A 284,344-nucleotide genomic window follows, 5' to 3' on the forward strand; every position below is an offset into this window, starting at 1 on the left:
TCAAAAGTCCTCATCTGTTTCATTGTAACACTGGTAATTTGCTTTAGAAGGTTTAAGGAGTGTACAAAATTACCTTCATGAGCTAATACTTTTGTTTCTTTAGATACTGTTTTTACCCATGACAGATATTCTGTAACATGCTGAGGGAATCGAAGAAACCTAAGACAGACAGAATTATAGATTAACCCCACCTTCTTCCTTCTTTTCTTCAATCATATTATTTTTATATGCAAATAATTAGTTTCAATTAAATTAGAGACTTAAAGAAAAATACAAACATACTGCTCCAGTAGTAAAGAGCACTTTCGAAATACAGTTCAGGACTTTAAAAATAGTTTTATTCCATGTATATATTTGACCCTAATCTTTCTTGTCTGAACATGTAAAAGCATCAGAAGATAAAAATTGAAAGCTGAAAATCCATAATTCAGTGATTAGATTACATTTTCAGTAATAAATGGCAATGAAAAACAAAGAGCTCAAAGATGCAGATTAAACGATGCAATTGCTTTTCCTCTTTTTGAGCGCGTGGCAGTAACAGGTGCACTGAGAAAACAGTTGACCTTATCCAAAATTATGTATGTGACCAATCCGGCCAGCAGCTCCATGATTAACTGAATGTTTCAGAGCCCCACAGAAACATCAAGGACAGTACCACTATGCTCAAAACCATAGTTGCTTGGAAAAATCATGAAATATAATCTTGGAAAATGTTTTCTAAGGATCTTTTTCTCTCTTAAACTTACTCCCTCCCTCCTTTTTTATTAGCTCCAGTTACTCGGGAAAGCAGTGCTTATATATGCATGTGTGTCTACATAAAAATATATTTATTTAAAATGTAACTTTTACATATACCCTGATATATGTGTGTGTGTGTGTGTGTGTGTGTGTATAAACAAAGTTGTTCTAGGCATTGGGAATCACCTGGAGAATGTCAGTGGTTAATTAGATGGTTCCTAAATAGCGACCCTGGGCTGCTGGAGATACAATCTGTGCGGGTGCCCAGTGGTTGCTCCTCCCCGCGGTGGAGGATAAGCTACCAGGCTGTCTCCAAGGTCCTTCCTCAACACTGAATCTTTCTGGAAACTGCAAAGTCAAACGTAGTTCAGTTGCAACGAGTGTTAAGTACGTGCTTTCCTGTCAAGTAAGAAAGCTGGATTCTTACAAAGACAAAATAGAAATTTTATTCTTACAAGCTGGCGCCTGCCTCTGATTCCTGGACTTCAGAAGACATTATCCCAAAAGGCTCTGCCAGTTTCCTGAAATACTGGCACCAGAGATTCAGTCACTGCTTTATCTCATGAGGCATTTAGCAAGGTCCTGCGGTACTTTTAAACCAGATGTTGAAGGTGTTTTTCTCTAAGTTAATAATTACTAACTGTGGATAGCCGCAAGTTTGAAAGGGACTGAACTACTTTAGAAATGCATGCAATAAATAATAATGGGTGTGCTTTAGATGGTTGTCACAAGGCTCAAGGACAAATTCTAACCAGCATGACTCTGGCATTTTAATGGCTAAAAATATGTCTTCAGTCTACACCGTGAAACAGAAAATGCTGGCGGACAAAAAGTTACATGCAAAATTATAAGTGAGTAAAACTGCTGCTCTTTCAGTCTCACTCTGAAGATAGCTATGAAAAATATTCTGCGCCCTAGATCCTTTGAAATCAAGGAATTCCTGGTGCTCTGCAAACACAAGTGTGCCTTCAGAATATGTTTTAATAGAATTAAGGCTACTTGTGATTCGTTTTAAATAAACTGTGGTACAGAAAGGTGCCAGGATCAAACTGGCAAGCTCGTGGCAGAGACAAAGCCGGAATCCACCATTCCTCACTGCCAGACCAGTATGTTTAGGACTGAACCACACTCCCCCCCTGCATGAAACTCTATCCCATACCAAACTGCCGTAGAGAAAGAACATGTGCCAATGCACGGAGCGTAAAAAAGCTTTAACAGCAACAACTGCGAGTGAAATAAGAAATATTTGTGGATATTTGCCTAATTGTTGGTGGTTAAAAACAGGGGTTCTGAACAGAGGTTCAGAGAGGCTCAGGGGTGCAGAAAAAGAGGGCAACACAAACAAGCGGAAAGATATCTCTTTACTGAGAGTGCAGCTAAAGCTAAAGAACTAACTCAAACTGCATTGATGGACACAATGAAAGTATTATTAGATAAGCATTTAGAAAATTATAAACCTACAAAGAATGCACAGATAGGTGGATAAGCTTTTAGGGAATGCCTGGCTTTCTTCCATCCTTTAATATTTTTTTAAACTGTGTATTTGATTGCAAACATTTTTTAGATGTCTGTTGAGGGTTTTTTTATGCTACGTTTTTATAATCCGTTGCAATCCTTTTTCAAGAACAGTGTGATACTCTTGCAACATGACTCTTTGAGTTGCAAGATAAAGTGAGGACAAATATTTTAGGGAATTCAATCAGTAATACAATGACAGCTGCTGGAAATGAATACGGTATCTATGGGTAAAGGAGGATCTTGGTGAAAGGGGAATGTTGTTCTGAATAATTCACTTACTGAAGTGAGAATGGTACTACCTGAACCATGGCTTTTCCAATGCATTCAGTCACAGTATGTTTATAGTGTTTAATTCCTACTAAGACTCCAGATTCCGCTGCTGTGTGAGTGACATGCAATGTTACACACCTTTGCATGGAATATACTTTTCTTTGTGCTCATCGGAAAGCACTGAAGGAAAAAAGTTCTCCTTTCGGAGTCAGAATTTCTAATTATTAGCTCAAGACACACTGTGGTATCCCGAGGGAAAAGGGGGTTGGAGGCATTTTCATTATAAAAGAGATACCTTATTAGTCCTGTGAAAATCTTCAAAGATGACAACCCTCACTAATGTGAAAATTTGGCAGCTTAAGTTCTCTTACTGATTCCAAAATGCTTCACAAGACAGAAATTAGATGGAAGAAAGGGTTTTTTTTGTTAATTTTCTTTAGGACAGAATTCTGTGCAGGTATAATCACCTATATAAATAACCGTACCCTTCATCCTGGCAGAGGTAGTGTGATAGTGTGCGTTTAAAGTGACATATTTCAATACTAAGAAAATAATAGCATGTGTTGCTGATGCATCTAAATCATGAGTGGTACTGCAGACTCTAGCTAAGAGAAATGAGCCTTAGTTTTCCCTGGAATTGTGCTTCTCTTACAGTCCCAGTGTCCTGGAAGTCTTTTGCTTATGGCAAGCGTAGAAGCAGCTGCAGGTCAGAACAGTAAGCGTTTTTTCTCTAGGTGCAGATGGCCTGCAGTGCTCCAAGACGGGCAAAACCAGAGGGGAATAAGAGATGAGAAAGGGGAAACAAAAATACAAAATGAGATGGAAAAAGGTTTTCCAAATCAGAAGGAGAAGGCAACTCTATTTGTAAGAGATCAGGTCTCATGAACTACTGAAGGGAGAAGTTAAAAAAAAAAACCCCAGGCCTCCCATTTTCCCCTGGAGTGGTGGAAGCCCCTACTTTGCACTCACCTCATGCTGCTTTTAATTCCTGATGCTAATACAGGGGCATCCCCTCGCTAGATAGATACACAAAAGTATCACTGGGGAGACACAAATGGGATCTTTAAAATGTTACACCTGAGGCCAATTTAAGGTACTTAGCTAAATATATAGTTTGCATATTCAGTGAATTAATTAAAACGTATGTATTAGATAGAAACATAACGGTCCTTAGAGCTGTTTTCCATATCAGTGTTTATAAGTAGGTACATGTGAATCTCAGTTTGTTAGTTGCTGAATGAATAGGTGTCATTTCATGAGTCATTGAAGTCTGCTGCCATTTTAAATGCAGAAATGCTTACCTGGCAATTTTAATACATTAGTACCTATGGTTACCGGCTTTAAAAAGCTTAAGCTGCAATCTGCAGTCCCGTGACACTTACAGTTCTATCCCGCTCCTCCAGGTGCATGTTGTAGATTCACTATCCGCTTGAGTAATATTTCAAATATAATTTAAATGAATGCATTCTATACACTTGTTTACTGTAGGTTCATGATGGATATGCAAATGTATAATGCATAAGCTTTTGGTTTAAGCACCATGAATCTACAGAATTGTTGCTTAAATTAATGTGGTCCCATAAATAAATTTTAGACATTAGGATTTTGGTTAAGGGCATATTGGAAGACATTACCATTTTCCCTGCAGCCTCAACAGGTCTTTATTTAAAAAAAATGCACCTCATCTCTTAGTACTGTTAGAGATCATAAAAAATCACTCAGCTGCCTGCTTTCTTCACCAAGGTGTTGCACAAAAGAATGTTGAGCTCAGTTTACAAAGGGGTCCAGAGCTGATTGGAAACATCAACTCTATCAATAAAAGTTAATTTGGAAGAAAAACAATGCATCAATATGTTGATGGATCTTTTCAGATCTTTCCATGATGAATAATTCAGCAGAGGATGATTTGGGCCTCTTATAAATTTAGAAAGCTATGATGATAAAGGTACAATATATAGAAACCCGAAAACCCAAATCCCATATTTATACATGCCTTAGAAACAGCTTTAAGGAATACATTGCACTGCCAACATATCTGTCCTCTAAGCTAAGAAATCCTCTTTGGAGGAAAAGACAGTTCAAAACCCGTGTCTAATTAGTCTGTGGCCTTTTTGCCAAAACTACTAACATAACATGCAACTTTATAGAATAAAGAGCACATGGTCACAAGACAGAAATGTTGATAACCACTGAGAATACCAGTTTTCACTGGAATTTTGATCACTGAGGACTAGGACTATCAAACTTTCTCTGTTGCTCTTTTAAAAGCCGTCAGACCATGTCATCTGTCAGAAATAATACATCATCTTCACTGAGATGTGACCCAGTTGGGGACATGAATTGAATCTCACTATATTCCCTTTACTACTCCTTTGAGATAAAGACTCTATTATCTATTACCTCTGTCTTTGCAGAGCATGTAATTTCTTATGAAATTTACTCATTCAAAAGCTAATAACATGTTTAAAGCTCTATATTAGATGGTCTTCAGTCACTGCCAAGGGGGAATGAAGTCAACGCTCAAAGGTCATCAATGTGTGCAGTAAACAGAAAGAATAAAAACAGATTAGGGAGACTGGTTTTTACATTTGTCTTGCAACACTGAGTTCTGTCAAAGAATATATACAAGTCAGAATAAATTTCCATACCAAAATGCAGTCAACAGCAGGAGACTGTATTAGCACAGTAAATTCTGTATTGGTCAGCTTACAAATAAACTAGGGAGAAGAATGAGAAGGAAGGAATATACTGGAGATCTTCTGTCTAAAAAGATCTTTTCTTACTGAGGGGAAAACATTATTACAAGTCTGGTGCTTCCTTGTTTGCATTCAACTTTAAGAATATAAACTAGATCCATATTTGGGGTTTATGCTTATTCTCCTCATTTCTCCTGCCTTGATTTTTTACATCTATTTTTATATATATATATATATATATATAAAAAAGCCCTGTCACATATATATTTATATATAAACCTTGCCAGCTTGTTCCTAGAGGAATGAATTCAAGCACTCAGACCCATTGGCTGCTCAGAGACTTGGCAAATACACGCCATGGCTGAGCCATGTCAGTCCTTGCTTTGAACTGCTGTACAGGCCATCAGCTGATGGAAATACTGCGACAGAGGAAGTCATGTCTCGCTAATGCCGATTTTTTAAGAGTAAAAGATGAGAGAAGAAAAATGAGGTGGATACGGAAAAAGAGGTCTTCCCAGCTTTTGTTTGCTGGGGAAGATGAGACCGCAATCTCAATATTCCTTATCTCTGGCCTCTCTAATCAGTGTGTATCCCTGGAGCAGGCCCAGTAATGATGCAGTTTTGAGGAGGGTGTGGGGGGAAGCAGGTGGACTTCTCCAAATCCCAGGGATACTAAAGATGGCAGAGATGACAGTAAAATTCCTTCCATCCTCCCAGCCTTTCTCCACAGCCACTTCCCACACTTTTCAATGACTTCAAAAAAACCTAAGGAGCAGAGTCATCCCCCCATTACCCCGCCTGCTAATTAGTTCTAATTGCCAGCACATCAATTATGATCCATTAATTTCTGGTTCCATTCTTCCCTTGTTTACCAGACATGATGTCAACCCAAGTCCTTGGGTTGTATCAGTAGATGTTTTTGGTTTCGTTAGTTCAGTAAGCCGCCCTCTCCGCCATCTCTCTCAACAGCCGTTGTTACAGGCAAAGAGGACGTTTCATGGAATGTCTCTCACTTAAAAATCCACCTTACAGTTTGGTTCTGCCTGATAAGATCTCAAGGGAAAATCTAGTATGCAAATGTCTCCTAAGAATTGATCATCTTTGCTCTATTTAAAAGTTAAAGCTAATGCCATTACAAATTCAAATTATCCTGCCCTCTAGACCTGTAATAACATTTAAGTAGGAAAAGTGTTGTGCTCTGTGTTCACTTTGACAACCGTGTCACTCCTGAGTGCTCCTGGTACCGAAAGCATTTCCACAAGGGCAGCGTTGCTTTTGTCCACCCACTAGGTGCAGCATGTCGAGTCATTCTTTTCACATTATGCACTAATTAAAAAATAAACATGTAGTATGACAAGTTAGGTTCAAAAAATCTCTGAAGGACAGACCCGCAAACAGCAAATCAGCCGATACTTTGTGCCCTCAACTATGACTTAGTCCTATTCTCTTAAATTACATTGTACCGGCTGATCAGTTCATAACGTAAATGGACAGCTGCAGTAGAGAGCAGACATTTTAATAGTAGAGTGCTGGAGACGTGGCTGGCTGCCAAGGAACACATTGTTAAAGCAAGAAGCATAAAATAAAAAATTAAGATATTGGCACCAAGACCTACTGGTAAGAGCTGAGGGTCAGTAAAGGACGTGGCAATAATCTAGAAGATTTTTTCCCACTAGATTAAATTTAGGACAGGCAAAGCATCCTTGCTTTGGAGAAGTGTTCTGCAGTGCTGGGAACTGTCTCAAAACAAACATAAAAGACCCTGTTGGCTTTCCTGGCCGCCGCAGCTTCTCCTCTTGGCCAATTAGCAATTTGGTGCAATCCTTCTTTATAGCACAACTGTCGCAGCTGGACATCACACCGCTCAGATCAGTTCTGAAATCTACTGTGTCAGTCATCGATGCATATTTTAATGTCTGTGTTTTATTTGATACTCTGTTTTGTTTCGTTTATTTGGAAAACATCAACAATTTCTTGAAATTGCCTTTTGCCTGAAACAGATGCAGAATAACAGCAGCAAGGCAAAAGAATATATTCAGGTGCTCCTTCCTCAGTAGCTGCTGCCGTTATCACCAGTTAACGTACATTGCACGTGAAAATGGTTCTCTAGTTAAATGGCTGAGCATTCATTATTCAGGAAACTCCAAACACGATTGCACATCCCTTCCTCTGGGTGCGTACATCATGCTCCAGTCTTTACTTACTTATCATCATGTACTGTTACTCAAATAGTATCATGATTTTCTTGCTGTCCTATACAATGACTACAGTATAGCCTGTGATGTGTCGTTATTCCCCTCGGTAATCCTGTTGTCACTGTGACCTACTGCCTCGTTATTGACTCTGACTTCTTTACATAAGTTGTATTTTACTCCACAGCTGCATTTAAATAGTTTGTCAGTATCTGTATACCATCCCATTTATTTCTGTGCCTGAGAGTACTCCTTCCTTTGGAGCAATTTAGAGCTGAAGCAATTAAGCGAACAGCTGCGAATTGAGATGGTGAGACTCCAACAATGTCTTATAGGACCTGTGACTTAATATTACAGTATAATCCTACACATTTTTTGGCTTGTTTGTTTCTATGGAGTCTGTCTAGCAGTATTGCCAGCGGTCCATGGAGAGCACAGCTAAGAATTGGGAGAAGACTTCTCGACCTGTGGCTGTTCACAAGCAACAGGCAATCATAGCTACAGATTTCATTATTTGGAATCGTTTAGCCAAAACCAAAGGTATGAAATGCAGCCTGTGTGTACGCCTGGAAGTCTTGTCAGCTCAATGCAGCGAGATTTTCTCTCTCAAAGCTGAGCAGCTCTGAAATTTCTAAGGTGAATCCTTTTGTGAATGTTTATTATAAAGCAGGAGCATTACTAACTCTTCCAATGATTTACAAAGTGTATAGGGATTGAGCCTGAACACAGTATTCATTATTCATCCGTGTTAGTCAAGCGTAGCTCAGCCTTCCCTGTGCTGTATTGGGCAAGAAAGCGACGTGTCTGGGATTATCCGCAAAGACAGAGCCACCCCTGCCATGTGAGGGGATGAGAAGAGGGAGAGAGAAGGGGAGATCTGCTCAACCGCGTGATGGCAAACACGTCACAGCACGTGGGAGCTTCTGTGCCACATCCAGCCGTGCTCACATGGGAGAAGGGGAGGCGTATGCCTCCCTTGGGTATTTTTCTTTCCTCTTCACCCCACCTAAATCCAGCATATTTACTTGCCTATTGGTTCAGACTGTAATTGCTATCTCGTTGGACAGATTGCAATTCTTACACTTTCAGGTTAGGACTTTAATGTTAGGTATTTGTCTGGCCTTGCTCCAGATTAGTTTTAAACATCAGGAATGAATTAGTTATGAATAAGGGTGCTTTCAGACATTTTGGGTTAGGAAACTATACAGAGGAGCTTGGGAAACATTACTGATTTCTTTTCAGCAGCTTAATACAAGCAGATGAAACCAATGGAAAAAATTTAGCCTTTTTCACATTACACATTCTAACAGGAAAGCGTGTGACATTTGTACTGTCATCTAATTTCTCTTATGCAAATCATCCCAACAGGGTACGAAATGAAAAGTCATAGATTCGTTCTCCTAAGCTTCCTCCATAAAAGTTTCAGCTTGGATAACCCTGTGTCTGACATCCTAATCAAAAGGTGTTTAAAAACGCAAGCCTCTAAGACACATAACCAGATATAGACGTTTTATCACTGCATCCGTGTGGATTTTTTGGGCTTAATCCCTACTGGCCCTAGCTGATTGTGACTGTCCACTCACTTTATTTTAGAGCAGTCGGAGAGCCCGGGTCAGTTTCTCGTTAGAAAATTGACAAAGAAACAGTCTGAATATAAGGTTAAAATCTGGCACGGAATAGTCAATCCGACTCTGCTTATGCACGCCTTCCTTGTCTCAGGCTGTACCGATCAGGGCTGATACAAATACAGCTATTAAGCTTCCTTCCATTTGAAGCAGCGTTATTAAAAAGACCTGAAAAGTGGGACAACTTAGCAGCTTAATATGACTCCAACACAATGTGGAGGCTAACCTCTAAGACCTCTATTGAGGACGCTCCTTCTCCGGGTTCTCTGCCAACCCCCTTTCCCTCAGCCCTGTCTCAGCAGGGAAGATCTAGGTCCCAGAGCGATTGAGGTCACTGGGGCAGCCAGCCCCAGTGATATAATCACACGACTGCAAACCACAAACGTAGCCGACAAAATCATCACAGCCGCTGGCTGACCCACATTGGGAGGAGCGAGGAGACGCAGACAGACTCGCAGCTGAGCCAGCCATCAGTACAGATGGCCCAAGGGCCCCACACAGAACTTCTCAGTGAGCCTCAGTCTCTTGGAGAGCTGGAGGCATTTAGGCATCGTTTGTCACTAGGATCTCTGAGCAGAAAAACACCGCTACTGGTAGTTAAGTGAATATATTAAAAAGGCTACAACGACAGATTCTTTTCTGAGGGTCGTATGGAATAGGCTAAGTCTAATCAGGGGCTGAAGATTGAAGGCTAATACGAATAATCTTTATCCTAATACCTCCTACACGTATTATTGCTGATAAAGTTGAGCTATCAATAGCAAAGACAATTTTAAGGAAACAAATTGAAACACGGGCATAAATTAGTGAAGCTGGAGTAAAATGTAACAAGTTACAACAATAATGAGAGCAATAAAGAATATCAATTTGTTGTATCTTCTAGAGATGAGACTCTCAGAGTAATAAAAGTAATGTACATACTAAGTATGTTCAAGGTTAAAGTAACAGCAAGGCTCTCTTGTTCCAGTTCCTCTGCCTTCTGAAATCCCCTCTTAAATTCTAAGGCTTCAGTGATATCTGCTGTTGAAGACCTATTTAATTAATTAGTTGTAATTTAACAGTTATTCCCTCTAAGTGAACATGTCTTCCACAGAGTTTCTGATATTCGATTCTATTTGTAAAGTTCCCTACCACCATGGAAACCCTTTACTCTGATCAGAAAGCCTCCAAGTCTGAGCTCTTTTGTTGTTCTGTTCATCCGATAAGCTGTTAAAAGACTCCCGTATTTTTAAAAGCAACAGAAAATTTCTCTCTGCCTTGCTCCTGCCCTCCCTTCAAACTTTCATATGTGGAAATTGCATGAGCACACGTTTAACTGCCGGTGAAGCTGTTCCCTGTGCCTTCAGAACCATCAGTAGAATACCAAGATGGAGTTTATGATCAAAAAGCAACCACAACAAAAGACTCTGTGTAAAATCATCCCAAAACTTAGAAAATTAATGCTTCTGTGCTCTCACAATAGCCTTTAAGGAGGAGTAGCAGAAAAAGAGTACATTGAAGGTTACCCTCATTAATTAATCTGTGGTTCCCTTTCATGTGCGAGCTTAATGCTCCCGAGAGCAGAGCAGAAAGGCCAACAGGCTCCTGTCAAGCCCCTAGTCCAAAGCGGTTCAAGAAGGACTCAAAGTAAGGCTAAAAGTTCGATTCTTCAGCTCCGAGCAGAGCCAGAAGAATTCAGAATTAAACGCACTGCATTGCTCAGTTGACACCACCAGCTGCGTGATATGGTGATTACTATCCTGGATAAAAGGTGGTGTGTCACCATAACACTCCATTAACAAGATACAGTCAAGCAGTACGCAGAATACTGCTGTTTAGTTGCACTTCTTTCTTCTCACTCTGGAAAAAAAATTAATCTTTTCACATTAGAGCTAATAGCCCACACTCCTGTGGTGCACTGGAATTAAGGCTACAGAGTTGGGGTCCAGAATTTTGCATCCTGGTTCTGCTATAAAATTGCTGGATGAACTTGAGTAAGCCACAAAGTCACATCTTCAAAAGCATTCTACATTTCTGGGTGGTCAACTTTAGACACCAGATTTTTCTCGCAGAAGCGCCCGGCACACCCATGGCAATAATGGAAGTGACTGGAACATGGGAGTTTGGTTTTTGGGTTTTGCACCCAAGAAGCCCTAGACCAAGGTCTACCAAGCTGCTCACCCAGAAATGGAAGCATTTGGCATTAAAGCATCTCTTGGAAATACAGATCTTATGTCTTATTTCACAGAGTTTTTGTGGTTGATACATTAATTCCCCAGTGGTTTTAGCCCTATTTATTAGTATTACTAAGGCACCAATGAATTAAAAGGAAAATGTGCTATAAAACCTAAACTACTGAAATCCTGACTCCTATTGTTACCGAATATTAGACACATATTAATAGTGTGTTGTCTGAGTTGCTTGCAGACAAATAAAAAGATACAGATCTGTGACATTTTTATTTTAATACCTGAAGCCCATAGCAGGCAGTGACTTTTTCATTTTATTGCCTTAAAACACTCAACACGTTAGTAGTCAGAGGTGAAGGAGTGAAGTAAAGAAGCCAAGGGGAAACCTGCTATTGCCCCATCAAATTTTCAGTCCTGCACATCATCGTAAGCCAATGGAATTTTAACGCTTACCAAACATAAGATTGCAATATTTCTAGTCCTTTTTAAACTGTGGCTCTGACTGAAACATCCCTTGTGTCAAGCATTTTGACCTCGGGTACAGCTGTAGTAAAGAGAACCCGTTCAATTTAATGTTTTTTCCTCACTGGAAGAGATCCAGATCCAACTTTAGCAAATGCTTGTAGGTTCTTAAGAGCTTCTGTACAGCTGCCTAGGCAGGGCAGGGTCCAAAAAATAATTGGTTGAGGAAGAGAGACCTCTCTCTACCAAAAAGAGGGAAGCATCAGCAATCCATAAATTGAAAGAAGTAAACTAATTGGTAAGGAAAAAAAAAAAACAAGAAAAAATGCCTTTCCAAAATGTGTTTACAATGTACTTTGAAGTCGGATACGTTATGCGTTGTTATATGTTATTCTTAAAAATTTGATTGTCATAAAACTTTTTTGCCAATATTTATCAGCTGAAGAAAGCTGCTTATTCCAAGGGTATTTCCCTATTTTTGGACTCAAAGCCACACACCTCTTGTACCAGTGAGAGGTTCCTCTTGCACAGAATAAGCAAATATTGTTCAATTAGTGTTTTGGACCTTGCCACTTCTTTAATGGAGGATAGGTTGTATTTTTACTTGTTTGGATTTGTTAGATTTCTTGAACTAGAAAAAAGCAAAAATAAAGTTGTCATATTTAAAAAATTTAAATGTGATATTCTTGTACTAAGATGTAAAGTCTAATTGGTAATATTCTATTAGTGATGTTAGTAAGTCTATTAGTAATATTTAATATTCTGGTAAGTCATATGATACATTATCTGAAAAATTTGATTTTTTCCATTCCAACACAAGCTGGATATGGATAATAACATATACTGATTTTAAGAATTAGTTTTCAGGAGAGTTGTTGCTAGACATTTTAATTTTATTTGGAATACGGTGCTTATATTTTGCGTAAGTCCTCACTGGACAATTGCAATGCAAACATGATACCCAGAAATCCAAAGCTATACTGAAAGCAAGAAGATCTGAATTTATAAATGAAAAGTTTTACAGTTCAACCACTGGAAGAAGCAGAAGAATCGCACACTCCTGGAGCTCTCTTTCAGTGCGACGCTGACGTTCTGGCAAACCTCCTGCACTGATGCAGCTTTCCTTAGGGGTGTCTCGCTTCCTCCGTGGGTCGAGTGACACAGGGGAGGCTGTGTTTGCGCAAAAGGGTTGCTGCTGTGAATAAAGTCTCTGCAGTCTTCAGAGGGGATTTGTCGTCTGCTACTTGGAATGCCAAGACTCTGAAAGAATGACAAGAACTAAAATAATTAGTGGGTTGTTGGGTTTTTTTTCAGGATAGATGATAATTAGGCTGCTATATTTACTCAGGTAAAATGATGTTTTTACTAATTGAATTAACATCATTTTTTGAGCTAAGTAGGTGCAGGATTGATCTTTTTTGAGCTTCCTGATACTCCAAACCAGCATATAAATTGGAAAAAACCCCTATATTTCAGCTTATATGAAAGTAGGGCTTCATTATCAAATAATTTACAGTAAGTTTAAGTCAGGCTTTTGTATAGATATTCTTCCTGAAATAACTTCCATTAGAAATGAAGGACTTGATCCCTAAGTGAAGTATTTTAAACACAAAGGCTATGATTATCTCTAAGACCTGGACTGCTAATTGCACATTTTAATAAAAGAAAGTTAAATACTCTAAGCTCGACTTGCCAAAGCTACCGCAAGACTGTACCGCACTGCAATACTCACTTTCATTTTTTCAAGCCCCTACGGCACTGAAGCTGCGAATACCTAGTGACAGTTCATCATCGCGTACCTGATCTGACGTCCTCTCGCAGACTAGACACGAAAATCCCCAGGCTGCTTTATTCCTCGCTAAGAATTGGTGGACCCAGAGCACAAATAGCACACTATTCCCTGAAAGCTGTGAAGGGCTGAACATGGAGCTCAGTAACCCTTTAAATACCCTGTTTTCTCAGGTCTGTTGTGAACCCTTTCCCTTGTTTATCCAGCTGTTTTAGACATGCCTTCTCCCTTTCTGCGTCTGCTGCGGTCGGTGAAAAGCCTCCATTCACTTTTCCATTGCTTTGAAATTATGCTCCAAAGCCTAAGCATCTCCTTTTAAATGGCTTAAACACACTTTTCTAGTCCTTTGACTTGCAAAAATGACTAAAAATATGAGATCAAAGGGGAAGCTAATATGTTGATACTCATCCAATTCTGAGACCACCCAAAACAATCAATTAGTTTGAGAAATGAAAAGTGGTGCATTCAATCTGAATGAACTGTTGGTTCTATTACTTGCAAGCGACTATAAAATACTGCTGAGCTAAAGTTTCCAGCTAACACGTTTATGACAATTCTGAGCTGCCTGCCCCACATTTGCAGATATCCAAAACACTGTGTCCTACTCAGATAATTCCACTATATTTGAGTGTTCTTAGTATAAAAATATGTAGTTCATAGGTAGCGATGGCTAGATAGCAACCCAAATTCCATCACAGTGCTGGGAAACATGCTTGGATATCTTTTATTATTAATGTTTTATTAAATGAGATAAATGCAGTTTTAGTTTCATTTGAGCTATGTAAGAATCTTAGAAACACAGTAAAACCAACAACAGCCAGCAACCCGATTGCTTGTTAGCTCTTTGTACTATGATTTGCAAATCCATGGACGTCCCTAAAGTAAGGCTGCCCAGGAGATGCAGTTCATATTTTAATGTATAATCTACGAGTCTCAGGCCAGACACAGGCAGTAGGTAGGCATCATCTTGGCACCAATTTTGCCAGCATGCTAAAATTTTCCCAAACACTACAATGACTTAAGTAAGAATTAAAGTGATTGCCCTCAAGAAGCCCAACTCACTCCAATTTGCATGAGAAGACCACAGTTTGAGACACAAGAGTCCTAGAAACACCCTTGAGCTCATTTCTTTGAAAGCCTGGAAGGAACAGATGGCTTTTGAACCCTGATGCTATTGGCGCTGTCTGCATGATGAAGCACTGTATCCTCATTTGTACTGATTGGGGTCAAATCAGCTCTAGCCTTTAATTCACCCTAACCACTGAGTATTTTTTCTAATTAGAATATATGTCATTACCTATTCCTGCAGTAATGATAACCTACTGAACTCTAATGAATCAATCCCATCTGCCTCGCTGTGTGTATACCCAGCTATTTCACCACTCAGAATCAAAAGAATTCACCACGGCACACAAGCTAGGAGTCAGAAGCGCTGCTCCATGTATTGCAATGTAAATTGAGCAGTTATGCTGGGTGGCACCGTGATTTTCTGCAGAATTTTATTACCAGAGAGTTGGTAAGGTCATTCCCATGAGAACCTTTGACAGCCTGCAGAGCCGAACACGAAATACAAAAGCACGGACTCTGCTCTTCAGCTGAGAATTGGTGGTCTTTTGTGAAGGACAGAGATAAAGGGCACTGAACAGATGCATTCCATCTAAACATCAAATTTTAAACTCCGGTAGGAGTTCATACATTATAGATTGAATTCTGCTGACTTTGACACCTGGTTTAGATCGGAGGCATTTGAGCATCACCCCAACAGGTAACAGATGTGATCCTGGCAGCTACTACAAAGCGATATTCGGCGTCCTCGCGGATCTGTTGATGTCCTGGAACGCCGGCGCAACCGTTCATTTTATCCTACCAAAGATGCCTTCCAGGCAGGAGAGCCGGGCAAGGCCCACACGCCATGTGTTAAGCTCAAAAACAATTTAGAAACTGCTGCTTATTTAAAGAGGATTTAACTACTGATTCCAGCTCATTCTGCCATAGAGAGCAATGTGTCACAGGAAAAAGAGGACAACAGCAGTTCGATTACTAACATTGCATCAAGTTTAAAACAATTTTCAGAGGTCTACCTTTTGGGGAAGAATAGATTTGCTATTTCCCCCCCCCACACATAATTGTGCACAGTCAATATACTTTATTGCCTTTTTTTCTCTTCATGCTCTTCTTCTTGCTTTCATGCCCAGCTGACTGTTACTTTAGTAAGACAATGCATTGAAAAAAAGCTCAGGAACTAGCAAAACCAACTCAAAATTGCTAGAAACAATTGTGATACATGAACCGACTACAATACTGTGCTGGTTTTGGCTGGGATAGAGTGAATTTTCTTGACAGTAGCTAGTAGGGGGCTGTGTTTTGGATTTGTGCTGAAAACAGTGTTGATAACTCGGGGATGTTTTAGTTACTGCTGAGCAGTGCTCACACAGAGCCAAGGCCTTTTCTGCTCCTCACCCCACCCCACCAGTGAGTAGGCTGGGGGTGCACAAGGAGTTGGGAGGGGACACAGCCGGGACAGCTGCCCCCAACTGACCAAAGGGATATTCCATACCTTATGGCATCATGCTCAGCACGTAAAGCTGGGGGAAGGAGGAGGAAGTGGGGGGACACAACATTCAGAGAGTGATGGCGTTTGTCTTCCCAAGTAAGTGTTATGTGTGATGGAGCCCTGCTGTCCTGGAGATGGCTGAACTCCTGCCTGCCCATGGGCAGTGCTGAATGAAATCCTGGTTTTGCCTTGCTTGTGTGTATGGCTTTTGCTTTCCCTATTAAACTGTCTTTCTCTCAGCACACAAGTTTTCTTGCTTTTACTCTTCCAGTTGTCTCCCCCATCCTACCAGGGGAGAGCGAGCGAGTGGCTGCGTGGGGCTGAGCTGCCAGCTGGCGTTAAACCACAAGTACAAGCGGCTGAATTCACCGGGGAGGTCACACTCCCTGTGCAGAGGAGGTCTGCTTGCCCCTGCTATTTTGAATTAGAACATTATCAGCAGCCAGCAATGACAGAGTTTTAGGGAATATGGAGACCATGGCCATGCTTCTTCAACGCAAGCCACTGGCCCCGCATTTGCCTGGCTATAGGATGGCAAAGGAAGCATGCGCATCCTTCAAACAGACGCTTTTTACTGTTAAACTGTGCAGCAGCCATAGCTCAGCAGAGAAGCAACCTGAACTGGGAGAAGGATTCATAGGTTGGGAAAATTTAGCTGGCAAATAGTAATCCTTATCCATTAACTCACAACAGATCCCAGGTGTCTGGATGAGTTACAACCGAGCAGCAGAGAAGTTGCTTAGTTGTGCATATCAACAGTGGCAGAAAAAACCTGCTTTGATCAGCCCCGTAAGATGTTTGTGGGAATATTCTCTTTCCTCACGAGGGTGTTCTTTGACACACAGCCTAGTTATGCTGGCAGAAAGATTTGGTCTCTCAAGACTGGCTGCTCTGAGTTGGCCTGCAATTATATCAGTGGCTGAGAGGGAGGATTGATTAAATTGTTACATTCTTTTGGCTAAAATACATTTGTACTTACTTTACACGCAGCTTAAAAGTGAAAAAGAGATGCTTCTAGCTTTTCATGTCCAGCATAATCCACCCTAGATATATCTATCATTTCCCAAAGGAAAGGCTTAGGAACTCTTGGCTCAACTTTGCAAGACATTTTCCGATCAAATTCGTATTGCTAGACTTTGGCAAGGAACTCAAATTTAATTTCCAGATTCAGATATTTGCTGCCGGAGCATGAAGAACAAAAGGCTTGTTTCTGGCTTTCTCCACTGGCAGTCAGCGATCTGCCCATAAAATACAGACGCAGCAACAAACCCCAGAGATTTTGTCAGCATAAAAGTGACACAGAACAACTGGAAATCTGTAATGAGAGATTCCATACTACGTTCTCACAGAAGGGATGCACCAGGGATGAATTTCTACAGGGAGAGATGTTCGATCAGTATGGTCCATCTACCCAATGTCAGCTGGCCTGGAGGGTCTCCTCTGTCCTCCAAGCCAAATGGCACCAGGAACACCAGTGTCCCAGTAGTATTAATTATCAAAATAACAGCTTGCTTTCTAACGGCTCGGTATACTATTTTCTTTCTAGTCTGGAATTAGCACAAAGACTAGACGACAACTGTCAGCTTGGACAGAAAAGCAAGATGACGTGCTGTGTATCCGTGGAGCTGTATCGGTTCAGGAGGAGGATTACACGACACGGCTGCCTGCGGTACCAGGGGAATAGACAGAATGGCCGAAATGATCAGTTCGACCCTCATGGTCTCTTTTGGCCTGAAATACCATACTCTGATAGCAAGTTTTTGACTGATCAAAGAAAGAATTAAATGGGTGTAATAGTCCGTCAATGCAAGTGTTTCATTATTCCATCTGCATGTAGGAGGCGTAAGAGCGGAGACCTTATGAGAGAGCGTAAGCAGTCTTCGCTTGGCAACATAAGCACAGACGTACAGCTTCACAGAAAACCGGTCTAGAAAGGATTTTAAAGGTCATTTAGCAGGTTTTTGAAGGTTAGCAGGAAAGGCTATCTACAGTACTCCTGACAGGGCCTGGGTCTGTGGAATTTGGAGCAGGACCACAGCAGCTGTATTAGGACACAAGTGATGGTATTTGGGACAACCTTACTCCATCTGAACTGATGGATGCCCGGAGCCAGCGCTCATCTACGGGGTAAGCCTGCTAAATGGAAAAGCACGATGTCACATCTAATTGTGACCTTACGTCCCACAATACAACTTCAGGCCAGGATTTGGTGATGTCTGTTTGCTTCTTACAGGACTGAAAAGCGAGCTTAGCCTGAGACTTGAATAGTATGTTACTTCTTTTCTTCTTTGAGATTTTTAAATAGTTAGGCACAGATTCTTATTTTAGCTACATTAAAACCCAGTTCTGTTAAGTGCACCTTAAGGAAGTACATTCATGTTCACAGAATAATTATCATATGATTTAAAATAAAATTTGACCTATACTCAGTTAATCATATAAATTAAATCTCATTGTACTTGTACATTCATGTATTTATATTTCTCATACATAAAATCAAGCCTTTGTATAGGGCTGAAATCTTTTTTCATATTGACTATTTGATACCATAATTAGGACAAATTCAAGCAGAGAATTACCACATGGTACCAATACCATCTAAAAAAAAAAAAAACCCCAACAAAAATCCAATCAAGATCTGAGATTCTGTGGTGGGTTGACCCTGGCTGGACACCAGGTGCCCACCAAAGCTGCTCTATCACTGCCCTCTTCAGCTGGTCAGGGGAGAGAAAATGTAATGAAAGGCTCATGAGTCGAGATAAGGACAGGGAGATCACTCACCAATTACTGTCATGGGCAAAACAGACTTGACTCGGGAAAATTAATTTCATTTATTACCAATCAAATCAGAGTCGAGTAATGAGAAATGAAACCAGTTCTTAAAAACACCTTCCCCCTACCCCTCCCTTCTTTCCGGGCTCAACTTCATCTCTGATTTCTCTCCCTCCTCCCCCTCAGCGGCACAGTGGCACAGGGAATGAGGGTTGTGGTCAGTTCATCACACGTTGTCTCTGCTGCTGCTTCTGCCTCAGGGGGAGGACTCCTCACATTCTTCTCCTGCTCCAGCATGTGGTCCCTCCCACAGCAGACAGTCCTCCATGAACTTCTCCAATGCGAGTCCTTCCCAGAGGCTGCAGTTCTTCGTGAACTGCTCCGGTGTGAGCTCCTTCCACGGGGTGCAGTCCTTCAGGAACAGACTGCTCCAGCGTGGGTCCCCCACGGGGTCACAAGTCCTGCCAGGAGCCTGCTCCAGCATGGGCTTCCCATGGGAACACAGCCTCCTTCGGGTGCATCCACCTGTTCTGGCGCGGCATCCTTCACAGGCTGCAGGTGGATATCAGCTGCACCACAGACCTCCATGTGCTGCAGGGGGACAGCCTGCCTCACCACGGTCTTCTCCATGGGCTGCAGGGGAATCTCTGCTCTGGCGCCTGGAGCACCTCCTCTCCCTGACCTTGGTGTCTGCAGGGTGGTTGTTCTCACATCTTCTCACTCCCCTCTGGCTACAGTTGCTCCTGGGGTTTTTTGTCTTTGCAGAAAGCCTGAGTTGAAAAGCATTCACCCACCTTCAGAGGTAGGGAAGTTTAGGTGCAAAGATGACAAGCAGTGGAAAATTTATACTAAGAGATATTTGGCCAGGACTTGCGCTCTCTTATCCTAGTGTAAAGACCTGTTTCTCTCTCTTACAGTGGTATTGAAAACATTTAAATCAACAGCACTACTTGTTAGAGTACTCCTAGTACGCGTTAGTCAACTGGCAGCGGGGTTACATGATGTCCACATGGGTGATGCAGAAGCCAACCTGACATTGGTCCCATTTCTGAAGTATGTCCTTTTTACTTTCATGGGACAGCAACATTTTATATACGTGCTAGTGGAAAAATTGATCCCTCGTGCCACGACCCACTACCCAGCTCCACAGTTCTGCCCGTGCGTTGTTCACCATTGTTACGTCATTTCCTGAGCAGAAAGCTCCTCTTGTACTGCCATGAGAAGGGGAAAAAATTCTCCACATGCTAAGGAAGAGCTAGGTATTAGAGCCACATGGGTTAACTGAATGGGCCAGGGAATTGATTTGTCTGCAGTGATACAGCAGAATGATGCATCACAGGATGACACTGCAAAATGAGGGACTCATACCCCAAGGGATTCAAAAGGAATTTTCCTGGCATCTGAGCACCGTAGATAGGTGTCTAAAATACATTTTAATGTGCTCATGAGACTGAAATGGACCGGTGTAAGGGCAAATTCTGCATCACTAAACAAAATGTTTACCACAGAAGTGATACACAAGCTTAACTTGCAAACTCTACAGAATTTTCCTTATGTTTAATACAAGGGACAACAGTTACAGGACCTTGATGGAAAATTAATCAAGCCTATTTCATTTTTTTCCCCCCTTCAGTCCAAGACAGCTTTCCCGGCTGCAGGCTGGAATGCATTCAGCTCAACTCCTACCCCATCCAATTCATAAACCAGCCTCTCTTTTTCACTCTTTCTCCTCCTGTATATAAATAGCTTGAAAATTCGAGAAGCTACCTAGACTTGTATCAATGAGTTAATCTCTCAGGCTTTCAGCTCTTACTGTCATTCTAATTATGACAGTAATAAGAACAATCAGAACAGTAATAACAGTAATTTCTTCAAAGCCTTTATCCTGTGGCATCTAAAAATCTCCTTGGCCTCAAACGAGAGTACCCACCAGGCAGGCTGCGGAAAGGCAAGGGCACGGCCGTCCTCCAGGGACCTGGCCAGCTGCGCTGAACGTGCGTCTGTCAGCCAAATAGCGAGGGTCTTTTTTTTGTCTTAGTCATTTGTTATCGGTCTGGCAGCTTCCAAGCCAGCACAGAAACAGGCTGCTTCTGCTAGAAGCCTAATCCTAGCCACTTCAGAATATTATATACATTACTTTCTTCATATTGCTATTGGGGGGGGGGGGCGTGGGGTGTGTGTGTGTGTGTCCTTTATGAGGTACCACGTTCAGAAGAGCACAAGGTGGATGCCGAAGTTTCCTCCTGGCATCTAAACAAAGAGCAAGGAGGGCAGTAGCCCGAAGAGCTGGGTGTATATCAAATATAGTTACCCTGTGAAGGTACTCAGCCTCTCAGACATCGCTTCCCAAGAGCACGGTGCAACCCTGGAGGACTAGAGGAGCACAGAGCATTAGTGTTGCTTCAACCTGGGTTACAAAGCAGATTAATGCTGCAGCTAACCTATTGCTTCATAGCACCATTTATTAGTTTAAGCCTGGCTACATGCAGTATGGTAAATACATTACAGGGTTAATTCCACCCAGATGTATGACAATTTGTGAGAGTTGCTTTTAAATTCCCAATAACAAAACCAGGCCCAAATAAAAGGGGAGGAAAAAAAATCCAGAAGAAAAGGAAATAATCAAGTTTCAGGAGTTAGCCCATTGAACAGAGCATGCTGTGCATCTGCTCTTGAGTTACTCCAATGACATTTGTAGATAAATTGTCATATCTAAATGGTGATGCTATAATTATAGTTTAGGTGCTTTTTCTATTCAGAATAGTCATTTTCTTCCTTTTATAACTGTCTCAAGCTGTGTAGTAGTATGAAGCTGATCACATAAGTTCTAGCCCAGAAATACTAGGTGAACAGCATAACCATTTTTAATTAGGTGAGTAAAAAAACCTTAAAGTACCCCATGCCACAGACTCCTGTTGGTATGTGCACCCACCTAATCCAACTCTGCTTTTTCCCAGGTCATAAGCCTATTCATGTCAGCACCTAGAGATGCGAGATTAACGCTTCCCATCGCATCCGAGCCCTCTCCCCTCGTGCCGAGGCAGCCTTTAGTGTCATCTTAATGACCATCTGGATCTCAAACAGCGGGAGCCAATGTAGGGCATTTTTATGGACCGCCTCACAAACATGGGAACACTTCAGCGCTGTTGCAGGGCTCTACTCTTGTTTTCTAGTGTATTTGCTGCGGTAGTGATGGGACGTGTCAGGTTTTGGAGATTTTTGGATGAGTCACTTCTTTCTATTCCAGTTGCAAGCGCCTCGGTGGCAGGGATTTTTGCCTTGAGTAACGACAGATAAATTGCATCAATAACCTGGCACTGTCACGGGCTTCACCTGCGGAGGGATGCTGGGATGTGTGAACCCTTGGCAGACAGATGACATTAGAGTGCCAGAGCAGTCTCACAGTCTGCACATCCTGAAACAGAGATGCACCTGCAACAGCGGGGGCAGATCCTGGGCTACGTTTCATAGACACTTCACGCTGTGGGCACACGGGACTCACTGCTGGTGCGTGGACGGCTTTGCCCTGGGAGCTGGGAAAGCCCTGGGGGTCAGGGCAAGGTGGCCCAATAACAGCTTAGCGCTCGCCAGGCCCCTGGTTAATCCGACGTTACCCTGGTGTTATAAAGGCCTGTAATTTATAGGAGGTCTGCCTGCTGGTGTACAGACCTGCAGTCAATCTCCTTCCCGCCTTGGATGGCTCGCAGCTCTTCCTTCTGCTAGAAGCTGCTGTGGGGCTCGGCGGAGGGCCCAGCGCATCAGCTGCACGTAGCCCTTGTGCTGGGAAACTCGTAGAGGCGGCGTGCGGCCACTGCACAAACAGAACAACATCTGGAGCCCATTCCCACATTACTCTCATGACACCTACTCATTGAGACGTACACACCGAGGTACTCCTCTATTGCTCGGCTTTTTTCAGTCATTTCTTACAGCTCCGCTATAATTACAAGCCCTACCCGTGCCTTCTGAAGTCAGCAGAAGATTCCCATTGGAGCGGTTCCTTTGAAGTTTTTTTTCCACAGTCAATTTAGATTTGAATTGACATTACAAATTTTCTACTGTGTTAATTTCATCATAAGTCCTTTAATGCAGTTGAGTAATTAATTTCAATTCTCAATATGAGCTTTCATGAAAGTATTGCTATTGTTAAAACCCTATTTTCAAAAAAGAATGGGGTGTTCTTCTCTGGAAAGATATTTAAATGGTTCCTCAACTTTAGATAAAGTTACAGTGTGATTGAAATTACTCATTATATACTATTCAATTTAAGTTTTATTATGTTTCCAGGCCCATATCTAAAATTAAAGTGAAAGCTAGCTTTTTTCACAAGCTTATACAGAACCTGCATTGTTTCTGGCTCCTCAGTAGCCAGTTGTTTTGATTTTACTTCATATTGTACATGGATATCTATAATAAAATCATTTAACAAACTGATACGCTCTACTTAATAATTTCACATTTTAAAATAAATGTAAAGTACAAGCGACAGCCTACATTTTTTATTTATACATTGCCTCAGCAGCATGGGATTTAATTATTCTATTGAGTTTTACATATAATTGAAATCTCTTTTGTTCCCTTTTTCTTACATGCCCGTGAGGCACCAGCCAGCGCTACAGCATTTTATGTGCATGTATCAAAGACTGTAGGAAAACAGCACGCAAGATCCCACTTCTCCAGGCCCCACATGGGGAAAGGAGCAGGAGAAGAGGTTGCCATGTAAAACCTTTGTGCTTTGAAGTTGTTTTTACAAACCTGGCTGTAACCTAGATTCTGCACAGCCAATACAAGCTGGAAACAGCTTGGGGTATCTCAGCATCTACTCTGCTCCTTATATCCACCGAGGGGCTGAAGAACAGCAGTAGTTCAAGGTACTGACCTCCATCCTCCCCCTGTATCTCCCACCCCGCCTTGCCGAGGCCGGGCTCAGGGATGCCCAGTGCCTTAGTTTCAGCTCCAGGATGTCTCCCCCATAGCATCGTTTCTGTGTTATTTCCAAATCCTCTATCTGCTGCTAGATCAACAAGAGGGAGCTATAAAAAAAAAAAAAAAAAAGCCAGCAACAACCCTACCCTAATGTATGGAATGGTTGACAGCAAGGAATTTAACTGTCCCTGAGGGGGTGAAAAGACCCATTCCTAACAGGCCCTGCTGGGTGCTGTGAAGACCAACCTCAGCTGCAGCACCATCTCGGTTGCTCTGCCATGGGTGCTGGCTCTTACTGGGGGCCTCAGAGCCCAGGGCTCTTCTGTGAGGGGCTGGGGAAGAAATACAGCGTGGTATGGGGTGCTGTATTGTACGGAATGACACGATGTCTGAGTACTGACTCCCTAGCCCGAAGGCTGAGAACAGGGCTTGGCCTCTCCCTGTACACATGGCGGTTGCTTTGTCCAGGCTCAAAATTAGGATAAGGAGCACATGCTTATTATTTGACTTCCTGCATTGCTTTTCAGAAGCAAGTAAATTTTTTTTTTCCTTAGAGAAATAGTGGCACAGGTATTTATTCTGTGAGAACAAACATGATTTTTCTGTCCGTGTTTTGAGAAGGAATAAAAGGGCAGCAGTAAACAGCAAAGCTTCAGATTCAATAAGCTACTTAAAGCAGCTGTGCTGATGCCTCCAGCCAGCAACGTGCTCATTTCAACAGCTGCATGACATAAATAGAAGCTGCTCACTCTTATCTCTCAGCTAAATACAGGCCTAGGGGCTTTAACCCCTGCAAAAACCCTGTTCCGTTCCTTCAGGGGAAAGCAATTGTTTCCTAACTGAGATGCCTCTAACCACATAAACACCAAGTTAAATCACCAGGAGATCTGCTATAGCTTCCTCTTGTGCACATACTGAGGGTCCCTGAGGTCTCTGCTGGGGGCTGAGCTAAGGGAATCTGACCTGCTTACTTATCCCAGTATGGACATTGTCCACACTACTAAAAATAAAAGTTACACTTATTTAACTGAACACTAAGCACATTTCCTAAGCATCCACAAAAAATATTTCAACAAGATACTGTTACAATGAAGACGTTCCCATATTTATACTTTCTTCTTGTTGTAAGAGCACATCCAAGTGTCCCAGATGCACCCTGAGGTGGACTTCTAGTCCATTAGCCGCTCGGACACCACAGTGGCCTGGCACATTTCTGCTGCCTGTGAAACTTCTGACTTTGGCGAAGTAAGTAATTCCAATGCCTCTCCATGCCGTGAAGCTCTTATGTTGGCCTCGTTGCAATGTGGCTCGTTAAGGGAAGGGTAGCCAGCCCCCTCCCACCCCCAAGTTCGTACCACGATAGCACAGAGCCCCGTTACACCAAGCACCAGACAGAAACCTCTTTTTGCTCACCATCAGCAGGACGACATCACAAAAATCACAATGCAGGTCAGCAACCCAGTGTCCGACTCTTGTTAAACACAGTGTTTGACACACGTTTAAGCAGCGTGCGATCCCCAGGCAGGGAACTGCGGACCACGGGTTGAAGAATCACTGGGAGAGAGCGAGCGCGTGGTGCTGGCTCTACAGAGGCCACGTTCCCACCCCAGCTGCTGCCTCAAACAGTTAGTACCAGATTTAGGGTTTGAAGGAAAGGGACCTTGACTTGATATTTCAGATGCAACTAAAGCTCCAGTATAAGTTGTTTTACAGAGTCTTTAGCATTATACTAACAAAGTAAAAAAGAAAACATTACTTCTAACACTTGCTTATTAAATATTCCAGCTGCAAAGCAAATATGGTCTAGAATTGTGTGCCTTCCTTTAGTTTACGTTAAATAAAATATTTTAGACATAAAAAACCATTTTCTAAATATAATTTACACTGTCATCTCCTATGTCTCTCAAATTGCTTTTCAGTTTTTGTTAAAAAAAAAGACTCATAGTTTATTGGATACCCAAATTCATATGAATTGTTTTTGAGAGTTTCCTAGTGAGGTGCACAGAAAATAATAGATGTAAAATGTGGAAGTATTTATTGTGGAGTAATTGCCATTTCTTCCTAATGAAGGGAGCTGTTTAGCAGCATGCACTGTAATAGAATTTTAGTGCAGGTATAAACAGGGGTGTTAAGTAGTACCTTAAGAGGACAGAGACTGCAGTGCACCTGACACCACAACTTCAGTATAGGAATAAGTTACCCATATTATACAAAAGATATATTCCAGGATGAGGAATTTTACATGAGAAAAATGAAAATATGGTTTGGGTGAGTTTTCTTTCTGCTACCTGCTGAATGAATGATATTTCAGAGTATTTAATAATGCCTTGCAATCAAAAGTTGAGGCATGAACTATGAAAGTTGCTTTTAATAGAAAAATCCCAAGGGACTGTTCATACGTTCTTTTCTCAGGGCTGAAAAATGTTGATTTATCTATTGCTCTGAAAACCAATTGTGTTTTTCAAATTGAAAAAATCATAGCAAAAATAGATGTTACAAGTATTTCCAGATGCAGTCGTGTAATTAGCATCAACAGCTTAGTGCATTATGCTAATTATGTTACCCAAATACATGCAAATAATATGAAAGGGGTGGGGCGCATTCTTAGCTGCCTTTACAGTATTGGACAATTATTCAATTAGACTAAAAGATGCCTCTAGGCTAATCCCTGCCTGGATGTTCAAGACAGCCGGGCATTTTTAGAAGCCTTACTGATTGTCTGGAAATGTAACTTATTTGTAAGACTGCCTGAATTTCAAGGCCAGAGCTGTAAGACCTCCCCGTCCAGATAGGATGCGAGAGGTAGCTGCTAAAGAGAAAGCTTTACCAGTAAGGAGAGCTGGTGAGACAGAAGTTTCAGGGGGATTTGTAACAGGATAGCAAGCTTTTTACCCTTATGTCCCTGGTTCAAATCCTATCCAGATGGGAAATGAAAGTAACTGGATGCCTTAGCAGCTGGCTAAATGGGTTTGTGTTCTCAAACCAGTTTTAATGGGTGAAGTCTCACCTTCAGACTCCAGGCGTTACTGCAGGCTTGAGCACCCGCTTCGAGCGCATATTCTTCCTTGAAGCGCTGCAGTTACAATTTCTAATTACTTGGGCAAAGCCCTTTAAGATACCAAAAGGTGTTTTGCAGTGCATGGAATAGATGCTGTATGGACCTCACCACACTAAGCTGCTCCGTTTACTTTTTTCCCCACGTTAGCTCAGGATTTGAAATCACAACTGAGGCAAAACTGACCAACTGCTGTCTTTGCCACCATTTTGATTGATTATAACGGGAGCAGGACAAAACTGCTTCATGTTTCAGCTCCACCTCCTCAGACAGCAGAGCGGCTGTAAAGTCTAGCCCAAACTGAAAAAACAAGACTGGAGTAGCAGTATCAATTACAGGGCTGTCTGTGATTACGTGGCACTAGACTGGATACCATTACTCCCTTCTTGCCCTGTGCTCCTGGCACGTAAAAGCTTCTAGCGTTGCGAGCTGAACTTTGCTGACATACCAGGCATACACCATGACCCTTGGAGTGCTTCAGAATGAATCTTTATTTTGTATGCAGCTGTATTATCCTGCACGTGAGAACAAATGGCACAGCTGTTAAGATTTATGGCAGACTACGCGTGGCTTCACGTTGCCATTTCCTGAATGTACAGACACACAGTATAGAAAAGGGTTTTTTTCACTAGCCTTATTAATCCTGAAGAAATAATGATGATAATCACCTACTGCAAGCTCAGTTTAATTAACCTGCACCTGCTCCCAAGAATCAAAGGCAGAAAAATATTGTTGAAGTTTTAAACGATAGCTACCGTTACAGTTTCAGGGCATTAGACAGAATTGCAGTCATACAGCTCTTACTGATTTTAGAGAAAATCATGTGGCTTAAATGCTATGTAAGGCTTTGAAAATCTAGGAATTAAAAGAATCCATCTGCCCTGCTCAGCACGCTGAGCATTCAAGAGCAGTAGTGAACACTTAGAGCAAATAACTGAGGGAAAACAGGTTTAAGAACAGGTTTAAATGTTATTAAAGTTCCTAATATGTATTTAAAGATTTGAGTTGTGTAGACATCTCCAGAGATACCTCTGAAAGAGGGAAATAAAACTAGGAAATTCAAGAATTATTCTAGAAAACTGTACAAGTCCTTAAGGAGGTATGTCACAGCTTAATACATACACAGCAGTACTATTAAGCAATATCTAAACATCACTCAGTGACCCAAGGCTCTAATTCTGCATGTGGGTTTATTCATAAGCTAAGCCCCGCTGTTTTCAGAGTCAGAACATGGCATAACGGTGCTGTTTTCTAAAGCACTTCTCACTTTGTAAACCCACCTCAAACACAGGGCTGTTCTGTCCCCAGGCGGTAATGTGGTGTAGAAAATCTTCCCAATTGATACCTTGATGTAGTATCTCCAGGGAGGTCACGCTGCAAAGAGGCAAAGGCAGTTATGGCTATAGAGTTTTAAGTGGCAAACTCCCCTATTCCTGTTTAGACGTTCATTTTGTAATCAGTAGTGGTGTTCATTTTGTCCATTACTCCTGTGTTTTCTAGCTATCCATTAGAAGGAGATATAATGCAGCCAAAAGCCATTAAGCCTTTCTGTTTGCCAGAGGCTTAAATCTAGTGCAAAACAGGACATAAGCGACAGAGGTAAGAAGCACAAGCCCCATAAGACAGCATTGCGCGTTGTGACAGGCAGCAATCTCAGCACACCAGCAGCATTTTCTAACTCAAACCTCTTCATTTGTTGTTGAGAGAGAGTGGTTGGGAAGAGATTCAGACAGATTCACATGGACATTTTTAGTAGAATTTTTACTAATATTTGTTATGGAAAGCCCAGAGGAATTGAAGAAATCCGTTGTACTGAAATAAAACATAACAAGGTGGTTTGCAGCCAAAGGAACGGTGCAAGTTGTTGTTGTGGGCCAGTCAGAAGCAAGGTTTGACATCTCACTGCACAGGCGTCAGAGGCACTAGACTGTGAAAGCCGTTGAAGGAGAGATCAATAACCGCTCATGTGCTAGAACAGAGAGGAGTGAAAGATGAGAAACTCAAAACAGACTTAAACCAAGACAAAGTCCTTGCCTTGCCATGCTTGGAGGATGCAGGAGGGTTTGCTAAGGATGGAGAGGGGCATACTACAGCAACAGAGATGTGAAAGGGTTACAGGCTGAGCAGGAGGTTTAGTGTGGAGGGAAAGGAAGAACTATGTCCCTCACAGCTTTCACTCAAGGTCAGCTTGTGATATATAGACCACTTTTGGACATAAGGACACTTGCAGAGGTCTAGATGATATCCACACTGTGGATCTTGCCCCGAGTCACAGCAGGGCGGCGGTGATGCCTGCAGTAGCCAGAAAGGAAAAGTTCAAAAGCTGTGCTAAGGTGGACACTGACACGGTGCCAGCAGGACTGGGCAAGGCTTTCATTTGGAGGGAGGGGATAACAGAAGGAGAAGGATGCTGAAGTGTGCACATAAAGACAGCGGTTACCCGGGGCTTTGCAGGCAAGAATTCCCGCAGCAAGCTGTAGATGAGGACAAAAATGGGATCAAAACTCCTGTGATCTTTCCAGCAGCCTCTCAGATCATTAGAGAAAGATCTTCCAGCAGACATTGCTGAAGGGCAGACAAAGGGCTAGACAATGACAGTGTCACAGAAAGCAAAGGATAGGTTTTGGGAGGAGGGGCATAGGGAGGGATGTGGAAGGCAGCTGACCGTCCCAGAACGATGAAGAGGGTGTGCTTGATATGAGCTCTGTAGAGTCTGAGAGGCTTTAGCAGCATGGGGAGAATTACTAGGGAAAAAACAGAGCCCCGGGGCCAGGCTGGGAGGAAAGGGACTCCAGACAGCAAGGACAGACAGCAGTCACATCACAGCAGTAAGGGGAAAGGCAGGCAGAAATTGGAGCAGGTGGAGATCACGGGTAGGTTTCTAAAGAACATTCTTTCACATTTTACGTCACCAGCTAGCAGCACACATTTCACATTGTGAAGGTTGAATTCCAGCTTCCATTATAACATCTCTTTCACTCCCTCATCACTTTCTGAAACAAATTCCTTAGGGATTATGATTTTCCACGTTTGGTTACAGCTTAGAGGCTGAGAGGTGCAGGGTACTGAGGCTCAGCAAATGCAGGCAACGCTTGTGGCCTGCCCTCCCCGCCCCACATTTCCACAGATGCATACACACATTCATAATTTAACACACTCCATACACTACTGATAGTATCTTGTTTGACAAATAACATGCAATAGAGAGATGGTATCAAGTCATGAGAGAAATGACAGTGTCCATCTGGGCTTTGAACCTCAATCCTGCGTTTTGGCACATTTGATTTCAATCTTAAATTGCATTTCCTGATAAATGATTATCAGTTTTACTATTCATATTACCATTATATGTACAAAACATGAAGACAAAAGGATAAATACATTTATATATGAAATATACCTACAAAATATCATTCTAACACTAGATAGAAGAAAGTAATTCCCAGATGTAACGTAAAATTGTTTTAGAATTCAAGCTGAAAAATGCCACCATTATTTCTTCCTAATCTGTTTTTTCTAACAATGTATTCTGAAAGTGTGTCCCCCCCCCCCCCTCTTTTTTTTTCTTGGTAACAGCTGTATTTCACTTTTCCACATGTAGTTTCTCCCAGATAGGAACACAAGGTTGGATTGGAGAAGTTAACAAAATAGCAGTAACATTTTTTTCTTGAAAATATGGATGCAGGTCACAACTTTGCAGTGAAATATTAAAGTATTAACCTTGTTTTGCAGAGGGGAAAAAACTAAAATCCACGGGGATGTCACAGAATGAGCCAAAATGGGCAGATTTGTTGCCTGCAGCCTTGCGTTCAGCCCCCACTGTCACGGCGCTCCAGACCCCGTCCGAGCTGCTTGCTGCAACAGCCGTGCACAGCGAGGGTGCAGTACCGGTGGCACAGAAGCCCAGCAGCCCTTCTCACACACTCTGATAACAACTCCAGAGCTGCACAAGTTCACTAGTTGCAACACTTTGCATAACCACTGTATCGAACTTCATCAGTCTCACATCAACTGGCCACTACTTCTATCCTCGGATCCGGGACAGCAGCGTAGGGACATCTGCCCCTGCTACAAGAAGCTGGCAAGGACCTCCAAGAGTTCAGCAGCATTAGCCTGCACATCCTCCCAGACAGGGACCTCTGAAGCATTTATTGGCTCAAACAGTGACTGACATGGTGAGGCCATGCCTAGGGCTTACAGAAATAAGCAGCAATAAGCTAGCAAGTGGAGAGTGTGATCTTTATCCAAGGCTGTGCAAAAAGCCTGTCTGAAAAGAGGTGGAGAAAGGGAGTCTAACACCCCTCCCGAGGCAGGACAGGCAACATCTGGCAGTGAGAGATGGATTACACTAGCTGTGACATAAGAGAAAGTGAAGTGGCAAGAGGATAAAAATAGTGGGTGAAAATTCCATGTTAATCTTAGAGGATAAACACTTTATACTGATGCTTTCAAGCACTAGCTTTAGATATACATTCTGTAAAGTAATATTTTTTTTTAATAATGAAATCACTTCATGACTGCTTTTATGGCTTTGTTTTTGCTAAAAGCCTAATCATTAGCATTTATACATTTCTACAAAAGATGCCGTCAAGGATGTGAAATAACATACATTTCTAACTGAATAAAAACGGCAATCATTTACATGAGTGACAAGTTTTAAATTCAAATGTTTTAATCATAAAACAAAGAAAATTTGCATAGAAAGGCAATCTGAGGGTATAAGCATTTCTAATTGGGTTTTTTGTCTGTTGTAGCCTCTCCGTTATCAGAAGTGCAGCTTTTATCCTCAACTTTGAGCTCAGCCTGACAGCAAAAGAAAACTTTTTCCAATATTAACCTTTCATTTAGTACCCTCTGCTGGCCAAAGCAAGCACAGACAGGGAAGCCAAAACCCCAACCTCCAGTAATGAAAAAGATGCTGGAAAACCATCAGTGACCTTCAGCAGAGATGACCTAATCCGTCACAGGGGAGAAAGCTAACAAGCACACTCAACCCTAAGTAGAAAAATCAATACAACGCGGTGCAATGCATCTCTCAAAGCCTAAGCAGATTTTCACAATGCAGGAAGTGTCACAAGTGCTCTCAGATTTATCATCAGCTCTATTCACTTTCCTAGCATTAGCCTTTGTTAAAAATAAAATTGCTGCTTAGTCACCTGGAAGGAATGGTGAAAGCCTTAGGTATTTGTCTGCTCCTTCCTCCTCCTAGTGAAGGAGGAATGCATATGAATCTCATTATAGCCTGATCTTCCCCCCTTCTCCCTTTCCACAGTGAAACCTTTAAGTGAGACGTTTTTCAGTAGCTGTTATGTACGAAGATTTCGTGTCATGAACCGTACCGTCTACCCCTGCAGAGGACCGCTGAGCAGGCAGGCAGGCAGCACCTCGCCACTCCTGCAGGCTCTCCCTGCAGCCCACGAAGCGCTTTCCTCAGAGCGGGCTCTCCGGCACGGGCCCCCTTTGAGCAGCGCCCTGCTTTGCACAGGGATTTGCAGCCCAGGCTGCTCCCTCGGAGGCACGCTGCTTTGCCTTCCTGGTAAGGGGCTCTACCTTGGCTATACTCAGGTTCAGGTGACTCCAGAGCCTATGCCTGCTCCAGGTTTTGCCATCAGATGACAGGAACGGTCCCCTCTATGCATAGCTGACTATGAGCAGACCAAATAGTTATCCCTGATCCAGCAGGCTTTAATGTAGCACAAAAATATGATCAAGGTAAACTCTAAGCAATTGCTCTCAGCCTGTGCTCTGCTCAAAGTTCACTGCTGCTTTTCAAGCCCAGGAAAAAGCCTTCCTTTCCCAGGCTTGATCCACCTATCCTAGGCTTAACTTCTCCTTACAAACTGCTAGGATGACTGGCTTGACTCGTGAGAGAGTCACCGACCAAGCAGAGCGACATGTTTATCAGGCTCAGCTCCTGATCCAGGGCGCCAGTGCAACCTCACTGCTGGCCCTGGTTGCCGATACAGCAAAGGTACCTGCTTTCCTCTTGAAATTACCATCCCCAGCACACACGTGTGATGGCACAGGCAGAGCTCTCCTCTTGCCTTTTCTTTCCTGTTTCAGATAAAAGCTCTGCAGGCTCACAAAAAGCAGCAAAAGCTGTTGGACACTCGTCTCAAATAATGAAAGCCGAGCAGGAGTCTGAAGTGTACGTGTGCGTTGGCAGGCCTGCCCCAGGTCAGGATGCAGCGTGCAATCCAAACACCCTGGGGAAACCTGTCACTGTGCAACAATACCAAAAAGCTCTGCCTACTTGGTGCTATGACATGCGATTCATTTTTGTCTACAACTTATAAAAGCAAAGCCAAAACATTTCACCAAGAGTTAACCGTCAGCACAAAGATGGGGAAAGGAGAAGAGGAAAGTGCCATAGGGAGATTTAATGCAAAGACGACCAGCCTTGCTTACTGCTTCATGACCACACCAGGGAAGCACGTTTCTGCCAAGTACGTTACACCATGGTCTCACCTTGTCAGACAGTGGTTTTTAACTGTGTCCTCAGGATTATCGTAAAACCCCAAAGATCTGGCTTCGGTTCCATATATAATCTTGTGAACCATGCTGTAAACCGTCACAGGACTGGGATTTTGTTACAAAGTCATGACCTTAGCAATTGCTGAAGTCCAAAGCAACTGCTGGCTGAACTGGGCTCTTTGGTGGCACCTTGAAAAGGAGATGCCTTTACAGGGATCTGCAGGGACCCCTGAGCTGTGCTGCCAAAGCCAGCAACGTGCCTGAAACAAGTCTCCATCAGCAGGGGAGAAGCTCCGGCAAGCAGCAAGGTGGAAGTCTCGTCACAGCCTTTGCCAGCTAGAGATCTATTCATTTATTTTTTTTAACCCTTTATCCCCAAGTGATGGAAAGCTTTTTGACCACCACAGGTAACTGTTAGCTTTCCAGAACTCACGTGATCCTCTACCAGAACGATTTTGGTTTTTCCCCTCCCAGCACATCTGCACCAGAATTTGGAAGGATAAGGTCCCCCAGGTAAAAGTGCCTCTTACCTATTTCATCTTTGAGGGTGGCAGGGCAAGCAGGAGAAGCAGAAAGCAGGTACTGGGCATCACCTGTCTAGAAGTGCCAAGAAAGACTGCCAGCAGGAATAAGGTTAAGGCAGCTGGAGAAGCGTCAGCGCAGACAAGCTGTTCCCTATCTTTCTGCTACTGCTGTGTCTGAGAGGAGGTGGGCACCTCCTGACCAAGCCTGGCTCAGCTGGGGCAACGCACCAGCTCTCCTCGTGCCTCCTGGGGTGGCTCTGCCCCAGGCAGGTAACGGGGACCAGGGGGGCAGACAAGGACTGCAGGGCAGGCCTGCACGAGCCCAGCCAAAATACGGCAGGGGCTCAGACAGGGAAGCTGTGTTCATCCTTCTCTGGGCTACTTGATCTAATACTTGATTTAATAGCGATGTATTCACTTTAACTTCCCAGCCCCAAGTCACATCTGTGCTGTACTCCAGGGTATTCAGGCAAGGAACCAGATTATAATAAATTAAAAACACAAGATGGGTAGAAAAACATTCTTCCTAACTATAGTTCACCTGCTCAAAAATACCTGTTTCAGTAACAGGCTCATTGAGAGAGCTTCTGGAGTTCCTTTCCAGTCTAAGTCCCTGGTTTCTAATGCACTTCCCAGGTCATTGAGGACCAGCCGTGGCATCAGGTGAGAGCTCTCGTGCTATACCACACATTCAGTCCTGTTTTCTGTCCTGTAGATGCTAGATGTCTTTTTTTTTTTTTGACCTGTCACACAAAGTTTGCTGAGCCACACACAGCAACAACCAAGTCTTTTCCCAAGTAATTTGTTAAACAGTTAATAACTCTTCAGTACTCTTGCGTGGTTTAAATTTATTCTTCTCATTGGCATTATATAGCATTTATCATTTCTGTATTTAATGTTCCATTGGAAAGCACTGAAGTATGAAAGCTCCTTGGAGTTCCCATCATCTCCATCTCGTTTAACCCCAAAAAGCACTGTTCCTTGCCTATTGTGTAATTTAACCTGGGTCTTAAAATCTTGAGGTACATCATAATTAACCCAGCTTTGTGCCAAAATTTAACTAAAAAGCTTTTCATCACTTTGTCTTTTAACCTGTGTGTAAACCAGGACATTGTTTTAATCCATAATAGCTTAGTACTTTAATAAGCTCTTAAGAGTGGTGTTGGTAACAGATTTTTTTTTTTTCGAGATCACAAGCAAAGTATGCCATTGTTCACTGTTTTGTTGGTGTACTTGAAGTTCAGCAAATTAGAGGAACACGATGATTTCCTTTGAAGCAGCCATTATCCAACCAAGTTATAGAAGTACTTTTAAAAAAAAACTATTTAACTACTACTGCTGCCAAAATGCACAACGGTTGAAGTAAGACTTACAGCTCTGCACCTTTGTATCGCTCTTGCTTTCTCACATTTTTAAAAATAGAAAGAATATACCTAAACTTCCAGTATTGCCAGTATGCTTTGATTGTCTAAGTTTATTCCTTCCTTTCCTTTTGGGAATATTGCAGTGGAGAGTCCACACCTCAGAACATAACAGAGACCACAGATGTGGCCAGCAAGAGCTGAAAAAGTTTCATTATCTACACATTCCCCTGGCATAGTGTGCTGAAGCGTTTTTCCACTAAATCTTAAAGTGAAAATCCCCTCCTGTTAAATAACAACACATCATTCCTACAAATTGGGCAGGCAGAAAGTTCTGCTTCCTTTTCCAGATGTGCTTCACTTGTTTTCACTCCTCTTAAGCTGCCAGCATTTCATTTCCAGGTGCGTTACCTGAGGCCCAGGGGATGGGAAGGTACCTGCCTCTCTGGAGAACTCCCCCAGATGGAGGCTGCATCTCTGGAGAACTCCCCCATCCTTCTCTAAGTATGGTTGAAGCCTGAAATAAAGAGCTGATGTGTTGAGTGGAGCAGTACCTCCTGGAGCTCCAAGTATAACTAAAAATACGACAGCATGGAGCCTGCAGCTACATATTTCATACTTCCCAGAGGCTTTTACACTAGTTAGGTGCACAACACTGGTGAACTAGACTCTGGTTACCCATCCTGCCAGCACTGCATAGCGACTTTAAGTTTATGGACTAGATTCTCATCTCACTGAGTTGATTTTTACAGTAACTTCGGGACAATCTAAGATATAGTACAAGATATGAAGAAGGTAGTGAGTTGCTTGTTAGGGTGGTGACATTCAGGTGCCCCACAGAAGATCCTGCTAAAAAATCCTGGCTGGTTCTAGCATGGATAACATTACTGGCAAACATTTGACACAGCCTAATTTAGGCTCACAGCTTATATTACTATTGCTTCATATGAAAACTAAGCAGACTTCAGCCAAGCTCATTTAAAGCAATTCACAAGTTATTAGCTACCATACACTAAATAGGGATGGTATTTCCAGTTTACAGCTCTAGAAGTTTGCCTATCTCTGTTGGCTCCTCATTCCTCAGAAACGCTCAGACGCTAAAGCATGAATGACTTACCTCTCCCACTCCTGGGAGAGGCGTACCGTTTCTGTTGAACAGATGCACTGAGATCAGATTTGCCCAAGGTCATTCAGAGGGACAGCGGAGAACTAAAATATTTTTCAAGTCTTAGTTCAGCCTCAACTAGGAAGCTTTTTAGCCTACACCAGAGGGGACAAACTGAAAGATTAAACCTTGAGAACTATTCCAATCAAAGACTAAGGCAAAGTATCATGTTTAGCACAGATGACCTCCTTTTTGGCCCTGTTGTGCCAGATTCATGAACTTTAAGACCAACTTCAACAGCGGAAGAGCCAACATTATATTCTTAGCCAAACTTGTGTACTGTTAATCTATTTTAGTCACACAAAATCCAGCCCAGAACTGAGGTCCCTTAAACTCTAATCTCTTCTACATGTTTCTGCAGATAAAAAGCAGGACCAATGTTTTCTAGCACTATGTATTATTTGAACCTAAGCAGGTGAGAAGCAGACAAGGGGAGCAGAGGGAGGAGTGGGAAGGAAATCAAGGAAACATATGAAAAAGAAATACCAATTGAAAAGAAAAGTATGAATGGCATAAGAATACTGTGCTTTTTTTCTCCTCATCTATTTCTCCCCCATCACTCAGCTGCCTTCCAAACACCAATTCTGTTACTCTCTGCTTCATTCCTGCCACTGGCAAGCCTAAGCATTCCTAAATTGAAAGTCAGGCTGTCAGAATTACTTGATTGACTTACAGATCACACAGCACTTGAAAACAGCACCCCTGCGGTGTGCCTCCAGGGTTCATTTCTTCACACAGAGCCTGTGCCCACAAGGAGCTTAGAGTAACAGCTGATACACTAAATACTAATAGAGAAGAGAGTTTCTTACTAGCTCTCCTTGGCCCTGACAGACCAGAGCAAGGCCAGCTATCTAAACCACCACATTCTAGAGTTTTGCATTTAAACTCAGATCTTAAAAGGACAAGCATGCTTACCTATGCTAAGCCCTTTACCCCGCTTTCTGATTTTTAAGTTATTAGGATTTGCTCAGATACACCCCCTTTTTTTTTTTTTTTTTTTTTTTTTTTTTTACACACAGAAGCTGTAAATAACACTCATGAGAATTAAAAAGAAAGCCAGAGTTAGCAATACTCTGGCTTTCTTTCAAAAGTAAGCTTACTTTAATTGATATTTAGCTCAGAGGCATGTTGCAAACACTTGGGGCATTGCAGCATTCCCACAATTCTTCAAAGACAGCAAGTCTGTTATTTGCAATCCACTTTCCATCCTCTGAGTCCTGTGACACAGATGGAAACAAGAAGGTTAACCTGGATGAGTGGATCAGCTGTTTGGTAGATGGCTCCAAAACCTGGTACGGGGATTTCACATAAGTAGCAAATCCCTAAAACATTCTGTTAGCATGGGAATCAAATAAATAACCCCTGCTGGGACTCTTAGGTCAACCAAGCCCACACGTGGAAATTCGGTCTACAGGGTAGATTTGTTACACATATATTTAATTATCTCATAGCCAGAAGGCTATAAAATTACCTGATTGATAGGCTACAGTTAAAACACACAGCAGCCCATGGGCTCCCAGAAACCAGCCATTTTAAGTGCCAGCAACACAAAGGAAAGAAAAACCACATGGAACAAAAGAGTTACTTAGTAGCCAGGAAACAAGCAGGTTATTAAAATTGTGAAGGAGACCTTTAATTACTTGCAGCAGTTGTGGGAAACATTACCAGTTACATCTCTATAATAGATTTGAATTTACAAGTCATCACTGGAAGGCTGTAATCAATCCTGAATTTGTTTTGCAAGCCAGTTCAAAGAAAAGTTTAAATATGGAAACAAATACTACGCCTTCTCCATGGAAAGGAGAGAATATTTATTTCTACTGCCTTCACATTTCTAGCAGATTATCTTTAAAAAAAAAAAGCTTTTAAAATACAGCTGCAATCATCAGGCTTGAGAGGTATTACAGAACATGGAACCACGCAAAGGGATTAACTCCTAATATCATCCAGCTGAACAGCATGAGCTCATCTGGGCTTAACCTTCTGAGTCCATTCCATTTGTAGGACCGAAGCAAAAACAATAAATCACAGCTAACAAGCAAGCAATTTTTATTTTAAGCATTAAGAAGGATGGACGACTTCCCTTGCTTCTTCATTAAGCAACCAAATTTTTCCTGGAGAGGGCATATTTGTTCGTTCATGGCTGCTATGGTCCCATTAGTGCCAGACAAATAATTCATAAGGGATCATCTGACACAGCACACCCCTTTGAGCTCACAGATTGACCATTGGTGCTGTATTTCTCTCCGATTCATTTGTTAAGACAGAACAAGGAGCACAGGGCTGGCAGTTGGCATGCGATTGCCAGTTGGCACACGGGTTTGGGGACATGGCCTTGCACAGGGCACAGATCCTTGCCTGGCCCAAATGAGAGAAGCTCACCAAATTGGTTGCAGCATGTGGTGGAGAATGAAACCTGCCTCCCATCTCTCACTTGTAATTTGGCTTTTCTATTCATAATTGTATTGCTGGAGCCAAAACTGCCCTGGAGACCTGCTCCAGGTAGGCCTGCTCAGAGCAGATAGATGGGAATAGCCCTTGGGCTGCAAGGAACCCCAAACAGGGAGGAAGAGGCCCTGCAGGAATCAGTCTGTGTGGAGAAGTTGCCAGTGAAGGGAGGGTGGAATAGCAGGTAAGAGGCAATTCCAGTGGCTCAGGGTATGAATTTCCTCAGTGAATCTCTAACTAGAAAGTGTAAGGAATTTAAAAAGGTCCAAACTGTTCCCTCTTTATCCTGCCTGCAACAAAACTGATAAAGTGAAAGAAAAAAATTTGGGACAGTGGGGCTTAGGAAAGCTTTGTGTTTGGTAGAGAAGCAGGGTGTTACCAGTGGAACATCTAAGACAGCTCTTTGCTGGTTTTCCTGTGACTGTTGACCATAACCTCTACCCATGATCCATGCTTGCAATGTCTCGGTCCTCATCATCCAACCAGAGTCAAGCGGGAGCTTCACAGAAGTGAGACTCAAGACCCCTGTGAAGCAGGACATGCCAATACCCACTGCTGTGCGCTGTTGGGCACCCCATCCCCTGAGGTAGCTGCACTGCCACCCTGGGAGGGCACAGAGGGAGACACTTTGAAATGCTTCGCTGTCCATCCTACAGGAAGCGATAACAGGACTGACCCAGCAGAATGGATTTCTCCATGCCCCCTCTCAAAATCCCCCCACCTCCGCATCCGAGCGCAGCCTTCCCGCTGCCCTCCAGTAATCCCTGCCCATACAACCTCGGCAATAACAGCAAGTCCAGGCTGCGGTTCCCTGTATCGGCCCCGTGCTGCTGTTCAACCGCCTGGCATTACCCTGGCTGCGCAGCTGCCTTGCTAAGGCCGGGGAGGCGGGCTGGCAGCAGGCACCCTTCTGGGCCCACTGGTACCTAAGAAGATTTTAGCAAATGAGCATAATGATGTCAGTGGGGAAAGGGAATTAGTGCTCTGAGCTAAGCGCAGACTTAGCACACAATTTCATTGCTTTTGGTAGTGGTGAGCCAGCTGGCTGCCAGGCTCTGAAGGAAGCAAGCTACAAGTCTTTCCCTTTAATCCCCTTCGCCCTTTCAAAGAGCTGCTTCGAGAAAACTTAGTGGTCACTGCAGTCAAACACTGACTGAAGGGAAGGCTATCAGAAGGGCAAGATATACCACAGGCTTCGTGGGAGCTTCTTTCAAACATTTATCCTTTAATTATAAACCACACTGAATAATTATGCAATTTGTACTGATTAAGCCAATTTGATTGTTTGGGATGGTTCAAGCAGCCCACATGATGTTAGTTCTCATGAGGGATGAATGCACAAACACTTTTGATATGAATATCCATCCCATGGCATTTGAACTACAAATATGCATGTGTGACTATGACAGTCATTGTTCAAACGTGTTTTCTAGAAAGAACAGCTATAATTTTATAGGAGAAATTCTGAAGCAGTCTGAACAAGCCTGAAATTAAAAAAGAAAAAAAAAGAAAAAAGAAATTAACTTAAGAGTCTAGTTATCAGAGATGTTATTGCACTCACAGATGATGTGTGGCAGTATTTTCCTCCCTTTCAAACAATGCTGAATAGCTCCATACAGAAACACTATCCCACTTCAAGACAATTTCAAAGGCAACAACCAAAAGGGGCATCTGCCTTCAGTTAAGAGCAATGACTCTGGCCCTTCACTCCCAATTACAAAGTACACACCCAAAATAAGAAGCATACAATCAGAGTAAGGCAATTTGGGAATAAGATTCCCCAAAAAAACCCCAGATAGAGAGATTTGTCAAGCACTTATCAAGTAATTCAAATTCACCTGCAGGAGCACTGCTTGCTCAGCTTGTGCACAGTTGCTGCAAAATTACTTTCAGCTGATGTCATTTGGCAAGTTGAATATCAAATTTAACTGTTATTTTGCTCTGACCAAGGCAGTGCATCTGCTATGTGGAACTCTTCCTTACTGTTAGTTTTCAGTGTTGATCCCACTGGAACTGGTGAGTGCCTGAGAGCAGAGGCTGGCTCCGGGCCTTTTGGGAAAACAGCCTGCCAAGGTCATTGCTCCTGTCTGCATCCCTTCTGCCTGTTATTTATGTCCCCTGCCGCCGCGACAAGGAAGGCTAACACACAAAGACCAAGCAGCAGACTGCAGATTAGTTCTCACTGTGCATGTGCGCCAAATTGTAGGTGACAGAGGAAACAAGCAGCGTTCACACACCTGCTAGGCTGGCTCACGAAGCACATGCAGGGATGCTGCTGAACAGACAGACTTTCAGGAATTAGCTGTAAAGGCAGATTCAAAGTGAGTGCCTCTAGCTACTTCCACACACTCGCAGGTGGACACCTTTTCCATGCCTGAGCTGGAAGGGAGCCCAGCACAGCTGTAGTCATGAAGGTAGAACTACATTTTTGTTTTCTTGCTTTACCTAAAGAATTGTTAAATGCCTGTATTTTTCCTCAGCTGTCAAACTGGGATCCAACAGTCTGCCAAATAACAGACAGCCAGCAATGAGAAACTGTGAATCCACAGAAGCACAATCCCTTTCCTCTTTACCGTAAGGAGGAGTCAGACCAAAAGTTGACCACAACTGCTGAGACACACAGGTCATGGCTCCTGGCCACAGAATACATTACAGAGCCTCACCTTTCCCTGCTCCACATTGACAGCTCTCCAAAGTCCTGTGCAGTGCTCCTGGACAGTGCCTGGTTGATTGCAAGTGCAGGGGATGCTGCAATGATAAACCTGGGTCCACTCTACAAGTCTTCCTGGAGGCATTACAGCAAGTCAGCACAAAATCCACCTTTCAGAGTACAGAAACCCAAACCACATATACCAGCCTTAGAATCCAGATGTGGCATGGGGGGGGTGGGTCACAACTCCAGGCAGCCTCCAGAGGGAAGGAGCACCCATAAGACACCTCTTCAAAGACAAGCACCTCTTCCACCAGCGCATGAGGCACTTAAACTAGTTAACAGATAAAGCAGTTAGCGTTTGAATGACAGAAACTATGTTGCTCCAACAGCTACATACATCCTCAGCTTGCAATGATTTGGGAGCAGGGGGAGTCATCTGAATATTTAATGCCATCCTCACATTTATACTTCATTAATAGAGAGGAATTTCTTTCCAGAGCTTTCATTTGTAAAAATGTAACTCTCTGCACTAAAGACTTCCCCAGATGGTCCTTTAGCACTTCTGCTAGTATCAGGAAGCAGCGAGAGCCAGCTGCTCCCCAAGAGACAGGGAAGGACGCAGGCACAGGGACAGGCCTGGCAGGACAGGTGCCTTACCAGCCAGGGCCCCGTCCCACCATACCTGAGCAAGGTGAGTTGGAGGTAGCAGCCTAAATCAGACACCTTCACAATGATGAGGAAGGTCCTCAATTAAGTCAGCCCACAGGTCTGGAACAGGATGATCCACAGCCAGGCACAAGCATGGCTGAGGTGGAGACCAACACTGCTGCAACACAGCTCTGACCAAAACCCCAGGCCCAGGGCTGAGCTTAAATAGAGCTCCTGAGCCCGTGGGTAGGGGCTGTGGGTGGCACCCCAGGTGAGGCTGGTCAGGGCCATTAAGGCCCATTAGTGGGACATGTAAGCACTAGTTTCTCTACAAAAGGTGGCAGTTTGGTATCCCACAGAAAAAGTGAACTATGCAGAGACTTGTGTGTCTTTCTATAATGTAGATGGTACTGGCTTGAGCTCATTGGAGCGCCTCAGAACAGCACTGATAGATAATAGCAACAGACACCAAGCTGTCTAACACACTGACTTGTCCTTATCTTTTGGTGCAGGGTGATTGTTCTCTAAAAACTAAGTGAATATTGATGAAAGTCATTGATTGGTGGCTCTACAGATAGATATCCTGTGTCCACCCACAGAGCAGCCACTGCAGATAAAGACATGACAAATACAATGTCAACTGATGCAGCAAGACAGTGACAATTCTTCCCGCACGCTGTCAGGAAGAAACTGCCCTGCAGAGTGGTTTCATCTCCACACAGAGGGTAAGCAGTGTGCTCAATTAGGTTTTAGTCGCTCAATGCAATGAGACTGCATAACCTTAGTATTTAAAAGGCACTTTCAAAACTATTTAAAGTGTTTATACAAGGTGATCCTTTCAGATCTCTCAGGGTAAGAAAGATTTCCATCCAGTTTGCATAACCTCCTTGTGCCCTTTCCTGTTCCTGGTGTGGTGGCAGGTTCTGCACAGGCTCTGTGCTGGTGAGGCATTTGTGTACTCTCCTGATCAAAAGTACCCAAACCTCATTATAATAAGAGGTATATTGGGGGAGAAAGGGAGAGACAGAGAGACCTCTCACCTGGAGAATAGGACTCACACCATTTCACAGAGGACAGTCAATCACATTAGCAGATCCCAAAGTTTCCTAGAGTTGAAAAGTTCCATATCCCCTTACCAGAAATCAGGAATGTGAGATGCCCTGTAATTTAACCCCTCACACAGTGGCATTTTGTCTCCTACTTGAATACTCTGGATGCTTTGAAAAGTGCTGTTAAGTCTTTGGAGTGATGCTAAACTACTGGCATTTTGCAGTTTCAAATATGTATTGATTTTTTAATGATACTGTAATTCACTTTGTAGATCAATGCTTCCACTTGTGCATTTATGCTTTTATTAACTTGCATTCTTTTGGAGAGATTATTTTGTCATAGTTCTTCATGGTATTATAAAAAAAACCAACAGCCATTATTGTCAGCTATTACTACTGAGGACAAGTACCCATCTGACTGTCTGCATCTCCATCTGTTACCAAAACTGCCCAGAGGCCCATCAACTTGTCCTGAGCTAAATGAATGCCTTTCAGCTGCTCACCAGGAGCTCTATGAACCCCAGGAAACACTCAACCACTCCTCTCCTGCTCACTTCAGAATCAGGGGGAAGAATGAAGTATTGGTAACTTAAGGCCTGAATTTAAGACTTACAGCACAACGTGCACCTCCTGCCCAAAATAGGGATCTATCTTGTGATCAGGTTGCTTATCTGAGATAAGAAAAAAGACCTAAGAGCTGAGGACCTGTTTGGAAACACACAGCAAATAAATCTGGGACTTCAGTAGAGGTCAGGAAATTGAGGAACCTTTTTTTTTTTTTGCATCATCTGACTTTTGAATGGCAGCAGTGTGGTGTAACAGTGAATCAATAAAGAGAATAAATGATGAAATCGTAAATGGACACTCAACATCAAACTGTGCCGTACAAATCTGTCCACCAGTCTGTCTCAGATAACGCTGCATCTCAGATAACATTGATAAATGCCCTGAGACAAACCATAGGTAGGAGTAGATTAACTGATTATCATTCATTTCAGAATGCATCCATCTACTTGTAAACGTCAGTCTGAAGGAAACAGTCTTGCCTCCCACTTAATCTGCTCTCATCTGAAAATCAGATCAGTAACTGAATTTTCCCAGTTGTGACTCCCCACAAAATGCACCACTCACAGTACTCGAGGTCCCAGCTGAATCCTCACCCCACCCTGCTCCATTTAGCAATGCAGAAAGGACAAGAGGGTCACAATCTGCAAACAGAAAACGGTTGACTTAAATGTAGGAGGAGCTGCAAACTCACATACTTGAATTCTCAACACTAATTCATAAGGGAGACAGGCAACCTGTGGTCTCACTTATGTCCGCTCTGTGAAACAAGTGGCGTCGCTAAGTGTGCAAGTTCTCATTCCTGTCTAGAGACGGGATTTTTTTCCCTCAGTGGAGAAAAGAGCGTGCTTACCAAAGGCTCCAAGGTTAGAGACACAAGTATGAGGAATTCCTCCCTGAACTCCATAGTACAGAATTATATGTTGCATACCACGTATTTTCTCAGGGATGCTTGGATGGAGCTGATATCCCTGTTTAAACTGGAAGTAATATTATTTCATTATACTAAATTTATTCTTGTTTCTAATTATGATAATGTATCTATCATCCCTAGCATGGCTCCTTTCCAGCATTACAAATACACCTGTTCTACAATCTACAAGAGTGCTGGATGGGTAGATCACATATTGCAAATTAAATTTCCATTAATAAAGGTTTCCTCTTTCCTCATACCTGTGACAGAGAGGCACAAGAGTCATGCTGTCTGATATTTTGCCTTTTGGTTAATGGCAGTTCTGCAAGGAGGGAATCTCTTCTTCCTAAAATACAAAGACACAGCGGGTGAGGCAAGAATCTAGGCTAAAATCTTTAGAATGACAGGCTACAAGGAGCAAGTACCACACTTGTCACCAAGTAGTACTGCTGGTGTCCAAAAAGCCTATATGTTCTTTTCTTCTATTTTAGTCTAAAGAGCTGCTTGAGCTCAGAGAGATTTCCCACATAGAAAGGGTTTCCCTCTGGCCACCTCTCTGTGTCTCACAGGTACTTCTCCCCATGCGGACGACCTCCATGGCTGGTGCAATACTGGCTTGAGGTAAGTCTCACGTCTGACATTGCCCCCCACCACCCACGTTCCCATCACTACACTGTATGTCCCATTCCTCCAAACAGAAAATGTTTGGAGAGCTGTGGTGGGAGCTGAAAGAAGGGACCAGCTGCAAGTAACCCCACTGGAAGGGTTCACACCGCAGGGAAGGGAATGGTCTGTCCATTGGCACGGGAGAACCAGAAGGGTTGTCACTGAAGAAACGAGAGTGTTGCAGAGTGATTTTGCTCCTAAAGTAAAAGTCATCATTCAAGCTGACATAGTGAATAGATCTGATCATAGTCTTTACTCACTGTTACAGTTCTTTAACTGCATGTTAAATACAAAGACAGTCTCCACAGTAAAATACAGAGGATTGTATGTATGGGCTCATCCTACAGAGCATCCAGAGCCACCGCAGCTTGGGCCTTCTCCCCAAAAACACTTCTTCTTGCTTCAGGCCAGAGTGTTACATCCAAGGCTTGCCAGTCAAGCCCTCATCATTGCCTGTCTGTCTTAAAGTTCCATTAGGGGCTGATGTAAAGTGTTAAAGCTGAGTCTGATTGTATCACCTCCTGCCACAAGTAGTAGGGAAACAGAGCCCTAACCTGTGCTGCAGAAACTGTATACATTACAATACGATTAAGAAGCTGATATACCATCTCTCACAGGTGCCTGCTGTCCATTACTGACAGACAGAAATAGAGGTAATGTCACCACACAGGAGTCATCAATCGGCTTTTTAAGATACATTTGATGGCAAAATTTTCAGGGGCAGCACAAGCTGTCAGATTGCAGCCTAACTTCTCTACATATGGTTCATAAATTGGTATTTTAATATAGGGAAAATATAAGCAGTTTCAGTCATGTTATGACTATCATAAGTTATGCTTTTATGTTGCTGAGAAACTATTGCTATTATTTCCAGATGGTTATTGAGTTGTTTTCATTTCTGGCACCTAGAACAGTTTGTGGTTTTGCCAGGGTTTGCAAACATTTCTCAAACTTTCTTTAATCTTCCTGGGTTTAGTAAGAAGGCAAGAGTATTTCCCACTGAACAGAAAGGGCAGACCAAAGACACACACCTCCCCAGAACAATAGTCTGAGTTTGTAGCGGAGACAAAATTAGAAATAGGGAGAAGACTAGAACGTTCTTCACGGAGAACTGTCATCTTCACACATGGCATTGCAGGGAACTGCAGCCAGGACTGACCAAGGCTGTGTGTTCCCATGTGCCAGGCACGGGGCCCGCCCAAAGCACACTCAACTCAGCGAAAAGTCTCCCCGTGGTGGGTACGAAATTAAACTAATTGGGGTGGGAACATGTAGAGAGAATACGAAAGTGTAGAGTAAGGGACAGGGCTCAAAGGAAATGTAGCCAACAAAGTACCAGATGTGATTTGTCTTCCCCTGTTTTGACCAGCTAATATTATGCCACCCCATTTTTTATATCCGGTTGACCATGGAAGGAAAAGCCTGGGAAGGACATCTAGGAAAAAGTAGGCTTTTTCTGTTTTTAACAAATAAAACACGACCAGCAACAAAAGCCAAAACAGACTTTAATTAGACAGAGGACCTCTATAAGAGGACCTTAAAAGCATGCATGGTTTGAAGCCTTTGCATCTACATATTTAAATGCTGATACCTATTGTTGCTTGTGTGGCACTTCCCTCACGAGTGCTTGGACTGCATCAGCTAAAAGATTTTTGAGAACAACTGAGCTCTGGACCCACAGCAGCACAGCCAGGGTTGGTGACTTTACGGACTACCTCCAGGAAGAAGAAGAGTTTTATCCTCTACTTTCAGAGAAGGCTCTTAGCATGTCTTGCAAACCACATTCGATGTTCAACCTACCCTACAAGGAAAGAGCAGCTTCCGACACTGTTTCCTACCAGCTTCCACTCTTTTTCCTCTCTGTGTAGCTGGAAGGAGTGTGGACACGTCTGCAAAGTGCAGACCATTAGCTAGTAGGGATGGTCAGGGAGGTAAGTCAAGACTACTGAGCCACTCTTTGCCACCAAAAACCTCTTCGCAGTATGGTTTACAGTGGGGCAGCTCAGAGGAGCAGGTTTTTCACCAAGGTATCATAGCAATCTCCTTCTCTAAGCATGAACATAATCTGCACCTGTGCTGCCTCTGCATAGCTTTTAGGCACCTCTGGCCAAGAACAAAGCCGTTCCCCAGGGTCAAGCTCAGCCTCTGCGAAAACGCTCAGCCTGCTCCTCAGGCTCCTCGTGATGCCATGAGCAGTTTGATGGTGATCACCCAGCACACCGGCCTGGCACCTCTCCACTGCACCACGGTACGCAGTGCAGGCTTGCGTCCCTCAGGCTTTCCAAATAATGAAGATAGCTGCAGTCTCAGATCCTCCTGCGGGAGCTGCCAACATGGAAAAGGGTTTTTTTGAGAAGTGGAAAATCTCAGGGAAATCTCTTATGTGGAAAGTTAATAGGTAGATACTCTTGAAGCAGCTTGAAGAAATGGTCGCACATATTTCATTTTAATAAGTGGAAAATATGTGGTCAGACCGCCAGATTTGTCAGCCTCTTTTGTGCCTTAAGCAGTTATATAGAGATGACAAAATTGTGGGGGGTTTCTATCTCAAAAATGAGGGGCCCATCTCTGGTTAAGCTGTTCTGTTTGTGGCATTAATCATTTTTTAATTGGCTTTTTAAACTGTGCAATTACAAGAACATTCTTAGCACCTTTCTAAGCCAGAATGGTTTCTCTGGGCCAACAGCTCAGCTTCGTAACTGCTCACCCCTGTGCATAACTTCACTGGCAGGAGAAGCCTTGTTAATAATTCATGAGTAGCGCTTGCGGATTGAGGCCCTCCAGCACTTTCACTGTTGTTGTGAAGAAAGGAAAAAAAAAAGGGGGGGGGGGGGGGGTTGCTCTGTAAAGGTGTGACATTTGTAATAAAAAAACCCAACAAAACTTTGAAAAGACTTTGTTGGCTTGTTCATAAGAGCACAATGCAGCTAACAATCATCTGCTCTAAAGGTCAGAGAGCTCATGTGTGGGCTTCTGAAACCCAGGAATAAAGCCAACTTGGCCCAAACAATGTCTCATTTGTCTTGACAATTCAGACCACTGACTTTCCTTAGCTGCCTGTTAGATTTCACATCTTCATATGAGCGCAGTGTGCATTCCCTGCTTTAGCTTCCTTCTATGGTTGGATCAGATTGGCATGTTGGAGTGTGAAGGTGACTTGCGTTTCCTTGCGGTCTTGTAGTTGAGATATGATGGTGGAGAAACATTATTCCTTTGAATTTATTTCTCTGACAACCTGCTTTGTATTTTTGAGTAGTTCCCTTCGAGGAAAATATACTTTCTTTCCCCACCTTTCTCCCCTAACTCTCTTTTAGCATCTTTCTCTGAGCCAAGATGCTTTATCAGATTTTTTTTCCCTCCATCAGATAAATAAGTCAGGTGTATACTGCAGTGAAAAAAACACTTTTAATCAATTAAGAGAAGTCCCCTGCTGACAGCAGTGCAATCATTCAGCTAGTATGATAAAGGTGCTCATCAGAGGCGATTATGAAGAGATTATTTCCTTTAGGAATTGGCTCTAGCTTCCCTGACAATAGTGCTTAGAGCAGTTTTGCTTAGAAAGGTATTCTCCCAGAGTAGACATTTGTCAATGTTTGGTTTGCCAGCAGTTTCTTCTTCGTTAAAAGTTCCACTTCTCTGATTCTTCCCCTATTCCCCTGTGAAAGGGAATTTATTAGCATAAATCAGAAACACAAATCTGGGATACCATATGTCAGATAAACTCACCCCAGGAGCCAGGTGAGGGGGGACACATTTTTATTCTTTAGCCTATGTAGTGCCAGGTTGTGGAAACTAATAAAACAGATCACATGTTCACGCATGTTGCTCCAGCCAAGAAAATCTGATAAAGTTGCATTGTAAAAATGGAAATAGAAGAGCAACTCCCCCCACTTGTCAGCACCCAGCCTTTAGAGGCAATGACCTGGAGCTAAAATGGCGTGGCTGTTCCTGCTCCCTCCTCTGCCTGACCTCCTGGCTCTCTATTCACCAACTCATTCCCTTTGCTCCTCAGATGGCAGCTCCTCTCTCTTCCCCACTGCTCCTCTCTATGTAGCAGGGAGTAGATACTGCTCTCGTGCTGCCCCTGCCATCTGGAGTAGCATCCCTACTGCTCTGCGCCTAATTGAATTTGAAGAGAAGCAGGGAGTCAGTCTCAGGAAGAGACATTTCCTGACCCTGCCTTATGACTCCTCCAAACGCAGAGTCTGCTGGGAGAATTAAACATCTCCTGAAGCTCTGGTCCTTCTTTGCTTCCACAAGTTTGACAGTTGCCTGCTACTTACCCTGTGGCCCTCCATGTCTTGAAATGATGCACCTCTCTCACAGCCGACTTGCACTGTAGCTTCCTTCTAGGGTGGCCCCTTCTATGACAAGAACATCCCACCCTTGGCCCAGTCCCAATCCCAGGTCTTCAGAGCAACGAAATGTGTTTTTTCCAATGTGGAAGGGTCAGATGTCCCCCAGCTCCCCTCTGAGTTGTCTGTAAAACAACAGCCAGAAAAATGAGTTCTCAGCAACCTGGGGGGACAGACAGCACCCAAACCTGAACAGCCCTCCACATGAAGGGTTCTGGGCAGGGACTATCAAAACCTAATGTTTTTGTTTCCTATTGCACAGGCTAGGCTGTGCTGATGGATAACCTGCTTTATGGCTAGTGAAATCCAGCAACAAGCAATTTCTAATCATTGCTTAAGGAAACTATGAAAAAACGTAAATTGACATGCAATCCAGATGAATTTACAGATGCCAAGGCTGTTAGGTAACTTATTCTTAGTATCAGTCCTAATATTAGACAGACGCAAATTAGAATCAAGTCTGACCCAAGCCAAGAACAATTCATGCAGGGATAGAACAAGGCATTAAATTAAGTACGCAGAAGCTCACAGAAAGAGAAGGAAAGCTTAAGGATTTCTGATGACCAGCTCTTTGACAACCTGTTCTTCAGACCTTTGAGGAAAATTCAGCCTGAAATGGTTTGGCATTACATCACCAGAACCCCCAAAAGAAAATTGGACATGGGAGCAAGAAGCCAAGGGGCTACCAGTGAGCGGGTCTGGCAGCACGAGCCATCGCTTTATGGGACAGGCTTCTCTGACCACTCTGTGCTGGAGCAGTCCTACTCTGAGCAGCTGCCTGGAAAGCCATGCACTGATAGGGAGCCCTAACGAGGTGGTGAAATTTCATTTCACACTGAAATCTAAAGACAAGACTCAGTAAGAAATGGCCACTGGCCAAGTGGTAAAATAAATGAGGCCAGTGTCAGGAATAAATCTGAAAAGCTGGACCACACCAGAGCTAATCTAATGTCAGAATCAGTATTTTAACACAGACCAAATCAAACATGTAAGTAGCCGTGTCAGCGAGGGGAGAATACTGAATTCGTCCCATGTGAGCTTGTGACTGCCCTTTCTTTGCACACATTTGCCTCCGATTCAGTGCAAACCCAGTCCCAGTAAGCATCATGCAAAGGGTGGAATTTCCGCAAATCCTCTGCAATCCTGCCTATGCAGTGCCATCACCACTCCTCTTGCCATAGGGCTCTCCAGAGGCCCGTCCATGAGTCCAGGAACTTGCCCATGGAGACTAGGGGTCGCCTGAATACAGCACAGGCACAGAAAGGGCATTTTTTTCCTGCCCCAGATATCCTCCAGAATGAATTTGCAGTTGGAGCTGTCTTAGGTTTTCTCTAGTTCCCCCTTGTGCTGCAGAAGCCTTGTGGGTGATTTGGTGGAGTCTTTCCTTGGGGACAGAGATGAAGCCACATGGTTCTGGAGTCAGGACAGAGTCACAGTTTCTACCCAGACCATGTCACGACCCCAACGGATAACCTGCGATCTGCAGAATGCGGGGGGGCCAAACATCTGCCACAGGAAAGAGGGAGCACAAGGAAAATGAGCTGAGAGTATCGCAAAGGAAACCCCTCTCCCACCCAAGGGCTGAGCAGTGCTCAGTCACTGCTGTTAGAAACTGCCTGGAAGCACAGATGTTAATGTTATGCCCGATCCTGTGTAGAAGCAGAGAGATTCATTCCATTTCATTATTAAATGATACCAAGCACCATAAAGTGTCAGCTTTCAAGTTCATAATTTATAAATTAAGTGTAAATAGCCCATATTCTGAGCTCCTCTCCAGCCGCTCATTTATCCTTCCCCCGTGAAAAATTAATGAGTCTATAAAAAAGCTTGTAAATTTAGACCAGTCATGTTTTTTTAAAAAAATCAACAGCATGATTTTCCTAGAGACTTTGAAGCATTAGCTGGCTCCAGCCACTGCTGTTAACCACTGGCCTTAGGTGTGCTACTATGCTGCAGCAAAGGTGTTCCACCTCCTGCTAAGATTCCTGCTGCAGATCCGTGCCAGTAAGATAACGAACTCTGTGGTTATTAGGCTGTTCTAGTACAGCAATCCCTGTTTTCAGCAGCCTGGAAGACTGCTTCCTTCAGGGGGTGCTTCAGGACTTAACATCTTATCCAAGACATCAGGAGAAGAATTAGCAAGACAATTTTTATAATCAAATTTTGTAAGTGGAAAATTCACCCCAGGCAAAACTTTTGGTCTGTGGGAAGGCAAACGAGCAGAACCAGATTGGCTAGCTCTGTATTTCCACTAAGCAGATTCCCTAAGAGACTCTCTCACTATTTTGTGACCCTTTGGGCTTGCCTCTGGACAAAAAGCTGTGTTGGTCATTTTGCGAGGCCCTCCGCAACTTTGCAAGGACCTATATTCCTGCCCATTGGTGCGTGCATTTACCAAACCCATCTAAAGATCAGACAGGAGAAGATGACAATTGGAGGGCAGTAGGAGACAGGTAGGCTGAGGAACAGACTGGGACGGCACAGTGCTCTGGGTGTTGGAGTCATAAAGGACCACAACACAGGAGTGCAGAAAATGGGCAACAGACTTGTCTGGAAGCACGCATGTGAGTGTGAAGGCAGCTTTCCACGCAATTGAAGACACAGAGTCATAGAACGGTTTGGGTTGGAAGGGACCTTAAAGACCATCTCATTCCAACCCCCCTGCCATGGGCAGGGACACCCTCCACTAGACCACGTTGCCCAAAGCCCCATCCAACCTGGCCTTAAACACTTCCAGGGATGGGGCATCCACACCTGCTCTGGACAACCTGTTCCAGTGCCTCACCACTCTCACAGTGAAGAATTTCTTCCTAATATCTAATCTAAAGATACCCTCCTTCAGCTTAAATCCATTACCCCTTGTCCTGTCACTCCATGCCCTTGTAAACAGTCCCTCTCCAGCTTTCCTGTAGGCCCCATCAGGTACTGGAAGGCTGCTGTAAGCTGTCCCTGGAGCCTTCTCTTCTCCAGGCTGAACAACTCCAACTCTGTCAGCTTGTCTTCATAGGACAGGTACTCCAGCCCTCTGATCATCTTCATGGCCTCAAAGAGGGGCCTCAAGAGCGTGGAGTAGAGGAGCAGAATCACCTCCCTCGACCTGCTGGTCACGCCTCTTTTGATGCAGCCCAGGACACGGTTGGCTTTCTGGGTTGTAAGTGCACATGGCCAGCTCATGTTGAGCTTCTCATCAAGCAACAGTATGAAGTCCTTTTCCTCAGGGCTGCTCTCAATCCATTCTCTGCCCAGCCTGTAGTTGTGCTTGGGATTGCGCCAACCCATGTGCAGGACCTCGCACTTGGCCTTGTTGAACTTCATGAGGTTCACATGGGCCCACCTCTCCAGCCTGTCAAGGTCCCTGTGGATGGTATCCCTTCCCTCCAGTGTGTTGACTGCACCACACAGCTTGGTGTCATCAGCAAACTTGCTAAGGGCGCACTCGATCCCACTGTCCACATTGCTGACAAAGATGTTAAACAGCGCCGGTCCCAATACCAACCCCTGAGGAACACCGCTCATCACTGCATACCTCCATTCTCTTCTACCATCTCTGGGGACTTTGCTCAACACCCAAATAAATGCTCACGAAGCTTATTCAAATCCAAAGATGTTCCTACACAAGAACTGTTTCAAAATGCATTGCTGCTTGCTGGTCTGTGCTTGGACACAGTTGCTGGAAGAGGAGACAGGATTTAATGGCTGCTAGGGCATCACAGCAGAGGATGTTCTGTATCCCATGGGAGGGTCATATCAAGAGATGCAGGGTGAGCTCCATGATTTTCTCTTGAGTTTTATACTTATGCTTAACATTTGGAAGGATTTGCTCAATAAATAATTTTGGCTACAAAAAAATTGTTTCACACAAACTCTTATTCTTAAGCTATCTCATGAAATATCCAGCTCTTTTCAATTGAACAGAAAAAAACACATTAGAGTAAACAAGGCAGAATAAACAAAGCACAGAGATTACTTTTCCCCTTCTCTATACATATGTATGAGTATGTTTTATATTTCTTCATCTATACAGTCTAACTCTCACTATCATGAACAGCAAGTCGCTGTGATGATTTAGGACAAAAGCAGCAGATTTTATTAGATGTAATGTTAACTTATTCATTAAATTCCTACAATCAAATATTAAAATGGATACTATCCCTCTGGGGACAAGATGGAGAGAGGAACATAATAACTTTATCTCTGTTGCATGTAAAATATTTGTAATTGAGCAGAAAGCCTGATCCCAAATGCTTAAAAATATAAGGCCAGGGCAGCAAATGTGATTGGATTTCTTATAATCTAATCATTTTGCTCCATATGTGGCCCCCAATCTGTTTAGGATTGTTAAAATTCCTGGGTATTGTAGTGCCTTCCCCAGAGAAGGCTGGGAAGAGCTACAGACCGCCTGGACCAGATGGGACGCCAGTGACTCCAGCCAGCAAAGGCAGAAAAGAGGACAGTGGTTAACTCCTCCTCTGCCGGCCACCACGGCGGAGGTCCAAACAGGAAAATTGATGCAGACTGCTTTCCAATACTGTAAAAGGCAGTTTATAGTTTAAAGCTCCTGGGAGCAAACTGCTGCAGCCCACAGGGACAAAGCAAGCTAGGACCAATAGCCACATCCTTCTGAGAAATCCTTCAGTGCTGTAGGTGGAAGTTTCGGTTGCCTTGCAAATTCCCCTGCGTATGTGAAGGAAGGAGGGCTCCTAGAAGCCCAAGAGGGAAGTGAAATGCTGTAAATGACACCAGCACCTACAAGAATAAAGGCGTCTTGGTCACATTGAAGGTGTTTTTAAAAAGCTTACAGAGTAGCGCAGGATCAGAGGGCTTCCCTCCAGAGGAATGAAATTCGGCAGGCCCACGCTTTATTTGAGAGCAAGTCCGGCTGCTCAGCATTCCCTGCCCCTCTCTAACTTGTCACTGAAAGGAGTTAAACCGGCACTTGGGAACCTCTGCCATAGGAAATACTCGGATGCTCCTTGTCCACCAGGGTGGATTAGTTCTATTTATACAAGTTTAATCCTTTGGCATATAAAACAAGCGACACTGTAGCTAAAAACAAAATATAGGATTACCCTATTAAAAAAGCACACTGATTACGGACAATGCCACTTCTTTCCTTCCTGTGACTTTCTTAACCGGGATAACCAGCAGCTTTCAGCTAAGCTGAAAACCTCGCCTGATTATACCATACCTGCCCAAACTGTTATGCTGCTTTGATGGCTTGAAAGGAATTTTGTAGGTGTTTTCTAAGGCATTATTTGACAGGACTTAACCTAAAATCCTGAAAGCCTAGAGGTATGGTAAAAGGAAATGGAAATGAAAATAGCAGCTCAGGACCTTCAATATGTTTTCCTCTTTAATTCATAAAGAAGCTGTTAGTGCGATACTGACTCCTGGCTTGGGACTTAAAGGTTTTTCTGTTGCACTGAACGTATGCTTGTGGAGGAACAAATTCTGTCATAAAAATAAGGAATTTTCCCATTAAGTTGGATCTAGCAACCTCAGAAGCAATCCCTCACATCCCACAAGATCAGAGCTCTGCACAGGAAACCTTCCCTACATCACATCTATTATTTCTCAACAGACTCCTCTGAGTAATTACAATAATTCTTAAAAATATGGAATAGAAAAATAGTGAGGGGTAATCATGTGTCCATAATATTTAAATTGTTGCTTACTAAAAGACTCTTCAAGGCTATCTTTAGTTTCAACACCATCAGAAAAAAAAAAGAATCATTTTCAAGTGTAAAGGTGCCAGCATCTTATCCTGGAGAGGGTCTAGCCAAGTAAAAAACTCACATGTAATTTTAGTAGATATAGCAATTATCACTGTATAATTCCCTAGAGAACTTCTCAACATAGACGTGCCATAATGGGGGCTATGGATCTAAAATGTAGAAGGCCACTGGCTTTTTATCCTACAAAACTAGTATGTACTGCCAAGACAGCCCACCAGCTTCCAGAATACCCTATTCCTATAGTCTCACCCAAGTACACGCTGCAGGAAATTTCCAAGTCTGCTTTTGACTTATAAGCAATTCCCTGTCTCTCCTGCTTATTAATGCCTCTGAATAGAAACAGACTAGGGCTTTTCTTATCAGACAGTCCTTTGAGTATTCGTGCATTGCCAGGATTTGACAAAATCTGGAAGAAATAGAAGCAGCTGCCCCACTACAGTACCCTCGATAGGTTTTAAGTGCCAGACTTTTGCTTAGGCTCATCTTTCACAGCTTCAAAGGAAAGTGTGATTCTTTCTGGAGCCCAGCTGTGTGTCTAAGGAGATATTTTTTGAGCAATAATACTAACCAGAAGTATATTAACTTCTCAAGGACATACTAGCTCCGGTAGCTGTCAAGCAATGATTCCCACAATCCCTCCACTTGGGAGGGGATTGTCACAGAAATTTGCACCCCCCTTTCCATAGCCATAAGGACAAGTCAGAAGTTAGATTCTTTTGCCAAGAGGAATAGATTGTAACTTGCAGTCACAGAAAATGCAAAATGTATTTGGAGGCTATAATTCCCCCCACAGATCTAATATGGAAGACATTAGAAAACATCAGCCATCCATAGCTACTTCCACTCAGGGCTATGAACATAATTTATAAACACTAATTAGTTAAGAAGGTATTTTGCAGGCAGCTAGGAGCCACAGACTAACAATTTCAACTCAGTTATTCATAGGATATACGTGCACGTGTGTAAAAGACAGAAAAGGAGAATATTACTTGTCTTATAACTGAAAGATTAGATTTCTATTTCCCCATGCATATTTAATCTGCTTACAGAGTTTCCTGAAACAGGACTCCCTGGGCAGGGCTGGGGGCGCAGGGAGGCTGCCTGCGTTTGGGTAGTGGCCTGGGTTACAGCCAGGGCCTGATCCAGCCAGGCGGCGGATGGGAAGACCGTGCAGTCCTGTTACCACTCTCCTGTGCATCGTACGAATGGGGGGACTAGAGCTCTCTCGGCCCTTCGCACGGATACCGTGTCCTGATGAAGGTGACCTAACCAGCTCAGAGGTAGGTTGCCAGGGCAGGGGAATTGCCTCATCAGAAATATATGTGGTCAATTTTTTTTTTTTTTTTGCATTCCCCCTGCCAATGACAAAGCAGTGCTGCATGGTTATCAGAGGGGTGCTGCATGGGGGGGCGGGCTGTGGCACACTGCACAGCTCCCCGAGCACTCTTTTGAGAGGGATGCTGTGAAAGAACAACCAAATGCAGCGGGCAGGGAGTGCTGTGGGACAGCATGCTGCTGTCAGTAGTGCTGTCAGGACTGCAGGACGCTCCTCTGGCTTGCAGGATCCCTCACCTGAATAGGGAAACTGGGACTGCAGTTTCAGGAAATACATATCTGAAGTGTCTTTGAGAGCTTCAAGTGAGATCCCTGACGGTCTGACTCCATGCTCCAATGCCAAGAGAGCTCCTTTGTTTTTAGCATTACTGATCTTTTAGCAGAGCTACTATATAACAGAGTATAAATCCAGTCTCTGCTGTCAAAGTTGGTCATCGCTTGCATTTGTGAAAGGTGTTGATGGCCAGCAGGGTTGGGACAAAAGAAGGATCTCTTGAACAGCCCTCCTGAAGTCACTGACTCTGTTCTGAGGTGCAGCAGAGCCTGCTCATTACAGACTACATTTTTCTAGTGAGAAGTCTGTTGTATCAATTTTATACCAAGTCAAGGGTTTGATTTATCCCTGTCGTAACTCTACCGAGTTCAGTCAAGCTGTACGAGTCATGAATTTAGCTCTTAACTTTCTCCATAGAGAATACTATTTTTCCCTTTGACACTGCTTCAGCGAACCTCTAAATCTACAAACACACATCCTGCTCCAGCAAAGCATGTAAGCACACACATGTGGGAAGTACATGAAAAATCGTTGTGAGAGGAAATGGACTACTTCCATACTTAAACCATCTTTTCAACCTCTTTCACCTGAAATCCTTGCTCATATTATTCAGCAGGAGACAGAGTACTCCTTCAAGCGTTTGGCTTTACACAGCTGAAGTGACAGCCAATGGAAAGACTCCCATTGCCTTCCCTGGAAGCTGAATTGTGCCCTGGGTAATGGCTTAAGTCTCAATGGCAGTGGGGAGGTTCAGGGAGGATGAGACAGTGAGTCCATCCCTTCTGTAACATGTCTGCTGTGTCCACATTGACTAGGGATTTCACCAGACATGACTGATGTCTGCTCCTGAGCCCTGCCTGAAGATCTTTCCACTTAAAAACATTGGTTACTTCCTTACAATTCTCCCTGCTTACTTCTGTCCATAAATCCCTCCAAATCTCAGCAAAAACACTCTGTACTCCCTACACTAACATTATGGCAAATATCTCTTCTCTCGTGGCCTGTTTTCAGTGCACATTTTTTGGTGCACCTCATTTGACCTATATTTCCCTCTTCCAGGCCTGCTCTGGGAACTTACTGGACTTGCAGCATCTTTTTCTCATGCTTCTCTTTCATTAGGGGAACAGTTTGCTCCTGGCTAGGTGCTTATATTTTCATCAGTTGCCCTGTCTGTTTCCTAGATATTATCTGTTCTGGATTTTACACCAGAATGACAATTTGCCTGAAAGATCCTATTTGCTATTTATTCTACTTTCGCTAATTGTCTAGCATGGTCATCTTGTGATGTCCTTTCCTAGCTTGACAGTGCCAATACTCAGATCATACAGTGCCTGTACCAAGGCTCCCACACACTGTTCCTTTTTTAAAAGCCCAGTTGCTCAGCAAAATTTTTCTGCAAATAAATTTTTAGCAAACCTTGGATGAACTTCATCATAGTTATTTTTGCCATCTTCTGCAGTGAGAATAAACACACTGCAAATATTTATTTCCATTACATCAATCAATAAGCAAATTTACATTTTCATAAGGATCTGCTATGCAGAATCTGTTGAAACCTCTTTCTACTTGTCCCTCACCTACCTCTCTTAGAAAACTTTTAGTCTTAGGAAGGCTTAAATAATACATCTTCAAATCCAGGGGAACAATGGTAAAGGGTTACTGCAAGTCACCCTCTTCAAACACAGAACAAGATATTTTATTCTACAATAAATAAAGGCCTAGCCTCCCTACTATACTCTTGTCTTTGCCCCCTGCAAAGCGCCTGCCTAGGAGCTCCTGCAGGTTTCTGGGGCTTGCCTTTCTGAGCAGACTTGAAGCTGAGTACGCATCCCCACAGCGACAGCCCCAGGGCTCCTTTCTCAATATCTCAGGCCAAGAGGCCAAGAAGTACGAGCAGCACATGAATCCTGGCCACACGCTGCTCTCGCTCAGCAGGAGTGGGCCCTTTCAGGACCATGGCTTTGCTACAACTGCTTTGTCGCCCCAACTGCAGAAGCAATTGTTTGCACTTGCTGTGAGCCATTTCCCATGCACCCTTCTCCTGCCTGCTCCCTCAGCCACAATACTTTCACACCAGAAATAACCCCCCAGCCCATACAGTTTTGCAGTTTCTTTCTTACACAGCCTCCGCAAGCCAAGAAATCTGCTCAGCTCTATTCAGTGGATTCCTGACAGTCTTCAAAGGATTGCTAATTCCAGTCTGCTTAAAAAATGCAGAGCGTCCCCTCCCTTACAGCTTTTCTGCCTTCCCTTCTGTGAGCCAGTCAGCACCTGTTGGGCCATAAAAAACACACGAGAAACATGGTAAACCTGAAACTACCTGAAACTTCTGCCGTGCTGTGGGCAAGGAGATCGCATGCTCCACAGAAGGACCATCAAGCTACTAATGCAAAACTAGTTTTCTGGAGGAGATCGCTGTGCCCCTGGCTGGCTTGTATTAAGGGCTAACAAGGGTTAACAGTGTTTGCTCTCTGCATCTCACCCCCTCCTCCTCACTCTGCATTTCTGTCAAAGACCTGCTCTCCGGCCAGCCACCGCTGGGATTCGGCTGCTCTAACAGTCTGGCTGACACTCTGTGCAGGAGTAAAGTCCTGCTCTCTGGAGGCGGCACAGGCGAATGGGCTTCGCAGCCCTCCAGAAGGAACTCTAGAACTGAGAGCAACAATTGGAACTTTGAAGATTTCAAAATTATGCAAGTTTAAAATAACATTTGAAAACACTCAAGTTAAGAAAATACCAAAAGTGTCTGGTTTGTTTGGGTTTTGCCTTTTTTTTTTTTTTCCTTGAAAGACTGCAAGCATTTTAGTTACTATGTCTGTTCAGGAACCATATGGAAAAATCAGTTCTGTCCTGTTAAACTGGTTGCACAGTTTTAGTTTTCATCTGTCTACAGAGATCTGAAAAGTCTATGTTGTTTTGTTTTATGCTTTTTCGGCAAAGAAAGCAAGTGGTCTGGGGATCATCTGGCCAGGAACACAATAGGTAAGCAGAGTATTTTTTGTGTAACATGTTTCCAAGAGTCAGAGTATACTGTTGGTGTAATTGAGTGAAATCAGCCTTTAGGATGATGTTCTCTTTGGGATAAGCTGATTATAGGTTGGTTGGTTGCTTGGTTTGTTTGTTTTCCTGGACGAGAAAAGCTGAGCTGCCGTGGTATCAGTGTGGTTTGCAAGATCCTGTCATTTAAGCAGCAGAAAGACCTTTTTTTTTTTTCTTAATCCTCTCCGAAGCACAGAGCAACTCAGATTCCACTGTCAAAGGTAAAACAAAATATTTGGGGTTATATTTTGAATCTGGAAACTATTGTTAGACTACAAGAATAACACAGTGGCAAAGAAGTGACTCAGAGTCATAAGGAAAGCTCTGTTTTAAGAACATTAAAAATGGAATTGATATAATAATCTTAACTATGCTTTCAACTTGTTCAGATGGTTGTTTAATCTTGCATTCAGCCAGGCGCTAAAAATATTACAAAGAGGAAGAGAATATCCTAACTTTATTAGGATGTTAGGTATAAAATTCAGATGACGTGGTAGTGATAATTTCAATAATCTCACTGATAAAGATGTGCATTACTTTGGGAATCACAGACAAAACCAAATTTTGTACATAAAAGTCTACAGGTGTATTCAATACTACGTTTAAATGTGCATGTTTGAAATGGATTTATAAGTGACCAGTCCTTTTATAAAGTCACTTTAATCGTAATGGGCAGCAGGTCTGCTGAGTTGTAGATATTTTGACTGCCTAAGATCATCTACACATTTGCAGGCACCATGAGGAAAGGGCTGATCTCAGAAACGAGTAAAAGTGACAAAGGATGGAACCTTTTTTTATGTTCTCTTCCATCATCAGCCAAAAATCAGATTTAACCAGGATGTTTATTCCTTGCTGCCTGTAAAATGCAATAAGCTACTTCTTCCTCAAAAAAGGGATCTTGCTCACAGAGCTCCCTCTGCTTTCCAAATCCCTGAGCTACAGCTGGGCACCTGTATTAAAGGTCTATGCCCGTCTGTCTTCCCCCTTTTATGTCCTTTCCACTTTCCTCTTTTTCTGAAACTGGATGGGGCAGACAAAAAATTTGTAAGCATAGTCTATAACCTCACATAGTATACTGTTAAAATTTCTTGTCCTAACCAGAGTTTCCTATCTGTAGCTCTGGGTAATGTGCATAAGCACAGTTGTAGAGATGATTTTGGGGACTGTTTGTGTACGTTTCTTTCATAGATTCAAAGCTGATAATAAAGCATCCTGGCAAAAGGAAGGGGCATACCTGATTTCTTAAAATCTTTTATCAGAGTGAATACAATAGAGTTGTTACAGTTCCAGTGAGCAGCAAATGCCGAGATGGGCTGGAAGAGATGCACGTGTGAAAGGGATGGGCAATAGAAAAGTCTCAGAATGATTTATCCAGCTGCCCTACAGTAATAAAGCCTTCCTCGAAATGAGATGCACAAAGAGCTTAAATCTCCTAAGTATCAGTTTAGGGATTCTTATCCAGGATCCTCCACTTTTCATCAAACACTGTCTTACACTGCTCTAAGTTATTCTGATCCTCTTCTCTACACATACCATCACAATGGATGAAATAAAAATTATCTCTGACAGAACAGCAGAAGCAGTGTTTGGGATAAAGTGACCTCCTGTGAGTTTGAAAGTGACAGTTCTATTACAAATAACACATCCTTGAAATTTAGCAAATAAACACTATAAACTAGGAAAAATATTTTAAATGTAATTCTCCACTCATTTTGTCAGCAGTGAAAGGTGGGGTTTTTTTATAATTGTCTTGTGGTACTGCACTTGTGCTACATTGACTATATTTTTCTATAATAAAAAACTTCATAGCAGCTTCTGCCATTGAATCTTTGCAGAGAGATCCTTTGAGAAATATTTCTCTGTGAACTTTAAGAAATTTAGCAAAATTGAGACTGTGAGTGTTTGAACGTCTGGCTTGCTGTGATTATGATACATACTAAGAAAGGCACAGAGAGTCACTGACACAGTGACATAGGTCACTGATTATTTTCTCCCTTAAGACAGCAATCTTGGTTCACTTTTGTCATCTCACTTTTCAGTATTGAAGATGTCCTGGTTCTGGTTTTATCTGCCTCTCCATCTTCTCATGGTGGCTTGCTTGTGTCATTCCATAAAAGCACCCACCACTAGTTCCCAACAGAGCTTCAAGACCGATCTCTTCAATTTCTACCACTCCCTGATACTTGCTGATGGTAAGGAAACCACAATTCACCTGCTGAAGGACATACCTAAGAGGTAAGAGCAAATCAGTCACTCCTATTCTCAGATACTTCCCTGTGACACTGGGAGCTGCACGCTACCAGTACGAGCCAAGAATTGCTATGCACCTGCAGAGCCCTACCAGCATCTGCTGAATTTCCAGAGAAATGCCCCATTGCTGTCAAGCTCAAGTGTCATTGCATTGCTCAGTCTAGAATGAGCCTCTGAGACAAAGTTTAGATTCACGTACACATTTCAGGCAGCTTTCTCTGGCGGTTGTCAGAGGAGCAGCAGAGCCGATACAGAACGGGTGGGCTCCAACAGCAAACAGTTGTGCCACAAACAGCCTGGCTTCGGAACTGCAGAGACATCAACTGTCCTACATTCACTGTAAAATACAAGAATTTCACCTAGCAAACTAACTATTCCAAAAATCAACAGAATATCTGCACAGACTTCTTATCAGAAATACTTCCACCAATGTCCAGCATGCTGGAAGTGTTTTTGTTGGATGGCACTAAAGCTTGCTAAGATCAAAAGTACTTTGCATGCGGAAATTCCAGATTCTTCACTTCCCCAAAATATCTGCAAAGTTTTCTGCTGTATCTAGACACGTAGATGATCTAGCTATTACAACTGGCACTGCATCTTGGGTAGCAAAGACTGACCTGCTTGTTTGGGAAGAGATGCACTTCAAGAAGTTTAATCAGACTCCACTTTGGACAGCGACCAACCCGTACAGATTTTGACATACACCCGAGCAGAGCGGTCAGGGAGCAGAGAGTAAGCCAGATGGTTCAGTCTTGATATGAATTGCACAGAAACTAGAACATGGCACATGTTATATAGTATGATGATGCTCACAAGAGCAAAACTAGGAGCTCTCCTTGTGAAAGGCAAATGGGTGTTAAAATCTCAGAAAAGTGAATTTTGCTGTGCTCTTGTAGCATAACATTAAGATTGCAATTAGGGAGCAAAAACTCCTTCACTTCAGCATGATCAGGTAAGGACCTTATGAACCCCAGAGTCATCCAAACAGGAAACCAAGAAATGACAAGTTTTGGCTTAAAGTAAAAGACTCGAGAATGTGGAACTGTTTCCAGTGAAGCTTGACCCTGGCCCAGTAGCCATATCCTGAGAGTAAGCCAGACCTCTAGGCTGCCATGAGCTATCCATAATGACTAGGCTTGTCTCACCAACAAACACAAAACCTCAAATTGCCTTCATTTAACTGCAGAGTGACCGACCCAAGTCCAAATACTTCTGTGGCTGTATACACTCTGTATATACCAAAACAACAGAAATCAACAGAAGACCAAAGGAGTGAGACAGGAAGCTGGGCTTTACTGTAAATAAGCAGGAATCAAAACCTGACCGAGTAGACTGATGTTGCTTTGTACTGCTCATGCACAGCAGCCTCTGGCATGAAGGCAAGGAAGTTAGAACCAGCCTGGATGAAACTGCCATTGACATCTGATAGTCTTCAGGATTGGCTAAAATTATTCTGTTATATCCACTTCATCTGACACCCAGGAAGACCTAGATATGCAAGCACATATGAGAGTATACACTGTAAGAACTTTCACTGAACTCCAGCCAGGAAATCCTGGGAAAAAGCATACCAAATTCCTCAGAGTTAGCCAACGGGTAATGATCTGGAAGGCAGTCAATCACACTCAAAATATCCAGGTAAGTACTGAGATATGATGTTCACCTGAAGTATGTTAAAATTCAGTGGGAAAAACATTGCCTACGTTAGGTGGATAAAACTTCCAGAGGATATTTGTGTATTAGAAGAAAAAAAAAAGAGCATGTATTCTTCCCACAGCTGAAGATTTCAGACACTCACCATGCCCTTGTGTTTATGCACCTCAATGGGGAGTGGTCACTTCTACCCACAGTGGAGTGACCCACATCAGAATGGCTGACTACAAGGAGTCTCAAGCAGACTTTAATTTCCTGACGCTTTCCCCTCTATTTTTAATTCACATTTACAGGTACTACTTTGTTTTGGAGGAAAGCAGAGCCCTTGCATCTTTCACAATAACAGTGACCCCCTGTGACGTTCCCATCGAATGGAGCATACTTGTGCACAAGGCTTCAGCAAGTTTCCTTGGAAAAGCAGCACTAGGTAAGACCCTCAGTCTGCCTGAGCAGAGACAGGGAAGACAAAGTTATTCATAAGGAGTTGTTACAGGAAATTCCCCACAAGTTTAAACATCTCATGCTTCCCTCTCCTGTAAACTGCCATGGGCTGAAGAGGACATCCCTGTCTCCATGGGTGAACCATGGGAGCCCATGGGATTTTGCCATCAACTCAAGTAAATAAAGGATTTGACTTGAAAAAGTCAAAATCACAGGGTAATATTTGGGAACAACACCGGGTGTTCAGGGCTCCACAAATACAGATCAGCTTCATAAGCTGTTTGTACTGGCCCAAACTTCCCTCTGCTGTCTCAGCTCTTTTTCTGTGGCTTAAGCCACTTGAACCAGTCATTTTGCTCCCCACAGTGATATGTAGAACATTTAGCCGTTTATTTTTCTAGGAATACCATCTACCATGGCAGTGGACATTATGCTGCCTTTAGCCCAAGAGGAAATTCCATTCTCTTTCATGATTTTTTAAATTAATTTTTCAAACTAAAATCTGGAAGCTGACATAAACTAGTTCTTACCTGTCAGACAAGTACACCTGACTGAGGAGCTCAAATAACATTCCTTTGAAGTAATAAATATTCCCTTTTCATAGGAGACAGTCAGTGGCACAAAACTAAACCAAAACTCCTTTCATAGAAAGTGTGAGTCTCCTTGAAGAAAAGTACCCAAAGAGACAGCCATCGGAAGAAGAACATTGTAGGGACATCAGGCACGATACAAGTCAAGCTTTTGCAAGTTGTGGGTTTATAATTATAATCTTTTTGAAAACATAATTCTACAACTGCACTGCTAAAATAAAAGCTACTCAAATTTTATTTTAATAAATTGCCAGTAGCAAAAAGTATTTTTAGTTATAATTATTGTTTTCAGCAAGAAAACAGGATGTTCCCTGACATGTGAGCAATAAAACCCATGTGCTTTATTTCACATCTGTTAAAACAAAAGTTACAAGTCTGCTTTTGCCTGCAGGTGATCATGATACACAAGAGGTCTCGAAATCTCAGAAGGCTCCAAGCATGGTATCCACCATTTTTAACTATAAGGGAAATTCTGTAGAGACATACATGGGTATGTCTTCTCATTCTGCCCTTTACATGCTGGAGTTCTTATCCACTGAGCGGGACACACACATTACCGTGTACTTAACAACTGACACAACGTCTGGGCACCTCTACCCAGAACTTCCAATGGATCCACGCATAGATGTTATTGGCATTGGGCATACAACAGTGACTCTGACCTGGAAACACAGTCCCTCGGTCTTGCAACATAGAGAAAACATCCAGTACTGTCTTCTAGTTAATGAAAAGCACAACTACAAGAGCTTATGTGCTGCTGAGACAGCAATCAGATCCTCCGGAATGAAACTGCCACCTACATTAGCTTTGTCTCTCTCTCCATACCTTCTCGAACCGCAGCAGGTGATGATATTGTCCAACAGTGAATTGAGCATCATCAACAAAGCAAGCAGTGGGGAAGTCAGGCAGATATGCATGGGTACCAAGAACACCTACACAGTGCCCAATCTCAGTCCCAGCACTCAGTATTACTTTGACGTTTTTGTTGTCAATCTCCTCACAAATGCCAGCGCTGCTTACACTGGGACATTTGCAAGAACCCTGGAAGAACCTGAACCTAAGGTGACGGAGCTGAAAGATGGGAAAGTTATTCAGATTGTCCTGGATGGGAAAAAACAGAAATTCTACAGTCTGCAGTACCAGGCAAGGCACAAGAAAATACAATTCACCTTTCAGTTGTGTCGTGGCCAAGTACGGGTTCACATAACAAAGAACGGTAAAACAGTGGCATCGGAAAACATCTCAGGGCTGAGGTATTTCTCACTGAAGGGAAAGCTGTTGGACACATATTTGGTGCAGTTGAGGTCCACAGAGGAGTCTAACTCTTCTGTGAAAGTCCAGGTGTCCTCCCATTTCCATAAGCCCTTATTCCCACTTCTCCCAGAGAGCTTAAAAATCAAATCCTTCAGTAAACTGAGGACCTGCAACTCTGTCACCATTGCCTGGCTAGGAACACAAGAAGAGAGCAAGTACTGTGTGTACAAGAAAAGGATTGAAGAAGATCAGGTCTGGATGGAACTGCAGAGTGCAGACAGGTGCTCTGGACCTGAATCTCGGCACAAGTCAGAGAAAGTGCTGTGCAAGTATTTCTATGATATTAATCTCCAGCGAGCTGTCACCACAGAGACCATCAAAGGGCTGGATGCAGGGACGCTTTACTTGTTTGATGTTTATCTCTTCGGGCCATCTGGCATCCCCATCAGATATCACAGTAAAGTTGTGAAGACCAGAAAAAAATGTTGAAGGTTTTCAAAGAAGTGAATGAAGACTTTTATCAAAATCTATGCCAATCCATGCCATAGCCCGTGCAGTTTAAAATACGCTGACTCAGAAAATTTAAAGCCATGCGATTCTACAGAAACAGCATCTTAGTTGTCTAGATCATTACGCTTACATTTGCATCTCCTGTATAAGGTTTTTTTTTCCCCTTCTGCTGTCTCACTCAGACAGCAAAAACAGATCAACGAAACAAATCCATGCACATGGAAATAAAATACTCACAATAGCACCCACGAGAAATAGATTGGTTACCCAAAATGCTTCAGAAATCCAACACAGAAATGATGGGAAACACTTCTCAAGCAGCACACATCATTATTTCAAAGTCTCAGAGTTTTCCACTGTGTAACTCCATCAGCTTATGAGGACCCCGCAAGTCAAGCTGCTCTCAAGAGGCTGAACTTCCCCACTGCTTGATCAGGGATGGAGACAAAAAGAAATTTTAAAAAGCAGTGGAACTGGCGTAAAGCTCCACACCTTGAGTAAAGCAGGCTGAAGTACATATTCCCCCATTACCTGCATGTTTGCTTGGCTTTCATTTCTGTAGAGAAACTGTACTTGGTTAGAAAGTGACAAAATTCAGGCCAGGAACTGGCTCTGGATCTGACTTCTCTGGGGAGTATACAAACGCACTGCTGTGCTGCTGCCCATTGAGGAAAGTAGCAAGTAAGGAATCTTGCCATGGAAAGGAGGTTTTTATCTCTCGTGTCTGATATCAAGCCCATGCCTACCACTGTGTGACTCCTGAGTGTAATATACTCTCTCTTCACATCCTTAACCCAGCCTATATCAATGAATGCATTGCTTTAGGAAAAAATAAATGTAGTTTTCCTATTAAATATCATGGAGGGAAAATATTTGTAGTAAAAATCCTGACAAACATTTTTTTGTTGTCCTGTTTCCTTGATTACCTTCCTTAGATGACAAGAGACAGTATTAAAAAAATTTGAAAAAAATTAAAAGTCTTCATAAAAAAAAACTTATGCTCAATTTCAATTATCAGTAGAAAATATTTTGCACATGGGCTCTTGGCAGGTCTGGAACTTACATGTAAAGAGATACAATAGATTCACTGACCCTGAGATTGAAAGAGAAATCTTGCCTGCTGTAATTCTTTTTCCTCTGCAATTACACTGAGCAAAGATATAAATTATTAATTCCATTATTGTACATTTCAGAAGTTCACTTGCGATTCAGGCTCATCAAGGTTCTAGTTTACTGTGAATAATTATTACCTCCAAGCATGCTTGGAGGTACTTGGTAAGGACTGAATCAGTCCTCTGTGCACACAAAGGATTGTACCTTTCCTGCTCCACAGCCTTGAGAGCGCCGCGCACCCTGTACAGTGCACGCTATACATTAGCAGACTCGTTAGTCGCAGAAGAAGGGTTCTGGCCTTCGCATGGGATCAGCTGCAGTATGTGGGCTTTGGCTAGGCTTTACGTTCCTGCAGGCACTATTCCAGATCAAGCGGTGCCACGGCAGGAGCAGTGTGCTCCATGACCTCCTCCCCACACTCTGCACGCCTTTTGGCTAATTACAGGGCCTGGCATCTGCACTGCCTTCTTTCCAAGGCAAGCCTTCTCCATTTTGCTCCTGCCAAAAATAGTCTGAGCTCAAAGAGCAACAGAGGTCATCTCCACTTGGAAATCTTAATGTTTTCTTCTGCCTTCCTCCTCAATTTCAGGCATTTATATTCTGGATGAACTTCACTTAGATGCCCTACAAATGACTGTTATAACAACCATAACAACAACAACAGCGGAGCAACAGGAAAATCTGTTTAATTGCAGATACAATAAATTCTTAATCCACTGTCCTCAGTCTGTCAGAGCATTAACCCCTGCTTTTACCCTCTGTACACAAATGCCACAAAAATGTCACTTGGAAGAGGAAGGTACATTGGCAACTTGCCTCATACCAGTGCCTCTACTGAAGAATATATTTCACAACTTTAGACTTCTCAGCAAAACCTTGCTTTAGCGCTGTAGCCAAGAGGTCCGAGGAAGGGATAGAAGGACAGTCTGGGAGGGGGCAGAGAGCTGAGCAGACAGAGGTAATACATAAGCAAAGGCTTGGTGTAGCGCTGAGTTGACTGACAGGTAATAGAATCTGGAGGGAAGGAAGTGCAGGTTTGGAAGTCAGCAGATATTTCAGGGGGACTTTGAGAACAGCCAAGAGATTCTCCTCCTCCCAGCTTCACCAGCTCCTCTTCACTCCACCTTCCTCTGGCCATCGCCACATGCAGAGGACTGGCTGCAGCAGAGACCAGTGGGGAGCTCTGAAGACCACAACTTACTGCTCCTGCAGCCCAGGCTGGCACACAAGCAGAGCAGTGACTACTGCTGCTAGTCCCTCACTCACAGGAGGAGCTGCCACCCACACATACCAGTCTCTCCATCAGCAAAGGCCCCTGCACAGGGGAGGGAGAGCTTAGCTATAGAGAGGAACATGCTGTTCTGTCAAAACCCATTGCCTTTAATATAAGCAGAGCAGACAACCTGCCCTCCAGGTAGCAGCCCACTTTGCTTGTGTGTAGCCAGCCATGGTCTGTAATACAGACCCCAGGAACAGCAGGGAATGTTCCTCTCCATTGATCTTTCCACTGTGATTTTGCCTGTGTGCACCAGACTGTAACCCTTTTTTCAATTCACTGACGCCCATACCCTGCTTGCGGCAGCCTTGGGATGCACTGGTTTTATAAGCTGGGTGTCACTTTGCTCACTGGGAGTGACGTTTCAGAGGTTTATCCACAACAAAACCAAAGGTGCTGCAACAAAACCATTGGTGCTCTTCCTACCCCTACCAACTGCTCATGTGTGCAGTTCCCCATCTTCAACACTTGAAAGCCCTTCTCTTTCAAAGCTGTTTAACATCTTTCCATCTTCTCTCCCTTCCTTTGACTAGTGCTTGCCTACTGCAGTCTGATCATAAACATTTCCCAAGTTACATTTACTTCTTTATTCTTTCTGCAGTCTTTCTTGCTGAATTTCTAGAGAAGCTCAGTTCCTTCAGTCCAGTCTGTCCTAAGCTGTCATCAACTCTTCCCATCTGCTCCCCATCCCTGCTGGATCTGAGTCATATAGGAAGCGCAGACAGATATCTTCATGGAGAACATTCCAAGAGCAACATTTTGCTTTTGTGGATCATTTAAAGTAAGTCCTCAACAGTATTATCAGGCCAAAGTATTTTTCCTAGTATTCAGTGGTGAGTCCCAGTTTATGTACTTCTAGCTATTGGATCTCAAGTTCTACCACAGCTGAGATCAAAGCCTGACACTATGCATCTCTTCCTAGCATTTTTACAGAATTGCTTCCATTGCTAAGCCACCCCTCCACATGGGAAGTGGGGGTCAGGGGTACCAAAAACAGAGAGGGCAAGTAACAAGAGAAAACAGGTTTTGTATCTATGTCACCTTTCTTTGTGGGCTCAGCCTCACAAATCACCACTTGCATTCCGGAAATGAGGTGCAGGTATCTGAAACAGTGAAATAATAAAGCACAGGCTTCCAAATTTGCCATTGTGTACGCCTGTAAGCCACAAAACAGTACAGCAAGGGGCTCTTCAGCATCACTTTCAGTATTTCATACAACTGTTATTGCTGGAAACTTCAAAACACAACTTAAGACAGTAATAATGGCTCATTTAAGTTACACACTTTGAAAGATACCGCTACTTAAAACCAGTATAGAGGTTTCTGATACTGAGTTCAATGACTGATGACATTTATGAGTTAATATTTAACTGACATCGAGAATCATGTATTTTGTCATTCCTTTTTCCTCCTGTATTTAACAGCCCATTTATTCATTCCCTGTTACTTTGAGTTTCCTAACAAATGTAAATACCCTTCTAGGTGGATCTAGTACTCATTTAAAAATTGTTCTCTGTCTGTCCACAAACACATTCAGGGATGCTTTCACAGCTTTGAGTAAGATTTTTTTTTTTAATCCTTGTGTCCTTGCTTTTTTTTTATCTGGATAGTGCCTTCCTACTCAGAAGACTTGCTTCTAGCTTAAGCAACATGTTAATAATAGCCTTGCTATTTTGGCCCCAGGTGCTGGACTGAAATCCTGCTCACTAGTAGTTTTCAAAGTCAGAGTTGTGAGTTTGTTTACATGTATACACAACACCTGCATTTTGGGATTTGTTGGGTTTTGGTCAGTAGAGTTTATGAACCATTGACACTGCAGTTAAACATCCTTGCCACATACAGCTTTGCACAAGGCTTAAAATCTAATTTTAAAAGTCAAATAATATTAACACTGACAGCAAGTCCAAGCCAGTGACCCCAAAATGCCAAAGGCTTTCAGGTGCTGTTAGAGCAACTGAAGCTCTCTGGCATTTGAAGAAAAACGGATGACTGGGCAACTGAATACCCATTCAGCAAAATAACAAACCCAGGCAAAACCAGATTACTGTATCTTTGGGGATGAAGGTGAACAAAAGATGCATGGCTGCTCATCAGTGTTACCTATTCTGCACAGGCTGGATTGAGAGATCAACAAAGCAGAGACAGGTGAATGGGCTTCTTTTGCAAAACAGGTATTTCCTGGGCAAGTCTGTCTAGGAATATTAAGAAATAGCATCGTAAAAAAGCAGCTACATTTACTAGAAGAGTCAAACAATAAATGTCACACTCCTGCGTTACATTTTTCTGCAAAGAAACACGATCTAACTCAGGGCTGGGCCCAGGGGATACGGGGCTAACCACTGCTGGCATGAGCTGCCGTGGCTCCAGCAGCCAGCGCTGCCAGGAGGTGGTTGAGCATCGTGGGCAGCACACGAAACGCCGTGCTGCTGCCAGGCCCGCGGGCACGAGAGAGCAGCGGCACGTTGTGTCAGAAGTGGAAAGAGCTTATTTGGTAAAGCTTATCAGGAGCAAGTATTTCGGCAAATTTAACAAGCCAAGCATCTTGCTGATAAGGTTATTAAGGCAGAACGGATAGAAGAAAAGTCTAAGGAGCTTACATTTTATTTTCTTTTAGACTTTCAAGCGTTCCAGGTTCGGGGGAGGGTTGTTTAAAGGGCATAAAAAGTGATAGCCAAGGAACAAAAAAAGATAGGTGCTTACTGGAAGGACTGTAACACCACAGTGTTCCTAGTGCCTCTGAGAGGTTCAAGACTGCCATCACTGAAGGGGTCAAAGCTCCTATGAAACAGAGAAATACAGTGGTACCAAGGACAGTCACAGATTTGATGAGGTTAAAGTTGGGAGTTTTAGTTCAGACATGATCTGCCCAGCAAATTGTGATCCCAGGCACCTCCCTAACAACTCCATCTTCTCCTGTAGTGCTCTTGCCCTGAAGGAGATTCTCTGGAACCTTTCTTCCCTGTCTCACTGACAACACTTAGCAGCAGCTTACCTCCCACCAGAGCTGGATGTCCCACCAATACTCTAGGACACCGGGAACAGACCCCAGTTTGTCAGGAGGTCATTCGTCAGGGACTGTGGTCACTGATCCTGTGGCCTCTGCAAGAGACTGAGGATTTGCTTTCAGGGACTAAGCCATCCCCAGAAAACTGTACACCCTGTCGTATACTGCTTTTCCTCCGAGGAAGGTTCTCTGCTGCTCCCCTACCTCAAACCTATGAAAGCATTTGAACAAGGCTAGCCTGCCCCAGATGACAGCAGAGTACGCTGAGGAGGTAAGCACCAGAGAGTGCTGTTTCTTTTTGCAGGTATTCATATCAGTGACACAGGAGGGGCTCTGAGAAGGTGACCTTGGAACTCAGCTTGGAAGGGTTTTTTCAAACTCTTGTGGTAATTTGGTCTGAAAGCAGAACCCAGTAGGAAAGGAGACCTTCAGAGGGCAGGGTGGGAGCAGGAAAAAAAGCATGAAGAGTCTGGAGGTAATGAGGTAAAATTTGAGTTTGTTAGAAGCTCCTAAGGAAAGGAAGGGTCCGGCCTGGATCCACATTTTGTATCTGGCTCCCATTTTTATAAGTTGTCTACTAAAGAAACCTTTTTACCTGGACAGACATTTCTCCAGAATGACATTCATTTTCAGCAGGGCTCTGCAGGAGCCCTGATAAAGGCTGCCAGCGGGATACATCAGTCCTGGCCCTTCCTGCAGCATTTTCCAGGCACTAGCACCACAGCAGTAACTGTGACACCAATTACTTTTTCATTCTCTTTCCAGCAGAAGATTGTGCTTGATTAAGCTTCACTACTGATTCATTTCTGTCTCTGAAATTCAGTGCCAGCATATAAACGCACTAAGCCCCTGGTATTCCTGTAGCTTGTGACTCACACAAACAGGAAAACTCAGCATGCAGCATGTTGTCTGTACAAAGACCGTGACTCTAAGGAAATACTCAAACTCTGAGTCTCCATTAAAGGCCTCAGAACATAACCACACACAACACACTGTTAAGGTAATGTGCTGTAAGACCTGGATTTCACATCTAACAGATCAGCTACATTAAAAATAACCCCTCTACAAAACCAAAACAGGGACAAATAGGCAAAGTCTAGCTCTTCTGCTTTTCATTTTCTTATGGGAGGCATAGGTCAAAACCAGCCTGGCAACACTCCAAGTGGTACTACACAGCACGGCTGAGGTGGTACCATTGATCAGAAAAACATACACTTTAAATTGCTAGTGTGGTGTGTGATAAATGGCTTTAAACAGGTTAAATGCATCTCCACTGTGAGCTTAGGGCATGGTCTGTCTCCTTTATCGCCACAGACATAACTGGAAAGTTTAAGGTTGGCTATTTGAGTGAATCTCAGTTACAGGAGTGCAGAAAAGCAACTTTCCTGCCATGTCCCAGTGGAAAGTTTCACAGGTATACCTTTGAGAAATGGCTGAGAAGCACAGCTAGCAACTTGACTGGTTTCCTGAGCCTCACTGATGAGGTAAGAAGCATTCAAGGCTGTTAAATAATTTTCCGACTCGTTCTTAAAGTCAACACTTCTGCATGCAAATAACTGACAATCCGAGGGACCTTGACAGGCTGGAGAGGTGGGCCCATGTGAACCGCATGAAGTTCAACAAGGCCAAGTGCAAGGTCCTGCACATGGGTCGGCGCAATCCCAAGCACAACTATAGGCTGGGTGAGGAATGGATTGAAAGCAGCCCTGAGGAGAAGGACTTGGGGGTATTGATTGATGAAAAACTCAACATGAGCCAGCAGCGTGCGCTTGCAGCCCAGAAAGCCAATCGTGTCCTGGGCTGCATCAAAAGAAGCATGACCAGCAGGTCGAGGGAGGTGATCCTGCCCCTCTACTCCGCTCTTGTGAGACCCCACCTGGAGTACTGCATCCAGCTCTGGGGGCCCCAGTACAGGAGAGACATGGAGCTGTTGGAGAGAGTCCAGAGGAGGGCCACGAAGCTGACTGGAGGGCTGGAGCACCTCTCCTATGAGGACAGGCTGAGAGAGTTGGGGTTGTTCAGCCTGGAGAAAAGAAGGCTCCAGGGAGATCTAATTGCAGCTTACCAGTACCTGAAGGGGCCTACAGGAAAGATGGTGAGGGACTGTTTATCAGGGAGTGTAGTGACAGGACAAGGGGTAATGGGTTTAAGCTGAAGGAGGGTCAATTTAGATCAGATGTTAGAAAGAAATTCTTTACTGTCAGAGTGGTGAGGCACTGGAACAGGTTGCCCAGGGAGGTTGTGGAGGCCCCATCCCTGGAAGTGTTCAAGGCCAGGTTGGATGGGGCTTTGGGCAACGTGGTCTAGTGGAGGGTGTCCCTGCCCATGGCAGGGGGGTTGGAACTAGATCATCTTTAAGGTCTCTTCCAACCCAAACCAGTCTATGATCCTATGATTATGATATACTAAGTACATTCATAAGATGTATAGGTGGGAATCTGTACGGCTTGCTCCCTTCCTTCACATTTTCCTATTCTTGATACATAGAAAGTAGTTGTATGCACAAACTACATGGCTTAACAGTATCTCAACTTGGGGCCAGTTTCATGATTTTTAAGCATTTGGAGTTGACAGTACCCATGACTGTGGATTGTCAGCTGCACATTCATGAAGGACCACAAAAGCAAGAACTTTGTTTACCATGACAATCAGGAGGCCTCAGAATGCTTACTGTATATGTTGGAAAGTTTTAACTTGGAGGATTCTTTGGCCTTTTTTCATCTAGAAGAATCCAAACCAAAGAGGGAACCAATATTAAGCACTACTGTCAGTGACCAGTGCCTTTGAGGACAACAGCCATCCACTCAGAAGGATTTCTTTATCTACAGCTCAAAAAGAAAAAATTTTATTATTGGGTTGACCTAAAAAAATTTCAAAGATTTGTATTCAGGCAGTTAGTTTCATAAGTGGGCCAAAACCTCTGGTTTTGTAATGTGGCACAGTCCTGAAAGCCAGACTTCCAAAAGCACATAGTGCCAGTTTCTCAGCTCAGACGGAGAACCCACAAATTGGCTAGACCATCAGAAGTGCTTTGCACATATTATCTCCTATTGGGACAAAATAATTTAAAAATCTGTCCGTAACTCAATGAAACCACAACAGTTACATCTGCAAACAATTTGGCCCATAATATTTTCCTCCCTAGTCATGCTTATGCAAAGGAAAAAAAAGCTACTTTTATAGCAACTACTTTATCCATGTTATTCACATGTACTGATGTTCAACCTTCTAGAATACCTGAGAGAAAGCAGCAAGGTGGGTGGGGGTATGCATGTGTCCCAGAGTAGAATTTAATTAGCTACAAAGAAAAAGTCACTTTTAACTCCAAAATGCAACTATTCTATAGCTAAAAGCAGATGGTTTCACTTGGAGATAAAACTTCTCTAAAAGTGGTATCAGAACTCTCATTCATGCAAATATTTTTTGTTTGCAAGGGTAGTTTTTCTTGAAGAGAGAACTTAGATGGAACTGAAAAGTGATTCAGAACATGCAAAAACCCTGTAAGTCCATAGTTCAAAACCAGGATATTAGAGCAGAAATCAGCAGCTCACATTGCATTGGGCACAGTCAGTTCTGACTAAAGTAACTGATAATTACATTATTTAATAGCCTTTTGAGTCTCAGAAATTGGCAGCAAACCTAATATTTCAGCTATTTGAATAAAACTGTTCCTTGTCTCTAGGGTATTGCTGTTTATTTGCCCCAACTCTATTAATTCCATCTTAACCAGGTATTCAGAAAATGTGTGATAGCAGAATTGATCAGTCAAAACATACTGAACATTCTTTTCCAGAGGATTGAGAAATAATTCATTTAAGTAGTTCTTTTGCAACATCCTTTGGCTACGCTGTCCCTCCTACTAACTTCTTACAAGGATAAAGAATTACATCTATTACTGTCCCACTATAGTTTCTTTCTCTACAGACTTTAGCAAAATATTCACATACACTTTTACTTCATTTGAAGCAGGAAGTTACATTTTTTTCCCCATAATAAAACAGTTCTCCACCCACTCCCCAAGAAAAGTATGTAAATTGTCACAGCAAGGCACAATGACGTCCAATGGTAATACTATAAGCATGCTCACATCCCAGCACTAAAGCGCATTTAAAGATAAGCAAAAGGAATTAAAAAATAATGGAAAGACCAAATCTTAAGTGCATGAGCAGAAGAAAACTAGAAAGAATTACCCACAGCCTTCACACAGGAACAGATCCATGTCTCTTAGGGGTTACTTTGGGCAGGTGGAGAGACTGGCTCCCAGGCTACAATTCATCTACAAGAACCCAACCTCCACGGAGTGCCTCAGACTTTGTAGAGTTTCTGGATGTTTCAGCTTGCAGCCTCTTTTGCCTTGTCCTGTCCCTCACCTGCTGCAGAGGGTCCCTTCGCACACACTCCAGCACGCTGTCTGCCCCGGGGAGTGCGTTCGCTGTAGAGCTACCAACTGGCCAGGCAGCACAACTGCTCTGAAACACTCAGAGGCGATGAAGATGGTGCAAAGTGAATGGCATTATTATTGCCATGCATCCATACTATATTTCCTACATTCAAAAAGGCATCTTTCTGCTTCCTAGAAATCATGCAGGACCAGCAAATTGCAAAATTGCGGCAAGAATACAAAAAAATCTAGATGCAAACGTAAGATGCATGTGTGAATTTTCTATTCCCAATGGAATAAGGGTGAACAGCATATTGAGTTTTACATTTGGCCTTTTACAAAATTATGGGTTATTTTCAGAATGCAGCTTTGATTTAACCTCTGGTTGGTTTGGTTCAGTTCAGGCTTGTATCCAAACCTTTTAAAAACCAGTTCAGTTAAAACAGCTAAAGGAAGTAGTATAGGGTTTACTGTACTTTTTCCTTTAACTGTGAAATGTTTTGACTGGAAGCAATTTGGGTCAGGAGCCATTTTTTTATTATATGTGTATTCAGGCCACAGCACTGATCCTGATGGGCCTAAGTGCACTAATAAATGTGGTGGGTACCCATTATTTATTCTCATTTTAAAAGTAACTGAATAAATTTTACCATTAGGTGGCACCAGAGAATATTTTAACATTAATCTGAAGGGCCGCAAACTGAAATCTGGAATAGTCTTAAAACAGATGTAGCCACTAAATTAAAAAAACATAGTCATCTTTGCTATGCATATGAGCACTTTAATTAATTGACTATAAGTGATAGCTTTACACAGTTCATCAGAATGCAAGTTACAGCTAAATCCATTATTTCTTTATGGAAGATTTTTTTTCTATTTTTAATCACACATGAGAAGTATTTAATGTGAAATTGCCATACAGTTTGATTTAACTGAGAAGAATGGCTTTGTAGTGTTTTATTTGTCTTACTGAAAAGGGAAATATATCTTTGCCCAGACAATTCCAAATGTAGGCTATTAGGAAAAAGACCCTTTCCAGAGTCCCCGTGCATATCTGGTACAATTCCAGCTAGGTCTTTGAATAATTTACCAGCTAATGAGCTCTTTTCTATTTATGAAATAATACTCTTAAGAATAGTAAGGCAGGACATAAGCAGTAGCCATATGTTTCTTCTCGAATTCCAGCTAGACAAATGACCTGAAAATTGCTGTTGCAAGAACTTCTAAAACATATGGCTAAGTACAGGGAATTTGTTAACTTCTTGTGTCAGATCCAAGAGTTTCCAATTATCAACAAAAGATGGCATACCAACCCAATTACTCCTGATATATTCCAGTCAAGACAGATTCCAAATAACCATAGCTGTGTGGGTGTATGCGGTTTGAAATAACAGGAATCACTGAAAATTTAGTGTAAATAAAAAAAGTAGACCTTCTACATATCACATCCAGACAAATGTGTCCCAGTGTGCTGAATGTGCTTTCAACAGGAAGCAGGAATTTTTAGGCATTCTACCAATGCTGATTTCAAGCCATCATAAACTATTAGAGGTACATTTACTTTCCAGCATTACAGAAAACTCCTGCAACAGCTTATTTATTTCATTTGTCAGAGTGGAAAAAAAAATATGTTTCTTACATAAGATAACAAAAATGTACCAAATCATTTTCAATTATTGTTTTTAAAATTATTAATTGCAGATTGCTTTTTAAGGCAACATCCTTGTACTGTTGGATAAACATGAGGCTACAATTAACAGTCAGAACACTGGTACATTATGCACATTACTGATACATCTGACTAAGGAACCGAGTCCAGCCCCATGTTCTTACTCACGGGAGTACTTAGACCCAGACTCTGTAGACACAATGTGTTTTCATACCATGCCTTACCCAAAGAATCTCTAGGCATTCTACTTGACAGCAAGATGGAAAAACAATGATATATTCACAACAATGAACCAGAATTCATAGAACCGCTAAGGAAAAAACCATGAGGAACACGTTTGTAAACTAAACAATATTTCATATTCATACTGTAAAATTTATTACATCATCTTAAGAGCTATATAACCTATCAAGGATTATTCCCACTGTACTATGTCAGTGTGTCGATCCAGGTCAATGACAGTATATTCTTCACTAAGTATTTTTCTGGGCTAACTTTTGTTTTAATCCATCTTGGAAAGAAGATAAAGCTCCACGGGTAACTTCATGTTGCATTTACATTGGAATTCAGCACTTTGAAAGCCACTGCTTTATTTTTAGCTTACAACTACTGCAACTGTTGTAAGGTTCAAGTCATGGGTGATAGCAAAACATACTAAATGACAGTTATCCATAGGCAAGCCAATTACTGAGATGCTTGCCTTTTGATCACTCACAGCCCTGCAGTCACTTCTCAGAGACAGGTCACCTTGGGTCAAGTTGTGCAATCCCTATCAGAGCAGAATTCACTTACTACACTACACACCTCTTGGCTTTGCTCTAGTGGGAGTACTGCCTAAAGGCTGCAGGAACATCCCTTACAGGCCACTTGCTGAGGAAAAAGTCTGAAAGAAATTGTGCCACTGGTGGGGTAAGAGGAAAAAGTCCCACAAAGCCTGAGAACCTCCGCATCTTCCTCAAGATTTCTAGTCAGACAAGTTGATCATGAGGGAGACTGGTCCATTCCAACTAAAGTAAACAAATTTAATGGAAAAATGATCTCCAAATACTTTGAACAGACTAAACATTAAAATAACTACAGGTACAAAAGACGTTTTTTAAAAGTCTAGAAATGCAATCTTTTCCTAATGGCTCAGTTTTCATTTTTATGAAACTAAAAATCACTAATTTAACTAATCCCTCATTTACTGTATTGATTTTAGTAGTCCTTAAGCTATTAGTGTTAAAAAAAAGGCAGATTTTTTAAAAACATAACTCTGGTCTAATTCATAAGCCATGAGGAAGAAAAAAAATAGATGTGAAAAATCACATTTTGTACCTGCCTAAAGTTATATTTAACTGTAGTAAGAAGATTCAAAAAAACTATAGATCATTCCGAAATTTGCTGCCTCTGTGCTGTGTAGATGACTGATGTATTTCTCCCAAACACAAGATAAAACCTAAAGTGTTGTTTCTTATCAGAGCAAATATCTGGCACTGTTCATAGGAATTTCCAATATTAACCCACCTGTAAACCAAAGAAAACATTTTCTCATAGCTCAGGAATCACAGTGCCACAGCAGCTCATTTGTAAGACACAGGAATGTTGCTTGTGAAACTTAATCTGCTATGAGCACATTGAGGTTTTTCAATGATTAGCTACAGTTTTATCAGCTCCACGATGCAAAAAGATGAGTTTTCACCAGCATGTTAATGGTATCTAACTGGCAATGCTTCCTCACCACCAGAATAAATATTAGTAGTCAGTAAGTTTTCCTAAGTGTCCTCATACACCTTTTTCCCCACTAAAATGTGGAAAAAGTATTCAGAAGTCTGTGCCATGAACCAAAATACCTACTTCTAAGTCAGCAACAATCCACCTGCCAAAACATTAGTTCCCACTGCACAATATGCCCCACTTGTCAAACTTGGACTCCCTCAAACTTGCATATAGCAACAAATACATATTTTTATCTCTTCCTTTTCATGCTATTAATTTTTTTGAGGATTGTACTTCTTCCCTGAAGCACATTGTTTCACATGCCATAGCTTAAATGGAATGGGATTCCATTCCAGCAACACACTTAAGCAGACACATGCATTCAATCACGTAAGGAAGCCTATTGATTTTGGTGAACCTATTTGTGTGCATAAAGCCAGGCTTCAGCACCACAGTGAATGATGGCCTTTCTTTATAATCTTATATATTGTCTAGAGTCATCTAGCTATCTAAATTTCAAGAAATGCATGTGCAATCAATCAGCTTTAGCTATTTCAGAATAGTTGTGTCCATGGTTTTTATGGTATTAGCTAAACCTAGATAATGTGGTACCACAGAGGGCCTACCCCAGGGATCTGAACCCTGCTCATCCCAGGGATCTGAATCCTGCTCATTCTCCCTCCCAAGGGACAGGATATCACAGGTGAATCTCTTTACTACTACACTTTCAAAGAGAATTCAAGAAGTCTGTTCCTCTACATCAATGTTCAGCATCACCACAGTAACTGTACATCCACTGGTGGATTATTTCCCTGTTGTAGTGTATTTCTGCACTGTTTATCTATAAATGATTACGCATCTTTCATCTGCTCTCACCTCAAGACCTACGTGCCCTTTGCCACTCCAGCACTATTCAATTTGTTACACAAAATGGATTCATGAAGGGTACAGATTAGTTAAGCGAGCTTCATTTAGCATGCAGCAGAAGCCCTTGTATTGCAGTATTACACCTCAAATGAGAGCCCCATCTTCTTGCTTTCTTACATCACTCTCAAATTGTACTGCTCTTCACTAACCCCATCAGCTCTTTCTTGTGCATGATGGCCATATGGAAGGGCACTGCTCTTGTCAGTTGGAATCACTGCTGCACCTATTAAGATTAATTTGGTTCAATGGTCTCAGCCAGTGGTTTTGTACTGGATATTAAAGGATTTGTTTATTTTAAATATCCCAGAGTCAGATAAGACACACTCAGCCTATTTTAGTATAAAATGCATAACATTCTTAGAGCAAAATGTGTAAAACTCCCACAACTATTTAAGTTAATAATTAAAAGGCCTTACCCTAGGGTTAACCAAGTCAAGTTAGTGATTCATCTCATTTAAAAGTGCACCTACTAGGACAAGAGAAGAATGGAAGACTGTTTAATTATTTTGTATTTCATCCATGTGTAGGTCTGTATTATAAGTGCATACAGAAGTGCAATATGCATCCAGAGAACTTAAATATTGCTACATACTTTGGTAGTTGTGACAGAGTGCAGCAAGCCACATACCTCGAGGCCATCCAAGCCTCTCAGTGCCCCTCAGATTGCTATAGAAGACATACCTGCATATCTGAAACGACTCTGGTGACTGCACCAGTTCAAACACTATGGCATTCACTCAGAATACAGGCAGACTTGTACATGTAAAACTACATTTGCAAAGTTACTTGTACTTTATACCTCCTGTATGCTCCATGGTGACTTGTGACTGGCAGTCCTGGCCAGTCACTACTCTAAACAATGCTTGAAAAGCAAATTTGCTTTAATCTCAATACTGTTCACAGCTTTGCAGAAAGACTAAATCCCAGGAGAAGGCAGCAAGTGGAAAAAAACATTTCCAGGAGGCACAAAAAGAAATGAGATGCTTGATTCCTATTGTAAATTAATCTGAATTGACTGCCTAATTCCATCGGTTTTCTGAGAACTTTTTTTTTTTTAATGTACTTATCTACACCAACTAATTCCAAAAAAGCAAAAATCCCAGCAGTCTCCCATTTAGTATTTTGGAAAGTAGATTTGTCTCTTCTGCTGCCGGAAAATTGCTCAGCAGAAAAACAATGTTAGTGTGGTCAACCTTACAAAAGATGAGTATTTACTCAATACCAGCTGATTGTAACATGTAGCTTCAGGGGAAAGACTAGTTTCTGCCTCCATGAGACAATAAACAGTGCTTTCATGCCAAACCTAACTCTGTCCCCATGCCCCACATCTATAGGAATGAAAGCATTATACAGAACCAGAGAAAAGATACAGCTCCAGTTATCACAGTAGAGGTGCTGTATTTCCCAAAGGCTGTTACTACTCCATGTGGGTGATACATCAGGGACCATCTTTAAAAAAAAAAAAAAGAAAAAAGCCAAAACATTACCATGCACCACAGTCCTCAGGAAAAAGTGATATACAAAAGAAATACAAGAATGCGGCACCAAATCCAAAACCAGAAAGTGGGAGACTGGAAATATAATCAAAGATCATATTAGAATAAATTATTAGTAAGTGATTTTTGAACAACTAGGATGTAAAGAATGTCCATATTTGTCAAGAATATGTCATGGCCTCAACTAGCAGATGTAGTGCATAATAATAGTAAGATAAGCCTTTTACAAAGTTCCACAAAACATCCTTATAAGTGAACTAGAAAATTGTGGTCTTGACAGAGTTCCTAGAAGAAGAACATACAATGGCTTGAAATGTAAATGCAGAAAAAACCCGTAGTATATTTCACGTAAGAAGAAAACAGAGTCATAGACTGAATTAAGGTGGAAGGTCATCAAACCCAGTCCCATGGTCAAAGCAGGGCCAATTAGATCAGGTTGCTCACAGCCTTGTCCAGTCAAGCTCTGGTATCTCCAGCAATGGAAATACCACACTTTCCCTATACAACCTGTTCCACTATCTGACCAGCCTTAAGGTGATCATGTTCTACATAAAATCTGTTCAGGATTTTTGTGTAAACCTGTGTCCACTACCTCCATCCTGCCGTCAGCTGACTGCTCTTTTGAAAAAAGGAAGGAGAATGGCTATCAATCAGGCAACCCTACTATCTGCAGCCACAGTAACACTGGAGATTGTGCTGAAGGCAACACTGATTGTTTTGGAAAAATACCATTAAATTAATTGTTCAACTTTGGAAATAAATACTGAGATAATGCCTTAAACTATTTTTCAGATTAATTTTATGTCAACATACAATCTTAGTAACCACAGTAGAAGCCTAGGTTTGGCTTTACTATTTGTAGCCCATTCATGCAGTAAAATAGCAAGCATTCCTACACAATTAGTCTTGCTAATAATTTTGTTTAGAGTTGTTGGTTTGGGGTTTTTTTGGGTTTTTTTGGTTTTGTTTTTTTTTTTAAGAGCAATACAAACATTAGCCCAGAAATCATCAAAACACAGGATTTTTTTTGAAACCAACATTTTAAAAATTAGCATATTAGCAAATTGAGAGTCAGGTATTAGGCAAACTAAAGAACATGCTTCATGGTATTTGCCAAAGAGTGTTTGCTACACTAAGGTCTCTGGACCAAATCTTTATCTGTTACATGTGCGAATTCATTTACTCTAAGATGTCTGTATAAAAATGTCCAAAAGCAAAATGTATTCCTTCTTGTCCACTGAAGTTCTTGGCCATTTACAGTCACTAACCTGATAAAACACTATTACAGACTTGGTTTAGGAATGTAATTCAGTCATTTCAGTGCTTCCTGTCTCTGCCTCTGTGGGCTAGTAAACTTGACTGCGACAGTTTAGTTACATTAACCTAGCTTTCCTTGCCATTACTATGATGTTTTTCTTTCTTCTGAGTACTATGAGTCATTTCCTTAAATCTTTGCTGGTTTGGCTGCAGTCTTCAGGATAGTAGGAACTGCCAATGCTCCTCTTCCACTTCTGGTTTTAACTCCACTGTGTGCTAGAACCATTTCTCCATTACGTTGGTTTTATCTAAGATATTCTTGATGAAATTATTAGATTTTCCCCTTACGTAAGTCAACCAAGCTCAGCTGACAGCATAGCTCCTTTGAAGCCATACAGGTTTACAGTTGTTGAGGGTCTAAGCCCTATATTCTATTACTATTCTGATAAAGCCCTTGCAGGTGACTAGCTGTTTCCCGTGCATTTAAAAACATGGTTGTACCACTCCATTCTTTTGTTCCTCAGTTTAGTCTGAAGGAATAAATAGAAAGAAATCTTTATGCCCAAGGAGGTAAAGTCTTCTGATGCATTTTGATGGTTCAGGTAGTCCTCTATGTACTCCTAAAGCCTTGGACAGAGGAAATTACACAAAGAAAGGAACATGAATATCAATACATGAAGTCTTTGATCTCCTAAATGTGAACAATTTTTTTATCTATTTCCCTACTGAATCACACAAGAAGTCAAGCCAATTCTTAATAAATAAATCCAGATGGACAATACAGATTTCCTGAAAGATATAGCTCAAGATGATAGCTTCAGAAGAGACCAGGTAAAGGTGGTTTGCATCATCTTTGAACCACTTGGGCTCAAGACTGTTGCCACTACTGAAATGGTTCTTATTGATAGCAGACTTTAAAAGATCCCATAAAAGTATAAGATACCAAATGGCATTCCACTGTAAGTGTCTGCTTCAAAGTGTTACACAGGTAAGGAAGGAAAAAAAAAAAGACAACTGCTGAAACTACCTCCGTATAAGGCCAATATACTGACAAGTAGGGTACTCTCAGGAAGAGTGCACATTTCTAGTATCACAGGAGCCAGCTGTTGCTACAAAGCCAGGCTGCTGCTGCTCCTCCTCTCCACCCTCCAACATTTAGATCATGGCTGTATTTGCCTCTGACAGAAACACACTGGAAAAACTAAGGCTAATCTCTTCCCAGTCATAGCCCATGCCTAATATGTGCATTAAAAATAAATTATTTTTACCAAAAATTTAATCACAAAACAGGTCCTTGCCTTTGGTAGGGCCAACATCTCAAAAGGAAAGAAATCTTCCCCTCTCACTCCTAAATTAGATATTAAAAGGATCAAATTACACAACATAATAAATATTACACATAATAAAGTATGATATCTGAAAGAAAACAGCTCTGTTCTCATGTGTCCTTACAACACAATCTGTACAGCTTGGCTACTGCTTTACATGCAGTTATATTTAACATTCAGAGAGGCATTATGCTAAATTTAAGGTAAGAGATAGAAAAGTGGGAAATAAAAAGTATCGAGGAACATTGGCTCCTAAAAATTCCACCTGTTATGAATTACTATTGCAAAACTAAACTTATGTAGTGCAGTGCAGAAAAAATCATGCAAGAGAAATATTATTTCAACTATCAGCTTCCTTGTGATTATGATGAGGCAGTTTCCCTGCCACTTACTATTTGCATGTCTTCTCATAAGGACAAGAAGTTTTCACTCTCACAGCCAGTTCTGTGTTAAAGATCATGGACCTTTTGTCTCCCTTGCTTTACCAGAGATCATATGTTTATTTTGTCTTTGAAAACAGAACAAAAAGTTCTTCAGGAATCATGCAAAACCAAAGACATCAAAGCTACTAAGAGTATTAGGAGGAGAATGGAATTGAATAAAAACTAAGAGAAATTCTTTTCAAGAGTAGGGTTTTTTCCTGCAGTTCTATGATCCAATGAAATATCACATCTGCCCAAGTCAACAAATTATTTTAGATAAAAAAATTAAACAAATTCTTAAATTTCCAAAGGGAAAGCAAAAAAACCTCTTTTTTTTTGTTTTGATATGACTTTGCACTCCCTATATTTTGTTCCACTAATTATCCTTGCATGAAGTAGACATCAGTTGTTACTTTGGCAATAAATGATTGGAAGTTCTGAAATAGTAGCACTTGATACTGGAGGAGTAAGTGACTACACAGAGTGAAGGGTATTGGAGAAACAGTTGCCTGCAGTTCAGATTGCAGCTCATGAAGTTCTCTTTTTTTTCTGATACCATGTCCATATCACTTTGCATTACTGAACAGCCTGATCTAAAACTCATTATAGCTCCACTGGCACCACCTCCAACATTTCAGTCACAATTAGAGGCTTTAAGTTCACAGTATTGACACTTACCCACTTAGGAGTCAGGGTCCTTTTCAGAAATCAAGGACAGCCAGATGGTAAGGGCATTCTTATAACAAGAGGGAAGTTCCTACCAGGGAGCAGTGAGGGCAGGGCTGCTCCACAAGGCAGGACAAGCCAGGAGCATAGGACAACAGCATCTCACCAATCCAGATGCAATTAATTCCATGCTACCTCAACAGATCAGGAAGAACAGGGTGCTGATAACAAGTTTCATCCACAGTCTCAGACACAGGTCAGTGATTAATCACCTAGACTAGGTAAATCCATACAGGAACAGCAAGAAACAGGACAGGAATCCACCTACTTACAATACAGGCCCAATGTCCAGCCAAGCCAAAAGCAGGACAAGAGAGTGAGCTCCAGTGTAGCTCAAACCAGAATGAGTGCTTGGAGTCAAGCTTAAATGGAGCTCCTGGGCCCATGGGTGGAGAGCATAGGTGGGGCCCCAGATGAGGCTGGTCAGGGAAATTAAAGCCTATTAGCGCACTCAGAGCCCTGATAGTGCAAGAGTGTGGCTACTGAGGACTGACAGATAAGTAGTTGTGTGGAATAAAAGCAAGCATGTTTTAATTGCTAAATCTATCTAGGTGCTTTTTTACAGAATAGTGACTCACAAAGTGCAAGCACTTTTTTAGTAGAGAAATCAAGTATTAAACTTGTATGAGAAAACAAGAAAAAAATCCTCAAATCACATTTTTCTGTTTGATTTCTGGTAGATAACCAAAGGCTGATCTCAGCAGCTACTAGCCTTTCCTACTGAAGTGGAACAGCATGAATTATACCAGCCATTTTACACAATATGAAAGCCTTGAGTGACCAACGGTGCCTGTGCAGTGTAAAGGAGAATTTTTCTTCATTGGAGGACTATTATAATAATTTAGTAAAACTTATTTGCTGATACTAATGGAAAAATAGATTTTAACAATGTGTCATTGTTAAATGCAGCATTTTAGCTGTGCAGGTTGCTAAGAATGTACACTACAGGTACAAATTAATAGCAAAACAAACATGAGCCAAATATTATTAATAAAGAAGGTTGATCCATTTGGAACCTGATTCCAGCAACCACTTTAATAGATCTATAATTATTATTTCTATTAATTTAGGAATATAGAGGAAAACTGTTTAATTATATATCTGACTTTGAGTGAAGGATTAACTCCCCTTAGTGGTAAAGTTATATCAGAAATTATTTTAGATACTCTCTCTCTCTTTTAATAAAGATATCCTTTCCTGCCTGTCATTTTAAACCTATTTGAGTGAAGTAGAAGGAATATGAAATACCTAAAAATCACCTGTGAAGAGTGCAGTGGCAAGAGGGGAGTTTCAGAACAGGAGTCATTTTTCTTAATCCAGGAGGACTTTTTTCCAGTGGCTTCTAAAGAAGAGTGAGACAGTCTCTCTTCCTCTTCAGTAAGAAAATAATATGGTTATAAAATCCAGGATTTAGTATTTAGATTCTAATTTACTGAAAAAATTACAAAACAACCTTTTCTAACTTACAGATAAATAATGCAGTTCCTTCAACAGCAATGCAGGACATAACCTGACATGACAAGTTGATTCCCAGTGCAGTGTTCATGTTCTCAGTCTTTTTGGTTCTTTATAGTGCCATCTCCACCTGCACTCTAATTCATGCTATTTTTTATTAACTACTCTTCTTACAAATTAGGCAATATCAATATATTTCTTCTAATTGGTAATATTTAAATTTCTCTTTATACTTGATTTCTAATTAGATGTAGAGTGTCAATTTATTACTTTGCTTCTGAGAGCCAAGACAGGTTGCACTCTTGCCAGAAATTGCCACTGCAGTTTCCAAGAGTGAAAATTCCTGAATTTCTGAGTCTTGTACATTTGTTTCTAATTCTCTTAACATTTCAGCAAAGACAAGGTTCACAAAGTCCGTCTGTTGAAAAGTCTTCCAGAGATTAAGATGTTTAACACTGCATGGCTGTAATAAATAACAGTGTATATATAAGGTTACACAGCATATTGAACGTTACCAAATGTTAACACCTTGTGTGTGATCAGTCAGACTTTTAAGCCTAGACTTTTTTAGATGCCCTGGTTTTGTGTCAGTTTCATCAAGGCTGTATTTACTCCTCTGCTTGTTCTCATAACCATTAATGGCTTGCTTTAAAATTCTCTGGAGATGGGTGAGGTACCAGAAAACTGGAAAAGGTCAAATATAGTGACTGTCTTTAAAAAAAGGCAGGAAAGGAACCAAGAAATTTTAGCCTAGTCAGTTTAACTTCAGCTCCCAGAAATATTCTGGGGGAAAAAAAAAGCATCACACAAATTGGAAAAGGTAAGTGGAGCAGGTAAGATGAGAAGATCTATACACAGGCAGTAGAGATCTGACAAGAATAAATCCTATCAGACTAGTGTGCTACTATAATAGACCAGGAATATCTGCAGATAGGGGAGTAGCAGCAGAGGCCACACTTCAGGACTTGAGCAGAGTTTAAACCCTGTTTCCTGTAACATTCCCATAAAGTATGGCAAAAATTATCGGTCGATGACATAAAAATGGGTGAATAAGCATCTCTGCACAGGAGTGTTATCATTGTTTCACTGTCAAAATGGAAAGATATATCAAATAGGACTGTAATATTCTATTCTACCGGTGGACAATAAGCTCAACATGAGCCGGCAATGCGCACTTGCAGCCCAGAAAGCCAACTGTATCCTGGGCTGCGTCAAAAGCAGTGTGGCCAGCAGGTCGAGGGAGGTGATCCTGCCCCTCCACTCCACTCTCCTGAGGCCCAACCTGGAGTACTGCATCCAGCTCTGGGGTCTGTACAAGAAGGACACAGACCTGTTGGAACAAGTCCAGAAGACGATCAGAGGGCTGGAGTACCTGTCCTATGAGGACAGGCTGAGAGAGTTGGGGTTGTTCAGCAGCAGAGAAGGCTCTGGGGAGACCTTACAGCAGCCTTCCAGTACCTGAAGGGGCCTACAAGAAAGCTGGAGAGGGACTGGTTACAAGGGCATGGAGTGACAGGACAAGGGGTAATGGCCTTAAGCTGAAGGAGGGTAGATTTAGATTAGATATTAGGCAGAAATTCTCTACTGTGAGGGTGGTGAGGCACTGGAACAGGTTGCCCAGAGCAGTTGTGGATGCCCCATCCCTGGAAGTGTTCAAGGCCAGGTTGGATGGTGCTTTGGGCAACGTGGTCTAGTGGAGGGTGTCCCTGCCCATGGCCGGGAGGTTAGAACTAGATGTTTTTTGAGGTCCCTTCCAACCCAAACCGTTCTACAATTCTGGGCCCATACCTGTTCTGTGCTTCATCGATGATTCGGGTGAAAAAACTGAGTATGCTTCTTAGAGGCATAAAAAATAAAACTGCAGAAGTGCAGCATTAGTGCAAATAGATGTTAAAAAAATCAGAAAAATAATCTTTAAGAAAAACAGGGTGAAATTCAATAAGGACAAGACCAGGAGACCATGCTGAGCAAGGGTAATCAACACCACAAATACACAATGAGGAACAATTAGTTAGACAGTAGTTTTTCACAAAAGGACTTAGGGATTATAGGACATCAACACAAGCCAGGAACATCATGCCACAGAGACAGAATAAGCATGACACAGAGATGAATAAGCAGGAGTACAGTTTGTGAGACACCTGATAAGATCATGCCGTTCTGTTCAACACTGGTAAGGTCTCAGCTGGGGTACTGTCTCCAGTTTTGTGCTTTGTATTTCAAGATGGATGTAGACTACTGTGGAAAGGTTTTGTTGGAGAGCAACAAGAAACATGACCTCTGAGAATGGGGTGAAAGATTTAAGTGTGACTAAACAAAAAAAACCCCAACACTTAAGTACTGACCAATGCTTGATAAAGTCTTTGCAAGCGTTGAAGGTTGATGCAAAGAAGAAATAATCTGTTTACCATGTCCATGGTGGACAGGACAAGAACTAATGGTTTACGTTGCAGCAAGAATAATTCAAGTTACTTATTAAGGGGAAAAAGTACTTCTTGATGGTAAGTGAAGCACAGGAATTTCCTGGAGAGGTCATGGAGACCTCAGCATTAGAAATTGTAGAGGAGTGGATAAACAAATATCTGTCAGGAATGAACTCAGCACAGTTAGAAGATAAAGTAGATGACCTTTTTGAAATCCCTTTCAATATTTTTTTATGGTCCCATGATTCAGTATAACTAAGAAGATGTTTCAGAATCTCTCTGCTTTTATGGGTAGAAAAATAATTTTTCTCGTGAATTTCTAGGAGTGGAAAAGTTTTTATAACAGCTGTGGAGACCTTTTATTTATTTGCTGGTGTGCCTTAAGTGCACGGTACTTTAGTACAAAGCAGACCACATTATATTATGCTGAGAAATTGGACTTAATGGGGCCTACTTAGGGAATATGGCATAACATCACGAAAGTCAAAATATTACAGGCTCTTCTGCAAAATAAATGAATGTAATAAATAATGCCTTTCAAAATGCCCCCAACATTAATTTTCACCAGCAATAAACCTCTCCTAAACAACTAAACCCAAATTTAGCATTCTCCCTTGAAAAATATTTCTAGATATCACAGATCACTTTTTAAAATTCCGTATGCCTCCTTCTCTTTCCTCACCCTCACTTCATAGATTTCTAAGCTGGTCTTTTGGCACATGGCTCGCACCTCAAAAAAATACAGATAACAGCACTTTGCTTCATAATGGTGTAGTGAAGTAAATAAATTTGATAATAATAAATAAATGCAAGCTCTGGAATACAGACTGTGCTGTATCAATGACAAGTTACATTGCGTCACTCCTCCATTTATAGATAACCTCTACATCTTGCGCTCGTGGAGTGCAGAGAGAGCCAGCCATCAGCTTCATGCTGCTAAGGCAGACCCAAAGCCACCTAATGTTGCTCTCTGCTTGGTGACTATCACTTCTCGTCCACAGACCCAAGGGCAGACCCGCATTCTTCACAGGACAGATCCTATACCACTCTACATCTGTGGGTTCTGTGCAGTCCCAAAGAGATGTGACTTATTACAGTAGATCAACCAATTTATGAATCTCCTTTAGATTCATAGGATCTATTCCACCTTAACAAATACTATACAATAGACTTTGCATATAGTCCGAGTGCAAAAATAAAACACTTCTCCATTCAGTTTTGCTTTTTCTGAGATTTGCAGATATTATGTGTGTGCGAGGTGAGGAAAAGAGACGAGGACGAAAAAAGAGGGAGAGAATGTAGCAAAATACACATGGTATGCCAAAATGAGAAAGATCCTGTTATTCTTTTCTTTGATCAAGCTACTGGCCACAGAAAAATGGCCAACATAAATTATATATGCCAAAGTCAACTTCAGCTGATGTTCTTTCTAGCCATTTGATCTTTTATCTGCCAACTGCCACCCATTTTCCCCAATTGTATCCACATTTAATATTATTTTAGCCATTAAAAATGTGGTTTTCTACTTAGTTCAAGTTTTCTGTGTTACAGGCATTTTATTCTTCCACTGCAATATACTGGAGAAATAAAATGTCATTTATGCAACAGAAGTGATACTCTACTGAATATATACTACCAATAATAAACCCTAATCACTAAAACTGTTTCTTTTTTGACCATTTATATGGATTTAAATAGGAAATCAGAGTTTACTTCTTATTTTTAGTCTAAAACCACACTATGAAAGGGTTATTTTCAATGAATAAAAACTAAATTGTGTATATAATTATTTTTTAAGAGATCTTTGATTTATTATATTGTTTACATGGCTGCTGGAAAAAAAAAAGTACTGCTGAGTTCAACCATAGCTAATTGATGCGAAAGAAGGATTCTGTGGCTATATTGCAGGAACTGATAAAACACAAGGGAAGGGACCTCCTACATTGAGAATCTCTGACTGTAAATCTCACTAGTTTATGAGTGGAAAATACCCAAATAATTGTTTTGCTCAGAGGTGCTAAGCACCTGTAGCTGCTGTGGACTGTAATTGCTGCTGTCAACACTCATAACTTCTGAACATTTGGATTGTGTAACTCACTGGTTCTGGCATCTAGAAGACAGACAGCTCTAGCTGGTGCTGATCTGAGGCGAGGCAGCAGACTTCCCTGAATTTCAGGTTGTTTTGATATGGACAATGTCCATTTCCCATCTGCAAACAAAAAACAAAACAAACAAACAAACAAAAAGGCAGTTGATAACTAAACTTCTGAACTGGGAAGAAAGAGAATTTCAGTCTTTCCTCAGACTGCCCTGCACACATGAAGTATTAACACCTTACAAGCAAACTATTGAGAGAAATGTTTTCATGACTTATATTTTCTTCTACTGCTTTTTACTGTAGCCATTTTATTTCCCACGGTCATGAGAAGTATCAAAGGATACTGTGAGCAGTACGATGCCTGCAAGCCACTGGCTAGCATCCACAGAGGCTGTGGACCAACAAATGAATTAAATACTACAATTGAATACTAGACATTTCCACTAAGAGTGCCTTCCTCCGTGCACATAAAGTTCAGTAGGAATTAAACCACGGGTGTTGTAGAATTCACACTGTTGTGGCGTGAGGTGGGAAAGACGTAAAGACTCAGGAAGCCAAAATCTGAACCTCTGTAAAAATGACTGCATATTGCAACTGGATGCAGGGCAGTTCCCATCTACTTGGAGGATCAGTGCAGCTCCTGACCAATTTTGACATGGTCCTTCAATCTGAATCAACTATGAGGTGAATTCACCATCACCTAAGTCAGCTGTAATTGTTGTTTTGCTTTCCAGCGTGCGTACAGCAACTTGGTCTGGCCATCATAAACATATGGCGCTTCCAGTACTGGAGAAGAGAGATGACAGGCGCCTGAAATATTGCAGGTGAAATGGGCAGCGCGTCCGGCTGCAGGGACACACAAACGGCACCGCTGCAACCAGACCTGTGTGACTGCTCGTGCCAACGCTTCCTCTGCGCTAGCGTGTGCTTTTGTGCTTAAACTGTTTGTAAAGCGATAGGTACAAACTGCGCCATGGTAAAATCTAGCAGTGGGATGCTGGGTGCGGATTAACGCGATCACGCCTTGAAGGTGAGGGATGCGTAACCTGGTTTCCTACGGTGCGGCACCGCAGCACAAGGCGCTTCGCCTTTCTGAGGCTTCCTACAGAAAAACCACCGAGCTGCAGCCAGGGCCCTCACCGCCATGAGGAGATCTGTCAGCCGCGCCAAGCGAACGGCGTTTCCAGGACATGCCGGCAGAACTTTGGCTTGCCCGTTTCTCGCACACACAGGCACGTTTCGGGGGGGATCGTTTCATCGTTTTTTTTGGCAGGGCTGTTATTCAGGGCCCGTTTTCAGGGCCGCCACCGCGCCCGTCGCGTCCTTCACCCCGCACCGCACGACCGCTGCCGACCCTTCCCTCAGGCGGCGGAGGCGGGACGGCTGAGGGGGCTGCGGACAGCCCGGCAACCCCCGCCCCGCCCCGGGCACCGCTCACCTCACGGCGGGGCCTGCCCCGAACGGGGGGCGCCCTCCGGGGCGGGCAGGGCGGCGGCGCCCCCCGGAGCCCCGCTGACAGGGACCCCGGCCCGCGCCGGCCCTGAGGCGGAGGCGGTGCCGTTGGGGGCGGCATCTCCCCTCCCCTTCCCCTCCCCTCCCTCCTCCCGCCGCGCCGCGCCGCTGCCCCCTCCTCCCGGGCCGCGGCCGGGGATATCCCCGGCCCCTCCCCGGCGGGCCGGCGGCGGCCCAATGGAGGCGGAGATGCTGTGCGGGCTGCGGGCGGGCTGGGGGCGCCGCCGAGCCGCGGACGCTGCCGCCGGCCCGGGGACGCGCACACTCGGCGGGGAGCCGGAGGCAGAGGCGGGCGCAGGCGGCGGCGCCGGGACTCTGGCAGGCGGCGGCTGGGATGAGCCGGGGGGGCGGCTGTGGGGGCAGATAGCGTCCCGCGGGGAGGCGGCCGAGTGGGGCTCGGAGCGGCGGCGGGGTCCGCCCGGCAGCGCCATGGCGGCTCAGTGCGACCCGCTGAGCGGGTACCTGCAGCAGCCGCTCTCCGACCCGGGCTCCAACAGCGAGCGCAGCACCGACTCGCCAGTGCCCGGCTCCGAGGAGGACTCGGCCGGCCCTCCGCGGCCCCTGCACAGCCCCGAGTGGGGCGAGGAGCGATTCCGGGTGGACAGGAAGAAACTGGAGGCCATGCTCCAAGGTGAGGGCGGGGAGAGGCGACGGCGGTCCCCGGGGGGCGCGGGGCGGCGGCGGCCCGGGAGGGAAGGGGGCCGCGTCCCCCTGCCCGGCGTCTCCTGCCTTCTCCACCGGGCCGGGGATCCTCCTGTCAGCCCCTCCGGCGCCGCAGAGGGGCGGCCGCTGGCCGGGCGGGCGCTGGCCGCGGCCCTGGGGCGGCGGGAGCCCCGCGGGCGGTCCCGAACTCCCGGGCGCCGTCGTGGCCTCCCCGGACGGGGCTGCGCGGGGCGGGGGGAGGAGGCTCCTTGTTTCCCCCTCCGGAACGGAGCCGAGCGTCATGGCCCGGGTGACGGGGGCACCCCCGGGTAGTCAGATGTCGCTTGGGACCGGGCCGGCCCCGGCGTCGCGGGTGGCGCCGGTGCCCAGCCCCGCCGGGGCTCCTCCCGCAGTGGCAGCCGGCGCGCTGAGAGGCTGCGGCTTTGAAGGTCGAGGTCTCTCACAAATCCCTCTTTAAAAACATAATATCCCCGCTCTGGCAGGGTGGTTCAGGCTCTCGGCTTTCGAGGAACAGCCGAGGCCGCCGCGTAGCGGGCAGGGAGCCTCTGAAGCCCGGTGTCGCGGCCGGAGGAGCCGGGAAGGCTTCCGGAGAGCGGACAGCAAAGCACCCGCTGCCTTAGGACTTGCTCTGCCTTTGGCTCTGCTTTCCTTCTTTTTATTTTTTTTTTTTCTCTTTGAGGCGACATATTTTGTCCCAGTATGTTTTGAATTACCTAACTCTCAGTGAAGGTTACGTAGACAGCTTCTGACAAAATACTATAGGAGTGGCAATTGCTGGTTTTGTTGCTAAAGATCAGATAAATAGATTTAAAGCAGCTAAGGACGTTGCTGAGTGGGGTAATTACCCTGGGGTGTACCCTGCTGTCTGATCTGAACAGCTCATGAGAACAGAGGTGAGTTTCAGGCCTTATATTGTCAAATCTTAGGACATGTTTGGATCAACAAGGAAATATGGTGGTGGTTTGGAGGCCCCCTGGGACGACTGTTTTGTGAACACTTAATGTTACACTTAACATGGTAACTCATGTATTTATGTACATTTTCAAAACAAATAACCCTCTGACAAACATTTCACTATTGTTTATGTGGCATGTCAGTTGGGAGGCATTTCATTCACTTACTGGAAGCCGTAGGCGCTCGCTGCCTGACCATCCTCTGTCAGCACCTGCCGCCTCTAGTGATAGGAGGCTGCGGGAGCTACCAGAGGGACGGGAGCGGGTGAGTTGGGTTGGTCACCAGAGAGCTGTGGTTTGACTTGGTGACTGCAATGATTGGAATTTTTTTTAATTGAGATTCTCTCTCCTGGGGGTGAGTTAATCTTTAATCAGGTAATACTTTAGTCCTAGTAGAAAAAATCTCATTATGTAATGCAGTAAAGAGAAAGGAATTCAGAGAAACAGAAGTCTCATAAGCAGCAACAACTATTTATAAAGATGTGCTCATCAAAAGTGTCTTAAAACCAAAAATGTGGGTATTGAAAACAAAAAGTATTTCTGCGTATGAAGTGGTAGGAAAAAGGGTCAAAAGTTACAAAGTGCTGTACGAAGATTGAAGGTTGCCTTCACATTTTCCTCTAGTAGCAAAATAAATTTCCATTATCTCATCCCACACACAGTCCTTGCTTCTACTGCCTGAGGTAGCAAGCACGCAAGGGTAAACAAAACTCCTAAGCAGAATCCAAATACTGTATAGGTTGTGTCATCCACTAGTAGCCAGTGTAAAAATGTGATTTTTTTGTTTGCTCCTTTTTAATTTTTTTCTTATTCTCGTAAGAGTGTAGTAAAAAGTCTGTGGTTGATAGAGTACAGTCAGTAAATGCAAACAGAATGCTGCCTGCTTTTTGATGAGGGGTTGCTCTATGTCCAGTCTAGAATACACATGCCTCAGGTGATTTGAGGCATTTTTGCATCAGATAGTTATACTTTTTGTGAAGAAAAGTATGTGTTGGACTCAATAAGTGATGTGTGAAAACACAAACTTTCTGGTTTATTGGTAGTGAAAAACTGCTTATTAGGAAACATGAGGCAAACATAATAGCTCTTTCTGTCAGAAAACTGAACCGTTTGAATGTTATTGCTTTCATTCCGTTTCCTCTCCGTACTTTACAAGTTTTTATTTCATCTCTTGACTTCCTACAAGATAAGTTTTACTTATCCTTTTCTTGTAGGAGAATACCTCAAGCACCAAGTAGCTCTGCCAGCATGTCAGAGCATCATGAAGCAGGATCTGTAACTGGTACCCAGAAATTCAGAGTCAATTATGCTGCTGATTACAAGCCAAAATTGATTTTATTTTTTTAACCTTCCTCCCCACTTTTTTTTTGTGTGTGTGGTCATCTTTTGGGAGTGGAAACTTTGACTCCCCGTAGTAGGAAAGGAATAATGGAAAGAAAGCAGTGTGCCATCTCCAGAAACTTTTGTTAGACAATTCCTATGGTTTCTAATACCAGATCCTTCACTGGAAGTTCTTAAAATATGCAGAAATTGCATCATGTAAAGGAAACAGCTCTGTAGTCTAAGTGGTGATGACCAGATTTCTGATTTCCAAATGTTAACCAATTTTTTGCCTTTTTTAATTCAAGATGGTGTAAAGACAGCTTCTTGTTCCTATTAGATGTTTAAAGGCTCTTCTGTTGCTTTTACCAGCTGCTAGAGAGCATGTTTACACTTGTGTAAGTTACTTTTTGAATTATTTAAAAAGGTAAGATTTCTTCTCATGTTCACCATAGCTTTCTTATATTATGGGAAAGTGAGAATAGGTTGTCTTTAGTTCAGTTGTCTTTAAAGCCAAGTTTGAAACAGCATCTGTTGAAGAAACCTGTCGGGAAATGCTCTCATTCTTGCTCGAGAATCCCTTATTTTTTTTGCTGGTTAACATCTGTTGTTTACTGTACTAATGATGAAATGTAAAAAAAACAATTGGGGTAGAAAGTATGTGAAGAAGTTCAGTGTTTGGCTTGGTGTTTCTGTTACATTCTGTGATTACGGTGCTGAATTTCCTATGTGTTTCTGCCATGGTTATTTTCAGCTTTGTGCTTGATATTTTGTGGATAGTTTCTTGGGGGACAGCACTGACTTCAGTGGGACTCACTGGGGCATAGCAGACTGGTGGGCCTGGGGTACCTCGCCATCAGATAGAGAGTCTGCAGCTGGAGTAGGTGCTGTGGCAAGACACTGGCTAACTCTCTTTTGAAAAAGTCTTGATGTAGCTAGTTTGCTACCAGTTGTATCTAAAGCAGGAACTAATTCTGAATTGAGGTGTCAGACTATATTGATAGATGCAAGAGTACTACTGGTATTTTTTTCCACTTTGAAATGATTGTTTTAGTATTTTTGGTGTTTAGAAGCTTGGTTTTGAGTAGCCTTAAATTAAATATGTTACATGAAAGGTAGAGGGAGTTTCTAAAAGAGCTTTGCTTTTTCTGTTTGGAATATCAGAAAATGCAAAAGCTGTGGTAAAAACCTTGAACATAATAATTATTTTCTTGTTGTGTCTAACTGTTTTGTATTGACTATTTTATTACTTCCTTATAGATGATGACAATAATGTTCCATAAACAAATCTCAGTCTTTGCAGTGGAGCGTAAGCTATCTTATGCTGCTGCATGTCTTCATCAGAATTTGTTGGTGAACAGATCTCTTCAGAAGAAACTTTTCTTGTTTCCAGGAGGCAAATTTGAATAAAACTGATCAGCTGTTCTTTTCAGCAGTGACAGAAGATGATATTTCATGTAGCCCTATTAATTATAGTTGCTCTGCACTTAATTCTCGTGAATGCTCAGGTGACTTAATACTGTGGAATGATTTAGTGAATGTTTGAGTGCCTGTTACCATAGCAGCTGCGTATTGTTACAAAAATGCAAAACATTAAACTTAGAAAAGCTTTCCAGAAAGTATAATCCACAGCTAATGTCACAGCCATCAATAGACTTAGACAAGTTGGCCATGCACCTTAAAAAAAAAAAAAAAAAAAAAAAAACCAACAAAACACCACCACCTTTTTCTCTTGCATGGTCTTATTCTTGGCTACAAAGTGTTATACCTGTCTTGGATTTCAGATAATCCTTTTTCTATGTCATATTCTTTATCAGATGTTGGGGGTTTTGATGGTATGTATGTACAGCACATGCTTAAATACTTTGTGACTGTATAATGCACTATCGCACAACAGTACTCAGGTAAAAAAAAATACATAATCCACATCATTGTTTTTTAAGAGGAGTCTTAACTCTAGCAGTGGTGTGGATGCCTTATTACATATGGCTTTTTTTTTTTAAAAAGTATACCTGTTAGAATTCAACTTTTGTCTGGGCTGTTTTGGTTCTTTTATGCATCATCTTTCAGTTTGGGGACTCTTTTGGGTAATTTAAATTTTGGGATCTAGAGACTTTATGGGTGGTTTTGTGTTGTGGTGTTTGTTTTTTTTCTTGTGAGGTAATTCAGCATTTGTCTTGGCTATTGATAACCGAACACATGAAGAAAAGCGCGGACCTGCATGCTCAGGGAACTGAAGAGTGCTGGGCACCACAAGCACCCTGTTTGCTGTTGAGCTCACCTTCCAGAGCAATTTGTGTTGATACCGAGAGGGAATCTTGGAAAACAGCAGTGCCCTGTGCTGGCTTAGTACTTGCTGTCATTAGTGCCTTCATTTGTTAACTGCAGTAGGTCAGAATTTACAGGAATTATGTCAGTTTAAATTTACATAATGTGGAATTGATTTCCAAAAATAATAAAGGATCACTTATTATTTTTCAGGCAGTAAGGAGAAAAGTAGCCTAATTCAAATTTAGTGTGAACAGTCAGTACAAGCAGCGTTGAGTCCCTTTGCATAGCTCTCCCTCCTGTCCTCGCAGCGTTGGGTGAGCACTCCCCTGTCCTGCTCCCTCAGTTTTGGTGCTCTTTGCCTGTCATGGAAAGCTAGAAAAATGCACAACTAGTAATTTTTCACCAAAAGAAGTCCTACTTTGCTTAGGAGGAAATGACATACGTACTTTTTTTTGCATGACAATCTAGGTGAAAGTTATTTACTGTAAATCTACTGAAAATCAATTAATTCCTTTGCCTAAAGGTCACCCTGACTGTACTTATGCAATGCCTAGTTCTGATGCTTGGATGATAAACAATTTATTTTGCTTGCTGATCCATCAGGTGAAACTTGCTATATTTTAACAAGTATATTTTCCCTACTAATGCAAGTTTTCCTACTATGTGGGAGAGTGTACCTTTAATACTTTTCTTAGACTTCTCTGCTAGTTTGTTTTAACTACAGAGAATGGTAAATTGATAAGTGTGATGAGCAAAGTTTGGGAGGGGCAGGGGGGGAAGAAAAAACACTTGCATTTGAATGTACTAAAGATGATGTCTAGGAAACCTGGGCCTCTGCTGAGACTGCTACAAACAATAGTTCTATTAGAGACTAGACCCTGAAGACATGAATTAATAGATTTTGAGTGAGTTAGCTGCTTAACAGGCAGTTGTAACTTAAACAGAATGGTTCTGACTGATGGTTTCTGTGTGGGAATGGCAAGCTCTGTGTTAAATTAATGTTTGATTTTTGTTTAAATGGCTAAGCAGGAATTACTGCTTTTCTGGATGAGGTTTTTGTGTGTGACGGTGGTAGAAATCTGTATAATAAAACTAAATGTACTGAGATCCTTCAAATAATTGGTGTCCCTTGCTTCCAACTGAAGTTAAAAATACTCAGAGTGATGTTGATTTATACTTCTGTTTCAAGTTCCTTGTGTCCCTGTTGGAGCTTTGAGATGTGAAGTGTGTCTTTGACCAGATTCTTACTGAAATACCTCATCAAACTCTTTATTTTAGTAGGTCCTAAACACAGTTTCTCTTCCTCTAGGAATGGGTTTTTTCTATTAAATTGTGAGATTTCTGGTGGTTTTAATTTTCTTTTTTTGTTCCTTGCAATGTATCAGCATAACCTGGACAAGGACATAGTTGTGGGGAAACTGGAACATTTCTAATAGCATTTACTTTTGGTGTTTTACTTGTATATAGCAGAAAAAAAAACTTCAAGTGCTTTGTCAGGTTTTCAAATCCCTAAAGTGCTGAATAGTCTATTTCTACAAAAATAAATATATGAAATGAATTTGTGTGACTTGTAGTTTAAAAATGTTCTTGCATTCCATTGTTAACAATTGTAATAATACCACTTTCTCAAGTTTCAGTGTTTTTAAGTAGTGCAACGGACTATCATGGTTTGGCATGAACTGCTAAGTTAAGTATTGCTGGCTTGCACATTCCTGTTGGTTACATTGTAATCTTTACCTCCATTGGAAAATATGTCCTATTTTGAGTACTCGGGCTCTTGGCTTTATGCCTGTCAAACAATGAAACATGCTAGTTTTCTTTAATTTCAGATCTCTGTGTTGAAGAACCACTAGCTTTTTTTTTTTTAAATTATTTTTTCCCCAGTAATATCCCTTACTGTGAAGACTCAGCAGTGACTTTCATCAACTTTGAGCACAAAATCTAATATGATTACACGTGAGTTGGAGTTCAGATAAGCTTATTAATTGTGTGTACTTTTCATATGTGAAGGAATGAGTACTTGATTTAAGGATTTCTTCTTTAAGATGCTACCAGTTAATCAGTGGTAGTTTTTAAAATAATTTTGACTTAAGCAACTAAAAACATTCCTTGAACATATCTGCAACTGCTGCTCAGTATCTATTTTTGTCTATGACTAGGCTTTCATGTCTCTGGTTCAGATCAGCATGACTGTATTGCATGGGGCAATGTAGCTCTTCATGTTTCAGTGACTTTTATAGCTGATTTATGTAAAGATGTCTAGAATGATATCCTCTTTACTGGAATAGGAATACTTAATTAAAAAAAAAAAAATTGTTTCCTCTTAAAGGCTCACTGATATTGTGAGGGAACTCTCATGAGTGATAGCAACCCTCTGCCAGGTTACTGTATGTGTGGAACTGTTGGAGTAACTGTAATTCTCGTAGAAAACACAGAGCTCTTACCTTTCTGCCATTATCTCTGTAGCTAATACAGGCTGAGGAATCTGGGTATTCAAGTTATTTCATTTATACGTAAAAATGTAGTTTTTGGATGCTGGGGTGAAAAACTCTTGATGTCTATGCAAGAAAAAATGGGTGTGATGGATAGGGGGTTTAAAAGAAATGCAGAACAGAGATAATGCTAGGTGTCTGAATAGGTAAGTGACTTGCCTAGTAGCACAATTATGTTTAGTTTTTCTGCTGCAAACCAAGTTTCATGAAGAGGGTCTATAAGCAGATGGAGCCAGACTCTTCTCAGTGGTGCCTAATGACAGGACAAGAGGCAAAATTTCATTTATGACTTTTCTCCCTTTTCTGAAAAGGAAACATTCCATAAAATCTGGAGACTTGTCAGTTTTTGCAGTGTTCAGTGATGAAGTGAGATCACTGATGTCTCTTTTGGAGAGCAAAGGATTCTTAACTACTAAGCTTAACATTAATTTTACATTTGTAATTGTTGAGTTAAAATACTAAACCTAATATTGGATGGTAATATTACAGCATAATATTTATTAATGTTATATATTGAATAAGACTATAAATGCACGTTTTTAGGTAAATGCTTGATCAGATACCAGTATTAATAATGGCACTTGTGCAGTCTGAACTGTACTCCAGGGTTGATAAAAATTGTGACTGAGTATAGGGGTCAATTTGCCTTCCCTAGGGCAGTGAGAAACACCTGCTGGGAAAAATTAGTCTGTACATTCCACCTTTTAAAGTCCTGGTAGGATTTAGATGTATCTTTTTAACTTTGGATTTCTTATGTTGGTTATTGATGATTTTAGTGTCATGTCAGTGAAAGTTAAAATACTGATGGAGCAGTCAAAGAATATTTAGGTTACCTTTGTATTTTTAAGCTACGGTCCTCTTGAACAGGTAGAAAATCACAAATACTTTTAAAATTTTTATTCTTGTTCTATTTGTTTAATGTGGTTACTGCTGTTCTTTAGATACTTAACACTTTATAATTTATGATGGCTCCTAAGTATATGCTAATCATCATCTTGCAAGTTACTGTTTACCATTTTATAGTGTTTCCAAATTTTTTTCCTTAATGTGTGATGCAGTTTCACAGGCCAGTTGCTGACCACTTGCCTCTGCCTGGGAACTGTTGTTTGACAATGAACAGTGAAGATCAAAATGTTGGGGCAGCTGACCTCTTCCTCCTTATACCTACTTCTTTTTTTTTATTTGAACCCTCGTATCATGTCTTGTGCCAAGGCTGTATCTTGTCTTATTTCCTTAAATATATATTGACAGAAAAAGAAGGAAAAATTTTGGATAGTCTGCATTAGGTGTTAATATATCCAGGGCTTTAAATAAGCACTGAAAACAAGTGACAGTGCCCAGCAAATTTCATGTTTCATTTGCTTGCACCGACCTGAGTGATGCAGTCAGGGTTCGGTACGTGAGATGACGTGTGGTGACCTCGCTGCACGGCTGGCAGCAGCGTGCGTGCACGTGCTAGTTGAGTACATACCCTAGGTCTGTTATATGCCAGCGCTGGGTCCGCCTGACGCAGATTCAGCTGCAGCCCATGCCTGGGGAGGCTGCTGGCACTCAAGTCTCCGCAGTCCCCGGGAAGATGGTGGCCGGGACAGGTGGCTGCTGCCAGGGCAGGTCTCGGTGGGCGCCTTCTGTTAGCCTGTTCTCGCCCACGAGGGGTGCATGGGTGCTGTGTTTGGCCACAGATTGCAGTCTTGCCAGCGGTGCTCTGGCCCGTGGGAGTGTGACTGGAAGGTCCCTGGTGGGAAGGACCTGCAGCCTGGCTGGGGGAGGTGGGACACAGGTGGCAATGCATTGATCGCTGCTGCTCTGCTGCCTTCAAACAACTTTTAAAATCGTCGTCACAGGATGATATAATTATTCCTGGTTAGCTTGTGTGTGCTTCTTAGCTGCTTGGGCTTGAACTGAGGCATCAGTGTTCACTTACAGTCACTGAATAAACTAACTGGAGGTTCAGTGGCCAAGCAGTGGGAACTAGCTGTGGCCTGGAGTGTCTATGCTGTTCAAGTGGTGTAGTTCATGGACTCCATGCTATGCTTTACGTTGTGTCCTACTGAGCTTTGCGTTCTTACTGATGGCATGTTAGCAAGCTGTGAAAATAGGTCTTCCCAGTGCGACTTAGTTTGGAGCACAGTCGTGTTATCTGTATCGCTTGGATTCTGTTGTATAAACCTCAGAAAAACTTGTTGCTCAATCTACCCTTCCTGGAAGTCTCTTCCTTGCACGTGTGAGTGCGAACAAACAGGAGATAACTTGTTCTTTAGGTTTCTTTTCTTTCAAGGGTGAAGGGTTTTTAAAAAAATGTTTATAAATGTATCACTTGTGATGAGAAAGACAGACAATAATAGATGTTGATTTAAAAGGCAGGAGATTTCCAGTCATTCTGACTACCTCCCAAGTGGCTAGCTGCCAGCAGCTGTGTCTTGAATTTGGCATCTTGAGATCAACAGTTTTATAAAGGCTGTGGAACAAAGCTACTATTTCTAATGCTTAGTTTTGTTTTTTGGTGGTTTGTTGGGTGGGTTTGTTTTGTTTTGTTTTTCAAATTTGCTCAGGTTGATATCCCCTAGAACTCTAAAGATCAGATCTGACCCATTTTATTAGAGGCTAAGGACTATTGGAGCACACTGTAGTCACTTGAGGAGGTCACTTGCCAGGACGCATACAATCTGTGATCAACTGAAAATATTTCAAAGATGTAATTAGCACCTGATAAGTCATACGTCTGTATGCAGTTAAATGCTTAAACTGTTATGCCATCTCTAGAGAGGTACAAATGTGGCCTGATAAAAATGTTACTGGACTAGGAGCAATATCCTCCATTGGTCTGCCTTGAGACCTCCATTAAATTGCTTTTCTTTCCCCAGTCCAATTTGACTGTTGAGCCTTTTCCCAGAGGTAGGAAGCTGGTCAGCGTGGTGCCAGCTGCAACAGGGCCTCAAATTCCCTGTTCCCATGCAATTCCAGTGCTCAGCTGGTGCGCAAGGGTTGCAATAAGCATTATGAAAAATACTCCTTATGTAGAAAAGCTGATACACTTGTATGGAGAAGCGTTCTCTCAAATATTAACTTAAGAAAATAGTACTCCCCATGCTTCTTTGGGCTTTTTGCCTGTTGGGAACATGTGTAGATGCAAATGAAGCATGAGCCATCCATTTTCCATTTGCTAAAGTTCTGTGCAGGCCAGGCCTGGGAGGCTTTGCAGAATCTTGGTTCCATTTTCTGCTAAAACTGTGATACAAATCAGGCCTGTAAGAATTGTTTTCGAGGAAAAATAAGCAGCAATCTCTGTGTTTATATGGTTATTGTGATGCTTGCAGTATGAAGATGCTGAAGAATTTCTTTGTAATAGTGTGGCTTTTTTTAGGTACTTTCCCCCCCATCCCACAGAAAGGGTTTTCTATTTTTGGGGTATTTTTTTTCTTTTTTTCCTGTGGGCCTGTCCAGCACTTTCTTTAAGAAGCTATGGCATGGTCATTTTTAAACATTGGCATTAAGCCAAGTAAATCTGGCCTGGAAGTAACAATGTTAATAGGTAATTGGAGGTAGAAATTGGTAATACCAATGATTTATCCTGTTTTTTAGAAAGTGTTGTTTCAGTCCTTTTGAACATTATAATACATACTTGTGTGATTTTTTTTTTCTTGATGTAATATGCACATACACAAGCAGTTTGTTTTACGACCTACCTGTGCTATTTATATAGCTATTGCTATATAAAGTTTTAACATTTTCAATTGTATTGATATTCTAAAGTTTCATGGTGAGGTTACCAGATATTCCAAAGTTTTAAATATATTATCGCCACTTCCGTTTTTGTTTAAAAATATTTTTTAATTCTACTTACAAGCGATGATACTTTCTTCCATTTGAAGCAAAGTGTGGTTTTAAGAATCTGTATTGCCACTCTGAATTAGTGGTTTAAGCTAACCTCTAAATTTGCCTTTTTCCCTATTGCCGATAACTTTGTGTGAATGGAGAGCTTTGATTATATCTATTTTTATTGGCTCTGTTCTGTTCAGACTGTGCCTGCAATAAACTTATGGCAGTTGAATATATGAGACTGGTAACTTAAGGCTAAACATCTTGAGAAATGCAAAAAATGAAAGCTATAATTCCAAAATAAATGTTATGTCAATTAATTGATTCAGTGAAGCATTTTTATGTTACGGAAAGCTTTAGCAGATTGATGTTTTCTGAAGATACTCCCCATGACCTTTATGGTAAGATAATTGAATTGCTTGAGTGAATATAAAGTGGGATTCAGCAAACTGCAGTGTAATTAAATCAGAAGCTTTGTAAGGTAGTTCCTGAGCAGAACATTACACTGCACTACAAAAGAAGTGATGAGTGAAAGGTTAATCACTTGATGGAAAAAAAATAAAAATCTGTTTTTAAAATCACATCTGTGTGTGTAATAGAAATATTAAAATAATAAATATGTATATGTATTTGTATGTAATTCAAATGAAGGATACATATGCATGTCATCCTTACTGTAACCTGGAAATACTTGGTTTCATCGTGATCTAATTCAAAGAATGTAAGTCTTGGTCTCACTTCTTCTGAATATGTAAGTGCATCCATGGGTGAGAAGTGCTATAAAATGGTGAAATATTAAATTACGTTAAATGGCCTTTGTTTATGTGCAGTTAGAGCAGTTAAAATAGCATTGATTTAAAGAGTCTGGATATGAAATACGTTTTTTTAAATATTGTTTTATATAGTGGAAAAGAATCTTGGTACATTTTTTTTTTAGTAAAACAAACATAAGTGCTGGTTTTGCTTAGTACATTTACTTCTGGAGCATGTGTAAAATAGCGGATAAGAGAGAATCTGTTTCTAATCTATTCCATCTGCAGAAGCAGTGGATAAATTTGATCAAATCTTTGGTCCTTTATAAGCAATGCCTTTTTGAAATACGAACGTATCCTGCAGAATTTTCTTTTCTTCCTCTGTGTGGAAGACATTACCATCATTAGAATCCAGAATACATGGATTCTCAATATGTGTGAAATTTTTTAATGCACTGAACAACTGAACATGTAAGGATGTTTTCTGGGTTGCTTAGCAGCAGTCAGGTTTTTTACTTTAAGTGGCCTTCAGTGACATCTTTAGATTGTTCAGAGATTTGGCAGAAATAAAGAAGTCATTCCAGTCTTTGAAACATGAGGAATCATTTAAGCTGTGAAAAAAGTAGGGTTGGCTTATTGTAAAGTTTTGTTTAAATATAAAAACTTAGAAAAGTTTATTCTGTGTTCTTACAAATGTTTGGGAGAAGTGAGTGCTAGAAGAGTATTCCACTGGATGTTAAGTGTAACTTTAGGTGACTTACCACTAGAAAGATGCAAACTTTGTTTACAGATCAATTGTATCTGAATTAAGGTTGTTAGTTTTTTTTAAAAATTGGTATATATCTAGTTAGAAGTATATTTTCTCTATATAAACAGAGAGCTGAGTATTGTTAGTGGTGTTTTGAGTTGGGAATATAATTCAAACCAACTAAACTGTAAAATATTACATAGATTTATTTTTTTTCCTTATGGGTTATCAAGTGTATATTTACAAGAATCTTTTAATAAGGTGGATCTCCTGTATCACTGCAGAGCTGATGTTGGCACTACCTTCCAGTCTGGCCTGAATAGCCAGGAGAGAGTTTGAGACTGGCCTTAAGTGTTAAAGGGTTACATGCCATTGGCTTCCTGCTGCGGCTCCCCGCTGACTTAGGATGCTTTTGGTGTCTCTCTTCCCTGCTACCTTCTTTCTACATTGCACAAGTTAAAGGAGTGTTAATCCTCCAAGCGGAGTAGTGGCTTGGGTCTAGCGGGAGCGTGCTGCTGGACCAAGTAAGGCGGGGGAGAAGCAAGTGGCTGAGTTAAAGGAAAGATTTACATAGCTGCCTGTGCAGGTTGGCCAGACCAGAGTTTTAGCAGAAGGGTGTAAAGGCCAAGTTTTTCAGACGGATAGGAAAGATTTTTAAAGTGGGAAATCTTGGGACCCAAGAGTTGAACGGAGACGTGACTAAGAGGATTATAAAAGTCCAGTAGCTTTGGACATGCACAGGAAAGATCTCCCTGTATGTCGTGCGGTGGCCAGACATGCTGCTCAGAGAGGAGCTGCTCTCAGTGCTTCTGTTCAGCTTCTCTTCTGCTCCCTTTCTGTTCATAGTGTTTTATGAGAGGAGAGCAGGAGAAACCACTCACCAGCTCTGTTCTGCCTCCTTCCAGCAGTGTGATGAATCAAAATCAATTGGAGCACATTTCGACATTTTTGCAGCTGGTACACAGACTTGGTGCTGTTGTGGCTTTGTGTGAGTGGAGCAGGCTAAGGGCAGGTACAGGGAGGTGGGAACCCACAGGGGCTGGATGAACATTCAATTTTCTTCCCTCCTCTCCTAACCTGCCCTTTCATAGGGTGTAGAGCTTTGGTGAACACCTCTCCTAGTGTAGACTTTGGTGTAAATACTTTCCTACTTACCTACCCAGGCTTGTTTTCTTTCCATGTGGTGTGTTGAGTAGGGAGATCTGGTGCGTACATCAGAAGAGAGCTGCTGCAGTTGATCGGATCTGCTTTACTGGAATGGAGGCAGTGGTGAGGCAGTAGGGACTTTGCTTTACTGCTACAAAGAGAAAAGGCACAATTCAGATGCCTTGGTGCATGTTGACTTCCATATTAAAGATTTAAACTGGAGGACTGTGGTGTAGAGCTGCTGGTTGTGCATCAGTCATCATTGGTTTGCATCATTCTACTCTAAAGAAAAAAGCAACGACCATAAAATAAATTTTGTAATCTTCTAGGTAATGCCAGAGATTTTAAGATTATAGCTTTAAGTATAGCAGCTGAGTATTCATTTTGTAAGTTATTGGTATAGTGCTGTTTTACTGATCATCTTAATGTCTTGCAAATTATTTAATAATTTAGAGAATATACATAACTTTAAGGTAGATCAATTTTACCTGGTAGTGTGATATTAATGTAAACTTATAGACAGAGCTTCTTATTCTAAAACACTTAGTTCTTAGTAGTTAGCATTATGTTGTAATTTATCCTTTCTTACATCATTTTAATAATCAAAAGGATAAGAATGCATTCTTAATGTCTAAGTAATTTTGTATCCTGTAAAGGAATTTAGCATCAGCAAAAGTTAAAACATTATAGCCTTTTCTAATTATAACATAGAAAAATCTTTCATTGTGGTCCCTTGCTGTATCTCTTTAGTTCAGGTTCAGAAATGTAGAGGCAATTTATCTTTTCCAGTAGTTCATGAGTTAAACTTTATTGAATTTAAAGGTATAGTATTCCAATGTTTTTGAGGACAGAAGAAGAGATGAAGAGGCTTGTTTAGGAGGAAGACACCTTTTTAGGCAAGTTATTATGTAACTTTTAATTTGGGTCTAAGGACTGTAGTACATAGTTCTGCAAATGGCCGTTACTGCCCCAGAAGGACCACGAGTCCAAACTAGTGTGTTACCAGCTGCTTTTGCTCAAATACAGACTGTTTTGTGACTTTCTGGCAGGAACTAGTTAACAACTGCAACATAGAGGTTGGCAGCTGACTGAGCATCCTCACTGAATACGTTAGGGATTGGTGCTGAGCTAGCTCCCTGATGCTGTTTCTCTAGCAATGTAAGTATTGTTTTCCTTTCTGGAGAAACCTCTCTAAACTGTTATGAAGTGGGCTCATGCAGGCACAGTTAAAGCTGGTAAATGTTTCACTGTGACAGCTTAGGCAACAGAAGCCAATTTGGGTTTTTTGAAAACAAAATGTTTCTTCTGACACCTTAAATTTGGTGATTATTTTCAGCAAGTTACAGAAAAGATTTGTATCGATTTCTGCAAATTAGTTTAGCCAAGGTTGTGAGTTCGTAGTAGCCGAGCTGTCTCATGATTTCAGGGTAGCAACTGAGAGCTGAAAAGTATTTTATGTTTAAAGCCAGTTGAGCTGTAACAGGAAACCCGAATTCAACCAAAATCAAAATAAAAGAAAAAAAAGCAAACAGGAAATGTTGCTTTTTTTGGCAGTCTTAATAATAATGGCTTATGAACTCTAGAAATGGAGTAGACCATCCAAACTTTCACCTCTGCTAATTCTAGATATTTTTTTAATGCACAGTTGAGATTTGCAGAGACTTTCAGAATCTCGTGAGCTTCTCCGACTTTTATTCTGAGCATTGCAATGTTATTTCCTCTATGTCAAGACAGCTTTGGGAGCTCTGCTGTGTCTATGGAAAAAGAAAAATGTATAAACTTACATGCTTGTCCTTGTGGAACAACCTACTAGTCTCCATACAACTTAATTAGTCCTAATTATTTGCACTACCTCATTGTTTTTAGTAATGTGCCCAAAGAAGCAAACAATAGCCAAATTCTAGTTTAAAGGGACAGCTAAATAGTTGAAGTAGCACTGGTAAAAAAAAATGAAGGAAGAAGCTTAAAAGCATAAACTGAGAGAGTCATTGTTTGCATAGTGGAAAACACAGTACTGTCATGTTTCTCGAACAGGTGGTAGAAGAAATTATTTTTCTCAGATAATGGAACTGTATGAAGCATGAAGATTGGAGCCTCATCTGAGGTGTCATACTTGTGCTATTGCATACAGCTGATGGTTACACTTTTGTCATATCTTGACGTCAAGAATAACTAGTACTGATGGTATTGTCTTTAGAATATGGCCAAATAAAATTTGTGTGTTATAATATTTTTTTTGTTAGAATACCTGGATTTCATGATTAGTAGATGGTATTCTGCATCTTGGGTTTGTGTTTCTTTGGGTAAGTGGACTTAAGTTGTTATTTAACTGTAAAAAAATAGACTTCATGTAAAATCACTCAGTCTCTAACTGAAAAACTGGGAAAATTCCTACAGATTAATTGCAACTCTGGGAAGACCCAGTTAAATAAAGTCAATAGTAGGAGGCTTTGCTTGATACTTGTCATGTGTGGATAGGGCTGCGTTTGCCATTTTTCTGGAGCAGGCATCATGTAGTTGTATGCTGTTTATTCTAAGCGGACACTTCCACTTTAGGGAGGATTTTTCTGAACTTAAAATGCTTCTTTTCTCTGGTGTCCATTGCATCTACAGTGTGACAGTAGAGCTGAGCATCTGCTTTTGCTGCCAGAGTTCTCTCTGAGGTGACTTGTCCTTATCCTTTCTTGGTGCATTTGATTTAAGATTACTGAATGAGGCTCCTTTAAGACTTCAAGAGCTAGTTCTTATGCAAATACCTCATGTCTGGAAGTGGAAGTTTCCAGTATGATACATTTGCAAGAAAGCTTTACTAGTATAACTTACAGTATTATTAACCTTCTTCCTCTTCAAGTGCAGTTTTCTGCAGCCTTGAGATACTGTTTACTCTGCTTAAATACTCATGAAATGGGAACTTTCCAAACATTCAACAGAGGAACTAGAGCAGCAAGTCCTGAATTTTCCCTTTCTGCTTAGTTTTAAAGCTAATCCATTTTAACTGCACGAAGAATGTACTTTTTCTATTAGCTGGTTTGTACTGTGCAAAGCTATAGTTCACGTTGTGGAACATCTTGAAGTCTATATTATTGTAATGGAAGAGGAATGTTAGGAATCTTTTGTGGACAGTTTAGTTCTTGCCACAGAGCTTTCTGTATCCTTGCTTTGGATGGCAAAGAGCAAAGATTGTAATTGTTTGTTTAATTTTTCTGTTCCTTAGTAGTAGGCATTTTCTGATGCAAGGGCTCCGTGATCTATCCTCTCCTTCCTCTCTTGGGGCGGGGGAATTTTGCAGAGTTGGCAATTTTAAGTAAAATATATATCTTAAATTTCCTGTTTTCATTTGGTGGCACACCCCTGCTTTTTAGGTTTTTTGCTCCTGGCTGATTTGGTGGCATTACTCTAGTCTTTGCATAGTTCTTACAAACCTGTGAGAATACTGACCTGGCTTTCTCTGTCCTGAGTTGCAGTGTGTGATTAAGAAGGCTGAAATAGAGACAACGGGCTCAATATTTTGTGAAGAACACATAATTTAAGAGGGTACTCAGTGGAGGGTTTTTTAATTATAAGAGGAAGAAGCATTAGAGGGTGAAGTTAACTTGCAGAACTTCCCAGAAGTGTAAACAGGATCCAACATGTGAAAGACTTATTTTGTGAGGGCTTGATAAATCCTAGAGGAAGTAATGGAGGACTTAAAATTTTCAGACTTTTCTGTGATTCTGATACTTGCCTGTATGCATTGCAATTTGATGTTGAAAAATCACATGGCTTAAAATAGTCATCAGAAAGAAAGAGACTGAGATATAGTGTGTCTACCTTTTAGGTAAACTATATACTTTTTAATGGCGTTTTTATATTCCTGTTCTTCATTGTTTATCCTTTTCTCATATTATTCTCTTAATACAGGCTTTGGAGAATGAAAACCTAAAGCAATTTTTTTTCAGTATTTATTAATTGGATCTGATTAGGAACTAGAACAAAGTGTGGTGCAATTTTAATTGTTCTTTTTTAAATCAACTGCTGACTGGTGTTTAGGGGAGACAGCCATATACAAGCACATAAGGAGTGTTGACCAATCTGTATTCCAGGGTGGTGGTGGTGGTGATTGTTTTGTTGGGTTTTTTTCCACTGAAATACAAATACCCTGGGCTGTCAAGTGACAAAGGTGCTGTTGTATTTTTACTCTTCAGCAAAACTGAGTACTTGAGGTTTGGCTTATCGTTAATTCTGTTGACTGTAAAATACTGATATCGTGCCTTTTTGGCTGAAGGTACTACTGATGGCTATTGCAAACTAGCATTTAGTCATTTTTTTTATTGATGGGTAACTTATCTCCTTCACAGGAGCCTGGTCCCAGTCCGTGCTTATGTCTGGGAATGCTGACTTGGAGCTATTTTACCCTGCTCTCAAGTGGACTGTATTTCTTTAGGAAGGTTTGCAGTTCAAAGACCCTTGCCAGTTTGAAAAAAAAACCTGTTGTTGAATTAGAAATTATGACTTCATGCGATGTTCTTGTTTTCCTGTGTATCAACTATAGATGTGATTATTGTAAATTAAAAATAATTTATTTGTATAATTGAATTGAAAATACTTTACATGTATATGTTCACGTGTGTCTTATGTTGTATAAATCAAATCCAGCAAGGTACTTCTCAGGAGCAAGCGTGGCTCTGTAAATAAGAGTTCTTTTTCTTATATATCTTTATTGTTCCTAGCTAGAATTACTCTCAAGAACAATCTCTTTTAGTGTTCCCTGATTATGGCTGTTTGCTGTGCTGCCTTTTTTTTTTTTTAAGATTCTTCAATAATATGTTTCCTTTTGTCAGGCTTACTTGATATTTAAATTGATGTTTTAAGCTAGTTATTTCTTGCACTATTTTAAAATAACTTTATCAATACTTATGTATGCATTAAATAAAAACATGCTTTCCTGTAGTTAACAGTTTTATCATTATCTGCTGCCATAGCAATCTAACAAAGTGTTATCCAAGAAAACATAAACTTTAATGTGTTTTGTCCAACAACTGGCCATAGTGTTGGTTTCACTTGCTATCAAGTCCTTATTGTGACATTACGCTCCTTGCTTATAAAATATATCTTAAAAAAATAAGGCTTTTTGTACTACATCAGTGCAGCTTCAACAGTTAGATCTGGTTGTGTGCATTAATTATTTCAGTTGATTATGACTATTCCAAAGAACACAAATTGGCAGGTAACGGGGCAAATAACAAGGTTTTTAAAATAGACTTGATTTTTCTCATTGGTTCACTGACATTCCTTCCAAATTAGTGGGATTTCCATCTCACTTAAAAAGCAAGTGTTTTGGCAAAAGCTTTATGCAGGCATAAGGCATATGGACAATATTTATAAAAACTGGGATATTTTGCAAGTACGACATGTTGAGATATGATACACAAACATGTAACGTTTAGTCGGTAGTGCTTTATACTGATCGATGGTAACATCATCCTGTGTTTAGTGATAAAGAATGACAACTTTTGTATTTGTCACCCTATTACTTAAAATCTGCTCGGTTTGATAAGGTTTATAGCTCTTTCAATTATTATACAGTGTATTGCAGGCTGTCTTTGAGTATTTTTTTTAGAGGAGTAGGGTAGTTTGCTGCCTGAGTACAGAGGCACTTACCATGGTACTTGAGACTCTGTAATCTTTTTGCTTTAGTACTGAATATGCGTACAAAAGCAAATGTAAATACAGACTTTAAGGGCACTGTTTATGATGGTAAATGTGATGTTGGGATATGCTAAATGCTTGCTATGATGCTTACCATCATCTCATCATTAATTGTGAGGTGTGCCTTACACTGATCAGCAGACACTTTAAAATGGCAACTCAAAAGACTAAGTCATGTTTGCAGTCATTTATAAATATGTGTGTTATGATGCATTAAAATTTTCTGCTACAGATTAGGTTTTTGATTAACCTCCTCATTTCTCCTTTGTACAAGTTACTTTATTACTGTGTAAATACTGAAAAAGGAGTTGATACTTGACATAACACAGAAGAAAAAACATATTCACATGGACTTTTATGGAAAGGATCAGACTTGAATAATGCTGAGCAGAAATGGTAAAAAATTATTCCTGAAAACAGCATTATGTTAAATCAGCTGCACTGACATCTTGCTACTTAATATTGGTTTTGTTTGCAGAAATACAGTATTTCTTGAGCTAAAGCTCCCACACAGGAACTGAAGGCAGAAGTAGGCCAAATATTAGTTCCTTACTCTTTGTTTGTTTTTCTAGATTTTGGCAGAAATTGCACATTCTTTGTTTTAATTTTTCACTTGACATTTTATATCCTTTAAGGTTACAACTTTCTTTCCAGTTTATTTTGCATGAACTTAAAGGGTTTTGGTATCAGCTCTTCTAAGCAGGATTTTCCTGTGCCTTAAAAGTGGAAAAGAGGAACTTTAATTTCAGAAATACTCAAGGTTACTAGATAAACGAGTTGCATAACTCAGAATTACAGTTGTCTAACCACAAAACAATGCTTTCTTGTTTACTTGTGGTCGTTAATTTAGCTTAAGCATTTCCTGCACTGTATCACAAGGTTTTGTACATGGAATTTTTTAGAATTTCTCTAGCTTATATATTTCTTGTAAACAACGGTTTTAGAAATAGCTGTGTGTCCGTAAAAATACAAATTAGTTAGCAGGGGCTAGATACTAGTCTTTGAGGTCATACACTGTAGGCAATGATTTGCTTGTGTGTAAAAAGAGGAGTCTTATGATTTGAGTAACATATTTTGGGCCCATTTTTGTAGGCAGCATAACTTCAAAACACTCTTCACTTCCTGTTTCTTAAATGCCTCAGCTTAATAAAGTTTGAATAAAAGGCTCACCAGTCCACAAAGGCTGGTTCTCAAATCTTGTTACGCATACTTGTAAGTGATGTTTATTTAGAATTAGTTTGATATTCATAGCAGATTTGTGGTATTCACTTTAAGTGCTCAAACTGATTAGAGGTTTCAGCCTCTGCAGGATTGCTTCCTGAATGCTGAAAAGTGCAAATGAAGATTTTTCACATCTTGCAAGTGTAGCAGTTCAAAGGTGTTGCTAGGACGGTGCTTGGGCCACAACAACCCCATGCAACTCTACAGGCTTGGGGAAGAGTGGCTGGAAAGCTGCCCGGCTGAAAGGACCTGGGGCTATTGGTCAATAGCCGACTGAATATGAGCCAGCACTGTGCCCAGGTGGCCAAGAAGGTCAACAGCATCCTGGCTTCTATCAGAAATAGCGTGGCCAGCAGGACTAGGGAAGTGACTGTTGCACTGGTGAGGCCAAACCTCGAGTCCTGTGTTTAGTTTTGGGCCCTTCACTACAAGAAAGACATTGAGCTGCTGGAGCATGTCTAAAGAAGGGCAGCAAAGCTGGTGAAGGGTCTAGAGCACAAGCCTGGTAAGGAGTGGCTGAGAGAACTGGGGTGGTTTAGCCTGGAGGAAAGGAGGTTGAGGGGAGACCTGATCGCTCCCTACAACTACCTGCAAGGAGGCTGTAGCCAGGTGGGTGTTGGTCTCTTCTCCCAAGTAACAAGCAATAGGACAAGAGGAAATGGCCTCGAGTTGTGCTAAGGGGAGGTTTAGATTGGATATTAGGAAAAATTTCTTCACCAAAAGGGTTGTCAAGCATTGGAACAGGCTGCCCAGGGAAGTGGTTGAGTCACCATCCCTGGAGGTGTTTAAAAGATGCGTAGATGTGGTGCTCAGGGATGTGGGTTAGTGGTGGACTTGGCAGTGCTAGGTTAACAGTTGGACTTGATGATCTTAAAAGTGTTTTCTAAACTAAATGATTCTATGACTTTGCAGTCTCTCAGGAGCATTTCAGCTACCCTATGGCAGGACTTTTCCTCTAGGGGGTGGAAATCACAAGGAATCTTGTGGTTAATAGCTCTGGCTTTCTAAAGACCCATCTGTTAAGAAGGCTGGGGTGGGGGGCAGCTCTGTATTTCTATATATCTCCTACAGAGCCAGAACACATCATTTGGAAACCGAGACAAATTGACTTGAGCATGTTTCTGCATATGAAATTGTGGCCCAAAAATGTATGTGGGGTTTGATGGTTGAGCTATAAAGTTGGTGATAATATGTATTCCTATAGCATGTTCATATATTTTTATTTAAGTACTACAAAATTTGAATCCTTGACTAATTTTTGGCATCTTGAGATCAGCCTGAATTTGGGACGAGTCCCCATGTGAAGATGGCTAACAGCCTAGATAATTTCTTTAAGGCGAATGAGGAATTAAAACTTCTCATCAGTTTTCCACATCCATACGTTGTCTTAGTGATAGTGTTTCCAGCATGGCTGTATTTAACCTCAAAAAGAGCTTTGGGATCTTTCCGAGGGACAAGTCTCAATAGCATTGAGCTATGTGAATATATAACATTGTATGTTCTGCCAAATAAGATTTTGTTTTGGTTTTCTAACCTTTGGGTGACTAACAGGTTAGCTTTTCCTTTGACTCTCTCTAATACACAGCATCAGCTAAACTTTGTAATACGTGAACTGTTGTGCATTATTGGGAGGTGCTTGGTTCCAAGGCAATCTGGAGAAGCTCGTAGATTTGTAGCACCTAGGACTGCAAAGCATTAAACTGAGCAGTTCTCAATGAAATGGTAATTAATATGTTACTTTGCTTGATTGTTTAACTTGAAATTCTGCTCTTATATGCCACCCTTACAGTTCGTTTGGCAAGGATACTGAAGTTTTCTGAAATAGTACTTTCTATACTATTGCATACTGAATGCAGTATGCAACTGGTTAGTTCCTCTCCCCACCCCACCCCCAATGAATAAGATTTAGCCTTCTGTCTTCAGCTCCTCATTCACTGTAGAGAAAACATGTTCTAGTTTTTCCAGAGTTATTGATAAAAAATTAACTAGAAAGAGTTGGTGGATGAATGTAACTATTGTTCACCTGGAATTCACAAGATGATTTACTCTGAAAAACATGTTGTTAATACAAAAATACTCTTAAGTGCAGAATTTCTTGTGGAGCTGCATCTCTTTGTCCAGAAGGCAGCTTTCTCCTGGTGCCAATTTAAAGCAATTTTTTTCTGGATATGTTTGCTATGTTTCAGTCCAGCACTGTTTATCTGTAGTGATGCCTCAGTGAAGAACCAGGTAGGATTTCCCAAATGCAGTAATTTAACTTAGGAGATAAACCTAATGTAATTGTTTTTATTTATTTTTGTCTAACTCTCTAAAATCGAAATGATTTTGCTTGTCTTTAAGCTAGCTGTCCTATTTTCTGCTAAACAGTCCACAACACTAAAGTAAAACCTAATAAATTATGCTTAACAGTTAACGCAGTCCACATCTTCTAACATTACATGATTTGAGCTAGTGTGGAGGCTAGTGTCCAGGCTAAATGTTACCACTACAATGTAAACCAGCATAGGCTTTTATCTTACTGTAAAGTGTATCTAGAAATCCTAATTATACAACATGACATTCTTTCTTCACTCTGTGTGTGTGTGTATGTTTTTATTTATATTGATACACATAAACAGAATCATTTAATGCTTTGGCAGCTGTATATAGCAGTTGTGTTTTTTAATATGGGAACTGTTCATAAGAAAAAATCATGTAGATGTTGAAAATGTGGACATAAAAACAGCTGTGAAAATAAAACCGTTTCACCTTTACCAGAAAGGTCTAGACTTCTGTTGTGCTTTGATCTTCTTACCTAAACAATTACTTCATTTCCTTAGTTTCTTAAAAGCAGAAAGATCTTAGTGTTGTGAGTAAACTTTAGTTTGGTGAAGTAACTTATATTGCTGTGTTTTTGTGCTGATACGTAAATTGGATTCCTTGCCTAGCCAATGTATGGGAAAATGAGTGACAAATTAGCGCACAATTTGTGGTGATGCATAGTGCTCAGCTTGATGTATGGGTAAGTTTCTCATTTCCTCTGCCTCCGCCCTTTGGGGAGATCCATCCCACTCTCTCTTTACACAACTACTTTGCAACTTCCACATTGATGTTGTTTGCTCCAAATTTTGCAGTTCACAGAGATAATGGCATTTATTCTTGAGTGAAACAGATGAACTTTATTCAAATGCTATCTAGATTACAGTGATCTCTAAAAATAAGCCAAACTGGGACAATTTTTTTTCTGCCTTTAAAGCTGTGAACAGTACGAATTAAGACATACAATGCATTGCTGTGAGTTGGGTTACATGTTAAAATCTGACTTTTTACCTCCTATGTTAACGTATGAGGTTTTGTATTTTCTGTTTTTTAAAAAATTAATTAAATACTTCAATGCCTTGCCTAAATGCTTATGCATGTACTTATTTAAATCTGTTAATATCTTATGCTGTTCTTCTTGGCTTTTTTAATTTCTTTCATTTTGCTACTTTATACTAGTTTATAACCCAGTTATGCTTTCCATGAAGTATCTAACTGGGTTTACGTTTTTTCTGCATGTAAACTTTGTCTTCTGGTTTTTTCATTCAGGAGGAGTAAAATATACAAAAAGATCTGATTTAATTTTACCAAATACTCCAAGCATCAGTTGATACGAATTGGTCACTGCTTCAGTAGTAGTGCCAGTAGTGTAATGTATTATAAATTTAATCTGGAAGAGTGACTCAGTCTTACCCTGAACTAGAAATCAGTTATTCTAAATTTAACAGCTCTCTTCTAGAATTCCTTTATAGCCACATGCCTTGCATCCTAGAATTAGAATATACTAAAAATAAGACTGAACTGGATTTGATTAATACTTGAAATATCGATGAAGGCACTTTATGCTTTTATATGAAATAGAATTTTATAGGCTTGTAATATATATGTATTTGATGATTAATAGAACTTATTTTCATGATGCCACTAACATCTAGTATAATAGGTACTGAATGCTTGACCCGAGTACTAAATACTTTGTAAGGAGACTGGAGATGTGAAGCATAAAGAATAAAAGGATCTGGGAAAGAATTTACATCTGATGTGATCCATCTGTTTTCAAACTGATTAACACAAAATAGAAAAAAAGGCAGACATTCAGAATGCCTAGATTAAGGGCAAAAAGGATGCCAAGCATCCTGGATGTGTGGATTTGTGAGTGTGGACTACTTCATATGAGGTGTTACCAGCTGTGTAGATGTGCAGAAACAGCAGCTCAGATGCCTAGAAAAGGACTCGTAACATGTATCCTTTAAAAACTCTGAGGTTGTTGGTTTCTTATTCCGATAAAGAGACAGAAATGAAAAGAAAGTGGGTTTTGGACAGAAAAAGTGAACTGTTTGTGTTTTGTTCTCCAAATATTCCAATTGCATCCAGGAAGCTGGAGAATGTGGGGTTGGTTGGTTTTAAGAAAAAAAAGAGACCTCTAAATTCCAAGTAATGTTTTTTGTCCCTGTCTGTACGTGTTTGCAGAATCTCGTTCAGCATAATGGTTCCAGATATGCACAGTGTCTCATTACTGTTTGAAAAAGCTTTTTTTTTTTCCTTGTAGCTCAGTATGTAACCTGCATTGCAACAGACTTAAACTGGTTTCCTGTATAAAGCTTTGTCTTTGACTTAATCTTGGCTTCTCTCCTGTAACTCCACATCTGTGAATGACTCATAACAAGCAGGGCCATCAGAAAAATATTGTGTATGTTTTTATCCAAATCTGTAGGGTTTTTGTTTCTAATTTTTTTACAGCCTTGCTACATTCTTCCCTCCCGTGTAATGAATCATACAGTATCTGTACGCATACCTGACAAGAAAAGTGGTTGTGCATTGAGAGAAAGTTGAACATGAAACAAATAGAAAGAATATCCCCAGCCATCAATCTGCTGAGAGCACAGCTTTTGTATTTGGCAGTTATCCTCTGTCAGCCCCTGGGGCACTTCTGATATTATGATTTTCTTCCCCCTGTAAACAGCAAGTTCTGTTAAATGGATACTCTGGCTTGGGGGCAGAGTTGGATCTGTCGGGCACTGGCAGCAAGAGAGGTTCTGCCTCCTGAGGCACTCAAGGGCTTTTTTTTTTTTTTTTTTGAGTCTTCACAGCATCCAGTGACTCAAGAAGGCAGCCCTGCTGCAGAGCTTTTTAGAAAAATGCCAAGCTTCACATCTCTTACTTCTCTCACTCTTACATGAATGTTTTGACTCATTTCCAGATGTGTGACAGCATGAGAGTAGCTCAATCAGCTCTCCTGTCCCTTCTGGAGTGTTTATGGTGGCTAGGCTGCAGGGAAGAAAAATGCTAGAGCTTAAAAGATAAGTCCTTGTCTTCCATCTTTTCCTCTCACTAAATATCTTCCTAAGAGAACAACAGTCCCCAAATTCAGTGTGAGTTAAGCGCATGTCAGCTCATATGCTAATAACAATAAGGGAGTCAACTGAGGTAGGCAAGATGAAAGCATGTCTGGAATGGCTTAACCCTACCGCATTGTTTTGATCTCTTCCCTTGTGTCAGGGCGTAAGCATATAGTAATGGAAAAGTCGTTTGCTGGCATAAATAGCTTTTCATTGCTGTGATGAGAAGTATTTTATAAAAGCAGTGGGCCCTGTGGGATGTTGGTGGGATTTTCCTACAGCTACCAGAGCAGCTCTTCTCCAGCTGTCTCCTCCAAAACTACCTCCCTTTGGATCAAGGGTCAAGGGAATTGATATTATCTAGACTGTGTTTAATGTGGGAGAGCGCTCTTGCTGACTTCATGGCTGACCACGGACTACTTCTGTCAGTTTTGTGCCTACAAAGGATTTGGATCAAATTAATACAACATGAAAATTGTTTCTGGCCAGCCTATCATTTTGACCACAGGTTCCAAATTTCCTGAAAAATTGAAATGCAGAAAGGCCTATGTGAAGGAAGGGAGACAATTAACAAACTCCTCGAATAAAATAACAAAAGCTAAGCCACCTCATCTTTCCTCTCCACATCTCAGTAGAGGTCTCAGACACTTCTTAGGATGTGTCTCTTTCTGGAGGGCAGCTTGGCCAAAGAGTGTAGGAAGACTGAGATCACGGATGCTTTATTCTTACATGTTTAGATAGCAAAAATGTGTTATGAACATTAGAAAAAATCATTCTCTTCCCTTTTTAGTACTGTATCCAATATATTGTCAAAAAAAATGTTTTTCTCAAACTTGGGGGAAATACTGGAGTGAGATACAGTGCATGAATGTACTTAAATATAACATTTTAATCAGGCTTCACTTATCCTGATAGCCATATTAATAAAGTTGTCTCACTGTAATTGATGGTGTCTGATAATTTCACTTTTAAAAAACTGATTATAAGTAGAACAGATACAAATTCTGTCTTAAGAGAAACTAGAAATAGGTTGTTAAACTAGACTACTACAATATTTAGATGCTGAAAAGCTGTCTTCATGTATTGATTAAAATGGAAAAAAATGTTGCTTATAATTAAAAAATGTGATGATAATAATCTGGGAATTGCTTGATGAAAAATTATCAAAAGTTAGGTCTCTCTTGAAAAGAAACCTCTTCACAAAGAAAAGAAAACCTCAGTTTGCCCATATCAATTATCTTGTCTAACTATTTATAGTGTATCTGGAACTGTAACAGTGTTGTTTAAGTCCTGGTGATAAACCAAGAAATAATAAAAATTATAAGTTTTAAATTTATTTATGAATGCTTGCAGTAATGTGCCAAGTGTTCTTGTTTCAGAAAAATAAGCAGTATCTCTTATGACTAGCAGCTCTGTAGTCGGGATGCCCTGTCTTGAATTCTTTCTTATTTTGAATTCTCATCTCCTTTCCTACAGCCTGGCAGCTGGCTACAGTTTCTGCATGGATATTCTTCTATAATTTTAACAATTGAGACAATACAATGAAAGTTCTTACAAACTTGAAATGGGATCTTTGCATTAGTTTGAGACTCCTTAGGCTTTAAGGAAAAGCTTCAGTCAAGCTGTTCTTCAGGGCTATTGATTCAATCTCTCAGTCATTGAAATCAAGAATTCAGAAGGGTTTTTTGAAGAAGAGTATAGGATATATAGTAACTTCTAAAGAGACTCCTTACTGTTTAGTTTATGGTTGAGCAACTGAGTATTCTAAGGGAAAAGAGGCTTTGGTTTCAACCTAGATTTTGACAGTGAGGAATAGAAAGGTGAGAACAGGCTCTAGAAATACTGGCAGCAAACTAGAGAAGTTGGTAAGTTTGGATGAAGGAAGAGGGAGTTGAAGACTTCATATAGAAACATCGGCTGACATTTCCACTACAGGAAATGGCAGAAGTCCTTGAATGCATCTGAAGGATGATGTAGGAGACTTCCAGGAATATTTTACTCTGTGCTTTAGCATGCTGGGTAGAACAACTGACTTGTGCAGTGTTGGGATAGGCTGCCGGTAATCACTTCTGCTTTTTGGCCTCTTCCTGATCTATGATGGCAGTTCTATCATAGCAATCCTAATCAAGCTGCCAAAGGGAAGGTTTGGTTACTGGAATTTCCATATGCAAGGAAAGAAAAGCAAAATAATGGGGTATTTGGGGCTTTAATATTGAACAAGTGTCAATCTGAGGCTGCCAATAGAGTAATTTTAATCAGGTAACACAGTGCTGACAGCTAGTCAGTTTTCCTCGCTTTGCTCTCGAGAGTAGCTGGCAGGAAGCAAAGCATTCACTTCATTATCTTCATTAAAATCCTAAATTTTATGCCATGCGCTTGACTGTGCTCCACGTCACATAAGGAAACGTTCTGTGGTTGTGCGGATGAGCTAGACCCATGTGTGCCTTTCAAAGGAGAGATTTCTAACAAGTAAAAACGGGGTCCCAAAGCAACCCCAACTTGACAGCCTGTTTTCAAGCTGTGACTTGGCTATAAAAATAAATAAGCAAACAGTCTTTCTCTATGCAGAGACTTGGCAGCTTTTTCTGTAGAGATAAATGTTTTGCAAAATTAGAAAAATCTGTTGTTATATCTAAGATTTACAGTTGTTACGTATTAGATTATTGGTTCTGGATGGACTTTAATACTTTTGTAACTCTAAAAATATTGATGTGGAGGGAGGGAAAATTGATAAGGCAAGTAGCTTTCAGTGTAACTCAATCCTTTTTTCTTCTTTTTTTTTCCCCCTGATCTGTTAGTCACCAAATCCATGGAGTCCTTAAGGAAGCTAGAAGCAAATCTCTAGGAATATTTCTTCAAAATCAATGTCTTTTTGGTCCTTAGAGTGTATATGATTTGGTGGGGTTTTTTCTTGCTTTCTTTCTTGGCCATATATGCAGAGGAGGTGGAAGTAAGCATAGATTATTTGAAGCTTTCCCTTTTTCTCTGTGTTGTTCTATTTATTCATCGCAAATGATGGATGGTTCAAACTTTATGAATTCTGGTTGTAGGATGGTTTTAGTTATTTGCTGACAAACATTTTAATATAGTATGCAGGGGAAAAAAGGTTATCAAAAGCAAATATTATAATAAGCAAATATGCCTATATAGGCTTCATGGTTCTGTATCTGAGAGTAAATGCGGGCTTACAGGGAGAATGAAGAATATGAACATCTTACCTGTCTGTGTTTATGTGCACATTCGGATGACATAGGTCTTGATCCAAGAAACCTCATCTAGCTAGCAAGTAGTCTGAATAGAGGCCATAGATGCTGGACTTCCAGGGGGCTCATAGATGCTGTATTTCATCAGCAGTGTAAAAGTATCTTATACTCAGTCTGCTTTTTTCCCAGAATTAGTTATGTCTGTCAGAAGTTATGGCACGTCTGGCCTCTTTATGGATAGCTTAGTAGCTTGCGTATCAAGTTCCTTCTAACAGAAGGAGATACAGTGGAACCCACCCAAAAATGTCCAGATATTTAATAGTCTGTCTATTGTCGTTTACTGAGCATGCTGAAATTCTTCCAATTCTTCTTTGGCTGCTCTACCAGAGGAAGAATGCTTCCATACAAATATTTTAAGATTGTATCATGGATATCTCTGTCTGCATTGTTTTTAATTTTTTTTCCTTCTTAATAAAAGATGACACTCTTATTTTCACCTCCAGTCCAGGAGTCCTTTTGTCACAGAATATGTAGACATTGGGTAATTTCTGTAATATTCCAGATATCATGTAGGTCTTGACTTGACAAATTTGTCAGCATGGTATATGGACAGGTAGATTTTTTTTTTGGCTAGTTTTCTTGGTCAAATGTATCAGTAACTTCTTGAGTATTTGGGGGGTTGTCTCCCTTTGCATACACACTCGCCCTTTCTGATACCTACAGTTGACTTGGTGGCTTTAGTCTGTCCTGTCTATGGTGAGCATCCACAAAAACTAAAGGCTGCTATATATATGAATTTAAGAAAGTTTAAATGCCTGAATTTTTTATTCATTGACTCTGGAAAACTTGATCATACTTATGAAGCTACTTGAGACCCTAAAATACTTGAGACTGATGATATGTGTTACTGGTTACTTCATGAAACTTATTACAATGAATAAGAAAGTGAGAAGAATACGTAATTGTTATGTTACCGAAAACCCAATTGAAAAATAGTATTCAAGATTGTTATGCAGATTTCCTGTTTGTTCAGGCTGTGTTACTTTTTTGCCAGACTCTTTCATTTTAGCTGAGTTGTCTCTCTAATTTCTTAGTTTCTAAGCCGAAAACTAGAAGTGAGACTAGCATTGTAATTACAAGAAAAATGGAAAATGGTTTTGTTTGGATTTCAACAAATTCAACTTAAGGTCAGATTTTTTTCTTTAACAATGTGTGCTTTATCATTTGCTCCTAAAGGCATGTTTTCAGCAATTTGTCTTAACTCTGTGGCCTATGGGGGTGGAATTCTTTATCTTGGCTTGATATAAGCAAGCTTTCAGAGTATGTATGGGTTAGTGTCTGACTTTGTGCACAGGAAAACATAATCTTTTTGTCAGGTGGCTTCTGGTTCAATGAAAAAAGTTTTTGGTTGGGGGTTTTTGCTTATGATAACCAGCTTGGTGACTTCTGAGAAATAGCTCAGGCTGTCAAGATGAAAAACTGTCCATTTCATTTAAAAATAATAATAAATAGAAGAGCAACATGGCTACCTAGCATGTTTGTGGCAGTTTCAGCAAAAATCAAACCTCATTAACATGAGGACAATCTCAACATAAGTGTTATGAATTCTTTCTGATTCAGTGGATAGGAAAGGTAAAGGATTATTGATTACTTACCTTCAGGTATATTATTCTACAATTTTTTGAAATCCTGTGAAGTTGGTTTGTCATGCTAAAATTAAAATAGTATCTAGTTATCTCTCTTGTTAAGAGTGTTTTGATGCAAGGAATGATTTTGTTTCATCATAGCTGAAACATGGAGCAGAACATGCTTTTATGTTCTATAAATGTAGTCTTTCAGTGCAAATAGAGGAAGAAGTTTTGATACTAATCAACATAAAGGCAAATCACAAATGTATACTATGTTGTGTTTTCATAACAGTTTCAAGAGTTTAGAAAATAAAACAAAACTCATGTGAAATATCAACACAAAGTTACAATAATTCTTTAAATGAGACTTAATCAGTATATCTTGGGTTTGGTTCCTGTAAAATATGGCCTGTATTGCAACAATTTCTTTCATAATTGAAATAACATTTGAAGTAAAAGTTCAAATTCATTTTTCCATGTGAACTGAGAAGAAATTACAATTGGGCTTTTTTTATGATTTGGTGATTAATAGACAAGTGGTGTACTTCATGGGTACCATAATAGTTAACACCTGTTTCAACCATTTTATATTTGTATTGGATGGAACCTCAGCAATCCAATATATCTTGAAAAGAAAAAACCTGATATAAAATATTTTACGGTATGGAAGAAATTATAATAAACAGAGTACAGCTTAAACTATAAAATGCTTATTATGCACATTTACATGGCCTTTCATCTGTATTTCTGAAACCAATGTTACCATTTTGTGTAAAAATACTCCTAGTTTCTGTGAAGGTCAGGTCACTGATTATTCAATACCATAAAATAAGTACGGTTTCTAAGAAAACAGTATTTCCTGAGTAGCACAGGTTGGCAGAAATGAATAAATTTGTCAGTTGGAAGTCAGTACACTGTATTAATTACCATCTGGTTTGTGGCTTCTCCCAAGTCTGCTTTGGCGACAGGGACCATTGGCAGAAGGGTGGAGTGCTCTCCTAAGGTATCCAGGTCTGGCTTCCCAGAGCTCATCTGGGGATCCTGTCAAAGCATGAGTGCTTTCCTGTTTCTCGCTAGACACCCTGTTAAGCCGTTGGCATTGTACACATGTAGTTGAGCTCAGCGAGTACTGGGTACGTTGACTTGGTAACATTTTGCTGTAAAATGCGGTTAGAAAGTTAACTGCTCTTCTCCTACTCGGGTCGTATTTGTGGTGCCTGGTCCTGTTGGCGGAGGAGCCTGTGGCTCTGGAGAAGACTTTCAAAAAGATAATTTTGTGTGCTACTGCTTCTTGCAGCTGCAGTTGCCCGAACACCTTCAGCTGGCATATGCCAGAGCTGCCAGCCAAGTGAGCCCTCAAAATCTCCTTCTCTCCTCCCTTCTAAGCTAAGTAAGACTGGTGGGCTATTTCACTAAATGCTACTTTTTCTACCAAGTATAAAAATACATCTGGTCCCTGCCATGGCTGCGCAGAAAGCTGTACCATCAAACAAAGGAGAGCAGCACAAATGGAGGTGAGCAGTAAAGGCTTTTCCTTTTGGTAGCTGAAAGAGTTCTTATGAAACAAGTCTTCCACAAATAACTTCTTGGACTTGTCATTTGAAAATGTTCTTATAGCAGCTGCGGATAGTGGGGGCTTTACTGACCCGCATCTGTAGGAAGAAAGCTCTCTCAAAGTGTGTTTTTAATCATTATTTGAAGTGGAATTTAGCAAGCCATTAAATAACTGAACTGCACTTGTTGACATAGTATTTCCTTAATCGGGATTAGCGATGGTAGCTTAATAAGCGTAGGCATTAGTGTCGCTTCTTAATGTTGTTTGTTACTGGTATGGTATTTTGAAATCCTTAATTTTGTTTGTAAAGTCAGAAAATGCAAAACCTTGTCTACTAAAATCCGAAAGCTTATTTCAGCTTTAGTGATCAGATGGGCTACATTGTGCCTCCCATACAGCGCAGGTACGGCACTCCATACTCCCACAAAAGGCTTTTCCTCGTGAATGTTTGAGAACTTGGAAAATGACTGCTATTTGAAGAAAGCTTGGTTTCAGATGAAAATTTTAATTAATATTAGTAAGATTACTAAAATAATCTGCCAGGGTACATCTGTCAGATGTAAATTTTGAGAGCTTCTCAATATGGTATTTCAAAGATGAGGTTTATTTTGAGAGTCAGAGTTAATACTCAAGATTTGTTTAGGAAGAAGTTGACCCTAGGATGCAATGACGTAGCAGACTTTTTTCCTAAACACAAATTAACGCTTGCTTTTATCTCAGTTTATCTGATTTGAGGTAAACCTCAATGACTGACTAAATTGCTCATTGTAGTGAACACTGTAAATGGTTTCCATTTTTAATGACTTGTGTATAAACTTCATAACTCTGGAATGCTTCTCTTGCTCATTTCCCTGCAAAAGATCCTGGCTTTGTATTGTTTGAACAAAATCTGTGTAACCTTTCAATTATGAAAGAAATGGATAAATGTCCCCTTGTGTTTGGCTACTCTTACTGTTTTCAGAAATGCTAGAACTGTCTTTGCTTTGAAGAGGAAGAAAGGCTTCAGGATAATTTCACATGAATAGTAAATGTTTCACACATGTGTTAGAAACTTTCTTAAATATAGGTACTTAGTTTGTAGGTAAATATAGATTAATATATATATATAACTGTGGGTATCATCCCAGAATTCATAAACTACTGATGAAATTAATTTTTCTTAACTGTAATTTCTCCTCATAGGAATAAGAAAGCAAATTTTAGGAAGCTAATAAGAGTAAACCAATGTAATTGATACAAAGAGTTCTATTGAGGAGGGAGGGCTAAAGTAGGAAATAGCTGGAGAATAGCTAGCCGAAAAGGAAACATAACATACTGCCTCACATAGTTTATCTTCAAGTTTTTAGGCATTTTTTTCTTTATAATGACAGATACCATCCTAAGTGTAACTCATTACTTTAAACTGCAATTTTGAGTATCTTTGCTCTTTTTTTTTTTATTATTCAGTGCATAATGGTGATGGTAATGACCAGGTCACCTTAATATACAAAAGTTGGTTTACATGAAAAGTGATCAGAGGTGTACCTCTTCATGGATTAAATAGTGGTGCATCACGGACATGAAGTGACAAAATACTAATATATTGTGATATGTTTTTAATCATGTGGAAAAACTGTTCTAAAGTATAAGATCTTAATCTTCAATGTCTTATCCGAAAAAACACCATACGGTCTTTCTTGCCTTTTCATAAAGATCATGAAACCTGACAAATGGGTTATCATAAAACATATCTTACGTGCTGAAAAGCTGTAATGAAAGACCGTATATTTATAGTATGGTATAACAACTAAACCCGCTGATTATTAACTAAAGATGTTTCTAAAGTGCCATTTGCTCCAACTTCATTATTCTCTACACTTTTTTTTTTCTGTGAACCCAGTTTAGGATGTTCTCATTCCCCCTTCTTCCTTCCTTCATCTGTGCTTGTTGGAGTCCATCTGTTGTGCCATACAGTTGTTGGTGGGGCCAAGCTGTAAATCAGGTCACCAGAATGATTCAGCTTAAAAATAAACCTACAATAAAAAGCTTGGAATTTGCTTTGTCAGCATTATGTTCAAATGCCCTGCAGAGCATCACTGGTATTATCTAAGCCATCTCTTGTTTGTTCCAGCTACAAATACATGATTTCTAAACTGAATACAAAGTCTGTCTATTCTCAAAACTGCAACTTCAGCCTCACATCTGTCATGTTCTCATCTCCAATTTATCTGCTGTACCCTCTGATTAAAAGCACGCTGGTCCCATGTTTCACTTGAAATAGTGTGGTGGTACTGATTTCCCAAAAGTGCTTCATAGCTATTCCTGAGTTAATGGAAAACTTGTAAAACAGCATGCATCTATGAAGTGGCTGCTGTCAAAAGAAAGTTGTGTCTTGCTGCTAGTATCTGTAGCTTATAAATCTGAAAACCTGAAACCTTCCCCAATTGTTTTCTCCGCTTCCAGAAAACCCTGTTCTAGTGAAACTTTTATCAGTTTACTCTTCTCTTAGAGGCATTTGGTGGTTTTGAGGGTGAGGAGGGCTTTGTTTTCTTCTCACACTTCTGGAATTGCCTTGCAGCAAGGTGACTGCTTGACAGGTTTCATTTGCGGTCTTTGCTCTGACTACACTTGAGTTAAACATGAACTTCTGAGCTGTATTAGATAAGACGTCATAGTGTACGCTTTTTCTCCATGGTATGTAAGCGTTGTTATTGATATTTTGAGAAGTCTATTTCAATGTAGTGGCACTGCTTCCTCTGGAGTAGAAAAAAACTCTCTCATGCCTCTAGCCTGTACCTGCTTGATTGCATTTGTTCTTACACTGCATTAGCTGAATTAATGTTTACTTGAAGAGTTTGGATTTGCTTGTGTAATTGGAAGAGTGGGAGAGCTAAGTACCTGAAACAGTTTTGAAGCCAGGGTGATGGGATGAGCTAGAGGTTTGTTTTGTACATGAGAAATAACAGAGAAATCGCAACGACAGTGAGTTTCTTCAGCAATCCAGTACCATTCAGGAAACTTTTGCACTTGGACTTCCGTTTGGAGCTATCCCTTTCTCCAGGGGATTTCATAATTTGCTTGACTTACTGTGTTTTGAATTGGTTGCTAGGTTTTGGGTTGCAACACAGATAAGCTACAACATAAGCTATATGCAGTTGTAGCATTTTAAGTGCAATCATTTACATATAAATATACAATTGTGGTTTTAATACATGTGGGAGATAATCCAGGCCGTAATCCAGGTCTTGCTCTTGAAATCACTGAATTATATGATTGTTTCTTGTAAACTTCCAAGCCATGTTCTACAATGATGTTTTCTTCTGCCATTATAATGTTGTCTGGACTGGTTTTGAAAAGTACGCTGAAGGCTCTATACATTTTTTTTACAGCCTACATGTATTTAGTTATTATTCACTCTTCCTTTTGTCAGCACTTCCTTTTATGTAAATACAAATGTCCCAGTGTGACCAGCACAGCCCTAGAGTACAAGGAGCGTTTCAGTGTGCTGGCATGTGCTGCTCTGGCGATGCTCATTTGCCCTGCTCATCCTCTCTGAAGCTGAGGTCTTGGGACCCCCCCTGCTTGATCCCTTGCACTGGGTCAGTTGGCACTGCAGCTGTGTTGGATGTGAGGAGGAGGGTGACGTTCTCCATTGTCTCTCCTCCAAATAGGATTGGTGTGAATAGTGGTTTCTAATGGTGTTTCTCTTCAAAAAGTCAAGATTTCCACCTTTCCTAGGCTAAGAGGGTCAAGATCTCTTAGTTTTTTCCCTGCTAAACAAGCGCTTTTCTGCCCACAGTTGCCAAGCCCCACCAGTAGCCACGTTCAGTGCCACTTTTAGCTTTGAGTCATCGTTCTTGAGTGTTGTTCTCAAATGTTCAGATGCACTCGTGCCTCTGGTTTGTACAATGGCTCTACTTCTAGTGGAAGTATCTAGGCTTGTGTTTTATTTTTTGGCTGCTTTGAATGTGATAGCTCATAAACATTGGCTGGTGGAAAGTACGTGTTGCAAGATCTCACTGGATAACAAGCAATTGAGAAAGGAATGCTTAACAGCGCTACTAAGTATTTAGGTTTTTGTGGCACTTCCTCGGTCTCGATAAACCAAAAAGCAGTGGCTCTATATTTCACATCAATATTAAAAAAAGGCAGAAGAGAGGAAAAATATTATCAATGATTCTGGCTTACTGTAATGCTTATCCTTATTTTGCTTCTAAATTTTAACCTTGATATAGCAAATCTTGTGCCCTCCTAGCTTTGTTTCGATCCTCCTATTGGTAGAATTACGTGGCAAAGTATGCAGTGTGAATAAATCAGACTTACACAACCATACTTACTTTGTAACTAAAATGTGTATCAGTATGTTATAGCTGTAGTATGCAAATATGAACATCTGCTTGGACTCCATCCTTAGCATGTGACTTGCAAAAGGTTGTTCTGGGTATTAGTTGTTGACAAATGTTTATTGCATGAGAAAAAAATACTCGGAGTTATAATTTCACAGTAGCATGTACTCATTGATAATTTATATATGTAAACCTATAAATTTTCTCCTATGTATTTAGTAACCAGATCCCACTTTTGCTTTACAGCTGCTGCAGAGGGCAAAGGGAAAAGTGGGGAAGACTTTTTTCAGAAGGTAAGAAAGATATTTTAATTCTGTAATATCAGTTGACTAGTGGAAGAATTATGTCCGTTGCTCTTTCATGAGATCAACTAATTAAACTTAATATGCATTTTCCACTGTATTAATTCTTTAAAAATGTTTTTGTCATTTAATGTGTCTACTAACCATCAGCTGTACACAGAAAGTGATGTGAATGTTCTTTGGTGTATGCTACTGTCATTCGTGCACAAAACTTAATTATTCTTTAGCTGCAAATGTCAAAATATGCATTATGAAAGTTTATTTTGCTTAATAGCAGGGAGTTCATCCAGAAGATGATGTGAGGTGGTCTTAAGGTTTTTATGTCTATGGCTAAATGCTACTTTCTGTTATTGAAAAACTGACATGACACTTACTGTGATATCGTTGAAAGCATAAATATTTGGTTGAGAAATGCAAAGGCCTTTTAAGAAAGAAATGCACAATCCGCAGAGTGATTCAATAAAGTCTGTGGTTAGACAGAGGCACGGAAGGACTGGAAAAATAGTCCTGCAGCAACTAAACTACAAAGAGAAACATGGTCAAGAGCAATGACTTCGAAATTACTTTTGCAAAGCAACATGTTTTGTTTTGTTTTTTCAAGAATAGTGTGTAAAATATTATTTATGAGTTATATTAATGAAGATCTGCATACAGTATGCTAATAAAAACGATGTGCTGTTTTGTCTTTCTGTACTACGGAGAAGACAGTGTAGCTTTGTATGCTGTATACTGAAAGACCTCAAAACTCCTTTTTGACTGGTTGTCTGTTAAACAAGTAGCTTGTATTTTCCACGTTTTCTTCATATTTATAAGTGGTAGTTCAAAAAAGGTCTCTTTCTAGATGTGAAAGAATACTTTATCCTGCATGTGGTTATCAGATGCTTTGAAGGCTGGTGAGGAGGAGTATGTATACTACCAAAATGTTTTAGAGAGTATTTTATAGGAATCTTCAGGTTATGTTGCTCTTCACTGACAGTGAGAGTCACTTTTCTGAACGCAATGCTTGTGCTTAACTGTCTAATATTAGTGTGCATAGAAGAGAATGTGTCAAGAATTCTTGGGATTTTATCAAAATGCATGTGTGTTGTTTTACTTGCTGAAACAAAGCTAAGCCATAGTAGTGTATACTTCATTCTACACATCATTCATTTTACAACACAGTGTTTTCTCACACTTGTATAAATCTGCTCATAATTCTTAAAGCTGTAGACAAAATATTTCCTGTGTGGGATTGAGTGGCATATGTATTTGGATACTTGATTATTTAGTGTAGATATGATGTACTTTGCTATTAAAATAACTACATAATTGTAAAGAATACTGGTTTGAATTTAATAGGAAAGTGAAATGTGCTAGAACCTCAAGTATGTGAATAAGAGTACGCTACTTAGCTACTACATCTATTATCAATATGGATATTTTGGCATTAATATATTGTCATATACATGCATAATTATATAGGCACCATGTGGATGCTGCGATAGTTTAAAGCTGCTTCATTGCAACTGGCATTCTTACAGTCTCATCAACTCTTTAGATTACTGAAGTTTCTAAGTACGTACACAGAATACTACAGCTAATAAAAACAGATGGAAACTATCTTCTTTGCGAGTTTTCTTTTGTTCAAAAAAAATCTTTGGACAGTTGCTCATAGCTTACTCACCGTCTCTGTCTGTGCAATTTCCTTTAATCAAGGTTAACCTTTTTCCTTTCTCATGTGAAATGAATAAGGCAGAGTTTCTGGAGGTAAAATGAAGACTTTTCATGTGTTTCAGGTTCTGTAGTGAGGAAGAAAGTGATTTGTAGCATTAGAAACACATTGCAAACTAAGGTGGCAAGATAATTTCAGAAACTTACTATGAATTTGAAGCTATAGTAAATGCATTTTAAATAGTTTTGAAAATGAGACTTTCTGTGGGGTGTTACTGGCAGGCTTTTGAGTGGAATGGGGAGAGGAAGTACATCACTGAAGAGGCACATAAAGAGCTGAGGGTGTAATTTGCATAAATAATGTTGTGTGTAGTATTTTCTGACAAACTCTACCCTGAAGTTATTGTTGGGGTGTGCAAGGTGAAAGAAGTTTTCATATGAATGCTGAAATGATAGAAGTAACGAGGCAAAGATTCAAGAAGGTGATTCCATATGTCAAGACACGCAGACCAAGAGGGAGGAGAGAGGAGGCCGGTACTGGGGGGTGTGAGACCATGCTGACTTCTTGTAGGTGGCTCTGGAAGTGGCTGCTGGGTCTTGCTTGATGGCTGGTCAACGGGAGACAGGTCTCAGTTCTCTGTTGGCTTGCCCTCAGGAGGGCACAGAAGTTGTTCATACGCTTTCTGACTTCGAGCCCAGCTCAGGGACTCAGCATGGATTGTTAAGCTGAGTATAGGGTGCTCTCAGGAATCTGCCATGCTCTTAAGGAAAGTTAATGCAAGGTTTTGATGTGAAGTAGTCTTTTACTGGTCTTCAAAGATGCGAGTAAGCAGTATTACTTTCTTGGATTTTCATAATCAAGCAGACACGCAGTGGATGTGAACTGCTCCTATCAACTTTTAACTTTTGACGCTTAATATTACCAATTTAAATGTCAAAACGTATTATTTCACTGAGGCAAGCACGTGTTCTGCAGTTGCTGGTAGACTTACGGAATAAACCCCAGTTCTTGGCTGCAAGGGGCGAATTAAGCTAATATTTCTGCCCTGTCATGGCAGGGAAGATCAAGTGATGAAGTGCCCCTTCCTCTGCTCCTGAGTTAAAGTGAAATGCAGACAAATGTTTTTTGGTAGTGTCACTTTAAAAAATCTGAAGACTTTAGCATGCTTTCTTCTAATATTTCTAAGTTTTAGTACTGCTTCAAAGGGGGGAAAACCTAGCATAGTCTAATGTGGATTTTTCAAAACCACTGGGAGCTGCTAATAATTTAGCAAGAAATAAGTAAATAACATGCTGGTTTTCTCTGGAGCGCTCTGATCTGCAGTTCAGTGACAGGTAATCTTAAATAAACATGGATTGGTTTGCTGTTGTGTTACATACTATTTATGTAAAAGATCCTTGTGGACCTTGATCTATATATTATTGTCCTAGCTTATTCCGTGAGAGTAATACATAACATGAAGTTATTACTTGTCCTTGATCCAAAGCCCATTTTCAGTTGATGGTGGAATTTTTCCATTGAGTTCCACAACATCTGGTTCACGCCTCATAGGCAAGCAAGGCCCTTCCCAGACAAAGCCAGGACATTGTTCCAAGGAACATATAATTTATGTAGCACTATAGATATGCATGGCACTCATGTAAAATGTAAGAAGGTGGTGGGTCTCTGCCCTGAAGAGTTCATAATCCGAAACAGATGAGGGTCAGCCGTGTGGACAGAAGGGAATTTAATGCATCATTTCTGTTTTTAGTTCTTGCCTCACTGAGTCTTTTTCTTAAACACTTGGAAATGTTAGTGCTGATGATAACCCCTCATTCTGAAACCTCTCAGGGCAAGAGTGTACATCTAGCCTTGTTGTGGGACTGTCAACGTACGGTGGGTGATGAGCAAAGGTTGTGGGTTGAGTGGAGGTTGGGTGGAGTTCTTGGGCTGCACGTGCAGAAGGTAGTGACTGGAAGTGATGCACGTGTAGTGCTCTACCCAAGGGCTTCACGCTAGGTCAGATGTAAGCTGCTCACTTCATAATTCAGTGTGTATGTGTGTTAGTTGTGGGCTTTTGGAGTATTTCTGAAAGGCCTCCACAGCTCTTCCTTTCCTGGCTTTAAAGAGTTCATTTGCAGAACTTGGTTTTGTGGAAAGCACAATATACTACCAGCCAGCTGTAACTTGTAGGTTTTATTGTTTCTGAATGTTTGAGATTATTTAGGTTTTGTGGTGCTTTTCTTGTTTTGTTTGGGTTTGTGGGGTGTTTTTAATCAAAGAGAAGTCATGTTTGTAGGAATATATTCATTTGCACAGTTGCAGATACTTAGGGTTTTTTAAGATATCACTGGATTTAGGCAAAATGTGTGCTTAAATGCTTGTGCTTCTCTTGACTGCAGACTCTGTTATCCCCTGCAGGGGATGTAATCATGCTTGGAAGTATGTAGATGCAAATGGGCAAATGTTGCATGTGTGTACCAAAATCTCTTCTGTTAATTAATAGCAGCTTAGGAGTGTAAAAGAACACTAGGGTTTTCTTTCTTGATTTTCCTTCCTGTCCTTGCATATAATATGTTTTATCTATAGCATCTGGTTTTTATTAAATGAGTAGCACCTTAAAAAGACACTGAGGCCATTTTGGAAACAAGATTTGGTGAAACCATCCATTACAACGAGTTGTTCTTCCAGTATAGATATTGGAAACAGTACCGAGTAAGAGATTAAAAAACAAACATAAAACCCCACCACCAAAAACTGCAATTATTTGAAGATGTTAAAGATAAGTATATCCAATTGCATCTTTGATTACCTTTCAGTCAAATTCCTCTTCCGTATGCAGTAGCTATTAGTGAATGTACATTACCTTTTTGTTTAGGAGGCTCTGGCAGCAAAGGGAGTAAGGAAACAGCCTCAAGCTCTGTTTATTTAAGACAGTAAAAGAGCTTGTTTTGCAACATCCTGTATTTTCGTTTGTATCTTTGAAAAATGTTTGTTAGGCTGACCTGGGGGCAAATCTTATAACTTTTACAAAATTCTTATGTGTGAATATATTCACACAGTGTTTATGGATACATGAATGCTTTTGTAAGTAGAGATAGTATACAATGGTAGAAATAAATTTAACTAAAGTTATATATTTTTCTGTCTGCAGTAGGTCAAGCTGAAAGTTGGTCGGTCTTCCTTCTTAATCTCTGAACATGAAGCATGTAGGTAGAGCTTCAAATGTGAATGGCTTAGGGCATTTTTAGGCATTAAAAATATTAATAATTGATCCGAGACTAAGATGGCTCAGGCTGATTATTATTCATGTTCAGCAGTAACTTCTGAAGGACTTTCTTTCCATGTGTCTTCATCCATGACTTCTCTCAAACTGCCTATTTATAATTCTAGTTTCCCTAAGGCTGTATTTCCATTTCTGATGGCAGCCGCTCAGCTATCGGTTTCTTCCAGTGCTATTTATGTTGCTGGTGAGACATAGTGAGTTCATGGTTATTATACATTATCATGGGTTTTGTCTCTATTTCAACCACAGGAGCAGTTTTGAACTGAAGAAGCTGTTTCCACACCTTCCACTTTTACTGTGTAGAAATCAGTATCTGCATTAGCATTAAAATAACCCCTTGATGTAGAGTTTGGCTCATAGCATGTGACAAGGATATATTAAGGCCATACGTTTCCAGAATGTACTTGAAACGCCCAGCTGTGCAGGGCTGTGATGGGAATGCTGGCATGCACTTCTAATTTACATTGAACTTCCTCTCATTTAGCTTCCTGGGAAGAGGAAGCAACTGCTCGGAGAGGGTGGTATGGATTAGAGAGTTGAAAGAATGTCAGTGGCAGTCAGCATTCGCAGGAAATCTTGAGAGGCTTGTCTCCCTTTTGGCAAAACCACACCCAGTGGAAAGGAGGAGACTGTTTAGGTTGGATTGGTTTCTCTAAAAAGGTAAATCAAGAATGCTTACTTAACTTCTTGCTTAGTTCAGGCAGAGCTAAGTGGTTGGAAGGCTTCATTCTTGTAGAAAACTGCATTCATCACGTCTCTAGTGTAGCAGTCATTCTGTTAAGGGAATGGAGTAATTGCAAGGTGGTGTTTGGGTTTTTTATTTAATCTTTAGTTTCTCCTGTGATGCTTCTGATATGATGGGGACAACCTTGAGAGTTTGCTTGTAATGTGAAAATACTCTCTGATGGGCCTCATCCTTGAAATGCCCACTGCAGGTGAAAGTCTTAAAACAGCAAGTGTCCTTGCTGAGTTGCTTGCAAATAATTCCTTTGGCCAGAAACAGTGGGAATTTTGGTCCCGTAGTATTATACCGAGTGATTCTCTACATCACTGCTTGGAGCTTGGTCTGAGTTCCAAGTGAAATAGAGTTTTAGTTGATGAAGATCTATTTTAATGCCACCTTATTGCTATACTTAACATCTTGTGCAAGATTTCTTCATTTTAAAGACCAGAGAAGGAACAATTTGTCACCACAATCTCAATTGAGATACTTAATCCTTTTCACTCTGAAAGTGAAATCCTCTCTTAAAAGAGAGGAAGGATTTCAATCCTCAGAAATGCTTGTACTCTTTTCTTTCCCTCTGGTAAAAAACGAAGAAAGAGGAGGTGAGTATGAGAAAGAAACAAATTTGTAATATACACTGGGTTCCTGATTTGTAGGGAGGAAATTTGCTGCTACTTTTTTTAGAGAGAAGAGTTGGCTGCATATTGGTATTTCCAGTGATGTGCTGTGGGGGCTTCATTGTTAAGTAATATTTTTTTCTGAGATAAATTTGCCCTTTTTTTCTATAACTTGTATAGAATTCATTAATGCTGTATGCACAGATACATTTACAGCTTTTTTTTTTGCATGCTTAGATAATCCCTTTACATTATTGACTATACTTACTTTTATTTTAAATAAATGACTGAATTACCTGTGACCTTTGATTAATATTTCCATTGAGAGTGAACAAAAACATTCAAATCAAGTAAAGGAAGGAATTTGATGTTTCTCCATAGGTAAGGGCATTTGATCAGTAGAGTTTTCTCACTTAACTTTATTGGCTGTACTTATAAATTAAGTACAAAGTTCTGTAGATGTTATTGTTGCAGAAGGTTCACTTAGTGCAGTTTTTGGACGCAGCAACTAATGCTGCAATACTTGCTTAAACAAGACCCTTGTTTTAAGAATGGTCTTTCCTAGTTCATTTCAAGTAAAGTAAATGTTAAAAAAGATGCAGTGTGTGTGTGCACGCATGCAATGTTCTCTTCCCTTCTAAGCTAAAAATCCTTTAATGGAAAAGGGAACAATATAAATTCCAAAGCCATATCCACACAGGTAGCTTTCCCCAATTCTCTTTACTGATTTAGAGCTTCTATTTATAGCTTGAAAGTTTGAGTTGTAAAGATGATGTTGTTTACACTGCTGCCTTTATTACCTTTACATACAATCTGTTAATTAAGTTTTTTAAGTATTATTGGTTGATACCCATTGATCAAAACTATGAATGAATACATTGCCTATGATGTTGTCCTAATTCTAGCTTCAGTACCTCTTCATCCTATACGTTTGCCTCAATTCTTGATGAAGTCATTAGGAATAGCTGTGACTACCTGGTGAAGATGGTAAGTTTGTTTAGAGTGAATCCGAGCTAGGATATAGTCCTTGACAACAAACAGCCTGCTTGCTTCTTTGTGGAAGTCTTGGAATCTGTACATGCAGACCACAAAATTACTGGTCATGAGAAGTTGGAGGAAAGCATGTTAGTATTTTGTTTAGTTTGACATGAAGCTATTTAGAAGTACGCAAATGGAAAACAGGCATGTTTTCCTTCTGTCGCCTTTTTATACCTGAACCTAGATTAGTTGGAAAATTCAGAAACACTTTAATTTTTTGGTTGAAGTTATTTTGGCATTCAATGAAGTTAACCTAAAATAAAAATCACTTTAACAAAGATGGACAAATTAGTATGTAAGGATCGAATTCCTGCAGTATTAAAACAAATTACTTGTAGTGGAAGCATGAAAAAAGCATCTATGGCAGTACTGAACCTTATCCATACAGGTTATCCCATATAATAGTTTCTAAAATAATTAAATATTTCGCTTTTCAAAGACAGGTAAAGTTAGGGGAGAAGGACCAGCCAAGTAGTTACATACAGATACTTTCCTAAAAATGTGTTTGGGGTTTCTGACAGTTGGAATATAAAATAGGGAAATTGGGTACCCCTGCCCTACAAGACACATGCACTCCTGTCCTTGCACTTGGGCAGGCGCTTTTTTTCATAACGCTCCTTCCTGGGCAGGACCTTACACAACTGGGGCTGGACCCTTGTCCTCCCTATGCATCGCGGTGTTGTGTGTTTAAGTAGTTTACACTTACGTGCAAATTATTTGTATCAGCAACCTAAACTAAGAACTAACATTTAAGGGGTTTCTATGTCTTATAGTTTTAATTCTCACTGTACTGTCACTCAGCATAGGAGATGTTTTTTCTGCCAAGCAGGAGCACAAACTCCAAACTCGAAATGGTGTTTTAGTCTGGAGTGAGTGGGTGCCTTGGGGCTATCTGCAACCCCTCCTGCTCAGAAATAGCCCCTCACCCTTACCTGCAGAAAGGTAGCAGTAAGACAGTGGAGTCAGACATGCTGTACTGCCACGTTATTACAGCAGTAGTTGTAATATAAACAGTGAATTCTAGTTTTGAATTCCGTATGTAGACCACCTGAGAGGGGGGAAACCCACAACAGGGCTTGGGATAGGAATCTACAGCTATAGCCTAAATGTAGGCCAGATTAGCAAAAGAGCTATGTATTTGTACCAAGCTTTGGGCTAAGTTTTGTCATCTCTTCTTTTGTAACTTCTTACACGCCCCGTATTTCCTCACCAAACCCAGTAGTCCTTGATGGTGTACCATTGATGCGTTCTGGCTCTGGCATCTCAAGCGCCTACTCTGGCCTCACCAGTTCTGGAGGCTGAATTCACAGTTCCTGAGGAACTTTACACAATTCCTTTTTGTGTCTTGTTCAACCTTCCCATCCTTGTTCTTCCCCTGCTTTCTCCTCTCCACCCCCCTAGCCCAAAAAAACCCCAACAAACCATTAAATATAATAGTTCTCCTGGTTCCAGCTACACCCATCACTCTGTTCTTGCTGCCAAAACTCATGTTCAGGGATTAGTCATCCTCTCGGATACTGCTGCTTCACCACTTTGCCATTAGAAGAAGAAGAAATAAGTATCAGCCCCTGTAGAATTTTACTTGTCTTTTGTGACCCTTCAGCTCAGGTCTCTTCCTGCTTATGTAGAAATATATATATATTTAATTTTCATGCAAATGATATTCCATGTTTCAAATAAGCTATAAGAGTAAACTTGTTTATACTGCTTTAAATGCATACATACTGAGGGGGCCACACTAACTTTACTACAACTTCTTCGAAAGGAGAAGATGCAAGATGAACATTTTATGAATGTAAAACAAAATGTTCATAGACTGGCCAAATCTGTGTGTGTTTTTACTGGACATCCTGAGGTCTGATTTTAAAATTGTCATCTGTCACCATTTGGTTAATACTGAATTAGATTGTACATGTAATGGTTTCATTTTCTAAAATAAAATGCTCATTTGAATGTTAAAAAAATTTTTAAGGAGTGCAATCTGCAATACTGATTTTTGGCTTTTTTGAGAGAGAGTTAGTAAATGGGATCACTACGCCCTTTGCCCTGATTCTCTTGCCTTGTTAATTGCAGGCAGATTTGACATCAAAACTGTGACTGTGTTTCTGTTGAACTTGTCTTGTGTGTGTGTCATCTTCAAAAAGAAAAATGTTTTTGTTGTCAAAACTAAAATAAAATTGCTGATCAACTAGAACTTTAAACTTATAAATATTCTGTGCAGAGCCCCAGCTTTCGTTATCGTTCTCAAAGCTGTATTCAGAATCCATTTAGAGATGTTGCTGAGATTAAGACAGTACTACATGTCAGTTTTGTATTAACCAGTTTCACTATTTAAGGTGTATGCTAGGTGTAGAGGAAAACTAACAGGCACAAAATGAGGATGATGTTTATCTTGTGGTAAGATAAATGTGATCAGACCACTCTGTCTCCTATTATTTTCAGTTAACCACTGAATTAATTTTGTATCCTGAAGAATGTTTTAGGTAATATTTGGAAAAACAAATGTGTATAAATCTGTATCAGATGATGGATGACGGTAAAGTTCCATCATGTTTTAGTCTCCTTTTTGTAATGAACCTGGCTTTGGAGTGATTTTGATGCTTAAAAAAAAAAAATGTCTTGTTACAGCCTTTGTTTTTAAAGCTCACTTTATCATTCAAAACCATACTTACAAAGCTTTTGCAGTTATTTCATCTTAAGGTTATTCAACCAGCATTGTGATTTAACCTCACGGCTTAAGTATTTTCCATTTTATCCTTTAAAAAGTGTGCTCCCTGTGCATAATTAAGCAGTTAAAATATACCTGTAGAAGAGCAAAAAGATATGCGATAGGGTTCGAGAATCAGTTGGGCTGGGAGAAGTCAGTGTGGGTGTTGATAGCAGGAATTTTGTATTCCTACCTGCAGAGCTTAGTAGAATATCAACATAACGCTTGGCTTGCTTTCTGCACCCACAACAGCAACTGCTTGACTGTTTTGGCTCTGCAGAAAGGGGGTTAGTTTTTATGACAGTAAAACTGTCTTCCCATTAATACTCCATGTTTATGGAGAAACATTTTTCAAGTTTTGAAAGGCTGTTACTGTGGTACTACTTTTCTCTTACTATTGATATTCCTGGATTTCATTTTTTTGTCTTGCACAGTAACTTTCATCTTTGTCTTCTGTAAAATTGATGGAACAGATTTTCTTGAGGATCGAGGAAAAATGGTTTTCAGAAAACAGTCCCGTTAAAAATGGGGATGGATACAGTAATGTAGCAAAACAATCAGTCACCTTTCCTTCAGCAACTGTGTATGAAACTGTCCTTGGGTACGAGTTATCCTCCATAAATTTATCAGTCTATGGTAAGCCATAAAGAATTGCTGTGTTTTCTTTAACCTGATGGAGATTCAACTTCAAAACAAGATTAGCAAACATCTACTTATAGAATTTCTATTATCGTGACCTTTATATAAGTAATACGTTTTCTAATCCTCTCTGTCCTTCGCTGTCCTCGTCCCAGCCTCACACATGGGATTTTCTCCTCTGCAGCAATTTTTAACTGTACACATTTAGACTGGGAAGCACTTGTTTCTTAGTAATACATGTTGGAGGTTGTTTCAGGCTCCAAGCTCTTTATAATTCTTCTCTTATGTCGGTGGAAATGGGGATATTTATTGATGATTTGTTAAAATGGAGATTAGGAGGCATCTTGAACTTGCAGATGCAATTGGCCCTGAAGTTCCAGATGGTCACGTCGCCAATGATGATTGTCTAGAGGTGCCCTTACACTCGCCGCTCCGAGGCGTGCTCACGGAGTATAAGTGAACAGTCTCTGTTGTGCATTTCCAGTCCCTCCCTCCTGTCTGCTTGATGGAGAACTTGATCCTTGCAATTATTTTTCTGGGGGGGAGGAAGGCTACTGATGCAGCTCAGCCATCTATATTTTGTCTTATACTTCAGTGTCTTTGTGTTCTTTTGCTAATTCATAGTAGTTTTGCCCCCTCTTTCCCTAGACTTATTACATTAGCACTGCATAATTTTTTTTCAATTTTAAACTTCATACTGCGTGGAAAAATTGCATCTTATTTGATCATACTTTTTTGTCTTGCTGAAAGATGATTGTATACCAAGAATTCTCCCTCTGAGATGTGTAAACATAGGGTCGAGAATGAAATGAAGAGTGACGTGATAATTCAGAATGTAATTTGGGCCCTGTCTTGATTGTACACTTTGTGGTAATTTTTTTTTCATCTGCACACAGAAGCAGTTTCTGAGTAAAAACCAAGATCTGGAAGGATGATGTTATTTTTCCCTATAGAGTCCATTTTTGCTTTGTCATTTAACTTGCTGAATGAGAAAGACCTGCTCCAATACCCCAGAGGGAACTGGATCACTTTTAGAAGGGTTATTTAAGTTAGAAGAATATTCCTTGGTCCCTTCCCCCATCCACCTCTGTGTCTTATTCTGCCTCACATACAATAATGACTGTTATTTTCATGGACATGATGATCTGTAGTTATTCCGCTTAATTTTCTTTTGTATTATTTACCTAAATGGTCTGCTCCAACCATTTTTACAGTCAGCTCTTGTAAGAAGTAACTTTGCCTCCAGCCTTGAGAATGCTACAGGTAGTTCCCCCTGTTAGGGAAAGGATTTTTGAAACTTATTTCTTGGTGTCTGAATTATCTCTACATACTGAAATTTTAGGGCCTTGCTTACAACGTATTCTGGATTTTATTGGAGTGTTGCAGGGTTTTTTTTAAGCTAAAATACTTCATGTGATACATTCAGCTTTGAGTGTTTGTCACCAGGTGCTCGGACAGGATTTGCAGTCTGCTTACAAGGAATGGAGTGTAGTCTCTGAAATATTCCAAGTAGCAGAGTAGTTAGGTGCTCTCTCTGAGGAATTGCATTGTTTGATATTTGAAAATAAGATACTGTTGCAGTACTGCAGATGTTTAAATGTCTAGTGCCATTGATGTTCTTCTAAACCTGGGTGTTTCTGTTTGGTTTTAGCCTGCACAGAGGAAAACCTAGAAAACTCTTTGAACACAAACTCAGCTGTTCATAACATGGACAGATAAATATGTATACTGTACAATTTCATTGCTTTCTAGGGTTTTTAGCATGAAAAATTCAGGGTATCTACAAAACCTAGTATTGTGTATTTAAAAAAAAACAATAAACAACTTAAATATAGAAAGATAAGCATGTATCAGTTCTAAAAATATAATTTAAATGTGTTTACAAGGTTTTAGACAATGAACAAACATAGATGTTAAAGTACATGCAAACATGGTGTACATATCTTATGTTGTATTAAGCAAGGTTAAATTGAGGAGGCTAATTCCTCACACTGAGGGAGGGTTTTTCCATTGATGAAATAGTAAACTGGCCTTTTTTGGCACTATGCTTGCAGCTTTGAGAGTTACTTTTGTCGCTTCAGTTAGAATGAGCTCATTGAGCTAAAGTTGAGAAAACTAATTGCAGAAACCCACTGGCAGATGCAGGTTCCTCTCTTACTCTTTTTTTCCTTTCACCATGAATAAGAACTGAGGCAGAAATGGCCAAAATGCACAAATCCCAAAATTGGGAAGATCACAAATAGATAGCTTAGTAACAACACTAACTATAAAGAATACTACTGTCATTTAATATGCTTATTTTAAATGAAGAAAGGCCTGTCTGATAGGTTGTTCTCTTTTCATCTGCTGCCTGTAAAATACTTCCTTTGAATTCTGAAATGCTCGTGGGCTTTTGGGGAGTTTTGGTTGGTTTTTTGCATTTAGGACATTCCAATTTCCATCCAAAATCAGCTAACAAAAATTACAACATAAGGAAAAATAACTTCTTACTATCTTAATGTAAAAACTCCCCAAAGTGCTTAAACTATACTTTTTTTTTTTCCAAGCTGGAATACAAGGAAGCCAAAAGCTTTTCCTCCAGCTGCCTTACAGCTAGAGATTTTTTTTTTTTTTCATGAAGTCCCAATGATTTGCAACTAGAGCCAGTTTTTTCAGGGTCAGGGCACAGTCTTATTTGTTTTCTTGGTGTCTTTCAGTGTCTCGTGTCATCTTCTGTATGTTCTCCACTGAGAATAGCTTACATATTTTGGCTACATAAACACCACAGTTTCTCTTGGGGAAAGAGGAAGGGAAGATGTAGATAAATTATTTCTTAGGGTTTCCCGCATTTTGAGAAGCAGCAGTGTGAGATTATTTACTATGTGATTAAATCTTGCTGCCAGTTGTGCCTGCTCCTTCTTTTGGTCAGTTGATCCTTCAAGGTGAGGAGAGTACTGATTGGTATAAACCCTATCACTTATTTTATGTGAAAAGAAGGGAAGCCTAAGCAGAGGTGCTGCTCTGCAGTCTAAATGATCGTGAACTCTGATTCACTCATCCCTAGGCTGAACTTCCTCTGAATGTTTTGTAGCTGAAGTATTTATATAATTAAAATTAATGTATATATCTACATACTTGCAAAGTGAGTTCCGTTTTCTGTTTTGTTCATTTGAGAGCAGTGCTGCTGAGTACTTTCGGGTATGTGGCATCACACTGAGTTTTCACTAATAAAGCTATTCCACTGCAATATGCAGTTGAGGGTTTTATGGAATGATTCCAAATTTGTTTCGGAGTGTGTGTGTGGGAAATCCTGGCACTTAAAACTGCCTGGGTTAGCATGATAAAACAGAACTAGAAGTTGATGCAGCAGTGATCTATGCTATGCAGTTGTAGTCACACGGTTTTCAACATCATGTTTACCTTCAAGTTTAACACCTATAGTAAAATCTCACTTTCTCATTTTCTACAGCTTTGTGACAGTCCTGCTGTTGTGATAAATACAATACATAAATAATAAAATAAATACAATAAATGCTTTAAAAAGCGAGCAAGATAGTTTAAAGTCTTAAGGGTTCCTATGAAATCCCTGGTTTCTCAAATAAAACTAGAAACTGTTTTCCATTGCAAACCTTTTTAGGCAGTTAAAATTCTCAAATTGTTTTACAGGCAAAATAAATTACTTTTTCACCAGTGAAAATAAGTGCTGCAGCAAAAACTATTTTTTTCCCTATATAATATGTGGTTGTCAAAATTGTGGAAAATTGGAATTTATGATAAAGTTTACTGCTTGGAGTTGAAAGCCAGCACATACTCTGAGCCTTTTTATACTTCAATAAGTGCATTTAATTTAAATGCATCCAAACTTACTTTTTTTTTTTGTTTAACTGCCTAAGACAGAAGATAAACTTTGTCTTTGTAGTGACTAAACTGAGTCATCTTTTTGGTCTAATGTGGTATTTTTTAGCATTGCATTCTTCGAGGAGCTTAAGGATATTAGGTGGCCACATCTGAGTGGCTGGCAGTCAGACTTCTCTTCCTTTGAAGATCTCTCGTGCATCTTTCTCCTATGTCCTCCGAATGTGTGCATCTCTGAAGTTGTGAGCTTTGATTTTGGTTTAGCATGAGAAATGGTGAGGATTTAATTTCTTTAAGACAGAAATCTTCAAACTTTATTGAGAGGGTAAAGAACTGATGGAATGTAACACTTGTTTTGAATGACATTCATTCACTTCTCTTCTGTCTCCACTCTTGTGGTTCCTTTTATGTTGGATCTTCTTTAACTCGGTCCTGCACCGTTCTTTGTTTTAGCATCTCCCTTCTTGTGAATGCCTCCCTGTTTTCTATGTATTTCATTGCCTGTTGCATAATTAAGAATAATCCTGGCCCAAAGCCCTCTATCAGACACAAGTGAATTCTTTGAAATAGCTTTTTTTTTTTTTTGCAGCTGGATTGGAAAATTGTGAAAAATGTGTATGTTGCTGATAGAATTTCACCCTCCTGGAAGTGTCTTATTTCAGCTGTAACTTATTATCCAATATTTGCTGAAACCAAAAATATAATATAATGAAGTCTGGCTGACACTTCCAGTTTTTCCACATGGTGTACTAATCTGGAAGTTGTTGTGGTATCCTAGGGATTTGGATGTAGGAGATAAGAATTAAGAATGTTACAGAAGTCTGCCTTCGTTCTGAATTATACTATTAGGGAAAACTTATTGGCATTGTAGCTGTTTTCTTAATGCATTCATTCTGTCCTTGGAAGTGGCTTTATTAGTAATTTTGGAATTTGAATTTTTTATTATTGCTTATGCTTCTTGCAGATGACTAGAAGTACTAAAATGCACTGCTTTGCTTAATTTCCCCCTGGCCCCACTAGTTTTGGTGAGCTGATTTTTTTGGATAGTGTCTGCTCTTTGTGCATAGTAATTCTCATTTGTATCGATAATCAAAAGAGCACAGTTAGGGGTTTTTTTTGGTAGTCCTTCTGTGGAAATTGGACAAAATCCTTGATACAGGAGGAGTCAGACCCTGAGAGTTGCCATTTGACAAGCTCTCTCCTTTTCCTTTCCTACCTCTTTCCTACTTAGAGCAGTCAAGTGTTCTTTCAGTTCTTCTGATTCATATTTTTCCTAATTTACAGCCTAAGTTTACAGTGAGTGCTTGTTTACTTGTTACCATTATATGTGTGTAATAATCTCCCTAGTACTTATTACCCCCCTTTTTGGCAACACCATTTTTACATAGACTCACTAACATAGCGTGACCCAGCAGATCAAGGGAAGTGGTTATTCCTGTCAGCTCAGTTACTGTGCGGCTGCTTACGGAGTACTTTGTCCAGTTATGTCCCTCTTGGCCCAAGTAAGATCCTGACAAGCAGGAGTGACTCCAGTGGATGATCACCAGGTTGATCAAGGGTCTAGAGCAGTGGATGTACAAAGAGAAGCTGAGAGCAGAGTTTGTTCAGCAGGTGAGGTAAGAGGGATCTAATAGCAGCCTTCAGCTACCCTATGGGTGGTTAGAAGGTATACTGAGTCATGCTCCTCCTAAAAGTGCACAGGTAACAACAGCCACAGGTTGAGCAAAGGAAAAATTAAACAAATAGGAGAAAATAATTTCTTAGTAAAAGTGGTCACACACCGGAATAAGCATGGAGAGAGGCTGTGGAATCTGCTTCCTTGGAAGTAATGAGAGCTTGATGGGCAAGGCCCTGACAGCAACCTGACCCAACTTTGCAGTTGGCCTCACTCTGAGTGTGAGGTTGGACTTAAATGACTTCCAGAGGTCACTTTCTTCCAAACTTGTTCTGTGATTCTAGGACCCCTTGTAATTGATATTAGTCAAGCTGAGCGAACTGATCACTCACAATCTCTTTTATAATAAGCTACTGAAATTTTCAAAGGAGTGAGGACCCTTTTGATTGTGGCAGTACAAAGTCTTGTCCATGTGTGAGCAGAACTGGACAATTTGTTCCAGGTGAAAATTCATCAGGACCTTCTGTAATCAACATCTCTATTTAAAAAAAAAAAACAAACCTTGTCTGATGCAGCCTACCATGATATATGTTTAATAGATGCATTTTCTTGGCAACCTACAAGCATCTTGTCATGGACTGATATGGGCAGATCCTTCTCTTTTCTTCAGGTCCTCATAATGATGAGATACTGTTGTCTTACTCACGATGATCAGGTACTCTGATCTCTCAAGTGTGATGAGAGGTATGATCCCATCATACTTATTGGTGAGATCTCAAAATTACTGAGAACTTCTCAGTACAAAGAACTTCTCTTTTGACAGACCCAACATTTCTTAGAACTGAATTTCAATTCATATATATGAAATCTTTTGGTTTCATTCTGTTCCTTCTCATATATTACTACTAAATGTATTAGTGATGCACCGCAACTCTGTGCCAGTATTAAATTTCAGTATACTGTACCTATGGCTAGTGGACTTATTCATTAAAATACAGGTGTCAACAGAATGAGAGTCTACATGGAGCCAAATGACCACATGGATTTCAAAGTGTGAGCGTGTGCATGTTGAAGTCTAGATAGGTTTACAATGAAAAGTTGCTTTCAGGATAAAGGAGGTTAAAAAAACCCCACCAAAACCTGTGCAGGTAAACTGATGTATCTTGACTTAAGGATACTCAAAAGGACTTGATTTAATTTTGATAGGCTTTACTGAAAAGACATTTTAAGATAAGTAAAGAAATATTTTTTTATTGAATTGTAAAGATTTGAAATTCTCTCTGAGATGGACCTAAAGCATGCTTTAGCTAGTAGTGGTCATCTGAACTTCATGGAAATTGTTGAGCGTCTTGGCTTTCTTTTTGGTGTGTTTTTTTTTTTTTTTTGAATCACCAGAACTCAGCTCCACCTATTGCCAGACCAAAATTCATCTCAAGAAAACTAGAAAAGTAGTTAATGACTTCTGCTATTTGTAAGTAATAATAGTCAACAAATTTAAAAATGGTAAACATAATCTTTTGAAAAAATTAACTTTTGACTTTGTAAGAGAACAATAAAAACTTAATTTTTCATAAATTCTTTCTTTTTAACAGATTATGGAAGAAACAAATACACAGATTGCTTGGCCATCAAAGTTGAAGATTGGAGCAAAATCGAAAAAAGGTATTTTTATTATTTTTATGGGGTGAAATTACTTGCTAGAGCAGTGAAACCACAGAATAAACAATTCTGTCTTTAGAATCACCATGTCAATACTGAACACCTGCAATTTTAATTTGTCTACTGTTTTTATAAGAATTTCTTGTTGAAGTTCTCAGCTTTATATAGGTATCTGACGTACAAACCCATTTTAAGTACCTTGCACTTCTGCAAGTACTTTACTATCAATGCTATTGTACTGTCTTTAGCATGTGTGCTTTCTCCTGTATAATTCTACATCTCATCTGATCACTTTATTTTACAGCAGCCGAAGTCAGTCAGTCTTTCTAGTAACATTGTAGATTAGTGGGTGTTCTATGGTGGTTTTTTGTTTGTTTCTATAGAGTACAAAGATGTGTGTTGGTCAAGCCCAGTTAGAACAAGATATACTCATTGTGTCTCTGACAGAGACAGTCTGTGTGCTTTCTTGGTTTCCTTAAGAAACCTAACTAGAGCTGTTTCGTAAGAATGGCCAGTAGTACGTGTGTTAAATTATGCTGCTTTTGGAACTACAGCCTATTAATGTGAACCAGGTATACAATCTGGAACATCTCTTTTTGAAATAAGCCTTGTCATTGTGTTCTTAAAGAATCATAGGTGTGACTGAATGAAAGTAATAATTAATTGCCCTTCTACAGGAAAAATGAAATTGGGAGTGATTTTTAACATTGCATGTATTTCTGTCCTGTTTAATATGTGTCAGACTGATACATATTAAAAACCAAGAAAGTGGAGTTCAAATGATTTCTCTGTGCATTATATTTGGAATGTATCAGTAGAGATGTTGGCTAACCTTTGTAAATGAAGAAAGTCTCATGGGAAGAAGAATAATCTCTTTAGAAAGGTGCAGGATTAATAACATTTTTATGGTGTAAAGTAAGATTCAGTCTCTGAGGTACTTTCCCACATGGTATTGAAGTACAAATTGATTTAACTTTTTTTCCCTACTTGCATGAAAAGAATCTCACTTGAGAGGGGAAGAAAGGGGAAGGAATTCAGACTGGAAAAAATGCAGGTGTCGAGTATGTATATATTCATATGTGGAACTGATGTTTATAGTAATATGAGTGTGACATGTCTGTGTGTGAACCTGCGTTCTACCTGTGGTGTTCTGCATGCTTTCTGCCCGAGGTGCTGTGAATTGATTCACAGCTAAAGCTCCTCAGGAAACTGAGGCAGGAGCGTGTTTTTCTTTTGAGGGGAGAAAAGAAGAAATAAAGCAGTACCTGCACTTGTTTTCTTTCAAATTAAATGAGCCTGGCTCTGAAGATGAAAAGCATGGATGAAAGACCATGAAAAGAGGGGTAAGAGGTGGCTGGCTGGGATTCTGCATTGGTATATAAATATGCAGCTTTATATGTAGATTAATTTAACCTCTTTATTAGTGATCTCAAAGAGAAGATAATGTTAGATTTGTGGTGAAGTTGTATAAGTATATGGAATGAATTTGAATACCAGGGGAAATAAAACAGCTAAAAGTTATGAGCTGATAATAAAACTAAGAATTAAGGGGAGGGAATACATAATACAGCTGGGCATACTGAGTGCATCTGCAGTGGGAATGATTATCCTGGAAAGTCTTTATGCCAAAAGAAACTTTAGATAGTGATGGGCTGCAAACTAGGTATTTTAGCAATATGCTATACTATTTAAAAAAAAAATAAATGTTTCAAATGCCTGTGGGCTGCAGGGTGGCTCTAGAGTTACGACTTTTACTCTCTGGCTGGCTTTCCTTTGCAAAGTTGTGTGCATAGGTACACCTAAGACAGTAAATTACAATAGGTATATGAAGAACCCTTTAACCTAGAGGTTCCTCTTTCTTGTGAAGTAAAGTGTAGTTTGTATATTCTGTTTACATTTGGTATCAATTGTTTGCAATTCTGTAACTTTCCATTTGCAGCTACAGCAGCTGTTTATAGAGGGAAAATATTCTAAGTGTTTAACATACTCTAGCTTCACTTAATGATGTTTTGTGATTGAGCAGAGAGCCTGCAACAAACAACTGGCCGGCTCTCTGGGGACTTGAACTCAGAACACGCTATCTTTCCCCGTCTCCTGCTCCCTCACTGACTGACTGTTTATCAGGCACTCTGTTCCCAGACAAGAAGTTACGGATGGACAGTCTTGTACCCCAGCCATACACTGTACCCTGTCGTAATTGAGCGATACCAAATTTTTCACATAATTCTCCAGTATAATTTGCCTGCAATTTCAGTAACATCACATTCTGTGGATGTATGTTGTGGCCTTTAGTCATTCACAGTGTTCCTGCCAAAATATTAGGGGAAAAAACAATCATTAGGAAGACATCTCTAGCAGTGGTGGTGGTGTTTTTGTCGTGTTGTTCAGTCTACCATGAAATATTTAGGGCTTATTGTAGTGTTCCTCTCATTGCTGTTGTGAGTCTTTAATTCGAGATTGTTAATACTAAATCAATAAGGACAGAGTACATATTTTCTTTCTAGTTACAACACATAAGTATTGAAATTTGCAGACAAAGCGTGCAAAATGTTCAACAAGGTTTTAAGATTAAGTTCGGTACGAGACCCAGAATCTTTTCCTGATCTTGTTGGGAAAAAAAATATTTCTGTGGCGAAGCAGAACTGCTAAGAGTAGATGACCGGCAAGTTGCTAAGTTGATTCTTTTCTATGTTATGCTGATAATAGCTTTTAAATTGATTGCAAAATACTATATATTAAATATCATAGTGGTGATTCATTAACTCCAGCTTGGTAAATATTTTCTGAAAACTTTGAATTGCAAAATGCTAATGCCTGGATTTAGCATTATGTGGAATTTAAACAATTTACTATGTAAAATTTCTTGTTTACTATGAGATTGCTAAAATAGCTCTTAGCAAAGGCTAGAATGCAAAATCAATTATCAACTCTCAACAGTTTCATAAAGACCAAAACAGGAATTTCCTGGCTTTAATGAGCACCAGATGCTGCAGTCTTGCTCTAGTGATGAGGGGTGGTGAGGGTTAAAGTATTTTGAAATACACGTTTAGAAAACACACAAACAGATCTAAATCTTCCAGTAGCATCTTAGGCGAGCCATTTGTTCAGGTTGACAAAGAGATCCCATAACATTAAGGCTTCAGAGAGGGAAGTGAAAAAATTTAAAGCACTTCTGTAATGACTGGTTCCTGTCCAGCAGTAGTGAAACGGTGGGCACTGGCGTGGTCTGCTCTGCTTTGCACGGGTGCTGAAGAGTTCAGGGCATACCAAAACCTCGTGTTCTGGAGGCTTCAGATCTTCTGTAGTCTGATAAATTAAAGATCAAACTGAGAGACAGTAACTTTTCTGTACATTTCCCTTTTGCTCTCAACATACTCTTTCATTCTGTTATGGTTACAGTTCCTTAGGAATGATATTAATTGCCTTTTAAAGATTTATTCAGTGGTATAAAAGTTCAGAGTGGATTGCCAGATCCTAAATGGTCAGATGCTATAGTTCCACAAATGCTTTTAAACCAGATGCAAGCTAACATTTTTCCCTCTCCCTTCCCAAAATACTGACCTGTCCTGCTCTCCTGTTCTTGTGTCACTGGTGCTTATATTGTCATATAGAGGACCAGGTTGGCTTAAAACTAACCATGGTTAATTTTTACTGTTGGAGAGAGTTGAGGTTTTCTGTCCATTTGCTAGCTGTTTTAACCCAAACTGTATCCTTGGGCTGCCTCGCTATATGCTTGTGTGAATCTGTAATGTTTAAGGCATTGGGAGCAGGCGAACACCATGTTATTGAGCAGCAGTGTTTGTTGATGCTAATTTAAGGTGCTCTTTAGGAGATTTGGGAAATGAGTATATGTGAGATTTTAGATTTCACCCATATTCCTTGCTCTTTTTCTTTCCTTCTTTTAATTTCTGCCCCCCCCCCCCCCCCCCCCCCCCCCCCCCCCCCCCGGTGCATGCCTTATCTTCTTTATGGCTGTTGAAATAATGGGGATATGTGTGTGCTCAGAATGCAGACAGCCTTGAAAGAATGATTTCATCTCCTCGAAACTTAGTGGCTCTAGGCAGGAATTTGTTCAGAGAGTTGGAGCAGGGAAAATTTTGGGAGGTTAAAAAAAGGCAATGAGGGGATATGCAAAGTAAATTGAGCTTACAGAGCAGGGGTAATTCTGGGGTCTCTTTCACCATTTACTGTAAAAGAAAAAAAAAGGCTGCTTTCACTGAACTTCTGTTGCTCTTTCTTTCTTCCTGTTCTTCCCATATTTTCATTCCTCATCTGTTTTCTCCAGATTGCTATCTCCAGCTCTTCTTTATCTGTGTCATCTGTTGAAGTTACCCACTGATTTATTTTCTTTCTTGAGCTGCTTTTATTTCATTTCACCTGTTCTTTCATTTGTCATTTCTTGTTTTGGCATTTGTTGCTTTTTTGTTTGTTTTGCTTGTTTGTGTTTCTCTGTTTTTCCCCTCTTATTACTGATGCGTTTTAAGTTGGCTAAGAAAAAAAAATGGAGTCCATGTTCTGTTTGTATATTTTTTCCTGTTCTGATTTTTCTTTTTATTCTTTCATCTTCTGTTTCAAAACCCAAGCTTCAGTAACTTTTTAAAATTTAAACTAGTTTCTATTATGGAAATACTTACTACATGCTATTTGTCATTAGCATATCTCAAAGGGGAGTCAAGTCCATAACATGTCAAATTCATATCTAAGGAGAATGGCAGGAGGGGAGGAAACATAGTGGCACTGAAGGCATTAGAAGGAAGGCAGCAATAACTAGCAGAGGGTACTATGGGCAGTCATTGCTTGACAACTTGGTTTCACACTTTTTTCCTTAAACTTTGCCTTTTGCGAGCTCTCTTGCAACGGTAATACCATATTTGAGGCAAATAATTGTACTGAAAGACTTTAAATTAGTAAAATATTGATCCCATTTACTTGAATGTTGTTTAGACATAAGGGAAGAGCTTTGCACATTCCCGGAGGCATTATGATAAAAGCAAGAGCCTTATGTTTTTATTAAAACAGAAATGTCACTACATGGTGAACTTAAGGCCAAACTTGCATGGAAGTTACTGCCTTAGATATCAACAGTAAACTAAAATGTAATCTCTATTTGTTGCTTCAGACCTTTAAGTCAACTTTCAATTGTTTCCCAATATTTTAATAAAAGCTGAATTTTACACTTTGAGAGGAAGAAGGGAGAGAGGGAAGAGAGATGTAGTAGCGTCAGGCTGTGCGGTCTTATGAATGTGTGCAAATACAGTGCTGGGTTATTTACTCTTTTGGCATAGGTTTTCTGATAAAACTGCAGTCTGATTTTATGCTTTTTAGATAATTTCTTTTCCTCTTTAGAAATGCTTAATTTTCTGAATTTAGTTGTCAACAAAATCTTTAAAATGAGTAAAATCTGCTTTCGATGCTAAATCTCTTACAGCAAAATATCATGCGTGGAGAAGTGGTTAACATAAGAGCAGTTCAGTATTGTACTTGCCAGTTTTTAGTGTCTCATGTGCAGACACTTCATAATTTAAACACGTGTTCCATGGGGAGATTACATCATTTCATAAAACATAGACGCATCCCTGACTTATGCAATATTGCTTTCAATATTGGAACTGAGCTGAATCCCACGTTTGTACAAAGGAGAGGCTGCCTTTCCCAAGTAGAAATTTTGGTGAAACACATGGCAAAAACCCCAATGGATAACTCCTCAAATTGTTTGTTCCAGTGTATTAATGGACATTGTCAATGGTCATGCTCAAACACAGTATTTTATAATGAAATGTCAGTGAAAATGGAAGAGTTAATAACCCCATGCAGCATTGTTCTGTAGTTGTGAGCTTTAAACAGCATCATGACCTCTTCTAGTATGTCTGGATGTCTTGGGATTCTCCCCCCCCCCCCCCCCCCCCCAAAAAAAAAAAAACCCACAAAAACCAACCAAAATCACAACCTCAAAAACCCCACCAAACCAAAACACCCAAAAGTAAAGCAACCAACCTAGTGAAGCAGCAGTTGAGAAACTGAGTGCTGTGAAAAGTATTTGAGTTGCATTAAGTCGTCTTGGCCTTCACTTCAGGAGATTCTGTCTCATTGCATTGATGATGTTTTGTAATAAATGCAACGTTTAGAGAAATGAATAGATTTTTCTGCTTTCAATTATCGCTGGGATTGCCGGAATACCAGAAGGATTTCAGTATGTGCTTCTAAACTTTAAGTTGCATACTTAATCTTTTTTTAAATACCAGGTGGCTTGGTGTACTTCAGAGGCTGGCATGTTTGTAAAGTGCAGTTATATAATCTGAAATTTTCCCAAAGAAATTGGCCAAGTCTGAGTTTAGTCAAACAAGCATAAAAGTAACTAAAAATTACTTAATAGTTTAGGCTATTTACTTCTTTGTCTTATATAACTGCTTAAGTTGAAAACTCTAGACTCTGTTTCCAGCAGTTTGGCATCTACGAGACGAAGACCTTGCAGTTTAAATATATAATGCTATGCTTTATGTGTATGTGTCTATATGCATATAGAACAATGACTCGTAGGATTGCTTTATTTTTAAAGTCTTCAGTGTTTTCTTTTCCTCAGGCTTTATATGTACATTATCTCTACTTAATATAGTTGCAGCCCTAACACAGCTTTTTAATTCTCTGTTTTCCTTAAATGGCTTCATTATTCTGGGCTGAAGAGAGATTAGTTTCTTTTTTCCTTTCTCATGATGTATATATATTATACATGCTTTAATTTTGCTTTAATTTTGCTGAAAAGTTATTTGGAACTAGCTGTATTGTGGAAAAGCTGCAGTTGTTGACAACGCAGCATCTATTACTTACCCCTGTTGTGCTCCGAGATCTTTACCTTCTCATTTGGACTGTGGGTGTGGAGGTAGTGTTTCTTGTTTGTTTGGCTCTTTTGGATTAAAAAAAAAAAATCTCCACCAAGAAACCGAAACCCAACCCAACAAAAAAAAGCAAACAAATCCCACAACCTCCCCACAATCCAAACCCCAGCAAGATTTAAACAGCAAGAGCTCTTTTATAAAATTCTGTCTCTGTTGCTTTCAATAATGGTTACATTCTTTACAATATCATAAGACCATTTCTAAATGTGTTCCTATAAGTGAATGGTAAGGAGGAATTGCTTGTTTTGTTTTTTTTTTTAATTCATCTATACATTTCAAAAAAATGACCAGATAAAATTATCTAACCTATTTTGGTACTTCGTTCAACTTGAGACTCAATCATGTCAGGCTAGCCTGGTTGCATATGAACCTCTTGGCTGCTTGTACAATGTAGTGAAGGAGTATAATATCAGCTTTTTTGTATTCGAATTCCTCATGGAGAAGATCAGTATAGTCTGGAGAGTTAAAAAAAAAAAAGGTATATGTGAAGGTGTGCATATATTTATATATAATGGAGGAAAATAAGCAACTCTTTTTTTGTGAATATGGACACCGAGGTTAAGAATATTCACTGACTTCTTCATATAGAATTAGACAGTTTATGGCCTCAACCTGAATGTAGAAATGTATGTTTGCATCAGTGTGTGTTTTTGTTGGTGTTTTTTCTTCAAAAGAAATTAAAGGTTGTATGTTTCAGAGATGGTTTAAGTTGCATGAAAACACTTTCTTACAAAGGCTAAATTTCTTAATTACACTTGATTTGACTTTAATTCTTTGAATAGAAAAGTGAATCCTGCTACTTTTCTAAAGAAATTGTGTTGTCTCCATGTGCTTAAGTTCTAAAAGTCCTATAACTTCATTCACTTCTAGAATGACAGACTCTTCATTCGTAAACATATACAACCTCTGAAACTGTATAGAAATGCAGTGAATAATGGGAAACAAATCTTAGTACGCTGGAATTGCTTGTATGCTTGCCAGTACATATCTGTGTAACTAATTATCGATCTTTAAGCTTAAGAAAAATACTCTTTACTGTAAATTACTGTAAAAGGAGTTCACAGTTTGTGTTTCTGTAAATGCAATAATGCATTGAGTTTTATTTTGCATGTTAGTCTTAAATACTAAGCCAGCCACACAGCATCACAGGACTATCAAATACTTCAGACTTGTTAATGAAACAAGTACTCTAACAGCAATTTTTCATAGTTTTGGTCAACTTTTGTTCTTGACCTACTTCTATTTCTTTGTGTGCTGCTTCTAATTACAATAACTGTAGCTTCTGCTGTTCTCTCAAAAAAAACCCTAAAACAACAACCAAACCCCAAAACAGAGTGGAAGAAGGTGAACAAGGGATATAATCAACTAATTTCCCTACCTTAAATTCAGTGCTATGAAAATCCACTTAATTGCCTTAGAGCCTTAAGCCTCACTTAAAAAAAAAAAAAAAAAAAAAGAAAAGGTGGTAGTGGGGAATTAATCAGGCCCTTGGAGACCAGTAGTGGTATATGGTGCTTTTTGACAAACTAGGTTCTAATCCACTAAGATGCTTTTGAAAATTCTGCCAACTGTCCTGCAAGGCTGTACTCTAACTCTGACAGGAACCAAAAACGTATGGAGCAATGTCCTCTTCTGAACAACCACAGCCTGTTCTAGCATCTTTAACTAGGGTTGTAAAGTGATGCAGAAAAGAGACCATCTAAGCCTCTGAAGTGCTTAGATGCTTAAGTGCTTAAAAACAAAGGCAACTTTTGTATTGGTTCATGATCAAGTTTAAATTTCTATTGTGTCAGCATTGGTTTCAGTGCAGCAGTTCAAATTGCCCAAAGTCATGCTGCTTCTCACAAAGCACACAACATACTGCAGACCACCTGGAGCTCTGCCAGCAGCTCTATCGTTGCTGCCCATCCCAGGATTGCTTTGGGCTCTCACGGTGCTGTTGGGTGCCTTCCCTTGTTTGTGTGGATCACCACCTTGACAGGGCAAGGGAGATAGTCCCCTGTCAATAACTGATCAGGTAAGATGGGTGGGGGTGGTGACTTGATGACTCTGTGCTGTAGGAACCTGTGCCCTCAGGAGAGGAACTCTCCACCTGGTTACATGTAGGTCAGCAAAAAGGTGCTAGAAGATGAGCTTTTGAAGTTACTCCATGTGTCTTTCCTGCGCGTAAGTGGAAGTGGGATCCTAGTGCATCAATTAGAGACAACTTCATACAACAGCAGGAGGCACGATAGTCTTTGATCGCCGTACCTGGAGGACAGCCTTATTCCATATGTTGTGAAAAACAACAAAGCTGCACTTGGTTGTGTATTTTCCAAGTACTCCTAAAGGGAAGGCTAGTAACTACTTTTGCTAGAAACGAAATTGGGGGAGACAGAACAGTTTTCACAGCTGCTAAACAGCACAGTTGTGGTCTTACCCCTCCTGCCTTACTGCATGCTTAAGGCCTGTCCCTCTGCCTCCATAGCTACCTGCTAGGCAGCTCAGCCCTCCAGCCTGGCATGGCCCAGTGTCAAACCCACTGACGGAGAGGGCATTCAGGGCCGCTGGTTTATTGCAGCCTGTGCTCTTTTGTCAACAGAATTTTTCTTAAAGCTATTTAGTTTTGGTTCCCAAGGTATAAAGTTGTAGGTCTGACTTTATACCAGTTCAGTAAAGGTTTTCTTAAAAATCTTGGCATTTAAATGCCTTTTCCTTGTTGGTGCCTATGACAACAGAACCGTTGGTTTGGGTATTCTGTGTCAGCTCTCTTGTGTGGAGCACTATTCCTTTACAGCTTTTATTTAACCTCACTAAAAACAAGAAAAAAAATCATCCTGTTATGCAATTGTCTAGCTGATAACTGGGTATATAAGTAGAGGGGGTTTTTACATTGTGTTTGTATTTTAGAAGCACATGAATTTGACAACAGTATGTTTCTGCGTATTGAAGGTAGTCATGTCAGGAGATAAAGGATGCTCAAGGGTGCTCTGTAATGTTTCTTGAAAATTCTAACAAGATTTGAGAGGGGAAGATAATTTCTTATATTTGCAGTTGCTTAATGAAATAAAAATTCAGTCAGAGCTGGTACATAACCTAGGAAATTGCAAGTTTTTTTCTGTTCCTTAGAATGACATTGAACTTATTTTTGTGCTTGACCTTTCTATAGCAAAACCAATGCTATCTTACATTTCCCCTTAGGTGAAAATGGATTAACTTGATCAATGGGGCGTCATATGTAGCTTTTTTTAAATCATGCAACTTAGGTGAAATAAAACTGAATAGTTACATAATCTGAGGTGCAGAATACCTTCATTTAGGAAGTTCTTTATAAGGTGAAAAAGTACTTGCTCAATTATTTTATGCTTTCTCTATGCTGGATTGTAACTTGTCCTCTGAAATGCTTAAAATTGCTTTATCTGACTTGCTCTGATGTAGATCAAAAAGGCATTTTTCAAAAGAAATAAGATTACAAAAATGCATTATTAGCCTGCATTGTCAATGACGATCATCAGAATACAGAAAATGCTGGTCAGATAATTCCTGTCTATCAGTTAAGTATTTCAGTCTGTCAGGCTTTAGAATGCAGCTCCTGGGGAGGCTGCAGTCATCTGCTTGTAATGCTCTGTTATCTGCTTGTTAACTACTACCACTCTAATACTGCTTTCCTTTAGAGAAGGGATTATTCATGCTCTTTAATATTTTTTGTAAGAGAAGATAAACTCTTGCTGTCAAATGTCAGTTGAAGCCCATAGTATGTTTTTATTGTGTTTTTCAGCATGTACTTTTTTCTGGGTTTGGTTGGAGCAGTGTCAAGTTTCATGTTTTCTTAAGTATAACTTACTCCTGCTTCCAGGTATTTAAATCATAATGGTTCAGAAGTTTTCATGGGATTTTGAGAAGTTCTTGATGCCAATCTAATATGTTATTATGTGCAAACATTTAACATAAATATGGAAGTGCAAGCCTAGTTGAGGATGCTAATTTAAACACATCAGTTATGCATTAAGCATTTGTCAGTGAATGATAGTGATGTGTTAGCTTAGCAAACACAATTCAAACTTTTGTTTTGATTTGGACCAGAAATGGCATGAGTGGAGGAGGCCAGAACCCCAAAACAGCTTTCAAAAGCACAAAGAAACTAGCATGCCTAGCAGAAATCCACCTAAGGATCTTGTCACAGGTTAAAAAAAAAAAAAAAACCCCAAACAGAAAAAAAACCCAACAAATCATATGCCCACCAGTATTACTGGGGAGAACGCTACATTTCTATACTCTGAAGGAATAATACCTAATGTGTAATATTCTCTAGCTGATAAAAAATTTTGATAGTCTTTTCAGTTTCTTAATATATTGTATTTCTGTAACTGCCATCCAAAGACCAACCTTCCCCAAAGAAAGGCAGTGACTCGCCTGATGCTCCAGGCTTTCCTGCTGATGGTAGCACTTGCAGGGAGGGCTGGCTACTGCATTCTCCTCTTCAAACCTGTGCAACTCCTGTAAACCATCTAGAATTACAATGAAAGTGAGTATCGTCCTGTCCCTGCAAATCTCTTTGTATTATAAATGAATTTTTTTAAATTGCTTTTGTTTCAATCGTTCTTTATACTGTGCATTCTAAATATAGACTGAGTCTGTGCCAAAGACCAAGTGCAAACATATAAAACCATCATCGATAGAAAGCCTCTTTAATGACTTCCTCTGGAAACCATAATTTGAATCATATGATTTTTCTGGAGTAGAAGTAGCAGGGAATATCTGAAAAATAATACTGTTTTCAGAATTTTAAGCTTTTCATCTGTACAAGCTTAACTTTGTATAAACTGTGCTAGTAATTTTATTCCTTGATTATTTGGCAAGACTAATGTTTCCTGTAAAGCAAGTCAGATCTAAAGAGAACAAAAACCAGGACATATCATGCTCTTGTGATTATTTTTTCCCCGAGATTTGTAGCAGTTACAAAATAATTGTTATTTTCATGGTAAATGCTTGTTGAACTCTGGTAGCCTGTAGTTTTGGCTGTTTGGCAGCAATTGAAGCTGCTGAATTGATATAGTTGAACTAGTGAGACTGATACAATCTGGCAGTGTTTATCAACCAAGGCTAGGTACTGAGGACTGTTGGCAAAATATACTCCCTATATTAACTCCTGTGAAAGGGAAAGGAGAGTGATCCTCTTTAATGGGAGGAAAGCTGTGGGAAAGGAAAAAGGTGGGAATTAAGTGGAATGAGGGAAGCAAGAGACACACGGAAAGGAAATGAGACTGATGAAGAGACTGAAGACAATTGGGAGGAGGTAGATGTGATTCAGCAGATGAATGGCAGGAAACATGAGGTTAGAGTGGGAGTCTTAAAGAAATAAGGCTTTTGAAAGAGTAGAATAATAAAGAGTAAATAATGAAGATGGTATAAAGATAATGGGAAAACAGATGGGAGGTGGAAAGAGGGAGATGTGGGGTAAGGACCAGGTGAAACTGTATATACCAAGAAGTGGAGAGGAAGAATCATCAGTGTCTGGCATGGACTTCCAATACATATCCTAGTCTTAACTTCACAATTCTGAAGTTTCTACTTGATGAATATCCTGCGGAAAAGCTGGTAAACACCACTGCATTGATGCAGATGTTCATTACTGTCCTAGACCAGTGATTAAATATCTAACATGTCACTATTCTCATCTCTAATATCTTTGTGCTACTTTCATAAAGATGCAATTTATATGACTGCAATTTCAATTTGTTAAGCCTTTAACAGATATCTCATCTTGCATCAAAACATATGTATGATTTAAAATACGGGGAACACAAAACATTAATTTCTAGTCCATGGAAGCTGAGGATATTGCACAAGACGGCAATAAAAAGGATTAAATTTGAGTTCAACTGTCATCCAGCTTATTAGATTTGTGTCCAGTGCAATGTCAAATAATGTAAACATCTTGGTTTCGCAATGCTGGAGGAGAATAGTAGCCCAGAAAGTAAGCTGAGTAAATACTGGGCTTCAAGAAAATGCAAGCTTTTTTGTGGAACTTGCTTAAAATACTGCAATGGCGAACAGTTCCCACCAAGATTTTTAGCAATAAATTTGGAGAGTTCTACTAGGCCATACACATGCAGAAGACATTCCTGTGTATATTTCTCATCTCCTGTTTCTATTGTAATGGAGTGCAGTGAGAAGCGAAGCTCACGTTAGCTTTCCTGCATATGGGTTCTGTTATGTGGAGAATTTCAGACGTGAATTGATGTGCTTACAGATATACATTTGGTCACTCCCAAGAAATCTGAATTTCAGACTGAGCATATAATTTCTGGGAGGGGGGAAAAAAACACTGAATGTGTCTGGGTGCAGTATTCGTTGTTTTCTGCTTACAGGAAATTTGCCTGAAAGCTAAGGAGGTCTGGTGACTTCCCATCCTTAAAATGATTGAAATGTAGCGTCTGTCTTTCTGTTAGATACTCTGCCCTGTTCCATACTGGGCAGGGTTTTCATTGATCATTAATTGATGGGATCGTATGTAGTTATAAAATTTGCAGCTGGCATGAAGTTGACAGAACACAATTTACACTCAAAACAAATTGGAGAAACCATGCAAAATTAGTAACAACTCAGTAATGGGAATTCAACGCAGGCTGCTTGGAGAAGAAAGATCAGGTGCATGGTATTGAAGGGGTTTAAACATCATTGTGTACCACAGATTAAACAGGCACTGGAGTGTGGTGCTGTATCCCAGAATAAAGCAAACTCAGATGTATATTCAGGGTCATGGTTTGTCAATAAAAAATATTTATTTTGTGCATCTTAGGACTGCTGAGGTTTCACCAGTGAAATCACACCAGTTACCAGTGCCAATGTTCAGAGTTTGGACAATTTGTAGAAAATCCAGGGAAAGCAAAGGAGATGTTTGACAAGAAGAATTGGGATGAGTTTAAAAAAAAAAAAAAAGTAATGTTATATAGAATGAAAAAACCAATGGAGGCTATGTGGGAATAGGAAAAAGGTGATTGTTATCAGTGTCTGCTTAGGACAGGATTAAAAGTAAACATTTCTGTCATACAGATTTCTCTTGGATTTTAGGGAGGACAAGGATAGCTAATTATTGTAATAAGTTGCATATGCTTTGGGGTGCCTACTAGTGGAGAGTTTTCAGGACAGATAAAATAACTATCACCAGTGCTGTAGCATACTAGATCCTGCCACAAAGGCGACTTAAATGACCACCTGTAATAGTTTAGTCCTTAATTTCCTGAGGCTTTTTTAAAGAACTGATCCTGATTTTGATGCTTACTGAAGGATACCGCAAGAAGGAATCCACGTAGAACTGCCACAACAGCGCACAACTGTGCACTAGGTAGGGAGGGGAGCAGACTTTTGGATTCTGTAAGTAAAGAAAGGGTTTGTTCGAAAGTGAGGGTGTTACAAGAAAAAGAAACAAACAAAAAATACTATAGAGAAGGCCATTTGTAGCGTGAATTATTGGTGAAATGCAGGACAAAAGAGATGATAAAGTCTATGAGCATATGACAAAATGGATTATGCTTTTAATCAGCTGACTCATAAAAAAAAAATATACTACTTAGCAGTGTAAATAGCATATCAGCCCAAAGGAAGAAATTCTTCAAAGAGACTCTTGGCAATAAATTTTTGTCTATTGCTCCCTCCCTGCCCCCCCCCCCCCCCCCCCCCCATATACAATGACAGGCAAGGATTTTTTTTGTGTATATTTTTGCTTCTTCCTCTTTTGTCATTGTAGTAAATAAAACTTGAACCAGTCGTAGCTTATTTCAGCAGCAGCTGAAAATGAATGCCTGGTAACTTATATTTGAGTGCCTAAATTTAGGTTCCTAAATCTGTATCTGCAAGCGGTATCCTTTGCTGTTCTGTTTTTGTCTGCTGGCAGGGCAAAGATGTGAGCACAGAGCTGGGGGCGGGAGTTGATGCTGGAGGAGGCATTCCTCACAACTGAGAATCTGCAGAATATTTAGGCTTTTTTTTTAAAGTTCCCCATTGCTTTTCCTGCTGCAGCCCCAACCATGTGTAGCTGTATTATTTCCAAACCAGTATTCTGCCATTAGCAGTGCCTGGGTATTGAAAACCAAGCGGTGAATCTTGTGCTGTCCCAGCCGGTTTTGCTGGTGAGTGGCAGGTTACCCAGATTTGTTGTGTCCTCTTGAACCAAGGCTGTTTCGTGGAGGGGCTCAGCTGTGGCCCCCGCCCCGACCTTACACCGCCTTGGTCAGTGGAGCAAAGCCAGTTGGGTACACAGCAAATGCTTGAAGCAGGTCAGAGTGGTTGTAAAGAGCCATATGACAGCTCTGCACGTCCATGCTTCACCATCCCCTAAAGCAGAGGAGAAGGAAGCTGTAGGGCAAGCAGCTCTCAGGCTTGCCCTGAGTTGAAAGGGCGGGTTCTGAAATTGCTGTGAGAGGATGGAGAGTTTGCTTTTTAAACCTCCTGTACCTCTCCAAATGAAGGTGGGACTCCAGAGGGTTGGATGAGTAAATTGGGACTTCTGGGAGACAGAGGGTTGGTGTTTGTGCCACTGAAGAGTTTGGTTTTGCAAATGTTGCAAACTTCTGCTTCCTGTTATTAAAATGGACTTTTCCCCTTGTTTGCTGACCTTCCTCAGTCACCACTGGTTTAATCACCTCAATCATAGAGTGGGGCTTTTTTTGGCATGGGCAGGCTAAACTTTATCTCGGCAGTGAGGTATGTAAGACCATAGCTTGCTAATGACGTTATGGACATAAGCCTGTGCCCAGCATTGACATTCAGGAGTTAAACTGGCAGTGCTAGGTCGTATCTTTGAGTTTCTCTCGAGCAGCATCTTTGTTTTGTAAGTTTTGTGTTTGCAGGTAATTTTTGGAGTGCCTCTGGTGTCTGGTGGTAGCAGTAAACAAAAACAGCTATTTGCAAAAATTTTGTTTAATTCTGGTTGAAATTTGTCAGAGTAAAATCAGTTGAAGGCAGCTTTTTGAAAATGGCATGAATTTATTATTGATTGAATTATCATTTTTTTCTTTTTACTATATGTGTGAGCTAGAATTTGACTTTGACTTTTCTGTACTTAATGGAAAATTTGTCTTCTCCCACAAATATTTAGACAGCTGAACTGTAGGGACAACTTTCAGCTGTTTTACGTTGTTTGTCCGCAGCTGTTGCTCTGCACTTTCCTGGTTTAAAGTGTTTAAAGTGCTGGGACACGATGGGTTTGTAGGAGATGCTGGAAAGGGGCTGTAATTTATTTATTTATTTATTTTTGCTACAGAGAAACAATTAGTGGAAAACTAACACTGGGGATTTTTTTTTACTTTAAACTGTAAATATAGAACTTGAAACAAAGATGACTTTTGAGTTTCTGAGCATCACTAAGGGGATGTGTTCTCTACCCGAAGGCGCAAATTTCATGTACCTCACTATCTTCTAGTTTATTTTTTCTATAATTAGCCAAGTTTGACAATATTTTCATATTTTGCAGTCTGAAATGCATGCACTCAAAACATGCAGTCTGGATTTCGTGAGTGGCTGCTCTCCTCAGGCTGAGTATAAAGCTGGAAAAGTTCAGCTGTTTTCTGTGTTTATGATGTTTGGCTTGTAAATATATCAAGGAAAAGAATCTTTGTAGTTTTAATAGTTCTCCAAGTATTCACCTTAAGTACTCCCTGCTAAGCTTTCTAATTAACCTATAGACTACCTGTTGCAGCTTTTAACTATTGCTTATCTTAGCACAGCTTTGTAAATGGTAAGTATTTTCTGTAATGTGTTGCTAAGGCAATCAATACATAATTGACTTAAAGATTTAAAGCAAGTCTCTTGCTGACATTGTGTTTATTGTTTGGAATGCCAGATTAATTACAGCATGTATTGCAGTTGCTGTATTATGAGCTACATCTGCTTTTTGTTAACTTTCTCTGTAAATGAGAAACTGTCAGTGCTTACTGTTTCTCATATTCCAAAGAAAAATTCCCCAAGTCCTATAATTGTGTACTTTAAAAATTAAAGAACCGTTGTGTTTAGATCACAAGTTCATTTATTTCCCTTGTTTCTGGAGGAGCTGACCCAAGCATAGATGATTCCTCCCTGTTTTGCAATAAAAAAAATGCACAGAAGACTGTCCCATGCCATTCGAAACTTAGTGACGGGAGTTCTTGGTTCTCTTCGATCTGAGCAGTTAGACACGCACACGTCCACAGCATCCCTTGTGCCAGCAGCTGGCAGCCAATGCTTCATTTACTGGAGTTATTTAAATGAGCCTCCAGATTGCTACCACTTCAGAAACCAGCCAGATTGTTTAATTTCCCCCTGCTTTGTGTACAGTGTAGGTGACAACTGAGCTTTTAAAGTCGCGTTTGCTTGAGCCTTTTATCTTGTTTGCAGTTTGTCGATTCTTCTGTGCTCTGTGTGTGTGTGCCTACAGCAACAAATGCTGGTCCTGTGCAAAAACGTAAAATCAAGGCTTTGCTTCAGTTCAGAGAAAGATACGATGCATTTATGGTCATATTTCTGAATGACTTAAGGAAACAAATTCTACATAGCAAAGGAGCCAGCAGGTGGGCATGGTACTTTTAACTAAATTTACAGCAGAGTGAGTTGAACTGTGTTCATTCCTGTAAGAAGAGTAGGAAAAAGGTTTTGGGCTTTTCTGTTTTTTGATTAGGGCTTATTGTACTTGCTATAATGAACACCAATTTGCTTACACTCAGGCAGATAAGGGAGAGCGCCAAAATACAAAGACAGTTGTAACATGAAAGGAATTATCAAGGGACTCGACATCCAGTGAGAGTGCTTCGCAGTAACTATAGTAAAAACTGAAGTTTCAAGCCCTGGAATATCGTAATAGAAACTCTTATCATGGTAATTAAATTACTTGGGAATATGAATTTGTCACAATCTTTCAGCAAAAACTGGAATTAGCTGATGTATTTGGTTTGGATTTTTAGGGCTTCTTGCCATTAGCAGATACCTTGCAATGTGCTCCATACTGCGTTTACATGTAAACTAGAGACTGACATAGTCTTCCACTCTGTGATTCCCATCCTTCTCTTTAAACTCGATTTTGGGGCCCATGAAAAAGCAATTTATCAGAATGCTGAAACTCACAGCACACAGATGCTCAACTGGCGATTAATTTCTCTAGAGGTGAGTTTTCCTATTGGTCTGCTACTGGAGAGAGACAGGTGGACAGAAGAGATGCAGAGAAAATTCATCTGAGAACAGCTCAGGGATGATTTTGTGATTTAAAAGGCAACACTTGACATCTTTCATGTGGTTTTTTAAGCATATGACAAAGAAATTACTTTTACAGAGGAACAATGTGGGTAGTATATTGTTTACTTGCTGTGAACCCTTCCCTGAAAAGAAAAACAGAAGCTTTTAAGTATGTCAGTGGTCTTTAGGAGATGAAGGCTCACTTACCGGATCAGCTGCAAACTGCTTTTCATTCTGGAGAAAATCATTTAGTATCTGTGAATAAGAATAATGTTTTAATGTAATATATAGAACTGTTACAGTGCCATACAAATATTACCATGCTAAAAGCCAAGAAATGTAGATTACTATATAATCAAAATGTGTAAATCGGTATTCACATCAAAAATTGCTTGTATAAAAGCATCCTGAAGTTTTCGTAAATAATTTCCACTGGATGACTAGTTTTTTTCTTGATTAGGTGCATCATGAATAGATTCAGAAGAAAGATGGAAACACTCTACTTCCCCTATCTGCCTACTTGCTTTTTTTCTTCCTGGAAACTACAGCCTGCACAGTAGTGATGCATGGAAAAAGCTATTACATTGTTATGCTGGCTGTAAAAACATATGCACCTTGTGCTTTTGAAAAATAATAAAGAAAATCTTGTTCAATGAATGGCAGAAACCAGTTGATAATCATAGCAATTTTTTAGTTAAACTTCATACATTTAATATTATTGTAACTTTAAAATATGTATTGATATCTAACATTTCCAATTTCAAACCCAAGATGTAGAAATGTAATGAATGTGACAATGATCTAACTTTCTGAATCAAGAAGATGGCGACTGCTGCCTTATAGCTTTACCAAAGTATTAAGGAGGTTTTTCTTCCTTAGTATCTATTTATTGTAGGCAAAATTATTTGTATCAAACAAAAAAAGAAAAAAACCAAACAAAACCCCATTCACCATGTGCATCAGAAACACAGTTGAAATAAGAACCTCTAAAAAGATAACTCAGGAAGGGGAAACTTTTATGGGGAGAATCCATTTCACTCTGTACAAGTGTGATACTAAAGCAGAGAAAATAATAGAGTATTTGTAATCATAACAAAAAATACTAAGTTCAGCTGACTTTGGCTTTAGTCACCAGATGTCTGATGTCCTATCAAGAACCAGCTGTTTCCATCTTTCTGATAGCATTTCACTTCATACTGATTCTCAAGGGGACAGTTCTGCTCACTCAAGTTATCTGGCGCAGTAGTCTTTGAAGACTAGCTACATCCTCCTGTTCCAACTACAGAATTAACTTTCCAATGGTTGTATAAAAATCAGCGCTCTCACTGGAATGCAGTAAATTGGAGCACTAAGACATTACAAAGCGCAGCAGTAACCGGGAAGTGTGAGGGTGTAAAGTAAGTGTAGTTGGATTTGGATGTGGGAGAATTTGATGCCTCAGGCTCAACTTTCTTTGCATTTAGGGTTGCGAGTCAGATGTTATGATGCTTTTTATTTAGTGAAACACAGCCACAATGACTTTTTTTACAAATGTGTATGTAAGAAACTAAAATGATCTCAAGACTTATGTGTCAAAACTGTAACCTTGAATGAGTGTGTGCTGTGAAGATATAACAGTGTTAATTTTGATAGGAATGTTGTGGGTTGTTTAAGTCCTCTATTAAGTTGATCATACAATACTCTAAGGTTTTTTTCTTCCCTTTATTTCTTATTTTCTTTCCCAGGCATTGTGGTTCTGTGTTTGTGCTTTGAGATACAATGGCAACAGACATTAAGTAATGAACTGTGAATTCATTGGTTCCATGCTGAAAAAATAAGACATAACAGACTTTGTGTCCTGCTGCGAGATTGCCTTGCTTTGGGTGGCTGCTAGGCTAAAGGCTGAAGAGCAACTGCCCAAGAAGTAGCAGAGCTGCAGCATGGCGTGTGCCTTTTAGTGTCTGAATGCATTTATAAAATGTCCCTAATGACCTTTTTTAGACAAAGTAAAGTAAGGAATTTGAGCTCATTCTGGTGGTAAGAAACTGAAATTGTGTAACTGAAATGGAGTCTCTGGGTGATTACAATTAACTCATTCTCATTTCTTCTTTTCAGGTTTTCTTCTTCTCCACCTTGGCCTTCCCCTTCTCCCTTCAAATCCAGTCACTTTTCTGTTTAAACTGCCATATGTTCTCTTACCTCTTCCTTGTCTTACCTCTTTGCTTATGCTTTAAGAGAAGTCTTTTCAACTTCATTTCTTCTGTCACTGGGTCCGAAATCCAGTCATCAGTAGTTTATTTCTCCAAAAATAATAAGTTGTACAGGTAATCTTTTTTTTTTTAAAGCTTATCTGATGTTTCTGGCTAATTTTCACTTAATTCTGAGCATTCTGAATGTTAATTTTCAGTGTTCTGCTGGGATGTTTCAAGGCTGCTGAGCAATCCAAATGTGGGATTTGGCGATGATTTGGTGTAGCAGTGTACCTCATCATATTATACCTCTTTTCATTTGTGAGCCTATGTCAAACAGATATTTCCCATTAAGTAGCCATTTTATTTTAAGTAGCCTGTTACAAGTTTTAAGGCTTTTCTTTTGAACTATGCTTGAGAAATAAGATTTTTTTTTCCCCTCTGCTCTACCAGATGTTGCACAGCATTTCCTTGGTTTTGTGTGTGTGTGTAAAGCCGGTGTTTTACCCAGTCTCTGCTACATGAATATTTGTGTGTCTGTGTATGTATATGTGTGTATACATGTATTTTTATAAATGGTGGAGAGAAGTAAGGAGAGGATAGTAGGCTTCACGATCATAGAGTTGTTACAGTGCAGGATTGAAGGTTAATGCTCTGACATGTAACGCCTCTCAGGTGACTACGTAACAGCAACCAAAATGTAAAAAGAGTGAACGGCTGCCCGTAAACTGCTTTCCCTGGAGCTGTGGCAGCAGTGCAACAAGAATGTAATTTCGGCTTCCTTCTCATAATCTGAGTAGAACAGAAATTCTTCTAAACATAGTTTGGAGTTAGATGCCAGTAAGGGGGAAAGTTAGGAGTCGAAAAGGTCTGAGAAGACAAAGAGTCTTTCAAATGTGTGTGCTGCACATATAAGCAGTGGCTCTAGCTAATCCTGAGGACGTTTCATAATCAGCTGTTTCCCCACAACAAACAGATCCCCTAGAATGCCCAGAGCCTCAGGATATGTTGACTCTGAAGACGCTATTAATTGCTTGCAACCAGTGTAGAGTTTTATGATGCTTTGGGTAGGCTTTTGACCATGCCCAAGTTAGCTGGCTGAAATCTTGGTCAGAGATGATAATGCTGCAGTCAAACTACAAAAAAACCCCACCCCAAACAAAAAAAAAATCCGTGTTGAGTGCTATGTCTGAGGATACATGGGGAGTCTGCAGTAGGAAATGGCCGATTGCAGTCTACCTTAATGCATGAGTAGCTTTTTTCTTCTGTGGTTTAGATACTGGCAGGGGAATTAAGTGCACTGAGGTGTGTTGGAGGGAGGGTGAGAATTCTTTTAAACTGATAAGCCAACAGCAAGAAGTGCCCAAGTGACAAATATCCTTTCTTATTCCATTGAGTTACTTTGCATATGCCCTTAATCGTGAGCATTTGCTGCACGCTTTTAGCCTTAATGGTTCTTCTCCATGGGAATAGATTGAGCCTGTTTCAAGTCTGTCTTGGCAATCATCAATCCATCTAGTTTGGTCAGTGAATATCCACTCTAACAACTGTACACACAGTATTTACTAACTTATTTAAAGCATTAAATAATTTGTTTTGATTCAATTATCCCTTTTCCCATATTAAGTCCCACATGACCTCTTTGATTAATTGACTTGTTTTATAGACCTATGTTTCATCTTGTTGTAGAGCGAATATACTTGTTCTTTCAATTGAGAACGTACAAATTTACATGTATTCATTTGGCTTGCTCTTTTTATTTTAATTTCTCATATAGCTTACTGGGTTTTGCCAGTAATTTTGGGGCAGATGTTTTCATAACTTGTCCTTAAAACTGCTAGGTCTCTTTTGCCTTTTTTTTTTTTCATTGAATGGCTCAAGTTCAGTAATACTCATGGGCTATTCAGATTCTAATCAGCTGCTTATTAAGAATGACTGTCATCTGCCATGGTGTTGCCCAGTTGTCTAGCTATTTTTAGAATAGTGGTATTTCTGTAACTTAAGTCTTTTCATCCTGTAAACAAGCTAGATGCATAGCTGTGGTCTGAAGAGCTTGCCCAGACATTAAATGTAATATCTGAATTGCAGGAGAGGCCTCCACAGTTAAATGTCTTAATGATTTGAAATACTTCTTGCCTGACAAAAGTTCGTGTAGATGCATTTGCACTGGCACAAATGTATTTTTGCTTGGAGGAATTTTGTTTTGTTTACTGAAATGTTGCACACAATAGTAGCAAAAAAAGCTGGAGGCTTGCTGGTATAGCTGTGGACAAAGACTGAGGAGATGGAAACTCTGCCAAAGTGTAGAGTGAGGAATTTGAGGATAGGAGCAATAAAAGACCACTTGAAGGCAGGACTCTGGCAAAATGTAGACTGTTGAGAAAAATTTCCAGCATTTTCTGTTGTGTAACTTAGCTTTCTATTTTATGTAAATATTCCCCTAGTCTTGAGAAGGGGAGAAAAAAAAATATCTGTTTAAATTTCTTTTCCATTGTTACAGAAAAAGATACTGCCCATCAAAATCAATTAAAAGATAGATTACTATACAATGGCACTTCTTCTATTTTGCAAGACACTAATTGTTGTTTTGTATGAGTTAATCTTTCCTAGTTTCTGATACTACACTTGTATTTAAAGCATTAGAGCCTTATATGCTTTTAGCACACAGACTTCTTCTGAAGCCTTTGTTCTGTGTTTACAAATAGTTTGTAAAGCTGTGGTGTCTCATTTCTTCATTCATGGTAGGCATCTGTTCTTTGCTGTAACTCTAGTTTTACTTAAAGTATACTTCCAGTTGTATTCAAAAGCTTAAAAAAAAGATGCGGGGAAATGTTCTCGTGGTTTTGTGTTTTGGGTTTTTTTTTCTGTCCACTAAAAGTAGGTACCAAAAACCAGTGTTCCTCAGGGGTGAAGTATGGCATAGCATCTTGGTGATGCGATCCAGTTGTCATCTGGACATAAATGGCATTGTTATGGCCCCAGTTGCTTGCAGTGAGAGCCACTTCTCTGGGAATCTGTTGGTCTTGTTCAATGGGTGGTCTCATTCCAGTTAAGGCTGTGCGCAGGTGCTGTGGTCAGTTGGATCAGTCTAGATAGTGACTGGAGGGTGATTTTATACTTATCTGTATTGACAGTACTATACATACATTACACCTGCTATACCTTTATGTCTGATAATCCTCTTCACACTTCGGAGGGCTGTTTGTCTTGTTTTGGACTTCATTGAGAATGCACTGCTAGAGTTGCACCCTGTAGGTATTTCAGGTATTAAATGTAGAGATTTATCCAACAAATATTTTTGTCTTAGTAGTAAGGCAAAGTGGTAATTTTTTTTCTAAATTAAAAAATGTAACTGTAAATCCATGAAATAAATAGTTGCACCTGAAAAATAGGTGATGGAGAAAAACTTTGTGTTCAGCCTGGTCTAATGTAAATACAATAGCAAACAGATATCACTTGTTGTACACAGGTACTGAGCACCCTAAGTTTGTGGTGCTGAGAACTAATAAATTGTCTGGAACCATTTTTATTGTATTTGGTTCCTTATTGGTGGCAACAGCTTCAGAAAACATTTAGAAAGCTGAAGTCAACTATTTTAATTACTCGTATTGATGCACAAAGACCTTACATTGTCATTTCATTCCTACTCAGACAGAAATCCTGAAAACAATTTTCAGATACTATCTAGTTTCAGTCTTTTCCACAGAATAGTTCAGATAAAGCAGAAAGCTGAAACTGGAAGTAAATGCTGATTCCATTAGGGGTGGGTTTTCTCTATTTAGCAGACAGTCGTTTGAGGTCAAATGCAGCCTGATCTGTACTGGGCTTCCGAGAAGTTTGGGAGAAGCTTGCCTGTTGATTATCTCCTGGGAAATTCGCCTGTGGTATAGTGTTTAAAAACAAACAAAATCCTTTTACTTTGAAAAGAAATAATTTAGGGAAAAAACCAGGCAGCTTCTCTAGCTAATTTTTCATAATGATTGGTCAAATTAGAGTAGGGATTGTTTCAGAAAAAAGAGTTGATATGGGTGATTTCCTTAGCATATGAACCTTTGCTGGAAGACACTATTAAACACTAAGGGTTCTTTAATCTCGGGGTGGGGGAGAAGGTAGTAGAAGAACTAGTGATCCTCAGTGCAAACTGTATCACAAATTGGGCACAAAGCTGGGAGACTGAAATTGCTGAGCCATTAGAGCAGACAATTTTCTGCTTTTCCACATTTTCCAGAGGAACTGCAATGCAGACAAGTTAATTGATTCCATAGAGAGGTATATTTAAGAAATTTAAGGATCTGTAATAGAGAATCAGATTATATGATCTAATTGCCCTTCTGAATTTTTAAGCAGTCCCTGAAGTGATCTGTTTGTTCATTGATTCAGTATTGTTTGGGTACCTGTTGATTTTCCTGCAGATGATACGTAACTTCAATGTGCTTTCAATTCTTGCAAAACCCATTCAAAAAATTCAAATTCTATTAATTGCAGGTAACTCTTCTCATGCAAAATTTTGATGTGGATGTCATATCTAAATTGTGTTTCCTTGAAGGAAAGAGTGAGTGAGTCTCAAAGGAAGAATTCTGTTAACTTAAAAACAAGTTGATTCTTATCCATTACAAACTACTGCGTCATTGAGAAGTCAAGTAAGGAGAGGATACTTAAAACCAATTTTAAAAGATTTCATAGCATATTTTAGAATTGTCACTGATGTCAGTGGATTCTTCTTTGCTTTTGGTTTTAAAGTGAGTGAGTTTGTTTTCCTCTAAAAAGAACAAAGAATGGTTAAATGTAGAAATATGCGGGGGTTTTGCTGAAGCTGTCAGTATCAACAAAAGAGGTGTAAAACTGAGATGAGAAATAGAAAAAACCAGGTATTCTAAAATGTGTTTTCACCCATACAATCAAAGTGGTTTGGGTTGGAAGGTACATTAAAGATCATCTAGTTCCAACCCCCCTGCCATGGGCAGGGACACCCTCCACTAGACCAGGTCGCCCAAAGCCCCATCCAACCTGGTCTTGAACACTTCCAGGGAGGAGGCATCCACAGCTTCTCTGGGCAACCTGTGCCAGTGCCTCACCACCCTCACAGTAGAGAATTTCTGCCTAATATCTAATCTAAATCTACCCTCCTTCAGCTTAAGGCCATTACCCCTTGTCCTGTCACTCCATGCCCCTGTAACCAGTCCCTCTCCAGCTTTCTTGTAGGCCCCTTCAGGTACTGGAAGGCTGCTGTAAGGTCTCCCCAAAGCCTTCTCTGCCCCAGGCTGAACAACCCCAACTCTCTCAGCCTGTCATCTTAGGTGAAAGGTACCTGATCCCTGGCTGCTCGGACAATTTCTCTCTATTCCTCCCAGGCTACCTGTCTTTGCTTCCACCCTCTGTAGGCTTCCTTTTCTGTTTGAGTTTGTCCAGGAGCTCCTTGTTCATCCATACAGGCCTCCTGGTGTTTTTGCCTGACTTCTTTGTTGGGATGCATTGCTCCTGAGCTTGGGTGAGATGATCCTTGAATATTAACTAGCTTCTTGGGCCATTCTTCCCTCCAGGGCTTTGTCCCGTAGTATTCTACGAAGCAGATTCTTGAAGAGGCCAAAATCTGCTTCCTGAAGTCCAGGGCAGCGAGCTTGCTGTGCACCCTCCTCACTGCCCTGAGCATCTTGAACTCCACCATTTCATGGTCACTGTAGCCAAGGCTGCCCTTGAGCTTCACATTCCCCACCAGCCCCTCCTTGGTAAGAACAAAGTCCAGCATGGCACCTCTCCTTGTTGGTTCCTCTATCACTTGGAGAAAGAAGTTAACACATTCCAGGAACCTCTTGGATTGTTTGTGCCCTGCTATGTTCTCCCTCTAACAGATACTGGGGTGACTGAGATCCCCCATGAGGACCAGGGCTTTTGAATGTGAGGTTGCTCCTATCTGTCTATAGAAGGCCTCATCTGCTTGGTCTTCCTGGTCGGGTGGCCTGTAGCAGACGCCCATTATGGTGTCACCTGTCCCTGCCCTCCCTTTAATCCTGACCCATAAGCTCTCGGTCGGCTCCATGGCTAAACAAATAGTATTAAGGAAAGGTAGTAATCTTCTTTGGTACTAATAGGATGCCAGGCTTATTTCAAATATTTCTCATACTTGTGACCAAATGTGTACTAGAGTATGTTTACAAATATGCAAAAATCAACCCCTAAGTGGTGGTGGTCTGGTTTTGTGTTTTTCCTGGTTGCCTCTAAAGAGCACTTGGAGCATACATAGTGTGCTAGAATTTGCTTCTGGGAACTTCTGCCTGTGACATCCACTTCAAATATCATTCACAGCTTAAACACATTAGAACCACATGGCTTACTGTCAACTTAAAAAAGAAAGGAAATATTGCCCTTAAGACTATTTTGGTTTTTTGTTGGTTTTTTGTGTTTGGGGTTTTTTTTACTTTGCTCCATTGTGAAAAGGCTGAAGCAGCAAATTTTTGGAGCTTCTGTAGATTCTATGTGCATACCATGTTTTTGCGACTACAGTTTTTCCATTTTTTGAAAATGAAATATATCTGTTTCTCGGAACTGAAAATGCTACATTTTTCTTGACTTTCATGAAACTTGGCAGTGAATCCTGTGTTCCGTCAGTGTTTCTGTATCCCCAGCAGAACGTGCTCAGAACTCCCCAGTGATAAAGACTAGAGGTTTTTTGTTGTTGGAACGAAAAGAGTATCCAGGCATGGCTTAAACAGTTTCAATTTTCAATTGAATACAACAGGTTTACAATCTGAAATTGTGTTATTTGGCATTTCTTTCGTAGTGATTTCAATCATTGAGATGATGGGAAAGGCAGATATGTTGTGTTAGGGCTATGTTTTCTCCTGCCATTGAGAATATATTTACTTTTATATACCCTACGATGTATGTATCTGTCTGGCATAATGAATTAGACTAATTCTTTAGACAGAAGAGCCTTTAGATTATTTTTTTCTGAGAACAGTTTATTCCATCATAGCAGAAAAAGCACTCTTACACTGCAAAAGGGAGGGGACTCAAGAACTGGGGAAAGAGACATCACCTGCAAAATCATATCCGTATTTCTAATACTTGGAAATTTGGGTGATAGTTGGGGATTTTTTTGTTTGCTTATTTTAATTGAACCTATATTTAATGTTTTGGCAGTGATTTTTGTGTTGTGACACTTCATGGTTCTGGACACCAGATGGTGCTGCTAAACTATCTAATGTGTAATTTTCGCACTTTTTTGAGTAGTTGATACTAGATTTAGTTCCAAAGTCACTTCTGTACTTTCCCATCCAGGATGCAGAACTGTAACTGAAAACTCAGCACACCACCTTCTGCTGTTTAAAGACAATGGACTGAAAATTATAATGTAGACTGAAGTATGTTGTAGAATCAACATTTTAGATCTAGCTGGGCAAAAAGTGCCATCAGCAGGTGGTGTTCCTGGGTATATAGCTTAGTAGCAAATCTTAATTTATATACTTAAGTGTCACTTAAGTTTGATAACTTCAATCAGAAAACTTCTGATGTAGACACCTTTATAGCCAGGTTAAAACTGCAAAGAATAGTTCTAGAGACTAATAAAATATCATGAAGTGATGATGAGGGTGGGTTTGAGTTTGGTGGGGGATTTTCTTAGATGTTGTGTTAAGCTTGAACAAGGCTATCAAAAAATTTCTATGGTCCTCTTAATATTTGTTCGAGAAGACATGATGGCTTAGCTACGTAATTGCATTGCAGACAATGTTTATAATAGTGATGTTTGATTTCTGTTTATTTGAGGTTGGTTATCATGTTTAATAAACTGATCTGGTAGTCCTAATTACCAGAAGGGCTTGAAGGGATGGAACAATACATTTGGTTTTTAGCTGAATCCCAAAGGTTAGTGGTACAGTTTATTGCTGAGCTATAAATAACGGATTCAAATTTATGTAAGCAGTGAGGAAATTTTTGATAGATATTTTACTGTATTTTTCTTACAAGTCTTTATTTCTTTTATAGATCCCCATATTAAAGTCTCTGGAAAAAAGGAAAATGTTAAAGAAGCAAAAGAGAAAATTATGTCTGTCTTGGACACGAAAGTAAGAAAGAACTTACTTTGAATAACGCCTTAACCCCTAATTTGGTGGTGACATTGATCTCTTTACATGGTCTCATTTAAACAGAAGGGATTTATGGACGCTCCAAAGCAAAGTCTCCAATATATTCCTTCTGGATGATGGTATTTGGTGTATACAAACTTATTTAAACATGCTACAAGAAAATACTTGCTTTAAAGCACTTTTTCCAGATTTGGACTATATAGAAATATAATTTCCAGCCATATGGCTAAAAGCATACATAGCTTGTTCATGGGATTGGGCTTTTTACTTTAAAATCTGAAATACAGCTTCACTGCAAACAGCAGATTATGCAGCCACTTCAGTGAACCTAAAATTTTGTTTCTGTTTGAAATTCAATTTTGGGAACAGTTCTGTTTTTAACTGTTGCTGCATTCTTGTACTCTGAAACACTAGGACCAGAATTTCTAAAACATCTATATTTTGGCCAGGGGTCTCATGTTCATCAGATTTTTTTTTTTCATCCAGTATCAAGTCTTTTGGGGCAGTGTGTGTGGCTTCTGTGTAGTTGTATGCCAGCTTTTTCATTCTCTAAACAGGTTGCCAAAAGGAACACTCCAGTCATAAGCGCTATTTTTTTGAACAGCTATTAACAGCATTGCTATGGACTGTTAACAAATATCCCTTTTAACAACAGCTGTAGGTGGTGTTTGTGTATTCTAAAAACTGATGTACCAGAAAAATTTGGTATGTTTGTTAAAGGAGGAAAAAAACCTGTTATTTTAGGTCCGATGGCTTTGATTTGCCAAAGTCTTCATCATAAGATCTTTTCAGATAAGACAGGAGGGTGTGGCTGCAATTGAAAGAACACAGAAAAAATAAATTTGAACAGATTGCAAAAGGATGTTTAAGTCACAGTTGATAAAAGCTAGGGTGTGTTTTAAAAGCCTTAGGCATTTTTGAAGATGGATCTTTGAGGGTATTTATTTCCATGTTATTTCTTCATTGGAAAGAAAATGTCAATGGTTTAGCATCTGATTATGATCCATATTGAGTACTGGCTTGAGTAGTAAGCCAGTTAAGCCACAGCAAAAATACTTTGGAAATACAATTTTGAATGTCGTTCCTGAAGTACATTACTCTAAAATACTCAGGTTCTGCTGTGAACCAATCTAACCTGGGTGTTTAATTTCCAGAGCAATCGGGTAACCTTGAAGATGGATGTTTCACATACAGAACATTCTCATGTGATAGGTAAAGGTGGCAATAATATTAAAAAGGTGATGGAGGAAACAGGATGCCATATCCATTTTCCAGACTCAAATAGGAATAATCAAGCAGAGAAAAGCAACCAAGTAAGTATTGTTTAATACTTAACTCACACTGTAATTCCTGAGAGTATAAAACATCCCTAGACTTGTTTCGTCAATTTGGGTTTTCTGGGCATGGTGAGTTCATGTTCAGGGAAATGGATTTTTGGTATTTACACTCTGTGGAAAGCACGGGACTTCCTAAGTGAGCAGATCTTTATGAACAGATGGAAACAATTTGTGATGGCTCATGGATAACTTTAATTTTTTTTAAACTAAAATAGTTTAGAGCATACAGAAGTCAACAACTTAGTGTGAATGGTAGAGAAGCAGTATGAAAAGCACTGCTTTTGTAAATTTTTTTCCTGTTCAACACCTGACTTATTTAGCATATTGATTATTTTCTTGGTGCTTTTTGGCTTATGATGTAACTTATTTGAAATCTAAACTTGGATAGCTAGCAAAAATGAATGTCCTATTGTAAGAGTTCAGCTTCATTAGAATAAGCCATTGAACCTGAATTGTACATCTCTTGTAATGCTAGTATTACTGGAATGTTTACTTGCAAGTCTTTCATCACTGTATTTAGAATTCCGTCGTGTGCGTTCTAGTGGCTGCTGAGGAAAATACAGTAATTTCAAAATGTTCAAGAAAACCTACTGTTGTTGAATATTAGCATTGAGCACGTGTGTACAGTAGTAATTCCATTATTTGATCCAAACTATATTGTTTGATGTATCAGTTTTTTCTAGTTGCTTAAGCCTATGTAACCCAAGGTGCTATAATACTCATAGATATTTTTTAAACTGGTTTTTGTTTTCAGCCACTGTTTAGAGAACTCTAGGATGTTACCAGATGTGAAATAACTGTTGATTTTTTTAATTTTTTTAAGAGTACACAGGTGTATCAATAACTTTTCCAATGCCTCATTTGAAATTGTGATGCTATGTCTTTATATTCTTGCTCTTCCAGGTGTCTATTGCAGGACAGCCAGCTGGAGTGGAGTCCGCAAGAGTTAGAATTCGGGTAATGGTCTATTTTGGTATGGTGTTCCCTTGAAAACAGTTGAAAGGGGGGGGAAAAAAAAAAGTATAGTTTTGAGAACCCTAGGGTTGTCTGGCTCTGTCTTATGACAGCAGAAATATAGGAGCAAATGTGAGTATCCGTATGAGTAAAATGCAACGGGTATTATAAAAACAGTGATTTGCATTCTGGCCAAATTTTTAACTTGCCCAAGGTGGAACTTGAACACAAAGTGCACAGTATAAGCAAGATGTAAAGTATCCCATACTGTGTTTAAAATTGCATCTTAATTTACCTTCCACAGATGGCCTGTAGAAGTTCAGGCATCCTGTGTGAATCTATGACTTAGGAAAGACAACTGCTGCCTTTTTAATTTTAACCATTCTCATGTATAATGTGAGTAAATAATTTGGTGGAGTTCAGTTCCATTCTCCACTTGTAGCGTTCTTCTACTTTACCTTCTAGTTTTGATTTGTATGTGTATTCTGGCATGGATAATTATAAGTCTAATAAATTATGAAAAAATGTTCGCAGTTGTTGTAGTCAGATATATCACTTACACTGCCTTGGTCTTGACAGTCATGAAAGAAGCTGATGCTTATGTAGCTTTGTAGCTGACTTCAGAGCTCTAATTACTCCATGGCAGAAAAGAGACTTCTCTAGGAAGTTTTACAAATCTTGACCTGTTTGTAGGTCTGATGGCTAAGTGTGGGAAATTACCTGGCTTTATTGGTGCTACATAGTTGGAAAATATCCTGCTGTTTTGGAAAAACAAAGCAAAACCAAACAAAAAACCTATGAAAAACAAACTCTCCTGTCCCTGGAAACGTTGTTGCCTTTTTCCAACTCAAGATATGATATTTTTATCAATGAACCCTGGGCAGCAGAGGTATTATGTCAATTTAATAATCCCTGACCAACATGTTATGATTCAGTAATAGTTCTAGTGAGTGTGATTTCAGCTGTCAATATCTTCTCTTCAATGTTGTTGCAGGAGCTGCTTCCATTGGTACTCATGTTTGAATTGCCTATTGCTGGAATTCTCCAACCAATCCCAGATCCTAATTCTCCCACAATTCAGCATATATCTCAGACGTATAATATTTCAGTTTCCTTTAAACAACGCTCTCGAATGTATGGTGCTACAGTCATTGTCAGAGGGTCTCAAAATAACACTAGTGCTGTGAAGGTAATGTGTCGTCTTAAGTAAGTTTCTGCATGTCATAAATATAATCATAATATAGGTACTTAAGAACTGTATTAATGTTATATCCTGCCTCATCAATACATGTTAGTATAATCACTTCTGAAGTCTCAGGGTTTGTGGGTTTTTTAAACTTAATTGGTATAGATGAGGTGTAAAAATATGTAGCAAATAGTTTTAAGTTTAGGATTTAGCATGGTTTGTGAGAAGCTTTTAATCTGTTTTTCTCTTGCACACCTGTTTGGGTTTCCAGCAATTCTGGAATACGTGCTAATCTTACCCATCTTTTAATTAAAAAAAAGAAAAAAAGCGCCAAACAAAAAGATCCCCAAGCCCCCACAAAACAAAAAACCCACCATGAATTCTTCATGCTTTGATCTTCTCGATGTGCACTCAAATATGTAACCTTGAAAGTTGAAGTAACAGTCACTAAAACTCGTCTTGCGAAACCAGAATTGGGAGATGTGAATTTGAAAGTTAAGTGAAGGAACTGCCATGAGCCTATTTATCTTAATAAAATAAAGTTTCCTTGTTAACAACTGTCAGTGAGACAGACTGGAATGGTCTTAAATGGGCATATCTCAAGTCAGTTAGAACATCGTGGGCCAAAATTGAGAGAATAATTTTGCAAGTATACCTCCCCAAATAAATCTATCGTCTTTCCTATATCCGGGCATATTGGGACCAAACCATTCAATGTTGTCTTTTACGATGGCAATTAAACCCTAAATTTGGTCCTAAACTAGGAATAGCAAGTAGAGCTTAGTCCATCTCTTACCCTTAACAAATCAGTCGGGTTGTTAAAGAAAATTCTGTGTTTATCTTGACTGTGGAATCCATGACAATCAAGGAAATAGACTGCAATGTTGTTTTGTATGCCTGTGAGCACTGTTTCACCGGTTTCTTGCATTTCCCCTGCAGGAAGGAACAGCCATGCTTTTAGAACACCTAGCTGGGAGCCTGGCCTCTGCGATCCCTGTGAGCACACAACTAGACATTGCAGCACAGCATCATCTCTTTATGATGGGTCGAAACGGCAGTAACATCAAACATATCATGCAGAGGACTGGTGCTCAGATCCACTTCCCTGACCCTAGTAACCCACAGAAGAAATCCACTGTCTACCTCCAGGGCACAATTGAGTCTGTCTGTCTTGCCAGGCAATATCTCATGGTAAATATTTTCAGTGAAACTTGTTTGGAGAAAAAATGCCAGATTATAGAAAATATGCTCATTCTGCATGTATTTATTGGTCAAAAGTAAACTAGCCTTACAGAGGAAGGATTACTACTCACATAGCAAAAAGCTGATGCAGCTGAGTGTTCTATTTTTGTCAATGTTTTGGGACTGTTTGTAGTTATCTAAAACATTTGTGATCTCTGGTATGATTTTAAAAATGACCTTGGTAATACAAATGCAACATAAGTAATTTAAATTTACGATAACAATATGCTTCTGAGTAGAAGGCAGATTTTTGGAGGGTTTGTTGTTGCTGGGTGGTGGTTGTTTTTGTTTTGCCAACCTGTATTTTCCATGTTTGTCATGTTAAATAGGTTTCTTTTGGGGGAAATTGGTAGGAATTTCTCAGTTCCTATGTAGGTGAGTTTTCAAGGAAACTGGAGAACTATAGGGAAATACTTACTCATTCTGCAGTCTTACATTTTTTTTCTAGTACCATAGCCTCAGTACTACAAGGTCTTTTATAAAAATAGCTCTGGTGATGAATAATATTATTTGTGTAAGTTTTTGTTATATTGGTCTTTAACTTTCACAGGAGCCTTTAGACATCACAGTACTACTAATGTTTGTACAAAGATTTTTTTTTTTTTATATATGGATATTTACAAACAGCACATGGGAGAACTGGACTCAAATCCAATTCAAAGCTGATACCAGGATAAACCATGATACCATTACATTCCAGAAGTCCACATCTCTCATGTGGCACTGTGCCTTACTATATGGTACAAAACAAAACATGGTGCCATTCTGTTTTTACAGTTACTTTAATGATTATTATATTCTAGGATATTATTGTCTGTAAATACTAAGAGATAGCTTTTTATTCTATGCATTTCCTTGGTGAGGTTTAAGTAGGACTCTTCCGGAGGTTCATGAAGTAGAAGGAGATGCAAACAAGCTATCATGTGACATCAAAGTACACCTTTACTCTAGAAACTTAGAATTATGCAAGGGACGTATTTGGAAATACTGAAGTTTGATTTAATAATTCCAGATACATTAGTACAACTTACTATCCCAGATCACATACAGTATATCACCCTGTAGCACTCAGAACTGCACTGACCTAAGAGACTTGGTCTGTTTCAACTTGCAGGTGTTACATGTTCTGAAACTGTTGTTTCCAGTTTTGTATATAAAATAAGTTTTAAAAGCAAATTTGGCAAAGAAGGACCATATATTGTTAACCAATAAAAATGTGAAAAGCTGAGGGAAGAAGTAACTAACCAGATAAAAACTTACCTCCAATTCTTAACTTAGTAAAAACAGTATTTTTCAGCTTCAGATTAAAAAAAACAAACTTAAATATGCCAGCAATGCCAATGCCTACATACAGGTAGATAACTGCAGTCATTCTCAGCTTTTGAAGTAAATTTCACTTGATTTGCTTTCTTGAGCATTGTTCAGTGGGATGAGATTTCTGGGTTGTGGAGTGATTTCCTGCAGGGTGTGACTGCATGCTGACCTCTTGCCATGGTCAGTTGTTACTGCCTCCTGCCAGCTCCTCTGATTCCATCGTAATAACAGCTGACGCTGTTTCACAGCTAGGCAGCACAAGTGTCCTATGGAATTGGAGAGGTGATTCAAAAATAGTGATTGGATCTCTGCAGAGCTCCTAGGAATAACTATCTAGAAGCATCTGAACATCAATACCAAGAAAAGAAATGCCATAGCATTTTTCTGAACTACTAAATTCTTGTAATCTGTAATTCTCACAAGAAACTATATTTGAGGCAGAGTTTACAGTATCAACAGAAAACATGATGCAGTGCATGCATACCTTACAGTAGGACAGTATATCCAAATGGAAACCCTAATATCAACTAGTAACTTTCCTTGAGTAAATTGCTTTGAGAAGGCTATGAATTCTGTGGTGTATAGATTGTGAATACCCCTTATCTCTGACAAGTATTGCAAGTCTCGGTTTCTAATCTTCAGCATATTGCTTGCAGGAATATATTGAACGTGGTGGGTAAGACAATACTCGTAGTAGCGATGAGGGCAAATTGTAAAAGGAAGAAAGAATACCTAGTGATTTAAAATTAAAAATTTATCTAAGCGAGAAGGGGTTTGAGCCTTGTTTAAAATATTCTTGTTCTATGTCTTCCCCTTATCTTAAACCCTTTGGTTTCATTTGTGTTGTGATTGTCACTAAAAAATAACGAGACTCACTTTTTGTTAGTTTTGCATATAATAATGAGGAACTGTACTATATTGAATTACAGAAGACATATTGACAACTCAGTTTTGTTCACTCACTTCCTGTCAATGAACATTTAGTCCTGTTCCTCTCGTCATCATGTAGGTGCTCTAAGCATACAATAACAAAACAGTAGTATAAAAAACGAGCCTTTTAATATGCTTATACAACATGACATTTCAACTTTGAAGTTTCTGGTTTTCCTGGTTTCCTTGTTAACCTTCAGTTGTATTTTCATTCAGCTGGCTATTGGTGAGACCTTCTGATACTACTTTCTATGATTTTTTTACAAAAATATTTTGAAAATCTAAGTATGAAATGCTCTCAGCAGTTCTGTTACTGTAAAATCCTTGATTATTGATTTCAGTGGTTTTAGATAGACTTTATTGATAATTGCTCTTTTCTGACAAGTTCACTTTGTGGAGTTAAGAAGTATATGTCAGTCTTCCTGAAGTCAAAATAGTTAAGATGGCTTGCTTTAATTTTCCTTAAGTTAAACTTACTTTAGGTTTGGGAAGTACTGTGTACCTATAGTGGTACTGTTGAGAAATGCTGTTTCAATATAAAATATTGAATATATCAAATGATATTGAACCGGTGATCTGAAGAATAAATACACTAGTTTGCTGCTTTTCATTCTGAAGCAAAAGCAGGACACTGATTAAATAAGATCACTTTCTTGAATGTATCTTACTGGTTTTTTTCTTGATATGTGTGGTATTTTGTGAATTTAGATTAACACTAAAGTAAACATAAAGTAACACTTGTTTTTCACTGACTTTGCACTCTCTATTTTTGTTATTTTCTGAGAAGTAGCATTCTAATAATTTCTAGCGATCCAGTGACCATTGAGGTTTTTTGGTTTGGGTTGAGGCTTTTTTTGAGAGATGCTTTTTTTAATTAAAGTTTTAATATTTCAAGTGTTTCAGATATGTCATCCATATTGCTGGAAAATATTTATCTAGCTGATCTAGGACAGGGGAAGAGAAAGGTAAAAGTTAAGACTTAGAGATATTTTTTCAGAATTATTTCCTTATCTCAAACATAGTTTAACACAAAGCCATTTGTGTTTGAGTGTCCTGCTGTCAATTCTTGACAATATTTTGTTCTGATTTAATAGGTAATAGTGGATTCTGAATTTGAATCCTCTGGACACCTCTAAGTCTGTATAAATAGCTAATGTGTGGAGCGTACGTGCTGATTGGGATATCAAATATGCAATGAATAATTTTACCCTTATACCACCAAACTGTTCAGAATCCTAGGGTAGAAAGATACACCTGTATTCTTGCATACAAGTAAATGCCTTTACTTAAAATTTCATCCTTCCTGTTTTTTCTGAACTTGGTGCATTATGTTGTGCATGTATTAAAATCTCTATATTTCAGTTTATTGGTAACATTTGTATGGGAAAAGGGTATGTTATAAGTTTTATGAATTTTTGCATCTTTTCAGGGTTGCCTTCCTCTTGTGCTCATGTTTGATATGAAGGAAGAAATTGAAGTAGAACCACAGTTTATAACACAGCTAATGGAGCAGTTAGATGTCTTCATAAGCATTAAGCCAAAGCCAAAGCAACCAAGCAAGGTTGGTGAAAAGCTAATATATTCTTTTTAGGCATTCATGACAGCTTTTTAGAGGTGATGAATTGACATGTCTGCTCCTCCTCCCTATCTTAATGGATCATAAACTTATAAAAGGCATATATATTTTCTGCTTGAAATATCAATTTAAATGTTACAGCAGCTTTCCTTTATGGTAATTGGACTTTTTCATTAAATATTTGACAATACAGAGATTAGCTTTAGTATGGAAGATACTGATAAAAGAAACAAACTATGAGGAGATAGATTGTATCTGACTAGAACTACCCTTGATTTGTCTTTAAAGAGATTAGTCGTAAATTGTAGCTCCTTCACGTAACCACAGTGTTCTTTAGCAATCGATATTAAACAAAAGAAAAAAAAACCCAAACCAAATAATATGACTATGAGAAAAGCCTGACTGTTCTAAACAAGATGTTGAAAAGAACCACAAGAAACAGAATTACAAAATACTTCTAATGGGAGATGTTCATTGTAAAATATTCAGGCGAGTAGAAAAGATTTTAATTACTGGTTCACTTCTCTAGATCTTGGGGCACTTAAGATTTGTACCAAGGTACAATAACAATTGTTTTTCTTAGAAAGGACTTTCATCGCTTTCATTGTCAACTGCATTCAAATCCCTAAGCTTACTGCCCAAGCAACTGAATTTGAGTAGTTGGCTCATGGACACTATCTTGTGCTGTCTCTCACTGCCATGTGCATGTTACTGATAGCCATGAAGGAGTATTAAGTAGTGTGTGTTGCAGATCCGTGTTATGTAGCTGTGTTCATTGTTTTTCCGGTTTTTGTTTTCTTTCCTTACAGTCTGTGATTGTAAAAAGCGTTGAACGAAATGCCTTAAATATGTATGAGGCACGGAAATGTCTCTTGGGACTTGAAAGTAGTGGAGTTACCATGGCATCAAATCCCTCTACTGTCTCCTGCCCTGTTGGTCTATCTTGTCCTGGTTTGGATATCTTGTCTTCAGCAGGACTAGGACTCACTGGGCTTGGTATGCATTTTATTCTATACACATCTTTACATTTTTTTTATAGATATATGTTTTTTTAAAACTTAATTCACTTGTACTAGAAAAAAGAACCAGATGTGTATTTTGCATAAGGAATCATGTTAAAGCATTAGGGAATTCCAAAAGCATCTGGCCTTTCAAGAACTTGTTGCAAAACTTCCTTCCAAGGCTTTTGTAATCAGCTGCCTGACTCATCTCTCTAGAAAATCCTCTGGAAGCTCACAAACCCACTCAGCTGAAAGCGAAAGGGAGGGAAATGCAGGTGAAATAGGATGTTGCTTTTACAACTTTCAGAAGAAACTCTTTCAAATCAAATTTCTTTCTTTGACAATATTGTGATGTCTCAGGTTGTCTTGAATTTGAATAGGTACTTAAGCCTGCCAACAGTACCATGAAAGTTAACATAGCTAACGCCACGTTTCAGTGCTGGCTGTATCTTGCTATAATTGAGGGATGTACATGCTACTAATTTAGACCTTACTTATCAACATAAAATTCAGGAAGGAAATGTGTTAGCTTTCTATCTTATGTAATTGTATAGAAGTGGATTGTCCAGACTGGAATTACCATTTTATTTTCAAGCTCTGCAAATACCTGATTATCAAACATTGTATAGAAAACCAAACAGTCCCACAAGAATTTGGTGACAAATCTTGACACTGGTTCTTGAAACTGGGAGTTCTCATGTAACCGCCATGTTCCCTTGCGACCGGCCATCCAGGAGTGCTGCATAATTCCACGTCACATGCTTTCTTGGGGGTCACATGGGGGCAAATGGCTTGTGCCATTTGACTGTGGCTTTTAATGCTGCTTTTGTTGCTATTCGTGTCATGCCTACACTTTGGGGTTGGGGTTTTTTACCTCTTTAGAGTACAGTGCTGAATTGCCTTGTGAATGCTCTTACATGAAGAGTTGGTTTGAGGGAATGCTTTGGGAATCAGCAATGCATTTGGGGGGTGATTTGCAGTCAGTATTGAAGGTGCAAAAAGGAATTGGGTAGCTCTTAGTGTGGAAGTAGTGATTCATTCATATGAGCTTCTGAGAAAAAGGTTATTGCCTGAAATGAAAGTGAGGTCGTGAAGTGCAGTTGCTTTCTTGTTCTCTAAGTGATGCTTCTTTGAAACAAACTGACAGCAGTAATGGAGGGGATATGAAGGGGATGGTAGGGCTGAGGAGCTGCCAGTGCAGACTCTTGGTTATGCCATTAGAGTCCAGTAGAAGGACATAAAAGATGCTCCAGTTCTTCTTGGATATGTGATTCCCAGTTTAAGAACAAGTATTCTTAATGTGTTCTGTGCACCAAATTAACAGCAAGGTTAATGTTAAAATTTGTTTGTAAAATATATGCTGGTGCAATTTAGTGGGGTTTTGTTTGGTTAGTTTTAATTGGTACTTTTGTGAAAAATTTTATTCTGTAAGTCTTAGCTAAATATTCACTCGCATAATTTTTTGCAGGCCTTTTAGGTCCAACGGCGCTGTCAGTCAACACCTCAACTGCTCCGAACTCTCTGCTGAATGCCCTTAATAGCTCTGTGAGTCCCTTGCAGAGTCCAAATTCAGGCACGCCTAGTCCCACGTTATGGGCAACATCTCTTGCTAACACAAATGCCACAGGTTGGTAGAAATTCAATGTAAATTAAGTGAACTCTGCAACAGTAAGGCATTAGAATGACAATTGAAAATCCGCAACTATTCATTCTTTAGAACCTTAATAATTCTTAAATAACACAGATGAATAAATATCCAAATTTAAATTTATAACTTAATATGAACTTAGGACATGCTGTCACATGCAATGTTTTGATCTGTTTTATATAGGAAACTATGTTAATCTACAGAGTAAAGGTTATGTTTTTGGCATGCAGTTCTAATGGGAACTTGTTTAGTGATGCATCAAAGCTACGTAAAGATAGAGATTTATATAAAGTACTACAATGCCCAACAAAGTTAAATGAGAAACTTAATCAGAACATGACCAAATTTTCTTACAGGTTTTTCTGCTATTCCACACCTAATGATACCATCTACTGCCCAAGCAACCTTAACTAGTATTCTGTTGTCTGGAGTACCTAATTATAGTCAAAACACTCCATCTCCACCACCAGGCTTGACTCCTGTTGAAGTCCATGTCAACGGCATGCAATCAGAGAGTAAAAAAGGCTCGCCTTCTTTAAATGGTCACGTAAAGGTAAGTGATGTTATCTCTGGAGAACCAGATGTGTTTGTAATACATCTCTACCAAGAAAAGCTGAAAGAGAAAAGTAGCTACATTAATAGATTCTTAAAGCCACTAAGTTTAGAAATAGAACAGTGCTGTTTTCAAAATATGACTTAAGATTGAAAAATGGAACATTCAAACATATTGTTGTCCTATATCAGGAATGAATTTCTTGTTCTCCTGCACAGACAGAAAAGGGAAATTCTTTCAATATTTCCTTAAGCATAGCAATCACTTCAATGATTTTTGACAATCTTTTCAGACCTCAAATATCAAGTATGCTGCACTGTCTGCCACATCGCTAGGAGAAAATGTGTTGAGCACAAACCACAGTGATCCGGTCAGACAAACAAGTACTCATGGTGCCTCAGAACAAGTAGCTGCCAAGGCAAATACTGCAGAAGGTAAGATTTTGACATTTCATTCTTTTGCCCGGTTGTGTTTGTGAAGTCTACGTACAGTTCATGAAACAAAAATGTAAATATATTGCCTGTGCATTGGTTTCGCAGCCATGTCGAAGGAAAATATGGCGGGGTCTCCCAGCTTTGTTGTCAAAGAAAGTAAATAGAAGTTGTAGTATCTGAGCTGTACTGTTTATAGAAACACCTTACGTCAACATCAATGTGCTTGTAACATTTTATTCCCTAAGAGCAGAAGGAAATGACCTATGAAAATTTTAGTGTGTTTAGAGCAGCTTAACTTCATTGCTTAAAACCATCCCTGCTGGCTTAAACAATGTTGTATTTTTGCTTTGTAATGAAAGGAAAGAATTAATGCCTTTAAGAAGGTTATTGCAGAAAATCATGTGCGGATCAAACCTAGATGACGTTGGCAAACAGAATTTATTTGCATGTTTTGTAACAACATTTCAGTTATGCTGCCCTTTAGGAGCTAAAGGAACTAATGAACTGTTCTTATCATTCTTGGAGGGAGGAAAAGCCAGTTCCACTCCAGACGTGAGAAAATATGTGTAAAGGTCTTGTTTCCCTTGCAAATACTTATCAACAAGGAGATGTTCTTTTATTAGGGGTTGTGGTCATTTGAAATGCTGATCTGAATAAAAGGTACACTGCCCAATTAAGGTGATAAATATTTGTAAAAACCCATTCTAAAGATACTTTTAACTTGCTGGAATAAAAGCTCCCCACTTATCTGAGCACCTCGCAAGGTTTATTAAAACTGGATATAAAATCAAATTTGTTTGAAATACTTAGTCACTTCTGATTTAATATTAACTAATATTACTTAAAATATTTTTTTTTTTAAAGAAAATACTTAGTGTCTACTATGTATGTAAATACTAACACCTTTTTTTTTGTGCATTTGAACTTACATTTCTGACTTTTTAACCTCTGCCAAGTTGAAGACTCGACTAATTCTGTAAGGAGAAGAGCAAGTTTTGCTCCATAGTTGTCAATCCTTCAGTAAGTTCACTGGAACATAAGAGTTTTTTTGTTTAACTCTTCTCTTTATTGATCTGGTAGGTTGCAATGATGCTTTTGTAGAAGTGGGCATGCCAAGAAGTCCGTCCCATTCAGCAAATACCAGTGATCTGAAGCAGATGATGAGCGCTTCCAAACAGGCCTGTACTAAGAGGCAAACCGTTGAATTACTTCAAGGCACTAAAAACTCTCACTTACAGTAAGTTGAACATGCAAATACAGACTAATGGAACTTTTGCCATGCAAAAATACTTAGTGTTTTTCTAGGTAGAAGGCATGGTTCAGTTCTAAGATACTCAGAGCTGATTTAAGTTGGGCCTGATTTTTTTTAAACACATTGAGCATTAATATACCCCCCAGTTTGTCTGCTAATTACAAACTTTGAATGCTTTTTTGTACATTCTAAGTATTTTTCTTTGGCTTGAATAAAATAAATACCTCTTCTCTCCCACAGAAGAGTGGAGATTTTTTGTCAGAGGAACTTTAATTACCTATTTCTAAAGCATACATTTTTTCACTTTTTTTTGATTGCTCTGAGAACAATTCCTAACTGACAGCCTTTTTCCTTTTGTGTGTGCTTGAGACTGTTTTCTTCTTAGAAAAACAATATTCGGGGCATAACAGTGTGTTCTCAAACACTTGTCTCAATGATTATTTTTGTTTGTTTGTTTTAATGAGCCAGCAGTGGGGAAAGGCTTTTTTTGAGTCATAATATGTCTTGGCAACACAGGCTTTCTGCTTAATGCAATGTTTTGGCCTATCCACTTTAAGTAGTGTTTTCACTGTTCCTTTTGGGAACTGTTTATCATCACTCTTGAGATGCATATTTTCTCCTACCTCATTTATTTACACTGTTAAATCTATAATATGTATTTCATTAATTCTGCTCTCATAGTTTAGAAATCCAAGGATTCCTGGTAACTGGGCTCAGTTGTTTGTCTTGTTCTTTTTGTTGAGGATATAGTGCTCATAGTTTCCTTAGGGCATTTTTCTGGGGTAGTCCACAGCATTTAAGACATGGTTACTTTGCTTTGAAGTATGAGTTTATATTCTTCTAGAGGAGGCAGAAAACATGGCTGATTAGAAGGAATTAGATTAAGACGTGCTTTGACATGTAGGCCTGCAATTATTGAAGCAAGTAGGAGCCATGTTAAGTTTCTTAGTCCACATTATGCCTTTCTCTACTATCAGTCTGTTAGAACGGCTGAGCTGCTGGCCTGAGCAAGTCACATGTGATAATTCCAGATACCAGACAGCTCAGTCTGAATCTATAAACTATGCCTCAAGTAAAGGAAAGCTAAAAATGCTGAGATGTCTGTCTACTGGCGTTTCATGAATTTTGCTGCCAAACTTCTTGGGATAAAGCTCAATTATCAAAATTGCATTGAATGTTCACTGCTTGTGAAAAAGGCGACTGGTGTTAATACGGACTCTGTTCCCGCAGTACTGCAGAGAGACTGCTCTCAGATGCAGAGTTAAGTGCTTCTGAAAGTCCCATGGCTGATAAAAAGGCTCCTGGAAGTGAACGGGCAGCAGAGCGAGCAGCAGCTGCCCAGCAGAACTCTGAAAGAGCACGTCTAGCTCCGCAGCCATCGTATGTAAATATGCAGGTATGTGTCCCTGAATAACCCCAAATCTAGTGCAAAACTTGACAATTACAAAGTGAAATTATCATGGAATGCGAAGGTGACTGTTGACTAGCAGACTGACTTGCCGTTACTGTTTCAGTAAAAGCGTTTTCCAGCAAAGTTAACTCTTTCAAGTAAAGAGCAGGTTGTCAACTAGGAGTCTTGAAGACAAAAAATGCCCTAATGCTTGTGTTGCATAAGAAAAATCTAAGTACAGAATAAACTGCATGCCTATATTAGTCTACACAAGCATCATTTGTACATAAAAAAAAAATCTTGTATTGTTTCTTTGAGAAGAGAGAATTATATACGCAAAAGACATTTTACAGCTTTTCATAAGCAGTGTCAACACAAATTTTTTTCTATAGCTTCAGGTTCATATGCGTACAGGGGGATTTACTGAGTAACTACGCTGGTTTTGCTTTACAAATATGGATTTGTACATGTAGTCCTATTTTTCTTCCTTGTACTGTTCCTCCTTGGTCAACTAGAGTCTACTACTATACTGTAAAATATTTCTACGTTACTGTATATCTCCACAAAGAGAGACACCCTTTGACTGCTTGTCAAGCAGTAGTAACAGAGTAGTTTTCAGTATAGATCTATCACTTTGGGCATAACTAGACTGCATGGAGTAGTGGAACAAGACTTCAGGTTAGTGTTTTGCAGCCCTTTTCTTTTTCAGAGCTCTAGTTATTTCTGGTAGTGAATTTAACTCTTCAAACTTAATACTGCGTTTTTGTAGTTTTGTGTGTATGTTTAAACTTCCTAATCCATAATTCAAAGAAGTGTTTATTTATTTAACCAGGGTATTTAAACTTCAAATCTTCCTATGTCATAGGTAGTGCAAATACAGGGGTTTTTTATTCTCTCAAAACTTAGGTTCTCTTCCTTTCAGAAGCTGTGTGCATGGAGAAGTAGTAAACTCAAAAGACAATTATTAAAAATAACCATAGTGCCTAGATTGGCTGTTTAAGATATATATTTTCTCTTTTGTACTGTTGTGGAATGTTTTAAATGCTAAGAACATATGATTAAGGAAGAAAAACTATGCTTAAAAAAGTCTTATTAAAATAAATTAAAGAAAAATTCTGTCTAAACAGTTTGTGAATACTACTGCAGCCTCACTCCAAATGGATATCAGATAGTTATTTAAAATGTTATCTATGTTTGAGTGAACACTTTAAGTAACTAAGGCTCTAACTGGACTACTGTCAAATTATTGTGCAGTACTTCAGGTTTCTCCTAGATGTATTCACTGGCCACTTTGTAAAAACAACAGTTTTGAAAGAACTGAGTACTGGAATGATATTTAGTTAAAATGGCAATTAAGCTATCTTCTGTATGTTTAATTTTTAGGCATTTGACTATGAACAGAAGAAGCTACTAGCAACCAAAGGTATGTGGATAAACAGTGACTTCTGAAAAGTTTTAGTACATGGCTGAAAGAATTTTCTGAAGTTTCAGTTTTGTGATTTGATCTTTAAACAAATTTAAAGCTGATAGTGAAACATTTGTATATTAGTTTTCATTTTCAAAAATGTCTTAATACCACCATAGTAAAATAATACAGTATAAACAACTTGCAGATGGGACATGTTCTGTGTGTGTATATCCATATGCAAATCATCCATGTTGTTTTCAGAGACCTCACAGCTGTAATACTTGATTTTATTTGGATGTAAATTAAGCTTTAAGATGTTTGCCATACTGGTAAAGTTGCTCCTTATTTCAGGGATAAACTAAGTTACAAAACTGATAAGAGACGTAACCATATCTTTGACACTGTTAAAAATAAACCAAATATCCTCACACCAAAAGAAAACCAAAACCCCTTCTCTTTGAAACAGATATGATTATGTCTGTATTTTTCCAGCTATGTTAAAGAAGCCAGTTGTAACAGAAGTGAGAACTCCAACAAATACATGGAGTGGTTTGGGGTTCTCTAAATCTATGCCTGCAGAAACTATCAAGGAACTAAGAAGAGCGAATCATGTATCGTACAAGCCATCTATGACAACTACATATGAGGTATAAGAAAACCTGTACTGTAATGGAAATTTATTTCTAGCGAATGATACAGTTGTTTCTCTTGAGAAATGTCTATAACTCTTGTAAAAAAAAGTCTTGCAGATAAGACTTTTAGCTTTCCTGTTAGTTCTAAATATTTTTTTGTGAGAAATGTTTAAGTAAATTAAGGCATATAGAATACATTCAGCCTGACACACAGTTATATTTGCTTTGTAAATCTTACTCTAGCTTTATAGAAGTCTGCTCCTGAAAATATATTTGTTTAAAAAAACTTATAGGACTAAATGTCTCAATAGTTGTAGACAAGTGGTAGAAATTTTGTAACGTAATTACAACAATGCGTACATAATGGATAAACTACATAATGTGAATCACTGCATGGTGGAGCAGAATGTTAGAACAAGAAATGGCTGCAGCTCATCTTATCTTCTGACAAAGCCGTAGAACTGGAAGAGTTTGCTCTATTTGCACTGTTCACTGGGCCTGGAAATTCCCAAGGAGAAGACAGCTATAGGGTCCAGCAAGTCTCTTCAGACTCCCACCATGGGAATCTTACAGGGAATTTATGTTCCTTTTTTTCAAATGTATTCTGAAGTTGCTGTAATCTTTCCCTACTTCCACAGGGACACCTTTTTCTTTATTTCTGTCCTACTTATATAAAACATAAATGGTATGTTTCTTCAGGACTGGGACTTCCTACAGGTTTTCTCTAGGATATACCTATCTTATAATGCAAAAGAAACATTCAACCACGGTAAAAATGTGCCTTGGTATTCCCCACATGTGAACTTTTTGTGTCATTCAACTACAGGTAACTAGAGGGTGAGAAAAAGCTATAACCAAAACATGTAAATCTTTTTTTGTTGTTGTTATTACATACTTTTCTGTACTGATTGAGCTGGGGTGGGGTTTTCTCCCAAACCATGATGCCCTGCAGAAAGTCTCTAAGCAGGCGTGTCATTCTAACGAAGAACGCTGTATCTTAGTCACTCGGAGTCTGTCCATGTGCAAACCGCAGGCTTAGCTCTTTCCTGTGGAATGATAGCATGTTAGGACTCCTGTTTCCATTGTTTGGTATGAGCTATTATGTGAACATCTGGGGAAGCGAAAAGTCTTGGATTCCTTCTATCTTTCTTCTGTTCAGCAGCCTTCACCATCATTTGTATTAGAGGCAGTACTTCCTCCCTACATGTGCATGTTTCAGCCGTGTACTGAAGTCTTTGAAAGATGTAATATTGGTATTATAGTCTAATGTCTGGGAAGTTAATTTGTAAAATAAGCTCACCAAACGTGTCATCTTTGCTGTGATATTTTACTGTGCATTCAGTTTTCCAGAAACATTGGATGACACAGCTCTCATCACTGTGATCTAACATAATGTCTCGTCTTGCTCTTCTCTAAGACTTGAAGTCAATTCCTGCCTTTCTTCATTTGTTGAGTCTTGCTAACTATAGTTCACACCTTCCTGATTTTGCCAATGCAAAAGAGCTTTTGCCTTTTTTTTTCAGTAGCGTCAATTTTCCTGAATAGTAGAAAGGTTGTTGACTACTCAGTTATGCTTTTCAATTGGAATTTGATGCAAGTGTATAAAATAAAATTGTTCATTTGGTTCCACAATTTTTAGTTCATGTAAGTGTGTGGTATCAATAATGTCCATCTCTTTTTGGTACATTTCCACCCAATTCCATAGTTAACTGCTGCTGTCAGGGAATACTGTTGCCTTGTTTTGGAACATTCTGACCCACAGTGATGAGAGTTGATTATTAGTACTTTACAAGAATATGAAAATCTATTTTAAAAAAAATTCAAATTCGCAAACCATTGCAGAATTGTTGTTGTATTGTACACAATATTGTTAAGTATTGTGTACTTGATCCTCTTATCTTCAGATAGATGCTCTGTTATGTTCCCTTTCCCATGAAGGGATATTGTTGATAAACTGCTTTGTTGAGAATTTGCGTGGGAATTTGATACCATGGAACACTTCGGAAACAAACTTGGAAATCATAAGCAATTTATTTTGAAGCATGGTCTTTAAAGAAATTCTGCTTAAAATCTGTAAACTGCGCATGTTCTAAGCACACCTGCTGCTTTTGTGTCCAGTTTGCAATTATTTGACTATTGATCAACTGCCAAAAGAATGTTTGCAAGCATTAAAAGCTGGGGTTTTTTAACTGAGCTGCTTCAAAGAAAACATCTGAGTCACCATGAAACTTTCTGTTTTCTGAAACTTTCTGCCCAAATTTTGTTTTTGTGATTTGCAGGGTTCATCAATGTCTCTGTCACGGTCCAACAGTCGGGAGCATCTGGGAAGTGGCAGTGAATCTGATAACTGGAGAGACCGTAATGGGCTTGGGCCTACAGCTCATAATGAATTTGTCTCCTCAATTGGAAGCCCCAAACGGAAACAAAATAAATCAGGTTGATAAATTCTTAAGATCTGATTTAAAAAAAAAAAAAAAATCATATTGATAGTAATGAGTATTTATTTTAATATAAATATTTCCTGACTTCACTAGGGATGTAAATTATTGGCACCTGTAAAGTAAACTTTTTACAAATTGAGAAGTGAAAGCATGTGCAAGATTGTATAACATGATATACGAATAATGGTCCAAATGGAAAACTTTTAAGGAAATTTTTTACATGCAAGACATTCCTGCTGAAAGCTCTTTGCTGTCTTGGAAGGGTTTTTTTCAGGGTGTACTGAAAACAGACCTATATAAAAGCTTATTTCTAGACTACCAGTGTTCTACTCTGTTATTGATGCAACAACAGCTAGATCTTTATTGGGCTGTTTGCTTACTGGTGGAAAAGTCACAATCTGTGCTGATATTGAGTTTTAAATCGTGATTCTCTTTATGGTGATAAAATAAGACCATCCATATGTTTGGCATGGCCTAGAACATGATTTTAAACACTGGTTTCTGTGGATACAGGCTATAAATTTTGTAGTTACTTTTTAATCAATGTTTAAAACTCACAAAATAAAATTTTATTTTGAACTCTCTGCAACTTAATTTCACTTCTTAACTTAATGTATGCCTTTATGAAGGAGTGAAAAATGGAGGTAGGGAAAACTGTTCCATACTAATTGTATGATGGGGAAATAACTACTATGGCTGGGTTTACTTTTTTTGTTGCGTTTTCCTTACAAAGGTGAATAAAACCTAAATCTCAGATTAACTGTGAAGTACACAGATAGTAAAAGTTGGACATCCTAAGAAAGGATAGCTTCAATTAGAGAAAATATTAATGGTTGGTATACTTGTAATTATTCATTTTAAAAAGCACATTAGTTCAGCTGTGAATGGCTATATTCTATGTACTCACAGAACAAAAGAGATGAAAAGTTTATCTTTGAAATCAAGCCATTGATGTTTCCAAGTTAATTGGACAAAAACAGAAGCTCTAGGTTAATCAAAATAAATAAGGATTAAAAATGTATTTACATCAGTATTAGAAGAAAATTAGAAATGTGAATACATTGGATGTGGGGGAAACTGTTTTATAGCTGGAGCTTTCCTAGAGAATGAAATGTGTGGAGGAAGGACAAAAAAAACCAGCTATGAGTTGGCTTGGCGAAAGTATTTATCTTAATGTATAGGTGCCAGAGTACTGAAATGTTAAGTCTTCGTTGACACAATTGCATAGTAGTGTTGAATTTCTTTTTTGTTTTTAAGATAATGCTTCCTGACTACACCAGTAAGAGGGATTTCTTAATACTGAGTTTTCAGTACATGACCTTGCATCATCTGCCCTAAGTGTAGGATCATGAATTTCTGTTTGGGTATTCTTAGTGTTATCTTACTTTGATAGTGAAGAAATTGAGGCACCACCTTTTAAAGTCTAAAAAATCAACTTAGTTATTGCTTCATTCATCAAACTTAATGTTCACTTTTTCAATCTTTGAACATTTTACTGTATTTTAAAACTTTTTTCGAAATAGAGCTGAGGTTGATAGAAATTCTCAAAACTCTGTAAATCCGATCCCAAATGCTATGCTTCTAACTAGTTTGTGCCCAGAAAATAAGAAATGTAGCACAGCCAGTTGTGAGAAATAGTGGTTTTCACATCCTGTTGGCATTGTATAGCAGAGGCCATAGCAGGAATCTCTGGGGGGAAGCATCCTTTACCTCTTGCAAGCCTCTTATGCATATTCACTGTTATTCTTTCCTGTGTCTGTAATAAGGGAGGGACCACTCACAGCAGCCCCATTTACACAAATGCCTTGTGTGCTCCCTGAGAGCTATCCTTTTCTTACACAGCATGAGGAAAAATAATTACAAATTATGTGATTACATACTATCAGTATACACACACAGAGGAAAGGGATTGCACTGCTAAATCAGTTTGCTTGGCTTTTTTAAGACCCTCACGCTGGAAGCCTTTTTTAAAGATATACCTTTTAGAAATGTAATTTAAAATTGTATGGGGAGTGTATTTCCAGTTTTATTCTCTTACAAAACTATTGCTTTTTTTTTGTCTGTATGGTACTAAAATAATAGCCAAATCGTGTGACTACTTTGGTGTTTCTTTACCAGGCATTGTTCCAGCATTGTTTTCTCCCCATCCAGACCAAAAAGGATTGGTTGCATTTGTGTGCAATGTGTTTTCCAAAATATTCACTGGAAAAAAGACGAGAGGGTTTAAGAGGAGGAAAAGCAATGGGGTCTTGCAGCTTTCCCCTGTATGAGTTCCTGACTTGTATCCATGTGACAGTTCACATCATGTGATTTTATTGCTTAAGACTTACCCAGATAGCGCTCTATAGAAAACAAACACTGCAACTTAATTAACAAAAAAAATTGCTTTATGCTGTTCGTTCTCTCAGACCACTGAGAGGCTTTTTTGCTGAATAATGAAGATTTGAATATTTTGTTAATGATCTAATTGAATACAATGACAGAAAATTGTGCACTTCTGTGATGTGACTAAATGTGCACTTCTTGCCTTTCAGCTGAACACTATCTCAGTAGCAGTAATTACATGGACTGCATTTCCTCGCTGACAGGAAGCAATGGCTGTAACCTGAACAGTTTGTTTAAGGGATCTGATCTGCCTGAGCTGTTCAGCAAACTTGGTTTGGGCAAATATACAGACGTATTCCAACAGCAAGAGGTTAGTATTCCTTTGAAAGGCACTTTTGTGTTTCTGCCTGTTCTCCAGCAGTAGTTCTTCTGTCTCTTGACCAAATCCACTAAGAAGTCTCACTGTGACAGGATTTTCATGAGCTGTTCTTTCAAAGCTGTATCTTATGTCTTTCAATTTCCAGATAGCCAGCCTGGACATGAGTACTATTTTGTCCTGCACCTTTGATTTATACTTAACAAGGAATTAAACCAGTGGGGTTTGTGGTGTTTTCATTCAGGAAGTTTAAACCTCGGCTCCAACTTGTAAACTAGGATGCTAACTAGAATTTAATAGCTTTTGGTCAACTTCATGTATAGGTTATGAAAATCCAATCTGCATTCAGTAGTAAGGTCTTGTCTCGGCTGGTGCTGGGGTCACGTGCTCATCCCTCGCCTCTTCCCCCGTGTCCAGTTGACTTCCTTTTGATCCACTCCCAACAGGGAGATATGGTCAGTCATCTGTATGAGTCTTCCACCTCCACACGAACTAATCTGAGTTTACTCCAAGTGGTAGTATTTCATATCTGTAGAACGTTATATAGGTAGAGTCAACTTGGTTATCTGCAGGTAGTTTATTCTGGTGACAGATTTAACTGTGTCACAAAAGTACAGTGAGCCCAGCTGCAGGACTTACTGACTTAAACATAGAGCCCCTGGGCTTGTTCTGAAAGCACTGTAGTTGTATGTGTCACACTGCTGGAAATGGGCGTACTAGGGAGCAAAACAGATGTCCATGCGGGTTGTGTCAGTACCTCATGTGGTTCAGGGGAAGAATGCAGATGGATTTGGCATCTTCCTGTGTTCTGGACCCATATGCCCACTTCACATCTTTATCAGCAGTGAGATCTGCAGCAGTTGCTGATCTTGGATTTGCGCCTGCATGTTTTCTCCTAATAGACCACACAAAGTGGGTTTTTGCACAGATTGTCATGTCATTAAGAGAACTGTGCACGTGTTCATGAAGAACCAACTCCAGGAGGACCTTCCAGTCATGTTGCATGAGTTGCTCTGGTGTACCAATACTTAGCTTCAGACTTGTTTCCATGAGAGGAAAACTGCATGCACCGGTGGCACGCTGAAATGCATTCTGTGCTATTCCAAGGGTAAACATGAGGCAAACTTGTACCTTCTCCTGTGCACGAAAATACTCATGTGCTCACAGAATCATCCTGCATCTGCTGAAGTGTATTGCTGCCATCTCAGCCTGGAGGCAGCTTGATCTGGTGTGTTTCCTGCCACCATTTCTCGTCTCTCCAATTGTTCTACTTAAGTGCTCTGGGGGAATTTTACTCCTGTGCAGTACTGCATGAAAGTGCTTGGGAACTGGCTGCATGTGAGCTAATGAACTCTTCTTGGATTGCAAAGCACTGGCAGGTGTGGGACAGACACCAACATGGGTTTGCCTGTAAGCAGTGTGGAAGTGGCAAGGTCAATCCTCTGAGTGAATAAATCCAGCCGTGCCTCAATTCTGTGTACAGTTCCTCAGGTTCATCTCCTCTGTGCTCCCCTGCGTGTTCCATAATACCCATAGTATCCAGTCATTAATCCTTTTCTATTGTCTTAGCCACTCACTATGCCTAAAAAGGAGAGATGGCTGTGGTTTTGGTTTCTAACAGTAAAGATGGCTTTTGTTTGACAGGTGGGTTTTTGGTTTTTTCTCTTTTTTTACCTCAAGAGTTGCTGATTAAGTGTGGTGAGCCAAGTGGTTTGGCCAGAGTGAAAACTAAACAATTTTCCACTACATTTCTGTGAATTGTATTGAGAGCAAAAACCCCACAAACATACATGGTTGCACACACTTTGGACTGCTATGAAATACTCAGTGCTTTAACTCAAATGCATCACCAGTAGTTGAACAATCCATCCTTTGCTAACTTACTATAGTCTGAAGCTCCTACCATATCTACAGACATATATACCTGGCTATTCTCACGTATGTTGTAGCAGTTGTGGTAAATACTCAATCTCAAGAGTCACAAATAAGTAAGATTGATCTCTAGGCTTTTCTAAGACTGCTTGCTTTTTTAGTTTCTCATTATCTGTCAGAAATAGAGAGTAGCAAATTGAGCAACTGTGTGAAGAAGCCATTGGAAAGCAATGATTGCTGTTTGCATGCAAAGAATGGGTTGGCAGAGTAACTGTAAAATGCAGTAGGAAAAAAAAACAAACTTGAGGCTATTCTGAACCACATTTATAGCTTAATAGTTTTGAGGAGACACTTGTTTTGCATAATTTTCCTATTTCTTTTTACTCTAGATTGATCTGCAGACATTCCTTACTCTTACTGATCAAGATTTGAAAGAGTTAGGAATTACCACTTTTGGTGCCAGAAGAAAAATGCTGCTTGCAATCTCAGGTAAATAATACAGATTTTAATTTGTTGATTTAAAGTATTGTTTGTATCTTCTTGCTTGTGTGTTTATAGTTGGCAAAGTATCTTGGTGAGACTGAATAGTAAGAATCTAGTCTGCAGAGGTCATACTGGCTTGCTCCTCATCAGAAGGCACTTAAAACCAGGCTTTATAGAGCTTTCACATTAACGTGTAATAAGATTTCAATTGCGTAGTCCTGTATCCCCTCATAAAGTTGAAGCTTGGTAGGAACTTTGTTTTATGCCCCGAAACCACAGGTCCTAGAAGCTCTGGGATTTCAGACTCTGCAAAGTCTGAACAGCACTACGTACCCATTAGAACTGGCATTTTCAGGGTTTCGGTTCCCTGTCTTCCACTTTATTGATTAGCAGAGCAATCATCCCACTAGGAAAAACTGCCTGATGTGGGGTGGGGTGGGGTGGCACTTCTAGTTTGCGCTTTTGTTTGGGATTTTTTTTTTCAAGGCCAGTTGTTTCTGCAAAATGTGTAGGTTTGAAAAGAAACATGTAACTCTTACTTGGAATTTTTCCAACCCACTTTAATTAAAGGTTGTCTTGTACCCTACATGCAGAAAGATGAAACCAAATATGATTTTTTACAATGTCTTGTAGTATATAATGCCTAACTAGATTTTTTTTCTAATTGTAAGAAATAGCATGAGACTTGATATTACATAGGAGTGCTCTGTCATCATTGTCTAGGCAATAAATGTCTATCAGAGGAAGATTTTTCTTCAGATGCTTCATTGTAATATTACATCATTTTTCTCCCAATTACTTCTCTTCTACTGATGCCATTAGTAAATGTTTTTTATGAATTTTAAATTGTGGCATAAAGAGGGTAAAAATGCAATGTACTTGGTTCAATAGCAGTCATGAAAATCTATGTAATCTTTCAGTGACTTGTATCTGTCGTGGCATTTGTTTACAAGCAAAGAAAGGTGAGGAAAGGAAAAAAATTTTGGATGAGCAATTGTTAATATAAGCTTAGGGTGCATGTTTGAGAGGTGAGCATCTGTGTTTTCTAAAAGTCCTTATTAAAATATTGCTTCAGTGTTGGGTTTAAAATATTGTGTTCTGGCTATGTCAATTTGATCTCAATCAATATTGCAAAATATTATCTACTCCACACTGTATCAGTGTCAAATAAGAACTGCACCAAATAGATGCCTGCATCCCACCAGCCTCTGAGTCTTGGCACTCTTACTGTTCTGCTGAACCGTTAAATTGAACGAATACCTCACAGACACTTTCAGTTCCTGCTGTTCTGTCTAAAATATTTTGTTTGTTTAAATAGAAGTTTTGCTTTTGGTTTAGATCAAAATATTAAAATTAGTTTCTGATGAGAGATTTTTGTGTGTGTGCATGACCTTCATAGAACTGAATAAAAACCGAAGAAAGCTCTTTGACCCGTCAAACATACGTGCCTCATTCCTGGAAGGTGGAGCTAGTGGAAGACTGCCGCGTCAGTATCATTCGGACATTGCTAGTGTCAGCGGTCGCTGGTAGCAGTAAGTTGTGGCTCAAAAGTCAGCTGTAAAGACGGACATGGCAATCCTGTGGACAGCCTTCACTGCACACCACCCTCTGCACTTTGGGAGTCTGGGTGTCAAGGACCAAAGCATTTTGTCTGCACAATACTGTGCCAAAAAAAGAGGAAACACATTTTGTCTGTCTTTCAAAACACCAAATGTGGGTTACGTTTTACTCATGTAGATTGGACAGAATTTGCAATAATAATAATAATAATAATATAGGGTTCTTTGTTTAGTATTTTATTACCTATAACTATAATGTATGCACTGAATTTTTACTTTGTTGAATGAAGGAAGAATGAAGAGCTGGGATGCCAGAGAGCATAGATTTTGGTTTTATCAAGATGGATTTTTCTGGTACTGCTTAAAATAATTATTGAGGTCTTTCTGCACTTTACATGTTCTGATTTCTTGTCCTGTGGAAATTTATTTCTCTCTTTCATTTCCATATCAATTTTTATATTGGCACTAATCAAATTTATTTCAGGTGTTCCTGCATTAAGTCACATCTCACTATAATGGTACTAGAAACTGGTTCTTACGCAGATTGTTCCCTCTGTCTCCCCGGTAGTTATTGGAAGAGACTTGTTCCAAAATCAAGCCACTTGGTAGTGGACCAGTCTTATTATGCTCTTATGAAGCAGTCTAATGCTGCTTGCAATAATACTACTCACTCACTGTAACAGATGCAATGAAAGACCAAAATGGACCTTGCAATATTAATCCTTTGCAGTCATCATATTTAACTGCTGCCTGTTATGCTAAAACTGTTTTTAATGGTTGTCTCAAAGCAACGGGCTATTTTTAGTACCCTGCCACTAAAGGACACTTATTTATATCAGACTTTTATTTTTAGATTCTGTACACCTACAATACGTAACAGATTAAACTGATCTACTGCAGATTTATGGTAGAGAATGAAAGGCATTCCTCAAACTAGAGCTCTGGGCTGTCGGTTTGATTAAACAGACAACTAATCTAATTTGACAAGACAGCACTGTTGCCATTTAATAAATGATGCATATTACTTACATGACTATGCATGCAGCAATTAAGCGACCTACATAAAATAGGTGTAATAGCATCTGTTTTGTTCAGTCTAGATTTGTAATTGTCAGCTGCAGAAGTGTTAAACTCTGGAGATGAACTATTTCTGAAACAAGTTATGTTCAACAGAAAGAGTCTGTATTATAAGTGGCTAGAGCTAACTATTGCATTCTTATACTGTGAAAGTCCAAATAATTTGGTAATATTGTTCCTGTCTTTACAGATGTCTTGTTATGGGTTTATGAAGGGTTCTGATACAATGAAGGAATTCATGAAGTGCCTCTTTCTGCAATGCAATATGAAGTTTCCAAGCATTAATTTGTTGAAAAGCATTCCCATAAGAAATATTGTGAATTACCTCTACTGTAATGTATTATTTATGTTCAGTGTACAAGCCTTTTGAGATGGACATAAACCACTGTCAAGTGCTCTTAACAGAAGGCATTAGAATAACATTTACAGTAGTTGGTTTTTATGCAAAAATGGGTGAGAAATAGTTTTGACACTTTCCATGGATAATTCTTTCTTTTAAGGTGAGAATACAAAATGACGTATAGAGAAATTTGCACACACAAAGGGAATTTAAAGAAACTATTACTTGAGGGCATAGATGATCAAGCAATACTATAAAGTCTTTTTGCGGTTAGCAAAAAAATAACTGCTCAGTACTCATTTCAGCCATATCTACTTAATGGTGTATAGCTGGGTGACCTCCCCTATAGATCAAGTGGCAGTTTCCTTTGGTTTTGAAATTGTACTACAGATCTGAATGGATAAAACTGCATCTTGTATGCACGCAGTTGTTCACAGCAAAGTTACCGTGCTCAAATGCCAAGAGTCAATATCTGCATCATCTATGAGAGATTTGTGTGTATGTGTGTTACACGGGCAAGAGCAACTTCGTGGAAACCCTCCTGGAAGTCACGACTTCTAATTCTAAAACTATTTACACTTGTGCTTACTTCTAAGCATGTAGATATTTCCATTTACATGAACTATTTATGTGCTTACAAATAAGCTGCCATTTAAATGTTTGCATTTGCAAGACCAATGTTTGCGAAACAAATTGTATTGTCATGTTAATTTTATAAAATATTTTAATGAAATAAATATTCAGCAACACTTTGTACAGAATTTTCTGCAGCCCCTTCTTGCTTATTTTGCCTAAACTTAAAAGCATCAAAAAACCTTTACACTCTTAGATTTTTAGTCTTTTGTAAGTACATAGTATGTATCTAGACAGTCCTATTTTCAGAAGCTGATTTTATTACAGTATTAAGTTGATGTGGTCTTTTGCTGAGCAGTGCTTATATCATCTACACCAAAGTGAAGAATTTCCCATTAACAACATTATTTTTCAATAGGGCTTCACACAAAAAAAAAACCACACTGGAAGAAAAAGATTTCTCACTTATTTTGATTCCACAAAGGGAATATGACAGTACAGTGTACCGTATTGTTAGTGTTATGTTATGCACAAATATTTGACTTACTACATAAAAATGTTAGTTTTAAATCTGTGCCTTAATAGTGACCAGTTATCTGTAAATATAGAGCAGATACAGATTGTATTTTTGTGGGTTGTGTCCTTTTAGTGATTTTTTTTTTAATAAAAGATGAAATTAAAACATTACAAATGGGAATTTTCAAAACTAATCAATGTTGCATAAAATAAATTTATATAACTCCCTTGTATTCTGATTGGTTAATGAAGTATTTTTTATATAGATGCAGTTCCAGGGATGCTTGCTTGTTAATAAAATACAAAAAGCAGTATTTGACATAATTGCAACATGTTTCTTTCACATGCTAATATTCCATGTGGTTTACCATTCTTCTTAGATCACATACAGTGTGGTTGTTCTGGCTTTTAAATGAGAATGCTTTTTGGTTTTTTGAGATACCTCTCCTTAAAAATTAATAAGAAAGGAGTTAAATTATCTCAGATTCAATTCATAGCAGATTTTAATGGCTTGGCTTGTGTGAGTTTCATTCTTTCTTCTGTCTTCCCATTTTAATGACTATAAATGTTTTGGTGTGCTTAGCAGGACAGGTGTATTTACTCTTTCATGATAGTCATTGTACTAGCACTTCCAGTGCAGAAGTGGAAAAAAACCAATAGGGATTCTTTATTTGGGATGCTGGCCACACAACCAGTCAGAATCCAGTGAGAGGCATAGCTTTCACACTGAGGTAATATGTACGTAATGTTACATCAGTCTTGTCTGTTTACTTGACATGTAGTGATACAAGTTTAATATTATTTACCTCAGTGCATTCAGGCATTTCATTATTCCAGCCTAATGTGTTTTTTTGTGAACTATTTTATACACACGGGTCTTCGCTTAAGTTACAGCATTCCTGGCTCACTGACCTTTTAAAAATCTGAGTTATTTTTCTGAATACCTACTGGGAATTGCAGATGTAGGAACAAGTCTGGGAAGGCAACAGATCAGCAAACTCTTCTGTTGAGGACAACTGAAGGGTATGGTGCTGAGTACCATTATGCATTGGCATAAACGATGTGGAAATTGCACAGGCAGGTGGACTTGCACATTGCATAGTATTTCTGATGCCTGAGCATTAGTGAACTACAATGAATCCGAAACAAGATAGTTGCCTTTGAGGACCATTTATTTGGGAATATTGCTTCTAATGAACCATCATGTGGCTTCAGTCAGCAGAGTGGTAAAGAGGAGGAACTGTGATGGAGTGTCAGAGCTAGACGGCTGCTTTCCTTGTGGTGCTAGCAGCGTTTCCAGCAGCTGGCATGGAATGAACAGGATTGCTCCCTGAACAAAACCATCCACATGCTCATCACATCTCTCTGCTACTGGTCAGAAGAACAAAAGTGGTGATTTCCAGCCTGGAGAGGAAGATCTCTACTAAGCAACGTTGCCAATACATGAGAGAACAGATGGATTCTCCAAGCTGTGTAAAGGTTAACAGTGAGACATCTGTCCTTACTGTTTGACCTCACTCCAATCAAATGCTTGGTGGAGGGGACTTAATTTTCCAAAGCCCTGGAGCACGTGGTTACACAAGGTGTATGACTACTGTTGCAGGCTGGTCAGAAAAGGTGTGGTAGGCAAGGATATTCAGAAATTTGTGCTTGTACGGTGAAGTAAGCCAAGAAGTATTTGATTCCAGACAAGTCAGACACTGGTGGAGCTACCTTTTATCCTTGAAGAACTGGCTTGCTTTGTGCCACAGACATCTGAGCAAAAGAAAGGCTTGGCTTTTATTTGAAGTTGCTGCAAAGTTCTTGAGGATTTGAGAAGATGGAAAAACAAATGGACTTCTAGAAATTTTTGCAGTATGCAAGATTGGTGTCTACGATATTTTTGACAGCTGCTCTGAAAGTGGAGAACTGTAAGGACATGTAGGCAGCTAGGGAAAGTGTTTACAGAATGCTTGAAATAGTTAAAAGATACATGAGCTCTTATTTTGAATTAAGGATAGTTGTGAACAAGGAATACGTTGTAACCTGAAAAGCACACAATTAACTTGTGCTTTGGTATAAAATTCCTTTATTTTTCTTTGGCTTAAGACACTATCTGGGGCATTTCTATATCTGAAAACTAAATCCAGAAATTACAAGAGGCTTTTTGCACATTATGATTTGCCATTGTATTAAGGAAAAGTTGGGATTTATCTTTATTTCCAGTGCTACACACCTACAGAAGTTTGTTTATAGTGTTACTGATTTTAATATTTTACATGGTTTCATGAATCAACAAAGCAAATTTTGTATATAAAAAAGTAGTACAGTCATATTAATCAATTAAGTTGATTTTTGCTCTCACTTTGAAGAAGGTATACTACTAAAGAACAGACTCAAATGTTAAACTACTTACAGTAATAAGGTTTAATAGCAAAATAATAAGGAAAAGCAAAACCAACTCCTAACTTCTCATCAAAAAGCGAGTTTTCAGCCTTGAATGGAAAAAAATTGTTGCAAACTCTGAAGTTGTTTTTTTGTTTTGTTTTTAACTAGTCCAGAAAATACTCTCTGAAATTCCTGGAATTGCATGTAAGTATATTTAGTGTATTGTTTTGTTATTCCCAGTACTCTTTACCATATCTTGAGCTATAATTATGAGAAGTATTCTATTAATTTCTTCTAAAATTGAATTGAATCAGATTAAATATGAATTATGTTGGGAAATGAAGATACTTGGTTGTACAGATGCAGAACCTTTTGCACTAGTCAAAACATCATCTAGTGTCAAGTTTCTTCACTCTTCTAAGGAGTAAGATTTGGGCAATATTTGCTCTGCTGAGAAATGCAGAATGATTCCAGATGTTTGAGAAAAATATGAAGAAAGATGAATACATTGCGATGGAAATTACCTAGTTTGTGCCAATACTGTGTTGCAACTTCATGGAAACTAACAGATGGAAAAAGCAAAACATAATATGAGAAAAAGAACCAATTATATAATGAAGTAAAAATTTGTCACTTCTAACAATGGGTGATGAATGTTTTAAGAAATAATGTTGCTACTAATGTAATAATCCTAGGACTGTGAATTGATACAGATGTTGTTACACTTTTTTTGCTATGATAAAAATCACTTTGTCATCTCTGAAGGACAGAAGATTTGAGAGGTCTGAAACACACATGGCACTAGGTTGTGGTTCCCAAAATTAAAACCATCTGCAGAAAATGCAATCTCATGCTGTATATGGACCATATAGAAGAGAAGTGGAAAAGATGTAAGATTTTTTTTTTTTGGAAGGATAACATAAGAGACCTTCAGTAGACAGTACATCTTGCTGTATGTGACATGCTAAGGGAAAAGGAAGATGGAACCCAAGAATGAATCCATTTTAAAGCAAAAGAAAATTAAAGTTCAGATACGACAAAATATTCACAACCTCCTTCTGTAGCAGGAGTCTTTCTACCACGCAGCAGAACAGCTTTTGATTTCTCAAGAGTTAAGCCTCTATTTTCATGCCTAAGCTCACCTTAGTGTGAAGTTGCTATTGCATGGTATCAAAAAGATCCTTACTCTGAAATAGCTTGAATGCAGCATTGGATGCCTAGCAATGACAGTTCCGTACTAAAAATGCTGATCCTTTTGGTACTGAAAGATTTTTTTTTTAATGTAATCCAGAATCTAAAAATCAGTACAAACAAAGCTAACATGTAAGCGAGGCTAAATTGCTGACAGATTTGAATCTTGCTTGGAAACTGGATGGGAGACAACTAACTAATCCCTGTACGCCAGTAGATATTTTTGTGCAGCTATATTAAAATTGTCTTTATCCCAGCCGTGTTTCTCCTTGTGCTAAACAGTGACAATAGCCAGCAAGCTGGAATGTTGAAGGCATCTGTCGCGTAGGAAGCATGCTTCCAGCACTGGTTTATCTTCCATCTTCATTGAAAGTGGTTGCAGATGCTCCACTGTTGACTCAGTGCTTTCTTTCCATTATACTTTTGGACTGCAAATGATAGAAAGGGCTAACTGTTAAATTTTACATGCAGTTTCACGAGCTTTTTGCTTGCAGAAGCACTACATTCACTTCTTTTCCTAGGAGTGATTAATGTGGAGAGTATCCAGAACTGCTAGTGCGGATGAGAGCTTTGAAGGATTCTTTTTGAAGGGATTTAAAAGACATGACTGAAGGCTGGAAATAACACTTCTGGCACTGCTGCCTTTCTTGGCTGCTGGTGGTGTCTGCTCACCTCTCCTAGATCTTGGCTCTCCCATACTTGGCTTTAGTTTCTGTTCTCTTGTGGTGAGCAAATTTCAAATACTATTGGGAAGTTTTGAAGCATTTTTAAATTTTCAGGCAGACTTGTGTTTCCTTTGCTTTTTGTGATGAACTTAAAAACTACAGCAGTGAAGGTACAGATGTTAATGGTCATCACTGGCCAGTGTGAGGAATGAAATTTGTAAGCACAACATAAACAATACATTGTGATTACAAGGCCAGTTTAAATAAGGGCATAATTTCTTCAGATGGGTGGTTGTTTGTGAAGAATAAGTAAAAGAAATGTTCATTTACTACTTGGGTTCATTTTTTATATGTGCATAGAAAGACCATTTGTGGCTTTGCATGGTGTTCTTATTACAGTTTAAAAATAATTATGCAAAGTGACTTTACAGGTCACTTCCTGTAACCATTATTAAATATGTGGTTATTCATAGACTATGCTGAGGAAAATAAGGAGGTGATGGGTGACAGCCAACATGGCTTCACTAAGGGAAAATTGTGCCTAACAGATTTGGTGACCTTCTACGATGAGGTTGCAGTGTTGGTGGATAAGGGAAGAGCAACCGAGTCATCTACCTGGACTTGTGCAAGGCATTTGGCACTGTCCCACACAACATCCTTGTCTCTAAATTGGAGAGACGTGGATTTGATGGATGGACCACTTGGTGGATTGTCTGGATGGTCACACTCAGAGTTGCAGTCAACGGCTTGATGTCCGAGCGGAGACCAGTGACAAGTGGCGTTCCTCCAGGGAGACCCTACAGCAGCCTTCCAGTACCTGATGGGGCCTACAAGAAAGCTGGAGAGGGACTGGTTACAAGGGCATGGAGTGACAGGACAAGGGGTAATGGGTTTAAGCAGAAGGAGGGTCAATTTAGATTAGATATTAGGAAAAAATTCTTTACTGTGAGGGTGGTGAGGCACTGGAACAGGTTGCCCAGAGCAGGTGTGGATGCCCCATCCCTGGAAGTGTTCAAGGCCAGGTTGGATGATGCTTTGGGCAACGTGGTCTAGTGGAGGGTGTCCCTGCCCATGGCAGGTGGGTTGGAACTAGATGGTCTTTAATGTCCCTTCCAACCCAAACCATTCTATGGTTCATAGACAGAAGGATTCTTTAATGTCTACCTCCTTCCTCTTTAAGATTAGTTACTGGAGTACAACAGCACATTTCCTCCTTGCTTCCTATCTGTTTAATATGCCATCACATCCATGTTCTTCAGTTGCATGTTAATTTGTGGTTATTCTCTGCCCTGGGGTTGCTGTAGAGACAAGATAATAAAATGCTGAAAACAGAATTGCTTATGATCTGTTTCCTAGTGTATCTTCTTGCTGTGTATACATATCAGGAGGTATGAGAGAATTTCTGGATGGAACAGATGTATTGGTCTGCTGAAAACTTTGAAACCCAGTATTTTCAAGTCCTCTTTCTTCTTAATTGTTATGTGATAAATTTGTAACCTTCAAGATGTTTTACATCTGCTTCTGTTTGTCAAATCACTTTCAAGTGTTCAGGTTTTTGTGATTATACTATCTGGGATAAAATGGGCATTAAATCAAATCCTGTATAAAAGCAGCATTGTTTTTTTTCAAGGCTCTACTAGAAATTGAATATTGGAGGGGCTTTGTACCCTTGGTCTATTTGACATTTAAGTAAAATTTTATGAACATTTCAGAAGTTGTGTATATATGTAAAAGCCCAGAATGTTATGACAAAGAATCACTAACACTCTGTCCCTTCCACCTCCCTTCCCAAAACCAGATAACAGTTCAGTGTTTTATCTTAAAGGATTTTTTAATATAACTAATATTTTCCAGCTCACAAAATTTGGCAGGAGACAAATTAAGTTCTTGATAGTTCCTGAAGGCAAATAATTTTCTGATGCACATTCTGGTGTGTTTTCATGTGCTATTCAACATGGGAGGTGTGCGGAAATATCAAAAAGATTTTGAAAGTTTTCTTGCTTGACCTCCAACTCTTCACCAGATCAGGCTTTCCTTTTGCTTGAATCTAGTGAAGCTGGTCTGTGGTTAAGCACAGAAAAGAAATTCACAGAAGAGCAATACTTCCTTCCTCTGCACATGCTGTGATGTTGCCTACGTGTTTTGAAAACAAGTTTTCCAGACTTCTAGACCTGATAATATGTTGTAAGAAATATCTAGTTGCTACATGTCCACCTACTCTGAGATGAGAAGCTTGTGCTCCGTGATGAACAGGCTCAGAATTTGTGTACCCCAGGGAACCAATTTATGCCTGCATTTCATGCTCAAGCATGAAAAGGCAAAACTCCAAGATAGTATAAATTTTCAGGTCTTCCTTTTCCCATAAAAGCTGTCTCTTGCTAAGCTGCTTCTGTGAAAGTAGAGTTCTTTCAATTCCTGTTCAATGAAGTGGACAGCCCCCTGGTAGGTAGTTATTTGTCAAAACAAATGTTATAGTCTATCTTCTGGTGGCTACTCAAGTCTGCATAAAAATGAGTTTTACTCCATGGGGACCCATAACTGAAACCAATAGTGGCAATTACTTGCTTAATGGTTTATTTTCCTTTTGCAGCATTCACAACTTCCATTATGTAACATCCTAATGAAGAACTCTTCCAGTGTAATTTTCTTCTTATTTGCAAGGTATAATATTGCTATGTTATAAACAAAGTCAGGAGTTGGATGGTCAAAGATTAACATGAACTGCTATTAGAAAAACTGTGGATGAAAGTGTCCATATCTGGGAAGAGTTGCTGCAACAGGTCTTGAAGGAACAAAAAATACTGCAAATCTTTGCTATTGCTTCTTAGTTGGAGTGGTAATGATTACAGGAGGAAACCAACTGTGTGGTGCACTGTGCATTTTTGGGAGCTTTATCTCAAGTGAAAATGGGCAAAGGGAGCATCTGCTTGGAAATACAATGCACCTTTCAAGAAACATTACCAAATCACTGCTCTGAAGACAGGCAGGCAATGTTTTGTGAATGTTTTTAACATTGAATCATTGATTATTTTGATATCTCCACTGAGAAAGTATTTGAAAGTTGTCAATTAATGATAAAAAAAAATCCCACCCTTTTCATTTTCCATGATTTGCCAGTCTTTAGCAGGTGTTTGAATAGGTAATTTCCCTTTAAACAAAATGTCTAACCTTACTTTAAACCTAGATGAAGTCAGAGTCCATTTCCAGCCACTTCTTTGTAACATTTGTCATATAAATTTATTTAAATCATACCTCATACCATGCCTGTTGTGTCAGAAGATATTCAGCCAGTTGAGTGCAGCTTTGCTATTTACTGGTGTAGGTGCCAGAGGAGGTCTCCCCCCCAGCATCCCAGGGAGCTCCCCTCTGCCTCCCTTCTCACCACTTGCCCTTCCTGGTGCTTACAAATAATCCATCTGGGTCACAGTCCCAAGCTGGGTATCTCACGGGACACTGCTATGTACAGGTTTTATAACTGGAATTGGTCTGAAGAGACCCAAACACACCCCAAGCCCCTGTGGTGGGTCAATTGTGGTGATGGGTCAGGCACCCACCCAGCTGCTCTCTCCCCCACGTCAGTGGGGCTGGGGGGAAAATAAGGTGAAAAATCTCACAGCTGGAGATAAGGACAGGGACATCCTTTACCTATTATTGTCACAGGTGAAACAGACTCAACTTGGGGAAAATTAATTTCATTTCTTGACAATTAAAATAAGTTTGGTGAGAAAAAGACAAATTACCCTCACCACCACCACCTCTTTTCCCTGCCTCAACCTCCCTCCCCTGCTCTCACCACCTCTCCTCACGCCTGGCCTTTTCCCACCTCTGCCCTCCGTGACGCCACCTGTGGGCGGAGGGGCTCAGCAAGGCGGTTGGAACCGGCTGTGCCCCGCCCAAGGCAGCCCCGCCCTCTCCTCACAGACCTCACAGACCCTTCAGCCCTGCTGCCGCCCCAGGGTGTGGGTACCCCATGCTGCCCCAAATTTCTCCCTGGTCCTCCTGAGCTCTCTCTCCTCAGGGTGGGTTTGGGAGCACCCCTGACCAGCTCCGACGCAGAAGACACTGCCCCCACCATAGCGTAGTCTTCAACCAAAGAGAAACAGCGCCTGTGGCTGCCATTTCTCCTTGCTTCAGCACCTGCAAGCTGGGGAGTCATGGCCTGTTGTGCTGGTTTAACACACAAAGGTAAGGATGTCCCAGCTCTGGGGAGCCATTTGGGGGTGTTGGGTTTGGTGCACAATGAGGTGCACCTGGAGGGGCTACTGGTCAGCCAGTCTGGGTCCAGGTGGGGGCTATTGCTGGGGATGAGCTGCCCTCAGGTCCAGGTGGGGGCCATTGCTGGCGATGAGCTGCACCCAGAGCCTGCCCTTCCCTGGGTGCTGGCCAGATTGGGGCAGAGTAGGGTTCCTCAGCACTGTGGTTTGGGGTTGCAAGAAGTGTATGAAGCAGTTGTCTTCATTTCTACAAGCTCCTGCCTGAGTTACCCTGAAACAAGGAAGACTAGCCCTAGGGAACAGAGGGAGGTAAGGCAAGACAGGAGGAGAAGCGTGACAGGAACACCACACAAAAGGTAATTCCTTTTGTAAAATCCTACAGAAGAAGCAAGTTGATTGCAAAAACTGCCTGTGGCACGGTTGCATTCAGGTAGTGTGTTCCCTCTCCTTGCTGTCTTTTGCACGTGTGATGGGGTGCTTCATAGCAGGGGCTTGGGTCTGATGTTGCTGTAGTTACGTTGTGATATGTTGTCCATATGCTGGGTTGGCCTAAAAGCCTTTAGCGTCTGGCTGTGTGGCTGAGTATCAATGCCTGTATTTGGACTACAGAAGGACTGTAGAGCATGCTTTTGTTTCCAAATACTTGGTTTTGCTTGTTTTAAAATGCTTCTTTGTAGCCAGGCATATTTTGAATTGTGTATCTAGTCTCATCCAGGGCTTGGTTTGTCAGGTGGGGTGTAAATACTTGCATTAAATGAAATAGTAGCACCCTGAGGAGGGTCCCCTCCACTGTTGCATGCTTAGTCTACAATTCTGGGTGCTGCATGGGCAGAGACAGTGTGTTTCCGTGTATGACAGCGCATTCCAGTGCGATAAGTTGCGTGATGAATTTAGGGCTTGGCTTTGGGAGAGAATTGTGTGTTATACACAGGTCAAAAGTCATCCAAATCACAGTTTAAAAAAAAAAAAGTTTTTGTAAGGAATAGGTTTGGAGTAGACTGAATATATTTAATTATTTAGTATTCATACAAATCTGAGCTTGCATCTTTAGTCCTTAATCTGTGCTGATTTGTTATGTTTATGTGAATATAAGAGCAATCAAAAAGCAGTCATGATTCAAATTAACAATATTTTTAAACAACTAATAAAGGAATTGCTTTCCATTTAGAGTCACTGATATTTTTGTGAGGCATGGAAGTAAGGGCAATAGCAGATGGCAAAAATTTTCAGCAACAGGCAGTGTGACATCTAAGCAGAGCTTTCCCAACACCCCTGCTGTGGTAGCAGATGGAGAGATTGGCAAGTAGGGAGGACATTTCTTTTACAGTGTGCAATGCTTCGAAAGACGGGCTTTGCCGGGTGAGCTGGGGTTGGCAGAGCTGAGCACGCTGCGGCAGCCAGGACTGAGGGAAGAGTAAGAAATGCTAAGAAAGGAGATGCCAAAGGCACTGCAAACATGTAGCAAAACTTCTAATGGTGTTTTGAGGTTTTTCTTGCTTTTGACCTTTTATGACTTTTTCCAAGGCAAAATATCAGAATTGTAGCTTTCCATCAACCTGTGCACGCACGTACACAGAGAAAAGCATTTCAGCATTTTGTAAACCTCTGCAAAACATTTCTATAGTTCCTGGGACAAATCAAACTTTAATATCTGAGCACATCATTCAGATAATTGCTGTCATCTGCACTTGCTATCAGAAGCGTTTAAAAAAAAAAAAAGTCTAATTGTGCTAGAAAATGAACCCACTTTTCCTCTGCTACTTTGATTTTTCAGAGCTGGTAGAAAATGAATTTTATGAAAGCTTCTGTGTTAGTTCTTATTTTACATCATGCATTATCTACCCCATTATGTGTTTGTTTTTTTCACTCAACCCATCCAAGATGATAAAACTTTACTATCTCTTTATAAACAATCTCTGTAGAACTGATAGTTGCAATGGCAGTTCCAGAGGTCAGATTAGTATGTGAAAAATCTTCACGTTTTGGGCTTGTGTTGACTAGGTTGTTATTTTTAGGGGCTTTAAAATGATAACCCGATCTAGTTGCAGATGTCCATGCTTGTTACAGCAATGTTGGACTAGGTGACCTTTAAGGGTCCCTTCCAACTGAAACCATTGTATGATATACTTAACTAAGAAGCACAAATAAATTCATTTAAAAAATGAGGGTTTTTAAAGAGTTGTTGATCAATAGTATTGCTGAATAATGAATATGTTAAAAGGGAAACCATTTACAGCATCTTCTTCTCTGCTTCTCAGGCTTTGCTATCAGCTTGTGGAAATAAAAACTATTTCTTCAGCTGGCATGTCAAACAGACATGAATCTCCTAATGCAGCTGTAAAGAAGTGTGCTGTGGTATGGTGCAATGAGAAGTGTGTATCCATTGTTCTATTAGACTGGTATATGGGAGGCTAAAGAGTTTCTGGTGTCAGAGAGGAGCACAAGGACAGCTGCAGATCAAATTTAGGTCAGAAGTAATATAAGAAAATAAACCTCCCTGTGAATATCACTGATCAATCATTACAGTGAAAGATTTTCTTCCTTGCATGTAAAGCTACCGTTGGTTAAAATTGCACTTGGTGAGCTGTTAGCACAACACGCTTGTATCTGGCTGAAGCTCTGTCTGAGAACGCTGACCTGTGAATTGTATTTTAAAATCTGCCACTGAGCTTTGAGGTGCCCAGAGGCACCTTCTGGGCTCATCAGGAATTGTGAAGCAGCTGTATTTCATAAGAGACTGGAAACTCACTGGGTGAGAGCCTCACAAAAAGACATCGTTCTGGCTGAAATGGTCAACTTCATTAGGTCAATATAGCAACACATACTAAGGAATGTAAACCATACTTTTACAAGATGACATAAAAACATCACATGCTTACAGACCTTATAACTAGTGAAGTCTGAGGAAAATTACCTAGTGCTTATTAAATGTTCTTCCATCCTGTGAATTCTGTAGTCAACAACACTGACGCACTTTGGCTATTACTCTCTTATTTTCTTCTCTTTGGCTAAAAAGTAAGTTAAACGTTTTTGTAGGTTAGGCATTTCAATACTAAATAACTGTATTTTATACCATTTGTGGAATTGTAGTAAGTTCTGCTTAGTTTTTTTTTTTATTTGAGCGTATGAATTAGGTAACTTCAGGAAGGCAGATAGAAGACTTGAGATGAGGTTAGGGAGTCAATGACTAATGCTTTATTTCTGTGAATGTTGTGTTGTATGCTAAATAACTTCAGCTTTTGGGAAGCTGGTTTTTGAGAAGTCACAAGGAAGTAATGGTGGTGTTCTGAGTGTATTTATCCCTACTGTTTTCAGTGGTTAATATTGAGTCATATGTAGTACTGGAAATGGGAGATTTAGTGTATCTCCTGTTGTTTGCACAAAAGTTAAAGGTAGATTAAGTGTTTTGGCAAAAGCTGTTTGCAGGAGTTAAGATAAGTGTGTGGGGGTGGTTTTTTTTCTTTCAATCATAGAAAGGTATTTTTTGCATGCATCTGTGAATGTGCAATTTTAATGCAGGTTTCTACAATATGCTACTTTTCGTCTTGTTTTAAATTGGGAGATTAACTGATGGTTCATCTTCAGAGGTCCTGAAGTTATAGAGAGGAAGATCTTCCTGGTAATAAATGAGAAACATATTTATGCTCTCCAAGCAATGGGAAGAGGAGAGAGAAAACTTTTCTAACTGCAGTGTGCTGCACAAGTATTTCAGCTGTATGTACTAAATATTGCCTTACATGGATGAACGGGGGGGTGGGGGGGGGAAGGGAATGGGACACAATGCTGTTCATGTGTTCCTATGTTGTCCACACAGTAAAAAGGGCTGAAACAAACTCTTCAGTGGCTCAGGCCAGGCTCATTCCTTGGTTATACAGGTTGCAACACTCTCCCTATGAGTGATGCTCTCGTGATACAATGCTGGGAAAATGTGGGGGGTTGTGTTTTGGTTTGTTGTTTTTTTTTTAAGAATAAAAATGTTGTTTTTGTTATGAAAGACTACAAGTTTCCTTTCAAATTCTCCAAGAAATCTCTAGAGCTTCCCCTTCCCAACCAATGCTGCCCTTCATTTGCAGCTGACCCCTGTGGGATGAAGTCATCAGGAGAAAGTTCTTGTTTTCCTGTATCTGTTTTCCTACACAGCCTTGTTGCTTCATTAATTTCACCAGAGTAGGCATGTGTTTTAAGTCTGATGACTTGTATTACGTTAGGAAATCCTCCCACAGCACAGACCTTTTTAAACATTGTTTGTTGACTTACGGGAACAAAATCATTCCTGTTGCTCCATGCTGGCCTTCAGAAGCGGTCTGACATTTGTGTGTGGCAGCCACATGCTTTGGGAGATGGGGACAGCTCAGTCCCCTTCCTGTTTGCTGAGTCAAGCGAACAACAACAAAATAACAATGCTGTTGTCTGAGAGGGGCCTTTCTGTGTTAAAACACGTGGCAAGACAGCTTTCAAGAGGCATAATTTCTACTAGAAAGAAGTGTTTGCAGCCAGGAGGCTCCTGAGAGCCTTGCATGCAAGCATTTAGGGGGTAGGCGGTATGTCTGTATCTGTCAGCCTGCCTGAAAGAATCAGGGCAGGAGTGTCCAATTGAAAAACAAACAGGCACCAACTTCCTCTCATCCTAATCCCCATCCACCAGAAATGAAGTGAAAAACGGGGGGGTGGGGGGGGGGAAGTATTTGGCATCTCCCCAAGGAATGCAATAATCCCAAATGTGGTGTGAGAGCACTTCACTGATCACACACTGGCACTCGTTCCGTGTGGTTGCTGCCAGTTTCCCTCCCACGCTTGCTCGGTCTCGGAGGTAATGTGAGTCTGGATGCTGGACAGTTAATCAACTGCAGGAAAATTAACGTTTTGGAGACTGTTCTTCTGTTGCGAGGTGCTTGCTGTTTAATAAAACGCAGCACGCTGTCACGTATCGCATACTTACACGACCCTGCTGGCCGCCTGCTCTGTTGGCTTTTGGTTCTGGCTGGAGTTTAGCATTTCTCGGTGTTGAGTTTCTCTCTTCTTGTTGCCATTGCCGAGGGGAGGATGGGCTGCCGAGCATTGGGGAAGGCAGCTGAAGTCCGGCCCTAACTGCCTTGCGTTTCCTCCAGGGCTGCACGCCCTCGAGAGAGCACTGTCCTTTTGTCCCTCGGTACCTGTGTGCAACTGAGAGAAATACTTGCAATGTGGAAACTGCATTTTGAACAGTCCTTCTGAGACTATTGTGGGGAGAGGATGATGAAGCGGAGGTGAAGGGCCATCTGCTAAGGGGTGCACAGGTGTTTCTTATCGTGATTTCTGTGCAAATAAGAGGCTGCAAAGCTTTTTGCTAACAATGGCTATAAGCCTGCAGGTATGGAGCCAAAATGCCCTCCCACAGCAGACCCCTTCTCCCTTGAGGACAAGGATCCTTGCACAGTGTGGGGAGGCTTTCCAAAAAGAGCCTGACAGCAGTGGTGGGGTTGTTCCCATGAGGGCAGAGCTGTAGGACAAACCCAGGCCAACCATGGAGAAGAGAGGAGAGGGGGTCTGCACACAAATCTAGCTCCTTAGATTGTCTGCACCTGACAGCAGTCAGGACCCTGGCATGTGAAAGCCAACCCATCCCTAAAAAAAAAAAAAAAGTCTTGAAGTCATTCTTTTGCTGTGATGAAATACATGAAAAATATTTGCTATGAAAAATAACTCCATTGAGATGCATGTGAAGTGTTTTGCCATTTACTGCCTAGACTTTGGGTAACAGTAGTGCTGTCTCCTTCCAGCGAGGGTGATTTAGGGAGTGGTGTGTAAGTGATGTATGTAAATCCCACGTCAGCAGTATGTGCCTGTGGGAAGTGGTGTTGCTCAACATGGCCCGATAGACAGCCCCCTGTGCTCTGGACCAGTTCATGTGTTTGCCCCATCCCACTGGCCAATAAATGTGTACAACTGCTGTAATTTTTTTGCTTCAGCTTTAGCTTTGGTTCACTTCTATCATTTAAATAAATGTAAGGAATGTGATAAAGAATAGAACAATATGTGTACTGTGATATAATATCCAAAAGTGACTGGAAACAATATACCCTGACTCTTATGGAGAATTTTTCATGTTGGCGTTGCTTAGATAGAAATCTCCATTACTTTACCTTTTTCTAAATCATTTAAATACCTTGTTTTCCAGCTCTAGGACATTTGAAAAATGTTACAGTAATCTTCTTTGCTCATTTGCAGTTTCTTACAGGGCTTGGCAGCTCTGCCAGCCTTCCTTCTCTCAGGCAGTGATCTCCGTCTTGGTAAAACACCCACAAATTCAGCATTGGAAATGTAATGGACTGAAGTTGCTCTTGTGAAAGGTTTTCTTCTTTTTCTTTTTTTTTCCCCCCAGTATATGAAATTATTTTAGGAACATAAGGAAAAAATATTCACATAGCATATTTCATTGAACTTCAGCTTCAGAACAGTCTTTTTTGTGCACATTGGGGGAACGGCTGGAAAAGCTCTTGCTAATCCAAAAAACCGGTTGATGTCGAGCAGTTGGGATGGTGCGGGCAGCGCATTGCGCTCTGGGGTGACGCTCACAGACCAGAAAAGGAAGCCGCAGCTCAGAAAACAGCAGAGGCAAGTGGCTGGAAGAGGTATGCAATTTTAGGCTTGTCCAGAAACAACTGAGGTAAGTTTTTAGAGGGATAATTTAGCGAAAGGAAATTGCTCTCCTCCCACCCGTCGCACGCAGGCAGGCAGATGCAGGGAGGGGTGGCCAGACGGAGAGGAGGGGGGGTTGTTTTGTACTGACACGGCAACCGCGTTGTCTGGAGAGCAGCAGAGACTTTGTCACTGTTTCAAAATAAACGGATGACTTTGGACACAGGAGAAAATACAGCAGCTTCTCAAGAAGACGTTGACCACTGCCGTCAGCAGAGCCGCACGCTCTCACCGCGGGAAGAGCAAAGCTTTACCCCATCTTTAGATGAGAGCTGTGAAGAGAAACTCCGTGTTTTCTGGTACTGGTTTGCAGGCCAGGCGAGAGAAGAGCCTTGGGGGTTCCAGCCACTGGCTATCTGGGTCTGTTCAGCTCCCAGGGGCCATGTGCCTTTCCAGACAAACACCTCTAAGCTCCCAGGGGCCATGATGCCTCCAAGGAAAGACAGCATGTGACTTCTAGATCTTACGCTCTAGAAGAAAAATCACTATAAAGTCACTACAGTTATTTCCATTATAAGGGAACAAATGGAAAATATCAGCATGGGAAAAATTTTAATTGTTAGGGTGTAAACCTTTCCTCACCAATGAAACCGGTCCTGGCATGCGTCGGCTCTTGTTAGGGAGCCAAATATAGTCCCGATTCAATTGAAGCTCTAATGCTTTGTTTTATTAGGTACTTTTATATCTTAGTATTTGTCTTAGGTGCCTCTCTAAAGTTCTGTCAATAAAGTAGATATTACTGCAGCCATCTGAGAGGCACAGGATCTCAAGTGTGTTCCCATAAGCTTGGCAGGGCTGCTCCTGCCTTGGGAAAGTGCTCTGTCGTGCTCCTCCTTGGGAGTGCTGGTCTGTGATGGCTTCCCTGGTGGTGGGCACTAGAAGATTTGTCAATGTTTGGCCTTTCTCAAAGCAAGGCTTCTTCCTGAGCCAGGCTGCTGCTCTACTTATTGCAAAAATGTAAATTTTGGACTGTGGCTCCACTGTGCTCGAGCTCTCCTCTCCACACCTAGTCTCCAGTAGACTGGGACTGGCCAGGGTCTGTTAAACTATTGATTTTTTTTTTTTTTTTAATTATTTTTCCATTGCAAGGCTGCAGGCATGGCATTACTTGGTATTGATTTCTGACAGCATTGCAAATGTTGCTTGAGGCATTGTGTTTGCAGGGCCAGCCCATGCATGGGGGAGAGCTGAGCCCCCATGCAGCAGAGCTGCACATCTGTGTCCCCAAGGGAAAGCACAGGTGGAGAGGGCTGACGAGAGAGAAGGGCAGTGCCTGTCAAGTGGCTGATAAAAATACGCACCTGGGTTTATCAGTGGGGCTGTCTTGGCTTCTGACGGCAGAAACTTGGAGTTTTCAGAATCTGAGAAACCCTACAACATTTCTCAAGCTGCTCCAAGAAAAATACTCTGCTGCTACAGTACACAAAAGGGGCTGGGTTTGTTCAGCATCTAAATAAAGACAAAACAGAAGTGAATTGTTTGGCACATCATGAAGCATGTCATTTCCAAAGAATTTGACCCCAAATTGTTTGGGTCATGCAAGGGTCTGTTCCCCTTTGACTGTTATATCCCAGCTACCTAAAACTGCAATTACACTTCTAGTATTTGTCTGCCTGAATAATTTCTAACAGGCCTAGGACTTCTGTAGCTAGGACTGATGCTCAGACTGCAGTGCTGTGTGCTCCTGCTGTCCACATTTGAGTTGGAGATAACTAAGCTTTGCAAAGCACTTGATGTAGGTCTGGACGTGAAATTTAGCATTTCAGAGTTTTTTGCAGCCTATCGGGATACATAGAGCACAACATTGATGCAGGATTTTAACTGACTCAGAGTTGAAGAAATCTGGCAGTTGAGTCCTGTGAGCTCTCTGAAATGTTCTCAGCTCCCAGGACTGTAAATGGAAGTTGCAACTCAGAGTGCAGCAGCAAAAGCCATAACCAGCAGGCTTTTTAACCTGCACCAAGTAACAGAGGTGCAGGCAAGAGCTTTGCATTGTCCCCAGCAAATACAAAGTTTTGGTCCTAGGATGACGATGTGGTAAAGCTAAGGTCAAAAAGGAAAGACTGTCCCTGCTGCTCTTCCCTCCTCCTCTCCTTGTGCCCTTCCTGTGTGCCATTATAGCTGGTATGTTGCAGAAGTACAAGGCAGAGTTTTTGTTACAGGACCTGGGTACTTTATTAAGGCACAGAGGCTGCCAGAGACCCCACGGCTGCTGGTCACCTGGGAGTGGGGAAAATCCTCCAGTGCTCTTTAAACCCTGTGGTGCGATGGGTCCCCTTCCAGCGTTTACAGCTTGAAGAAAGATTAAAAACAGGGACCTATGCAAGCATTTATTCAAGTCCTTCCAGAAAAAGTTAATTGTGTGCTTCCTTCCTTCCATGTCTATTACAACAATTCAGGGTCCCCATACAATAAAAGGCATATTAGTTCACCAAGTCCCAGGGAACACCCATATTATATATATATAAAAACCCACCACCACCTCATTATTTTTAATGTATCTCATATGCCACTTACACCACAGTTTTCTCCACCTTCCCGGTGGCCTTCCTATAAAGCAAATTTGCCTGAAAATAAATGAGACAAACTGTGTGACTAATGGCTGTAAGGATGAGGGGTGTTTTTTCCTGTAAAGCAGGAAAGAGGGGGGAAAAAAAAATAAATCTGTTCTCAGTTCCTCTGCTTAGGTGTGAAACTTGCCAGACAGCTTTCAAACCACGTAGGTGCTTAATTCCCAGAAAAAAGCAGGATTTGTCTCCACAGTAATCAACTCACTTTTTTTAGATGTTGGTGTTATAAGAGGGCTTTCTCATCCAAGTGAACATTTCCATTGCTTTATCACCCTTATTGTAAAGTAACATGAGGCAACAGAATGAAATTTAATGTAACTAACTGATGCATTTAATAAGCTACCAAAAGTCTTTATATTTTAAAAAAACAATACCAAAATAAAAAGCAAACCCCAAAACCTAAACCAAACCACCCCCACTAAATCTAAGAGTGCCTTGAATTTTTTCTCCTCCTTTCAGCTCAATCTGAGCTTCTCTGTGTCAGTTCCCAAAACAGTTTGGTCAGCACATGTTTGGAGAATGACAGCTTTACTAAAACATTGATATGAAATTTCAGCAACCCTGTATGTTACTGCTGTTTACAAAATGATTTTTAACTAATAGACATTGAAGAACCGTGTCTGGTGGTTTGTGTGGTTGGGTTTTTTTATTTAAGGGAAACTTTTCAGTTTAGCATAAATGCGAACATATATTGTTTTGAAATTAAAATGAAACAAAATTGGGATCTGGGGCACACAGAAGCTTTTCTCTGCTTAAAATCTCTACCAAATGCCTCTTCACTGATTTATGTCTATGTATGAGGTGGGAATGGGCTCTTACTAGGAGCAATATCATCAAAATATTTGCTTTCACCTTTCGATATGAGTCACTTAACAGCTTGATTAACTGCGACTGCCTGTTCCTTGCACAACCATTTTAAAGTCACTGGGGCCTGTTAAGACATAGCAAGTTCTGAAAGGGTTTTTTGACCTATAGAGTAAGGATGTGAGGAACTTAAACCTGGTTATGCAGACCTCAGTTGTGCATTTTGTTGGAGTTGCACTTGCTGCAGCTGTACCTGTGCTTTCTGCCCTAGCCCCAAGCAGCGGCAGCTCCTGAGCAGAGAGACATTTACTAGCAGCTAAACTTACTTGCTTATAAAGGAAACATGCTTTGGAGGACCTGCACCCAACGCGATTATCACTGTAATAATATCACTGGGCATGAGTCAGTGTAAGCCATGCTGCAGGACCAAGTGCTGGGGCCACCTCTTGACCCATTGCTGAGAGTAACAGTGGTGGTGGTTGTGAAGTCTTAGAGCAACTCTGAAGTTTGAGATCTCTTCTTGCTTGAGATTTTTGTGAATTGTGTACTGCAGTAATGTGTTAATCTCGCACCTTCTAGAAACATTTACTGTTAACAATGAAAACATGTTGGTCTCTGAGGAAAACTTGCTGCAGTTCCAGAAATTATCTCAAGGATGGAACAAATTCCCATGTTATCAGCCAGGACAGTTTTATTGTCATCCATAATATAGCTGAAAGTGCAAAATGCTGTATTTCTTCAGGACTTTGGTATAAGTTTCTATAGTGCATTTTCCTTCCATGGAAATACTCTGCATAATTGAAATCACACAAGTTTTATTTGTAAAAAGGAGAAAAAAACCCCAAACAAACAAAAAACAACTCTGCAAATAAAAAGTAAATGTCAATATTGTATAAACTCTTTCATACAAAAAAAAAGTTTGTGGACCATTTGGGTTTTTATCCAGTTTTTCCCATATGTTGGGAAGCTTTCATGGACCCGATACCACATTCCTGCATGTACTAGGAAGAAATTATATCCCTAGGATAAAGAATAAGCTATTTACAGATGTCTTAATAGCAGTTGTTTCTCTGTTCTGATGAAATGTTTAAAAAAAAAAAAGTTTTGAACACTTTAAAGTGTTCTGGGTTATATACAGTATTTAAAGCCTTAGAGAAAGGAATGAAATTAATCCTCCAAGCTCGCCAAGGTACAATTCCCTCAGTGAAGGGAGTTCATGGCCACAGCCTTTGTGGCTGCCAGGGAGGCTATGACTGTCCAGAGGAGCTGCTTTGCCTTCCTCCTCCTCACTGGCCAGGGCTATTGGGGAAACCCCCCCCGGAGGGTGAACCTGGCTTTTGTGATTGTCCCCTCAGGCAGTTTTGCAGCCAGTCAGTTTCTTCTTCAACTGCAAAGTGAAAAATGCCCACTGTAACACTTGCACAGAGCAGAAGTGCTGCTCTTTACAGAAAGACTCTTTCCCTGAAATATGGAAACTACCCCAAAGTCCCCTACAGCTTTGGACTCTGTGGGTATGGCACAGTACTGGTCTGTTTGGGAGATGGAGGGCTGCAGTGGTCCAGAGTGATAGTTTCCAGCCAAGGACTCATTCCGAGTGAGGAGGAGAAGTCCTATAGGTGACTGGATGAGGCCCAGGGAAGGTGAGAGGTCACTTGCTGCGCGCGTTTCTGTGCCGAAGGTGCTGCAAATTTCTACTGTGCTGCTGCTGCACTGTGAATCAAGTGTCAAAGGCTTTGGAGCATGAGTCGGGAACACAAAACCCATCATTGAGAGAAGAATTGTGTGACTTCTTTCACTCGGGAAAAATCTTTGCATTAAATTCATGTCAAGCCCCTAAAGCTCAAATGGAGTATAAGCCAGCACAAACCTTTCGCATAACCACAGAAAATATATTTTAAAGTTAGGCAGAAAAACATAGCATTTTTTTCCCATTTATCTATTTCTGTATTTCCCCATTTGCTTCAAACTAGGAAATAAAGTCCCCAAATGACAAAAATAACTTTTCTCCCCTCCTGTTTCTGCTGTGACCATGAAACAGAAATTCTGCGACTCTGATTGGAAACCTGTTCTCATGGACTTGCCAATCCATATCCAGCTCAGGCACTGACTCAGCTTTAGTTCAGCAATAAACCAGTCTCCAGATGTTTGGGGCTGGTACTAAGAGCCAAGTTCACCCATTTGTTCTCCAATTATATGACTTTTGGGCCGAAGAGTGTCTTTTGACAGACAGCCAAATATTGGCAACCTGACTGCAAGGTCGTCGATAGCCGCACGGGCTCAAACTCATAAATCCATTTTTCAGAGATATGCATGCATGTACTAGAGAAAGCGTTAGACCTTGGATACACAAATCATTAAAATAGAGCAACGGTAGCTACCCAGTTCAGAGTTAGTTGGCTGCAGTGTCACTCTGCACTGGGATATAATTTTCTCTCTGTTGTCACAGCCAGGTTGTCTTTGCTGTTACTGTTTCTGAAGGTTGACAGAGTACCAGCTAGATTCCCTGTTTCCCAGACACAATAGTGTAGACAACGTCCCGTACAAACCTTGCTTTGTTAGCTCTGCCATCTCAAGGTGTGTGTCTCATTTTCTGCAGCTCCTTGGGTATTTAGCTCCATCCCTCCTTGAAAAGAAAAGCTTTCCCCAACTTGGCTTTTCAGGTCCCTTATGCTGAGTCAGAAAGACCTAACCTTGCTCTGTCAAAGCTCTGGTAGATGCTAGGACTCTGGTTTACAATTACACTTTTTTTTCCTGAAGCTCTGTGGCCTGCTTTATATCAATTTAACTGCGTTTCAGAGCAAGCCAACTCAATTAATGGCTTCCCTCAGGATATCAAACAGCAGTATATCAGATTTCTTACTGAAATCCATAAACATTAAATTGTCTCCAATTCATTTCTTTAGTCTTTAACATTTCAGTTTCTTTTAAAAAATACAATCAAGCTTGTTTGGCAATATTTTCCTTTAATAAACATATGTTGTTTGATCGTCAAGACGTGAGTCACCTTAACCTTGTTTTCAATTAGCATTTCATACCCAGTAATGAAGAAGATGCCACATCATCTGTTGAAAATCTGCTTTTTGTGTGAGGCTTCAGAAATTTGAATTCCAAATTGCCAAATAATCTGTTTTTTTCCTTCCTTACAGACAGTTCTCTGTCAAGGAGCCTACTAAGCAGGGAAGGGTTACCCTTAGACTCCTTAAAAATAATGATTTTCTGCTGAAAAATACTCTGCTCTGATTTTCCTCTCTGCTGTTGCTATGCCAGCAGTTTCCTAGATCAGGGAGGTTTCATCTATTCTATTCTTTTCTTTTTTTTTTAACCTCAGTTATGAAAACATCTAAGGGTTTGATTGTGTTTCCATTTCTGTCTGTGGAAATTGTGCAGCTGAGGTGGAGGGGAGATTTGCTTGGGAGCGCGGAGGAGGGCAGAGAGAAGGGCTGGGTGTACGCATCATGTTGATAGCTGCACCTTCGTGCCAAGGGTGCTCTTGCAGAGACACTCAGAATGCGCCTGACTGCAAAGCCAAAGCTAAGAAGTAAAGGGGGATAACTAGTTGAAAAGGTAGCACTAGGACGCAGAGTACAGGTTTCCTAGGAAGTGGGACAGCTTTTGCAGTAAGTGTACACAAGAAAGATGGGCTTCACCTGAGCCAAGCCTGATTGGTTATAGTTATTCTGGTGCTATTATACATCACCAAGGCTTATATGCCTTTTTTTCTTTTTTTTTCCCTCCAAACTGGAAAAGCTGTTGTGCATGGAAGACTGCACAAATCTGGGTGAGACACGTGACAGGCAGATGAAATAATGAAAATCCTGTAATCCAGGAATAAAAATGATAGACTATAATAAAATTTGTGAAGGAATAACAAAGAATATTGCAAGTAAATAGCCCCTGATAATCACAGCACATAAAACTGGACAAGAAGCAAATGTAGATACATTTTATACACAAATGTTGCAGATCTAAATAAAAAAAAAACCAAACAACCAAACAAAAAACCCCCTACAGTGCATGAAAAGAAATGGCAGGTTTAAATCAGAATATAGATATAAAATCTGTCAAAAGCTTGGTAGAAGTGGAATGCTGTAATAAAAAGAAACAAACCATACAGGCATGACACTCCTACCATGAGAAGTCAAACTTACCAAACTATCAGTTTTTTAAGGTGTTGTCAAGAACAAAATAACCTACTTCATATGGTGTCTAGAAGAGTTGTAAGTGCTTCAGCACATGCTCCTTCAGATACTAAGCTGTTGTAGGATAAGAAGGATTTGGGGTTTTTTAATGGATTAATAAGTGCAAATAGATGAAGTGGAAGAAAGGGAGGAACAAATGGCCAGTCTTCACATGGGAAGAAGGTATCCATTGAGAATCCAGAGCCATCCACTGTTCAATGAACTTACAGCTATGTGGGAAAACAGGTGACTAGTGAGTGACAAAGTTTGCTAAAGATGTTAAATTATTTGGGATGGTTCAAGCAGATGTCACTCAGGATTGTTCAGGGTGGTGGTAACATGGTTCTTACAATTCTGAGCAGCTAAATGAGAAAAGGGCAGGGACTTTGTACTGATAGAAACTGAGTTTTAAGTTCAATAGCAGTAGGAAACAGCTTCAGCGGTGCTAACCCAGGGATGGGCTCCAAATGAGCTGGGATAGGCTCCAGATGAGCTACTGGCTTTTTAGGAAAGAATTGGTAAGGTTGTTATGGAAACTTGTCGGAAAATGCCTGCTCAGTGCAACTAATAAATATATCCAGTGAAGTTTTTCTCCTTGGTGACCAACAGGTAGGTTTTCCTTATAAGATATCTCATTTCAAGTAAAGGATCCTCCTATTGCAATCGTGTTAAGTAAATGGAAGTGCGTTATCCATTCCTTTCACTTCCCAATTTGATTATCTGGCATTTAGGAGTGTGTGTGTGCATTCCTATTTTAAAACATACTATCTTGTTTTGGGTCCAGCCTAGTTTGTAGCGTAAAGGTTTTGCTCTGAATTTTCTCAAAAGCTTTCTGTCGGCATTTTCTTTTAAACTATTTGTGTAGAGTTTTCTTAGTGTTAGAAACCTTCATTTCCTCTACATCAGGGATTTGCTTAATTCAATGGAGATCTAGCACTGGTTTGGATTTTATACAGTTGAGGTGTTTGCAAACTTGGTGGTATTTGTAGATTTTCTTGAAATAATTTTTGTTTTATAGGCACTAGTTATCTGTGGTAGATATTCACAGCTCCTTCTGTTTGCTCAGTTTTCTCTTGGTATTAGTAGGATTGGATGCAGTTTGAGAATTACACTTGAAACAGTTATTTAATATGAACAGTAAACTGATTTCATAAAAGTTTAATTTCTGAAGGATTAGGTCTTTATGAGCTTTCATCCAGAGGTTGTCTGCATAGTGTTTAAAAGGAACTTCTCTTAATCAGAAAAGAACCTTCTGGTATAAAAACCTCTTGAAATCTCCTTTGTGACTTGTGGCTGTCACCATTTATTTAATTTTTTAAAAAAATAGGTTTTGCAGTATTATAATATGGAAATGAATATTTAAATTGTGTTTGGATTGCTGACCCAAGCACAAGCTATTGCGGAAGAGTCTCTTGCATTCAACAAATTGAGAATTGTGTAGGAAAATAATCAAACATCATAAATGTCTATCTTCTTTTTCTGGATCATTACATACAGAATGAAATCCCCCATGCCCCACCCCCCCATGTTTGAGCTCACTTTTGCTAACCCAAACTGCTGGGAGGGTGAAATTTATCTCCTCAAGGAACTGTTTTTGGGATTCGTGCCCAAGAGCAGCTGACCAGGTGCCTAAGAAGTGGGGCCCACCACAGTGCAGAAAGCATGAGGGAGTAGATTGTTTGCTTTATGAAATTTAAGCAGCAAAATGAACTGTAAAACATGATTGAATGAAGGATCTATCTGCATATAGAAGTATTCATGTTCAAATGTATTTCATACAGAAATATTATACAACATACAAGATTTTCCTGCTTACTGCTGAGACACTCATTCAGCAGATTTGTTTCCTGCAAATTTGTTCACTCCATTGACCACACAGATGCATTTGCTATTCTGTACTGAGCTGATCCACATTTAAAAAACCCTCAGAGGGTTTTCACGAGAATTGCTTTTCATTAATGCTTTGCTGATAATATATGCAGGAAGATGGAAAGAAATAAGTCATTTATTGTTTCATTTGAAGAAGTCACTTAGGATTAATAAGATTATTCTTTTTTTCATGGAAAATGTAATAGCTGACCTTTAAAAGAATGTGTTTATTGTTCTGACAAGATATTGAAATCCATTTTTTAATGAAAATATTTTTTCTAAGCTTCACATGCTTCAGTGAGGAAATATAAATTATTTCATTGCTCATGGTTACTTATGCCACACCACTGAAATCATAAACAAGAATTTAATTGGAAGAAAGATTAGCAACAACTTCTCTGTTCCTCTCTTCTTCCCCCCATCCCCTCCAAGTCTGGTACAACTATGAATGCATGCTGTAAACAAGATATTTTAGAACCGAGTGTTTCTTGATTGCATTGATTCATTGATTGCATAGATTGTTTCAAATCTAGAACACAAATACAGAATCATCACTATATGTTAATTGCTAATTACTTAGACCTAAGCTGAAGAATGGTTGCAACTGTCACAAATATTTTCTTCAAGACCTTTCAAAATGAAGAGTGTATAAGTACTTCTAAGAATTACGTTGGTTCCATTGAATTACAGACAGCTCAGTACCCTGCAGCAATTTATTTTCCTTTAATTAAGAAAGTAATGTATTTTCCTATTTTATCATCCTCTGAAAATATCTCAGGAGTATCCTCCATTAAGTGAGAACTGATCTGAGCTGATATCCACTTTCTCTTTCCCCATCACTTAGATGGGAAGATTAACGTAATGCCTTGATTTCAAGTAGGATCAAATAGGAGAATTTAGACTTTAATGCCATCTGGTGCACCTTTCTCCATCTAGGATATCCCCAAATATTGTCCCCATTGCCTGCTGGCTTCAGAAAACATGGCAAGGAAAGAAAATGCCTGTCCCTGCACATTTGTTGCACAAACAACTGGTAGGTCTGTAACCCTGTTGTGAAGACCCCTGTTTTGCCAAGCCCAGGGAGGGATGTGCTTCTCTAGCTTGGCCTGTGTTTCTCACCTTCTTCCTCTCTGTGCTGTGTGCTGCCAGCTCTTGACTTGCAGTTCGTTAAGAGAAAGAAACAGCGGTTTCTGCAAGGAGATGATTGGCAATAAAGTTCCTTGGAAAAAGCAGCTGGACATAACCAGTAATGGCTCCAGCATCAGAGGAAGCATCCTGCCACATCCTCCCAAAGCTTAAAACAAAAGAGAACAAATGCCTTGTAAGAAAGATAAAATTCTGTATAAGAAATCCCACCCTCATCATGCTACTTGTGGAGGCAGTGACAGCCCTGTTTCCCTCCCAGCTCTCTTTCTCCATTCATGGCTTCAGGTTCCAGCACAGAGGTTTCTGGTCCCACTGCAGTAAGAGATGTGAAGCTCGCTAGAGACTGAGAGCTCCCCTTTCTCCTCAACTTTGCCCCACTCAAAATTTGATGACTTAATAGGAGTTATTTCTTATTTCCATTGGTGTAAATAAAGGGCTCAGCAACAAAGATTCTCATTTTAGCCTTCCAAAGAAAGGCTTATAATGAACCACTATGTGCTTTCTACCACTGGACTCTAATGATCTGCAGGAAGAGCAAAGATGAGCCTGGGGGCAGGGGGAGAAACATCACAAGAAAATATTTTCTTTCCTGAATGCTCCCTCCCCCCAGTACCGATATAACATTGATCCTCTGCTGTCCCTGTGGTCTGTGACTTTTGACTCCATGTTTTGTAGTGCACAGAAGTTTTGTAAAGAAGACACATGATCTGTCTTTGTGCCTAGAAAGTACCTAATGCATTTGAGGCAGAAGGCTATCAAGTAAGAGTTTATCTGTCTGGAGACCTGCACAACCCATCTCATTTCAGGCTCTTACTTAACCTATCTTTTGTTTGTTTTACCTACGTGGAGTGGAGACCAACCCCACCATTTCTCTGGCGCCACCCTTTCAAGTTGGCTGAACTGTGTGTGTTTTTTACTTATATGTGTGTGTAAGTATGTATTAGTTTTGGGTAAACTAATGCAATTGTGAGAACTTTTCAGGTTTTGGGGTTTTTTTTATTGCCATTGGCAGAGTTTTAAACCATCTGAAATGCAGCCATGTTGGCTTGTGCTCTATAAGAAATGGGGAAGGAATCAGCATCTGCCAAATGGAAAAGGATAAAACTGGTGTAATGATATGTTGCAATCACACTGGAAAACCTACCACAGTAAATTACTGCTGTAATGACCTCCTTCCTGTTGCGAAAGGCTCCAGCCCAGGCTTTCTTGTGCCTCTATTCTTGACATTTCAGTTCTTGAGAGAAAGTTATCTCTGTAACCCTTAGCACTGAGTGACTGCTAAGCTTCTTGGAGGACAAACTGAAAAGCAACGATGGAGGCCAGGAGGTGCAGGTGCCTAACTTTGGGCTGACTGATGCTGCCGGACGTGAGCACCATCAGTCCATGGTGGCTGACCCACAGTGTTGTGGGCATGGCTTCATCTGGCATGTTGATCTTTGCTGTGAGAGTCTTTTTCTCCCTGTTTGCTTGCTGGTGGTTGGTATGAGTATTTGTAGGTCACCTGAAGTTTTCATGGCATTGGCTGCATAACCCAGCAGCTGGGATGCTCTGCCCTGTGCCTGCAGCAGCGGTTTGGCCAGGCTTGGTGGCCTGGGGTGTTGCCTTCTGAGATGGCCTGTGGGAAATGACTTGCAGCTTCTGCTTTTGTCCGTCCCAGATGCATCTCCTCTCCATAGACGTTGCGCTATGTTTGGCACACAGTCATGTTTTGTTAACACTGAATGAAGGAGTGAAAAGGGAGTGAGCCAGAAAACCAAATTACTGTCCTGGTCTCAGAGTGATCCTCCTAAAGGGAGGGGAGAAGGTGACAGCCTCAGTGTGGGAAAGTTTTCAGGCTGCTCTCTAAGTTGTTTATATTCTGTGGAGAGAGTGGTTTGGGTCTTCTGAATCCAACTGCATATTTGAGAGAGAATTATTCGTTTGTTTAGGGGAAGGAGGAAAGAAAGCCTCCTCTTTGAGGGGCAAGCAATGAGGTCCTGGTGGTTTCAGAGGTGTAAGGTGATGGCCCTTTGACAACACTTTCCAGAAAAGCATCATACAAAACTTTGTCTGACAGCACCAAAACAGGAGAACACTGGGAGGAACTCAGAGCTGCCTTGTACTTAAAATGCGCAAACCACACAGTGTGATCCAGGATCCAGGCTGTCAGATCAGTGACCGGGGGCATCTCTTCCTAGGGGTTTCACCTCCTGCTGGTAAGAGGGAAAATGAGTATTGAGGTTGCCAAGAATTATACAGAGACAAAATCTGGGAGTCCGTGAAAGCTGAGTGGAATAGAAACTCCCTTTTCTCAAGGCACCTTCCAGACTGGTGAACGATGGGGCTCCCAGTACCCTGTGCTTTTGTGTGTGCATAACTGGGTGCTGCTTCAGCTGGTCCTGGGCTTTCCCCAGCTCAGCCTGCTGTGCTGTTTCCCCTGGATGTGAATGAACTCCTTCTATTTTGTTGCCTTTATGTGGTGTTTATACAATTAAATTTCTCTTCTTTTTTTTCTTTTTTGAAAACATCATTAGCTTCCTGTACTTGAAGTTCACCACCACATCCTTGCACTCCCCGAGTCCCCAATCTCTGCTGCTTCCAATAATAATAATAATAATAAAACCTGAAAAGGCTTGTTTTGTCCTCTTTACAGCTACAACAAAATGGATGTAGATTTAGCTGTGCTTTTCCTCTCAGATACCTGGCAATGCTCCCTTTCTCTCTCCAAGTCCTCCCTATGAGGAATGAGTACAGCTGATCATGGGGATAAGGATCAGCTCAGGGGAGCATGTGCTGGCCAGGGAAATTTTTTCCCTTTGATGCCCGTTTCTCCCCACCTCTGATGTCTCATGCACGTCTCACATTCTCCAAGCTCAGAGTCATCTGAAGTCACATGCCAGAAGCAGCTTCTCTCCCCTGGCTGCGCAGACCAGATCACCCCAAGGGGATTTTCTCTTGTTAAAGTTGCCAGCAAAATATTTTGCATGGCTTAAGTTGAGGTATCAAATTATTTCCCAGCTATGGCCAGTTTGAACCAAAGGCTCTTATGAAGAAATGCTGTCTGTTACATTAACATGAGTAGTCAAGAAAAGCCCCAAATAAAAGCTCTGAATAGACAGGATTCAGTTGGCCAATTTCTTTCTTTTTCTTTTCTCTTGTGAGTTTAACTAGACTTTCTCTCTTAAAATGAAATCTGATATTTATGGGAATATCTCATTCTCTATAAAGCTATGTTTTTGCACTTTTTTATTTTTTGTGAACAGACCAAATGCTACATATAAACCTCATGGAACAGATAAGTAGCAATATATTTAAAAAAAGTGGATTTTTTTTTTTTTTTTAATGTAACAGCAGTGGGCGTATCTCATTATTCCATGCACTGGATGCTCTCTATGGAAAATCCATAAAACAAAGTGGGAAATAAGAAACCATTTTTCTGCTGCTGATGTAAAATGACAGAGGAGAAAGTTTCTGAATTGTAATGGGTCAAGCAAAATTATCTCCCTGACTACTCTTTCTAAAAGAAACCTGAACAAGTCAGAAATCCTGCATACCAATGGGATCAGTTTGGGCTACTCGATTCAGTTTTGTATCAAGGGAGTTTGGTTGTATTACTTGTGATATTAAATTCTCTTGGCCACAAGTACCTTTAATCATGAATGTCACAGACTATCTATTTCAAACCACGTTTGAGTAATTACTCAAAGTGGAAAACAAAGGCAATGGAGTGTGGTTTCGGGTTAGACTGGAAAGGGATGGTGCGTCTCGTGCGTGGGGTTTAGTTTCAGTGCTGTGAGGACCAGGCATCAGGAAAAGGAGAGCAGCTGGAGGCAAGCTGGGGCTGGGGTCTTGCTGCTCGGGGCTGCACCATGAGGGGAGTATTTCTGCTTCTTCTGTAGTGCTAAAGGTCAGCTTCTCACCTTCATTGCTGCAAAGAAAATGTGTTGGGAAGCACAGCGAGGGGGGCTGCTACCACCCTATCTTCATGGTGGGTGGGGAGCAAGGGACATGCCTGGGCACTGCTCCCCCCCACACCACCTTGGATGGGGGCTGCTTTTGCTCTTGCTCCTTCCTTCGCTCCTTGAAAACCTCTGAGAAGTCCAGCTGGCAGTGAAGGAGGAGAGGCGCCAGGCACTGCTGCCCCATCACCCTGCATTGCTTAAATCCCATCATGGCGAGGAGAATCATGGCAATGAATGGCCCATGGAAACATGTAATTCACTGCAGCTGAAAAATGCCTCACCAAAGGGATTTAGTTTATTATTTCTGTGTGCTGCTCCAGTAACACTGGCTGTCAGGTCTGTATTCAGTGAATGAGAATTTGAGCTCTAGGAAGCTCTTTCGTTGCTGTCACAGCTAATGGCTTGTCAGAGTTTCTAAGGTAATTCTGGTATTTCAGGAGACTGGTTTATTGACTATTTCAAAATGCACTGGGCTTAGTCTTGCATCAGCCTAAGGAATACACTTCTTTATACACCTTTTTCTCTGGACCATGCAGAGCAACTTTGCTTGTTTACTTTGCTTTTTTAAAGCTTTTTTGAGCAGATCTGCAGCCTGCTGTAGGGTTTATTTCTGTTCTTCCCCTGCTTGTTGCCCACTGCTGGGATGGGCAGAGCTGTGGATGGATGAGCACTCAGCTGGGAGATGTTCCTGCCAGATGTAACTCCCCCATCAGCTGCAGGAAAAAAAGTGGCATTTTTACTCTGCTGGACCACTAGATGGGGAAATTGTATTTACATTTTCCAATTGCAAATCCTGGCAGCCAGGCTAGAGCTCTTGATAGTAATGAAGCGTATCAAGCCTGTTATCTGCAAGAGGTGTGTGGTGATGACTCAGACTATGTCCCCCTCTTTGGCAATGACACCGCAACTCCTCTGCAAGGAGCCAGCCTCTGCTGAGCCACGCTGGGGCCTGACGTGCTTTTGGGGATGTACTCTGCAAAATTGACCTGTACCAATGCCCCCTCCTTTGAAAGGTTTCTGCAATGTGGGGCAGCAGAGGGGTTGCTCCCTGGGGCCAGTGGGTGCCTGCCCCACTGCCAGCCCCTGCACGCACCCCACAGCTTCTCATGGGAAATGGGGAGAGGGCATAAATATTTCAACAAATTTCTGAATAGGGAGCTCCCAAGACTAGGAGCGGCTCTCTGGGCATCTGAGAGCTTATGTCAGGTTCAAGGCAGAAACACAAGACAATGTGTGCTCAAGGCCTTCTCTTGCTTTTGGTATTTTGCTGCTGCTGCTAAGCCATTGGCTTTTTCATGATGAAAGTATTTCTGCATAGAGTGGCAGAAGTGACAGCTGTATGGTGACAGTGGGTCTGATGGGCCTGCAGGTAGGAGACCGGTGGCTCTTGGCCAAGGTAATTCATACGATGAGCTTGAGAAGATTTGGTAGGCTGAGAATATTTCAAAGTTGGAGATTAAAGATCTTTGCTCCAAAGATAGTGAATATTAGTTCTCAAGCATTAAATCATTTTGTTTTAAAGCAAGCATTCTGGGACATAGTGAACCCTTTTTCTTGTAAGAGAGCAGTAGGACTGGTTGTAGTCCATTTTGGATTACCCAAAGCTGTAAGGCCACAAAGTGATTGGTGATTTGGTAATGCTACCTAAAGATGCAGTAAAAAAAAAAAAAAGGTGGAGTGCAGGTCACGGGGATGATTTTCCTTGCTGCAGGGTGTGAATGATGGGATCGCAGCCTGATGCAGTGCTTTTGACTCAATGTTACAGTAATTCAATAACAACTTTCCCTATGCAGTGCTACTTACAGAGCAGATGTGCCTTCTGCTAAGGTGTGTAAAGTTTTTCAGACTTTCTACAGATAATATAACTTTGGAAAGCACCTTCATTTCTCTAAAGGTATTGCTGTACTATTTTGGGGAGGACACCATCGCAGTGTGCTATACCTTTGCAGGCAGGGAAATGAGCCATACTATGACAAGTTACCTTCACATTACCATGACCAAGTCCATGCAGCAATCTGTTCCCACCTCTCCCTGCCAGTCTCTGTGGGGTGCAGGATCTGCACGGGGCCTGGGCTTCCTCCTCACTACGCTGCCACTGCACTCACCGTGATGGGTCTTGTCATAGCTGATGGATGCTGTTGTGAAAGCTCAGTTACCCAAAATCAATGTCAGCTCAGAAAGAAGCCACAGGAATGTGTTTAAATAAGCATACTTGCATCTTTTTGGCACTTGGAGCTACCAAAAATGTGAATGAGTGTTTATATCCTTTCAAATATCACCACCAAGCACCTAGAGCACCAAATGTTTTTGCAGCAGTTGTGTCCTTTTTCTATATATGCTTTATTAGAGAAATAATGTCTTTGGGTTGGAGTCTGGAAGGCAGAAGTATTAAGGAAAGAAGATGCCTGTAGAGCAACAGTTACAATCATCCTTTGGCTGATTTCAATTAGCTGTTCTTGAAGACATCTTACATTTAACCAGATTTGCTACTAGGACTCTACACTTGATTAACTAAGAAAATTGTACAGGGTCCTTTACTACCATGCCTTTGGCGAGGAGAAGTCTCTGTCATGTATCACAGTATACTTGGGGATGGATGACTTGTGGAAGTTTTCCCCTTTTGATTTATAGAAATGCTTCCATAAGGAAAACCTTCGGCCAAGGCCCCTCACAAATTGTGAAAGTCCTCATACAGGAGCAGCAACACAGTGTATGCTCAGGGAAGCTGAGGTGCCTGGGTAGCAGCAAATCTTTTCTGTGCCATGGAATAGAGGTAATCTTTCTATTTCATGAAGTCATCTGCTTTTGTGTTTTTATCCACAGATCTTAAAATGATTCACACGGGATATAAGTAGGATTATTTCCATCTTAAATATGAGGAAACAGAGACTGTGTGCACACACATGCACAGAGTCTCTCTCTCCCCACCCCAGCCTGTGAGTCAACTTCAAATGGGATAAATGCATATTCCCAGGACACTTCAGTGACAGGAGGAAGGGCACACCTTCTCCAGATCATCTGCCCTGATTTTATGATTGGAAAATCTTCCAGAGTATATTGAGAGTTCATCTCCTGACATGCGATAGCATGGCATGGCAGGTTGCACCGCTCAGTCTCTTAAAACAAGCAGTGCTTTGGCTGGAAGCTAGATGAACATCATTATTCCCTGCTTTGATCTCTTAGAGTAGTTTTTGGGTTTCCTTCTGTTATGCTGGGCAACTGTGGTGTGAGTGGAGGTGCTGGTGGCCAAGCTGGAGGCAGCAGCTGGGTCTCACAGGCTTTTGCAGCAGGCTGCAAAACTGGGGGCTGCTCTGGCATCCCAGCAAGCCAGGCTGAGTTTCCAGTCACACCACACCAATGGAACTGCAAAACACTTTCTAGCTTTCACAATTGGTGATGCACACAAGGCACTTTCTGCATTTTATTTTTCCAGACAAGCTAAGGTTATTCTGTGTTCTAAACCATAAAAAGTCCTTTTATGGAGGAGTCATATGATATCTGTCAGCTCCCCACCATGCCTGATGGAGCTGAGGTTCAAAGATAACGCACCAAAATTAGGTTTTAAAAATTCATCCATGAGCCAGAATAGGGAAATCTAGGAGGTGAGACATAATCACAGTCCAGCTTTCCCTGGGCATTGAAATTCAATAGAAATGTAGTTACGGTTTTAGCTTGTGTTTTATGCTCTTTGTCAAGAACCCATTTGTCTATTATCTTGATTTATTTATGGCCACTCTTTGGCTGGTGCAGGAGCTACCACAGAGCTTTGCTGCTGCTCCTCATCGTCCTTTTGCAACCATTGTTTGAAGAAAAAAGCTGCAGACCATGCACTCCATGTAGAGGATCAGTACCTTGGCAGGATAGAGAGAGGACAGAATTGCTTATCCTTCTTGTTTGGGTATGGCTCACGTGGGCTGGCTTTATAGACTGAATTCTGAAGAGAGGCATAAATACATGACTGACAGTTTCTTCAGTCCCTCAAGGGCTTCCCAGAGCTCTCCGTCTGAGATCTCATTTTTAATGGAGGACCATCTGCTGCAAACGCACACGGTTGTTAGCAAATGCCTACCTAATGCTGTTCCAACTAACACCCAAGGTAGATGAAACAAATTAAGAAAATATACCACCTGCTTTACTATTTGTTTAGCTCATTGCATTTCACAACACATTATGTATAGTCAGTTCTACTGTTCCCTGCATGGCCTGTCAGATTTTGGTCTTGTGGGGTTTTGACACGTGTGGTGAGAGATAATGGAGGAAACCATAAGGATTGTAAAATCACAAAATAATAGCTTGAATGCAGAAGTATGGTGCCTGAAGCTATCTGAAAATGGCTAGATTTGTAGGAAAGAACAATGTACCTTCAAAGCCCAAGTTATCTTCAGTCTGCAAGTATAAATGTATAGTTTCTTGCTATCTCTCCCTTTTGGTTAGCCTGCAATTCCCAATGCAGTTGGGAATGGTCCCCCGATGCTTTTGAAAGCCCTCTAGTTACAAATAATTAATTAAAGTATAGATGTCTCTCGTTTGATTTCTGGAATGACTTACCAAACTCACATCTTTACTTTCAAACTTCTTGATGTCTAGACAGTTTGTACAATTTTCATATTCAATTAAAAATGATTTGTTTCTTCGACCTTTGATACACCATGTGAGCTTCAGTTGGCCGCCTAGTCTTTCATAGCCAACGTTATTAGCAAAAGCCTTTTAATTATTGAGATATGGTTGAATTCCTGTGAGTTAACATTTACAAAGCTAAGCACCAAAATATTGTGATGCTGCATGTGACTGTTCCTAAGCTCTGAGACTCCACTACTCTCAAAACCTTAATATACATAGGGCAAAGAGCATGCATCTTCATCTTGCCAACCTCTGCCTTGTCAGGGGAACTACAACAAAAGGTCGATATTCAGGCTGTGGGAATTGCCTGGGGTGCATCACTACATGGCGTTACAGATCCAATACCAAGCAGTCCCACAGAATAATTGTGTCCAAAGATAAAATCAAGGGACCAAAGTGTAAATAGGTTGAGATGACTTAATATCACTATTAATTTTAGATGCAGGATTTGTGACTATCCTCTCTTAGTGAGAGGGAAGGGAAAAAGATGCCCCTGCCCACCTGGGGCAGCCACCTTGGCAAGGAGGGAGGACAGAGGGGTTGCCCCAGGTGAGCAGGGGCATCCCTTTCCCTTCCCTCCCACTAAGAGCAGAGAGCTGAGCTGCTTGGCTTTGGACAGCTTTGTACTAGCAGAGGTAACACGTGCAGTTTCCTTTTCAGCAGCAGGTAGTTACAGCTCTTCCCATCCCCACTTTGGGGAAAATTACAGTTCAGCCACACAAGAGCAGCTCAAAGTCATGCACTTAATGGTACCCACTCTCCAATGGAGGAATCCTTTTCTGTTCTCTCTCCCTAATTGAGACTGCTGTCTCCACGTGAAGCTGGTACAACAAAAGTCTAAGTGAGGATCTAGAAATCCCAACTGGGGTTTACATAAGCCTTTCGCTTTCTCTAGGGCCAGAGCTTGGATAAATAATAAATGCATCTCTGCTGGGGTGCCTTTGCAGACCTAACCCAGACAAATGCCCACTTGTTCCAATAGAAAATGTCCCGAGTGTCATAGGCCAAAACTAAAATGTGTTGTTTTCTCTCTTGCTTTTTTTTTTCTTTTTTTTTTTTTTCCCCTTTCTGGCTTGGCTTTCAATTACATCAGTAAAACACACAGCTGCAGGCTGAACAGGGAAGCTCTATAATCTGGCTGATACAACAGTGGTATTGCGTGGCACAGCCCAGAAAAGCAGTCAGATTTTCATGTCTCCCAAAATCTGCAACTGCTCGTGACTCTCCACCTACCAGGGGCCAAAGGGTTTGGGCTGGTAATCTTGGGAGGGAACATGGCCTTCCTGCTCTGAATATCCCACAGAGACTCTGTACTTCAATTTCTTTCCCTGCCCACGTGCTGGGCATCACAGGTAATCTAAACTCTTGCAGATTGGCTGCTCCTGGGATTTTCTGGCAGGTTTTTCTGTGTCCTGTGATTTCTTTGCTTTTGTGATCAAAATTCTTACCCTTTTCATACCTGGTTCCTCACTGCACACCCCAGGTTTTGGGGAGTCAGTGCAGGGCAGCTAAGTGTGCTGTGTCCTAACCCTGCTATTAAACTTGGAAAGTTTCTTGGGCATTCAATGTAACGTGGTTTGCAAACTGAGAACTTACTCCACTTGATTCTTGCAGTGGGAATACAAAGCTTCAGCAGTTCCTCTGCACAGAGAGGTGTATTAATTATCTCTATGAAGTGTTACAGCATCACCAAAGTACCTGCGTGCTCAATTAATTTCCACTGCATCCTCTGGGTAACTTTACTGAGCTGTGCTTGGAAAGAGCTGAAATTGCTCCAGGTGCGCCAGGCTGGGCCCAGCATTTCCTAGACTACGTACAGGTTTCCACAGTGTGCCATGCACACTTTGGGAAATAGGCAGAGAAACAGTGTGCTGGCACAGGTGATAAACGGTGGGAGTGAGGGCTGGGGGTGCTCACCAGGCGTGCATGTGGGATGCAGCCTCCAAGCACGTGAGCCCCTGGCAAAGTGTGAAAGTCTGAGAAACAGAAGAAAATAGTAGGAGCTCAGCTCAAAACTGCAGGCAGTAACTGAACTGCCTATCTAATTTTTTAATAATGTGGTCTTCTCCCTGTGCTGTCCTTAAAGCCCATTTTGTAAAACCAATTGTAAAAAGCCTGTATGATTTACTGCCCAGTTTACTCCAAAAAGCACACAATTCATTAAAAGAATTGAGGGATAATATCATACTAAAAAGCATTGCAACGTAAACTAAACAGCTTGTAGGGATGGTTAAATGTCAGCACATCATGGGAGCATTTAATAACCACAAAAGCCACTTATTCCAAATATAAAAGACAACATGAAGGAAAATATTTTGCTTTGGCTTGCAAGAATTTGAGAAGTCTGAACTACTGTCACTGATCTCGCAGGTGGGCTCTTAATATGGGCTGGAGGAACAGGGTGAGGAGGTGGCTGGCTGAGGAGGTCAGGGGAAGTGAGTAATTAATCTTGGCCTTCATTTAGGGGGGAAAAAAGGCAGGTGAGTGTTAGCTGACTGGCTAAGGAAGCTGTGGCACTCCATGCCCTGTCTTGTGTTTACCTGGCTTATTAAGCACTGAGGAGTGCACAGCAGCTAATAGTGATTGCTCTTTTAGATGAATGTACCTGTAGTTTGAGAAACTGAGGCTTTATCATTTGAAATTATACTTTGCATGAAAAAGAAATGGGACAGATAGGGAAGGAAAATGGGATTTTGGAGTGTCAGAAGTCTCATGACATTTTAGGTAATGCTAGGGCTCCCAAAGAGTTGGTCTTGCAGCTTTTTAAAAAGGCAGTGTCCCACAGCAGGCAGTGGTGCTGAGCACATCTGCCTGTGCCACTGGGTGCCCTTTTCTGCAGGGAGCCACGGGCTTTCCAGAGTCACAGCCTGGGCCTGTCCTGCTGTGGGGTGGAGAGCTGCTCGCCTGGGCTGAGTGGGCTGCTGCTCGCCTAGGGTCTGGCTCCATGTGGTTCTGATCCAGTCCCTTGATGTGCTGTTTTAGGGAAAGCATTCCCTAAATGCTTTAGGGAATAACAAATTCCCATGGATGCAGACACCCACCTGTTTGTTTTTGTAGTCTGCTGATGCTTTCAGTCTTGCATTTTGTTTTCTCTCCTTCTGCCTTTGTTTCTTTCCTGTTCTGCGCTTGGGCAGGGAGCTTCTCCTCTCCTCCCAGCTCATGCACAGCCCTAGCAGCAAGAACTGACCACTCTTTTGCCACCAAGTAATGCTATTGTTGCTGCCACAAGTTTTGCCCTGACTCTGGACATGTTGCAATCACTGTTTCAACTGAAACCACCACCTATGGCCACAAAGAACTATGTCTGGTGGGGACACGGGCAGCCCTGCGGCAGCACAGCAGAACGGACCTGCACTGCATGCCTTCACCCCATCGTGGGAAATGGGTGCTGGGGCCACCCTGCCATCCTCGATGTGGCACTTGTATGGTCAAAGCACAGCAAACCCCAGTGCTGATGCATGAAACAATATAAAAGTATTTTTCACCTTCTTCCCACCTGCATCCCTCTCTCCATTGTATGTGTCAGTGGGGAGAGGAAGCAACTGAGGTGTTTCCCTCTGGGTTGGGAAGGAGCTGGTACTGAGATGCTGCTGTGTCCCCGCCCCCTGCCTCTCACAAACAGCAAAATTTCAAGGTACTTTTCCTTTTGTGAGAGGGCAGCAAACCACAGGGACTTTCTCAGGAGAAAACTCTGTGTTCATTGTGTGAAATTTCTCACTTTTTCTAGCTGCCAGTGACATTTCTCAAGTGCAACAATGATGTTATTAACCTGGCCTTGGCTCCTCCAAGGTAGAGCAATCTGCTGCAAAGCAGGCCCTTCCCTCAGGGTCTGAGGAAAAGAGTCGCAATCTGAAAGGAAAATACAAGCTGTTGGTTTGCATTTCAGTCTTGTTTTCCAGTGAATCTTGCACAGCTGCAGCATAGTGTGATGCAGAGCCGAAGCAAACGTGGACAACTCTGGACACGATGGTGACAACAGTGGAAGGGGCACAAGGAGGTCCCCATAGGGACAGCAATGGACAGGGAATACATGTACTACTTATGTATTCTTTAGAGTCCCTTCTCTCTTACGCATGGGAAAGTGCAGCTCTGGCTGTGGGCCAGGCTGGACCAAGAATGTACTGAAACCTTAGTGTAACTCCATAGAGGATGTTCAGACTCAACTTGCCTGTGCCTTCGCCAGGCACTGATTCAAAATAGCTATTGAAATCCCTGCCAATATCTGCCAGCAGCAGCTTGGGCAAAAGTACAAAGGAAGAAACGGTCTTGCTATTGAAAGCAGCTTCTCTGCCCTGCTGATTAGGGACAGTGGGGCTGGTTCCCCTTCACAGAGCTGCAAGGTGCTGGATGTGCTGCTCTGGTGCTGCCAAGTAGCAGCTTGATAATCTCCTCCCAGGGTCTCAAGAATGAACCTTGTAGTTCCTCTACTGCACAGACCCATGAGCCCAAAGGGGCTCGAGAAATGGAGAATTTGGGAAACTCCCTGAAATTTTCACCACTGGGGACAAGAGCGTGTTCACCTGAGCGACACGGTCATTCAGTAATGGTTTATGTGACTGCATACTGACAAGCCCGTGGTTACTCCTTTAATCTATCATTAGCATATGAGACGTTTTAAAAGCAAACCCAAACCCCTTCAGGACAAAGAAGCTTTTGCTGCTCCGTCAGGCAGCGTACAAGGGCTGGTTGCATTACCTGGAGGCTAGAAGCTTCTTGTGTCTCAGTCTGGGCTTTTCTGCCTGTAGATGGAAATAGATGTGAGGAGATACTGAAGAGGAGAAAGCAGTGGGAATGAAGAGATTGAATGGTTCGAGATGAAGATAGCACTAACCACTGTACAATACTGTACAAAACAAGGCCATCTTTGTTTTCTGTAAATGAAGTGTGTTCAACTGCTCTCTCCATCTCTTGTCTCTTTCTTTCCTTAGTAAGACTGGTATTTCTGTTATTTTGATTACCCTGCAGACAATATTGAAATTAAACTTTAACCTTTCTTGGAAATGGCTCATTTAATCAAACAGATTTATGCAGAAGTACTGAGATAAATATGCACCTTCTGAACTGAATACCAAAGAGATGTAGTTTTAAGATAAACCTGTGTGTGCTCTCAAGTAAATTATTCTAATTTTGGTGCGGATATAGTGCTTAGCAGAAATCCTGTCTGCTGTTAGGAAGTATAAACCATGCTTAATTTAAAAACAAACACTCCCCTCAGCAGCAACATAACTCGTTAGTAACCATACACTGGAAATGAGTGTTAGTTGAATTAAACACCGATTCCCCTTTTTCTGTGTTTCACGGGTCTTGCCAAAACGTACGCAGTAGCATGTGAACACAGACCATAGTAAATGCCAGTCAGGGAGAACCTAAACTTTTAATTTTTATTTTTTTTAAAAAAAAGAAAAAAAACCTGATGATTTAGAGATGTTGATAGCAAAGGTATGGCAGCCAGCAATGTCCCTGGGCATTGCTGAGTTTACTGGGGTGGACACAGTCTGTGTGCTCTGGGTCCCTGCCGGGCACGGGAGCAGCTCCTTGGGCCTCTCTGCAGCCCCATCAGTCACACACAGAGGGTAGTTGTATTCAGTATGCTCTGTTTGGTTTCCCTGCATCGATCTTGGGTCTGTGCTCTCTGTACCATGGACGTATGGTGCAATGGATTTTAAAGCAGTTTTTTGCTTTCTTTCATCTGGATAAACTCCAGGTTTGTGAGATTGGCTTTCGGGATTTGTAAAGCTCCATCAATGGCAGCAAATGCAGCTGCTGGGCTACAGAGGGAGAAAGGTTGTTTGGGATATGGGTGTGATGGCATTGGAATAATACAGTGATAACAACACCTTTCCCATCTATCTGAGAGGGTTTGTTGCCAGAAACATGCAAATAAGAGCCTTTTCATGCAGAATTAATTTTGCTCTTCACAGCTCAGTGGGCACATCTTTCTAATGGAGTCAGAGACGCACCTACACTGAGTGTGTTTACCTCCATGTGTGTATATAAATATATATTTTAAAGCAGTCCTCACTGAAGCGACATTAAGCACTGTAAGAAAGATCCAAAAATGTCTTAAGTCTCTAGGAGAGTTGAACTATATTTAGAAACCAGAAGGGGGCTGCCATTATGGTACGGGTCGTTTCTGCTGCCAGTGCAGTGCTTAGGCAATATGCTGTGCTGAGGTGCAGCTAAGATTGTAAAGATGTCTTGGGTGCATGGACTGAAAGCCTGCTACACTCAAACTATACTACCAGAAATACCCCAGCCAGTTGAACTAGGATTAAATTTATGAAAATGAGGAACTTCTGATTTACCTTCAGCTCTAGACTTTGTGAACTTACTCAGCTTTGTTCAGTTGATGGAGGAAATATTATATATTTCTGTTGATCTGATTATTTTTACTGTATCCCTTCAACGCCTTTTTAGGATTTTATGTTGTCACCTGGGCTATGGTGTCTCAGATAACTCAGGTCACTAACAGCCTGTCTGCACCTCTGGTTTCCCTAACCTGTGGGATACTCTGTGTCCTTGCCTGCTCCCTGGGAATTCACAGGATATCCGTAGGGATTATAAATAATCCTTCTTAAGGCAGTAGATTATACAAGTGACAAATTACTGGAAAGATACGATTTGGGGATGAACAACGTGAGGTTTGCCACACTGAGATGATCTGTGCTTCAAAGCGACAAAGTTTGGAGCAAGTTGTACTGTGTGTGTGTGAGGCACTTTCTATTGTGGGATATTGCCTGGTGTTTGAAATCCAGCCTAACTTAAGGAATCAGTCCTTCACACCAAAACTCTAGGAGCAATTGATCTGTGGCAGAGGCTGTACAGGGAGTCTTTGGTGGCATTGCAAATTTCCAAAAGCACAAGCACTGAGCCTAGGAGGGTCCTCTGGCAAGGGTGATGTGTGGAGGGCTGCCCTGGGAGGGGGGAGCGTCTTCGTCCCCGCAAGCCCTTTCATGGGGTTGGTGTGGGGCAGAGTGCTGTACTGAGTATGTGGGTGTATGTCAATGTGGCACTGGAGGTATTATAAGCAATGCCCAGCTTGGGGAAGTTCCCAAAATTCAGGACCACTGTCATTCCTTAAATTATGCTGGAAGTCAGCAGGCTGGAACTGACCTCCCCTGTGGTGTACCCTTTTCTCACTGCAAATACCTCCTGGCATGGGAAAAAAATCATACTCTCAGTAGAAGAAATTATCATATCATGATATATAGAAGAATACCAATTCTTATCTAAATAAACTCACTGTATGCGTGTAATCATCTGTTTTATATAAACACTTTTCATGTCAGCAGATTATAGGTACTTCAGTGTGTGTGAAAGTCACTGTGCCCAAGCTGAAATCAGCTACCTTTATAAGCCTGTACAAGACAAAAATGAAGACTAAACGATCTATTTGAAAAATAAGGGGAATTTCAGTTACTCAGAAATCTGTCCAGAACACTGTACATTGCTATAGCTGCCCCTGTAGAAACTGCTACAGGACTTTTGTTGCTCAAGAGTAGCCGGTGCTAGCACTGCATGAGTGCATCACGGTGACTTGTGGGCTCTGACTCAGCGATGCAGTAATGCGATGAAGAACCCCTATCTCCACCCTGTGCAACTGCCACATATCCATCCTGTGCAAGTAGCCTTAGTGTTCCTGTGATACGCACCTGTGATTTCAAGCATGATATCACCAAGTATTTTGTGCAAAAAAAAAAAAAAGAAAAATCAAGTTTCTTCCCCCACTTCATCCTGTTTACATTCTTATCCCAGGTTGACCAGCCTGAAATACGAGTGCCTCGTGCTTTATCTAAATGCCATATCGTATTTGTCATCCATGATGGTCCTCCCCTTCCTCAGGGAGGGAGGGCACACGGGGGTTTTGTGGGAGCGGATGTTTTTTGCGCAGGCAGGTGAGGAGGAGCACACCTGTGGGTGGGGAAGAATGGCTGGATCTGAGGTGGCTCTGTGGCTCCCCAGTGGCTGCTGCATGCCTGTCCCGGGGCAACGTTCACCACAGCCTTCATCCAGGAGTTTGTGGCAGTAATGGGTTGTTACTACCTAAAAATTGACTCCATTCAATGTTCTCCTAGTAACTAAAAATTTTACTGTACATAAGCGTCTTAGTAAAACACGGTCTACTACTCTTTTTTCCTGATTCAAGTTATAACATACAATTATAAAAAATATTAGCAGTGCTTATGTCTAAACTGTGAGTTCCCAGCTCATCCCAAGAGCCATAAAGCATTGCAGCATGGCTGTAAGAGTCCGTGCATTGCTTTGAGGGTGAGCATTAGCCTGACCTGTGTGGTGCAGCTACGCTCCAGCCTTGCGAGGGGCAAAATGCAGAGCGCCAGGAAAAAACAAAACAATTTCCAGCTAGGTGGCTCTGAAGAGTCGGGGTCAAGGAGCATGTCTCTGGTGCCTGCCCTCTATTTTCACTAAAACAGATGAATTTTAGAGTAGGCGCTGACCTACATAATGTGGGAAGCCTTGCCTGCAACTGTTCCTAGGAGATTAGCAAAGGGGGCTGGGTGTGGGGTCTGAAGGAGTAATAATATTTTTTACTTTTTTTTTTTTTGTCATTAGCTATTTAGAGTCCAGCCTCATTAAATCCATGCATTACAATTCAGTGGCCTTCAAATGAATAGATTAATTCAGTGTTATTTTATCGCTTTCCTCCTGTACCCTGCAGCTGTGCAGTCTAAAGTTATCTTGTTTTCTCATTTATAAGTGTTGTAAAGGAAGGTCCCCGGAGATGATGCAGCGTGCTGAACACGAAAGCCTCTGCTGAGCTCGATTGCTGCGAACAATCATCATAACAACTCCTCAAAACTGCAGCCTGGGCCATGCTTCATGGGGGATATATTAACTGTACGTTTCCCCTTTTTGCTGTTTCACTTAGGGATCTCTACAAAACACCTAGAAAGGTGCAGAACATCAAGGCAGCAGTATTGATTTGTGAGAATTGGGGTCTTTTTTTTTTTTTTTTTTTGGTCTGGGATGGCTGTGAATTACACCTTCCGGCAACAGTGTCAAAGAAGCTGCAGGTCTAGAAAGATGATATGAAGAATTGGCATTTTTGCTCTTCATTGCTTTTATATAGGAAACGCTGGATTTTGGGTTCTTTGTAAACAGAAATCTTTCATGCTGAGCACAGCAGGCTTCAGAAAAAAATATCTGGAATATCTCAGGCCACTTCTGCTCAATGGCACTAGGAGGGCTGTGGTAATGTGTGCTGCATTTTAACAAAAATCTCCTATCTACTTTGGCATAACATTTGAAAAGCCTTGCTGGATTTCATCTTTCCTGGTAGATAATGAAAGTTTGATTTGATTTTTGGGATGGACAGTTGTTCAGACCGGTAGCTGGCAATGCTATCTGTATTCAGCATGTCTATGAAACATCCTCGACTTCTCCAGAGAAGGGATGGGGGGTGATAAATCTCATCCTTTAGCATCTGAAGCTGAGCTGCCCCTGGCCAGCCCTCTCCTTAGGGCTGATGGAAAGAACAGCTGGCGGTGTTTCTAGGGTGCAAGCTTTTCTAGATACAAACTGTGCTGTAGGATCCCTTGTTTCCCCAAGCCTTTCCCTCCTGCAGGCTTCATCCATCACATCTCACATTTTTTGCATTTGTGTTTCAAAAGAAGGGGGACCACCCCAGGGTGTCATGGTGGGGGTAGGTCCCACCCAGCATTGCTGCAGCTCTTTGCAGGGGAAATACAGGACACAGAGGCTTTCCCCTGACAAATTGGTGTTGAGTGCAGGTAAAGAAGGTGAAATCTGCTTGTGGTGTAGGCAGGATGGCCATCAGTTGGAGGAAAGCTCTGCTGAAGCCATTTTAGGATTTCAGAATCTGAACAGTAAATGCAACAGAATCAGTGGAGCCCTTTCCGTCCAGTCACTGCATACTGTACACTCTGACCTCCTAGGGGAGCCAGTTATGAATTTTGCTTTATCCAGAGAGTGCTTTTTATTTTAGTTCAAACCTCTTCTCTGCTAAATTTGGGATAGCAACCCTCCCACTCAACCTTTTTCTTCCTGTAGAATTTCAATATGAATAATTTCATAGCTGGAGATCTTAGACCTCTGGGCAAGTTCCCCTGTGAAATGAACAGCCTGCCCACAGCTGAGGGAAGCAGGGCAGCCAGTGTGAGTAGGTGAATCGCTGTGGTTTGTTTGGAGGACACTGGAGGCAAGAAGGATCTCAGAGATGATCCAGAACGTTTGTTTTGGCTCCTGGTCTAAGGGACCTTGGGGATACCTCGTGTCCTCTGAGGTGCACCTCTGTGGACACTGTGGCCACACACGCTGCATGATTGCAGGGAGGTTGTGCTCTCTGCAACCTTTCTGCTGAGAAATGGGAACACTGTTGGTGCTGCCATGAGGGCAAGGATGAGCTGCCTTTCCTCCAAACCAGCCCAGCTTCTGCTGCCTAATTGCTGGGCGTGCCGTCTGTTTTCTTTAGGCTGGGTGTAGGTCCCGATTTATATTGCTTTGTAGGATTCATTCTTCTACCTTATGGCTGATACCGCTTTGCTCCTAAGATGAAATCTAGTGTTCTCTTGCCTCTCGCCAGCTATGGGTCCTTCCTGCAGCAGGAGAGACAGCCAAGGAGCTGTGTCCCAGGAAGGCACGCTTGCTTTCCAGGAGTTAACTGCAGCTTCAATCCAGATGTGCTTTTCTCCATTCTGTGTGTTTAATTTTCTGTTTGAAGTTGATGTGGCATCAGGGAAAAGCTGAAAGGTGAAGGTAGTTCAAGAGTTCCCAAAGGCAAGGTACTTAGGCTGTAAAAATTCTTAGCCTATTCCCTTCCTCTGTAGGTAATTAGTAAACTGCTCACTGAGATTATTTCCTATTAACAGGTTTGAATAACTGCATAGTCCTTATGCTGCTTTAGGTTTGGTACCTGATAGCCAGAGACCCACATGTAGATAAATGTGTAAAACAAATTACTCACCAGCACTCGTGGGCTATAACTCCAGGTCTAACTATGTGTGGGCTGACTTAAAGCCACTTTAAAGGAGATCTTGTTTATGAGGAGCTGGATGATGGATCTGCAGGAGGGAATTAGATTCAATGTGTCCTATACCTGTCAATTGAATCAGGCTGAGGTGCTCGCAGGGAGGGTGCGTTTAGACATCAAGGCTTGGTTTGCGCCAGTACTGCCCTGGCTGAAAGCTGGAGCTGCATTTGTAAAAACCCAAAGGCAAGTGATGAATCATCTTCAAGGAATCATAGACTGGTTTGGGTTGGAAGGGACCTTAAAGACCTTCTAGTTCCAACCCCCCTGCCATGGGCAGGGACACCCTCCACTAGACCAGGTTGCCCAAAGCCCCATCCAACCTGGCCTTGAACACTTCCAGGGATGGGGCATCCACAGCTTCTCTGGGCAACCTCATCATCACCAGCAGCTCCTTCAAGTCAGTGTCTGTGTAGCAGAGGTGCTTTCAGCCTGGTTTCTGCTCAGCACTGCAGCGTGATCAGAGCAGGGCAAGCTAGGGGTGGCTGTGGGCTCTCCTAGGACCCAGAAAAGCTGGCAGCAGGCCCGCTTGCATGAGGCTGTGTGCTCCCTGGGACAGAGCTGTCAACCCCCATTTCTGGTTATGCTGGTAGATTTGCTCTGTGCTAACGCATTAACTCCCGTAGAAATCTTCCTCTCCCAGGGTAGAGAGAGCATCCATTTCTGCCAAAACTGTTTCTTTGCAATTAGCTCTAAAGAGAAGGGCCCTTAGTGCAGAGATAAAACACCAGTGGGAAGAGCAAGATGCTTGCTCTTTTCCTCTGAAAGTCCTTTTTTTTCAGGAAGGATGTGGCTGTCATCTCACAATTAAGTTCTGGAAAATTATCTGCATCATTAGATGGAGGTTTTAGTGAGGAGGCAGGTTTTTTGATCTTAAAATCTAAGAACATTTAAGCATGCTTGGGCCATTTATAAATTGTTGTAAAATACAAATCTTTGTGAAAAGGCTTAATGCAGCCGTTATTAATACCAGCATTAGGTCAATGCACAAAAATCTATTAGTGCAGCAGGTAGCTTTCTATTTTAATTTTGGCATTCTCTTACAAAAAAAAAAATTTTTTTTTTTTTTTTTTAAAGCCAGGAGCACTAACCTTCATATTCACAGGTGTAAGTAGTGTGATGTAGGACTGAGAGGGACCTCTGGAAAGTCTTCAGTCCAACTCTAAGACAAGACCAAGTTCATCTGTTTTACCCCCGAGAAATAGTTGTGTAAGCTCTTCTTAAAGCCTTCCACAAAGATTCCCCCAACCTCCAAAGAAAAAAATTGAGTATCAGGCCATGGACTGTATTCATTATTCCAAATGAGGCCTTACCAACATTGGAGAGAAAGGAATAATTGCCTGCCTTATTAATGCAGCCCATGAAATCTGTCTTCTGTTCATCAGCATTGCTTTGCAAACTCCTGTTCAGTTCAAGATGACTCCTAGTGCTTTACTACATATTGCTGCCTGACTAGTTATCACTGACGTTGTGCTGCGTATTTGTTTTTGCCTTCCTCGGTGTAGGGATTTGCATGTGATAAAACATTTTGAATCATATCAGACAGGAAAGATATATATCAGAAGCAAATGTGGCTTTGAAAGTCAATGTAGTTTCTAATGTACTGTCAGTTAGTCTGTGGTAGCTGCTCCAATAACAGCAGAGAGATTTAATTTCCATTTGGTAGGTGTTATGTATTTTGTTTCTAACGTATCAATAACTACAGTAGATACTTGTTTTCAGTTAACCAGAAAGCTACTAATTTCCTGTTGTCTCCAGTACACATCTGAAGGTGATTATATTTATATTCCAGACCATAGGAAATTTTGTGCATTTATTGGTACAGTAATTTTGGGGTTTGTGGCATACAGGAAAAGTCCATGAGACAAGATATAGGCTGATTAGCAGTGTCTTCTCATTGACTACAATTAGCTAAAGTAGTTTTCTGTACCTGTTGTGACTTAATCTTCCATTAATATATAAACTTGAGACCAATATGTTCAGCTCTGTGATACCAACCTGGGCAGAGAAATTGCTCCCAACCTGTAGTACTATCTTAAAGGTGGTTAAAAGAAATTTTCAATACTTGAAGAAGCTATGTGAGGTAGGTTAGGACTTGCTTGAATTTCTTGATATGTGATCTCCTTGCATGAAGCTTTTGTTCTGTTTAGGGGTGTAAAATCACCCTGGGTATGTGCAGATGGGAGTGTTAACTTAAGCTTCAGACAGCTGCAGTGACTCTAAATAGGAATAGGATGGGTCACAATAATTTGTCAACAGAACTTGTTTTCAGTCTCCTGTTCTAGGCTGAAGAACCCCTTTGTGCAACAGCATAATAACCAGCAGGCAGATGACTTTGACTCTCTCGCTCTCAGGGGCACATGAATAAGACCTAATGAAAATTTCAGGGAGACAAAGAGTGATAACTGCTTCATGCTGCTAGCAAAGATACTCCTTTCTAACACTCCATACATCTGTAACAGTCCACATCTACAACACACTGGACAGGGCCAACCACTGTAAACAACGTTATCAGAGGACAATGTGGCCTGTATGCATGTTTATTCCAGATAAATTAACACAAGCCTGTTCTTCACTGGAGCAGAGAAAATAAAGCAATTCTTTGTCACTCTGCAAAAATCTGATTTGAAAAGAGCAGTTTTAACCAAGAATGTTTGGAAATGAAATGTGAGTGGTGATGAGATGCTGATCTTCCACTGTCTTATCTTTCACTGTCATCCTTGTTGTTGCCTAGAAAGAAGGACAGCATCTAAATATGCTGCTCATGAGAAATGCAAAGGAATGTTGAGACATGTAGCTCTACTCCAAATTTTTGGTTATTGTGTCTTCATAGCCTCTAACAGAGGTGTTTAATTCCCTGAAATTGCGTTTGCTCTTTTGCGCAAAAAAAAAAAAAAAAAAAAAAAGATAGTATTTTACTAATACTTAAAACCTGCAACCAGTGATTGAGCAAATCCCCCCCTACCAAAATAAAGCATCTTTAAAATGCCTTGTTTGGTCTCTTAGCAAAACTCCAGCTGAATGCACCAAAATAAATGGGATGTTTGCTTGATAGGTCTCACTAGCTGCTAGTAGGACTAGGCACAAAACACCCAGTATAAATTATAAAATGTAGGTGCAAAAATAGTTCAATTTTACAAAATATAGTGGTGATAGTGTGCAATGCAATAATAGCCTATCAAATGTTAGCCTTAAAGAAAATCTTTACTAATTATCATGAAAATAATTTCCCCACTTCCACAAGTCTTGTTTTTATTTTTTTCCATAGTTTTATCCTGCACTTTCGAAACAAACAATGATATATAATTAGGAGAAATTCTGGGAAAAGAAAGCCAGAAGAAGGTAGTGTTGAGGTTTGATGCTTTTACACCTCTTCCCAGCCCTGCCTGGCATGGTTGGGTATATTCCTTACAGGTCTCACGTGCCTTACTTTAGGAATAAATCCTGAGACCTGCAGCTTGTGCTCCCCTGCACACCCACTCCACCGAAAAGCGTTATTTAAGGTATTTTGAAAGCTATGGCTCTAATAATGCCCTTATACAAATAACTCCTAACAGTTATCCTGGAAAAATACATGATGCCCTCATTGCTCGTGTACATGAGAGAGAATGAGAAACTAGATCAGGTATGAGCTAATGACTGAGATGTGGAAAGTATCGTATGGGGTAAGACCAGAAGAGCTTTATTTGTTCAACCTAGGAAAGGGCAAGGAGATCTGCGATCACTTTCAATTCGATGAATCAGGGAAAGAAACACCACACAAAAGCTATTTTAGTTGAAATAAAAAGCTGTCATGATGAAAAATAGGTATAAAGTAGTCACAAATCTAAAATGGAAATAACAATTTCTAACCTTCAGGAAAAAAAAAAAAATTAGGTTGGGCAAATAATGAGCTTTAAATGAAGTGTTTACCAGCTGTGGAACAAAGGGCAAAATGGGACAAAATTTGATTGCTGTTCTTTGTTTAGGAAAACTTGAAGACTTTTTCTTTCTTTTAAAGAATGGTAGGTGCAGCAATTCTTGTGTGTTTGAAAAACATTCATTGCTTATTGAAGAACCTTTTATGCTCAAGGGACCTATCTACTTAACATTAATAGGTCTGCAGCGGTACGGTCTTTGGTTATGTCATGGTTCATACTGACTAAAAACTCTGCCACTCTTGGAAATATGTGGGAAAACTTCCACTAGTTGTACTTACAGTAGGGCCTTCGCTGTGAAATAGGCAATAGGGCATCCTTTTCTGTCAACTTTCCATTCCCGGCTGTGTTTCACAAAGCGCTCAGAGCAGGCAAACATGCAAGGACTGCTGTGGCAGTGCCCACAACCTGGCAAACAATTCATAGGAAAAAATCAGTTAGGGTCCCCTCCCCTTTTTATTGTGAATTATCTGTGAACAGATAGTTATAATGAATTAATTCAGCCTTCAGAATTACTTCATAAATGCTACTATACCAAAAAATTGCAGCCTGAAGGATTCGCTTTGGCTTTGTCTGGGCTGTTCATCCCAATGAAACAAGTTCCCTCTCTACTTTCCGGTTAGAAAGGCCAGAGAACTAGAAAGTGATGCTGCAATTTATAGCCCAAAGGTAGAAGAGTCGCATGTCGAAAGCATAATGGTCCCTATTTTCAGCATTTTGAAAAAGCGAGTCCTACAGCAAGTTGGACTGAAGCATTGCCAAAGCCTCAGTGTAAAGCCCAGTTATGCACAGATTGAAAAGCAGTAGTATACTGAAAACAGCTGAAAAAATTAGCTACACAAGCAAGCATATGCTATAGCTATCTTTTGATATTGTCTTTTACACTACTGTAAGTTTTAACTTCATTTCATTCAATTAATATATATTACTGTTTTTTCTAGCAAATATTTCAAAAGTGAACTTCACTTGCTTTAAATATGATTTTATTACTTTTCAAATTATTTTTTAATTGGAGTGCCTTTCCATAACAAAGGAAGGAAAACTATTTGGTTTGCTATCTTCTAGTCATCCCCTAGAAATTAAACTAGTGTATTCTGAATAGATACTCTGGAAGTAAGTATTCAAAGTAAACATCTCAAATGATTATTGTCAGGTTGCCAGGGACCACACTACTAATTACTTCTCTTTTGCTATCAAAGCTGTATCTGAAAATTGAGCAGTGCATTTATAGATGTTTGGGTTTCTCCCCACCCTATAACTAAAGGAAAATACACCATAATTTGTGAAAAACGATTAGTGTGCAGGGAGTCACCTTTCCCTGTGTTAGTACAGTGCTCAGAACAATTATGCACCTGAGCGCTACTATAGCAGACATGAGTAACAACGGTGTGATAAGTAGTCTATTAAAATGACAGTCGCTACCATATGAATAATTTCCTTCTCATTTGTCGCTAGTCACCGCAAGATTGAAGGTGCGGGAACTTCTTTGTAAAGGCAGCTCCTCCAGTGAGCTTGCCTGGATGCAGGGCTCAGAGAAGAGGTTTGGGCTGCAGCGAGCATCTGGCAGTGGCTGCCCTGCGGCCCCCAGCATCCCTTTGCAGCCAGCCCTCACAGCTGGCAAGGGCCAACCTGCCCCCTTCGGTGATTTTCTGTCTGGGGTGTTCTGGTGGCATGAGTGCCTGTACGGGAAGTACTTCTGAATGTGATCTTGGGTCAGCTTGCTTCTGCCTGGGCTACCATGTTTGCGTGTATGTAACAAACGCCATTGTGGATGGAAGAAAATGATGTGTGATTTCACGAGGAAGATGCTGGCCTCTGGGAAGAGTTTGCTGGCATGTGATTTGTAAAAGCAAGAAAAAAGATTGGGGTAGCTTGGTGTAAATCATGTTAAGTAAGCCTAGTTTACATCTGTCATGCCTAGACAGAGCTGAAGGCCTTTTTCTATGCAGCTCTGCACATCTCAACATTGTCCTGTGCTCAGCGCAGTGCCCCAGGGGCTGCCTTGTCTCATGCTGCTGTGCTGAGCTCTCCGAAATCGCCAGGGTCTGGCCAGTGCTGGGAGCAGCCTTGCAGCTGTGCACTGTGCCAGCAGCACTCTGCCTGGTGCAAGTGCAGCTACACCAGCCTATGGCTGCTTGTCTTGCTGTGGGCATGTTCCTAAAAGCTAGGCTGCTGAAAACTGCTGTACCTCTACAGTACAGAAAGATCTCCTGCACGTTTCACTATGTGTGCTGCGTATCGTGCTTCTTACCACCACAGATAGGCTGGTAGAGGTAGAGATGGGAGCAGGAGCCATCAAAGTGTCAGGATTAAGAGATAGTCCCTCTCTCTGTGCTTGGTCCTGGTGGAGTCTCAGCACAGCATTTGCCTTACATCTTGTAATAGCGAATGCAGCATTTGGTGAGACCTAGGGGGAAAAAATATTTTGTGCATTGTTATGCTCCTGATTGTATAAAAACTACTGGGAGATAAGAGCCAAGCTGTAAAGAGAGCCTGACTCTCCCCAGTGGTTAGGCTAGTCTCAGAAGAAATGGGAGACCTTGCTTCAGCTGCTGCTTGACATCTTAGCTTAGCAGGACATCTTGGCATCCGGGGCTTAGCCTGACCCTGGCTGCAGCTGTCCAGCCCCACATGCGCTCTCTGCTGAAAAACTGCCCACTGCAATGGGGCATCTCCCGCACTCACCCCAAAATACCAGATAATCTCATGGTCCTCAGAGCATGCACAGTAGGTGCAAGAGACCAAGGCCGTGCAGACTGGGAAGCCTCTGGATTGCAGTTAATCTGAAATAGATATATTTTCGTTCAGGGAACCAATGCTTATCTATTGATTATAGCTCTCAAAAGCACCTACCTTCTTTGCCATAATGAAGCTACGGATGCATGCTGTTTGATTTAAAGTTTGAAAGAAGCAATTGGCTCTGAAGCCTAAACCCATATTTCCGCAGAAATTAAGCACCTTTCCCGTCGGAGTTCTTCAAAAGGGCCTAATGGCATCATTTCCCCAAAGTTACACAACATTAACTTTGTATGTTTTTTCTAGAGATCGGGGAAATTATGTGAACATCTAATGCAATTAATTGATATAAATATGCCTCGTGGCAATAAAGAAAACCAAATAATGTTCTTCCTTAATGTAATGAATCAGTTAAGAAATTGTAAAGCAATAAATGTCTCAGACTTTGAATTTAACGGCACGCATTGGAAAAAATGATGCTGTTAGTGCCACGGTTCTAGAAATGTTATACTTTTCTGAAATAGCCACAGAAAAAGAGAAAACTCAACTATAAATAGAATAAACTAAATATCAACGTGTTTCATGCCTGATAATTAAGAAATCAATAACAATAATATATGATATGCCGGGCTCAGCTGCTTTTGACATTTCTAGGACCTGAACCTCCAGAATTTTATGTAAACACAGGATTTTATTCATGTGAGCATTATTGTTGTTGTCAGGGAGACAGTCACTTGTCTACCGTTCCCACATGGAGCATTTTAATCATCCTTTCTCCAGTCAGAATTCCTGCTTTTAAAAGAGCAGACAAAGGTTCCTTATCTCGCTTGTTTTACATCTAGATATCACAGTTAGGCAAGTCCTGCATCAGGTCATGTATGATGAAGGGAAAAATTCATTCTCAGAGAGAAAGAGCACTTATTATTAGTGTTCACAAGACACACTGTTGTAAGACAAAAAAATTGATTTTTTTCATTCTTATTGTGTTCTGTGCCAATGCCTACTATTTTTGCTGTTAGCTTTTCACATTTGCTTGACTGTTTTATTTGTTACTCTTTTTATTAAAGAAACAACCATCTCACACCAAAAAAGGAGAGGGGAAAAAAAAAAGTGGACTTGTAGGAAGACTTTTTGGTCTCTTGTCCTTGAATTCACTAGAAACTGTCAAAGACCAGAACGCCACAGAATTGTGGGAATCATGACTGCTGCTCATAAGGTTTTAGTATTACTGAATAATTTATACTTTGAGGGGAAAATGTGCAGTCTTTGTCACCTTTTATTTCTGTCTTCTCTATAATTTTGCATTTCTTAATGAGACAGTATGGAATTGCCATAAATCAGTAGGGATTGTGCAATAATTTTAACGCCAGTAATTTAAAATTTGTGTCTATCAATGCAGAATAATGGCTTCTCCAAAGACTGGCATGATTCACCTGCAAGTTCAGCCTCTTAACCCAACCACTGACTCCCAAAGGCACCTGGGCTGTGATGCAGGCTTTTGCGTAATTCAGGGCTAAAATAAACACACAAAAAAATACTCCAGAGTGGTTGGATTCACACGTCCCTCTGCACTGTGTTAACGTGACAACAGTAGCTATGACAGCATATCATAAAACTGCACCGAGCCATCAGGTGACATCTCACCCGAGTTTGTGTGCGTGTGCCCAGGCCAGCCTGGCCGGTTTGGACAGGCTGAGCGGGGATCCGACCACCCTGCACGGGCCAGGATGAGGATGCCCCAGTGAGAATTGTCTTACCAAAAGATGAGTGAGAGATGGTCTCTGCGTATTGAATGTCATACCTTAACTCCTGCTAATCCACGAAAGAGACATGTATCTCTTTTGTAAGTCTAAATAAATAACTAATGGGTTTCTGGTGAACGGAAATGGGAAATTCAGAGCTTATGTTGGTTTTTTTGCAGCTTATTTTCCTAGTGGCCCCTGGCAAATCAGATAGATCCTGTCTGTAAAGACCGTTTATTACTTACCTTGTGGGCATGTTACCAGGGTTGTTTAGCTAATAGTTGTGAAATGCTTTGAATGGGAAACATGTTGGACAAGTGCTCGTTTCTTTCTAAACTCTGCTTTGTGAGGTAACTAAGCAGGCATTGGAGTGTTTTTTTTCAGAGCTACACAGTTAGAACAAACAGCTAGTTAGTGAAGCAGCATTTTACATTTTGGGGATTTTTTTTCCTTTTCTGCCCTGAGTTATTTGAAGAATTTCTCCAGGGAGAGGGCAAAGCAGAGAGAATTGAGAGGCTTACAGGAAAACCTTACCAAAACATTAAGAAACTGAGTTAAGCCCTGATATCAGTGTCAGTATTTCTTTTTAACATTGTATTGGAAAGGAGGAATTCCAGGGGTAAGTTATTTGATTTTTTCTTTCAGAGGTGAATCTATGAGAAAATGGTTTACTGCCAGCAAAAACTATAAATTGTATGATCTAAACTCATATACAAAGTTGCTCGGTAAACTGTACCAAAGGGAGAGACTTGGCTGAAATACTAAGCTGGATCTTGGGGAGTTTCTGGCTGTTCTATGGATCTTGCCTTCTGCAAGGTACAAGTTCACTCAGATCAGTTCCCTATATAAAATAATCCTTTTCCCTTGTGTCCATTGTGTTTATCAGACTAAGATTTTTGTGAGGGAGAATCCCTTTTTGCCTGTTTGGGTTTTAATAAAGTAATCCAACTGTCCAGTAATAAGTACTCATCTCTGCTCACCTACCTTCGATGTGACAAATTGGTGCCACAACTAATACCTGGTCATCATTACAATCTGCACAAGTGTATTAAAGGATTCATAGCAGATGAAACTATTTTTTTTCCTAGACAGTAGCTTTCCTTTAAAATTAGGGTCAGAAAAAAACATTTGCTCATAACGAAAGCTTTCTTCATGTTTAGTTTGGATCCGATGAGCAGATTTTTTTAGGAAAGCATATGCAAGTAGGGGTAGGGACTGAGACTATACAAGTAAAATGAATTTTTATCATTCTGTTATGGAAGCATTTAAATGAAAGACAAGAAAAGATCTGATAAGGAATGAGAATTTAATGTTCTATTTCAGGTGGAACAAAACATTTCAAATTACCTAACTAGACAAACATCAAAACTGAAAGAAAAAATTTCACTCTGCTCTACTTCTTATTCTTCTATGTAAGCTGCTTCTAGGAGTAAAATTTTCTTCCTGTGGCACTCTGGCATAACTTTTGCATAGTATCCATTTTGATTAGCACCTCTGGGCAAACTTGTGCCCAAGTTCCAGGAGTAATTTATTGCTCAAGCAACAAGAGAAACCCATGCCGTTTGCAAACTGCATAGCTTTAGTTATCCTAAGTGTAATTCATCTCATTGTAAAGCAAAACTTTCATTATACAGCTCTGAAACTAATAATATATTCAACAAAATGTCTTCCCAAGTGCATGCAGTGGCATATGTCTTTTTAGATTAATATAAACTGAGCCTACTTTCAATAAAAAGCCACCAGAATTTTCCAAGCCAGTGGAGACCCATGTATTGTGTAAAGGTGTAGAATGTCAATAAAACAAACTTGGCAGGACCGTTAATTTCCATTCCAGTATAAAATCCAGTTTTGCTGATTATGGAGGTCAATAAGGAATTCTGAAGTCTCCAAACAATCGTTTTTTGGTTTTTTTTCTTGGCTGTTCAGAGTTGGTAAGACTGGCGGGCTAGGAAAGCAATGCTATCTGTACCTCATGGATGTAACTGTATTTCACAGTGCAGCCTAAGTACTGCATCTTAAAGTCATGTTGTATCTTATCAGACTCGATTCTCCTAATAATTACACTAGCATAAACAGTTGTAGCTTAATTGAATTCAGTTGAATTGAATAATTGTTGTGAGAAGAAAGTAGATCTCATTGAATTCACAGTCCAAATGGATGTTTTGAAAACAAACCCAGTGTACTCAGAAGCTATGCAAAGTGCTGAACGTTGTGAGTTCCTGTAGAAGTTCAAAAGAGTTGCATTACATTTGTGACAAATTCTCATTTGGTGTACATTAATAACCTGCTAATTCAACTGTGCGTTTTTGTGTGATGTTCCATAAGCCAGAGATATATAAAGTTTAGAAATTAGATGAATTTGCTCATCTAGCAACAGAATCCAGCCACCTTTAATTCTTCTGAGAACATTAGTCTATGCACTGCTGCAATGGCTTCTTTTTGGGAGTGCTTAAGGCATAAAGTGTGCAGCTGTGACCTGATCCTTTGCGTTAGCCAGCTTTGGATATGGACCAGTCCATTGCTTTCAGGGAGACTTCTTGGAGTAAAACACTTCTCAGTGAAAGCCAGCACGGCATAGTGACAGGCACACAGCAAAAACGATGCACAAAAATGTATTATTGGTCAAATGGAAAAGTAGCAGCAGGCAAATCTGTAAGCTGCAGCTATAATCTTTCATTCAAAGTGCTTTAAAAATACTAGCTCAGACTCGCAGCCTCTGTGAAGAGTGAGGAAATACAATCAGGTCAGAGACAGTTGCTGCTTATTTAGGATCATACACTTAGTGGCAAAGTGGGGACTAGGAGCTGGAAACCCCAAGAATCTGAAAGGCTTGAGGATATTCCTGGTAATATAGCAGTGAGTCCTCACAAGCCTTTGATTCTTGGTGATTATGAGAAATTTTGCCTTGCAGTTCAGTTTCCTAACTCAAGGAGTCCTGTTGAGATAGAAATACCCCAAAGAATTATTATGCATGAAAATTATTGAGGGGAAAAATTTTACTTAATTGATATTTTACTAAACTAAAAAAAAAAAAAAAAAATAATTTCCAGTGCCATAGAGACACATGAATGACTTTTTAATGTTCCCTTGAGGAGCCTTAAGGTGATTTTTAAAGGGTGACCAAAGTTTACCCTTAGTGAGGCGCCATTAGTCCCTCGCTAAAAGGCTCAGCTGAAACACCAAGAAGAGCCAGTGAGCTGGTAAGCCACTGAAGCTGGCTGGTGTGCTCTCACAGCGCACATCTATTTATGGATGCTCCTCTAAAGAAAGCTTATCAATAGACAGTGTGTTCACTTTTCAGCTGTTCAGCAGCGGCAGCAGTTACCAGGACTCCTATCACATGGGTGTTGCAAATCCTTTCTTGGGCTATACATACTATGCATGTAATCAACTGCCATTCAAGTTCACTCCTATGATGTCTTCTGCGGAAATAAACAGATAAATTATTTACTGTGCAGGCAAGATGATACTGAATACTATGGCAGCTAAATATTATAGTTACACTAAGTTCCCGTGAACAGGAAATAACTTATTCATAGTCAAGAAGTGCAAGAACTCTTTCACATGCTAGATTTTTGTCACTCACGATGATTTTCCATGTGTTCTGTACTATAGGAAGTCCTCTTTGAAAAGAGGACAGTAAATTATTTACCATGCAGGGAGGATGATACTAAATGGTACAGCAGATAAACCATGTAGCTACAGTGAATTCGCATGAGCATGATGTGATATTCATGAACAATTTATTTAGCCCCAGCTTCCATGCTAAGCTGGTGATCACTGGCAGCCCACATATGCTTTTCAGCTGTGAAACAGAGCTGTCTTCTGGAGAACAGGCACAGGTTAGCCCTTTGAAATCTGCAGCACCTTCACATTTGTCCAATGAACAAGTTATTCCTGCCCATGTAAATCTACAGGAGGTATCTAAATTATTATGGTGTCGTCTCTAGATAGTGCTCTGCCTTTTTAGTTGTCATCTGGGGCCAGACCCTGCCTCTGGTGGGCAGAGACTTAATCATCTCTCTGCAAGGTGATATACGTGCTGCTGAGTGATGGCCGCAGGATGTGGTGCTCTCAAGGGTTGTTTTGAGGTGGCATTGCACCCTGCAGCTCATGTACAGCACACTGTGTACATGGTATAATCTGCCATAGACACTGATATAATGTGACATAGCATTAACCAGAATTCCTCTTTAAAAAGGGAGAGAGAAGAGAAAAATACCAACAAAGATAGCAGATGGCATCTTGAAGACTGAAACAAGTGGGCTTAAGTGCTGATCCACTATAATGGCAGAATATTAATTTTGAACACCAGACTCTCTTTGGAGGGCTGGAAAGGCTTGTTGTCATCGAAAAAGATGTCCTTTGTTTTATACAGAATCATTTTGAGGTGTCTGCAATGATTATTGTGGTTCCTGCACCATGTTATAGAGCACCTGGAGCCTGGTTCAAGGAGGGAACTCTCCTTGCTGTGGCCCCATAGCCTGTGCTTTTGTCCCTTAGTAGGGGAAGAATACGAAATATCAGTGATCGTAAAATTTTTAAGGAATGAAACAAGGAGGAAAATGCACTTTTAGCTTCTTCATGCCTATCCTTAGAGTTTTTCGGGTGCTTGTCTCTGTCTTATGGATGCTTTCTGGGGGGGCTGAGAGCTCCTGTCCCTCATGAATAGATGCAAGTGGTGGCATAGTGAAGGTGAGCGACTTGCCATGAGCAACACAGCTTGTGACTATCTCTGGTGACTGGACAAACCTCCTTTCCTTCTGCAGTGCTGCTAAGAAAGAGGGCTTGTCATCCTCTTTATAATTTCACATAGACATAGCAGCACAAGAAACAGTGTGAGTGCAAATTGGAGAACATTTACCTGCAGAGAGTTAAAATCTTCTCATCCCATTCATTCATGTAAGCCTATATATAAATGTGTTTATTGAAGATAAATTACCTATCATAGCTAATTTATTCTGCATACTTCTTATTATCTATGTTAATTCCCTTAACTCACCCCACCACATTTCTCCTCTTTGCCTCAATTCTGTTTTGATCCTCTCAGCACTGGTTACAATAAGTTTTACATCATGACTGCTGTGTTAAAATACTTTGCAGAAGCAGCTCTATGCTTACTCTTGTTTGTGTAGCGTTTCTCTCTTACAGCATGGAGATTTTGTGCTTTGTTTTTACTTTACGGACTCTCTTGCAAACACAAGGGTTTGGTTTTGCCTTATTGGACCTTATAATTTCTGGCAGCAGATGTATTTGCCTGCTCGTCACCTACTATTATGCAATAAAACTGCCCCTTAATTAAATCCTACACCGAAGCCCTGAGCCCAGCCCTGTGTCTAGAGGGACTATGCAGTCCTTTCTAGGATGCAGAAGGAAGATCTGTGTCTTGCTAAATATTTATAAGGGATGATGCCATTTCAAGTAGAATAAAAGACGGTGTGAAACAATGTTGAAGGCATTTAGTAAGAAGTGCTAAGACAACACCCCATACTACGCAGTACACTTAGGGAAATAGCATTCCTTTTCCTGCTTTGGAAGTTGATTTTGCAAATGCATTTGTGGTTAAATTTTTGAATGAATGTCCGGCACAAGCAGATTTTCCCAGCAGCTTTTAGAGGAACTATATGCTGCTCATACACCTTTTAGGTGCTTCTGCATCTCAGCTGTGGGATGCCATCCCAGGTTGCATCCATGTGTGGTTTATGGTGTGAGACTGCACCTGCCAGCTCTCTACCTTCCAGGGGGACTGAAAACTCCATTTTGACTGTGAGGCTGCTCCTTGCTTCCCATTTCTAAGAGAGCTCACTGAAAACTTGCAGTACGGAGTTATTGGCTAAGTGCTATACTGTCAAAATCTAATTGCTGTAACTAGTGAGAGCTAAACCGTGGCTCTCTTGGCAGATGACAGGCTGCTGGGGAGGAGGTCACCCTGGCAACGCCGCTTGCAGGTACCTGCTGAGGATGGCTGATGAGAGCTCATCAGGGAGCTCTTGCAGAGCAGCAATGGGTTTTTGCAAAAGCAACTGTGGCTTTTGCTCTCTTAGGCTATTTCCAGCAGCTCAGTGAGAAACCCGAAGAGGTAAAGGAAATCCTGCTTTCCTTAAGACTGTCAGACCCTCAGGGATTAGGAAAGGAGAGTTAGTGATAACCATTGCTTTCCCGAAGTGTTGTTTCTGTAATGACCTGTCACTTTACTCCTTTGGTAAAAGCAGTGGTATATTCAATATGCCATGAAAAGTATTTTAGTTCACAACTGTTACAATTTATCTGCAGATTTAGCCGGAAAATCATCCTCCAGTGGGAAGAGGGTGTTAAAGCATAGTGGGAGTCTGAGTCTCAGCTGGGACACAACTGCCTGGGGATGCAGCAACCCAGCATCTCAGACTAGTTTCGTGAGTGGCCAACATGAAACGCTCAGCTACTGTGACCATAGCAGCATGTGCAAGTCTTCTGGGCTTTCTGTCCAATACCTGGACAGTCTGACATTTAGGAGCTGTAGTTTAGAATTTTATAACCATATTTCAGAATTTTTGTTATGCTTTTCTGCTTTTATATAGCCACGTAGGTGTTTGTCTCACATTTTTGCAAGTAGGGCGTGAGGTTTCTGATGCTCTCTGCGTGGGAAAAGAAGATTATTTCATAGCCATGAACCATATTACATATGGTTTTCTAATCAGATAAATTTTATCATTTTGGTCAAAGTTGGACCCTTCTGTAGTAAAAACATGTTAACCATTATCATTCCCTCAAGGACGTTAGTCTTTCAGCCAAGATGAGCTTTGAGTTATTTCTCTAGAAACAGTTAAACCAATGCACGCTCTCAGCATCAGAACAGGGCATCTGCATAGCTGCTATTTCAAAAGCACCTTCAGCAGAGACCACAGATAGCCCAGTGGGACACGTCAAGGAAAATCCATGCTCTGGAGCAGAGCCCTTCTGCTTCAGATCTTCTTTGTTGGGAATCTGCCACTCCTTCAAGTCTGCTCTTACAATAAGAATGCAATTGGAAAAAGCTGGTTGGGGTGCCAGTTCATAGTGGAAAAATATTCCCATGAACACGCCCCACCACCACCACCCTAAAAAAACCAAGCAAAACCAATCAGTCCTGTGCCTGTCAGGTGCATGTCCTGTCTGCTGCCTGAGTGAGCAGGTCACATGAGAAGACAGGGCTGGAGGTAAATTTTCACAGGTACTGTGTCACCCATGGTTAGCTGGCAGATGCAGGTGGGCATCTCTTGCCATTTGCCTATTCTGAAAATGTCCCTCTGAGATCTAAAATCTCTTGCTGTGTTTAATTTACAAACTTCTCTGTTAATATTACCTCCAAATGATTCTAATGGAATTACTTCAGCTTCAGTTTCTCAGGTTGTTATCTGTAGAAATGCAGCTTGAGAGATAATTTTCCAATACTTGAGACAAAACCTACTGTCTTGATTCTGACATGTGTTTCTAGGCAAAATGAGTGGTACTAACAGCTCTGTTATATCTAGTCCTTCATTTAAGCACCCTCAGACATGAACTTTGATACGTAGATTATGAATGACAAGTGCCACATATTAATGAGTTTGCAAGGTAGAACTAAGGAATATTTGGGTAAACTGGAAATTATAGCATACATAAAAAGCATGAGCAGATGAATCAAAAAGGATTTTTTTTTTTAAATAAGATCAAAACCAATATATGACAGAGGCTTTCTGACTTCACTGAGGAAATACATTTTCATCAGGTAGTGATTTGCCACATCTCTTTGTAAAAGACTAGGCTTTTACTCTAATTTTGATCAGACCTGCAGCAGCAAAATATTTGCCACATCAGTGTTCAGAAAAGGTGTAGTCCAGTAGTTAAACACTACACAGGAACATACTATTGATGATACCTTTATAATTATTCCTCAGAAAGTTTACACTAGCACAGCTTTCAGTAGTTGAATATTTATCTAGAATAGGGTATGCACAGACCCCAGCAGAATAAGTCTCTTCTGGCATGATAAAAAAGAAAATAAATCTGATGCGTGCTTTGATTCCTGAGTGGGAAAGTTCCAAAGCAGGCACAAAGCACTGCAACAATTTAAATTGAGAGCATCACTTGGCAGGCTGCAGTTTTCACAAACAACACAAGCTAGTGAGTTAGAGCAATTAGTAGCTATGCGAGGATGTCCTCATCTTTAATGAATCTCTGATAACTGCTGCTTCTCCACAAGACCTCATTAAAGCCTTGCAGATTTGGACCTAGGAAGAGATTGGCTTTTTGGACTGGTGTCTTTGCGAGTGTTTGCCCGATGATCAGCTGGTCACACCCCATTAAAACAAGTTGTCATTCAAAGACAAGAGTTAACAAAACAGAGCAGGGGGGTACCACCAACATGCTACAGAGAACTGCTAAAAAGGGGACATCAGAGGACAGAAGAGCAGTGATGTTTTGGGGCAAGGCATTTACCAAATCATTGTTAGGACATGTGCAAAAAATGTTTTCTTTCCCTTATAGGTGCAGTACAAATTTATTTGTATTACTAGCACAGCTTTTTTTTTTTTTCTTTATTGTAATAGGATGCCTTTGCAGAAAGTCCTTTTCTGCTGTCCATCAGGAACTAGCCTGTGAGCAGGAGTTTGTTCCTGTTTCTTGCAGTCCATGCTAGCTTGTCATGCCTGCAGCTTGGGAAAGGAAATCAGCCTTTTCTGGTCATGGTAATTCTTCAGACAGCATGAGGGCTGGAGGAGGTAGGGATTCAAGACACCCTGTGTAAAGTTTGTCATGTCAGTTGAAAGTGTCCAGTTCAATTTGAAAAACCAAGGGTGAAAGATTTCTGCAACAGCCAAAAGTAAAAACAGGCCTTGAAAATAACCCATGTTGCTTGTTGTTTCAGGGAGTGACTGTAGGCCATAGAGAAGAGTGATATTTCAACTAGTCACTGACTTCAAAAAGGAAATACGCTTTGACTAGTGCTAATTACAGCACAGAAATTTCATCTCAGTTTTTGATCAGAGCATATATTAAAAGAAAAAGAATAACACATGTGTTTCACCTTATGTCTTCTCTCTGGCTAATACATAAATAACATTTGGGAAAACTAGGGGTTTAAAATTGGATCAAATGTCTGTCTGCTCCAGCACATGCATTTTGCTGAACCTTATTTCTCAGACCTTCTGATTTGTTACTTTGGCACAAGTGCTTCACATTTTTATTCTGCCTTTCTGTTCTGAATTGTGGTTTCCCAGCTAAAACACAGACAGCACAGCAGGGTGAAAAATACACAGGAGCCTCTTTGCTGCAGCTTTCTGTGACGTACACAAGTGGAAAACTTGATTTACTTGACCAGGCATGCAGTTGTTTGTCGATGCCCTTTCCTCGTGATTCCTGGGGTACGGCAAAGTGCTGATACAGCATTTTCTGACCCAATGTCTAGGATACTTCCTATGGTATTCCCATAGCTTATTTGTTCACCAATGTACTTTGTTTACACATGTTTTAAGTAATATCATTTTAATTCTCGCTTGCTTCCTTTGGCATTGTTTGCTTCAAATCTTCTCCTGCAGGCAGCATCATAAATCTTGCATAAGGTGCCTATACCTTTCTTGTCAGGGCTTTTAATGAGTTCAGCAAGTCTGCAGTCACAGTCACTGGTCTTGTTGTGTTCGCTCACTGCTTTTTCTGCTTCAGTGCAGGTGCTGGTTCCTTTTCATTGTTAGCTACAATAAAGTTTATTATCTGTCCGTCATAATGTTTTTATTACAGGTGTTCTACTCTGTCTTTTTTTCCACTTTATGCTGTCAATATAACCACTGGCGATGATCCCATGACTTGTCTGAAGGCCTGATGGGAGCTCTCTGATTACATCAGGTGTTCTGAAATAATTTCCCAGTTGATGCAGTCTTGGGAAAACCAAGAAACGCACAGCATGGTTTGCGTGTGCCCCTACTACCTGTCTCACCTGAGGAGGAGGTAATTTTCTTTGCATATTTTTTGCTCTGGTGCACAAAGCTGCTTTCAAACACAAAAGCACCCCCAATGCTTCACTGTACTCACCAGGCAGCACTGTATCAAAGCACACACTGATTTTTGCTAAACATCCTTCTTCTTCTCTCGTGTTCAGCGCATTCCTGAGTTATCGGGCTAGGGTGCGTTTGCAGGAAAGCTGGACTTTTGACAATAATTAACTAGTCATTTTAGGCTGGCAACTGACAGTGTAAAAGCTTTGAGTGCAATACATCTTAAATGCAAAACTGCTTTCTCCAGGCTGTGAGATGACTTCCATTCTCCCACGTTGACCTTGGGAGCACAGGCTGTTCTTCTGGCCTCTTGCTGAAGCAGGGGAGAAGCTGGTGCTTAAAGCAGAGCTATGGAGCTGTGTGTTACCACACCATTATGTAGTGATCAAAATACTCCTTCTGTGTGTCAGCAGTGAGGCCCCGGCAACTGCCGGCATGGTATCAGGAAAAGTATTGGGCAGCTGTCGATTTTAGCAATCGCCTGGGATTGCCAAGGCTATTGTTTTTAATAGGACTATTTTGTTTGTCAGGGCCTTGGCACTTTGGTAAATCTTATATTTCCTTCTCTCTTCAAGCTCATGTTTATCATGTCTCTCCATATACTTAGTGTCACTTGCTACTGAGAATGAAAGAAGGCAATTACAGGCAAAAATTACATATCTAATAAATAGTAAAGCATGTTGTCTCCTGATCTTACCTCTATGCACTGATCTGAGCCTCCTCCTCCTTGTCATAGTAGCTCTTCTCTGCTGTCACTGTTTTCTCTGCTGAGCCCCACATTACCCTCCTTGAAAACTTAGTGTTCTTGTGTTGTACGTAAAGCTGTAGCAACACATTTATATAATCTGTCAGTTGAAACAAGGAATAAAAATAGAAATAGTCACACAATGTATTAGTCATTCATAAAACAAACTACGCAGCTTTGCACCTAGGGATGGCATAGTAAGAGGAAAATTCACTGGGCTGTGGAGGGTTCTGGCTTAGCAGTTTTCCAGTTGCACCTCCCTTGTGAAGAAAGCACTGAATGCAGAAGGGAGAGCGGTGGAAGCACAGCGGACTGCTGTGCTGGCCGGGAAGGGCTGTGCTGGGGGATGCAGCAGCTATCCTCCCAGCTTCAGCTTGTGCAGTGAATTTTATCTTTACCCCAACTGCATCAACAACCAGGAGACCCAATTTTAGCTGCCACAATTGACACACACATGGATTTCCTCCAGAAAAACAGTTAAATTCTACTGTAATCTAATATGACTTTCAAACTATTATAAGCAGCTTATTCTTTTTCTTCTATGACAGTGCTTCTAAGTCATACGTATTTTACAGATAGGATTTTAAGCCATAAAGAATGGAGCAATCTGTACTAAGGTAACTGGAACCATTTAATTTGCCAAGTTTATCAAATCCTTTTGTCTGCATAGAATTCAGATAATATTTAGGGAAAATCAGGGACCCGGAAGGGGATGAATCTGGATTAGTTTTCTGATGATGCATGTGTCTGTCAATTGGAATATTATAGAGGCCTTTGCTTGCATTAATTAAATTGGTGAATGAGAATAGATTAGTTGTGATTCAAATGCATTACTGCTGCAAAGCCCATCAGAAGATACTGGTGAGGAACCTTTTGTGGGTCATATATATAAATAAAATGGGAGAACATGCCACACAATTTCCTAAGTCCCTCTGCAAAATGTGGTGGAAAAAAAAATCAGAACTTATGCAAGAATGTCAGTTTAAGTCTTAAGCTCGTGTTGAAGTTCTTAGGTACCGAAAGTGGAGCATTATTAAAGTTTTTAACTGTAAAGCCAAATTTTCTAATTCAAAATTTCTTGCTCTTTATACACAGTAATATGTCATTAATGTGGTCAAACAAACCTGATTTCAGCCTCTGAAGTAAATTTACTTTTTGACCGAGATGTATATTTTTATCACTTAGCATTGCAACATCAAACCTGTAAAGTGCACTTCAGTGAATGATGAACAGGCTAAATGGTGGACGTAGTTTCTCAATAATCTGAGAGGAAGCATTAAAAATGGGATAACACAGTGATTGGTAGAATATGAAATAACAGGATGAGTAGGATATCAGAGATATCCAAGCTACTTGCTAAACTGATTAACTGATTCATTGGAAAAATATACCTTTAGGAACAAGGATTGCCAGCTACATGTATGGAAAGGGGCACTGTGCCTATTGCTGAATATGAGAGGCAACTAAGGCAATATTGCATGTGCAACTCCCAATATATATTAATTTTCTGTGGGGAAAAAAAATCCACAGGTGACTAAAGGAGGCACAATAAATAGGAAAAATTGAATGATACTGTTTTGTATACGTCTGGTAAATTGGTATTGGGGAAGATGATGTGATCACAGTTAAAAAAAAGGAGAAAAGTTAAAAAAAAAAAAAAAAGGCAACAGCTAGGAAACAGCAGAATGTGGTAAGAATTGCCAAACTGATTTGAGGGCTAGAGATAATGCCTTCCATGGAGAGGCTTAAGGAATTCAATCTATTTAGTTTATCAGGAAGAGGCTTGAGGGGTGACTTGATTACAACATATAAATACTTTAATAGGCTCTTGAATAGAGTGGAGAAAGGCATGAGGAGGATCATCAGCTGGAAGCTGCAGCCAGATGAGTACAAATACTGAGTGAAACAAGAATGTTTAACAGTGACAATGATTTACAATTGGAAAAAGGTATCAAAAAAACCTATATATTCTGCTGAAGTATCCAGTTTCTTAATGACTGCCTTTCAGCATAAGGTGCTTTAGTCTGACAAAAAGTTACCAGATTCAGTTCTGGAGCCTTTAATAAGCAGGTCTGGCTACAAGATCTGCTTGTTTCCCTTCTGGCCTGCCATTAACATCTTTCTAAAATAGATGCACTTGTATATTGAGTAAAGAACACTAGAAACTTCACTATGTGGGTATAATGACGAACTCCAGCACATTCTGTTACTGTATAAGAAGTTTAACGGGCTGAAACATTTTATTTTCTGGAAAAACAAAAAAGTTTGAAAGTTAGAAAAAAATCTGAAGCTTCCTTTAAATATGGTTTTGATAAATTCCTTCTCTGGTAAAAATGGGGTGTCTTCTGACAATACATACTTAGATTTTTTTAAAAAGTATTTTCAAAGCAAAGACACTGAAGAAGATTTTGAGTGATGCGTTGGAGAATCTCAGGTAGCTCCTGATACGCATGTGCCATATGGCAAAAGACATTTGTGGTATATTAGTTCTCACATTTCAATTTTGTGATTTGTGTCTTCTGAAAAGCCCTGTGTTTTCAACCCCAAAGTCAGGTAACCAAAGTCATGTGTGCTTTTGCAGGGCAGCTGCACTGAATTAGCAATACTGTAGGTTTTCCAGTGTTTCAGTCGTGACCACAATAAACCACCCATTGCACTGAGACTATTTTTATAGTTCTAGAATCACTCACTGACTACTGCAGAAATTTGCAAGGCAGGCAATAATTCATTATAATTGTGATAAATTTCTGTGTCAATATTTTTTAAAATAAGTGGTCCTGAACAATGTGCTACATCGTACATAAACCACACATGGTGCATGCAGATTGGGAGCCATACCTTGCTGCAGACTGGGAGCTCTCTACTGATGCTCCCTTGCCTTTAACTATCTCTCAGAAACATTACAGCACTGCAGTGTGTAGGCTTCTCATCACAGTAAATGCTAACTTTTGCTACATACACTGTGAAAAGTGAATGCCTGCCTCTATGAATACACTGAAAAATTATTCATCTGAACCAGCAAGTCTGAGATAAAAGGCTCGGTATTATTGTCCTGAGTTAGTTCACTACAAAATATGTTTGCCAAAGCACGTGTGTGAATGTGGGGAGAGAGTCCACAAGCTGAAGTTGATCCACAAATGAATTTTGGTTTTGTTCAGAAAAGCATGACCTCCCTTTTTGTAAAACAGATGTATATTAATTTGCCAACCATGCATGTCATCCAAATTTGAAGCCAAAATCTGCCCCGAGATGTGAACATGCAAACACTATTCCTGGATAAATCAGTGTCAGAGATGCATGAGCTTAAAGGCTGAAACAGATCTTTTCTGAATAGGCTTGGAGCGCACTCCTAAAACTTGTTAGTGGTTCATTGCAAGGCTTGCTTTGATAGATGGAGGTTAGCCTGTGTGTAAGCACAGTACTGAATCTGCTAAGACTGATTGGGGTATTTAAATAAATGAGAATGAGTGTACAAATTTATTGAGTTTGAACATTACACAGAATCTTCCTGCTAATAAAATTAATGAAAAGTAGTTATCTTGTGCACAAAAATGTATGTTAAAGCAATTATAGGATAGAAAAGTAAATGTTTACAGAGGTTGCAGGAAAAATCTTACCATAATATCTTGCTCTGCAGAACAGAGATTCATGATAAAACTGTGTAGCAAAGTGACCTATTTAATCTGATTTATGAGCACTTTTCTTTAAAAAAGCAATCAAACTCTATGAATATGATTAGAATTAAAATAAATGCTAAAAGGGCAAATATTTATATGGGCTTCACAGAATTTTATCTGTGATGAGGCCAAAATGAACATATTCCAAGAGCCAGAAATCTCTGATTGTATTTAGAACAATAGTTTTAAACAAAACAATCTGATCAATTTACTGTATAAAAACCCACAGGGTGTATCAGTGCCAACATTTTATGCTTGAAGAGACAGCATGGTCTCAAAGTACTAAATAATGGGGAGTTTCTAAAAAAGATCCTAATAGTGAAAATGAGGACACAGAACTGTCCCTTTGCATGCAGAAGAAGGAACTCGGCAGTATTTACAATGAATCTGACCACAGCTGAGCAGCTATAGCTGTGTTTGTGAGTGCAGAAAATGGCTGCCTGTGTGCATTAGGCACCTCTTGCATGCAATCAAGTCTTTAGATGAAAGATTTTGAGGCTGAGTTAGAGTTCTTTAGTTGTTTCCCGTGCACAATCTTTCTTTTTCTTGGAACACAGCTGTGCAGGGAGATGGAATGCTATTCAGACAAGTAATTGGGGTGCAACTGAAGAAGTATGAATACTCCAAACAAGAAAGCAGGAAAACTGATTTTGTCAGCAAAGTAGCTAAACATTGGTTTGAACCTAGAAAGCTTTTTGAACACCCCATGACTTATGCTGAGTGGTGATTCTTCTCCTTTTAATCCAGTTTTTATTGTTATAATGGGCAAAATACATCTTTGTAGAGCTAAATTTTTATGCTAGGCTGGTTAGGGGCTGTCAGTTCTGGGGCTTCCCCCAGCACCTTATCCAAAGCTCCTGCCTTGGCAAAGCTGCAAGAAGAGATGTTGGGCTCTTTCACCTTCAAGTGCTGCCCTGACAGCCCTTACAGCTGTCCCCTGTCTCCCCAGCTCCAAAGTAGCAGCTCTGGCTGAGCTCCCGCAGCTTTAAACACATTTCTGATATGTGTTTGTTTAAGCGTCTCTTTAAACACTGCAGCATTTCTTTCCTGGGTAATTTCTCAAGGGCTTTGCTATATTTACTGTTGGAAACATTTTAATTTTTTTTATTTGTAAAGTGGTGGGGGAAAAGGTTGAAAGTGAGTAAAGTAGCTAAAGGTGGCTTCTGACACAATTTTCCTCTTAGTGTATTTGCAACTTGTTTGATATGAGAACACAGAGTATCATTCCAGGATTTGAGGGTCATTCCTTAACAATCTCAGGCCAGCAAAAAAGGCAGTTTCAGAGCAGAAATAAAGCCTATCCTTGGCTCAGGTTTCCTGTCCTGTGTCTGAACCATTACAAATCAAAATTCACATGCTCTTGATGCACAGACACATAATAAACCACAAATAGCAAGATGCAGGAGTTTTGTTACTGTCTGGGAAAAAAAATGCCACAATGCCCTCAGTGGTTTTGGACTTTTTTCTTAGTTTTACCTCATAATAAAGGCCTCATACATCAAAACTGACACGTACTCTGAGATACCTTTTTACCCACAGTTTTCTTTTTGTAGACTATGGCAGCATTTTCAGTCTGAGCAGTGATTTCTTGCCAGAAAAGCAGCCAAAGGTAGGCTTAAGCTTTCATGGCTTGTCTGTTCCTATTTTCCACCAGTTGCTTGAGACTGAAGTAAAAATACTGGCCACCCAACTTGAATATTTCTAGGACTGGTGTGCCTTTAAAAAATAACATTAAGAGCACTTTATGTAAACCACAAATTTAGTAACTGCTTCCCCCCCCCCCCCAACCACTATGTATAAAACACTTTGACCTCACAATACTCTCTACCAGCATCTAGCTTCATCATTCAAATTATCTCATATTATGCTGGGGGAAAGAAAAAAAAAAAAGAGAGATCATAAACAGACACTTTAAGCACAGGGCTCAAAAGGCTACGAGAGCCCTACAGGTAACTTTGACTCTAAATCATTTATTTGGGTCTGCTGAAGCACAGCAGGTTGTGCAGCCTCTTTGGTAGCTTATGCACAATGTGGTGCTCCAGGATGTACCGTTCCATGCAGTTCTATAAACCATGTGCAGGGAGAGGTGCTGCAGAAAAGTCTTATGGTTAGCTGGGCTTCAGTGTACCTTTGAGTGGGCAGATGGATTGTATAGCACCAAGGACATCATTGCCTGCTGGGCAATGCAGATTGGCACACTGCCCTCCCCTTCTCGCTTCCTGAGTGCATCCAGGAGCTGCAGAGCAGTGGGGCTAGCATCTGCCATGCACGTGCTTTTTCCCCCAAGCAGCAAGGTGTGTGCAGGAGAAAGTGTTCAGGGTTTATATGTAAAATATCCCGGCAAGTAAAATTTAAGATGGTGATGTTGCTAGGGTGCTCTCTGAGAAACCAATGCGAGTGCTGGGGGCAGAGCTGGCAGAGTGCGTGCTGGGAAGGCTTGCTGCAAGGCTTTTCTCCTGCCAGAGTGGTGTGCCTGCGAGCTGTGAGCTCTCCTGTCCCACCACGCAGAAGCATTTCCAGGCTGAGGGGTTGGCTGTTGATGTGGTATGATAGAGAAGCTCATATATATTGGTAGCTGAATGGTCCTGTTAACACTGGAGAGCATGTTAAATATCTTTCAAACCCTTCAGGATAAGAGATGCCATGTAAATGTAGCAGACTTGTGTGGAAAAATTCTTATCTGTGCCTACTGTATAGGTCTAATTCTTCTCCCTTAGTGCCAGTGAGGTGTCTGAGTCCAGTAGGAGCAGGGCAGGACACTTTATTTTTGAGGAAGGTATTTCTTTGTGATGTATAGCGCTTGTGGAATAACACTGCTTTGACCTGCTCTTTTTGTGAAAAAGACTAGTATGTTTTACCTTTATTCATTTGGTCTGAAAATAATTTTGCTTGACCTTAGCAAGGCACAATAATTGAAACCTCCCAAGTACTGCCACCTTTGTACTAATTTTTGCCCTGGATGTGGACCTGGACATGGGTGATTCCCTTTGGACCCACACACTGTGACTGTCCTTACCCAGCAGTTGGGATTCTTTCAGATACCAGTTTTCTTTCCCCTTTCTTAGCTATGGGGTTTGTGTATTCTTTTGTCTCTATGCTGTCACAACAACAACACAGAGCTGAGGTCAGATTTTACATCTGAATGCTCTCCTCAAACAACTGGTTACTGTTTTGCTTCTCGATTCCACAAATTGGTATGATAAACTTTATCAAGCACTATATAACGATTCCCTTTTTAAACAGCAAAATGTTTTTTCTGGCTCCTGTTTGTGTTACTCCTGGTGACTCAAAGGTCTGTAAAGTTGCTTCCCCTACCAGGCTCGCGCTCGGTGGGATGCTTTAGCAGCCTGCAGTTTGGATGCATGCAAACAGACATGTGCTGTTTTCCAAGGCAAGCACCCATTTGTTAGTGTGCGCCGCTCACGCTCTCCTCTCTGCGGGAGCTCTTCCCTGTTGAACTTTTGAACCACCGAAGCAAATCGAATCGTGTAGCTCTACAAAATGGGAACCGGCATTTGGGCTGTGTGAAGGAAGTGTTCCAGCTTCAGCCCGGTTGCCTGGGGAAGCAAAGCCAACAGAGAAACTCATTGTCCTGGATGACTAAAGAATAAGGGCCTGTTAAACAAGTCTTGTCTCTCAAGTTTCTTATGTCTTTCTTGTGTCATCTCTTAGGCGTGACCACATAACGTAAGATGATAAATTTTTGAAGGATTTTTCCTGTTTGTGCTGAAATTTGTGCGGTACCTGCTAATACTGTTTCCAGGATTGGTGAGAGAGTGGGAACCAGTGCCAGAAATAATAGCCCTACGTTTATAAAGGCTGTACAATCTTGTGACAAGGGTATGTACCAGTTCTTACAAATGGGTCTCCTTTAGACCTCTCCACTTCCCAGACTCCCTACATACCACGTCCCCCAAGGCAAAGCACATGTGCTGCCCTGAGAGCCAAGCAGCTCCTCTAGATGCATCAGGTCACATGTGGGGGCACGGCAAGAAGCCACAGAGAGCAGAGGGGGATCCTGGAGCAAAGGGCCTGGCATGCACGGTATCTGTGGGCTCCCAGGGCAGCACCTGTCCTCCCCCAGCAGCCCAAGCAGTGGATGCAGCTGAGCAGAGGAGGACAGGAGCAGTGGCAGTGCACCCAGCTGCCAACAGCAAGTCTAGCAGCAATGCTGGGCAGAGGTGGTGAGGGAAGATTTCATATGAGCATGCTTTAGTCCTGATAGGTCAAGTTCAGTGAAAAAATGGAGGCAGGATAAAAAAAAAAAAAAGTTTATCTTTAAGCCTGTAAATAATAATTGAAGAAATGGATTGATCTGTTATTGTTGAAACATCTTGTTAAAAATATTGCCATGAAACTGCCCTTTAATGTACATTTCAGACCTACCGCTTCACTAAAATGAGTTTAGAACGACACCACCCGCCCTCAGGAATGCTGCGTCACTGGAGTCAAAGTTCAAAAAGAAATCCTAACCAGAGGCATTTCTATGGCCAAGCTGAATTGTGTATTGGAGTAAAGAATACTTTTTAACTGATTTTTGGTGGATTTCTTTTCCAGTAACACATTATCTCAAATCCTGTTGCATTTCAAGTCTGCCTTCTTCAGAACAACGTCCTCAAGCTTGAGAGGACAGCACAGATTCAAGTGGGCTCATCTAAATTGCCTTCATCTTTCATGCAAAGATGTTTACGGGCTTACACAACAGCAGTGAGTCATTCACATAGGGTCATGTTTTTATTCACACAGCAAAAGTAAAACTGGTGTTCTCTTCCCCCAACTCCAGCATTGCTAATACACAGGAAACATATAATGCATGTGTTTTATGCCCTGGAAAAAAAGAATTATTAGCAGGTAATGACACCTCCATAGTGGACGATCATTCTGTCATTCATTAGTATTAACTTATTTTTCTTGTTCCTTTTCCTTGTTTCCAAGTGGAAATAAATCTGAATGATATTTCTGTACTTCAACTGGGAGTAGGAAAGGTCAAAGCTGCTAAAAGCCCCTCTCATATGTTAGAGGCACTACAGCTGTCTGCCCTTTATCCTGAATATGGTGTTAATTAATCCTGTTAAGGATGGGCATATGATTTATACAAGCTTTAACAAGCGAATATCAGTCTATCTTTTTGACTCAGGGCATGATTCAGCAAGTCCCTTTTGCATTTGCCTGACTGTAAGAATGCACTAATCTCATGGAAATTAGCTGTAATGCATCACTGAAGCGAGGTATTGGGGCTGGGTGAAATCTGTAAAATTAAGCAAAGTTGATTTTAAGTAAAATCAACAGCTTTCACTGCAACTGAGATTCATATCTTCTGTATTTGGTTGTATAAATTTCAGGTATGTAGCCAAGGTCAGCCATCTAGGTGGAGCTGGTCATTGGAGAGGATCCCAAGATGAGGACGGGGTAGAATGAGATGCCTGTCCTACAGCATTGACTGTAGAGGGAGTCTAGATAGTTGTTAGACTAAATCTCTAATGTATACATGTCTGTACATGGCCAGTGAGCTGAATTCTACCTAACTTTTCATTCTAGTGTTCAACTTATGTCAGATGTATAATCAGACCACATTGGTTTGGGGGGGGGGGGGGGGGTGTTTCTGGTTTTTTTGTGGTTTGGGGTTTTTTTGTGGTTTTTTGGTGGTTTTTTTTGTTTTTTAAAAAAAAAGAAAAGAAAAACAAGAAGAAAAAGTTATATTAAGCAAAGGATATATGGCAGCACAGTATGTGGTCTTTGTTTTTTAACCAGCTCTTTGTTGGTTTCAACTAATTAGCAACACCACAAGATAAATTAGCTTTTAATTTTAAATTATTTTTAAATATCTAGAAATAGCACATCATGTTTAAGTCCAGTAAGCAACTATGTTATAAAACCCTTGAAAGCAAGGACATTCAGATTTAATGTAACATGATTTAACACTAATTTAATTGTGTTCAAGTAGAGATTTCTAAATACTACAAACTTGAAGACAACATAAAATAAATGTGTCCTATACCAATATAGTTGCTTATAAATCTTTCTGGAATTATTCTGTAATGAATGACATTTGGATCTACAGATCCACTTTGTGTTATAGCAGATTGCAGACAACAGAAAATGTGTGCTAAAATTTGATAAACAAATCAATAAATAATGTGTCCCTGTACATATAATCAAAGTAAAGGCTCATATTGATCTACATCAACTCTGATTAGAGTTGCACAGTATTCTCTTTTGAAAAAAAAGCAGAATAGCTGCTGCTAAGTGAATTGTAGGCATCAGATATTACATAGCTAACTCCAGTTGCAGTCAGACAGAGGAGCCCAAACAAGTAGGGAGCCATAGGGCTTTACCAGCTTCTATAAAATGGTGTCTGTTTGAAAGCTGAGGTTTCACACTGTATTTTCAGCAGTTGAACTGTTCATGGCACTTTCCATTGGTAAGAAAAAGAAAAAAAAAAACCAAACATAGAAGGGAATCCCATCTCTGAGCTGAAGAAACATTGGCATACTTAGCAGTTGATATAAGGTTTTGATTTTAGGGAAACTTGCTAAGTACACAATGACAAGACCTATGGTGCCAACATATTCTGAGGAGAAGTAAAACTCTCCCCAAGATAACATCTATCTTTTCTGCGACAATTTTTAAAATAAGGTATCTGAATGATTTGCACACTTACACGCACTAATTTGCTGAATTGTGCTGCTCTTTTTGCCCATGGATGCTAGCTGTACCTGCCCTCTGCAGCCTTCCTTCAGCCTTCTCTGTGCAGGAGAGATGGTGTAGGTAGGACAGCCTCCCCCAGAACAAAAGCTTGTCAAGTGCCAGGATATCCAGAAAGGCAAAAAGTCCAAAATCCTCTTTGGCTTCCTTCACAGCTTGTTAATTCATACTTCATTTTTAATTGTGACTTAGGTTTAAACGTAATATATATCCAGATTGTCTAGATTGGGAACATTTTGTCATCAAAACTTAGTATTGACTCACTGTTATTTTGAATTGCCCGTAAGTTTTTATTTGATTGTCTTCCCAGAGCTTGTGCAAGGTGGTGTTTTTCCAAAGTGATGTTTCAAAGAGGACTGTGGGACAGAGAGAAGGCAGTTGTCAGACTTGTAGGGCACATAACATGCCCTCTGTGAGAAGGGTCTCTGGAGGTGGGGATACAGGGCAAAGTGTAAGCCTTCTCTGTGGTCTGAGTGCATGCTTACTAGGGAAATTCTGCAGTTTGCTGCATCCCAAAGAGTCTGCAAATGCCTACATGCATTTTCTCTTCAAAATTACTATCTTGCATTTAAGACAAGGGTAGTGATCACTTTCAAAGAGTAGACAAAAGCCTGGTGAGAAAAAGGGGGAAGGCAGTGGCTGAGCAGCGTTTTTCTCCCTCTTCATTTACTCTTTCCTGTAAAGTAACAAACCTTAGGTATGGAAGTGAGTGCTGCTCTGCACTTTAGAAATATGCTGAGGTAGTAATGTACAGCACTACATGCAGGATTATAACAGTTTCCAGGGGCATCCCATCAACTATTTTACCATTGCCTGTTCTTGTGAAAACCAGCATTCCTCAAAAATGGAAGACCATCCTCTTCTCCCCGGACAAAACTTCTCAAAATTTCTTTTAAGACCTGTGCAAAAAACATGGAACAAGTCTGTAAGACGAGACTTGTGGGTGAATAGCAAAGCAGATCTGGCTACAAGTTCAGAATGCCCCCCACTTTTCCTTTGGAAAAAAAAGCTACCAGAATCAAGCATCTCTCTTGAGCATATTACCTGACCCTGAAGAAGATTGTGCTTTCCTCTAGCATTGGATAATAAGTTACTACAGTAAACCTAGCTTCTCCCTACTTCACTGGTGTGTTTTTCCTCAGGACTTTATCTCACCCCTTCTCTTGCTGTACATTTAGAGACACAGACAAATTACTATCACGTGTAGTACCCTCACTGCTAGGGCTATGCCACGTGCCTTAGACTCTCTCTTAGCGCTGGACCATCAGATAAATTCTTACTGTGTTAATCATTAGTCAGTACCATAGCTCAGCTCAAAGTGCTGCTTTGGGTTATCTGTGGTGCTGTCAGTGCAACTTGCACCAGTGGAAGCTCCAATTTCATGGTACATGTTATCAAAGGATATGAGGTCATCCTTTACACACAAGCTTTTCACAAGTTAAATCTGTACATTCTTCAAAAGGCTCATTTCCATGGCATACCCCAAGCAAAACTGCTTTCCTGACCCCATGCAGGACTACTGACGAGCATCTGTAAGGATGGAAGCATACATTGGTATATTTTACTTGGTTATTTGGAGCTTGAAATGGAGGAGCATGCATGAAAGTGGGACGCCAGTGGATAATGCTCCTGGCTGACATTTATACAGAAAAACAATTTGGGATTTACTTTAGGAATGGAGTATGTGGGTGGGTCTCTTCTCTGTCGCTAAGAGTAGCTGAGGAATGCTGTACTGTTCATTCACCACATCTTCAGATTTTTCTCATAATTCTCTAAGAAATGTGAGTAAATCAATTAACAAAAGTTGCACTTTGGAAAAAGTACATCCTCCTTCCCTTATCAGAGGGAATTTTGTGTGCCGTGTCTCTGAACGTACTAAAAAATCCATGCTTTTTTGATGTCGACCATTCTTTGTGTTTATTATTGAATTATTTTTTACACTAATTAAGAAGTACTGGCTGCCCACAAAAGATTAAGAATCCATACAGAACACTTATCCAAGCTCAAATCTTGTATACAATTAAAATCCTCCTGTAATTTTTGCTATGCTTTGAAATTCAAATGGATTAAGAGAAAAGCTCCTTAAGGAGATTGCAAACAGTTAGATATTTTATTGCATGTAAATTGTACATACATGCTTACAGACAGATATGCATAATGTGATAGTGTAGTTTGCTTTCTCAGAGTCATAGGTGGATTTAGAGAAGTCCCCAGTTTCAAACTAGCAGAAAGTTACACAGGACCTCTCCCTCCACTGCAGATAAGATCTGTATTTTGGCCTTGTCCTTGAAAAATCATAGATATTCAGTGTTAGTTTAAACTCATGTACAGAGGCTATGTTTCATGTCTAATACTCTTCAGAGCAGCACATTGGAGTAAAGGGGTGGAATGCTGCTGAAATTCAATAGGAACTGGGCAGCTAGCTCTTTCAGACCCCTTGGAAAATCCCTATCCAAAGATGGAGGAATGAGACGGCTGCAAAACAGATTAAAACTTACTTGGAATAACTTTTTTGAACATCTGAATGTGAAGTATTTTTAAGGCCCTTCCTGTCTCAACTCTCCCTTCTCGTTCAGCGCTAAATGCATCCTCAGCTCCATGGAGCAAGATGCTATGCTTTAAAAGCCATCACATTGTAACGTATAGAAAAGTTGGGGGTTTTTTTTGGCCCAGGATTGACGCTAACTTCTCTTGGGCTTTAAGGCAGAGTTAGTTTTCAAGAAAAGGTCTATATTTTAATGTAGACAGCAGACTTGAAATGCCAACTGTCTGAACAGTATAAAACTTCAGAATATGTCCCAAGACAGAATGGTTACTGGCCAGAGAGTAGAAAGGGTAATTAAAGGTGTTTAATAGGTACATTTATCAAATAGCTCTGTGGTTTATCACATAGTTCTACAGTTTATCACAGGAATATCACTTCCAGGCATTCCTGGCTGTATGTAAAATATGCGTGCTAGCCCTGGCTTTTCTGCTTGAATATAATGTTTCATGGAAGCAGCAAAATCTGTAGAAGTCAGAGATCAAAACTGAATGTTATTTCCAAAATACCAATGATAAACAGAATGCTGTCATGGAAACCTTCCTTACAGAGCCCTTAGCATAATCAGCAATCATCCCACACTATGCTGCAGAAGTAGTGTAGACTATGTAGTCTATAAATTGTAGTCACAATAAAAATACAGATTTTTGTTGCATGATACTGCTTCTCATGGACAAATGGTGCAGCCTGCTTTTCATGCCTGAATATCTGGCTATACGTTGCAAAGCTATGTGGGATCAGATGGGCTTTGTTTCCTTAAGTGTCATGGCTTTACCCCAGCCGGCAGCTAAGCACCATGCAACCGCTTACTCACTCCCCCTTGTTGAGATAGTGGAGAGAATCAAAAGAGTAAAAGTGAGAAAACTCGTGGGTTGACATAAAGATAGTTTAATAGGGAAAGCAAAAGCCATACACACAAGCAAAGCAAAACCAGGATTTCATTCAGCACTGCCCATGGGCAGGCAGGAGTTCAGCCATCTCCAGGACAGCAGGGCTCCATCACACATAACAGTTACTTGGGAAGACAAACGCCATCATTCTGAACATCTCCGCCCTTCCTCCTCCTTCCCCCAGCTTTACGTGCTGAGCATGATGCCATAAGGTATGGAATATCCCTTTGGTCAGTTGGGGGCAGCTGTCCCGGCTGTGTCCCCTCCCAACTCCTTGTGCACCCCCAGCCTACTCACTGGTGGGGTGGGGTGAGGAGCAGAAAAGGCCTTGGCTCTGTGTGAGCACTGCTCAGCAGTAACTAAAACATCCCTGAGTTATCAACACTGTTTTCAGCACCAATACAAAACACAGCCCCCTGCTAGCTACTGTGAAGAAAATTAACTCTGTCCCAGCCAAAACCAGCACATTAAGAAAACTGGAATTTCCTCATTCCTCTGAAACCCATGTTAATATCAAAAGCTACTGTGGTTTCATGAATACTTTTTAGCTTGCTTCTGACTTGGGATACAACTCCTACTTGATCATGTCCCATTAAAATTGACATTTCATTGCTATTCACAGGTAGCTTTGTTTATCCTTCACAAAATCCTTGTGGTTATTACTTACATTTCCTGAAGTCATGTATCCTTTTCCAGACCGTAAGTAGAGACACTGTGCCAAATTTCCAGACAATGTTAAGCAACAATTTCTTGTCTTTATCAAGT

At 40.4% G+C, this 284,344-nt stretch overlaps 2 protein-coding genes and 1 long non-coding RNA gene across 5 annotated transcripts; 2 read left to right on the forward strand and 1 right to left on the reverse strand.

Moving 5' to 3' along the window:
* Window positions 1-12,574: 12,574 nt before the first annotated feature.
* On the reverse strand, window positions 12,575-92,148 carry LOC142602506 (uncharacterized). Of its 2 annotated transcripts, XR_012836250.1 has the most exons (4): window positions 91,940-92,148; window positions 44,825-44,910; window positions 28,046-28,139; window positions 12,575-12,929 (listed from the first exon to the last, which is right to left on the reverse strand). It is a non-coding gene; the product is annotated as an uncharacterized LOC142602506 (long non-coding RNA). The 2 variants fall into 2 exon arrangements; XR_012836249.1 differs by lacking the exons at window positions 44,825-44,910; window positions 91,940-92,148 and adding an exon at window positions 32,741-32,880.
* Window positions 59,894-66,775, forward strand: LOC104641480 (protein NDNF). The gene is made up of 4 exons (XM_010310141.2): window positions 59,894-59,911; window positions 62,008-62,203; window positions 64,165-64,298; window positions 65,294-66,775. Exons 2-4 carry the CDS (start codon window positions 62,016-62,018, stop codon window positions 66,643-66,645), a joined length of 1,674 nt encoding a protein of 557 aa, XP_010308443.2. The 5' UTR covers window positions 59,894-59,911; window positions 62,008-62,015; the 3' UTR covers window positions 66,646-66,775.
* Window positions 92,149-93,718: 1,570 nt separating the features above from the next.
* On the forward strand, window positions 93,719-205,721 carry BICC1 (BicC family RNA binding protein 1). 2 transcript variants are annotated; one of them, XM_075758787.1, is made up of 21 exons: window positions 93,719-94,082; window positions 130,839-130,885; window positions 148,577-148,646; window positions 176,872-176,951; window positions 178,127-178,285; window positions 179,213-179,266; window positions 180,258-180,452; window positions 181,389-181,640; window positions 185,365-185,496; window positions 186,321-186,507; window positions 187,981-188,139; window positions 188,517-188,713; window positions 189,006-189,147; window positions 190,228-190,384; window positions 191,630-191,795; window positions 193,173-193,212; window positions 193,690-193,844; window positions 196,109-196,265; window positions 198,805-198,965; window positions 201,233-201,332; window positions 202,726-205,721. In XM_075758787.1, exons 1-21 carry the CDS (start codon window positions 93,881-93,883, stop codon window positions 202,854-202,856), a joined length of 2,943 nt encoding a protein of 980 aa, XP_075614902.1. In that variant the 5' UTR covers window positions 93,719-93,880; the 3' UTR covers window positions 202,857-205,721. The 2 variants fall into 2 exon arrangements, with proteins under 2 accessions (XP_075614902.1, XP_075614903.1); XM_075758788.1 differs by lacking the exons at window positions 93,719-94,082; window positions 130,839-130,885 and adding an exon at window positions 145,537-145,644.
* The last annotated feature ends 78,623 nt before the right edge of the window (window positions 205,722-284,344 follow it).

This window comes from Balearica regulorum, chromosome 7, assembly GCF_011004875.1.
Source record: "Balearica regulorum gibbericeps isolate bBalReg1 chromosome 7, bBalReg1.pri, whole genome shotgun sequence".
Lineage (NCBI taxonomy): Eukaryota > Metazoa > Chordata > Aves > Gruiformes > Gruidae > Balearica > Balearica regulorum.

Bases quoted from the DNA above. Each gene is read 5' to 3' on its own strand.
- LOC104641480 (XM_010310141.2), top strand. From the start codon at position 62,016: ATGTCCTGGTTCTGGTTTTATCTGCCTCTCCATCTTCTCATGGTGGCT. The intron at 62,204-64,164 runs GTAAGAGCAAAT...TCACATTTACAG, and splicing joins CTGAAGGACATACCTAAGAG to GTACTACTTTGTTTTGGAGG. The intron at 64,299-65,293 runs GTAAGACCCTCA...TTTTGCCTGCAG, and splicing joins CCTTGGAAAAGCAGCACTAG to GTGATCATGATACACAAGAG.
- BICC1 (XM_075758787.1), top strand. From the start codon at position 93,881: ATGGCGGCTCAGTGCGACCCGCTGAGCGGGTACCTGCAGCAGCCGCTC. The intron at 148,647-176,871 runs GTATTTTTATTA...TTTCTTTTATAG, and splicing joins TGGAGCAAAATCGAAAAAAG to ATCCCCATATTAAAGTCTCT. The intron at 188,140-188,516 runs GTTGGTAGAAAT...ATTTTCTTACAG, and splicing joins TGCTAACACAAATGCCACAG to GTTTTTCTGCTATTCCACAC.